The 288,358-nt window shown below is 41.7% G+C and overlaps 6 protein-coding genes across 11 annotated transcripts in view; 4 read left to right on the top strand and 2 right to left on the bottom strand.

Moving 5' to 3' along the window:
• Gphn (gephyrin) overlaps positions 1-30,670 on the top strand; it is a 355,924-nt gene extending 325,254 nt beyond the window's left edge. Inside the window, 6 exon segments of the mRNA XM_038336955.1 lie at positions 3,162-3,249; positions 16,993-17,066; positions 21,669-21,733; positions 26,357-26,460; positions 28,553-28,649; positions 29,671-30,670. Of these exon segments, the coding sequence (XP_038192883.1) occupies positions 3,162-3,249; positions 16,993-17,066; positions 21,669-21,733; positions 26,357-26,460; positions 28,553-28,649; positions 29,671-29,804 (562 nt within the window). The 3' untranslated portion in view covers positions 29,805-30,670.
• A 20,831-nt stretch (positions 30,671-51,501) lies between these two features.
• On the top strand, positions 51,502-67,819 carry Fam71d (family with sequence similarity 71 member D). Its single transcript, XM_038338123.1, is given in 7 exon segments — positions 51,502-51,651; positions 53,280-53,479; positions 54,976-55,519; positions 59,507-59,745; positions 67,476-67,574; positions 67,658-67,716; positions 67,719-67,819. Coding segments are annotated over 7 exon segments (1,392 nt in total).
• Positions 67,820-86,124: 18,305 nt separating this feature from the next.
• Positions 86,125-168,643, top strand: Pals1 (protein associated with LIN7 1, MAGUK family member). Of its 6 annotated transcripts, none has more exons than XM_038336857.2 (16): positions 86,125-86,274; positions 123,865-123,945; positions 125,067-125,252; positions 126,537-126,824; positions 142,840-143,048; positions 148,328-148,405; positions 148,679-148,825; positions 150,446-150,607; positions 151,813-151,890; positions 153,721-153,904; positions 154,555-154,626; positions 154,914-154,985; positions 157,137-157,304; positions 158,290-158,492; positions 160,333-160,443; positions 165,471-168,643. In XM_038336857.2, the coding sequence occupies exons 4-16, from the start codon at positions 126,560-126,562 to the stop codon at positions 165,645-165,647; spliced, it is 1,926 nt and encodes a 641-aa protein (XP_038192785.1). In that variant the 5' UTR covers positions 86,125-86,274; positions 123,865-123,945; positions 125,067-125,252; positions 126,537-126,559; the 3' UTR covers positions 165,648-168,643. The 6 variants fall into 6 exon arrangements, with proteins under 6 accessions (XP_038192785.1, XP_038192782.1, XP_038192786.1 ...); XM_038336854.2 differs by having other exon boundaries at positions 126,306-126,824; XM_038336858.2 differs by lacking the exon at positions 125,067-125,252 and adding an exon at positions 108,195-108,325.
• A 2,893-nt stretch (positions 168,644-171,536) lies between these two features.
• On the bottom strand, positions 171,537-186,910 carry Atp6v1d (ATPase H+ transporting V1 subunit D). Its single transcript, XM_038336213.1, has 9 exons — positions 186,697-186,910; positions 181,804-181,921; positions 178,148-178,227; positions 176,912-176,979; positions 176,666-176,710; positions 175,330-175,433; positions 174,820-174,886; positions 173,603-173,681; positions 171,537-172,157 (listed from the first exon to the last, which is right to left on the bottom strand). Exons 1-9 carry the CDS (start codon positions 186,735-186,737, stop codon positions 172,016-172,018), a joined length of 744 nt encoding a protein of 247 aa, XP_038192141.1. The 5' UTR covers positions 186,738-186,910; the 3' UTR covers positions 171,537-172,015.
• Positions 186,911-187,313: 403 nt separating this feature from the next.
• Eif2s1 (eukaryotic translation initiation factor 2 subunit alpha) lies at positions 187,314-206,180 on the top strand. Its single transcript, XM_038336214.1, has 8 exons — positions 187,314-187,472; positions 192,065-192,306; positions 196,990-197,069; positions 198,971-199,122; positions 200,710-200,816; positions 202,571-202,668; positions 204,446-204,589; positions 205,661-206,180. The coding sequence occupies exons 2-8, from the start codon at positions 192,066-192,068 to the stop codon at positions 205,784-205,786; spliced, it is 948 nt and encodes a 315-aa protein (XP_038192142.1). The 5' UTR covers positions 187,314-187,472; position 192,065; the 3' UTR covers positions 205,787-206,180.
• Positions 206,181-210,005: 3,825 nt separating this feature from the next.
• On the bottom strand, positions 210,006-222,832 carry Plek2 (pleckstrin 2). The gene is made up of 9 exons (XM_038338160.1): positions 222,791-222,832; positions 216,910-217,074; positions 215,961-216,142; positions 214,665-214,756; positions 214,176-214,363; positions 213,866-213,967; positions 212,622-212,705; positions 210,943-211,021; positions 210,006-210,133 (listed from the first exon to the last, which is right to left on the bottom strand). Exons 1-9 carry the CDS (start codon positions 222,830-222,832, stop codon positions 210,006-210,008), a joined length of 1,062 nt encoding a protein of 353 aa, XP_038194088.1.
• Positions 222,833-288,358: the final 65,526 nt, after the last annotated feature.

Below are 288,358 nucleotides of genomic sequence, written 5' to 3'. Positions count from 1 at the left end.
CATGTTTATTGTTTTAAAACACCTTTTTATTGTTGTAATTGAATAACAATTAGTGTTTTATAAATTGTCACCATTATTGTTGTTAGCACTGTCTAGTCTCCCAGCAATTTTATTTTCCTGGGAACTCTTCTCAATGTTGCATTTACCCATCTGCTACCTATTTTGTGACTTATTGTATTTGGTATTACTATTCTGTGTTTTCTTTTGTTCTTCTAAGGGTCCTCTTTGTACTCAGGACTCAGGAAATTTCTAGAGCAATTTGGAACGGATAGACATGAAGTGATGGTAGGAAAGAGGATCACAGGGGACACAGCAGTGAAACCTGAACACTTGAGTTGGCAGAGCACCAACAGCAATCTGTACCAGTTTTCTGCACTGAACAACTTCTGTGTTTCCTCACTGTCTAGCTGTAAAGAATGGTGGTCCCCAGTATTTTGAGATAGGGAAGTCTTGATATTTGAAATAGATGCCTGGATAAATTTAAAAGTGCTACATTTTACACCTGAACTGAATCCCAGCAAGCCTCAAGTGCTTAGAACCAGTGTAAATGAATGTGAATGATGGCAGGACTGAGGTCATTGTCCTCATGTTATAGAGAATGAGGAGCACCCCCACCCACACACATACACAAAGTGTTATTTTTGTAGGTTCATCTAAGTAATGAGTTTTTATCGAAAACTATATTCTAGACTTCAAGGTAAAAGGCCTTCAGTTAATGGCTCTACTTTCTGTCCCCTGGTACATACAATCTTATGAATGTAAAGTAACTCTTTTGGAATGTTTTTTGTTTAGTTGGTTTTTGTTTTTGTTTTTGTGTTTGTTTTCAAGGAATGTTGTCATGTAACAATGGTACTCTAAAAGAACAGTGGATAGGTTCTCAGTAATTTAAGAGAAAATGGTAGAAAGTGAGCAAATATAAATGAATATTTAGTACCTGCCACCAAGCCTGACAAACTGAATTCTGTCTTTACAACTTCCAACTTTACAACTTTACAACATGGTGGTAGGAGTCAACTGATTGATAGTTGTCCTTTAACCTTCTTATGCGAGCCATGTCACATGCATAGAAAACACACACAAATGCACACAAAAGTCATCTGGGTATGGTAGTTAATGTCTGTAATTTCAGTACTGGTGGTAGGGAGTTAAAGGCCAGTGCAAGCAACACAGTGAGTGTGAGATCAGAGGTATATAAGCAGACATAAAAGTTTTTTAAAAGTCTGGTAAAAGAACTATGAAGGACATAAAACATAGGAAAGTACTGATATTTGTTAAATCTAAGAAGAAAATGTTTTAAAATTTAAAATGAGTCCTAAAAAGAAAGTAAATCCGTGGCTTGGAAACAAGTCTGTCAGTTGTGTCTAATCAAAGTATTAGTGTCCATCAGATTTTAGGATTCCGAGTCTTATGGTTCACTTTCCATGCAATCCCACAAAGCACTTTGCAAGTTTTTTTTTCATCTCTTCTGCTTAGGAGGTTGCTTCTGAGATCCAGAACAACCCCCAAGTTGTTCTGTGATTCAAGGAAAATGACCTGCCTTGCCATTGTCACCTTTCCTGTAAACTACATGAATGTATTTAAATCTCAATTTAAAAATTGTCTCCAAAATTTATAAAAAGAAATCCCTGGCATCCTAAAATTGTTCTTTGCCAGAATTTTAGATAAATGACATCTGACCTTTCTTAGTGTTTTATACATTGTAGCATTCAATATCTGAACAGCTCCCTTATCGCCACTTCAGAAAACTGAAGCCAAAGAGGTTTAGCAACTAACTCTTCTAAGGTTTAACATTAAGCAAGTAGCAGCACCGGAATTTAAGCTCAGGCAGTCTCAATTCATCTGGCATCACTAACATTCTTTTCCCCTCCCTTATCAAGTAGTTCATTAAGGTAACAGGATATCTAGTTTTACAGACATTAGAGGTTTGGGAAATACATTCGGTAAAAGATAACTTTATAGTCAACAAATGTTTACTCCAGTGACCTTAAGCAAAGGAAGAATTTATGGGAGGTTATAGAGTTAGCTCATGGAACTCAAGAGAAAGAATAGTTGAGGCTCTAGAAGGATAGGGCCAGAGCTAGAAAATCAGAAGCCAGGTTACCCTCTATATTAGATCTCCATGACAGACAGATAGAAGGTAAACACTGCTGTCTTCCACAAGTAAGAAGTTCTCAGAAAACGAGAGTGTGAGCAGGATATAAAGTACTCCTTCCCCCTAGACCTTGGATACAGACATATTTACCACAAGGGTCCTGGCCTTCTCTGCTAAACAGGAATGTGCCTAACCTCAGTCCCCAGTTTTCATCCTGTTCTCTTACACATATAAACTTCCATCTTTTTTCCTAGCCTTTCTTTTCTCAATAAAAACCTTTTGACTCTTCATATTCCTTGGAATTCCCCTTCTACTTCCTATTTGTTACACTATGTATTTTTAAGCTTGAGGGAACCTCTAAAATTATCTTACCCTACCTCATCATTTCTCTAGCCAAGCCATGGTCCATGCTGATCTCAAGATCCCACAGGCTTAATTATTCATCCAGGCTCTGGCCAGTACCTTTCTGTCCGTCAGAATCCAGCCCAGTTTTCAAGGCTCCAAGTCACTTGCTTTAAAAATTCTTTGTTCACTTGTTGCTTGGGTTTGTTTTTTGAGAAAGAATCTTCTGTGCTTCCCAAGCTGGCCTCAAACACAGTGATCTGCCTGCTTCTGCTTCCTGAATACTGGGATAACAGGCATGAACCACCACACCTGACTTTCTCTAAAGAGTGTTATGTGATCCTGACAACACCTAGGGTGACTAACTAAACTTGCATGCCCAGAAATTCCAGGGACGTATAAGTTTCAGTATACGGGACATTTGTAGGCAGACAAATTCTTAAGACTTTCTACAACCTAACCCATTGTCTCCTCACTATACTGCATTGTTTGGACAGAAAGCCCTGTGAAAGCGCCAGGAGCCAGTACTTCAGCATTTTACACAAAGTCCTTTTTCCACATTACTCCTTACACTCTTCATTGTAGAGACTCATTGGATTCCAGTTCACACAGAACACATTATTATACTCACAATAATGCAAACTCAGAGGATTTATAAAGTGTTTAGTTTTCAGTTAGCACTACACAGTCCCTTTTTATGTTAACATAGTTGTCTTTATTTTTCCAGCCCAGATGACTTACTCAATGCCTTGAATGAGGGTATCAGCCGTGCTGATGTCATCATCACGTCAGGAGGTGTATCGATGGGGGAAAAGGTAAGACTCGTGAGATTTAGTCACCTTAATGTTTTTACTATAGACCACTGCTGAGGTGTGCTGTTTTAATTTGGTTTCTGCTTCTCTGATAGAACATTCTGACCCAAAGCAACATAGAGAAAGAATTTAATAACTTAAACTTCCAGGTCCATCATTCAGGGAAGTGGGGACAGGAACTCAAGCAGAAGCTTAACGCAGAAACCATGAGCTTCCAGGCTCACTTACAGGCCACCTAACCAGAAAATAGTGCCACCTTGTGGGTGGGCCCCCCAAAATCAACTAATAATGAAGACAGTTCCTCACAGAAATGCCCACAAATCAACCTGATAAAGACAATTGAGCCTCTTTTTTTTTTTTTCAAGACAGTGTTCCTCTGTAGCTTTTGGTTCCTGTCCTGGAACTAGCTTTTATAGACCAGGCTGGCCTTGAACTCACAGAGATCTGCCTGCCTCTGCCTCCCAAGTGCTGGGATGAAAGGCGTGCCACCACCCCACCACCCGGCTAAACCTCATTTTTCAGATGATTCTAGGCTGTGTCAAGCTGACAGTTAATACTAACTAGAACAGATACGCATCTATTATTCATAAGAGCCCCACAAAGCTGAAATCATGAAGGTTTTAGAAAGTGCTAGTCTTTCTTAAAAAAAAAAAAAAAAAAAAAAAAAAAAAAAAAAAAAAAAAAAAAAAAAAAAAAAAACTAAGTCAGGGTGCTTTCATGAGGAGAAGCCTAGAGGAAAATCCCACAACTTGTAGAATGTGTTTTGCTCTTTCCTTGTAGACATTTCTCACTTACTTTTATAACATTAGGACTTCCTTTATGTTTTACATTTATGCCCAAGATAAAGATCCACCATTCTAAAGTTTGAACATGACCTCCCAGATGAAAACATCTCACCCACCATATTTTCTTATATTTTTATTTATTTATTTATTATTTATTTTATATCCCAACCACAGCCTCTCCTCCCACTCCCTACCCTCACCTCCCTCTGCCTACACCCCCCAAATCCACTCCTCCTCTGTATTTGCTCAGAAAGGAGCAGGCCTCCCACATGTATCAGCAAAGGATGACACACCAAGTTGCCATAAGATCAAGTATCTTCCCCTGTATTCAGGCTGGACAAGGTAATCCAGCATGAGGAATAGGTTCCTAAGAGCCATCTAATACACTAGAGACAACCCTGCTCCTATTGCCATGAGTCCCAGAAAAAGGCTGAAGCACGGTTAATAAAAACTCAGAGAGAGAAATTGAGGTTCAGCCTGAAGGTCAGAAAAGCAAAATATCCAGTCACTGGCTCTTATCTTGACCTCAGTCCGAAAATGGTGATCCTACCTCCAGGAATCTCAGAATGAGACTGTGTTTGAGAGCTGTGTCCTCCCATTTTATAATTTTCTCTAGGGCTGGGATTATAGCATGCATTGCCTGGTTTCTATAGCACCTACTGTGGATACTGGGATTAAAGGTGTGTGTTACCACTGCCTGGTCTGTAAGGCTGATCAGTGTTTTACTCTCTGATCTTCAGGCAAGCTTTATTTACTAAAATACAACTGAAATGCCATTACAATAGTCCAAGCTACACAACTGTCACATTTATACAGAGGGCCTAGATCAGTCCTATGCAGGCTCCCTGGTTGTTGGTTCAGACTCTGTTTTTGTTTCTGTTTATGTTTTTCAAGACAGGGTTTCTCTGTAGCTTTGGCACCTATCCTGGTGATTCAGACTCTGTAAGTTCCCATGAACCAGGCTAGCCTGGTTTTTCCTGTGGTGTCTCTGACCACCACCCCACTTCCCCCACCCCCACTCCTACCTCCTACAATCCCTCCTTCCTCTCCTCAGCAGGTCTCCTGGAGCTCAAGTGGGCTCTGGGTCTCTGGACCTACCTCCACCACCTTCATCAGGATGAAGGATCTCTGGTGTAAACCTGGGTAGTTAACTAATCCAATCACAAGGGATGGCCAGATCAAGCCATGCATCTATAGCTGCCAGGAGTCTTAGCTGGAGCCATTCTTGTAGACTGTTGGAAGTTTCCCTTGCCTTAGACTTCTACTCCTTAATGCCCCTCTTTCCAGTCACCTTTCTCAACACTCTCCCCATCTGCCCACCCCGCAACCTGATCCCTCAAATTCCCATGCCCACCCGCCCCCAGTCCAACTAAGAGATCATCTCTATTGAGCCTCCTTGTTACCTAGGGTAACAAGGGTCTGTGGATTGTAGCATGGTTGTTCTTTACAGTTAATATCTACGTATAAGTGAGTACATTCCATTTTCGTCATTCAGTGACTGAGTTACCTCAAGATAATTTTTTTAAATTCCATCCATTTTCTTTCAAATTTCCTGATATCATTGTTTTAAACAGCTGAGTAATATTCCATTCTGTAAATATACCACATTTTCTTTATTCATTTTTCAGTTGAGGAACATCTAGATTGTTTCCAGGTTCTGGCTATTATGAATAATGCTGCTGTGAACATAGCTGAGCAACTGTCCTTGTGGTATGATTGAGCATCTTTTGGGTATATGCCCAAGAGTGTTATTTCTGGGTCTTGAGATAGATCAATTCCCAATTTTCTGAGAAACCACCATATTTATTTCCAAGGTGGCTGTACAAGTTTACTCTTCCACCAGCAATGGATGCATGCTCCCCTTGTTCCACATCCTCTCCAACATGAGCGCTCTCTTGTGTTTCTGATCTTAGCCATTCTGGCAGGTGTAAGATAAATTCTCAGAGTCAGTTTGATTTGCATTTCCCTTATGGCTAAGGATAATGGAACATTTCTTTAAGTGTTTCTCAGCCATTTGAGATTCTTCTGTTGAGAATTCTCTATTTAGGTCAGCATCCCTGTTTTTTAATTGGATTACTTGTTTTCTTGATGTCTAATTTCTTGAGTTCTTTATATATTTTAGAGATCATCCCTCTGTCAGATGTGGGGTTGATGAAGATCTTTTCCCATTCTGCCATTTTGTACTATTGACTGTGCTTTTGCCTTACAGGAGCTTTTCAGTTTCATGAGGTCCCATTTATTAATTGTCAATCTCAGTGTCTGTGCTACTGGTGTTCTATTCAGGAAGTTGTCTCCTATGCCCATGCGAAGTCTTTGATATACTTGGACCTGAGTTTTCTGTAGGGAGATAGATATGGATCTATTTGCATTCTATGCCAGGACCATTTGTTGAAGATGCTTTCCTCATTTTATAGTTTTGGCTTCTTTGTTAAAAACCAAGTGTTCATAGGTGTGTGGGTTTATGTCTGAGTCTTCAGTTCAATTCCATTGATCAATGTGTCTGTTTTTATGCCAATTCCTTGATGTTCTTATTACTCTGTAGTAGATCTTGAGATCAATAATAGTGATGCTTCCAGCAGTTATTTTATTGTACAGGAGTATTTTAGTTATCCTGAATTTTTTTGTTCTTCTATATGAAGTTGATTATTGTTCTTTCAAGATCTATAAAGAATTATGTTGGAATTTTGGTGGGGATTATACTGAATCTGTAGATAGCTTTTGGTAAGATGGCCATTTTTACTATGTTAATCCTACTGATCCATGAGCATGGGAGATCTTTCCATCTTCTGATATCTTCTTCAATTTCTTTCTTCAGAGACTTAAGTTCTTGTCATACAGGTCTTTTACTTGCTTGATTAGAGTTACCTCAAGATATTTTATATTGTATTTATCATAAGAGAGTTGTCTCCCTGATTTCTTTCTCAACCCTTATATCATTTGTATATAAGACAGCTACTGATTTTTTTTTTAGTTAATCTTATATCGAGCCACTTTGCTAAAGGTGTTTATCAGCTGTAGGAGTTCCCTGGTAGAATTTAGAATTTTTAGGACCTTTGTGTATACTATCAAATCATCTGCAGATAGTGAAAGTTTGACTTTTTCCTTTCCAATTTCTGTACCCTTAATGTCCTTAATCTCTAGCTAGAACTTTGAATACTAAATTGAATAGATATAGAAAGAGTGAACAGTCTTGTCTTTTTCCTGATTTTAGTGGAATTGTTTGAGTTTCTCCGTTTAATTTTTTGTTGGCTGACAGCTTGCTGTATATTGCTTTTTATAATATAATTAATTATATTACATTTAGATATGTTCCTTGTATCCTTGATCTCTCCAAGACTTTTATCGTGAAGGGGTGTTGGATTTTGTCAAAGGCTTTTTCAGCATCTAATGAGATGATCGTGTGAATTTTTTCTTTTAGTTTTTTTACATTGTAGATTACATTGACAGGTTTTTGTATGTTGAACCATCATCACTGCATCTCTGGGTAAGCCCACTTGATCACTGTGGATGATCTTTTTTATGTGTTCTTAGATTTGGTTTGCCAGTATTTTATTGAGTATTTTTGCATCCATGCTCATGAGGAAAATTGGTCCGTAATTCTCTTCCTTTGTTGACTATTTGCATGGTTTGGTTGAGTATTTGTGTGGTTTGGTTATCAGGGTAACTGTAGCTTTGTAAAAAGAAATTGGCAGTATTCCTTCTATTTCTGTTTTGTGGACTAATTTGAGGAGTACTGGTATTAGCTCTTCTTTGAAAGTCTGGTGTAATTCTGCACTGAACCCATCTGATTCTGGGCTTTTCTTGGTTGGGAGAATTTTACTGACTGCTTCTATTTCCTTAGGAGTTATATGTCGGTTTAAATTGTTTATATGGTCTTGATTTAATTTTGGTATATGGTATTTATCAAGAAATTTGTCCATTTCTTTTAGATTTTTCGATTTTGTGAAATACAGGTTTTTGAAGTATGACCTGATGATTTTCTGGATTTCTTCAGTGTCTGTTGTTATGTTCCTCATTTTGTTTCAGATTTTGTCAATTTGAATATTCTATCTCTGCCTTTTAGTTATTTTGAATAAGGGTTTGTCTATCTTGTTGATTTTTCTCAAAGAATGAACTCTGTTTCGCTGATTCTTTATATTGTGCTTTTTGTTTCTATTTTGTTGATTTCAGCCCTCAGTTTCATTATTTCTTGTCATCTGCTTCTTCTGGGTGAGTTCGCTTTTATTCTATAGCTTTCAGGTGTGCTGTTAAGTTGCTAGTGTACAATTTCTCCTAATTCTTTATGAAGGCACTTAGTGCTTTGAACTTTCTCCTCTTAGCACCACTTTCAGTGTGTCCCATATGTTTGGGTATGTGGTGCATGCATTTTCATTGAATTCTAGGAAGTCATTAATTTCCTTATTTCTTCCTTGACTCAGTGGTGGTTCAGTTAAGAGTTGTTCAGTTTCCATGAGTTTGTAAGCTTTCTGTAGTTTGTGTTGTTGTTGAACTCCAACTTTGATCCATGGAAATCTGATAACATATAGAGGCTATTCCAGTTGTGGTTTTTTTTGTTTGCTTTTGTGTGTGTGTGTGTGTGTGTGTGTGTGTGTGTGTGTGTGTGTGTGTGTGATTTGCTTTGTGACCAAGTATGTTGTCAGTTTTGGAGAAGGTCCCATGAGGTGCTGAGAAGACGGTATATTCTTTGATGTTTGGGCGAAAAATTCTATAGATATCTGTTAGCTCCATTTAAGTCATAATATGTTAATTCCATTATTTCTCTGTTTAGTTGCTGTCTGGATGACCTGTCCATTGGTATGAATGGGGTGTTGAAGTCTCCCACTATTAATATGTAGGGTTCACTGTGTGATTTGACGTGGGTGCCCTTGTATTTGGGGCATAGATGTTCAGAATTGAGACATCATCTTGGTTTATTTTTCCTTTGATGTGTATGAAATGTAATTCTCCATCTCTTTTGATTAATTTTGGTTAAATTAAATTTAATTTTTGTTAGATATTAGAATAGCTACACCAGACTGCTTCTTTGGTTCATTTGATTGGAAAATCTTTTTCCAACCCTTTACTCTTGAGTTAATATCTGTCTTTGATATTGAGGTGTGTTTCTTGTATGCAGCAGAAGGGTGAATCCTGTTTTCTTATCCGTTCTGTTAGCCTGGGTCTTTTTATTGTTGAATTGAGTCCATTGATATTGAGAGATAGTAATTACCAGTGATTGTTAATTAATTCCTGCTGTTTTTTGGTGGTGGTGTTTTATGGTGTTGCCCACCATATTTTCTAAACTTTACCAAACTCTTTAGCTTCCCCTCCTGACAAGAAGAAACAAAGAATGGGGGTTCCTTTTACCCTTCTTTATGCAAATTATCATAAAAGAAAAATGTAGAGCCCAATAAAAAAAATTTAGAAAGATAATTGCAATGAAAAAATATAGACATATGTATGATTTTAGATGACTAAGTATTTTGCACATAGTATATCTTAGTCCTATATAAGTCTCAGATTAAGCATTGTAGTATCACTAAGCTTGTATGTCTGAATGAAATGTTGGCTTACAATTATTGAACCCATTAAATAATGTTATTAAAGTAAAATATTCGTTACTATAATAATCAAATCTATTTTGTCTCAGAAATATTTTAGAAATGTTTTGCCAGCCTGGCGGCGGTGGCACACGCCTTTAATCCCAGCACTCGGGAGGCAGAGGCAGGCGGATCTCTGTGAGTTCGAGACCAGCCTGGTCTACAAGAGCTAGTTCCAGGACAGGCTCCAAAGCTACAGAGAAACCCTGTCTCGAAAAACCAAAAAAAATAAAAAAGAAAGAAAGAAATGTTTTGCCAGTCTATCCCTTCCTAAATTTTCTTATATGTCATAGTAATAACTTAAATTTAAAAATTATAGTAATAGCATAGTTTTATCAAAATTCATATTTTCCTCATCTTTCTGGGGCAAGCTTTCATGTAGCTAGGCTAGCCTTGTAGTTGCTACATAACTAAGGATAGCCTTGGATTTCTGGTCCTTCTACTTCCAACTCCAGAGTGAGATAGACATGTGCTACCATGCCTGGTTATAAAATTCATATTTTCTAGGAGCTAGACTATAGATGATATATATAGTTACATATGTGATCTTGAACCCTGCCCCCTTCAGCTATGAGATGGCCTAAATCTGACTCTGGCCTATGAATTCTGTTGTCTCTGAGAACAAATTCAGTAACCTGAACAGAAAATACTGCATTTCCATTCACAAACTTTGGTTTTAAACTCTTTGGGAACAGAATTTCAGTTTCCAAAGACCAAAGAAGAAAAAGAATCTCAACCTAAGACTGTGATTTCAGATTATATCTAGAAGGAAGGTGTTAATAGTGCATATAGTTGTACTTGCTGCACATAAATAGCTTTGTAAGTCTTTCTTCAAAGTCTCGCAGAAACTTTTAGTACCAGATAAAGCGGACATATTGTGAAATCCAAAGGCTGGGTTTGGAGTCTGTACTGCAGGGGTGCTCTAAGAAATGATTTGCAGCATGTTTTCATTATCAAGTTGTTCTTAGTATCAAAAGAGCACAGCCTACAGTCAGGATTGTTTGATGCGTAATGTATTTCCAGGGATTTTTTTTCCACTAAGAATTTTTCTTTAAAAAAAAAAAAAAAAGAATTTTTCTTAGTTCCTAAGGAGCTAATTGTGGGATAATGCCACTAGGTGGACCTAAGGTTTGCCTTTTCTACTACCTCTAGAGAGGCAAAAACTTATAACACACACAGTCTTGGCATAAGATGAACACTTCTGAATCTAATCTATTAGTGCTAACAAAGATGTCAGCTTTCTTAGAATTTTATTTAGAAGAAAACAAAGCTAATAAAATTAAGCACACTGATTTTGTTTACTATCTCCCTGTCAAGATCCTTACACTAGACCTTTAATTCATCCTTTTAAGATAAGGGTATCCCAAAGTTTACCTGATCATTGTCCTTATCTCCTTGAGAGGAACTGTGACTGGAATTGCTAGGATCTGGGCCTGGGCCCTGGCAGCCCTAACAATCAAGGTTCAGTCACCTGTCTTCAGTAAGCTAGTTAAAGAGACAAGCACTGGTGAAAAGCAGAAAAAGGAAATTTTCACAATGTGACTAGACTGAGACTAACCAAGTCCAGTAACCTCCCAGCCCAAAGTCTGTCTTCAAGACCTTGACATGAAGTTCAAGTTAAATTTGATGTAAGCATAACTAAGCGTTCATCATGAAGGTGTGGCCCCCGCCCATCACTGACTCATTATTGATTTAATTCTAGTCTCTTCTGCAGGGTGGTCTGGAAAGTTGTCAGGACTGTGTGAAATCTCTTTGGAGGAAACAATTACAATTTCATAAAAGTTTGATCAACCAGGTGTGGCATACACTTCTAATCCTAACTTTTTGAGGCTAAAACAGGAAAACTGTGACTTTGAGACCAGCCTGAGAAGTGTTGGTGAATGTTTCCTCTGGTGGTAAAATTACAAAGATTTTATCTATCAAATCTCTAGAGAGCACCTGTAAAGCAAACTGTGTTTGTCACTTTTTACCTCTTTCATAAAAGCACGGTACAAACAGTGTAGGGAGGACTTTATTACAGCTGCTGTTTTAGAGGGTTCAGTTCTTCTGTCAAAAAGTCCTGATGGCCCAGCACTCGGGAGGCAGAGGCAGGCAGATCTCTGTGAGTTCGAGACCAGCCTGGTCTACAAGAGCTAGTTCCAGGATAGGCTTCAAAGCTACAGTGAAACCCTGTCTCGAAAAACCAAAAAAAAAAAAAAAGTCCTGATGGAACAGAGCAGCTGACAGCAGGGTGCCAGGAGGCAGAGAGAAGTGTCTGCACCACTGAGCCTGCTCCTTTTCCTTTTATTCTTTCGGATGATATTCAACTTCAAATCACAGTTCTTCTCACTTAGCCAATCCTTTGTGGAAACAACCTCACAGATACCACCCGAAGTATTTAACTAAGCTCCTAGGCATTTATCAGTCCAATCAAATTGGTGTAAGGCTTAACCATCACAGTTGCTGATATATTTGTGTTAATGCCAATTTTAGGAATCTAACCTAGGGCCATCTGGCATCTCTTCTCAAACATGGCAGCTCCTTCTATGAAACTCTTAAAAGAACAGCACATCAAACAAGCCCAACTGTTTTCACTACCTCTTCTTATACGATGCAAGAACCAACCTGTGGTTTTCTAGAGGCCCCCTAGGAACTTTGGAGATAATTTTAAATATAAAGGTATTCTAAAATTTTCTTTCTCTTAAATTTAAGACTGAATTTTAGAAGGCTAAAAAGTTACCAATAAGTTATTTTTCAAACCAACAACAAAAAATACTTGAAAAATGAGCACAGGGGCTGGAGAGGATTCTCTGTGTGTATTAGAGAAATGGCTACTCTTCAAACGATCCAGGTTTGGTTCACAGCACCTCATGGTGATGCACAAAAGTCTGTAATTATAATTCGAGAGACTTTCATGCCCTCTTCTGGCCTCCACAGGCACCAGGAACACAAATATACATGCAAGCAAGACATTCACACACTTAAAATATAAATAAATAGTTAAATCTTTTTAATATGCTTATAAATAACATGTTTGGGACATGTTTTGCTCACTCCTAAGTAAGAAGAATTTGCTCTTTGTCGTGTTTCTTTAACGAGAAACAAAATAAGCATAAATCCAAACAGGAAGATTACATGAAAATAATTTTCATGTTGTAGGAAAATATTACTTAACATCAAAGATGCAGTGGGTCGGGAGGAGCTCAATCAATAAGGTTCTTTTAACACAGGCATGAGGACCTGAACTCAGATCTCCAGAGCACAAGGAAAAGTGCAGCAGCATACACTGTAATTCCAGAGCGGTAGAGCAAAGGCAGGAGGATAGAATCCCACATCAGTGAGTTCCAGGGTCAGCGATAAATCCCACTTAAAAACTAAGGTGGAAGCCAGGCAGTGGTGGTGCACACCTTTAATCCCAGCACTCGGGAGGCAAAAGCAGGTAGATCTCTATGAGTTCAAGCCAGTCTGGTCTACAGATCGAGTTCCAGGACAGCCAGGGCAACACAGAGAAACCCTGTCTCAAAAAAACTTTTTAGATAATAATAATAATAATAATAATGATAACGTGGAAAGGGACCAGTAATGTAGCTCAACGTGTAAGAATGCTTGCTTCCAAGACTAATGACCCTAGTTTGAGTCCCAGAACATACATGGTGGAAGAATAGAACCAATTCCCTTGAGTTGCCCTCTGACCTACCCTTAGCATGATCACACACACACATGCACATGTGTGCACCCACCCCTCCCTCTCTCTTTTTCAAGAATTTTCTTAAAAGGTGGAGAGCAATTGAGGGAGATATCTAAGTCAACCTCTGGCATCCACACGCATGACTACTCCCCTGCCCCCACACACTAGTAAGTTCATTAAGATTGAGTTAACTAAAATGTAATTACTAAGGCTTTGTTTAGACATGGTTTATAAAACAAAACAAATGAAAGTCACTTCTAAAGTTATGACCTCTCTATAGCATATAAAAATGAGCAAATTACATTTTTAAAAATTTGTTAACTTAAAACTATACTTAGCAATCAATAATTTAGTATTACATCTTACATAGAAATTATCTAAGTATCTGACAATTATTTACTAGTTAACTATCAGATAAAGATTTTAGCTTATTTAGTAACCTTGAAAAATTACTTTCAAAATGACATAATTCACTCTCTTTCCTAAATATTTCGCATGCCTGCATCCCTCTTGTTCTGCAGGGCTTAGTCACCACCCCCTTCTATAACGGCCTTTCCTAATTCTCTAGCCCACCTTCCTAGTATTCTCTCACACAGTGCCCGATTGTTCCTTTGTAGCATGTACCACAAATGGCATTTATTTTGTTAATCTACTTTTGAAGGATTGTTTTCATCTAGTAAAAATACATAATATAGTTTCCTTGTTTCAAGGCCATGTCCAGCCATTATATCCTCAGCACACAGAACTTTTGATACTTAATAAGCATTTGGAAACATTTGCTGAAACCGAGTATAGTAGCAGCTGTCTGTAATTCCACCATTGGGAGGCTGAGGCAGGACCTTGAATTCAAAGCCAATCTGGGCTGCATAAATAGATAATAGGACCTTGTCTCAAAAGGAAAAAAAAAAAATACAAATCCCCAAGGATTGTTGGAGCAGGAGGTATTGGCACAAAAGACCAAGAAGCCAAGTATAAAAGAGTAACTGAGAAGGTAATGAAGCAAACAAATTTTTCATAATTCTTTAAAAGCCAAGGTTTATTTGGGCATGGTGGTACACACCTTTAACCCAGCACTTGGGAACCAGAGGCAGATGAATCTCTTAGTTCCAGGTGTACCTGGTCTGTATAGCAAGTTCCATAACAGCCAGGGCTACATGATGAGATCCTGTTTCCAAAAATAAAGGAAGGAAGGAAAGGAAGAAAAGCATTCAAAATTTTCCCTGGAGGAGAATATCTGGAAAATATCTGACTTTAGTTTAAAACCTTGAAGAAGGGCAGTGCTCTAAAGCCATGGACAAAACATCGGCCTTTAAAAGAACTGAAACCCAGTATAAAATTATTTCAGTCCCTGGATAAGGAGGATAATCTGAATTTACCTCAACTGGTTGCTAAAATCTTTAAAAGCTGTTACACAGTGAAGAAAAAGTAACAATACTGAGAACTTCAGAAATAGAAATCCATAAAAGAGTTTAGGAAAACAATTAAAAAATATGGAAGAGGGTGATATAAATATGGTAAAGAATCTTAACAATGATAAATAAAGTTCAGGAAGAGAAAGTGAGCATAAACTATACTTTAGAGATATTGGCAGAGGTAGGTGTGTGTGTGTGTGTGTGTGTGTGTGTGTGTGTGTGTGTGCATGCTTGCACTCCATCTCTTTTGTTTGTTTGTTTTTAGGTAAGGTTTTTCACTGAACCTGGAGCTTAGCAGTTTAACTAGGTTGACTGGCCAGCAAGCTCCATGGATCTACCTGCCTCCCCAGAGCTAGAATTAGAAGCATGTACCACTAAGCCTGGCTTTCTAGGTGGGTGCTGGGAATATACTAAGATAGTCCCTCAAGCTTGCATAGCAACCAATTCACTGTCTGAACCACCCCCCAGCCCTAACAAAGATTTTTCAAAACTTGTTTTTAAAAAATAAGGAAAGAAAAGAAAAAGGAAGGAAGGAAGGAAGGAAGGAAGGAAGGAAGGAAGGAAGGAAGAAAAAGAAAAGCCAGCCAGAGATTTCCAGGAGCTCTACTAATCAAAAGTAGGATAATCACAAAGAAACCACACTTGTGAGTAATCCTGGCAAAACTACTGAAAACCAGTAACAATGAGCAATGCCACCATAGTGATTTGCCTCACAATGAAAATTAAATTAACAGAGATTATTTAGACATACATGATAGAACCCAGAACACAATCAAATAGCATAGCATTTCCAAAATTCAAAAAAAAAATGTACTGCCAATAGAGAACTTAAATCCAGAAAAATATCCCTTTGAAGAAAAATATCCCTTTGAAACTAGGTACGGTTAAGAGATGTCTGATGGGTCAGTGTTTACCATGTAGGTATAAAGACTGAGGAGACAAAGGATTGTAAACGAGTGCTAGAAGATACAGGACTCTTTGATGTGACATTTGTCAGTAAAACTCAAGGCTTTGTCCTAAAAACCGAGAATATGCTGAAGTACTAGAAAATGAGTTGGAGCTGGGTGGAGGTGCACTCCTTTGATCCTAGCCCTCGGAAGGCAGAAGCAGGTGGATCTCTGCGAGCTTGGGACTAACCTGGTCTACAGAGCAAGTTTTAGTACAGCCAGTGCTACTCAGAGAAACCCTGTCTGGAGACGCCCCGTCCTGAAAAAGAATGGAAGGAAAACAGGAAGAGAGTGAGATGGTCTGACACATCTCAGAGGCTCGCACTCCTGCACGGATGAGTACAGGCCATAGATGGAGTGTGGTCGGCCTACCAGGAGCTGATACAGCTTCCCCAGAAAAACTACCTATAGTTTCTCAGTTAGCGGTGGACTCTTGAATCTACCCCCACTTGTGCACTGGTCCCTGAGCCTTAGGAAGGTCCACCTGTTGCTGAGCACCCCTCTGCACTTTGACCAGCTGTGAGATCCTACATTAACCACTATTACTGCACAAAGAAACCTCTCTAAAGAGGCCTGATGGTTGCACTAATCTATCAGTAATATGAAGTTAGAGAACACTTTAATACTAGGTTCATTTGGCATAATGATAATAGTAGGTTCATCCTGGGGCCTATAAGCTCCCCAACCATGGTTGTTAGCCAGATTTATCATACCGGGAATCTGTTTCCTCCACTTAGACATGGCTTAGATATAATCAGAAAACAGTTGGTTACCCCTAACATTTGTACCACTGTTGTGACTGTGAGCACATCTCGGCTCACCAAATACAACTTCCTAAGACTTCTTTATTAATGGTCTCTCTTGGTCATAAAATTTTATCTCAGAGACAAAAACCCATCAAGTAAAAACATTACTATGGTTATTCTAGTTATTATCTTGTTTCCTTTATTAGATTATAATTTTCTTTATGTTTTAAGACAGTGTTACTATCTAGCCCAGGCTGGCCTTGAACATGTGATTCTCCCACTTCTTCCTCTCAAGTACTGGGATTACAGGTATTATGCACCACCTCTGGCTCTACAATGTACCTTCTAGGGAGGCAGGGAAAATAGCTCTTTTATTTGAGTTATATTCCCTTGAGCCTCAACTGATACTCTAGATACACAAAGCACCCCAAAAATAATTATTAGATGAGTAAATGAGTGAATGAGGAATGATTAGTTAAGTTAAGCAAAACAACTTCATAAAAATAGCAAATATGTTCTTCTCAATCATAAATCAATTTTATTTCCATTACTATGTTAAAAGTCATATACTAAAATGTCTGAAAATAAAGTAACTGTTTTTTCTTGTTTGCAGGACTATCTCAAGCAGGTGCTGGACATTGATCTTCATGCGCAGATCCATTTTGGCAGGGTTTTTATGAAGCCAGGGTATGAAAATAATTTTATATAATATATTAGGTTATTTGGATTGCTTTAACTAAGTTTTAAAGGCTTTGTTTTTACAATATTTATTATGGGTTACTCACTTTAATAAAGAAAATATTTTAGTACTAGAATCCTTTTCATATGTTCAGTTCCAGTTTGAAATAAGATTTCATTTTATGAATCAGTGAGCTTGGTATAAGCAAAGCAAAACAATTTTCTAACTTTGTTTCCTTTTTAATTACCATGTCTAGTACCTTTCCCTCTTTTTTTCCCTACACCTTCATTCTTTTTAAAAATATTTTAGCATGAAATTTCTAAAATATACATGGAAATAGAAAAACAATGAACCCAAACACATGCCCATGACTGAAGTCAGTACTAACAGCATGCAGTTATATCTGCTTTATCAGTTCCCAACCTCTTTTTGGGGAGATGAAGCTAGATTGTTTTAAAGCTAATTCTAGACAGCATGTCATTTTTTTTAAATCAGAAGAACAAGAACTCTGACATATATAAATATAATAATATTGTCTTATCTAAAAAAGAAATAATTTTTCATATAACTTAATATTATAATCAGTATCAAAGTCTCTTAAATGTCAAGAGAAATAATGCTTTTTAATAATTGTTCTAATTCAGGATCCAATCAAATCCACACATTTTGCATTTAATGATTAATCTCTAACCTTTTGCTGTTAGATTTGGGATGGTGGGATGGTGGTGGTGGTGATGGTAGTTATCTTGGTGTGTTTTGGTTTTGGTTTTTTATTTCTGCCACTGACTTGTTGGAGAAACTGGATCACTTTTCCTGTCAAGCAGGCAGAATGATTCTTCCTTGACTTGTTAATGAACATGTTTCTCTAGTCTAGGTCCAGACTCAATTGCTTCATATAAATACTTCATAATGGTTTTTAACATTGCTTCCCATCCTTTCCAAGAAGAAAATAAAATAAAATACAGGAAGATTTTCACATTTCCTAAAAGCTAGTAACTCCTGAGAAAGACCCACTGGGAGAAGGTCCTGCAGGCTGTAAATCCTCAAAGAATGCACGATGGCAGTGTTAATAAAACACATTTGGTCTTCAAGCAAGAAAGCTGCCTTCTTAGAGTACCTGTTCATACCTCAGTGTGTGGAGGAGTGTTTGCACATGTTCAGGATGTCACAGAAAGCAATAATGATGCTTTAATTTAGGATTATACTCTGACAGGGACTCATGAACCATGAGAAAGAGTGACGTGGAGCTTACTATTGTTGTAAGTAAGCTGTGGGAAATAAAGGAGGTTTTGGACCCAGTTCCCCAAAGTCAAGTAACATCATGTTCTAACATCCTCAAGATTTTTTTTAATACTGGTTTCAGTTCTAGGACAAGGATTAGGCTTTAACTTCATAATTTAACTTCATTTAGTACAAAACTAAGATTAACGTAACCCTAAAGGGGCTAGAAGAATGGATCAGCCATTAAGGGCACACTGTTCTTGCAGAAGACCTTGGGTTCCCAGCACCTACATGGCAGCTCACAACAATCTGTAACTCTGGTTCCAGGAGAATCCAACACCTTCTTCTGGCCTCTGCAGACACAGGCATGTGCATGGTGCATGTCATATATGCAGACAAAACACTCATATACATAAAATAAATCTTTAAAGAAAATTAGCCGTGGGCTGGAGAGATGGCTCAGCAGTTAAGAGCACTGCTCCCTCTTCCCGAGGTCCTGAGTTCCATATGGTGGCTCACAACCATCTGTAATGAGATTTAGTGCCCTCTTCTGGCCCACAGGCAGACATATAGGCAGAACATTATATACATAATAAATAAATTAAATCATTAAAAAGAAAAAAGAAAGAAAATTAGCCCTATGGTGTTCTCCTCAATTTTATAGGATTCTTTGCAATATATCTCTGTACATGGCTATTGAATGTGCCCCCAATCTATCTATTACTAGAAAAGAAAAATAAAACCTTTTGGTTTTAAAACTATGAGATTTGGACCATTCTATTAAGAATAACATTTGGGGCCAGCAAGCTTGCTTAGTGGGTAAAAGTACTTGCCAACAAACCTGAGGCATAGAGTTTAATCACTAGAACCCATGTAACAGAAGGAAAGAGAAAGAACTGCATCCTGCAGCTGTCCTCTGACATGCACATACATGCTGGCGTGCACATACACAAGCACCAAATAAGTCAATAACAGCCTAGCATATGCTGTTGTGTGCTGAACTTTCCCTGTCCCTTAGGCCAGCAGTGATTTGATTAGAGACAGGAGACATCCCAAAAGCTTATCAGTGTGCTTTTCACTAATGTCAAACATAGATTTGATTTTTGCCTTTATAGGGAAGGAAATTGCTATAACTTGTTTTCAGCTGTGGAAAATTATTTGTGTGATATCTGTGATGTTAAATACAGCTTGTGATGGTGATTTTATACTCACTAGTTCATTGCTAACCACTCTCAGCTTCAGTTGTGCTTCAGTTCCTCCTGTTTTTCTTCTCCCATAAATCCTTTCACTTTGGGACCTCAATCAGTATATAAATTTGGTTAGTTCTAATTTCAGAATAATCAGTATGTGTTAGATTCCAAGAAAATGGCTTTACAGGGCTAACATACTTCCAGCAGCCCCTTTTGATAGTAATGCCTGAAATCAAAGTGTTCTGTTGTAAATACAATCTTTTTTAAGTGAGTACCTTTGAAGAAATTACGTCTTTAGGATGTAAAGAAAATTTAAAGTGCCCTTATACTTGATATTCCCTTTAAATACAGTTGTCCAAGAGCTACTTTGCTAGAAAAGAGTGGTTTGAAAATTTAAGTTATCTTTCTTTAACTGGCCAGAATCCTACACGTAGCTAAATGTAAGAAGAACTTAGAAGTAGTTTGTTCTACTTGCTGCTGGGACAAAAAGAAACAGAAAATCAAATAAGTTAGCTTTGCCCTTTCCCATACAGCACATTCCAAATACAATTATGACAATTATGTCTTTGGTTTTAAAGAAAAAGATACTCAGGCAACTGGGGAGATGGCTCAGTCAGTGAACTGCTTGCTACACAGCATGGCGACCTGAGCTGAGATCTCAGTACCACTTCAAACATTGGCAGGAAGCAGACAGGAGGATGCCAGTCACTGAGCTACAGGTTAGTGAGAGCCTGCCTCAAAAGGTGGGTGAAGAGCATTGAAGAAGACTCTTACTGCCAACCTCTGACCTGCCATGGGTCATCTATAGCAAGTGTAGTTGTTCTCAGAAATGCTTATGGGATCTTACTTTTGTCAAACAGTAATAATCATTGCTGAGTTGCCTACCTATAAGGAAAAAAAACAGAGGTCCCAAAATCCAAGTACTAACTCTATTATAGATTATGCCATGCTGAATTTTTCCAATATGAACCTTAAAGTTAAAATGACCTTGGTTCAAAATATTTATTTTTACAAAATGTTAGTAGCTAAATAAGATTGAGCCAAATTTTTAATATCTCCTGGATTCCGCTTTCACATCTACCAGATACTATGACAAATGTCATCTTTTGCTCTTGCTGTGAGACTTAAATGAGTGTGATGCATAAATATTACCCTTAAATAATAATAATTGATGCTGTTATTATTGATGGTACAACTCTACAAGTATGGAATAACCGAAGTGAGAAGCACAGAAACACAGCAACTTGAAAGTACACTATAAAATAGCCCAGTGTTCTTATGATCCAAATCTGACATCACTGTATTATAACAGATTAATGCAGCTATAACTCTTCCAGAATTGCTACTGCTACTATATGGTAATATAGAGTAATGAGCGAATGAGCTGGACTTTTTTTGTTATTTTTTGTTTGGTTGGTTGTTTGGTTGGTTGGTTGGTTAGTTGGGTTTATTTGGTTTAGTTTGCTTTGTGATTTTTTGGTTTTGGTCTTTTGAGACAGGGTTTCTCTGTGTAATGGTCTGGCTATCCTGGAACTCACTTTGTAGACCAGGCTGGCCTTGAACTCAGAGATTCACCTGCCTCTGCCTCCTAAGTGCAGGGCTTAAAGTTGTGAGCCACCACTGCCTGACTGATGATCTGTTTATAAAGATCAATCCAAGAAGCCAGTGAGGTAAAGGCAATTGCTGCCAACAAAATCTCCAACTAAAATACTATAAACATCTTTGAGTAGAGGGATGGGGGCATTTGAAAACATCAGAATTTGGAATATGTTCCTGTGGCACTGAGAAGGGGAAAAATGTGAGGTAAAGATAATTCGGAGTGGGGCTGGAGAGATGGCTCAGCAGTTAAGACCACTGACTGCTCTTCCAGAGGACCCAGGTTCAATTCCCAGCACCCACATGGCAGCTCACAACTGCCTGTAACTCCAATTCTAGGAAATCTGGCACCCTCACACAGACATGCAGGCAAAACATCAGTGCACATAAAAATAAAGTTTTTTTTAAAAAGAAAAAGAAAATTGGGAGTTTGGATACTTGAAAACAGATGATCCTAAAGGAAGTGACTTCAAAGTAGAAAGGGTTAAAGACAACAGAAGAGTTTCCTATGGTAAGTGAATCACTCAATAAGAAAATTAGAGCACTGACTTTACCTCTTCTGTTACTTAGCAATCACAAACAAGTACACTCTTTTTTTTCTAGCTTGCCAACAACATTTGCAACTTTGGATATTGATGGTGTAAGAAAAATTATTTTTGCACTACCAGGTAAGAATCATTAAAATTGTTTTCTCCATTTTCTAGAAAAATGACCAAAAAAAAGTTTCTCAGATGGCCAGTCTCTAGTCAACATCACTTGATTTATAATCTGAATAGCCTTACTAATTAGCAAACTACTTACCTTCTCTGGCTAGTTCTTCACCTATAAAACAGGACTAACACCTAGTCCAACCAGAATGTTCTTCTAGGACACAGTCCTCAGCCTAAGATGATATCCAAATATAAGTGAATATATACATATATACATTTTAATTAGATCTCACAACTAGAAGTACTACCAAACATGAAACTTCTAGATCACATATAGCAGGCATGGCAATACATACCTATAATTTCAGCACTCAAGTGGCTGAGACAAGAATGTCATGAAATGAGGCCAGCCTGAGCTACATAGCAAGATCTTATCTGTATGTAAACAAGGACAACTGTGCTTCTGGTCTTGGGATGATTAGGGGAAGGGAGGCAGAGTTGCTGATCCTGGTACGCCTCAGCCCGCATTCACATGTCACCTGTCTGACATCAGCATTGCCCCCTAACTCCCATTCAAGCAGAAACTTGAGTGTTCAGACTGTAGAAAACCAAGGTAGTCCAGTTTCTAAGAATTTGTCAATTCAGTTTTTATTACTTGCATCCATGCATCTTAAGTCTTTATGAATCTTGATCAGTATTAACTCCAGAATGAGGCAATGTGTTACTCTTACTCATTGTAGTGCTTAGAAGTCTTAGCTAGAACAGAGGCAAGCGAGAGGAAGAAAAGTGCAGGCTGGAAAGATAGAATCAAATTATCCTGCTTTATAGATGATATGATCCTATACTTAAAAGATCCTAAGGCTCCACCTGAAAACCCTTAGACCTGGTAAATTCAGCAAAGTAGGATACAAAGTTCTGTACTTTCTGTCTACTGTAATGAATGTGCTGGGAAAGAAATCAGAAGGAAAAAAGCATTCACAATTGCTTCCAAAGATAAAAATTAAAAAAAAATGGCTAAGAATAAACTTAGCTAGGAAAATGAAAGACTCCCACAATGGAAACTTTGGGACACTGAAGAAGGAAAGTGAGACACTGGCAGATAGGAAGACACCCCATGTTGCTGAAAATGACCTGCACATTTAATGCAGTTTCCATCAGAATTCCAATGACATTCTTCATAGAACATGGGAAGGGGATTCCTAAAATTCAAATGAAAATAGAAACCCCAATACCCGAAACAATCCTGAGCCAAAAGAGCAATGTTGGATGGAGATATCATGTTACACCTGGTTTCAAATTATAGAGTCATAGTAAATAAAACAGCCTCATCCTGGCTTCAAGAACAGATACACGAAACTAGGAAAATGGCTTAGTAGTTTAAGCCCTTGCCACATAATCAAGACCAGAATTCAGATTCCCCAAAACCAGTAATTGCCAGGTAGATGTGGCAACTTACCTGTAATTCCAGCCTCAAAAGGCAGAGAGACAAGATCACCAGAGCATGCTGGCTTTGAGACTGGCCACCCAGCAAGCTCTGGTTTGATTAAGAAACCCTGTGAAAGATGACCAAAGATGATTCCTAATATCAAACTCAGTCCACACACACACATACACATATAAATGTACATATGTACTCCCACAAACATATAAGCATACATACACATGTACTCGATATATAAATAAAAGAACTGAGATACATAAACCAAAAGAATAGCATAAAGGATGCATGCATAAACCTGTACAGCCAACCAGCTCTTTTAAAGATTTATTTATTATCTTTAATTATGTATATGCAAGTGTGTCTGTGTGGGTACAAGCACATGAGTATACATGCCCACAGAAACCAGAAGCATCTGATCCCCTGGAGCTGGAGTTACAGGCTATTGTGAGTGTCTGATGTGGGTGCTTGAAACCAAATATGGGTCCTTTGAAGAAGTCTATGTCCTTAACCACTGAGCTGTCTCTCCAGACTCTACAGTCAACTGAATTTTGAGAAAAGATGCCAAAAACAGATGCTAGAGGATATAAGAGCCTCTTCAACAAATGGTTCTGGGAAATTCGATATCTACAAATAGAATGGAAGCAGGTCCCTGTACACGTCAGTACAGAACAGACTGAAACCTTAATGGAAGACCTGAGACTTTGAGACTGCTCTGAAAACAGTTCAGGATAGAGGCACAGACAATGACTTTGTGCCTGGGATCCAACAACACAGGAAATAGTAACAAGAATTGACATGGGATTACATGAAATTAAAAGGAAAAGAGACACAGCAAAAGAAACAAGAGAGTAGCATTGCCGGGCGGTGGTGGCTCACGCCTTTAATCCCAGCACTTGGGAGGCAGAGGCAGGCGGATCTCTGTGAGTTCGAGACCAGCCTGGTCTACAAGAGCTAGTTCCAGGACAGGCTCTAAAAAAGCTGCAGAGAAACCCTGTCTCGAAAAAAAGAAAAAAGAAAAAAAAAGAGAGAGAGTAGCATTGACAGGGGATTGATATCCTGAATATGTAAATTAACCAAAAAATGCCGAAATAATCAAATCAATAAATGGGCAGATGAATTTTACAGACAATTCTCAAATGGAAAAATGTACTGCACCCCTAACCATCATGGAAATGCAAATTAAAATTAAATTGATACTCTATTTCACACCAGTCAGAACAGCTATCATCAGAAAATAAAAAAAGAAACAAATATAAGCAAGAATGTAAGTTACCCCAGCTACTATGAAAATCACTGTGGAGGTTCGGAGAGAGAGAAACTAGAGAATAGAAATACCATATAGCCCAGAATCTCAATCAGCATAAAAAGGAGGTCCCCTCATAACCATATTCACATAAGAACACTATTCATAGGAGCCAAGTTATGGATGCAGTCTGAAGTCCATCAGTAGGTGAGGGGATACAAAAACGTAGCTCGTATATAAAATGGAATGTTATTTGAACACAAAGAATGAAATTACTTTGTTTTTAGGAAAATAATAGTTAGATATCACTATGATAAGTAAAATAAGCCTGACTCTGAGAGACAAATATTATTTTCTCTATATGCAGAATCCAGATTTTAAAAATGAAAGAAGAGATGCTGTTTTTCAAAATGAAGGGAAACACCAGTAATGGGGAGGGAGAGAAGAGAACAGTGATGAGAGAAAAACCAAACATAAAATTCATGCATGAAAATGTCCTTATCCATCCCACTCTTGATTAGTGGAAATATGCTGATCAAGGGTAAAAATCCCTTCTTAGCTCCTGGTACAAGAGAACTGAAGGTGCGGGTTTATCTGGTAATTGGATAGCCTGGCCCTTGTCTGTTACTTTGAGTACAGAATTAGCAGCACTAAAGGAAAAGGAACAGCTGTTCCCCACTACCAATGCCAACCAATATCATCACATACAACCATATAATAGAAATGGGTTTTAGAACTAGAGTGGACATGAAGAGTCATGTCACCTTTACTAGAGAGAAAAATGAAGTTTTGTGGGTGAGTTTAATCAGATTCAAAAGAGTTGGTAGTGTAATCCCTGCAGCTGGGAGGCTGAGTTTGCCTTAAATGCAAGGGCAGCCTGAATGCTCATAGGACTGTATCAAAAGAAAGTAACATTTGGGGCTTGCAATGTTGTCTAGCTTGAGTACAAATTGAGCGTTAGTTAAGGAAACCACACAAACAATAGTAATCTCTTCTTTGTAGATTTTTCTTTCCTAGCCACCCTTCCTTTTGAAGTGCAAGGCACATCTAGATGTACTTCTCCTGGAGAGGAGTGATAGATCCCTGATATTGCCACAGTCCACTCCCTGTTTCTCAGTTCTAAGGCCACTGCTGATCTCTGATGTCTCTCTGCTCTGCAGTCAGCTGCCTTCTGAGCCCCATGGCCTTGCCTCTGACACACATACTTCTGCCACCCCTTCTGTTTTCTACAAGGACATAAATTCTACGTTGGGCCAATCTATGTCCTCTCTGAGGTTTTGTCACCATGGCCCTGTTCCTCTGATACACTGAGAACTGAGCTTCCTTGTGGGAGTTGAAGTTGCAGTTCACACCATAATCTTATTCATCTTAAATCTTTTACAGCTTGAATTGTTTGGTACCATATTTTAAATTTAAAGATAATGTCTGAATAAAAATAGTTATACATAAAGTTCCATGTCTATATTTTCTTTTACTTGTATCATATTGCTACAGTAGAAATACTTTAAAAATAACAGAAGCTATATTAAAAGATTTTTAATTTATTAAAATTGAGTAAGTATTCAGTAGGAGAGTGTGTGCGCTTTACATGAAAGCAGCTCAGGGTTCAATGTCTACCTCTTCACCCACAACCTTCTGTGCGCACACACACAAATGCTCATACACCAAGGTTAGCAATGGCTTTCAGTGCAAGGCTCTCAGGAAAGCAGAAATGGTGTCTAAAAGCTGAGTATCAGACCTCTTTGTATTTCATGGAAAACTAAAATATTCGGGTCTTACCCTCTGAAGCATGTGGCTAAGTGTCCCTCTATTCTGTCATTCTGCTGGATTCAGAGGAAGAGTAGACTAATGACTGGTCACTTCTGTCACGTTCTCTCATAGCTGACCATATACACAGATATAATTACCTAACAGATTTATGTGATGTAATATAAATAACTGTTTGATTGACTTTCAGGGAATCCTGTATCAGCTGTGGTCACCTGCAACCTCTTTGTTGTACCTGCACTGAGAAAGATGCAGGGTATCTTGGATCCTCGGCCAACCATCATCAAAGCCAGGGTAATGTTTCCTAATGACCAGAAACAAAAATGGAAGCTTAGTAAAAGCGATTACTAATGGCCTAAAACAGATACCTAGAATTTCATATTCATTTTCTCATAAATGTATTAATAGTCTCTCCTTTGTGATGGAATGTAGGAGAAAAAATTTACTTTTATTTCCATCCAACATAAAGAGAGATGGCTCAGAAGTAAGAAATAATGACTGCTCTATAACAGGACCTAGGTTCAATTCCCAGCACCCACATGGCAGTTCACAACTTTCTGTAACTCTAGTCCTAAAGATCTGACTCCTCTTCTGGCCTTCTTCTCAGGCAATGTACATGCAACGGCATACAGACATATACCAGCAAAAAACCCATACACCTAAAAATAAATACAGTGTCTTAAAGTTCAAAAGCACTTAAAAGAATCCACAGAGCAAGTCTACAAACATTTAGTGGGTCCTAAGAACCAATCAGCAAACAGAAAACAGCCTACACCACACGCTAGACCTATGTGGAGTAAGAGTAAGATTGTTTCCCTTGTGAAGTTCATAGAAAACAGAAGTTAACCTGCTCCCTTGTATGTGCTTGCTCTTCAAAAAATTCAAAAAGGGCAAAGGACTAAAAGACTATGGCACTTCAGGAGAAGGCGGAAAGTACTGCTCAACACAGCATTAGTCAGACAAGGGCTATAACTACAATAAGAGTCCCTTTCTCTAGCCACACTACTAATTTACTACTAAATTACTACTCAACCAAGTATACATTTTCTGTATTACTAATGACTTCTTGACATCATAGCCTACAGAACCAAGCTATTACTTTTCAGAAGTTTTAAAGTAACTTACATATGACACAATTCTTTGCTTAGTTGACCAGAAGAATGTGAAACACAGAACAGGGTCTGAAGAGATGAGTTAGTGGTTAAGAGCATTGGCTGTTCTTCCAGAGGACATGGATTCAATTGCCAGCAACTCATAACTGCCTGGACCTCCAGTTCAGGGGATCCAACACCTTCACACAGACAAAAAACAAATGTACATGAAATAAAAATGTTATTTTTAAAAATAAATAACTAAAACACAAAAGAAGAAATAGTAATAAAATATTATTCCAGATACACAATATAAAAACGTCTAAGACAACTGACAGGATGGCTCGGCAGGTAAAGGCACATGCTGCCAAATCAATTAGCCGGGCATAGTGTCCTGTCTACCAAATCATCCCAACCCCAATAGAGCTTCCTTTTAGTATCACAAGGAAATACTCTTAGAATTGTTAGCAAAGTCAGAAACAGAGATGGAGGGAGAGGAAGGAAGAAAGGAGCGCAGGAAGGAAGGCGAGTGTGAACAAAGAATTATGATCAGATCAAAAAGTCAAAGTTCTAATAGATTTACACAGTCAACCCAGTAATGGAGACTTTACTATCTTCACAGTTGCTGAGCTGAGGAAGCAGGGAAAATCCACATTGCTCTAAGAGACACATGGTTTATCCAATACTGCAAAGCTCTCAGGAATCCTCACATTTATTTCATTTTAATATCTGCCATCTCTTCCTTAAAACTGGCTGCAAAACAGCCATGTAAGCGGTTCCTGCAATTTAGCACTGGAGAACACAGAGACAGAGAAATTAAGAGAAAAGCACAAAATAATTTAGGAGCAATAGGCAGCTATGCTACCAGTAAGGGTTACATAAGCAACATAAAAAATCTTTTCCTTGTATATTGAAAATTGTCCTATAAATGGGTAGGTGAGGAATTCCTACCACATACTAAATCTGCAATGAGTATTGCTGAATGGATGGTGTTGAATTTGTTGGTTAGATCTACTGCTTTTCCTCTCAATATTAAGATATTGCTTCCATTTCTCATTTCCTAGGATCATTCCAACCCATACAATCTGTCCTTTCCCGCATTATGAACACCGTCTTCTTGCATTCTTTCTTTACAATAGCAATCAACCTCTGGGCTTCCTGCATTGAAAACAAGATGGAAATGACAGAAATGTAGAAAAACAAGGATATTATATATCCAGGCTCAGTATATTCTCTGTAGTTCTGAGAAATGATTAGGTGACCAAGTTAAATTTCTTTGCCTCTTTATGCTATAGTTGTCATGTGACGTAAAACTGGACCCTCGCCCAGAGTACCACCGGTGTATACTGACTTGGCATCACCAAGAACCACTGCCCTGGGCCCAGAGTACAGGTCAGTCATTCACACCTGCACACCCACAGGGATGCCTGTGCACTCATTCTGAAAAACAAACCACAAATAACAGCTATGCCAATCATGTCTTTTCCTTGGCGATAATGAAATGAATAATTGTTCTGCACTTCTTCTCTTTTTGAAAGGTTAGATGAAATAAGTTATTCTTATACAATGTTTCCCTATTTCACTGAGCCATGTTTTCTAGATAAACATTTGAAATATACAAGAATTACAGGTTTTGATCTATTTGGTCAAGCAGCCCTCTGAACATGACTGGTGGGCAGGAAAGGAGAACACAGTAGCTGTTATTCTGAAATGTGAGGGGAAAGTCAAATTTATATTATATTTGTGGACCCTGTTATACCCTAGGTACTGATATATTTTAAGGATAAAGCCATGTTGATGACTCAGAGTTCCAGCTCTGAAGCATAGCGCTCTCAACTTTCAACCTTTGTCCCCATCTTTTCTAGTCATATTTTGCCCAAGTTTTGATGCAGCCCCACAGAAACTGTTACCTTTAAACAAAGGCCCTGTATCAGCTGCAGACATCCCCTAAGAGTGATTTACAAGCCTTTGTCATCATAGAGTTCTGCATGCAAGTTGGCCACCAGCCTAAGCAGGACCCTAGGCAGTGTACCTGAGACCTTTTGCATCTTGTAAGAGTTAAATAAGAGAGTTCATAAAATGACCATAAAGCATCTAAATGGTAGCTGCTGTCATTGCTGTCCTTAAGTTTCTAAAAGGATTTATTTTTATACAAATACAAATTCACCCTGACGTGAGAATTTCTGGGGCATTTTGAGTGGCTATAAACAACTATTTTATTCAATAAAAACATCTAATATCTGTTTTTAAAGTTTTGATGAGAAGGTGAAGGATCTAGAACATACATTTCACCTGGAAAAGGTACTGGGAAGACTGATTATCTCTCTCCTCGGAGCCCTGCACTCCATTTGCTGGCCTCTCCACATGTACTTCCTGATGTCTGTGCTGCAGTAATTAGAGTATTTCATTCCAGGTAATCAGATGAGCAGCCGTCTGATGAGCATGCGCAGCGCCAATGGATTATTGATGCTACCTCCAAAGACAGAGCAGTACGTGGAACTCCACAAGGGCGAGGTGGTGGATGTCATGGTCATTGGACGGCTATGATGGTCACCAACAGGAGAAAGCTTTGATGCATGTCCACATATCATTGACTGTATCCTGTAATATGCAACGGCACAGCTAGTTTTTCTGATCTGGATAAAAGTTGATCTGTATAGTCAACATCTTGAACTATATTTCAGATGAACTTAAATACCTTTTAAAGAAAAAACACACCTAAGAATAAATCTTAACAGACAATTCTATTCTGATTATATCAAAGCAAAATTTTCCTTTCTTGCAAATTGCTTTGTGTGTTCAATGCTAGGTCTGATAGCGATAGCTTTTAGTAGACAGCGGTAGGTGCCTGCAGAATTTGTGTTTTTCTCATCTTTAAATACAACTACTTATGCTCTTAATCAAGGCTGTCTGCTTATTTATACTAGTGTAGGCAACACTGGGGTTTCCCTTCTTAGTATGCTTCATAACTGCTTTACAGAGAGCTTCTGCTTGTTCTTTATCATGTATCTCGTGTTTATGTGCACCGTGCCAAAAGAGGAGAGACTGCGCGGAGGCCCTGCCCTGCCGCGAGAACTGTCCCTGCGGAGCACCCGGGGACGCTCTCACCCTAGCAGCCTCTGGCACAGCACTCGCAGGCGGTAACTGGATACTTTTTATTTGAACAAACAAACCGGGGGGGGGAAATGCTTCCTTAAGTGCTGACAGCCTTTTTAACCAACACATTTAAAATTGTACAGAACACAAATAAAATAAAATCAAAGACTGATCTTGTACAGATATTAGTGTTACCAGCATTCATGTGGAAATCAAGAGCAAAAACAAATAATGTTAAACAACTCTGTACCATAACATTTTCTGTAATGATACTGAAACTTAATGAATAAAAAAAATCCTTGATCATTATTTAAAAATGTGTTGTGCTGGCCTTGTTATTTAGAAAGAGAAGATTGTTACTCCATCCTGACAGAACTCTACCTAAGTAAAATAATTCTTAAGATAGCCTGCCAAGACTCATCATATGGGAGATGTAAACTGGGGACTGATAGCGCTGGGGTCTGTTAGTAAGACATCTGCCCATTTTTTGCTTTTCTGGTGATGGCCGGATAAACAGCAAGCATCACTAAAGGAAATATACTTTATTACTTAGAAAAATATATTCTTTTAGCTCCCAACTTTGAATATGTACAGTTCTTTGAAGAGAAGGAAAAACTAAGTTATGAATCAAAACCTTAGATGAGTGCTTGGAATTTTGTTTTCTTTTGTTTCTTGAGGCAGGGTCCCACAATATAGCTCTGGTTGTCCGGGGACAAGACTCAACTGCCTCTGCCACCCAAGTGACAGGATTAAGGGTGTGTGTCACCACAGATGACATTAGAAATTGTTTAAATCATGTTTGAAAGAAGACAGAAATGTGGAGGTATGGTACACTTTGAAAGCATACTCTAGGATGACTCCCCCCCTCTACCTCCTAACTTTTTTTGTTTGGTTTGGTTTTTTGAGACAGGGTTTCTCTGTGTAGCTCTGGCCTAGAACTCGCTCTGTAGACCAGATTGGCCTCAGACTCAGAGATCACCTGTCTCTGCCTCCTGAGTGCTAGGATTAAAGATGTGTGCCACTGCTGCCTTGCTAGGATATTTCTTTTTCTTTCTTTTCTTTTTTTTCTTTTTTTTTTTACATTTTTCCAAATATTTTTTTGATGTATGAATTTTTTAATACATTCTTTTTTCGTTTTACATAGCTATCCCTGTTCCCACTCCCTCCTCTCCTCATTCCTTACCCTTCCCCCATCCACTCCTCAGAAAGGTTAAGGCTTTCCATGGGTAGTTAACAAAGTCTGACACATCTCTTCTAGTCAGGACCAAGGCCCTCTCCCCCCATATCTATGCTGAGCAAGGTGTCCCTCCAAAAAAAATGTGCACCTAGATGCCAGTTCAAGCACTAGGGGTATATCCTGGTCCCACTGCCAGTGGCCCACAGACTGCCCAAGCCTCACATCTGTCCCCCACATTCAGGGGGCCTACTTTGATCCTATGCAGGTTCCCCTGCTACCAGTCCAGAGTCAGTGAGTTCACACTAGCTTGGTCAGATGTCTCTGTGGGTATCCCCATCATGGTCTTGACCCCTTTGCTCATGTTATCACCCTTCCCTCTTTTGGCCCAGTGCTTCACTGTGGATCTCTATCTGCTTCCATCGGTTGCTGGATGAAGGTTCTATGATGACAATGAAGGCAATCATTAATCTAATTACAGGGGAAGGCCAGCTTGGAGTCTTAGCTGGGGTCATCCTTGTGGATTCCTGGGAATTTCCCTAGTGCCATGTTTCTTGCTAACCCCTTAACAGTTCCCTCTATCAAGATATCTCTTTCCTTTCTCTCCTTCCCTCTTCTTGAGCATCCCATTCCCTTATATTCTCCTCCTCCCTCCTCTTCTCCTATCTTCCTTCCCTTCTACTCTCCTTCCTCCCCTCCCCACCCCACAAACTCCCAATTTTCTCAGGAATTCTTGTCTGTTTCCCCTTCCCAGTGGGATCTATATATGTCTCTCTTAGGGTTCTCCTTGTTACCTAGCTTCCTTAGGATCGTGAACTATAGACTGGCTGTCCTTTGCTCAAGAGCTCCAGAGCTCACGCATGCTCCCCAGGCCTTATAACTTACAGCACATGGAGGCCCACGTGTGTAGGGCTCAGTAAATGGGTGCAGGGAAGCATTAAATAGCACTTACTGCATGCCAGGCATTGTTCCAAGCACTGTTTACTGTCTCAACACCCATGATTCATGTTTCGGATGGGGAAACCAGAACAAAAGTGTGTCCATAGTCACACAGCTAGCACACAAAACAAGGTTCAAAGCTGGAACCACAGTTCGAGTCCACTGAACTATAGAAACAGGTTGATATAAGATCAGGCTGGGCTGGGGAGAGGTCACATCTGGAAGACTCAGACTGTAAAGTTCTTGAATACTAAGTGAAGTCATCTGGATTTATTCCAGGGACAAAACTGTTGGAGAGTCTTGACCAAGGACATTTGATCAGAACTGCACGTTTTAAGACATGTTCTTGGAGCTGCAAGATCTGATTAAACTAGAGGGAAGTGGAAGACATAAGTTTGGAGGAGAGAAGGGGCTGGTAAGGAAAAGGGACAGGTGAACTCACTGCTGGAGAGAACATGGGAAGAACTGATAACTGAATTCATGTACAAGTTCTAGAGAGGAAGCCAAAGCAAGGAAGAATGAACCCAAGTCTCCAGCCAGAAAATGTCAGACAGCTAATGAGAAAATCAGGACAGTGTATTCTGTGGAGAAGCATTTAGAAGTTCTGGTTAGGAATTCAAAACGTACAAACTGGATACAACTCATGAGCTCATTCACATAAATGACCCACGAGGATAAGTTAACAATAAGCCAAGCAGGCAGGGCCTCAGCATATTGAATGAAGACTGGGATGAAAAGTATTTGTTGAAGACAGACAGGAGCACAGCACCTCTCAAACCAAGACAGAGAATCTCAAGGAAAGAGAACTGACTGCCAGATGCAAAAGAAATAACAAAAATGAGATCCCAAGAATATGAATGAAATTTGAAAAAAAAAAGAATACTAACTAGGCAGTCGTTTATGAGCTATAAGAACAGAATTTCAATAGTGACACTGAAAATAAGTCATTAAAAACATAAATTGAATATCAATGCTTTGGAAACTATGTGTGAGAAGACATGCGACTTCAAACTGATGACCCTGTGAGAGCAGGCTTTGAGTAAAAAACAGCAGCTGTGTGCGTTCAAAATTTTAACAGTTTTCTAAAAGGAGGAAGAAAATAAAAGAAGGGCTGGATTTTAAGGACCCTAGCAGCCAAATCAAACTGGAAAATAAAAGTCATTTTTCTCTGAGAATTAGAAAATGGGGAAGATATGACATTTGAACAGGCTACAGGGGACTTTGAAAATTAGAAAGCAGGTGGACCGGAGAAGGAGCGAAGATGGCGGAGTGAAGCGTTTCCCAGGCAGCTGGCCTCCGGGCCCGGGGCGGGCCTCCCGCTTGAGATGGTGTACTTGTGCTGGACCGCGTGAGAAACCTTAGCACATAGGATGAATATTTTCGTGACCATAGGTGCTTTTATATTCAGCTCAGAATTCTGAACTCAGGATATAGCAAGAGTTTCTATGTTGTCTTCTCAGTGAGCATCCTGGTTCTTTCATCCAGCCACTTCCCTAGTAGAGTGCGGATGCTTTCTACAGATACCTCCGTGGTTTGGAATGGAGACTGCACCGAGAAGCCCAAGGGTGCAGCTGTCCTGCTGACTTCAGGAGGACACCGACCGGCTTGGCTATTCTGCTGCACTTGGCTTCAGTAGAAGGATACCGTTTGCAAGTGGAAGGAAGATGGTTAATTTGAACAGGTGCTTAGGTTATGCATCGTGGATTCTTCCTTTTAAAGCTCCAAACAACAAATCAAATACCAAATGTGGGTGACTTCAGGTTTTGGGTTTTTTTAAAGTCTGCCAGTTTTAACACTATTATAAGCACAGTAGAGACTAATAGTAAATTCCAAATATCATTATAATTTGAGGTGAAAGAAACATCTAAATCCTGATTTACCCTTTGACAGATTTCCTGGACAAAAACAAGTCTCCAGTATGATAAAAGCAAAAGGCAAGAATGATATCAGGGTTGATTTCATATGGGAGTGAAACCATTGCAGTTTGTGTGCAGATTCACATTTTTATGTTTAAATCCACATTTTTTAAATAAGATTTTTCTCCTGGAGAAGAACGCTGTCATTTATGAAAAGGCTTTGGACAGTGTGATGGTCTTTAGTGTTTGGATTTTGTCTGTTTTGCTTTTTCATCCTTCTCAGGAAGGACCAGGGCCTGCAGCTGGTCCAGATGGGCAGAGAATGAGCTGGGGTGATGCCTGCCTCGGGCTGTCTGTGCTTGTGTGGCTGAGGCAGCAAGATCAGAAGTCCAGGTCCAGCTTGGGCCACATGGAGAGACTCCATCTCAAAAAAAAGCTGAAAAGAAAAAGAAAACACCACTCTTTTGTTTCTCAAGGTTTTGTTCTTTCTTGTGGGATCACATGTAGCAATGAGACTTTGGTTTTCCATGTGACTGTGACTGGAAAGAAAATGGCGTATGTGTTATGTGATAGACCTGATAGTGTGACTTGCCTTCAGCTTTGGGTATTCAGGAGTGGAGGAAAATAACTCGGCGTATAAATCCTTTCTTCTAAGAAAAAGAAGCAACGATGTCTTATGTAGCATCATCTGACATTTCAGCATTTTTAAATTATGTACTTGCATTTTTATAAAAGCATAAATAACTTTTCCTTCATCAAAAAAAAGAAAATTAGAAAGCAATAAAATGGTTCTGCTTTAGCCTGTTTATCTATTTGCCAATGTCATTTAATTTATTCACATTTATTTTACCAAAACTATCTAAAAATTAAGCATATGCACTATGTTCAAGTTTTCTTTGTCTTGGTAATCTAAACTTAAATAAAAGTCTAATCAATCAATACTTTCAGATTCTTATAGCTGTACTATAGTTAACCAGACTTGGGGGCTCTATGCTTTGGTTTTGTAAACCATATCACACAATGAAAAATGGAACATAAACAGATTGTTTTCCGAGTAAATGTTAAGTGACATTGCAAGTGGATTCTTTGAATGACTTTCATTTTTAAAATTCTTGGCTAACAAACAAACTTTGCAGTTCTAACCAACTCATGATCTTCCAGAAACATTATCAAGGTAAGCATTATCACCCTCAGTTATAGAAAGTAGAGGTGCATTCCACACAGAATCAAAGCAGACTGTTCTGTTATTACACTGATGATCATTCTAGAACTAAACAAAATATTGTATTCTAATATGCTTAAAAGTAAGTGCTGGGTTTAAACCTGGGACAAATGACTGAGATGCCTGTTTAACATATGAAAGCAGACTTAGCCACCAGGTCCTTCAGCCAATCCCTCAGTCCCTACCTGTTATGGGGTTCTCCTGGCTGGCGTACCCCACTCTCCACCCCTTACTCTCCAGTCCAAGGGACTGGGCTCCTCTTCCCCATATAATCCAGACATTTTGTACCTCTTTGTACCTTTGGGCCTCCTGGCTACAGCACCTGGTCCCTGCTACCCTCTCCCCACATGGCACAACTAAGCCTGCTCATGCCCACTCAGGACTCCCAGATGCCCCTCCCTCTACCAGTGTTCACCCTCTTACCTTCCTCCTACCTTCCTCCTCCTCCATACCTAGGAGCAGTCATGTCCTTCCTTTTCCTTTTTATTTCTCTTTTTCATTCAGTAAGTACCGTACTTGACTTTCTTGAGAGAATTACATTGCTACAGAATCCACTGATAAAGTAGCCTAAAGCTTAAGGAGTTAATAAATTGCTCAATTCTGGCTTTTTTCTTTGTTTTCCTTTGTCTTTGTTTTGTCCGTTTGTTTTTAAAACACAGCCTTGCTGTGTAGCCCTGACTTGCTAACTGGCTGGTCACTTAGTATTAAACCAGTCTAGCCTCAAGCTTGCAATAATCCTCCTGCTTCTGCCTATGAGCACCAGGACTACAACTGTGTGCCACCGTACCTGGCTCATGTATATAATCTTTTAAAATAATTCAGTTCATTGAAGAAACATCAACTGAGTTCATACAATATGTCAGGCTCCATTGTAGGCACCAAGGATATGAGAATTAATGAGTCATTCCTGATAATCCGTAACAAAGGCAAAGTATGAGACAGAAAAAAAGTATACATAATGTTAATAAAAAGTATACATAATGTCAGTGTAGTCCTAAATCGGGTTCTACAGTATAGTCAAGACACAGACATTTTATGAAAGGCAGAAATCACAGTTGGTAATCCCACAGGGAGACAGTAGTAGAGGAAAGCACAGAAGAGACAGGTATCAGAGCCAAGGGCAAGAGGAAAGAACTGCAAATCCTAGGGTTGGGGTAGCTTCTAGAGAGCCTTAGGGGGTCAGATCTAGAAACTCAACTCTTTACAGGGCTCAGTACTCCGGGGAGAGAATCCCCCATAGCTGCAAGAGGTTAGGATAAAATAAAATATCAAATAGTACAGACCGTTGCCGTTGTCATGGTGATACTGACAGAAACAAGGCAACAGGAAAGAACCCAGTTCCTTCTCCCTCCTACCGATTCCCAAGTTCCTTCTAGTCTAATGCCACCAATTATGAAGTCTAACAAAGCCAGCTGGAGAAAGCAGTGGAGTTTGCAGAGAGCTCCAGCCCACCACAGGGTGTAGCCAAGTTAGATTTGGAGCTGAGGGGCTTATTCACCTAATGCCAGACACAGCATTCTCCAAACAGGTGACATCTGAGCTGATTTTTGAAAAATGAAAATGACCCCCACATGAGAAGGTGGGGGAGGAGCATCTCAGACAGGGAAGGGCAAAGGAATGAAAGTTCAGGAAGGAAGCCCTCAATGCAAGAGGGATAGGGGAGAATTCTGAAATACAGACAAGCGCCACATGGCTGACTGCCACCTCAGTGTGAAGCTTGGGGGTTAGTACTCCATCATCTCCTGCCTGGAGCAGGTATCACCAGGGGCTCCTGAAGACCTTGCCGGTTTCAGAAAGAAAGACAGGTAGACACCAACTGAATGCAAGGCATCAGACTAAACAAAGGTTACTGCAAACGAACAGTGCATTCCCGCCCCCATACCTGTTCCTCTATTTCTATTTTGTTCCCTAGTGAGAGGCGCCAGCATGCACCCAGTATTGCAGAGCCGAAACCTGAGTCATCCAGCTTCTTTCTCAGCCCCCACACATCCATTGAGTCACCAAATTCTGACACTATTCACAGTTCCCAAACAACCCCTCCTTTTCTTCCCTCCTCCAGGGCCTTGGTCTCAGCTTACAGAACTGCTCTCCTCAAATCTTTCTTTGACATGGCTATTGGAGTGACCAAACCAGACTATAAGATCTCTCTATACAGACTTCCTTACAGGGAAACCTCTGCCGTCCATAGTCCCAGGGCTCAGTTAGAGCATTTAAAGCTCTCTGCAACACTTCCCCAACTTCAGGGTTCTTCCTCTGACACACCAGACTATTTTGCAAGCAGTTGCTCCCTCAAATCCAAGTCATTTGCTGCCTCCTGCCCTTGCTCAGGCTGACTACTCTTTGAATAATTCTCATGGGGATGAGAGGTGTGGCTCAGTGGCAGAGCACTTGTCTTCCATGCACAAGGCCCTGGGTTTGCTCTCCTGCACCACAAACGAAGGTAAGGGGTAAAGCAAAATGCAATAAGCTTTACCTTAGCCATTACCTCTTCCGAAAACATCCCTAAAGCATCACATTGAACAAAGTGCCCTTTGCCCGCGTTCCCAGAGTCCTTCGGACACCATTCAGAAGAGAAAATCTGCATCAGAGTGAATTCTCACATACCACTTTTGATAGTAAGTTCTTTCGGGGCAGATTCTAATCATCTTGCAGCCAAGCATGAGGTGGCACCTTCTGTAGCAGGTGCTCAACACTAAACTGACCAATAGAATTAACACTGTACAGCTTCACCAGGAGCCAGCGTCAGAACATAGAAAGAAATCTTCCTACCTCAAGCTTAGAACACAGTTGAGAGGACTTCATGCGGAGGCCCATCTTAGGAAGGGCAAAGACAGAACAAACAGGTCAAGCGTCTTTCTTTGACCAGGTGCTTCAAATCCAGACTTATACAAAGTCATAAATATGCTTTGTTCATGTTAAAACATTCATATCTAAAGGTAAATATTCAAATCATACTATTCATATTTTTCTCTTGATATACTTTAACCTCAAAAGATATGAAAGTAATACCAAAGGGTTTCATTCCGCTGCTTCAAAATTAATGTCATCAACAGTGAGGAAATCAGATCTATGCAAGACTTTCCTGAACAGGATCATTGGTAAGTGGTGATCATGAAGTACATATACCTTGTGAGGAATGGATGGCATACTAGAGCGATGAGGGGAACGTATCCATTGGAGCCAGGCAGGGTAGCACATCCCTGTAGTCACAGCACTATGGAGGCTGAGGCAATAAATTACTGCAAGTGTGAGGCCCATATGGACTCCATAGCAAGATCCTATTGGGAAAAATTACCCATCTAAGAATGGCACTCAACATTTAAAAAAAAAAGATGCAAAAATAACAGGGCACCCTCTTGGGCCTCCGTGGAGTCTGCTTTTTTTCTGAAATCTGCTAGTTAGATGGCATCCCAGCTCCCAGAGCCTGTGCCCTGACATGTTCTGAGCATGGCCCTCACCTCTGCTTCTAGAGAGGCTTCCTGATGCCAACACATCCAAACGGTCTCCGGAGTCCAGTTACTGTGGTCATCATAGCATCCCTCAGACACTTCATGTTTGTTCTGAGCATACACAATACTCTTTGGACCCTGCCAAAATTAAGCACTTGAATCTTGAACATAGAACATAGGGACCCAAATGACGTGAATTCACCAGGCAGTGACTCCTCTCTTAGCCCATATATTCAGCTAGCTTCCTTCTGTGTGCTTCATCCTCACTAGCAGCAAAGATGGTACCGAGACAGCTGTTATCTCCAGCACGTGACCAAAACATTAAAGTATGATGGGATGCAGAGACTCTCCCAAACAGAGTGCAAGGACAAATAATTTCATCGTGTCCTCACAATAGAGGGGGATGGCGTGTGTTTATTCATTCATCCAACAATCACTGAGTTCCCACTCGGTGTGTGTAGAGTACAGCAGATGGAGATACGAAGGAAAATAATGAGGCTGTGCAGCTGGTCCTCAGCTGGTTCTAAGCGCTGTTGCTCTGTAAGAATGTTATCTTTGTTTGAAGCTTTGGAGTTTTTTGTTTCTCGGTTTTGCTTTAATAGGGATGGGAATGATTTTTGTTTGTTTGGTGGTTTGGTCTTGTATTGCTTTCATTTTGTTTTGTTTTGTTTTTTACATAGGCTCTCACTCTATGGTACAGGCTGGCTTCAAACTTACTGTGTAGCCTAGGCTGGCTTCAAACTCCTTGCAGTCCTCCTTCCTCTGCCTCCTAGTGTGGGAATTACAGGTATGAGCCTCCAAGCACACTTGAAGCTTGAAGCTTTTTCTTCACAGATGCTCAAAATGCCTTTGAGGTTCTGAAAACCAGAATAGAGGGCAACTGAATGATACATTATCAACTGAAGGATAAATAATGTCTTTTCAATTTTTATTATATCTTTTCCAGTCATACTATCATCTGGATGATTTTCACCTCCAAAAAGCCCCAGAACTTCCACTGCCCAGGCTGGGCTTCTCAGGAATGCCAGCACCAGTCATCGTCTCTGGGGTTGGTTGATCTCTGGGCTGCTCCTTCCCAGTGCCCCTCTTCCTTCAGAGCTATGTCAGCACATTGTGATGCAGAGGTAGTAGAACAATGCCAGCAGCCTTCACCCGGTGCTCAGCTGGCTGTCCAGTACACAGAAACACCTTCTGCTAAGGAAATGTGAGGAGAGAAGCAGACGCGTGCTACTTGGAAACCATTCATTCTCCTGTTCAACACCCAGGAGATTCCGGTGACCCTTTTCAGCCTTGCTTCTACGTAAGTTTGTGTTAGTCACAGCAACCTTGATGTGAGCCTGAAGAAGAAGGGAATGGATAGTTCGATTAATACGGCTATCTGAGGCGTGAGGGCCTTTCTTCCTGTCTTCCTCTTTTCTCTGATTTCAATTTTTTGTACCTTAACTAGAACATATTTTTAAAAAAATCAATTTAGAGACCTAATAGTTGGCGACTGAACTTCTTTTACTTAAAATTAATCTCCCTGGGCCTGTGGAGATAGCTGAGTTGATACAGCAGGAGCTGAATCCAGGAAGTCCCTAGAACACACATCTAAGTAAGATGGAGGTGGCAGCACCTGTTTATAATCTTAGCACTGGGAAGATGGAGATGTGCGGAACCCTGGGAACCCAGTAACCTACCTGTCAGGCAAGTTCTGAGCCACTGAGAGACTTTGTCTCCCCAAAAGAGTGAATGGCATCTGAAGAACACCCAAGATTGTCCTCTGGTGTGTGCACACGTGTATACACACACACACACACACACACACACTCACACACACATACACATGCTCGTGCACTTGTATACACAGCAAACACATACAACCCTCACTGACAGTTTAAATCTGAAATGAAAGCATGCTTTCTGGGTTGCCTTTAAACCTGAGTTTTAAATCACCATTCCAGTGACTGGGGAAAGAACAGATAGATTCATTAGAAGACTCACTTGTCAGTATTCAAGTGAAAGAGGGGAGCCACAGGTTCTGGTGTTCAGAGCTGAAAGGGGAGCACCAGAGAGAAAAGAGGAGCCCACTGCAGTCAGAACTTCTCAACCAAAATTGCAGACTAGAACTGTGATGGGCCTGGCCTCAAAAGTTGCCTAGTAGTGCACTGAAAATAACAGGCTGAATTGGCTAATGCACACATAGAGTCCCAGCTCCTCGAGAGGCCACGGTTGGACAGTCGAGAGTTCAAGGCCGCCGAGTAGCGTCAAGAGAAGTTTTAATGAGTGGAAGGCAACGCCCACCAGGCAGAAGCTGTTGTGTAATTATAGACGTAAATAGCACAATAGGAGAAAAAGATCACAGGAGAGTATGCATGTCAGGTCTGTAGAATTCTTTCAACTTTGCTATGCATGAAGATTTATTTTTAAATACTGGAGAGAAAAGATCACATTGGAAATGGTGAATAGAAAGTGTTTAAAGACATTAAGTATCTGTGGGCATCTTCCTGTATTAGGCAGTCAGAAAACCCAAGCAAAACGCACTTCCCTTCCACACTGGTGCCTGAGCCTCTCGCACTCCCTCTGCACTGTTCCATTAACGCCCACGCTGCCACATTTCCAAATGTTCTGGCTGATTGCATTGACTCCTAGGAACACGGCATCAGCACAGCGCGAACACACGCCCCTCTGAGCTGGGTCATCCTCAGCGGTGGGCCCTGTATGACAAAGCTGAGGCAGCTCCACCCTGGCTGGAGACACTGTTGTCCTGGTTACGTGACTGGCAATGGTTTCTGGCCTGTAATTGGATTTCACATGGAACCTCTTTTATTAAATATATCCAACAATGCTTTTCTGCTGAAAATTACACTGCAGTTCTGTAGAAAACTACAGCCTTATGAGCAGAGCTGCTGAAGGAATCTCCATTCAGCTGAAACTGGAGAACAGAAACGTGAGGGGGGAGTACTGGGTCAGAGAAAGAGCAAAGACTGTGGCGCAGTGGTTCTCAACCTGGGAGTTGAGACCCTTTTATCAAACCTCTAGCTCCAAAAATATATGCATTACAATTCATAACAGCAGCAAAAATACAGTTATGAAGTAGCAACAAAAATAATTTTATGGTTGGGGGTTCCCAAAACGTGAAGAGCTGTATTAAAGAGTCTCAGCATTAGGAAAGTTGAGAACTCATTAGAGGATTTGCTAGTGACAGAGGAGTTAGGGACTGGATTTCTTCACGATGCTGCAGTGCTGCAGAAGCCCTAGACTTCAATACTTATTCTGTTTCTTACCTGTTTAGTGTGATGCACAGGGCATTAGGTAGGCCTAGGAAAAGTCATAAACTGTTGGAAAAACATAAACTATAGCTGAAAAAATGCACAAATTAGGGTTTCGGTTTTGGTTGGAGTTAGAATTTTTTGAGACAGTTTTGTGCAGCCCAGGCTGACCTTTGTTATGTGATTGAGGATGACAGTATATTCCAGATTCTCCTGCCTTGCTTGCCAAGTGCTGGCATTAAGGGCATGCACACCACACGTAGCAGACACAACTCTAGAAGAACGTATTGTAACCAATGTGTAGGCACACCCATGAAGCTCGCTTCTGTTCTAGTCACACATTACTCAACACAAATCCATTAGAGCTACATTTTATCTACATAATCAGTTCAGGAGATTAGCAATGCAGGGAGACCAGCCCTCAAAAACAGCAACAAAATAAAGGTAAAATTATTAGGAAAACAAACTCTCTTTAACATTGAAGCCCACACAAACTGGAACTGTTCGGGAGGAGTTTTTGGTTGTTGTAACAAAGTCTCACTGTAGTCCAGGCTGCCCAGATACTCTCGCTCCTCTGCGACCATCTCAGCAGAGCTAGGGTTACACCACCACATCCACTACGAAACAAAATCTACAGAGCCTGCTACCGGGCTTCTCTTCAAGGAAGCAGAACAGACCACAGGAAAGGTATGGGAGAGGTACCCTGAACCCATCTGCTTCTCTTTAAGAAAAAAACACTCTTAGTCGTCAGTTTAACCACTAGGCACCATTATGTTGGGAACATCTTAAAAGAGATTATGATGCTCCAAACACTCTGTGATTGGTAACTGCTACTTTTTAATACTTAATGTCATGGGGAAATTTTAATATGTATATGTAATTAAGTAAAGACCTATTTGCAAAACTGGAGGCCAAAATCTTGCTACATCTCCAGGTATTAAGAGTGAACATAGTTAATCAATTAAGTGGTTTAATGAACCATTGGTAGTGTTCACTGGTATTGGGGAGAGGTCCAAAATTGCCTTCACAGACCATCCTCCGCCATCTTATTAGAATCACTGGAGAGAGTGGCAGATGCAGGTTGCAGATAATATCAAATCAATTAGCAATAACACTAGTCAAAATATTAGCTGGAGAAATGACCTGGTAGTTAAGAGCTCTTATTGCTCTTGCAGAGGACCTGGGTTCAGTTGCCAGGACTCACACTGTGCCTCACAACCCCAGCTCCAGGGGATCCAATGCCTTTTTATAGGCAAAATACATACACATGGTGCATATGCATACATGTAGACAAAACTCATATACATAAAATCTAAATTTTTAATTGTATTAAAAATAATACTAGGGATGCTTGAAAAAATAGACAACCACATTTACCTAAAAATATATACAATACATATGTATGTGTCATATATGTGTGTGTGTGGTAAATGAAGCCATGTCATGCAGGATGATAATGCATCCCAAAAGAACTATGGACTAACAAAACCAACAATACTGGGTCTGAAAACTTCCTTACCAGTTGTTGGTCTGGGGAGCCCAAGATTCTCTTAAAATAATATAGACTATTGCTGTTGCCCCTGGTTGCCTCCCAGAAGTTGAAGGTGAGTCCCTATTGCTAAAGGCACTTTTGGATACAGGACACAGAGGATTTGAGCTGGACCTGACCCAAAAGCTCCACTGAGGACGAGCTTTCATAATGTCAGAAGGTGCTATACATGGAAAGGAAAGCAAGAAATAGTGCTACACAGTTGTGATGTCTCTGAGCCACAACAATGACCAGTAGGGCAAGAAAGCCCTAGAGGCTCAACAGTGACACTAATGTCTAGGTGGAAATCAACAGCTGCCCAGTTGGACTTTAAGGCCTGATCAACAGAAAGGAAATCATGACTGATATTGGAACAGTGAATTCCCCAGGGCTAGTGAAGCTGTGGATCTTCAAGGAGAACCCTACTGCTGCTGCTTTCCTGAATGAGCGTGAGTTGATGCTTGTCTCATATCCTCGGATCAGTGTATCGCACGCCTCATCCAGCAAGTTGTGTTTTATTGGTAGATAGAGACCATTACAGAAAACCACAACTGGTCAAGATGGAGAGAAGGACTGGCCATGGGGTGCTGATCCCCACCTCCATTGATACATCTGCAACAAAACCTTTACTCCTCATGTTCAGGGAACATCATGCAAGAAAGAGTAAAAACAACACAAGAACCAGAAGACCAGGAAATCTGCTGCTATAGGACCCATGAGATTGTGTCTTCCCAATGACAGGGAAGCTACACTCATGAAACCTCAATAACATAGCTTTTTCTAACAAGACACAATGACAATAGTGGTGGACATGCCAATCTGGTTGTGAGAAATCTCATGAGGCCCCAACCCTAGATGAAGAGCTACAGGCAATTAACTACTTCTCAGAGAGGGAGACTTAATCTTCCCCAGGGATGAGTACCCTATTTTGTTATCCAATACCATGTGGTCAGTCCTAAAAACATATGTATACAAGCAACACTTAAACTCGGTTGCATTTATATATTTATTCATATATTTGTAGTTCATATTCATGTAACAATAATAAATAAAAAGATACTAGTTTGAGAGAGAGTGAGGGGACATGGGACGGGTTGGAGGGAGGAGGATGAAATCATATAATTACATTGTTATTAAGAATAAGCCAGGCAGTGATGGCACATGTCTTTAATCCCACCACTTGGGAGGCAGAGGCAGGCAGATCTCTGTGAGTTTGAGGCCAGCCTGGTTTACAGAGAAAGTTTCAGAACAGTCAGGGCTGTTACGCAGAGAAACCCTGTCTCGAAAAAAAAAAACAAAATAAAGAATAAAATGAAAATTTAAAAATCCACTCAAAAGCTGGGCGGTGGTGGCGCACGCCTTTAATCCCAGCACTCGGGAGGCAGAGGCAGGCGGATCTCTGTGAGTTCGAGACCAGCCTGGTCTACAAGAGCTAGTTCCAGGACAGGCTCCAAAGCCACAGAGAAACCCTGTCTCGAAAAACAAAAAAAAAAAAATCCACTCAAAATTCAATATACTAATCCAAAAGTAAGTATCAAAGTAATTTCAACACTAAGTTTCATTAAAAAAAAAAAAACACTTCATGTCAAAGCTGATAAAAGAGACTGGCACATTTCTGCTCTTCAGCTGAATTCACTTTTGTTTGAAGACCCAAGAAAGATGAAGAAGGGCAAGACTCATTCAAGGTTGCCTCCTAGTCCTTCTCTTCTCTCTTCTCTCTCTATGGCCTGAGTTCCTAGATACACCCATCTCTCAAGTGGGATTGTTTTCTAAAATTATTTTTCATTTTTACTTTAGAGGTGTGTGTGTGTGCACACATGCGTGTGTGTTAGATGCACATGGGTGTATGGATGCCTATGCCTATATTTGCTTGCATAGTTTAGAGAGGATGCCAGGTGTCTTCCTCTGTTTTCTTTGCCTTATCCTTTAAGATAGGGTTACACTGAAGGAGAAGCTTGCCATTGTGGCTAGACCGACTAGCCAGCAAGCTCTGAAGATCTTCCTGTCTCTACTCCAACTCTGAGGTTATAATTATGCACCACCATGGCCAGCTTTTTACATAGGTGCTAGGGAGTGTATAGCAAGGACACTTACCCATCAATCCATCTACATAGCCTCTGATCTTAAATTAAGGGTATCATAGAGGCCACAGTGACTGCACTGGAAAGAGACATTCCTGTTCCTAGTGGCCATGTGACATCTACTGATTAGCAAGTATCTACAAAAATAAGATGTACTTCTAACAAGTGATGTTTTCACTTTCTTGAAGTGATTTTGTTTCAAAGATGTGTACTCTATCATCCAGCTCTGAATGATTAAGAATTGAGTGCTTATTTCTTCAAGTCTAAGATATTATAAAATACTATGAGCCACTACAAAGAAAAAGAAAAAAGAAAAATGGACTTACCCAACCCAATGCTTACTTTGAATTTTTTCTAACACGTTATCTATCTGTTGCTCTACCATGCTATCATCTGTGCATTTAAAATGTTTTATTTAAAATGGTGCGTGCATGTGTGTATGTGTGTGCATGCATGTGTATATATGTGAATACACACCTGCTATGGTGTACATGTGTTGTAAGAGGCCACTTGTTTGTTCCCAGCTGCTCAGCCCCGAATAGTCACATAGAACCATTATTATTTGCAATACTGTTTGGTCAATAGCTAACTCATATTTTAAATTACCCATCTCCATTAATCTGTGTATTGCCACATGGCTGTAGCTTACCAGCAAAGTTTTGGCATCTCTGTCTCCAACGGCGGCTCCATGGCTTCTCCCTGACTCTGCCTTCTTTCTCCAACATTCAGTTTAGTTTTCCCTGCCTAGCTAAGTTCTGCCTTGCTATAGGCCAAAGCAATTTCTTTATTCATTAACTAATAAAAGCAACACATAAACAGAAGGACCTCCTACAACATTTCCCCTTTTCTATTTAAATAAAAAGGAAGGTTTTTAACCTTAACATAGTAAAATTACATATAACAAAATAGGTATCAAGAAAGGATTACAGTTACAATATTTATATATACTTATCTTTTATTATAGCTAAGGAAAACTATAACTACAACTATCTATTCTTCAACTCCATCAGAGACTCCAGAAGGATATAATATTACCTAAGTTAGCAGGAAGTGCATTGTAAGCAACTTTAAAAACTCTAGAATTGACAAAGACATCTTACTGCCTGGTCAGTCATTCAAAGTTCTTCTGTAACATTAGGGCATCCATCTTCAGCCTACAGGCCCATAGTGTCTGGCAGACTTTTCCATGAAGCAGGAAATTTCAAAGACAGTTCTGCCTATATTGGCAGTTTGTCAGTAACTTTCTTCTGTATCCTGCAGAATGTTTGGCAGACTCTTTCATGAAGCAGGAACCCTAAAGGATTGTCTCACCTTTGAGCAAATTCTGCTGTCATTTTGCTGTGGGTCCTGTATGTCCAGTTCATACAGCACAACATCAAGCAGTCCTAAGTTCTTAAAACATTTTAAATGCCATATTCTGAAGGTCTCTGAAAGATTTGAAGAATACCTATCTAACTGAAATATATCTCTATATATCTACAAAACCTAGCTAACATGACTATGAGCTTGAACTATTATAGATGACTCTCTATTAACTTATATTTCTTAATTATACATTACAATTTTAAATGAGCTGCACAAACACAATACCTTAATCAAGAGCAAAAATATAGATATAACAAAATTGACCTTAAATTTGTATCAATAGGGCTAGAGAGATGGCTCAGTGGTTAAGAGCACTGGCTGCTCTTCCAGAGGTCCTGAGTTCAATTCCCAGCAACCACATGGTGGCTCACAACCATCTGTAATGAGTTCTGGCGCCCTCTTCTGGCATGCGGACATATATGGAGGCAGAATGTTGTGTACATAATAAATAAATAAATAAAATCTTTTAATAAAAAAAATTTGTATCAATAAAGCAAGATCATAACAATGCATATCTTTATATTATATCCCCCTTTAAATGTAAACAAACATTTATAGACAATATTTGGGAATATGGGTGTAGTACTCTCTAAACTGCTTCCTGCTTTTTGTTGGGCAAAGTATTTTTGGGAGTGTTCACGATGACTTTTCAGGGGGTCTTGGTAAGCAGCTTGATCACAGCAGCCCTATTATATGTAATTTTTCTGTGTTGAAGTTAAAACCTTCCTTTTATTTAAACAGAAAAGGGAAGGTGATGTGGGATGCCCCCCTGTATGCTATGAATACCATTGGTTAATAAAGAAGCTGTTTTGGGCCTGTGATAGGGTAGAGCCAAACTAGGCAGGGAAAGCTAGGCTGAATGCTGGGAGAAAAAAGGGCAGAGTATGGGAGAAGCCATGGAACCACTGCCAGACACAGACATGCTGAAACTTTGCTAGTAAGCCATGGCCATGTGGCGATACACTGATTAATGGAGATGGGTTAGTTTAGGATATAAGAGTTAGCTGGAAATACGCTTAAGCTATTGGCCAAACAGTATTGCAAATAATATAATTTCTGCGTGGTTATTTCAGGAGTCTGGGCAGCCAGGAAACAAACAAGCAGCCTCCTATTACTCACATACATGTGGGGTTAGAGGATAACTTGCAGGTGTCAATTCTCTCCTTCCACCATGTGGGTTGTAGGAATCAACTCGGTCATCATTGTCTATAACAACTGATCCACCTCACTTACTCTGAGACCTTCCAACTGTCTGATATCAGTTCTGCTACTTTTGTGCTGGGCTTTCTTAATCTTAACAGAAGGTGACATTAATAGCTTCAAGTAACCACAGGACCACAGTTTCAATAGCAGTGAAGTACAACCTAACAGCATGATCTGTATTACTTATAGCTTCCTTGGGCACAGAACTTGTTACCTTATACCTTCCTTGGGCACAGAAGCAGTTTCAGACCAATTGCTAGTTTGGGTCCAATCATATATGATGACCATGATGAGGTGGCCAGGAAGTACTTGCTACACAAGCATGAAGATGTGATCCCAGAACACATGCAAAAAGACAGGTGCAGTGGCATGTACCCATAATCCCAGGGCCAGGGGTCCAAATAGGAAGATCCTCATACTTGCTGGCCAGATGGTGTAGCTAAATCAATGAATTCCACTGCCAGTGAGAAACGCTGCTGCACATGCAAACCTTCTCACACATACATGAACACACACATAAGCACATATGCACACACATGCAGTGACCACAGTGAATGAGAAACCATTGTGGCTTCTGGATTCAAATAGTCCATTCTGATGGTGCTCAGACAGGGTAGTAGTCATGGAGCAAAGACGCTCACCTTTCATGGTGGATGGAGAAGGAAAAAGAGAAGAAGAAAGAGAAAGGACCGCTAGGACAAGCTATAGCTCTCTAACGCATTCCCTGTGATCTCCTCCATCTACTTGGCCCAACTTCTGAAAGTGCCACCACTTCACAGGGATGCTATCAAGTTATAAATCCACGTTGATTGCATTGAATCTCTCATGGTCCAATGTTTAAGCCTATGAGCCTATCGAGGGCACTTAACATCCAAATCATAAAACCCATCTGGCACAGTTACAAGACTTTAAAGCTTAGACCCCAACATATGAAATAGAAGGTAGAGAAATGAAGTTAGCTTCCACTGTATAATATCTTATTTTCTGTATTTGTTTCTCTAACAAAAGCTTCATCATGAAAAGGAGGAAACTCAAACTGAAGTGAGTTGCAAACTTCATTTCCAACACGGGACTGTGACTCGACCCTGAGGTAAAATTTGACCATCTACAAGACGGTCCTTGTAGATGAGACCATGGACAGTTGCATGTTCACAATTGTTCTTCCTCCTCCTGTCCTCTCCCCCTCCCTCTTCAACCTACGACTCTCTACGAGTCTTCTTCCTTTCTCCTGGAGACTCCATGTGCCAAGATACATCTATGATGATGAAGTTTACAATCTTTATTCTATCTATGTATGCGCATGGGAGGCAGCAACAACTAGCAGGAGTTGATTCTCCCACCGTGTGGGTTCTGAGGATGAACTCAGGCTGCCAGCCTTTGCCCACTGAGCTGTCTCACCAGCCTTGACCATCTCTCCTAGATTGGAGGCATGGGAAGAGACATGAGAGCCTGAGCCAACAGGTGGTGACAGCTAAGCAAAGGGAACTGGTCTGCCTTCTTTAGGCCTTATTTGCATCCTCCCCTCTTCTCCAACCTCTCTCTGACCCACCAATGCATCAGGACCAAACTGTTTAGGAAGAGGAGGAAACAGGAGGAAAAGAGATGTTTTCTCTTTTCTTTGCTCCTGTTCTTTGCTCCTGTTCTCCTTTCTTCCCATCATCCCAAGCTCTCTCGCTCTTGCCAGCTCCCACACCTAGCTTTCCAAGCACAAAAAGACAGGGTTGACTTTGGGCAACAGCCATGAGCTCCTTGAGTCAGGATAAGGGGGTCTGAATCATAGTTTATTAGGTAGAAACTGTGTGATGGTGGCAAAGTTACTTTCCCATTCTCAGCCTTAGATGTGGTGTCTATGAGCATAGACCAAATTAAATGACTAAATGAGATAGGGCATGCAAAATCTTTATTGCTTACCCCCATGGAAGCACTAATGTATAAATTATTATTTCTCATCATCTCTATTTTAAGTGATGATGATGGTTGTCTTTGCTCTTTGTTTCTCATTGCTTTTCACATTTTAGCTTCTAAGGACGGATGTGCTGGGGCCATTTCTCAGTAGTTAACTCCGACAGGCTATTTCAGTCTTCCCATCTCTTCACTCTCTTGCTCATCTTGACTGATTTTATCCTCTCTGTGAACATATTTTAAGAAACTACAAAGGGAGCCACAAAGTTGCTAACAGTAGAAAGCCTGACAGGGAAAAACGTGCTAAGAAAGGGAATTGCACAGCTTGCCCAAGGCCATGCACTTGTGAGAAGCGCAGCCCTGACAGGAGGTGCGGAGACATGCTTAGGATTTATCGTTCTTCTTGGACTCTGTAGGGACACAAGGACTGACTGTGGCTGTGACTTACACTTCCTTAATGATCAGTAAAGGTTAGTATCTTTTCGTTTTTGACCTTTTGCATATATTCTTACAGAAAACATATTTAAAGTAGAAAGAATAATCTCTTGAATGTATGTACATAAATTTGGGGGTTCTGTTTCTTCCCTTGCTACAATCATTTCTGATAGACAAAAAGTGAAATCAGTGGCGTGGACACATTGTTTGCTGCTGAAGCTGTCTTCAGAGAAGGAGAGCATGAGTTGTGTAGCAGAGAGGAGACTGTCCTTGATTAGATAGATATCCCATTTATCTCCCTAACAAAGGCTAAGGCTCAGTCTTGTGTGAGGTGTTTAATGTACTTTTCACATCCTTACACAAAAGGACATGATATCCCACCATGATTAATTTATTGGGAAGATAGAAAATAATGGTTTCAGGGAGAAGGCATATGTTAAAAAATCTCCTTACCTTCCTTCCCACACTAGTAAGGATTGCCAGTCACACACCCATTCCTCTTTATGACTGGTGTCTGTACTATCAGACAACTTTTGTGTTTGATTGCTAACTGTCTGTCACCCCCCAAAGTATAAGTTCCTGGTGTATGTGTGCCTACATTGCCTGGCATGGAGTCAAGCATATCACAGATTTGATAAAAACTTACTCAGTAATAACTAAAGGATACAGTGTAGCTGTGTCCTTCTTTGTGGATTCATGAGTTTGTTCTCTGTTCTCTCACTTTTCTGATGTTCCATGTCAGCATGATGGAGAAGAACAAGCAGTCAGAGGATGACGAAGATCCTGTCTGGATCCCAAAGGCTTTCCGTCTAGGGCGTCTTAAGAACGTGTTGGACGGAGGAGAGTACGCCCCTTTTATAACCCCTCCCATACTGGAGAGCAATTTTATTCAGGTAAATAACACTTCCACTCTCAGTCAAGTCCCATCACCTCCGGATTTCATGTTCTCAAAGACAGTGAAATGTTGAAAAGAGGAACCCTTTAGCGGCTTGAGGGCACAGTGTGATATCAAGGGGGACAGTTGTGTGACTTATAAAAAGCCTGAAAATTTAGTGTTACAGGAAAATGTTCCAAACAAACTCTAAGGCCAGAATTCTGTCCAAATTCTACCATGCTAACCAAATTGTCATGCTAACATAACCTTGTTACACAAAATGATGTTTAGAACATGCTATCACAGGAAGGTATCCAGATAATTTCTTTCTTAGAGTTTTATTTTAATTTTTAAAACTGTATATTTTATGTATGTGAGTGCCTTGCCTGCGTGTGTTTGTACACCATGTACATGCCTATAGATGGTTGTGAGCTAGCATATAGATGCTGGTGATTGAACCCAGATTCTCTGTAAGAGGAGCAAGGCCGTACAGCTGAGCTGCTCTCTAGCCCCTAGACCTATATTTTAAAGACAAACGTCTGAGGCTGAAGAGGAGCTCAATGGTAGAGCCCTGGTCTAGCATGCACAAGTCCCTCATGACCAAGTAAGTAGACAACAATCTGGGGAGTGCTAAGAATTAAAATAAGTCTTATAAGTTGGTTCTGAAAGGGCAATATAACTGTCAGATAGCGTCAGAGACAAAAGTTCTTTCTTGTAAAAATGTGCCAGCATCCTGAATGAAGCTGCAGAGCACCTGGGAGTTGGCTGGGCTTTCATCTCAACACTCAACATTAGGCTCTCAAGCAAAGATATGGGCTCAGCAATGTGAACCATGCCTGTCCCTCACAGAAACGTCATGATTGTTTGATGTTGAACACAGAGCCAACACCCTCAGCTGATCCCACAGAGTATGATAAGGTGACAGACACTTCAAAGATAAGGAGCGCTCATGCTTCATAAGTGTGGAGGACTAGCGTTACGTCTCTGTGTCCAACGTACCATGGGGAAGAGCGGAGTCTCCAGAACATGTTTCAGTGCTGCCCTAGAACACATGATCCCCAGGAACACGTGATGTCATAATTTAATGTTTTTGGCATTTGGTTACTTCCTCCTGCTAATCTCTTTCCCCTTTACTCCTGCACCTTTTTCACTCTATCTGTTGTGCACTCTAACTGCACTCGAGCAAGGGGGAGTTTACGATCTACATATCAGCCACAGTCCCACAGAACTGCAGTCACGCTCTCCAAGATGCCCAGTTTTTCCTAGTTAGTCATTGGCAGCAAGCTACCAAAATTCCTGACTCTGGAGGTTCAAGTAAGGGGGGAAAGGCAAGCATCTTAGAAAGCACCCAGAGTGCTCGCTCACTTGAACTAACTGCTACATATGTGCTAACACATCACCAACTTCATTCCTAAGTCAATACCCCAGTCACATGCTCCATAGTACCCTGAAGTACTAATAGTTACCCCACAGACCAGAGACTGTGGCTATTCATTCTGCTATCTCCAAATCATGAACAAGTCAAGGAATGGAGGCACCATGGCTCATTTCCCCTGTTCTCTGGCCTCCCTTACACTGCTCTAGCAAGCAAAGGTGCTAAATCCATGCCTTTTATCAAGAAACTCCTTTCCTGTTCTCTGCTTTCAGGTCAACAGGAGAGGTGAATCTATTTATCTGCATAACCGAGCAAACTGGGTGACCATTGGCATCTGTTCTTCCAATCCTGTCCTCAAGACCCCCAATGTAATGCTGTTGGCACATCTGACACCAGAGGCTAGAAAAGAATCAGAACCGCTCTTTAAACGCCTCCTGTCATCTTCCTCCACAGATAAGCTGGTGCTCACCAGGTGAGTCACGGGACAGGAGGACAGCAATCTCTCAGAGAACACCATATCCCCTCCGAGCTTAAAGTGGAGATGCTGACGGCTAGGGTTCCAAAAGAGCCTTCAGGCACATTACTTTCTCAGCCTCGTTTTTAGACAATTTTATCATTGTATACTTACTGTACAAATAATGGGTTTCATTATGATGTTTCCAAACGTGGGCATTAAGTACCTTGACCATACCCATCCTTCTTTGCCCTCCCTTGGCTCCCAACCCCATCCCATCGGGCCTCTTCTTCATCTCATATAGTCTCCTTTTACGTTCATGTCTTTTATGTCTGTGTAACTGTATGTGTGTGGGGGTGCGCATGCATGCGTGTGTGTGCGTGTGCACATGGTACATGTGTGTCATGTGTTATGATCTATGAGGAGGTCAGAAGACACCCTCAGGTGTCAGTCATCAGCCTTCTCCCCTGCTAGAGACAGCGTCTCTCTTGTTCACTGCTGTGTACTCCGGACTAGTTAGTGCAGAAGCTTCCAACAATCTTCCCGTCTCCACCTCCCATTCCCCAGTAAGGCCAGCTAGGGTTACAGACGCTTGTACTGAGTTTCGAAGTCCAAAACCAGGATATCAGGCTCACACAGCAAGTGTTTTATCACCCCACCTCCCTTTTAAACATCCAGACTCCTCATGAGAGAGGGCATGATACTTCTGACTTCCTAAATCTGGCTTATTTCACTTAATGCCGTCTCTAGTTTTAGACATTTTCCTGCACATTCTTTATGGATGAATAAAGCTCGAGTGTGTGTGTGTGTGTGTGTGTGTGTGTGTGTGTGTGTGTGTGTGTGTGTATTTATTTATTTATCTATCTATCTGTTCATACTCCCTGGTCTAATTCCATAACTTGCCTATTGTGACCAGTGCCCTGGAAACCAGGAGTAAGCAGGTTTACCTGTTGCATGGAGCCTTAGATTCCATTGGACAAGCACAACCAGGAATGACGTTGCTGAATCATGTGAGAGTTCAAGTTTTAGCTCTTTGAGGAGCCTCCATGCTGACTGGTTACCATCACTCCTACCAGCAGTACATAATGCTTTCCGTATTCTCCTGTATCGCTGCCAGCACCTGATGTTTGTCTTAGTGATAGAAACCATTCTGACTGGAATAAAATCTCAATGTAGCTTTTCTTTGAATTCACAGATGTGCAAACCTCAACTTCTAATGTATTTGTGTGTGTGTGTGTGTGTGTGTGTGTGTGTGTGTGTGTGTGTGTGTGTGCAGTGCATCCACAAGTCAGCCTCAACTCTTCAGGATTAATGAGGATGGGCAGCTCCTCATGATAAACAATGTTCTTGTCACTTAGTAAAATCAGAGTCATAGACGCATGGTTAAGACGAGATGGCTGTTAGGAGCTCCCACCACACCTGTCTGGGACACAAGGCCATTGACGGTCTCATTCTCCAAGCTGGTAAATCCTTTCTAGGTCTCCAGATGACATTCCACTTGTGTTTGTTTTTAGGTTTCTCCCTCTGCAGTTTGTGACTCTTTCTGTGCACAGTGTTAAGAACATGCGACTCAAAGTTAAGCTGATAAGTGGCCGAGCCTACTATTTACAGCTCTGTGCTCCTGTATATAAACAGGATATCGTATTCTCTCAGTGGGTGGACCTCATTGCCCTCTTGAACAAGGAGAAAGCCAGAACTTCCAAAGTATCCGAGGTCTCCAGCCTCTCGGCGATCACGAACAGCACAGACGCCACAGGCTCGATGGACATCATGGACATTGCGGCTTTTGCCGAGTTGCAGGCTGTGCACTCGCACACGCGCATCTACTCCGCGGCCGTCACTGGAAGTGCAGACTTCTCAGAGTTTACAGATGTTACCGATATCACTGATGTCACTGATGTCACCGATATCCCAGAAACTGGGGCCACAGATGTTCCAGATATAAAAATCGTCACAGAGGTCACAGAAGTCATAGAAGACAAAGAGGCCCCAAATGTCTCAGGGGTCACAGTAGTATTTGAAAACGACGACATAATAAAGGCCAAGCAAGAGGAAAAGGTATGTGTTGTAGGGACTTCCATTCTTTAGTGACCAAGCGCAGGAGCTGTGGCCAAGTTCTCAGTCAACACTGAAAATGAAAACGCTGTGGAGTCAACTCTGAATATCATGGTTTCAACAAAGGATTCAACCCCTGAGCCCGGTATAAGTCATAAAATATTCCCTGAACTAGTGACCATCCCTGTATCAAACTTACTCCAGTTCTGGGAAGCAGTAGTGTGACACAGAGAACTTCAGGGCCAGGATCAGAAGACCGGGGTTAGAATCTTAACTTTTGGGTATCCCATTTATGACTGACTAAATTTCTGAACCTATACAACCTAAAATGAGAATATTAATATAATCTAATGGCTATTTATGATTTGAGTATGAGGATGGACTGAAGCTCCAATAAGAAAACGTGGGGGCAGAAATCAGAAAATAAAATAGTTAAAGATCAGGGAGTACAGAAAGAAAAAAGACACAGAACTATAAAAGTCACTCGCAAACTGAGTGCCACATTAGGAAATGGGGACTTCAACTTTGAATTAAGGAACTGAGCATCTTACATATCAATATAGTGGGCTGGCGAGATGGCTCAGCAACAGAGAGCACTTCCTGCTCTTCCAGGAGACCTCAGATCCTAGCACACACATCCTCAGCTCACAATTGCCTACAATTCCACCTCCAGATGTGATACCCCTTTTAACCTCCACAGGCACCTGCACACATGTGGCATGCACTCATGCTTGCACACACACACATGTGCGCGCACACACACATGTGCGCACACACACACATGTGCGCACACACACACACACACACACAAATAAAAGTAAAATTTTTAAAAACATATTAGTCTGGTAGTGTGATAGATTGTAGAGATCAGTTTGAAGACAACTAGTGAAAAAATCTCAACTAGATCCATGGTATAAAAAAGATTATGATTGAGGACAGATATCTCACAAAAGAAATATAGGAGAAAAAGTTAAAAATTTCTCTTCTCATCTTTCTGTGTCTGTAGTCACTGTGCTGTGAAACAGGTAAGGTGTGTTGCTCCCTACCGTCTGTACAGCCGTAAGATGATCAGTATCTCTTTCCCCTTCTAAAGTCTCCTCCCTGATTTAACCCACGTAACTGACCATGAACAGAGTGAAGACAGTGAACGGTAGAAAAGGAATGGTAAGGTGAGGACTGGGAGACATCTGCAGGATGGGTGAGGACTGGCCACACATGCTTGAGATGATTGTGAACCAAGAACCGCAAAGATATTAGACCCAGGGCTGGAGAGGTGGCTCAGTAGTTAAGAACACTGGCTGCTTTTCCAGATGACCCAGGTTCAAGTCCCAGCACCCACATGGCCGCTCACAATTGTAAGTTCAGTTCCAGGATATCCAATACTCTCAGACATACATAATGCATACCCTCTAACAGGAATGAAAAGTTTAGCTACAAAGATGTGAATCATGGATTGGGGCTATGGTTCAGTGATACTGCATGTGCTTGGTGCACACAAGGCCCTGGGTCAGGCACTACACACACAAGGAAGATGTTAATCATCACATGTCCACACCATGCCTATAACACCAAAGTAATGAGAGCATGAGAACAGGCTAACCCAGTGGTTCTCAACCCTCCTAGTGCTGCTGCCCTTTAATATGAGTCCTCACGTTGTGGTGACCCCTAGCCACAAATTATTTTTGTTGTTACTTCATAACTGTAATTTTGCTAGTTATGAATTGTAATGTCAATATCTGATATGTAAGATACTTGATATATGACCCTGGTGAAAATGTTGGTTTGTCCCTGAGGGGTCACACCACACAGGTTGAGAATCACTGGAAACTCCTGCCAAGAAGAGCCAAGCAAACTTGGAACTACAAAGGGCAAGTCTACAGTCCTCTGTTTGAGGCTCCCAAAGTGCATCAAGATTGTAGGAAAACTCTATTAAACAAATCAGTGTTGTATACTTGTTAAAATTATTCAAAAGTATTTCTTGGCCTGAAAAGATGTTCATAATTGACTTTAAAAATGGAAGACTATAATCTCTAAGATATAAAAGTGCATGGATACATACGCACTAAAAGAAAAAATAGGGCTGGGGAGATGGATGGCTCAGTTAGTAAACTGCCCGCTGCACAAGCATGAGGACCTGGGTTTGATGCCCAGCTCCTACATGAAAGACTGGGCATGGGGGCACATACTTGAAATCCCAGCACTGAAGAGCCAGTCTGGCCTAGTCAGTGAGCCTCAAGTCCCACTGAGAAACGTTGTCTCAAAACATAAGATGGAGGGGTAGACGGAAGAAGCCCATGTGACTTATGACCTCCACAAGCACATACACACACATACACCACACATACATAAGAAACCACATAACTGTGAAAAACAGTTTGTCTCTATGTTGAGGAAATATGAGCAGATTGTACCTTATTTGCTCTTCTGAATTTTGTTTCCTATTCTATAGGTAAGTATTTTTAAAATAAAAAATATTCAAATAGTTTTCCACAGTTTCTAATGACAGGTAGAAAATTCTGATGATAATTACCCAGAGCTGGTGGCAAAAGCCTGTAACAGAAGCTTGAGAGTCCAAGGCCTGCATGGACCACAGGATGAGTTCCAGGACAGCCTGAGAACTTGGTGAGACCTCATCCCAAAATTAAAAGTAGGAAAAAGGATAGGGATATAATTCAGTGGTACAAAGCACTGGTACAGTGTGCATATGGCCTGAGATTCAAACCTCCATGTAATAATAATAATAATAATAATAATATAAAAGGTTAGATTAGAAATATAGACGATAACTTCAAAATGACCTCAAAGCAGACCTATACAATATCTATAAAGAAAGTAGGATGGAGATTGTGTGCCAGAGAACCATTGTTTCTCTGGAAACATTTTCTAACTTTCACTTCATTCCTCGGAGAATTCTTTTTTAATGTGTATGGATGTTTTGCTTACATGTATGTTTATGCACCACATGTGTGCAGTGACTGCAGAGGCCAGAAGAGAGCGCTGGATCTCCAGGGACTGGAGTTACAGACAGTTGTGAGTCACATGTGGGTAGTGGGAATCGAACCTGGGTCCTCTGGAAGAGCAGCTGGCTTTTCTTAAGCAGACTCTCCTTACAGAACCTTAAATAGTTTATAATAAATAGACATGGCTGCCACTGTAAGGAAGAAATGAAGTTCTCTCTTCAGGAAATAAGATCACTGCATTATTCCTAGGACATACTTTGGCTTGGGCTGTTGTTTTTTGATACAAGGTCTTGCGATTGTAGCCCAGACTATCCTTGAATTTGCAATTCTCCAGCCTCATCTTCCCCTGTGCTGGAACTGCAGACATGTGCCACTGTGCCCAACAGGACTAGAATGGACAGGTGGTGGTCATGAAGGAAGAAGAGCAGACGTGAAGACTGTTAGAGACACAGGGATAGAGTTTGCTGATTGATGCACTGAGGCCCACATGAGACATTCTATTATGGTCACTGAGAGACCTGGACTGGTGGTATGTGGTGGGAAGATCATTAAAAACAGAGGAGTAGTTTCAGGGAATTGCGTTTTAGATTAGGCTGTATATCTTGAAAATCAGAATTATTATTATTATTATGAGCCCCAAACCCCCATGACCTATGAGATGCTCCTAAGAGCAACCTGACCGAGGTAGATTGCAAGGTATTCCTAGAAAACCTTCTTTACCTCCTAATTCAAAGATGGGTGTCATGGCTACACACTAATCATCTTATGGGATGGAGGCACTGGTGCATGGCACTCGGAACTGAATGTACCGCATTAGGCTGCAGTGGAGCCTGCCATGGTTCCCATGACACCAGCCTCCATACCAACCCAGGCTTTCTTCCATAGCCGGGAAACACCATGACTTACTCCCTGTCCCTGGACCTGTGAACACTCAAGAATGAATAAAATAACTAGAAACTGCTCCCTAAACAGTCTGTCTCTGCTTGATGTCCTCCCTTAACTGATTTGCTATTGCTTGTCATTTCCCAAGGAAAATGTCCTGAGGCATGGGTGTCTACGAGACATGAAATGTAAGAACGAGTTTAGAGATGCCCCCAAACATGTCACCATCTCAGACCTAACACTCACTTTCCAAGGCGAAAAATGTTTCCAGACTACTCTGACTCCTATAAAAAGCGAGGAAAACACACCCATAGAAACGGGTGATAAAGCCTTGGAAGAAAAGATGACTGATCTTCCAAAAGCGCGTCTCAAGGCTACAGAATCCAGGTCAGTGTCATGGGGAAATCCTGTGGGCGATCCAGGGTGTGCCCTATGTACACACACCTATTCTTGCTCCCTGTAACTCAGGCATTGTCTCTGAAGGTTCTCGGATACAGTGTCAGAGCGGTGGCACAGGCACTCCTTAGCCATCCACACTTGGGTCAGCCTTGGCTGATTTTTATTTCCACATCAGCTTTTTATGTTGCTCGGTTGGTATTCCGACCATTGGTCGAATGCCGAAAGCATGCATTTTAGGAAATAAAGAGAAGCACAGGGCCCACGTTTTAGAGCTGTAGTGTTAACTTCTAGAAAGATTGTGGATATTTTTTATCTCTGTGCGTATCTACATTTTCTTCTTCAGAGTCTCTATACATCCCTTACCCATCTCTGTACTTCCAATAATATGAAAAACTATTTTCACTATTTTAATACTTCTACTGAAAAACTGATTGCAAGCTGAATGTGAATGAATGTGATAGTGGTATAAAGGTACAAGTTAATACAGTCATTCTAGGGTAACCCTTAACAAGAACTCAGATCTAACCCTAATATTAGGCTGGGTGGCCATACCTGTAGTCCCAGCCAGTCCGGCGGCTAAGGCTGGAGAGTCTCTTCAGCCCATGAGTTCTAGACCAGCCTGGAGAGCATAGTTAGACCCTACCTTAAGTAGACAACTTTAGTAAAAGTAAGAATGAGGAATGCAACTCGGTCTACCTTTTAAATAAATATATTTAAAGGAGGATCGGGAGGGAAGTTCAGTGGTGGACTACTTGCTTAGCGCACACAAGGCCCTGGGCTTGATCCTCAGCACAGGGTGGGGGAAGAAATTATATGTACTGTACACACACACATACACAGGAAAAGAAAAATTAACTTAGGAATGAACGCAACTAGAATTTATTAAGTAATTTAAAGCGCTAAAGAGATTCATTGCTTTATCAAAAAGAACAAAGTAATAAACTATTGAAATAGCTAATTTTTGAAAACTTAAGTGTCACATTGCCAGGCAGTGGTGATGCATGCTTTTAGTTCCAGCACTCGGGAGGCAGGCAGATATCTGGGAGTTCGAGGGCAGCCTGGTCTACAGAGCAAGTTCCAGGACAGCCAGGGCTACATAGAGAAACACTGTCTTGAAAACCAAAATTATTAAATATATACATTTTTTTAAAAACTTGGATATGTCTTGAAAATCTGTCTAAAAAACAAAACTTGGAGAGAATAAATTAATAACTTTTAATAAAAATGCAAAGTAGAAAACTTAAGCAATCAGAAATTAAGAATTTGAAGAAACAGGAGTTATCAAAGTTCTTGTTAAAGATAAAAGGCACTTTCTAAATTTTAATGGAGTTTATTTTAACTATGAATTTTCTTTGGTTTATGCCATTTTGCTTACAAAATTATAAAAATATATTTTATTTCTTAAAACTTTAAGTTTGCTTTTTCTAAGCCAGACAAAACAACAGAATAAAGATTATTCTGAGTTATCCTCCTTGTGACATTAGATTTCTAATGTCTTAGAATCTTGGAAGGCAAATGAAGCAAGCTTAGCATAAAATTGAGGAAACTTAATATTAGTCACACAAACACAGAACAGAATAGTCATGATAGTTTGTCCTCACTGGAAAATTTATATTCTTGGTAACAGAAAACATCTATTTAATAGTGAGCTTCCCAGTATCATGATAAAGCTATTTACTTCAAACCACAGCCAATTTGTTTTTGTTTTGACCAGCTCCGGCTGGTCTCAAATTCACTATGTAGCTCATGCTGGTCTTGAACTTATGATCCTTCTATGTCAACCCTATGTGTTAGGACCACAAGCAACACCCACTAGAGTCAGCAAGATGGCTCAGCAAATAAAAGTGCTAGCTGGCCAAGCCTGATAGCTTGAGTGAGATTACCAGAAACAATGGCAAAGCCTGATAATGATCTCTAACCTACACACACATACACAGTGGCACAAGTGTGCCCACACTCACACATACATCATACACTCTCATGCACGCATCATACACACACACAATAACAGTAAAACTTAATTTAGAAAGTTACTTCTAGATGTGTTCTACTTAAAATTTAAAACAAATTAAGAATGTTTCCATTAATATATCTGTATACTCTATTAAAAGTTCTACCAATTGTAATAAAACAAAGGAATACCAAAAAAATGTAATAACATTTTGAATTGCCAGGCATGGTAGTACACACCTTTCATCCCTGTATGTGGGAAACAGACACAGGCAGATCCTGTGAGTTTGTAGTAAGCCTGGTCTATACAGGCTAACCAGGGCTACATAGGCAGACTTGTCCAGTGGCCTCTCTTAGACTCTGAGGTTACCTGTGCTCATGTGTACACAGGCCCTCTCCCCTCCCTCACATACACACAATTAAAAATAAATAGATCTTTTAAAAAATAAATATCTATCAATAGCTACAACAACTATCAATTCCTTTAATCATCAGTTCTGTTCCAGCCATGGCCTCTTCCCACCCTGCTGTAATTAAACCTCATTGTATATTTGTCTTGGGAACTTTCCTCTCCTAGCTCGTGAGTCTTCCTCAGTTCTGTGTCTGCCTTTCCTGGTGAGCATCTTTTGTGTCCTAGAGCAGACTGCTTCCTGACTGGCCCTTCTTCCGTGGCCATGTGGAGGTTTTAACTATAAAACACTACGCTCCAATAAATTACTTCCCCCTTTAGGTTATTTCCTTGATGTGTATTTCTACAGGTATGGGATAACAATGTGTTGTGTGGATGGACAGTTGGCTGATTATCTGGTTGCTATAACACTTCCCACCACATATGGGAATAGCATGAGTGAGACAGGCATCCGACAATCAGAAGTAACTGTATGCACATGTACAGATGTAGAGGACACTTGTAGGGTCAGTTCCCTCCTTCCATCTTGTATGCCCCAAAGGCCAAACTGAAGCCATCATGGTTGGTAGCAAGTGCTATAATAGGACCGAGCCATCTTGCAGGCCGAAAGCACACTTTTAAGGCGTATGTCTGTCTTGGAGTCAATTTACTATTTCTGTCTTGATAATTCAATTGAAAATTTTATGAATTTCCATCAGTTACTTAGAAAAATAATCCATTTTTCTTTTTCCATTGTGTTCATATGTATATAAGCATTGTGTGTGTGCGTGTGTGTGTGTGTGTGCGTGTAACATGGAATCTCTGGCAGATATTTGTAATTATTAGGCAGCTTGGAACTGTCCTCTCAGAGCTTCACAGTTGATTCTGTTGTCTGCTCAAATGCTGCCCTCCCTGCTTTGCCTCTTCCGCCTTCCTCAAATCACTCCCATCAGCTCAGATTTAATCACAGCACATCCTAGCTGGCATAATAAATTTTCTTTGTTTATGATCTGCCTCCTCCACTGGAATAAAGCACTTGATTATTTTTACTTAATGCATACAAGGTGCCTGGGAAGTATTCCTGAGAAAATGAATCACACTTTGCCACTGAAAATTACTTTTGTTACTTCAAGAACAACAACAACAACAAAATGAACTCTCCTGTGTAACTAGGGGAATGATATAATTTTCTTTTCTTCTAACTTATTTTAGTGTTAAAAATAATTTATTACTTTTCCATCTGATTTTTGCTTGTATAGAATAGATCTCTGACTAACATTTCTTTTTGCTCTTCCATGTTTCTTCTGAATTCAGATCAATTTGAATCTATTTTATAAATGTTAAACTCTGTATTGATAATTTGGGGGGAAGGACTGCTAGCGATTGAACCAAGAGGCTCACATATAAACTAACAGGACACTTTACCACTGAGGGATACTTTCCATCTTGAAGACTGCACTTATAGGCCTCTTAGCACCTTTAATAAATACTTGAATTTTCTAATTTTTTAATTGCATTTGTTTGTTTAGTGTGTGGATAGGGGTGTGGGTGTATATTTTGTACCCAAAGGAAAAACCATCAACTCAAACTCAGGAGTCTCCTTATAGGAATTCTCCAACTAGGAGCTGGCTATACATACTTATGGATCACTTTGGTTATTGTTATTTGTAGGCAGAGACTGTACATTCATTTCTTGCTGCCCAGACCAGAATAATCACACAGAAACTTATTAATTACAACACTGTTTGTCCCACGACTTAGGTGTCTTTCTAGCTAACTAACTCTTATACCCTAAATTAACCCATTTCTATTGATCTATGTATCACCACGAGGCTGTGTACTACTGGTAAGATACCAGTGTCCCTGACTCCGCCTTCTTTCTCCCTGCATACAGTTTAGTTTTCCTGCCTAGCTCTATTCTGCCCTGCCATAGGCCAAATCAGCTTCTTTATTAACCAATGGTAATAAAAGATATTCACATCAGCTATTATCATCCACAGGAATTTTCCTACTTCCTATTAGAGGTAAGAAACAACTAAAACAAATAAATGTCCTCCAGACCACTGATGCATTGTGTCCTACCACCCTACATAATGGGGACTGCATATAGGGTCTCCTTGCTGGGAAGCCCTCTGCCACTAAACTATAACCCTAACCTCTTATATTTTTTTTTAATTTTTAGCACAAAGTCTCAATATGTAGCTCAGGTTGGTCTGGGACTTACTACAGAAAAGGCTACTGGTAAGCCTAATATGCTAGAGGAAAAAGGAAACAAAATAAACAATAAATAGGAGAAAGACATAATAAAGAAAGGAAAGAGAGAAAACGAAACCATTGGACAGACACAGAGAAGGAAGACAAGAATACATGCTGCAGGGCAGAATGAGGGCCAGACGGTGTGGACAGAGCATCCACTCTATCCATCGTGTGGGCTTAAAAGAAAACCCTAGGATGTCTGCCTTCAATGATAAAAATGGATCCATCCAATTGAGCAGATTTGTCCTAAATAATTGTTGGTCAGGCCCAGGCATTCTGAGTCACCCTTCTGATTTTATTCCATTCTCACAACACAATTATTCCCGGCCACTAATATTCTACAAACCCTGTAAATTAAGTACTAACCTCATGAGTCTGTTGGGTCGGCAACTCCTTTCTTTACCTTTTTCCATGAAAACGGTTGCATGCCTAGAGCAATTGATTGACAGGCTTTACTTTGTAGTGCAGCTCTCAATTTATAGAATAAAAGAGCAGCGAGAAACACAGCCACTTCCCCAGTCTCCTCACTTACTTGACATGTTATAATCAATGTGCCAATGCTGATACGTTGTTATTAAATGGTTGTAGTTACAGTTTATAACATAAAGGTTCATACTTCATAGTATAAAGTTCTATGGGTTTTGATGAATGTATATAGCATTTGGCTTTTGATATATTCACAAGAAGAACCATTTCATTGCTCTAAATATTCCCTAGGCAGTAGATTAGCTCTTTTTAAAAAATAGTTTTAATTCTGGGCATGTATGTGTGTGTGGGGGGGGGTTATGAACATGTAAGTGCAGTTGCCATGGAGGCCAGCAAAAGGTACTGGATCCCTTGAAGCTGGAGTACTGTGAACTGAACTCGGGACCTCAGGAAGAGTAATATACACTGCTGAGTCATCTCTCTGGTTCCCCATATTAGTTCTTAATTGCTTTTTTTTTTTTTCTTCAGTTCAAGAGATTGAACCTAAGGCCTTGTACGTGTTACGCAAGTACACTTAGTTGTTTTGTTCTGGTAGTTTTGTTTGTTGTTTGGTTTGGTTTGGTTTGGTTTGGTTTGGTTTGGTTTGGTTTGAGACAGAGTCTCATTATGTAACCCTGGTGTGGTGGTTTGAATATAATTGACCCCCATAACCTCATAGGGAGGGAACTGGCACTATTAAGAGGTGTGGATTTATTGGGAGTGGGTATGGTTCTGTTAGAGGAAGTGTGTCACTGTGGGGGTGAACTTTGAGGTTTCCTATGCTCAGGATACCACCCAGTGTCTCAGTCAACTTCCTATTGTCCGCAAGAAAGATGTCTGCCTGCTTGCCACCATGCTCCCTGCTATAATGATAATGAACTGAATCTCTGAAATTGTAAGTGAGCCACCCCAACTAAATGCTTTAAAAAAAAAAAGAGTTGCTATAACCATGGTGTCTTTACACAACAACTAAACCCTAAGAAACCTGGCTGGCTTGGAACTTGCTACACAGATCATGAAGGCTCTAAACAAAAGAGCGATCCAACTATCTCTGTCTCTCAAGTGTTGGACCAAGGCCAATATCACCACACTCAGCATTACTTTTGTTTTATTTTTATGATTTTTACATTTTATTTATTCATTTAGTGGGGTGGGGTGGGGAATGAATGTGTCAGGGTGCATGTGTGGAGGCCAGAGTACAATTGGGAGAGTTGGTCGTATCCCTCTGCCATGTGGGGTCTGGGGATCAAACTCAGGTTTTCGATTTAGCAGCAGGTGCCTTTGCCTGCTGAGACATCTCACCAGTCCCCCCTTTTTTAACAATAAAATTTACAAAAATAACAGGATGAAAAGTTCTCAGTAGGTGATAGGTTATGTTAGTTCACTATATGATTGTTAGAAATTATATGAATTCCTATATAAGCAGCAAAATAATGGAATTTTAAAATACAAGAATATTGTAAATTTAGCAAATTAAATTCCTTAAGGCTTTGTCAGTTAGCTTCCTGTACCATTAACCTAACTACTAGGAAGAAATAAGTAAGAAAATAAAAACAAAACTATGTAATTCTCTTGAGGTCTGTCCCATGGGGACATATTCATATGGGGAATATTTTTGGTACACCAACAGGCACCTTTTTGCTGCCTGTTTGCATCAGGAACATAATTAGTAGCTAGCCTCTAATTTAAGAATGTTAATTACAAAAGAACAATGTAATATTTTAAGAACAGAATGGAACTCACCTTTCTGAAAATGGAAGGGACATTTTCAGGATTTAATCAGAAAGGTGAGGTTGATGAATACATTCTATATGTTATGTTTCTTTCCTAAGACCATTCATTTCAGGAAGACTTTATAATCTATACCAGTTTGCTTTGGAATGCAAAAATGTTAAGAAGACAAACATGGCTTTGCTGGGTATTATGTCTCTCTGGTCACCACTGTTTAAAATACAAAGGATGGAATTTATGAGATATGGGCAAGGATGAGGGAGCCAGGCTTTTCTCCGCTGTCACAGGAGGCCTTGAAGAATTTACACTCCTCACACAGAGAGAACAGTACCACTGTGACCCTTGGCTTTAACCAGGATATCTGGCCTTATATCAATTTGCACCTGTTTTGTAATCCATTCTGTTGTATTGCCCAGTCTCTTGTCAGTTTTTATCAACCTCAGCCTTTAGTCTAAATCCTCAGACCTATTGGCACAAGCTTTGTGGCTCCTTTTTGGCAAACTCCAGAGAATTACTACTTTAAGTTTAGTTCCTGAGATCCACTGTAGAACCTGAAGTGAATGCATTTGCTGGGCCCCTTGCATGAGTCATAACTGCCTCTACAATTATGTGGGCAGGGAAATCCAAAGGTAACTCAACAGACTCTCATGCACCCCAAGATGGGGAAGCTGAGCAGTTGCAGGTGGAGATGACAGCAGACTTTATGCTATTACATGCCATTTGATTTTGTGGCCTTTACGAGTTGACTAACCTGTAAACACACAATCTTACCTCAGTATAATCACTAACAGTCTAGGCTTGCTAGGCACGGTTCATTACCACTTCCAAAGCATTTGAAAAATGACGAGTGATCTCAGACCCAGTCATTCTTTTCTAAATATTTGTGGTCGCGATGGCAACTCCTTAAATTTGTTGTTTATTTTTACAGGAGAACAAGAACTGACTCAGACACTACAGGTAAGGAACAAATTCCAAGACACGTTTTGTTGTGCTCTGCAGTGGAGCAGTCACCTGGGCTCTTAGAAAAGTAGAACAAAGGGTTCCAGCTGCACATTCTCACGCCTTCCCGTTCTAAACACTCCATCCTGGAGAGACCTCCCAAGCCCATCTTCAGACTCTCCCAGGCGCACCAGCGCCAGTCATTTTGACTTTCCAGTTCCCTGAGTCTAATCAGGCACGAAACACTCCAAGGAGAGCTCTACAGCTGGAGTCCAACCCACAGCAGAAACAGGGCTGCCTATCCTTGCAGATCTGGATGGGGAGCATTTTTGATGAATTAAAAATCACTCCTCTGCTGTCCTTTATGTCTATAGACTAACATTCACTGTGGAGGGACATTATTTAATGTTTGGGTACAGGGATTTCTTCTTAACACATTCCCATGTCTTAAGGAATCCTTAATTTTTAACAACAAACATTTGACGAGGAGGTTGTCATATAGGTTATGATATGGAAACCTTGCCCTTTGCCGATTGCAGACTCGCTTCTAAGCCACTCTCTATCCTATGAGCCAGAAGAAGCCTCAGCTACCTCACACTCATAAAAAATATTATGGAAAGAACACAGATGAATATTTAACTTGATTTAAGTGAAAAGAAAAAAGAATACAAAAAACAATATTTGAAGACATTTGTGGTCATTCTTAAGAGTTAGTTCTATAAAAAATGAAAGAAAGGAAAAGAAGATAGGGTAGATATAACTTTCTTTAAAGATTTGTTTACTTTATGTTATGTGTATGGGTGTTTTTTCTGCATGTATATATGTGCACCATGTATGTGCCTGATACTGGGCAAGGTCAGAAGAGGGCACCAGATGCTCTGGAACTGGAGTTACAGTTGTGATCCATCAAGCGAGTGCTGAGAACTGAACCCAGGTCTTCTGAAAGAGCAGCCAGTGTTCTCAACCAATATAGTAGAGTTTTACACAAATGGGACTTGCCTTTATAGCTTCTCATTGGGCGTCAGGATCCAAAACACCAGCTGAGCTTCATCTCAACCAGAACGTGGGTCTGCATTCCACTCTACAGTGTTGAGCCTGAGAACACTAGAGAGAAATGTGCTTCTATAAAGAAAATGCAAGATGAGGGCTGGAGAGATGGCTCAGTTTAAGAATGTGTAGTACTCTTTTGGAGAATCCCAGTTTGATTCCAGCTCACAACCACCTGTGACTCAAGCTATAGGAGATCTGACAGCTCTGGCCTCCATAGGCACCCACACATACATGATCTATACTTTTACAGAAATGCACACATATATACACATGATTAAAAATAATTTTTTTATTTAAAAAATGCAAGATCCCCCTTTTAGTTTGTAGAATTTTTACCCATCAACTTCTACCGTAAACTGTATCTTATAAAGAAGCCAATCTAAAACTCCAGAGTTACCCAGTGAAAGTAAATGCTGCCCTCTTTGTTTACTAAAGGCAAAGATCTGTATCATGGCAGCCCAACTGCTAAAAACATGACTAATTTGTCACTAAACACAGAGATAAACCTAGTGACGTGTGTGAAGGATTCGTTGGCCAGCTACAGATGGGTATAGTTCATGCAGAGAACTAATATGGCTGTCTTTATCTCAGATGTGACTAACATTCCCACTAATATGTCTGATGGTACAAACTCAACTGGTTTTGCAACTGCACATGCATGTGATGCTTATTATTCTATATGAAGGACATTGGCAGACTCGGGAGAGAGTAGACAAAAATAGCAGGCAAGTTACCTGCCATAACTCTATGTGTTAGCCAAAGAGAAGCCACTGAATGGCAGAGGAGTGGTGAAATTGTTGCTGTGTTTTAAAATGTTTTTCCACTGACTAAATCTCTGAGAAACTAGAGGATGCCGGGCAGGCACAAAGAGGCCAGGTAGGAAGATCTTCTGTCAGTCAAGGTGGAGGGTGGCAAATGGTCTTGGACAGACAAGAAGCAGTCAGAATTGAAACAAGGACAGAAGAATTACTGACATGTTTCATACATGTATAGTGAATATGTACTAACTGTGATGGTGGGGTGACGATGATGATGACAATGATGATGATGATTGACAGGGAATGCAGAGAGGCCAGGCACTACAGTGCTGAAGCCTGAGGATATGTTTCAATCTCCAGCACCCACATAAAAAGCTGGCCATAGCAGTGCATGCTAATCATCTTGGCACTATGCAGACTGGAGGATCTTGGGGGCCACTGATCAGCTTAGCTGAATCTGCGAGCCCCTGGTCTTGAAAAACCATGTCTTGAAATTCAAGATGGAAAGGTCCTGAGGAGAACCTGAGGTGGTCCTCTGGCCTCCACATGTACGCAGGTGCACACACACGTACAGTACATGTACACCTACCACACATGTGTGTGCTCACACAGACAATTATTCTCAGTCTACAAGTAGGAACAAGAGAGACAAAGAACAAGAACGACAATTTGGGAGACAGCATGATTAGGACATATAAATCCATGAAACAGTCTGGGAAAGGAACCCAGACAGAACATGGAGAGAAAGACTGAAGAAAGGCAGCCAAACACTGATTTTGAGTGGAAGCCCTAGGCTTTAGTTCTGACGGTTCTTTCTCTGATACATGAATGTGGCATTTATCTTGTCTCTGTGTGCATGGCTGGGCCATTGGGCTGAGGGCATTTTGACAATTATTCTGAAAGCTGATAAGGTTTGCTGCTGCCAGAATTTCTGTAAGTCTAGCAGGCAGCTTGGAATGGGTGTCTTGGACACCAGGAACATATACCACAAAGGAGTAGCAAAAGTCCACTTGGAGCTTTGCTGAATCACAAGCATGGCACAGTCTACAATGGGCATTAACTATTTTCCCTGTTTGTTTTCTCTCACGTGCTTTCCCGTTTCTTCCTTCCATCCTCTCCCGTGTCTCCCCATTTTTCTGTAGGCCTGAACAGTTTTTCAGTGTTCCCCCTGATTAGCATTTCCTTTCCCCTTTTCGCCCTCCTCTAACCCTAGGCTCCCCTTCCACATTCTTACCATTCACTGATGCTCTTTACTCAAGAAAGCAAAGCCTACCCCCTAAACCATCCTAATTCTATTAAATTCAGGCTGGACAAAGACGAAAAATGTGTCTGTAATTCTAGTTTCTAGGTAATGCCAGAATAAAGCTTTCCAAAGAAGGAAAATAAACTCCGGTGCAAAGCTTGTCTGACTCTCGGGTTCCCAGCCCTAGGCAGTGCTGGTGGAGAACAGAGACACCCAAATCATCCCCACCACACCTCTGCAGTGAGGGGGGTCACTCTTCTTTCTGAACTCTTTTTTATGTAAAGTGGCACTTCAAACTGACAGTTTCTATCAGCAAGGCCAGGGAATGGCAGGGCAGATCCCAAGCTAGACCTGTCGCTCTGGACCCTAGTAGATCTCTCTCCTTTCTTGACTTTTCCTTTCTTACCTTTCAAGGCTCCACTCTTCTCAACTTTTTCTGATTTCTTTGTAGTGAGCCCAGATGGGAGGCTTCTCTATGATGCCACAGACATCATAGAGAAACGAGACCAAAGACAAAGAAAGGTTCGAGAAATGAAAGGGAAACCATATATGAAGTAGTCACGTTTCCTTTCCACCCTACCTGCTTCTTTTTTATCTTCCTGTTCAATATTACAAACCAAGTTCTAAGTGGCCATGCTCATTCCCTGCTTATGAAACCTGAGCTGAAAGGAAAAGGGAGGGAATGCCCCCGAAGGGACCAGGCTTGTGAACCAACAGTTAGCTCCCCTGGATAGAACAAGGACACTTGGTGAGGTAGTGAGGACTTCGTTGGAATTGGAGACCCAAATTAAGTTTTCTCCTTGTGTGCCCTTTTCTCTCTCGTCTTTGGCCTTCCATCTTTCCCACTTTTCCTCTAATGATATCTCTTGCATTTTCCCTCACTCTTGCTCCTCTTCCTTCCCGGCTCTTTCTCCTCATATCAAATCCTCTTCTAATTTCCTCAACCTTGTACCTCATCTGTCTCCCCCTTTCTCAGGGGAAATGCGCGTAAGCCAAGCAACACAGAAAAAGTTACAATCAATGAAAAAGCCTGTTGAATGACCAACCTAAAGGTGAGTTTTCAGTATGACAAGACTCTGTAGATGTAAATGATAGACATTTTAATAAGTTGACTCTTGACATGAATCTCATTACATCTATTGTAGTAACAAAAGAGGTGAAGTTGACAATAAAGAGGTAGAATAGAATGTTAGGGAGGTTTGCTGTGGCTGCTTCTCTAGACTCTAGGCTAGGTGGCAACACCAGCAGGAGGCAGAACAGAGAGAGCTATATACCGCTGCTACTCCATGGGAATTATTTCTCTCCTTATGCTATACCGGTCCCAGGGACTGAACTCAGGTCATCAGGCTTGCCAGCAGGCACCTTTACCTGAGCCACCTTGTCTGCGCACAGATCTTAAACTTTTTGGTGTGTTACGAAGAAAAACTTTATTATACATAGTTTTATTATTTTACTTTTAGAATTATTTCTATTTTTAGTGGCATATGTTTTATGTGTATGAATGCTTCACCTGCATATATGTGCACTACATACATGCCTTTGGAGGTTGGATGAAGGCATCAAACTTCCTGGAACTGGAGTATTGTACAGTAGATAGTACTATATAAAGTATAGTATAATTATAAGCCACCATATGGGTTCCAGGAACTGAACCCAGGTCCTGTGTGAGAGCAGCAAGTGCGCTCAACAACTAAGCTATCTTCCCAGTTCTAATTTTTCTTTTAATCGCTTCTTTGTATTAATTTTTAGCCTTTAACTTAAGAGTAAAACCATTTAGGATTATATGTTAAGTATATATTTTGCATTTCAGACCTTTGAAATAAACTGACTTTTGTGGTTTTTTTGTCAGATCAGTACAAACTACTAAACTAAAAACAAAACCCAACTCAGAAAAAAAATCCAGTCCCTTCAAGAGGAAAACAGCAATATCTCTTGTGTGGCAGGAATAAAGGCTACTACTAATCACTCAGATGCAAATCCATGCCAATCTAATTCTAAAATCCTATTTTAGATGTGGATTTTTTCTTTTGTAGATATGTATCTTTAAAAAAACTAAAGAGCTATGAACATTATAAGGATTTCCATTTATAAGCTCGGTATATACAGCATCTTTGACTTGGGCTTGTGGGGAAGCTGCTCTTCTCTGCTTTGACTTTCATCACTGCTACAACCCCACTCAGTTTCCTGCATTGGGTGTTTTGGGGTCACTGATAAAGCCTGTGCTCTTTACATATCTGTGATCTAACTGAATACTTTGTGCTAAATAGTATTTATTGAGTCCATAATTTGTCAATACATGATATTAAGTGACAATTTACTGAGTGTCATTTCCAACCAGATTTTTAAGAAACTCCATTTAAAGGAAACCATAAGACCCCATGGGCATGAAGGTCAGTTGCAGAGCACTTGCCCATGCTGGCGAGTGCAAGGCCCTGACTTTAGTGTCCCAAAAGCCAAAGAGGAAAAGCCAGAAACTACAGACAATCCCTCTCTGAAGATTGGTTGTATTCTTTAAAGTTTCCACTTAAGGGATGGGCAGATGGCTCTGCAGTTCGGAGCACTTACTGGTCTTGCAGAGGACTTGAGTTCAAATCCCTGCACCCACAACACACAGCCATCTGTAACTTCAGTTCCAGGGGTTCTGACACCCTTCTGGCCTCCATGGACACCAGACATGCATACATGTATGTACACATATATACATACATGCAGGCAAAACACTCATATACATTAAAAAATACAGTTGTCACTTAATTATGTCCTAAAGCCTGCTGGTTGCTCCACAGTAGACTTCTCATGTACTGTCTCAGCCAGTCTGCACAGGAATCCAGAGAGGTCTGCTGTTTCCTGTGGTTACAGATGGTGAAGCGAAGCCTGGAAGATATTTGTTCAAGGTATACATAGAAAATGGTGGAAACAGCATTTGAACATCAGGACCCTATATCCAAGCTAAAAGAAACCTGCAATTCACAAACTTGTGTAGATTTCCATTAACAGCACTCCTTTAGGGAAAACTCCTTTACCCGCTCTCTTGGCTCACCACCCAGGGATTTGTCTTCCTTTACCTACTGATCCACAGATGGAAAGAATTTCTTTTCCATCTCCACAGGAGGAAGAGGATTTCCATGAAATCAAGAAGAGACAACTCCTGGGGATGTGTTAAAATCTGAAGTACACATAAACACTTTGCAATTTGAAAGTGACTTCCCCTTATAAATTATTTCTTTGACATAGCTTGTCTGTGACAAGTTCGAGAAGACAGTCTTGACTGTGACTGCTTATTACTAACAAGAGTTCTTCAACAGACTGGTGTACAGGCACCTTAGCAAAGAGTTCAGAAGATTCTTACAAAGTTAAGACATTCCTACCAGATGACCAAAGAGAAATGAAAGGCATGCTCATAGCAAGACATAAGTTCAAGACAAGGCTTAGACACAAGTGAGCACACTGGTTTATTCATAATAGAAAAAACTTGGAAACAATCCAATTGCCTATCAACAGATGAGTAGCTAAAAAAACTGTGGTATATCCATACAGCAATACCACTTGGCAACCAAAAGAAACAAACCAGCAATAAATACTTCAACACAGCAATCATAGAAACATGTTGAATAAAAGAAGCCAGGTAGTAAAAGAACACACAGTGTGATTTAAAAGAAGATTTGGAAAACAACTCATTTATGAGATAGGTCAGTGGCTCTCTGGGCATGGTTGGCTAGCCAGGAGGGCAATGACTGGAAAGTGATACAGGGAACTTTTGGAAGACACGGAAATATCCTATCTTTTGACTGGGGTTTTATATATATATATATATATATATATATATATATATATATATATATATATAAAATCAGTGTATATATTTTCCAATAAATATTTTAAAGGGAGCAAGTTTGATTTCATGTAAGTTATATCTTGACAGTTGGTTTTTAAAGTCAATATATAATTATACACTAAAACAATGAAGTTCTATAGTTTGGATCTTGAATGGCCCCCAAAGGCCCATGTACTGAAGACTAGGCTTTTGGCACTATTAGGAGGTAGCTGACTTTTAGTGGACGAAAATTAATTCGATCATTGGAAGTTGTGGAGGTTTGAATGAGAATGGGCCTCACAGGCTCATATATTTGAATCCTTGGTCTCCAATGGAGAAACTGTTGGGGAAGGATTAGGTGTGGCCCATTGGAGGAGGTGTGTCACTAGAGGCCGACTTGAAGGTGTCAAAAGACCAAGTCATTCCCAGTCTGTTCTCTCTCTGTCTCTGCCTCCTGCTTGTATTGGATCAAATAGGCTCTCAGCTACGGCTTCAGTATCACGCCTGACTGCCTGCTGCCGTGCTCCCTGCCATGATGATCATGAACTTTAACCCATGGAACCATAAGCCCAATTAAATACTTTCTTTGCTAAGTAGCCTTGACCATGGTGTTTGTCACAGCAATAGAAAAGTAACTAAGATAGGGTGTGCCCTTTGAGAGACTATTGTGACTCTATTCCCTTCCTCCTTTGTTCTCTGTTTCCTAGTCAGCAGGAAATGAGCATTTGCTTCACGTTTCCTCATCACAATTCCTGCCACAGACTGAAACCATGAGCCAAAGTTTATGTTTGCATTTATTCTGTTATAGTGAAGGAAACTGCACACGCATGCACGTGGGCACATATAATCAGTGGTAGAGCCTAGCATGCCTGAGGCCCTAAGACCACTCCCCAGCACCACTAAATAGAAAGCGAGCATAGTTTTATTAGGCTTAAAAGGTAAAAGTACACCTACACCCAAACCTCCTTGCTCCTAATAATGTCTCTCGCTGTACTGTCAGGGTCTGTGACACAGAGAAAGTACTTGCTTATCTGCTCACTCCTGGAATGCTGCCAGCAGGGCGGGGAGGAAGGGGTCAATTCCCAGCCTGAGGTTTCAACTTGGAACACATTTCCCAACAGCCTGCTAGTGAAGAGCTACAGAAGCTACGCACTATAGCACTATATGATAACCAAATGAGTCTTTACCGCTTTTCCTTTAGTTTTGAATTAGCATAAGAATTTTTAACAGAGGAGATAGGGAGATGGCTCAACAGATAAGAGCAGTTACTGAAAATGCTAGATCAGTTCTCAGCATCTGCATGGTGGTTCAAAACTATCCATAATCGAGAGCCAGAGGGATCCAGTATCTGCTTATGTTTTCTGCAGGCATCAGGCACACATAGGGTACACAGAACTACACGTAGGAAAAACTTTCATATATATAGTATCAATATATACTTATATTTTGGCAGAGCTTATGTGGGAGTTTTATTGAGATAAAGGGAGTGGAGGAGGGAAGAGAGAGAGAGAGATACAGAAAGAATGAGGAAGAAGAGGAAGAAGAGGCAAGGACCAGCCTGCCTCTTCAGAAGAGCAGTGGGAAAGAGCACAAAATCTTTTTTGAAACCCCATCACAGGTGTGCATGGTGGTGAAGCCCTAGCATATGGATCACTTGAGTCTAGGAATATATTAGTACGGTGTAGAAAGATTCTGTCTCAAAAAAGAGATTTATTTGGGGGACACGTATTCCTTTAACATATCAACACATCAGAAATGTAGAACTTAGTAAACAGTCTCTACTGCTAAAAAACAAAAGCAAACAATTTCTGAAGGGAAAAATGGGGCCAAAGGAACATACTGAAGCTATCTAGAGACTAAATCTGAAGACAGAGACAACTGAATTTTGAATTTGAAGGTTTAAATGCTTAATTGGACTTAGGATACTTTTTTGAGAAAGTGCCATATCAAAAATGCTTAGCAATGGGGTAATCCTGTCATGGAGTGGCCATTTCCTACATTACTCATGAGAAAGGAATGGTAAAGATTTTCTGCAAGACTCATAGTTGACAGCTGGGTGGAGCTGGCAGATGATGTAAGTTATTTACATGAATGTGGACAAAAGAAAAGATTGTGATAATGATCTATATTGTTTTATTTTATCTATATAATCCCAGAGGCTACTTGCTCATAAGGGAGTAAAATATAAAATAATATTCCTCAGGACTGGGTGTACAACTTAGTGGTAAATTTTGTCTAGCAAATACAAATACAAAATACAAAAATAAATCAAACCAAAGGACCAACCAATCACAACCTCCAAATATGGTTGCAAATACTTGATATTTTCTTAAGGGAAGAGACTACTCCTTTCTCTTGACTATAGGAGAGATTTAGTGACCAGCTCCAGAGACTAAATCACAAAAGGGTCCATGGTTTCTGTTCTGATTACTCTTCTGAATCCTTGGTTCTGTGGTAAGAAAGCTGTTGCCACCCAAAGAGAAAGCCAAATGACCAGAAAATGGTGCCTGAAGTAAACAGCTATCAGAATGAGCCTTCTTGAAAGACACCCTTAGGTCTCAGTCATGCTTCCAGATGACCACAGTCTCAGCTGCCACCCTGATTTATAACTTCAGGAGAAGCCACAAACCTGAGCCACCCAGTGAACTTGGTCCAGTTTCCTGACTCACACAAACGGAGAGATTACAATAGTGAGTCACAAAATCTATGCCTAATTTTACTGCCAGAACTTGTCCTGTCTATATTTTATATGGATGCTTCAGATGCTTTATGAAATAATGTTATCTGTCCATGTCTTCATTAAAGCAGTTCATGCATTTTATCAAGATTTTGTGTGTATTCATTCATACACACACACACACACACACACACACACACACACACACACATATAAAGGAGGAGGAGTTATGCATCTATTCTCGGCTGTAGACAAGTTGTTCTCCATCTCCGATGCCCTGACCCGAGATGAAAGGCTGACTGTTCTGCTTTCCTGTGTTTGCTTAAAATGTCCGAGAGGCCTAAAAGCTTTCTCTAAGTACTTGTTCAGTTAAGCCACAGCAGGAGCTACACATTGTTTACACCTACTTGATTTAGATAGATTAAAGCCCCAAGCATGCTTTGAAACATACCTCCAAAAATTACTCTGGAAAGAGGAAAAAGTGTCCTTTTTCCCGGGGGGTGGGGAGGGGGACTCTAGGGATAAACAGTTCTACAGGGAACCACTTGGTTTTTCTTGGTCTCCCACTCCACCAACAGGCTTACCAGAACCTGGTGAGGGCCAATCCCTGCTGCCTTCCTTCTGGGGTCTCTCACATGGGAAGGTTAGGACTTCCTGTGAGAAGTCTGCAAAGTCTATCACGTCCACTGGCAGAGTTTTAACAAGTTCTAGGTAGATTTGCTTCTTAGGTATACCTGAGTTGTAATTTCCACCAAAAATTTACGCTGTTAGCCTGACTTCCCCCAGTCTGTTTCATGACAGCAGAGCTGGCACAGCTACTGAAACTCCACGCTGGACGCCCTTAGAGCTGGTAGATGTTAGAAACAAGATAGCTCAGCTTGTCAGACACCTGCAGAAACTCTGGAGCTAAAGCTAAGTGCAAGTCATTAGTCATCTATTCTGTCTTTGGAAGGGACTTTTTGGTTGCTAATTCTTTACTATACCAATTAAATAAGGAATTATAGTAGTTATAGTAACCCATGAAGCATAGTAATGAGGTAGGAAAGTACAAATAGTTTTCTTTATTTGCCGTGGTACCCTATCCACCTCCTGCCACTTAGATGAAAGAATCAGGAGACAGAAGCACTCGCCCCCATGCAGAATGCAGAATTTTCTTAAGAAATGAGATAATCATAAGCTAAACACATAACAAACTAGTTTGTCTCTGACTCATCATCTCTATTTGACCTACTCACGTCTATGTCGTTCATTATTCAGTAAATATTCGTTAAGTCCTATCTATGTAACAGATACCATAACAGACATGTAGCAATCCAAAAATAGATAATACTGAATAAAATAAACTCTTTGTCTTTATATGACTCATCATCTCTATTTGACCTACTCACGTCTATGTCGTTCATTATTCAGTAAATATTCGTTAAGTCCTATCTATGTAACAGATACCATAACAGACATGTAGCAATCCAAAAATAGATAATACTGAATAAAATAAACTCTTTGTCTTTATAAAGCCTACTAGTGTAGTTTGGGGAGACAAGATAATATGCAGTACATCAGGTGGTAAATAAGTATAATGAAAATAGAGTAGCGGGGATACAAACAGGGAGTAGTACCAGGAGACAGCGGAAATGGTGCTGTTTATCTAGTGTGGAGCAGGCTTCACTGAGAACAGCTGAAAGGAGACCTAAATGAAGTAAAAGAGCCTTGTGGAGACTACTTCAAGCACAAGAAACATCAAATGCAAAGGCTTTGAAACAGAAGCTGCTGGAACAGGAGGAGCAACAGGGACAGCACTGTGTTTGATGTAAAATGAGAAGGGGAAACGGTAGGAAGAGCCGAGGTCAGGAAAATAAAGATCATACTGACCCAGAGAGTACTGAGCAGCAGGATGACTTGACTTCATCTTTGTTTAGCTCTCTGGCAGCTATACTAAGAAGAAAAATACTGATGGGAAGGAGGCTACTGTAATCCAAGCATAGGATTGGTTTGGAGAACCATGGGATAATGGTTTGGTTACACTGGAAACAGTAGGATTGGAACCTAGATAGCTTTTTCAAATAAATATATTTACTGATGTATTTGTGTATGTGCATGCTGCCCTTGCATATATGTGACAGCGAACATGTGGAAGTCAGGGGACAATTTTGTGGTACCTGGTTCTCTCCCTCTACCATATGCATTCCAGAGATCTAACTCAGGGTGTCAAGCTTGCTGGTAAATATCTTTACCCCTGAGTCATTTTCCTATGGGCTGAGTGTAATGGATTAATTAAAATGCTGCAGGTCCCCCAGCGGTGACAGTGGGCAGCAGGTCGCAAGAGCAGCCAGTCCCAGGCAGGGACAGAAACGAGACCAAGCCACAGATCTCCAAAGGCGGCTGGTCCTGGGCAGGGAGCCACGCAGCAGGCGAGAGAGATGGATAGGTACACCATGCAGAGTGAGTTTGGATATTTATTTAGTGGGTTATGGAAGGAGAAGGGAAAAGGGGGAAAGAGCAGAAAGGCAGAGAGAAACAGAGAGAGAGAGAGAGAGAGAGAGAGAGAGAGAGAGAGAGAGAGAGAGAGAGAGAGAGAGAGAGAGAGATGGAAGCTGCTTCTTTGAGAGGGAGATGGAAAAGGAAGGAACTCAGGCTGGAAGCTGAAGATCAGCTTGCCTCAGCAGACGGGAGGGAGTGGGTGTGGCTTGTCTCTTGAAGAGACAGGATAGACCATTGCTTTGAGTATCTTCTGAAGGTAGATATAAGAAAATCTCATGATGGATTTTATGTACATGTGAAAGAACACCTGAACAAATAGGAACTAGACAAAATCATAATTTTCACATTAAATTTTTAATGCTTGTTAGAATTTCTACTGAAGATGCTGGGCTGTCAATTGAGTATATGATTTGCAGGTTGGGTAGAACTCCAGACTACAGGTATATTTGAAGTTTATAAGTTGAGTGTGTTTAGATAGTATCTGAAGCCATAAGATCAGATGAAATCATCAAGAGAGTAAATAATAAAGAACATGATGATAGGACCAGGTACATTGCTCAATGGTTTACAAAACAACAAAAAGCTCGGAGAAGAAAATAAAACATTTACCCCAGATGAAGTTCCAAACACACCACTGCCTAACATTAGCAAAGTAGCTAAGATTGGAAACACAAAGCATGGAAAAATACTGGATATTGCTTTTGTTGTTATTACCAGGGGAAATTGGGTTCTCTTTGGGATTCTTAGTCTCATTAATAAAAGAACTTAGAAATTGGCTCAAAGGGAACTCAAGGAGAATTTTAGTGGAGTTAAAGGGAAAAGCAAAACGTTGGTTAGCTGGAAATCCTTGTAGCCGCCAGGAGCAGATGGAGAAAAATCCCGCCTTCCAAGTTAGGTGTCGACCAGAGGTGGGTTTCCAAAGCAGGAAGTGGGCTAGTGAGCAGAGGAAAAGGCCAACTGTCTTTTGCTGCCTGCTCCCTCTTGTTTGTATTTTGGGGCTTTGTTTCACATAAATTCTATTCACAGGTGATGTCAGGCTAAGGAAGGGGTTCCAGTCTTCACCCCAGAAAACTTTCTTTCACGTGCTAATCTCCACGTAGCTTCTTTTGTTTCAACTCTCTTATCACATTCCTGCTGCAGGAGAGGGACCTAGAATCTCACACCACCGAAGAAAGCTCCTAGCTGGGCATTGTTTTGGGTTTTTCTTATCTCTGCCTTTCCCAAGCTAGTATTAACTTCTGGGTTCAAATAATCTCCTTTCCTTGGCTTCCCAAACAGCTGTGACCATAGGCCACACCACCATGCCAACACAAAAGCTGTTTGAAGCAGTCATGGAATTAAATTTCAACGGGAAATAAGTTCGCAGATAGAAGGTTCAGGTCATACATTACTCAGACCTATTCAGACATTCACTTATTAGCGTGAGCTAAAGTAATAGCTGATATTTTTCATGCAAATGTAATAAATTTGATCGGGAAATTGATGAGGAATAAATGTAATTTTGCAAATTTCTTTTAAGGACAGTTTGCTTGCTTTTTTGAAATTCAGTCTTGAACATGGCATAGCTTCATCAAAAAATTTCAAAGTTCCAATTTTAACTACTTCCTCTTTCCAGAATAAAATTTCTCCTGGAACATGCTTTATTTAGCTAAATGTCTTCAGCTTGACATAGGGTCACTAAGAAATGTCTAAATGAAAATGTGATGAATGACTTACATCCTAAATATTGAACATCTTATACTGGGGTTATTTCTCATTTTTGTTCTAATAAATCCAGACTTCTATTCTCTGTGTACTTGTCATTCAAGTTCAGACAACGGTTTATGTCTGTTGTGTTTAAAATATGAAGTGTTCCCCCAAAGGGTCATGTGGTAAAGATTTGGTCCCCAGATGGTTAAGAGATGATTGGAGTTGTTAGGTTTGGAGCTAAGGGCTAATCAGGCCACACCTACCTGCCTAACCTCTTTTCTTACTCATTTTTTAAAGGGAATGGGAAACTTCCTATCTAAAGCCTGTCTGTGAATCCCTAACTCCCTAACAGACTCCCCAGGTGCCCTGAGTACAGGACAAAAGCAATATCCTAATTCGATTCCCACTTCCTGGAGGAAGTTTAAAGGCTCAGACTTTCAGACATCAGAGGGCTACTGGTATAGGGTATACCTTAACTAAATGTGCCTTCATGGACATGACTTCCCCTACATGGACACAGTCACTCATTCCCTCCCTGGAATGCAGGATCCGTCCCCTCCCAGCCACCAGAGAATCAAAGGCAGTCTAACTGCCAGCAGTACTGTTGACACTTCCCTCTTCCTCAGAGACCTATGAGAAAAGACCCCCACTCTGCCTCAGGAGCCCCAACAGCTCCTGCCATGCTGTCTGCCTCTCTGTGGCTGGGAGCCTGACATCTCAGAGACCCTACCATGGTGTTGTCTGTCTGTCCATAGCATTAGTAGCTCTTTGATAAATCTCTTACCCAAAAGAACAATCTGCCTCAATGTCCCTCTCAAATCCCAACCCCGAGACAAGGTCAGCTTCATCAGTGGATTAATGCATAGAACGGACATTACAGCTGAATAGGTTATTAGGAGGTAGGGCCTGTTTGGAAGAAGCCACTGGGCATGCACCTTTGAAGGAAATCCCTTCTCTCCAGGCTAGTCACCCTCTCTCTTGCTCCGCCTTCTGTCCTGCATGATGGGAGCTGCTTTCTTCTAATACATGTTCCCACATCCATGAGTATGGACCCAAAAGCCAGGGCAATAAATAGTCATGGACATAAACTTTGAGCCCAGACAAGCCTTTTCCTGTGTTTCTCAGACACTGTAAGAAAGGGATGAAAAGTGAGTAATGCAAATGTCTATTTTTTATTTTAAATTTAATTGATGAAAACGGCATATATTTGTATATATATTATATGTTTTCAAAAATGCATATATTTATAGACTGGGTAAACTGAGCTAATTAACATTTCCTCGTATGCTTCTTTTTTGTGGTGAGAACCTTAACATTTACTGTTTTCAAGTATACCACAGATGATGAACTATAGACACTATTTTGTACAATAGATCTCTCACACTTAACTCCTCCAGTCTAACAGATTTTGTAGCCTTTGATTCCTCCTTACTTCCCCACTATTGTAGATATTCTGACTGCAGTTTATTCTCTGTCCCCAGCCCTACCCCCAGTTAGTTAGTAAAGCTCCTCTTGACAAGAATCTTATCTTTTTTTTGTTTGCTTTCTGTTTTTTTTTTTTTTCTTCCATTAGCCATCCTTTCTTACTGTCAGTCTTCCCCCTACTGTGAACTGCTCCAGGACAGAGGCTAGCAGCTGCTTCAGTTCCTACAGCACAATGCTTGCTGCATTGGAGTGTTCAATGTACTTCTTACTGAAGAGTGAACATTAGTTAAGGACAATTCATTGAGCGATACTGACCTGAACTGAATGAACTGATGCTGATTATAGACAGTGAAACTGTTTAAAATTCTTAGTTTAGAAACAAATTTGTTTTTACAACTTCTTTTTTGTTTTACGACAATGAATTTGTGTCTTACTCAGTGAGCATTCTGCTTTTAAATTATATTATATATAGTTCATACAATTAAAAATGAGTAAGGAAGCCAGGCAGTGGTGGTGTGCACCTTTAATCCCAGCACTTGGGAGGCAGAGGCAGACAGATCTCTGTGAGTTCGAGGCCAGACTGATCTTCGAGACCTAGTTCCAGGACAGTTAGAGCTGTTACACAGAGAAATCCTGTCTATGGATGCACATGGTTTTTTTGCTTCCTACCATTAGGAAAGCTAAGGATTTCAGGTTCAAGGCCCTATATATTGAGAGTCTGTTTCAGGAAAAGAAAAAAAAACCGTGTTTAGGCAACTAATTCAGTTATTAAACCTCTTTTTCTAGTACAAAAGTAACATATAATGTCCATGGTTAAATTTCAAAGATAATGATAAAACTGAAGAATCTTGAAATCTAAGGTGTGAGATTTTAGACTTTCACAATTGGCTAAAATACAATGTTACGATGTTCCCGCAAATTTAAAATAGCATGGCATTTTACTAATCTAACATATTGGCAGATGATACAAGCATATATTAAGACAAAGGAGGAGGAAGGGTATTTGCTATGCATGTTCTCCTTCTTACACTAGATTTTATAGTTTGACTTTCTCCCTTCATCCATAATGTTCAGTTACAGATTTGCCAGGGTGACCCAGCAGATGAACAATTCTTCAGAGAAGGATGAACAGTTCTTCAAACAGGAGGTTTAAATACATGATCAATTGCCTAGTTTATTCCATTGTGGGATGAATGCTATATTGCTTTAACTCCCATGCTATCCATTAGACACCACTTGCAGAAGCTACCAGTCATGAAGTTGGAAACAAAAACTACCTTACATTATGAATGAGAAATTTTCAGCCCAGGAAGGCTCGTCCCACATCACATCCTAGAACTCCAGTCACTTTGCCTACAACTTTTATACTTTCCATTCTTCCGGCTACTCTTTTAATGCACACGAGACCAGTAATTAGTGTGATGTGGGGGTTCTGGAAAAAGTTTTATTCACCAAAGAATAGACTTCCTATTTTCCATAGTCTCCTTTTTTCAAAAAATGAAACTACCTCTAGGAGGTAAAGGAATACAATTTGTTCGTCCTTTGCAAAGGTTGTGAGCAGCCAGGTGGCCACGATGAACAAGCGGCTCCTTGCAACACTCTGAGAGCAGCAGCAGTCTATTATTTCACACTGGTCGTGCTCACATTTATCAGAGTAGAGCCTGCAACAGGGGAACCTAAGCAACCAGGGAAGCAGGACAAGGTACCTAGCAGGGGGTTCATTTAGGAGGAAATGTTTCGGAAAACTGCCTGGACCAGGCTATTGGAAGGCATGAAAAAGGATACACTCTAGGGGGCTGGAAAGATAAGTGGATAAGAGCACTGGGCACTCTTGTAGAGAACCTGGGCTCAGTTCCTAGCACCAGCTGTCTATAACCTGAATGTCAGGGAATCCAAAGATCTCTTCCGGCCTCACCAAGCACCAGACAAGAAGGTGGTACATTACATAAATGCAGGCAAACACTCAAATAAACAATTATAAATACATCTTCGAAAAAAAAAAGAACACTATGTAGAGTGACCTTTTGCATGAAAAGCTACGTCAGTGGTCCAACCCTCCGGCAATGTCTGTGAGCGTCTCTATCAAGGGTGGAAAGGGAGGTGTGCCTGGGCATCTCTAGTGGACAGAAACCACAGAGTGGCTCCACAACAAGTAAGCTAGCCGAAATGTCAATATTTCCAAGAGAGAGAAAAAACGTTTTTGGAACTAGAGGCTTTGTTACTCTGTGTTTTATGTACTTAAACATGTAGGAAAAAAATGTCAGCACACACTAACCTTTTGTGCACGGCTATCCTTTCAGGAATTTGGAGACAACGGTTTACTTGCAGTTCACAAATTCTCACTTCTTTTTGAAGACTATGAACTAAGAGAGTTCAGTTACATAAATTTGGAAATTGTCCATCTGTACTCAGCGTCCACAGAGGAATGTTCGAAAGAACCAATGCGGGTCTTTAGTGGCAACAGAGTTCTGTCCTTGGTTCTGTCTTACTAAACACTAATGAACAACTCTAAATACTTACATAGAATGCCAGTAAGATTTGAGGTTGACGATTCCGGAAGGGCTCCGAAAAAGATGTCGAGCACCTGAACTGATGGTGTGCTTGATTCCGAGAAGGACATGGTGTTGTTCCCTGAGGACACTAACAGCCTATAAGGTGAAAAGGGCAAGATGTGAACCGACTGGAGGGGCCTGGGGATTATTGGGAAGGTGCTTAAAACAACGGTGGGAGGAAATCAACTCGCATACAAGAAGGCTTAATGCCTTGTGCCCCTGAAGAAAACTCAACAGGCTGAAGCATGGATTTGGTCCAACAGAAGAGGTTTCTGCTCCAATCCAGTTCCTCACGAACTCGCTTCCTAGCTCTTTTGGTGCCCACCCTTTCCAGACCGTGGCAAAGGCACGTCCTGACAGCATGGTCTCGCAGAGGGTACAGATGGCCTATGCAAACTCCAGGTCTCTCCCGAGGATTCTGTGACACAGCGGTGGCCCTGGGCATCATTTCCTGGTTTTCAGAAAGAGTCGTCTGCAGGATCAGGCAATTCTGTGGGACCCGATTCAAACACAACAGGTGTTTGCGTCATTTTTTTTTTAGGGGTAGTGTCAGCATTTCTGACGTGCCTGACAGGACAAAGGAATCTCTTCAGAGGGAATCTGGTTTTCCTCAGCGAGGAGGTGGGCTCAGGCGGCCCGGGAAACTCCGCAGTACGGGAGAGCGCTCGGAGTTCGAGGCGCGGGAGTGCGCGCGACCGAGCGCCCGGAGCCCAGAGCGACCAATGAGCGAGCGCTCCTCTCCGGCACCGGCTCCGGATTGGGGATCCGGTCCAGCCTCTCTCCGGGCCGTGGCGGGCTGCGCGGGAACGGCCTGGGATAGGCGCGCCCGCTGCGCAGGGTCCGGGTGCGCGTGCGCGGTCTCGCGTCAGCCGCGGGGGCCGGTCTCGCGCGGTCTCGAGGAGGAGTTGCTGGCGACGGCGGCGACGGAGGAGGCTGGCGGTGGGGAGGGGGCGGGGACTCCGGGATTCCGAGGTCGCGGGGGGATCGGGAGTTTCTGGATTCTTTATCCCGCGTCTTGAGGGCGGCCCGCCCGAGGGTTGTCGCCCGGGCCGCGCCGAGGAGCGACTAGGGCGAGCGCATCGGCCGCCGCTGGGGCGCGGAGGTAAGGGGCGGACCCGCGGCCGCGGGGCTGCGGCGATCTTGATCAACAGGTCCCCGGGAGCGCGGCGGGGGGAGGGGCAGGCGGGGCTCGTATACCCACTCCCCGACCCGCCGCACCGCGATGGGGACCCAGGCTGAGCCCGGCTCGGTGGTGCCAGCCCCAGCTTTTTGTCCCCCGGAGGATCGCTGCCCGCGCGGTGTCGGTCCCCCTGTGTCGGGGAACGCAGCTCGGGCGCTGTGGCGGGCCACCCGGACGGAGTTACGGGGGGGGCGCGGCAGGGAGTCGCCTCGCCGCGGCCAGGCCCGGAGTCCCCAGTCCCGGGGACTTGCCCCCCCTTCCCCGGGCGGGTGGCGGAACCAGCCGGGGAACCACTTTCCCGGGGAAGACGGAATGCAGCCAGCGTTCCTGTGCCTGAGTCAGCTCCTGGTGTTCTGCTGCTCATTGCGTTCTTCAGATAAACAGTTCCTGCTTCCTTGTGTCCGCTGCTGAAGAAAGCCCGGTGTCCATGGTGCTTTCTTAGAGCTTCCAGGGAGGTTGTTCAGTTGAACTTTGGAGCCTGTAAAATGGTCGCAAGTCACTTTCAATGAAAGCCGCCTGGAAAGATCTTCATTGCAAATTATGTAACTTACTAAGGATAGCTCACCTTCTGTCCAGCTGATTGACACACAGTAATGTGTGTGGAATTTAGGTTTCGGTCGAAAAATTTTCCAAGACCCTTTCAAATGAATGTAGTAGCTAGGAGGGTTTTTTAGGAGTTTTAAGAATTTAGATTCGGAAAGCCAGTGTGCCAAGAATTCTAAAGTTTTGATTTAGCGGACAAGGTGAAAGGTATTTTAATAGGGCACTATCATGCTTTAATGGTAGTATTCTAATTGTCCTTTTAAATTATGTCAGAAAATTAATAACCTGTTAAATTTTGCAACAGGAACAAATTATGTGATGTGTTGGTATCTTTGAAGTATAAGTATTTGTGGTAATGAAAATTAGTAAATACTCTTGAATATGAACTTTTATGGGATTCCTGTGGACATGATTTCTTGTTTTAGGTCATTCTAAACGGTTGTATCAAGCTAACGTTAAGAGTTTAAGAGCTTTATAGGTAAAACAGATTGACTTTTTTTTAATTGAGTAGATTTTTTTTCATGAATAACTAAAAGTCATCACCTTGAATTTGGCAAGTAAGGTATACTCACAGTGCTTTTAGAATGTTAAAATAGATGAGAGAGTTAATATAATCCACCTCAGGGTGATCCAAATTGGTATAGTAGCTTAGCTATCCATATCATCTTCTGATTGTGATTTTTAAAAAAAATTATTTCAAATTATGTGTTTGGGGGTGGTATTTATACATGTGTGACAATGGAAGCCGAAGGTATTGAATCCTCCCAGAATTGGAGTTACAGGCTCTTAGGAGCCACCCATTGTTGGTGCTGGGAACGCAACTTGGGTCCTCAGCAAGAGCACTCCTAACTGCTGAGCCCTTCAGCCCCCTGTACTGTAGTCTGATTAAAAATCTCTGAAATTGGATTGGTGGCCCAGCAAGTTAAGAGGCACTCACTGCTCCTGGGAAGAACCCATATGGCAGCTCACAACTGTAACTCCAGTCCTAGAGGATCTGACGCCTTCACACGGACATACATGCAGGCAAAACACTATTGTACATATAATAAAAATAATTAAGTCATTCAGCGCGCACAGAGAGAGAGACAGAGACAGACAGAGAGAGACAGAGAGAGAGACAGAGAGAGACAGAGAGACTCCTACTCCCACCATTCAGATTCATTCTCCATAATTCCCTACCTGTGAAAACCAAAAGCCAGAGCCTGCTCTCTGTCTTGGCATCTCTAAAATCCTGCTGTTCTTTGCTTAAGACTACTTTGGAAGCCAGAGTTCTCTTCTGTTGAGGTTTCTCCTGTAACATGTTCACAGCCTGTGTTAATAAACTCACATAGGGTCTGGAGAGGTAGTTAAGGGCACTGACTGCTCTTCCGGAGGACCTAGGTTCAGAGGACCTAGGATCAATTCTCAGCACGCACAGGGCAGCTCACAGCTGTCTGTAACGCCAGTTCTAGGGACCTGAAACCCATGTGAAAACACTAATGCACACAAAATAAAAACAAATGAAAAAAAATAAGCTCACATAATTGAAGATAATCTCCTTAAAGTCAGTTGATCATATATGTTATCACGACTACAGAATACCTTCACATGAATGTCTGCACTCAGATTTGACCCAAGTGAACACCGTAAGCTTAACAAGTTAACACGTATTTAACTGTCACAACAATCAAGACAAAAAAATTCAAGCTGGTAGTATTTGCCCATTCTTTAATACTGACTTTACGATGTTACACACTTACTGAGTTACAAGGTCATTAGGTTTGGGAGTGTGTATGGTCCAACCTTTCCATCTCCCAGGGGATGGGAAAGTGGGACTCGTAGAAAGCGCTTTAGGAGTGGTGGTGAGTTGGAACCGAATGCTGTGCACTTGTCTCGGATCCCACCTGTAGGCAGTCCTCTACATTCCTGCCCCCTTCTCCCCCAGGATCTTGCTTTGTATGTAAACCCAAGCTGGTGTAGGGCTGGTAGTATAACCCAGACTGGCCTCCAACTGACTCTCTTGCCTTAGACTTCCAAGTGCTGGCATTACAGGGTGGTGCCACCAACCCTGCTCCTCACTCTATCTAATTGCTAAATAAATCAGTCAGTTACTTTCTCCATATCATATAAATAGCTAGCAGGGCTGTCATTCCTCCACTGCCTGGGAGAATGCCTTTTTTCTTTTCTTTTTTTTTTAACCACATCCTTATTCTGAAGAGTATTTTTTCAATATTTCAAGCAATGCTTAATGAATATCCTTCTGTATGTCTCTGAAAAAAAAAATGTGTGGTTTCCCAAAATGTATACCACCTGTAAAGGGAACTGTTGATAACAGATTGATTTTCCACTTGACTGGTTACAGTTAGATTATCCTTGAAGAGCAAATGACTTTTGTTCTGCATTTGGTATATGAGTGGAAATGATTTCCTCATCTTTACCCACTATACCATCGTCATATTTTAAATTTTTTGCCCTTTAGATGAGAAATTATCTATTTGTTTTTCGTCTTTTAAAAAGATGAAGCTGGGAGGTGATGGTGGTCCCTTTAATCCCAGCACTCAGGAGGCAGAGACAGGTGGATCTCCATGAAGTTTGAAGGCCAGCCTGGTTTATAAAAGTGAGTTCCCGGACAGGCCTCCAAAGCTATAGTGAAACTCTGTCTCGAAAAAACCAATCAAACAAACAAAGCTAAATAAATAAAGATTAAAATTTTATGTGGTGTCACGATCAACAAACAGAAAAATTTTGTGTGCTGTCCATTTTTTAAAGTCAGCCTTCTTCCAAACCTTTAACTCCTAATCTACTAATGATTTCCCTCCCTAGAATTTCTTTTTTCTTTCTTTCTTTTTGGTTTTTTTGAGACAGGGTTTCTCTGTAGCTTTGGAGCCTGTCTTGGAACTAGCTCTTGTAGACCAGACTGGCCTCGAACTCACAGAGAACCACCCTGTCTCTGCCTCCCGAGTGATGGGATTAAAGCACCCTACTCCTATAATTTCTTTTTAAGATATCATTTCATTGAAATCATAACAGTAGTGAGGGTTTTTTGTCATTTATTTGAAGTTTTTACATTTTATTCAGTTGTCTTGTGAAAGATCCATATACCTACTGCATCCATGTGTAGCACAAAGACGTGGAATCTTTGTTATTTTGTGGGGGGATTCGTTGGAGATGTTGAGTGTTGTTAGAACCGGAGGTTCTCCTTCAGATGTCCCTTTGTCAGCACCAGCCTTGGTTTTTCAGCCCACTCCCTTTCTTCACTCTGTTCCTGCTTCCTTTAGCTGTTTTGTCATTGGCGTTGTCTTCTTCTTTTCTCTTTTTGTTTTTTTGAGACAGGGTTTCTTTTCTCTGGGTACCCCTGGCTGTCCTGGAACTCTCTTTGTAGACCACACTGGCCTCCAACTCTTAGAGATCAATAGATCTGCTTGCCTCTGCTTCCCAAGTGCTTGGATCAAAGGCGTGTGTCACCACTGCCCAGTGGTCTTTTTCTTCTTATACAGGCCATGTCTTTCAAGTCTGTGTAAAGGTGTGGAATACTCCATGTATTTGCATACCATTCTTGTTAAGTGCCAGGCTAATTTTTATCTTGCAGGTATTGGTATCTTTGTGCTGAAGCAAGCATCGCCTCTGCTTTCCTTTCATTTAGCATGATATATCTGAGACTCATTCATGCTGAGCATGTCCACAGATCCTTCCGGTCAGTTGCTGAACACGGTGTTCTCTTGTATGAATGTACTACCACTTGTCTGTCCATTCACCAGCTGAAGGACATTTAAGGTTTTCTTCAGGCTTTTTGTGATTATAAAGTTGTCATAAGGGGCTGGAGAGATGGTTCAGTGGTTGAGAGCACTGGTTGTTCTTCCGTAGGACCCAGTTTCAATTACCAGCACCCACATGGCAGCTCACAGTTGTCTGTAACTCCAATTCCAGAGGATCTGATGCCCTTTCCTAGATTCTGCATGTACCGCATGCAATGCTATACATGCAGGCAAAACACATAAATAAAATTTTTAAGAGTTGACATAAATCTGTGTGAATAGGTTTTTGTGAGTGTGTGTGAGCATGTTTTCCTTTCTCCAAGGTGGGTATTTACAAGGTGGGATCCTGGGTCACGTGAGCAAATTGAGCTTAACTGTGTTTAAAACAAAACAAAACAATAGCAAAGTCAAAACAGAAATCAGTCTCAGTAGGCAACACAATGGCCCTTGAAGACATTCCAGTGACTAGAGTCTCTGAATATATTTGGTTACATGTCAATTTAACTTAGGTTGTTAATCAGTTGTCTTTAGCACATGGAGAGTATTCAGGTGGGCCTAATTATCACTGATCTTCAAAAGGAGAAAGAGGAAGGATGGAGTCAGAAAAAAAGATGAAACAGCTTCTACATGAGGAAAACGGCTGTGTTTGAAGACGGAAGTACGGGAGCCCTAGGTAGAGGAGTGCGCTTGCTTTCCAGAATGTAGAAAGCGGATTAGTCTTTGGCACCTGCAAAAAAAAAAAAAAAGAGCAGCTCTGATAACATCTTAATTTTAGCCCAGCTGAACTGTGTCAGGCTTCTTTCTAACTTACAGACTTAAAATTCTGAAGTATGTGTTACTTTAAAGGCTGTTGTGTTTGTGGTACTTTGTTGCATCAGCCTGGGAACCTAGTGCACTTGTGAAAGTTTCTTCAAAGTAGCTGGACCACCATGCGTTCCTGGTAGGAATTTGTGAGAGTTCCTGCAGTTTTCCATTCTTACCAGCACTTGGTATGATCAGTCTTTTTCACTCTAACCATTCTAATAGGCATGCAATAGTATGTCATTGTATTTCTAAAATCTCAGTTCCCTGATGGTGTCGAACAGTATTTCATGTGCTTATTTGCAGTCTTTGGGAAGTGACTAGATTCTTTACCCATTTTTATTTACTTATTTATTTTTAAATTTATTTATTTTTTAAGGCATTGTCTTACTCTGTTGTTCAAATGGTCCTTGAAGTTTTGATCTTTCTGTCTCAGCCTCTCTAGTAGCTGGGGCCATTGCATGCACAACCTTGCCATACTTATATTTACTTATTGTTGAGTTTTTTAAAGAAAATTATTTATTTTTATTTCATGTGCATTCGTGTTTTGCCTGCATATATAGTTTGTGTGAAGGTATTGAATCCCATGAAACTGGAGTCAACAGGCAGCAATATACTGCCATGTGGGTGCTAAGAATTGAACCTAGGCCCTCTTAACTGCTGAGTTATCTCTCCAGCCCCTATGGTTGAGGTTTGAGAGGCTCAGATAGAAGGCCTTGCTTATGCTAGGCATGTGCCTTACTGCTGAGCTACACCCCAGCCCAAGTTTTCATCATTCTTTATAGTCCTTTTCTTTTGTCAGATAGTAATTTGCCAATATTTTTCTCCTAACCTATTAACCTTTTCATCTTTTTTTTAAAAAAATTATTTATGTATATGAGTACTCTATCTGCATACATGCCTTTATCCCAGAAGACGGCTTCAGATCCACTATAGATGGTTGTTGGCACCATGTGGTTGCTGGGAGTTGAACTCAGGACCTCTGGAAGAGACAGCCAGTGCTCTTAACCACTGAGCCATTTCTCCAGCCCAATCTTTTCATCTTAATAACTGTTTTTTTTTCTTAAAAAATTTATTTATTTATTATGTATACAATATTCTGTCTGTGTATATGCCTGCAGGCCAGAAGAGGGCACCAGACCCCATTACAGATGGTTGTGAGCCACCATGTGGTTGCTGGGAATTGAACTCAGGACCTTTGGAAGAGCAGGCAATGCTCTTAACCTCTGAGCCATCTCTCCAGCCCAATAACTGTTTTTTGAAGTGTTGACATGGTAAGCTTTGATAAAGTCCAAATGCGCAATTGTTTATTTTGTGGATCTGAGCTTTGCTGTTGTAGCTGAAAAAGTCTGCATTACCCAAACTCACTGAGAGTCTTCTTTACTTTTCCCACAAGTTAAATGCTTTTTTTATTTCTCACTTAGATTGTGTTCCATTGCATTAATTTTTTTTTGTTTTTTGTTTTTTGTTTTTTTTTTTTGTTTTGTTTTGTTTTTTTCCGAGACAGGGTTTCTCTGCAGCTTTTTTAGAGCCTGTCCTGGAACTAGCTCTTGTAGACCAGGCTGGCCTCGAACTCACAGAGATCCGCCTGCCTCTGCCTCCCGAGTGCTGGGATTAAAGGCGTGCGCCACCACCGCCCGGCCATTGCATTAATTTTTAATATAAAGTGAAAGATGCAAGTAATTCCATTTCTTTGTCTTGTTTATGACATTTGAAAGGGCTTCTTATTGAAATGCCCCATATTTTTGTCAAAAACGATACAATATTGATACATTCTATTGATCTATTTGTCTTTTTTACTGATAATACATTGTCTTGATTGCATATAACGAACATGTCTTAGCAAAAGGTACTGTGACTACTACACATTTTCTTTTTCAAGTTTGCTGTGGTTTAGTTCCCTTACCTTATGTAACTCATAGGATCATGTTGTTGAGTCCACAAAAATATCATGTTGTTATTTTGATTGGGATTGATTTATTTGTAGATCAACTTGGAATCTTAATGATACTGCCTTGTTATTTTCTTATTTACTTTTAATTTTATGATACTAATGATTGAAACTGGGGTCTTGAGCATTTGGCAAGTACTCTACCACTAAACTGTACGCCCAGCCTATGTCTAGTAATTTATAATACAGGATTTCTCCTTTATTTTGGTCTTTGATTTTGTTCATGAGAGTTTACAGTTTTCAACATATAAAGCCTACAGATTATTAGGTCTTTACCTAAGTATTTCAGTCTTTTTGTACTATTGTAGATGGCAAGATGATAATTAGAATAGTTTCCAATTTATGATTAATATATAGAAATTCAATGAATTTGTAGAAGTTGTCTTTATAGTTTGTTATTGTGCATCTTTTGAGATGTGGTTTCATTATATAACCCAGGCTGGTCTTGAATTCAAAAATTCTGCCTCAGCTTCTTAAGTACTGAGAATTATAGGCATGTATCATTGTATCAATACCCTAACTCCCCCATTTTTACATAATGTTTTGCTTTTGATATCTAGACTGACCTTGAAATGCTGAGCTCAAATGATCATCCTGCCTCAGTCTCCCAAGTAGCTGGGATTATAAGTATTGGGTGTCATGCTTTGCATACCAACTTTTTAATTTTTTTAAGATTTATTTATCTTATTTTATATGTATGTGTGTTTGGCTTGGGTGTATGTCTGTGCACCAAGTGCATACCTGGTAAGGTCAGAAAAGACCATTAGATCCCCTGAAATTACCGTGTAGGTGCTGGTTTACATGTTAAGATTTCTTCCTGTGTACATGTGTGTTTACGCTTGTATGCATGTGTGTGTGAGATCAGCCTTTGGTGTTCTGCAGTACCTGTCCACCTCGTTTGTTGAGACTTCATCTCTCAGTGGCCTGGGGCACATTATTCTAGGCTGACTGGCCACTGAGCCCGAGTACTGGGATTACAAGAACGAGAGCCACAGCAGCTAGTTTCTTCATATGGAATGAATGTACGTCCTCGTGCTTGCACAGCTGGTACTTCATCAGCTAAGCCATCTCCTCACTCCCGACTTACTGTCTTGATACAAAATGAAGTTTGCAGACTGAAGGACTCTTCTTTAAAATTACTAAATGAACAAAGAAAATTTTATGTGTATCAGTATGTAATCAAACATTCTTCATACTGGATTTATGTAGACATGTTAAAATGGCTTTAGAAAGCGAGTTGTGGGGTTTTGTTGTTTGTTTCCCTGGTTTTTGTTTGTTTGCTGTGTTTACACAGATGTTGATAGAGATTTAGTTCCTAATAAAATCCCTATCTCTTAATGAAAAAATTAATTGGTATACTCATTCCATGAAATAATATTTAACAGTGAAAAGAAACAGATCAGTATGTAGTATAACCTAGATGAATTTCCAGATACTGCTAACTGGGGAAATCTCAAGAAGTTTCCATGTGGTTCCACTTACTTAATGTACCTGAAATGACAGAATTCAGAATGGGTTTAGGGGCTACAGGAGAGATAGGGAATAGGTGTGAGCCTCAAAGGACTACGCCAAGTGTCTTTATGAAGACAGGGATCTTAGTATGAGTATGCAGATATGATCGCACTATGAGTGTGCAGATATGATACTGCACTGTAGTTGAAAAAGTTAGTAAAGAGCATATGAAATAGTAAACTGCATATGAATTTTAAAGTAAAAGTTCTAATTTAGGAAAAAATCGCAAAGTAAACAGAAAAAGGTCTGACAACTTACATACTTACATCTAGGAGATCTGGAATCTAAGAAATGCCTTGGAAGAAATTGTGTTCCCTATAAAGGATGAGGCTTTCCAAGTAAGAATTTAAGGTAGATAAATAAATTTAGTGTGCACCCCTGAGAATTTCTGCAGGTGCCGAGGAACCTCTGTTGTAGTTCTCATGTTAGAGTGCAGAGGTTGCCCAAGTGAACATGGCTGTTAAAGTAAAACTTCATGGTTCATGCATCACTTACTGACAGGGATATGATCTGAGAAATGGGGTAGAAATGAGCCACTCTCTCCCAGACTGCATCACAGTCAGAACCAGTACATACCTAGTCCCATGTGTGAGTTGTCTCTCGGTTCCTTCATTAGCACTACTTAGATCTTAGACTGAGAAATGGCAGAGTTTACCTACATAAAAAGGTGTTGATGAAAATAGCCAGTGTTTGCCTTGACTTCCCTGTCATTACCACAGGTCAGTAAACTATTCAAAAGAGTAGACGGGACAGAACAAAATTATAATTATGCCCTATGTGAGTATAGAGTAAATGAACTTGACCTATATAGTTTGAGGAAAAGCTTCTGTTGAAATTTCAGATGTTGTGGCTCATGCCTGTAATCCCAACACTTGGGAGGTTGAGGCAGGAGAATTGCCTTTGAGGCCAGCCTGTGCCACATAGTGATTTCTGGGACAGCCTGAGCTACAGAGTGAACCTTGTTTCAAAAAACAAACACCCTCACACTCAGGAAGCAGTTTACTAGTGGGAACGTTAGAAGCATAGGGGTCAAATGCTCCTTTGAAGAGCTAAAAGAAGACTAGTGTAGTTGCAATGCAGAGAAATAAAACCTGAGAAGTATTAGTCTGGAAATCTTAATTCAGTCTATTGATAAGAAGTATAGAACTGTCCATTTAAGACTGAATTTTACAGGTATAGTGAATATATGTCTTGAGTAGGAGTAGACTCTAGAATAATGATTAGAAGTACAGTACAAATAGTAAAAACATTCCAGTCATATAATTTGTTACAATATTCATGGTATATATTATATATAATATGTTATATATAATTTATATATAAATGGGTGACAGGATCTCACAGTATTGCCTAGGCTAGCCTCTAACTCTGTTGTACTTCAGCCTCATGACCACTGGGACTCAAGGTATGTGTGTGCAGCTGGTGAATTTTACTTTGAACAAAGACGAAATTTAATTTGGAGTTTTTATTTATCATGAAAACTTAGGGACTTTAAAGAAACAAACAAAAGTCATTTACTTTTGTATATTAAAATGCCTGAGAAGTCATGTTCATTTGTGGGTTGGCTAGAGTAGATTGATTGCTTGATAGTGAATACATTAAAAAAGTAAAGTGAAATAAAGTTCCAGGTTGTTTGATTTTAATCTTAATACCATCATGAGACATGGACAAATGAAAAACTTACATCCTCATTAAATATATTCTGAATTGCAAGCTTTTCATCTGTAAACTATAGAAGGTAGTTAATTATAGAGTTTAAGATTTCTGTACCATAATAATTGAGCTGTTTCAAATGTTTGACATATGAATTCAGGCATTTGCCTTTTGTGCTTTTTAAGTTTATCATTCTTTTCAGTTAATAATTCTTTCAAAAACTCTAACGTAAAGACTTTTGAGGCCTCTTAGGCTGTTCTTTGAACTCTAAACGGGTAGATTGCTTCTGTAAATATTTTAAGCTTCATGGGCCATTTTATCTGTGTTGTAGGTATGCAGGTCTGCTATTAGAGTACAAAGGTAGTTACCCAAACAGCCATGACTATGTTCCAATAAAACTTATGGTTTGTGCATCACTTACTGACAGGTATATGCTCTGAGAAATGTGGTGTGTCGTTAGATAACTTTATGCTGTGAACATGACAAACTGTGCTTACATAAAATTAGGCGTAGGTCGGTCCTCGATGAGACTCTTGATAGAGTTTGTGCTGCCATTAGAACAGCGTCTGCTTCACAGTAAGCCTTTTTTATTAAGTAGGAATAGACTCTAAGTTAATGGTTTAAAGTCTAGTATAGATAGTAGTAAAACTGTCCGGTGCTATAATTTGTTGTCATTATCGAGTATACATGTTTCACATAATTGTACCCTACTGTACTTTTATATGCATTAGGTTTGTTTTACACCAGCGTCAGCATGAATGTGGATCCATTATAATCTTTTGGGATCAGTGTCTTAATGTAGTCTGTCTTGCCCTGGAAAGTCTTTATACAGTGCTGTTACCGTACCTGTAAAAACAAGGGTGTTCTTGATTTGTCCTCTGAGCTTTGCCAGCATACCTCTCTTAAGTCAGAAAAACCCACCCCCACCCCGCAAAATCAGTGGGGAAAATACAGACATCTTCCAGGGTTGATTTTCTTTGTCTGCCATGTTGCCGCAAGAGTGATCTCCATGTATTAGGCCTGGTCATTTTTACCGGTTTGGTCTTGGGCATTTAAATTTTTTTGTCGTTATTTTAAAATATGTATTCACATTTGTGGTAGATGTGTGTGCCCATGTGAATGCAGTGCCAGTAAATGAATGGGGCAGAGGAGAGGGTTGGGATCCTTTAGAGCTGGACTCCACAGGCACCGTGAGCTGGCATGGGTGCTGAGACCGAAATTGGGTCTTCTGCAAGAGCAGGAAGAGTTCTAACCTCTGAAACACTTCTCCAGCCCACCCTGCCATTTGGAGGAATTTTTAATATACTGTTTATGATTTTCCTAGCCCAAGGTCATAAAAAACATTCTCATATCTCCTTTACATAAGAGTTGTGATTTTATATTTAGGCTCATGATTCATTTTTGGGTGAAATATTGCTGTAAAGTATGAGATTCTATATCTATTTGTTGAAAAGATTTTTTTTCTTCTCCAATTTATTCGCCTTGTCTCTTTTCTAGAAACCATTGTATAATCTGAGCATCTATTTTTGAGCTCTTGCTTTCCATTGTCCTGAGTAATGGAGCTACTTAGAATAGGTATTCTGAGTTTTCTAGCTTATTCTGTCTAAACTTGTTATGACTGATTTAGTCTATTTATTTTGAAATAAGTGTGTTGACTTCTATAGTTATTTTTGTGTACATCTTGATAGGAATTATGCAGACCTGACTATGTAAAGATTCAGTCCTCAGAGGTCTGGGAAAAGAAGATGGCTGTGGATGTGGCTCAGTGGTGTGTGATGCTTGCCTTGCATTCCTGTCTGGGTCATTACCCACTATCACTGAACGTGAATAAAATAAAATTCCCTTGTTTTACTGTTGATTCCTCAGGAACTGTCTCTATACCCCTGCCATTAGCAGATTTTTTTTAAAGATTTATTATTTTTATTTTGTGTGCATTGGTGTTTTGCCTGCATATATGTCTGTGTGAGGATCCAGATCCCTTGGAAACTGGAGTTACAGTGTGGAGCTGCCATGTGGTTGCTGGGAGTTGAACCCAGGTTCTCATGGAAGAGCAGCTAGTGCTCTTAACTGCTGAACTATCTATCTCTCTAGCTCCCTAGCAGATTTTCTTAATATGTTATGCTAGAACAGTATTTCATAACTGTTTATATAGTCTTTCTTATAACCAATTGTGGGCTTTTATTTTCTTTGTTGTTAATTGTTACTCAAGACAGGTTTCTCTATATAACATCCCGGCTGTCCTGGAACTCCTTTGTAGACCAGACTGACCTCAACTCACACAGATCACTGCCTTCTGCCTCCTAAGTGCTGGGATTAAAGGGTGTACACCACCATTGCCTAACAAAATATTTTTGAAAATGATTCACTTAATAGGAATTAATAGATGCTTAACAGTTAGCCAAAGGAAAGTTAGTAGGATTTTGGAGACTTAATAAAATAATCACTTTTTTGAAACAATTATTTTAATTCTTTATGTGTATGGGTGTTTTGCTTGTATGTATATCTGTGTACTGTGTCATGGAGGCTAGAGGAGGTTATTGAATCCCCTGGAACTATTGTTACAGATGGTTGTAAGCCACCCTATGGGGGCAGGAAATTAAACCTAGGTTTAATTCTTTCTCTGAAAGATCAGTCAGCACTTTTATAACTACTTGAACATTCTCTCTAGGTCCCCCCAAAACAATGATCTGGTTTTTTTTTACTTTATTTATATTGTCATGAAGCAATATAAATATATACAGTGATTAATCACATTGCCTTTTGCTTTTTCCTAACTCTTATTAGGTGATACTCTTTGTTTCTATTCCTTAAATATTACCAACTACATTTCCAAGTTTTTATCAGTATTCTTTCTTTGCAAATGAGGAAATTATTTTATCCAAAGTCATTGTAAATGATAGCAAAGATGGGAATTCCTTTAACCTTAAGTCTTAGTTTTTCTTTGTCTGTAGTGTAACCCTGCTTACTTTTGGTAAGATTAAAATAGTTTTGAAGAAAGCCATCTTCAACTTTATTTAGGGTTTAAAATATACTTGAATTAAATGAATCTTGAGCAGATTACTAATTAAGCTCAACATGGGTAGAAACAATGTCCCTTTATCTAACTGTCTAGTGCTTAATGTGTCTGTGATGTAATGGGAGTTGTGTTTGGTCTTTGTCCTCTGTCCTGAAGCAAAGCTTTCCAACCCCTTGGAATTTCCTTGGTGATAAGAGTGTCTTTTGTTGCAAAGAGGCCCTTCTTGCCTGGGCCCCTAAATAGCCTCTGGTTGGGACTGATTGCCAGATCAAGGCATGATTAGAAGTTCGTCTGTACCTCTGAGGAGTTAAGATGACATGGAGTCACCAGTGGACGATGATTAAATCAGTCATATTCTGGTTTGGTATGTGTGTCAGCAATGCGTGGTGCACCTGAAGAAGACACAGCACCCGTACCTTCACCTCCATGCTTTGCCCCATATGTCTCCCCCACTTGGATACGCTGGAGTTGTGTTCTTTTATGTAAACCAGAATTGTATGCAAAGTGCCTTCTTGAGTTCCTGATTCATTCTAACAAATTCTTGAAAACGGAGAGGGGATCATTAGAACCCATGGTTAATAAATAGCTTCATGGTCAGTACAGTAGGCCCAGGACTTAAGGCTGGCATCTGAAGTGGGGGCAGGCTTGAGATCTGCAGCATACTTTGGGTAGATGGAGGTAGATAGGAATGATAAAATTCTCAGTTGCTATCTGAAGAATTGGAGAATCTTCAGGAATCTTCTCCAGGGCTGAGAAAAAGACCTACTTTGATGTGGGGCCTGGAGAGAGACAGCTCAGTAGTGAAGAGCACTTGCTCTTGCAAAGGACCTGGGTTCAGTTTGCAGGACCCATGTGGTGGCTCACACTTCCAGGGAGCCTAAGCCTCCTGACTAACCTCCATGGGCACCAAGCATACGTGTGATCCACATACATGCATGCAGGAAAAACATTCATACACAAAATCTTAAAGAAGTATATTGTGAAAAACAGTTCAGAATGAAACACACTATGTGCTTAATCCCGCTTTTACCATAGGCTTAAATGTTAATTTTGATTGTGAAGTTAATATTAAAGTCTTTTCAATCCTAGTTACCCTGGTAAACTAAGAATTTGAAATTTAAAGCAATTGGTTCATTTTTCTTAACTTCGTGGGTATATCTGTATAGAGAAACAGAGAGAGACTTCAGGTATTATTCCTTAGGAGTTGTCTATCTTGACTGTTTGAGACAATGTCTTTCCCTGGCCTGGGGCTCACCAAACCCATGGACCTGCCTGTCTCCACCCCTCCAGCATAGAAATTGCAAGTGCTCATTGCCAGTTCCTGCTTTTTACATGGGTTCTGTTGATCAATAGACTATCAATAGACTGTGTTATATCCCTAGCAGCAATTACATTTATTTTAGGTTGGCCAGAAATTTGAAGTAGAAAAGAATCTTTCACTTTTAGAATTAATTTTGTCTACAGCAGTATAAACTTATACTGGTGATTAGCTCTACAGGTCCTTTCTGAGAGGAGTCACGGTGCATGATGCACTTACCCTGCTTGTACTGATTTAAAGTTCTGTAGATGAGTCTATCTGTGACTCTGAGCAAGGTATCTGTTAATGTTGCCATGCCTCCGTATTTGTATAGTGGGACTATTACTGCCTAATTCAGTGGGTTTAAGTTAACTGAGATGGTGGTTGATCCATAATAGGTGGGGCTGTAGAGATGGCTCAGTGGTTAAGAGCACTGCCTGCTCTTCCAAAGGACCTGGGTTCAGTTCCCAGGACTCGCATGGCAGTACACAACTGTCCAACTTCAGTAGCAGAGGATTTGATGCCCTCATACAGACATACATGTAGGCAGAACACCAATGCAAATGAAATATTTAAAAACAGAAAAAGACAATACGTATAGTATTTGATATATATATTAGGCACTCCATAAATGTTAGAGAAAATAAGAGGAAGATAGAATGCAAACTAAATTTGTAATACTGAAGGGTGGTTGAGATAAGCTATATTTAGATACATTTTTAAAATATTGAATGATTTTTATTTGTTTGATTTATTTTGTTTGAAAACAATCTTCTTCTGTAGCCTCAACTGTTTACCTGTGCGTGCTAACCTCACACCTGTGCTTCCCCTGACTTAGCTTCCTGTCTGCCATTATATTTAGACATATTGTAAATAGATTAGATAGTTAGTATAACTTGCTTTAGTAACTTACGGGAGTTATTTGAATTGGTTGTCATAGTCCAAATCAATGATGAGATCACTGTAATTGTACAAGGCCAGGCCTGTTATCTCTGCAGTGATAGTGAAAATGGTAGGGAAAACAGTTTGGTTGCTCCACGTTAAACAGCGCACTCATGCCATGAATTCAAATTCTATACAGCTTTTCTGTTTGACTCACAGACATCATTCTGAGTTTTCCTTTTGATTATATTAATTCCATACTTGTTCCCCCGTGCTAGGGGATTGCACATGCTAGGCAAAACTCTTTAGCAATAAGCTGTACTTATGGCTCTCTTCCCCCATTCCCGCCCCTTCTGTTATTTATTTCTTCTTTATTAATTTTGTGGGATAAACTTTTAAACTATATCGCCTTGGTTGGCTTATAGAAGTCACTATGTAGACCAGGCTATCTTGAAACTCACAGAGATCAGCCTGCTTCTGCGCCTAAATGCTGAGAGTCAGGGTTGCTCATTCCATACATTTTTAAATGAATTGGTGTTTGGAAAAAGCTTTTGTTTAATTTTAACCAGTATTAATATGTTTGTATTAATACTTTTTTAACCTTTGTGCAGTGAATCGTTGAGCTTTGTATTCTTTTCCTTTTATCCAAATTCTCTTAGGACGTTTTTGTTTTTTTTTTTTTTTTTTTTTTTCTGTAGTTCGGGTCCAGCATTAACGGTCAACTTTGGTGTTGAGTTTTTGTGCTTGTTTGATTTCTGTGGTAGATTTTAGGTTTTTAGAAGACTGCCACGAGTTAATGAGTAAGCTGCACGCTGAGTCCCAGGCTCTCTGGCTGGCCACCTAAGACTGACTCAGAACAGCTATACCCAGAGGACAAGGATTCTCCCTCAGCCATCTTTCTTGTCAGTGACTACGCATTTTTTGTACCAACTGAGCACTTAGCATTCTTGAATAAAAGTGTAGCTAACCCCTTTAACTATAGGATCAACAGTGTAATCTTCTGTATTACCTGTAAAAAATGTTACTTAGACCAGACCCATGCTCTCTCCTTTAAGACTGCGTAGATTCAGAGCATTATTTGTACCCTTGGCAGTACTGTGGCACCAAAATTCATTGTATTCTAGCTTGGTGACATGTATTCTCCATCTTCCTTGTTAAGATTTTTTTTTTTTTTTTTTTTTTTTTGGTTTGGTTTTTCAAGACAAAGTTTCTCTGTAGCTTTGGAGCCTGTCCTGAAACTTCCTCTGTTGACCAGGCTGGCCTCAAACTCACAGAGATCCTCCTGCCTCTGTCTCCCTAGTACTGGGATTAAAGGCGTGTGCCACCACCACCCGGCCACTTGTCAAGATTCTTTTTCTGTTCTGGTGATGTCCTCACTTACAGTCTTGAAATGCTATTACTACTTCTTTAGTCTAACCTTACAGATTAGTCTGGCTGTGCCTTTATTACCTTTCATTTTGGTTTATATTCCTGTCTTGGGAACTCTAAAATGGTTATTTGGTATTTCTTCATTTGACAGAGCAATATCCTCTTCCCCATTATTTTTAATTTGTGTAGCAGCCAGCCATCTAGATAGAGGTAATCATCTACTAATTTGTTGACCTTTGGAATGTTTTGCCCCTAGGAAGCTGTGAATCACTGTGTTAGAAGTTGAAATACCATGTAATGCAGTTTTAGAGACCTAAAACTTTATGTAAGAATATGTTAAAGAGGGCTGGAGAGATGGCTCAGCGGTTAAGAGCACTGCCTGCTCTTCCAAAGGTCCTGAGTTCAATTCCCGGCAACCACATGGTGGCTCACAACCATCTGTAATGAGGTCTTGTGCCTTCTTCTGGCCTGCAGACATACACACAGACAGAATATTGTATACATAATAAATAAATAAAAAGAATATGTTAAAGAAAATGATTGATTGGAGGGAGTGGAGAGATTCTATAATGATACATTGAGAGCAAAGCAGTAGCCAGGTGAGTTTAGTAACTAGAATTATCTGAATATTTGTCATTGTATTATATTAAAAATTCATTATTATTGTATATGTATATATGGTGTGTGTGTGTGTGTGTGTGTGTGTGTGTGTGTGTGTGTGTGTGTACTGTGACATATGTGGAGGTCAAAGGACAACTTAGTGTTATTTTTCTCTCCTTGCACCACCCTTCAGGGATCAAATTCAGGATCAGATTCAGGTGATCAGGCTTGTATGGCAAGTGCTTGTACCTGTTGAGCTATCTCTGCCCCTTGTTATTAATGTGACAGCAAAAAGCAGTCAGAAGTTACCAACCTGACTTTTTTTCCAGTTCGGGGACTCAAACCCAAAGCCGTGATCACACGTAGGAAGAAATTGCTCTATCAGTATTCCACATCCCGAGTCTGATACGTTTTAAAGTGTTGTGGCCCTCGAAAGGTAAATCCTCTATGCTTGTTTTTTAATAATACTAGTTTTGAAATTATAAAGGCAACAGAGATTCAGTTCATAGGACCCAATGACTTAAAAACTGGCTGTAACTCATTCCAAGGGATTCAATGTCCTTTGGGGCACCAGGCACACACACACACACACACACACACACACACACACACACACACACACATATATTCAGGTAAAACATTCATTCACATAAAAATAAATCTTTTTAAAAAGTTGTGTGTGTTCTCCCAGTTTTGTTAATAACTTCATAAACTGTTTCTGTGTATTCACAAAAGTGCATGGCACACGAATGCTGTTTTGAAACTCGCTTTTTTCACACAGCTTCCCCTTGTCACCTCATACAGAGCTTCAAGCTCAAATACCCAAATTAAACAGGAGGTGTAGCCTAGGAGTAGTCCAGCCAGGGAGGGAGGCAGAAAGAAAGTTAACAGTGTCTTACATAGTATATCAAAATTATAACCCTCCATATGTATTAAATGTAAAAATGATAGTTTAAAGCTTTTAACAATAACAGTTTTTTGAAATCCAGTTTGTATTTTATACTTAGATACAACTCTCAATTAGATTAATAATTTTTCATTAATAGCACTCATGAACTATATAACAATATTTGGTTAGTAGAGGAACCAGTTTATATAGTGGTCCTGTAAGCTTATAATGGAGCTGGAAAAATTAATGTCGTCTCTGGTGATAGGCTAACAACACTGCAAACGATTTCCTACGTGTTTGTGGTGATGCGGGCATAAACAAACCCTGCTACAAGTGCCAGCCATATAAAGCATGCAGCATGTGGGCCCCACATGTGAGTGAATGGCCGCTGCTGTGTAGCACGGAGCAGAAAACCCAGAGACAGATATTGGGGGTTCACCTGAAGATCAGAAAAACAACGCAGCCAAGCCACTAAGAAGAGCTCTTACCTCTGCGAAATCTTCAGACTGAAAGAGAGAGTTCCTGTCTCATCCCACCTTTTATTCTTCTCTAATGCTGGGATTAAAGGCTTGTACCCCCAACGCCTGGCCTCTATGGCAAGTAGTGTGGCTGCTGGGATTAGAGGTGTGTGCCACCACTGCCTGACTTGTATGGCTGACTAATGTGGCTGTTTCACGTTCTGGTCTTCAGGCAAACTTTATTTACTAAAACACAAATAAAATACCACTGTACTACTGGTTTATGTATTTGCTAAACTATACTGTACTTTAATATTTTAGTCTAAAGTTCCTTTATTTGCAAAAACACATTTACAGTAAAACAGTGTGAGTCTTTTAATAGCAGCATCAGCCTTAGGCATTGTATCCTTACCCTGTACTTTGATTGAATCAGATGTCCACATTGAATTTGGCTTGAACTGAGGTCTTATTGGTCTTTCTCTGGATGTTTACATTGCAATAATTTGCCTAATGATTTACTTCCTATTGTTGGACTAGAAGTCCAAACATCAGGGAGGAGTCGCTCCAGACACCACTCACACAGGCACAATTGATGCAAAAGCAAGAGGATTTTTATTCTGTCATGACAGGGCCCTTCAGGTTCGGGATATGGGGGGGGGGGGACCTGAAGGTTGTTTTCCAACTTATTGGATTGGCTTATTCAAAGGGTTATTAGCAGTGATTAGTTTATTCCAGAGCAGGAGAATAGCTGCGTGATCGGGTGAGATAAGGGAGCATCTCTGTGGTCTTCCTGACCTTGTTCTAGTGACTAAATCAATACATCAGGAACTGAGTCAACATCTGTGGGTTGTATTTGCCTCAATTCCCAGAATGGAGTTATGTTTGAAGATTATTCACAAGGACACAGGAGGATGAGTAGTCCTGCATGTGGTTATTCACAAGGACATAGGAGGATGAGCAGTCCTGCATGTGTGTGTGTGGGCAACTGTCTTTTTCCAAGAGAGAGTGAGTGTAAGGTTTTAGAAACATGTCGTAGGGTTGAGGGGGCTTACAAATGCATTTAGAGTCTTTCACTAGACCCTATCTCCCTCGTTAAGTGAGACATGATTGTGGTTCACTGAATTATTTAAATTTATGCAAACCTCCAAGGTTAGAATAACATCTGAAATGTTCTTGAATATTTAAACATTTTATTATATCAGTTATTAAGTTTAAGTTAATTAAAATTTGTTCTTCAGTTATTCTGTCACATTTCAAGAGTTTAGTATTTACCTGTGGCAAATATAACAACTTAACTTATAAACAATATAACTTAAAGTTTAGTGATAACCCATTGTACAGATATTTTCTGTAATTTAGTCATTTCAAAATTTCTATTAGCAGATTATTTTTTATTATTTTAGTCCTTCAAATTTCTATTGGTGAATTATTATCTCTTACAGTTGGAATGTTCACACTGACTATCCTTATAGAGGATACAATATCTAGATGATTTCTAAATGAATTAATAAATCAGTTATTTTACATTTTAGTAGAATTTATTCCCTTCAAAAAATATTAAGGTAGCATCAGCAATACATAAAGTCTATTTTGATATCTAATTCCAACACTGAACATTATTGGCAGTTATACCAACATACAGAAACTATAGGAAAGTAAAAACGTTTTTTATTTATATCACTTTTTTAAAAAATTAATTTTTAAAAGATCTTTTCTTTATGTGTATATTGTTTGTATGATATATGCCATGTGTATGCTGGTGCCCATGGAGGCCAGAAGAGGGCACTGTATTCCTTAGAACTGTTGTTACAGGTTATTTCCTGATGTGGGCACTGCTAACCAAAACTTGGATCCCACGCAAGACCAGAGCACTCTTTCCTTTTTTCTTTTTTTGTTGTTTGCTTTTGTTTTTTTTTTTTTTTTTGGTTTTTCGAGACAGGGTTTCTCTGCAGCTTTTTTTAGAGCCTGTCCTGGAACTAGCTCTTGTAGACCAGGCTGGCCTCGAACTCACAGAGATCCGCCTGCCTCTGCCTCCCGAGTGCTGGGATTAAAGGCGTGCGCCACCACCGCCCGGCTTTGCTTTTGTTTTTTGGTTTTTTTTTTTTTTTTGGTTTTTTTTTTTTTTTTTTTTTTTTGGTTTTTTTTCGAGACAGGGTTTCTCTGTGTAGTTTTGGAGTTTGTCCTAGAACTCACTGTGTATACCAGGCTGGCCTTGAACTTACAAAGATCTGCCTACTTCTGCCTCCCGAGTGATGGGAGTAAAGGCGTGCGCCACCACCGCCCAGCCACAAAAAGTAATTGTAACTGCAAAACCACCCTTCTAGTCCCTCCTAATGTTATTTTTTAAGTTTGCAGACAAAGTAGTGGGTTCTACTGACATTTTCAGGCACGCACTCGATACTTCCTGCTGTCGTCTTGTTGTCCCCTCTCCACTGCCTTCTCCCGTCGCCAGTGCTTCCTCTCTACTCACAGCGCCTTCTCACTTACGTAGTTGGGCAGGAAGGCTTGTTCTCACTGTGAGTGTTTCCATGGAGTGAGCAACAAGAAGTCAGAAGTCACTCAGCTAAAAATGTAGTTCACTGGTTTATCTTTTGACTATTCAAGCCAACTCGAGCTGCCATGGGCAGATACTCCCTTCTAAACTTGTAAATCCCTGGAGGCACGTGAGTGGCCAGGCTCCACTCACAGAACACTGTCCCCGCCCTCGCCGCTGGACCCTGCCCAAGCTCTGAACCTGAATCCCACCTTCCCCACCCTGGAAAGACTTCACCCCTGAAAGGTTCCTCCGCCATCCCCAAGAAACTTTTGTATAAATCCTGCCTTCTGTTCAGTTCCTTTCTGTTTCTCACCTGAGCAGAGGCAGCCACCCTCCTGGTTTTTTTCTCTCCCAATAAATTTAGGTTTGTTTTGAGGTGTGACTTGGTATCTCTTTTTCTGTGACTGCCAGGATACCTTTCCATCCAAGCTATGATACTTAGAGAGAGTTCTTGTTTAGAATATGTCAGGGAGAGTTCTTGGAAGGGGTTTGTAAAGTCATATTGGAGGCAAAGAAACAGAAGAATATCTCTGGGATGTGATCTACTTTAGTACCAAGTCAATCAAGGTCTCAAAAATATATCCCCTTTTATCCTTTCTCAGGAAGCTTTTGGTGAACACTCAGAAAGAGGAGCATAAAGAGGGAAAGATGTAAGGAAAATTCCCCAGGGTGAGGATGAAGAGTGGGTGATGGCTCTGAGCGCTGTACACGCACAGAAGACATTTCTGTTAAGGTACAAGCAGTGGGCTGTAAAATGAAGCCAGGAATAGGAGAACACTTCATGAAAGTTCACAAAGAAGCACAGCAACAGCTGAAAGCCTGTTGACCGCAGCTCTGAAGGAACAGAGGAGCTCGTTACCAGGACTTTCCTACAGTGTAGCAGTAGTGCAGCCTTGAGAACTGTGGCCTGAACGGAGTGCAGCCCGTGTATGGCCACAGGAGGAAGCGGGGAAATCAAGAGCCCAACCGTGCCTTGCTTGTTTCTAGTGGGGAATTCTTATTGGCAATGCTGTGGAGGATTGGAAGGCACAAAAACATAAGCTAATGAAGCCAGCCTTCTAGAACCTGGAGCAAATGGAAGAGACTGAGTGATAAGTTGGATCTGAGTAGGAAAAAAATCCCCAGAAATAGCCATGAGAGTAACCTTTAAAAATGCTACTTCTGGGACAGGAGAGTTGGCTCAATGGGTTAGGAGTACTGTCCGCTCTTCCAGAAGACCGGGATTTGGATGCCAGCACCTATGTAGTGGTTCACAAACTCTCTATCCTCGAGCCAGTGGGGATTTGATAAACTTTGTTGGCCTCTATAGGCCATGTATGCACATGGTATACATACACACATGCAAGGAAAAACACCCATATACACACAAAGAATAGAATGAATTTAAAATATTAAAAAAGCTATTGTCAGAAAAAGTAGGGGTATATTAATGATTTCACTGAAAAGGGAAATTGACTTATGGAAAGAATGACTAATAGTAGAGAGCTGATTCTCATCTATAGGTGGTGGTCAGGTAATATAAAAATGGCATGTATGTATACATGTGATATGTGTATAAGCCTATTTCTGTGCATGTTGCTAGAAATATAAAAGATTAATTTACAGTGAAACAGTTTTGAAGGAGTAAAAGGAGGCAGATCTCAAGTAGAGGTAGGTAAGATGAGACACTGAATTGTTTTTTGCTTTTTAAAGTTTTCTGGAGTGTAGTGATATGTATATATATACACATATGTAATTATGGTCATGATTGTACATATAACACAAAGTTGCAGATCAAAACTCTTGTATGTAATATAATTGTATTAAATGCTGGCTGTCACCACACACTAGTATCATTTCTTATGATGGTCATTAAAGAATTTTGGAAGATATTTCTCTTTGGGCTATTAAATGTTTTGTGGTAGAATATGGTTTCCTCTTCTCTCCTATCTTACTTTCTAGTTTTCTGTGATGGAATACTTAGAGCAACTTAAACGAAAGTCTTATTTTTTGGCTCACAGTTGAGCTTCTAGTTCTTATTGTAGGAAAGTTAACAGCAGTAGGACCTTGAGGCAGCTGGTTACATTATATCAACAGTCGAGAAGCAGAAAGCAACTGAATGGTGCTCAGCTAAGCTTCCTCCATTTATGTAATCAAGGAACCCAAGCCCAGGGAATGATGCCTCCTGCAGTGGCTGAAGGCTCCCCTCGGTTAAACCTGATCAAGATATTCCCCAGGGTGCAAGCCCAGAGACCAATCTTTCAGGTGATTCTGAATCCTACCTAGTTGACAGTTGACATCAACCATCACTCTCCCGTATCTAACATTTAAATAGCCTAACATTTAAATAGTCATTCAAATTTAATGCAAGCAAGTATTGAGTTTCTAATATGGAGCATACATGGATCTAGAAGAGTCAACACCGGCAGGCAGGAATTGCTGTAGATTATTTGCATTCCAGTTGGGAAAATAAAGTACTTGCACATGTGAATAGGTGAGCAAGTAGGACAGATTAAAATTTTTTTAGCTTATATTAGTATAATTCTTGTATGTATTTATCTGCATACATGCTACTGAATGCATGTCAGAGGAAAAACTTGTAGACTTCTCTTCCTTCCACCATGTGTGTTCTGGGTATGAAACTCCAGTTAGGTCAGGCTTGACAGTAAGTGCTTTACCCTCCAGCCGTCTGGGTGGCCTGCAGGTAGGACATACTAATGACAAGGTAAGTAGTATTTTTAAAAAGTACTTTAAAACTTGATCATAGGGGCTGAAGAGGACCCAGGTTCAAGCCTTAGCAACCACACAGTGGCTCATAAACATATGTAACTCCAGTTCCAGGGTATCTGATGCTCTCTTCAGACCCCATGAGCACTAGGTACACACTCAGTACATATGCATAATACAGGCAAAAGATTCATAAGTGTAAACCTTTTTTTAAAGACTTGATTATAATGGAGGTGGTAGAAGTACATTGTGTACATTTATGAAAATGCCATAATGAAACTATTATTTTATATAGCTCATAATTACTAATATAAAAAGGAGGATATACTTGATCATTAAATCGTCCATTGAGCAGTACTGATAAGAATTTGACAAGGATAAGTATAAGAGTAGGCATGGATGCATAAATTTGTGTGGTTTCAGACAGCTGCCTTGATATCAACTCCTTGATAACAAATAGTTCATGGCCAGGTGTGGTAATGCACACCTTTAATCTCAGCACCCAGGAAGCAGAGGCAGGTGGACCTCAGGTCTATATTGCAAGTTCTAGGACAACCAGAGTTACAGAGAGCCTGTCTGGAACAACAACAAGAACAAAGTTCATATTGTTTTGTTTTTCCCTTTATTAAAAAATTGGTTTGATTGCTTTTAACTTTTATCATTATCATAAATGGCATCCTATTTGTGTTCTATGTTTATATAAAGTATATACACTCTTTGCTGGGAACTGAGGCCTGTGTATGGTAGTCATGCATGCTACTATTGGCTATACCCTTAGCTATACTTTAATTCTATGCATAAACTGTTTCTGTTTGCTATAGTTTTTACTTTAGTTCAGTGTGAATGCAAGTAAAAATAATGGCCTGCCTTTTAAAAAGGGGTGTGGGGAATAGAGTTACTCTTAAGAATACTTAACAGTCTGTTAGATGTTATTCTAATTCCTATCACTTTGGAAATATTTGTATTTTGTTAATATTGTTAGACCTTAAGGCTCTATTGCTTAAGGCTCTATGACCTGGCATTTCTATCTTCATTCTACCAGAATATATAGTTCTAGTCTTAGAAACAGTGTCCTTGGGAGACATACTAAAAAAATAACCATTTTTCCTTATTAGTTTAACTCCTATACTGAGCATCACTCCTCATTACTCCAAAGGAAACTATGTATTCAGTGGAAGAAGAATGGTCATAACTTAACCCCATAGGCATGACTTTGATAAACGGTAGTCCTGCCTTAAATGCCCATTTGCTGGCAGGCCATGTTGATTTACTTCTGTTTGTCAAATTATGAATGAGGACCTTCATAGTAAGGTCCTCCCTCTCAAATAAAAGTAGTTCTGTCAAGCCAAAGATAACTCATTCAGAAGATTAATTATTGATACGTAGCACAGTGTATATATTCTTATTCTTATGGAACATGTACTAGTGATGCCTGAAGAAGTTGAATGTAGTACCAAGCTCTGTAAATACTAAGGTGTTTTTCTTATATGTAAACATGCTTATAGTAAAGTTAAGTTCATAATTTAGGGACAGTAAAAAATTAACAATAATAGTAAGATAAAACAGTTATAACACAGCATGAAAGTCTCAAAGTTTTCCTTAATCTGGTTTTCACTACGGTTTACTCTTGTTCAGAGACTGGAAAACAGCCCGGAGCTCTATAATGTGCCTGAGAGGACTATTGTATCACACACCGTATGAGCTTATCAGATACAAATTAGACATTAACTCCATGACAGAGCTTGAAATCTGCTTGGTTTAATGTGACAATAAGTGTTCTGATTTCAAGGTAGAAAATGCATGGTGCTTCAGAGGGGAAGAGTTGGAAGAGAACCAGGTTAGTCTAGGGAAGATTTCGTAAGACGCTCAATGGAGAGGAAAACAACAGATTGAAAAATTAAACAGCAATTGTTTGTGTGGGTGTAAGAAACAATATGTTGGTGATGTGGAAGTGGGAAGTTATAAGGTTTACATGGTATGAAATATTAGTTTATTTCGGATCTAGGGAGGGAGAAATAAAGTGGGGAAAGAATAGTCAAAAGAGGTAATAAAAGTGTCAGGCTGAGGAATTTCAAAGGTGTCCTGCAGGATAATTGGTAAAGTGCCCTGGAATCAACAGACTTTAGGCACAGACAAATTTTGTACCTTGCTAAAGTAAGGCACATCATTCAATAAGGAGCCTGCTGCTTAAATTAGATCATGCATGCCACGTACTAAGCCCAGTGAGTGACTGTTGCATAGTTAACCCTCAGTAAACAGTAGCTTTAAAAGGGAAAGAGGCAACAAAACTTCTAAAGGGGCACTGTCATGGTAATAGGGATTCTTTCAGGAAAGTTAATCTGGCATCACCGTGAGAAATGATCCACAAAAAGCAATACTGAGGTTGAATTAGGGAGCTCAGAAAAGCCATGCTGGGATGTGTGGCAAATGTCATGGACTTAAAATGATATAACTAGTTGTATTTAGGAATATTACAGCTACTTAAATTTTACCACAGGAGGATAGCTAGTTTATCAAACAAGCTGGTGTGCTACATTTTTATGCATTTTTAGAGCTCTGATTTAATATTTTATTATTGAAAAGTTTGGTTAAGACAAGTGGTTCACCTTGGCAAAGCATGCTGAAATTGGAGAATGATCGGAAAGAGTAATTTTTTTTTTAATGTAAGATCACGTGGAACCTGGAATGTTGGTAGCATGGTTTGGTTTTTCGTGGATAGTAGGGGATCACATTCATAACATTTCTCCAAAGGACTGCCTCTGCACCTTCATTAACTCAGCTTTAGGGACCTTGAGCAGTAAATGTTAGTGCAATTAGGTGGTGAAATAAAATTGTGATACATTAACAAATAAAACATGAAGTAGTCTGTTGAGGGAGCATGCTAATTTTCTCTGACCATATTTTAAGGGCTGCAGAGTAGGTGTTGATTATGAGACTTTTTGAAGAAGTATGTAGTGTGTATGACAGGTACCAACAGCACTGTGAATCCACAGAATGTTACCTACTTGGATTTAACTATTCTGTGACTGTACATTTGGGAAGGAGGGGGTCTGATTTGCCTACATTTCAGGCCTAAGACGAAGACCTGCACTTGCAGTGCGCAAACGAAAGCACTATGGACTAGCAAGGTCGCTCAGAAGTCGTCACTTGCTGCACAAACTGACAATCTTAATACTTTTCTGCAACCCCTGTAAGGTGAAAGGAAAGAGCCAACTCCACAGAGTTGTTTTCTGACCTCTGCTGGGTATGATATGTACCCCCCCACGCACAAATAATAATAAAAGTTTTAGCAATTTAAATGTAAGATGTGAATGTTTAAGTTACAAGTATGTTACAGTGTCTTAGCCAACAATTAACAGTGTGCTAAAACTACTTTTTAGTTTTTCGTTCCCTTGTTTGTTTTTATTTTAGTAAACACACAGAAGTGGGGTGGGTAGAGGAAGCTATCTAACCAGCCCTGGCCTTCAGTCCATTTGGTTTGGGCAGCAATAAGATACGGAATAAAGTCCCTCCAAATAAAAATGGGGGGAGGGGCAGGAGGCACTACTCAAAAATTGAGGGTATTGGACAAATGAGGTCAGTACTGGGAAGTTTGCAGGTGAGAGGCCATTTAATGACATTCTTTTAACGTCTTGGCAGTCATGGTGACAATGATGTTGTAGGAAGGGACTCCTCAAGTGCTCTTGAAGATCTGTAGTAAATTCCTTGTCTTAGAGCAGAGAACCCTTCATCACAGAACATTTCTGGTCCCTAAGCACCAGCCTATTCATGAAAAATCTTGACTGCCAACCAGGATACCAGGCTCAGCTAGCCTGATGCTAAGAAGTACTTTGTGGGAATAGCACCAATCGGGGGAGGTTCTCGTAGCCTGTAATGGCTGTATCATATAGCAAGTCTTGTTTGCTATGAAGTTTTTGATAAAGACACTAGAAATTAACTCTTTAAATTTATTTTTTTAGTTTATTATCAGGCTGGTACTGGCAGAAAAAGAATGTGAGTGATACTTTAAAAGTAGAATTTGTTGGGGCTGGAGAGATGGCTCAGCGGTTAAGAGCATTGCCTGCTCTTCCAAAGGTCCTGAGTTCAATCCCCAGCAACCACATGGTGGCTCACAACCATCTGTAGTAAGGTCTAGCGCCCTCTTCTGGCCCGCAGACATACACACAGACAGAATATTGTATACATAATAAATAAATAAATATAAAAAAGTAGAATTTGTCAGTAACATCCATTTGTTATAAATGATTAGGAAGCAGGCCTTGGGGATTTACTCCCTGGTGAGATACAGGTAAATACTGTGAGCATATATCACATTGCTTAACAGTCTGATGAACAATCCTGTTACTCCAAATAGTTTTCTTCAACTTTTACTATTTTGTTGATGTAAAGTGTGTGATTGCTGAGCAAGTTCAACCTGAGATAAAGGGACCAGTTGAGTAAGTTTATCAGCTATAGCATTCCCTTAAGCTGATGGACCAGGAAGATCTGAATGTGCTCTAATATGACACACAAAGGATGGCAGTTTTTTTTTTTTTGATGAATGGTATCTTGAATTTGCTGTAACAGTTTTGTAATTTGATTATTACTGGTCCCAGTGTAGGCACTGTTTCTATTACCTGAAGAGCTTTAAATATGTAGAGACTGTCAGTATATAAACCAGTCTCCTATGCTGAAAAAGCACCTATAGAAGTCCTTTCTTGAGCATTTTAGAAAACAATGGATTAAATATGTGAGGATTTTTTTCAGTCAATCTCAGCATTTATAGGTATTTGAAAACCTATAATTCTTTAAAAATGCTTTGGAACAACTTAAGTAAAAGTATTCCACTTAGTGTTTAGCTAGGAAATGTGGCTATTTTTAACATACTTTTTAATGTATGAGAAATTTATTGAATTTTATTTGCTGTGTGAATTCCTCAATTTTGATTTTGTATTAGGAAATATTAGGTAATATTCCAGCATTTAACTCTGAGTTCTTCAACTTTAGCATTTTGAATTAGACAATTTTTTGTTGTGAGGCACTGACCTGAGCATATTAAACATTCTTGTCTGAATAGAGCAGATACACTGTTTGTTTGTTTGTTTGTTTGTTTGTTTGTTTTGAGACAGTAGCCCAGGCTGGTCTGGAACTCACAGAGCCCCTATCTGCTTCTGTCTCTGAGCACTGAAAATAAAGGCATGCACAGCCATGCCCGAGTAATAGCTTTCTTACAGTCAAACTTGTGACTGTATATCTTTAGATTTCCCCACAGTAGTGGGTGTTGGGAGTCAGAATAATCACTGATTAGGACTGAAGAGATGGTTGGCGCTTGGGAGTTCTAGCTGCTCTTTCAGAAGGTCTGTGTTTGATACCCAGCACCCATGTGGCAGCTAACAACTGCCTGTAACTCCAGTTCCAGGGAATCTAATGCCCTCTTCTGGTTTCCATGAATACTGTGTGCAGGTGATGCACAGATATACATGGAGACAACCCCTATACAAAAGTTTAAAGATTTTAAGAACTGGCATCCAAAATTGCTTTGGAAGAACTGATATGATACCTGGTGATAATTTTTAAACTTATTCACCTATATTAATTCATAAAATGATTTTTATTGTAACATTTTAAATTATACTCTTGGTTAGTTATTGTGGGAGCAGGTGACTATTTAAAGAGCATTAACTGCCAGTCCATGAACATGAGATGTCTTTTCATCTTCTAGTGTCTTTAGTTTCTTCTTTTTTATATATATTTCATTGTATAGCTCTTTTAAATCTTTGAGTTTATTCCTAGGTATGTTACTGCTAATACTAGTGTGACTGGGTTTCTTTTCCTCATTTCTTTCTTGACAATGTCCTTATATATATGTAAGAAATCTGTTGGATTTTGTATATTGATTTTTATGTCCTGCTTCTTGTATAGGTTTTAAAGTCTTTTGGCAGAATCTTTAGTGTACAATGTGGTAGAAGTATATTTAGAGCCATTTTACAAACTGGAAATTATATCCTAATCTCAGACCAAAATTAATTAAGTGATGTCATTATTTATTGGTATATAATGTGTGCTAGTGCCTGTGAGTGCTGGAGAGGACGTCAGGTCCATTGGATCTGTAGTTACAGGCGGTTCTGAGCTGCCTGATGTGGGTGCTAGGAACTGAGCTTAGTCCCCTGCAAGAGCAGCTTGTGTTCTTAAAAACTAAGTTAGCACTCGATTTCTTTTGAAGCTTAAGTTAGCAATTCAAACAGCAAGTTGTATTTTGTTTGTATTTTAACCTTTATTTTTGTTTTATTTCTGTGGGTGTGTTTCACTTGCATGTGTTTCTGGACACTCCATGCATGCAGTGCCTGTAGAAGTCAGAAGAGGGCATCTGTTCCCCTGTGACTAGAGTTGAGCTGGATAAGGGTGCTGGAAATAGACCCTGTGTCCCCTGCAGGAGCTGTCGGTACTTGTAACCACACAGCCATCTATCAGCAGTTTTTAAAATATACTAACAATAATATCCAGCGATATTCTAATTTGATACTTAAGCTGAGGAATAATGGCAGGAAATTACTGCAAGTCTTGTTTTCCACAATGAAATTATCTTGTTTGTGCAAACAAAGTAGAAAATTATGTATGTTATCTTTAGGCAGCCCCAGTTATGCCTGTTTGAGCCTAGTCACTACCATGCATTTGTTTTGTGTGTGTGTGGGTGTCCACTGCAGATGTGTGGAGACCAGAGAAGAACATCAGATGTGCTGTGCTTTATAACTCTCCCTTATTCCTTTGGGATGGGTTTTTCACTGAACTGTCACAGGGAACCCCCTCCTTGCTCCCCGTCACTAGAGTCACAGGCACATGCAGCCATCTGTAGCTTTGATGTAGGTATCTGAGATCTGAAGTCAGGTCTGTATGCTTGTGTGACAGGTACTCTTTCTTATCTACTAAGTCATCGCCCCAGCCCTAGATGGAGGTTTATCTCTCCTTTTTTCCTAAGTATTCACTGACTTCTGAGCAAACATGGGTAGTGTACAGAACAGCTTGTTGCTGTTTCTTAGCTGAGCAATGAGTATAGTTCAGTAACAGCGTTTATATAGTATATGCAAGTGTTGTGCTTGAGCCCAGCTCCAATGAATAGCAATGAACACGGGGCAGAAATAAAGTAAAATTCAAGAGCCAGCCATAGCACCTACAGCTCTAACAACACCAGGAATTGAGTGGGCATAATAAAAACTAAAAACTTTAAACATGTAAAAAGGAAAGCAACAATTAACAGAAGAAAATGAAAAATGAAAAGAAAGTTGAATATTCAAATGTGGAAAGGGAGAAAGCAGGAGAAAGAAGGTTGGAATTTTAGAAAGGAGAATGAAAGATGGAATGGACAAAAGAATTAAGAGAAGAGAAAAAGTGACAACAACACCCAGAATAATAAATTATTATTATAAATACAAATATGTATTGTAAATATGTGTAGGAAAAAAAACAGATAAAAGATTTTACTATTAGAAAAGTAACAACAAAACCCAGTACAATGAGCATGTATATATAACAGTGTGTGTATATGCGTACATATGTAGTGAAATTGTGAACTTATGTACTTATCAGTAAATACTAAAAGGGAATGAGAGACAGGTTTTAACAAAAAAATGTGTCTCTGCTTAAATGATTATGCAGGCAGAAGTGCTGTTGTGCCTCTGTCAGTCTATACTTCTTTCTGTGTTTTGACTATGAGCTCCCTGGAAAAGGCAAAAGCTAAGACATATTTCATTTCTCTGTGTGTGTGGCCCACCATTGGGTCAGTAGGAGTGGTCAGCATCAGAGTGGGCTGGAATGACTTTCAGGTTTCCCTGTGGCTGATCAAGTAGCATCAAACTCAGGTTTACTCAGAGCAGATAAGCTTGATTTATTTCCAGGGCTGAGTTAACAGCAGAGCTCTGCTGAAGCCCTGGACCTCAGGAGCCCCTTTGAAGTCCATGCAGGGCATTCCTACTGGCCTCCGCTTCACTGCATAGCTGGCTTCTGACTGTTTCCGTTCCCAGTCTCTGAGAAGCTGGGCTGTGCCGCTGCTTCTTATCTGCCATATGTTCTTTCAGTTCTCTGATAACACAGTTCCATGAGAATGAATTTTTTAAACACTACTGTTTACTTTAAATTATTAAATTTATAGTTTATAATTGCATTTACTTTGGGGGCACAAAGTAACCATTCTGATTAATGAGCACAGAATGGACTGATCAAGCTAAATACACACATCACCTCAAATATTTAAACCTTCCCTCTGTCCCGTTTGTTGGCATGGGATCATCCACTATCACAACGTTGAAGGGTCTGTAGTGAAAGCATATACAATGTATCATCTTAGCAATTTTGAAATGCACAATTCTTTACTGTTCACTGTATTCACTGTGCTGTTTGGTATATATCCTCCTGGTCTCCTGTAATTCCCCTCCTCCTGTCTTCTTCCCTCTCTAACTACCACCTCTTCTTTGCTTCTTCCTAAACGTCTGTCTTTATTAATTTGCATCTAGGTGAGGACTTGGAGTGTTTGTCTTTAGTGCACAGCTCATGTCATTTGGCATACTATTCTTTGATACTATATTTATAAAAATGGCTAAAGTTTGTTTTTAAAAGATGAATGGTTTTGACAGTAGTTTCTATCCTGCCTGGTCCTACAGCCGTTCAGTCCCAAAGAAACACACAGAGGTCTACATTATATAAACTGGTTGGCCTGTTAACTTAGGCTTCTTAACTCTTAAAACTTACATTAACCCATAATTCTTGTCTGTGTTAGCCACGTGGCTTGGTAACTTTTGTCAGTGAGGCATTCTGGTCTTGCTTTCTCTGTGTCTGGCTGATGACTGCAGGCTCAGCCTTTCCTCTTCCCAGAATTCTCCTGTTCTCATCACCCCACCACTTCCTGCCTGGCTACTGGCCAGTCAGCATTTTATTAAAACAATACAAGTGACAGAGTACAAGACCATTGTCCCACAGCAGAGTGGTATTGTGTATGTGTTCCAGTTTCTCTTTTCTGTTCATCTCTTTTTAATTCAAAGTGTGTGTATAATGCATGTGTGTGTGTACATGTTTGCATGTGTGTGGGCTGATGTGAGGTGTCTGTTGATGTGATGTGAGGTGTTACCCCCTCCCCAATTTTGTTTGAAGTAGGACTCTCACTGATTGGCCATTGAACCCCTGTCTCTGTGCCCTACCCCACCCACCCGAACTGGAATACAGACATGCGAAGCAGTGCCTGGCCTTTGTGTGGGTGCTGAGGATTTGAACCAGTCCTCGTGCTCCCCTGCTAAGCACTTTACCCGTTGCATCTTAGGTGTGTTTTCTTGCATTTTTCTTGGTGTAGAATTAGGCTCCTTACCCATTTTGGATATGTGTGGTGTGCAGATGTTGTCTCCATCCAGAGGGGCCCGCTGACAGTTGTTTCCTTTGCTGTACCCACCGTTTGTAGCTTGATAGTGTTTGTTTTTGTTGCCTGTGCTTTTAGATGAGTCCCTCAAAAAAAAAAAAAAAAAAAAAAACTGCGACTAAGTGTATAATCCCCCGCCTTCCAACCTGTGTTTAATTCTAATAACTTTGAGTTTCTGATCTTAATGTTTAGGTCTTTAACCCATTTTTTGTTTGATTTTTGTAAATTATAAATATAGTGGTATTTTTCCTATCTACTAGGGCTGTATTTTATTTCTATGTCAAGGCAGTCATATGACCCAGAATCATAGGAGGAAAGAAGAAACTTGTAAGCTTATGTCTTTGAGTTCAGATGCATTTTATATATAATTTCGTCCAGGAATGTAAAAACTGCTAAATCCCTGAAAGTTTATATCAGAAGATAACTAGATCTTCTAAACTGATTACTTCATCTTATTCCTATCCAACTGAGTGTCAAGAATCTTACTATTTTCTGTCCTCAAAGGCTGAAGATTTTTATGGCTTTAAGATGTATGTTACCCTTGGGCCTCTTTGAGATCTTTATTGGATTTTTACTTTGAACTTTTTTTTTTGTTTTTTGAGACTGAGTCTCAATTTGTTGCTGAGGCTCACTGGTAATTCTCGTGTAGTCCAGGCTGGTCTGACTCAGGGATCCTCTTGCCTTAACTCTCGGAGTTTACAGACATGAGCCTCCGTGCCCAGCATTTTTTTTTTTTTTTTTTTTTTTTGGACTCTTGATCCTCTTGTGTCATATTCCAAGCACTAGAGTTATAACGTGCACCATGGTGCCCGGCTAAATATTTTTTTATGGAATTTTGCTTCCACTCCTTATAAGCTCATCTGGCATTGTGTGTCTAATATAGTTTTAACGATGTGCAAATAGCAATAACTCCTTTGAAATGCAATTATGTGGATGACAGTAAATGTATTCTTATCTGAAACCTAAACTGTAGGATTTTAAAAATGACCTTGCAAGACTTGCCAGTGTATTGTACTAAAAAGGAAACACATTTTATTTGTACTTAGCCTTTTATAATAATAGTGTGCCATTGAGATAATTGAATTCAGCTTACTTCAGATGTTTAAAAGTATTTCTTTCCAAAAGCTTCCTGTGTTGGAAAGGGCCCAGTGGTTAAGAGCTTGTATTCCTCTTCCCAATGCCATATCAGGTGGCTCACGGCTGCCTCTAACTCCAGCTCCAGGGATCTGATGCCTCTGGCCTCCACAGAAACTAGCACAAGTGTGCACATACCCAAAAAAGATACAAATCACATAATTAAACATAATAAAAATATAGATCTCTAAAACAACAACACGAACAGTTCCTTTAACTCTGAAATGTATAAACTAGTTTTCCAGGCAGGAACAGTAATGCAGGAATAGTGCAGTCCTGCACTTAGGGTAAGGGAGTAGGAGGGTCAGGAGTGGCAAGTCTGCCTCAGTCATGTGTCGGAGTCTAGGCCAGCTCTGCTACATTTAACCCTTCTCAAAGCAAACAAAAAAGGACTTTTTTCCACGTGAATATTGGATTGATTTTTGTTTAAAGTTGTGCCTTTTTTTTAACTGAGTAATAATTTCTGAGTTGATAACTTGTATGACTAACCCGATTGTATTTTAATTTTGGCTTGTATTTACTTTGTTTTGGGTGCAGCTGGTTCCTTCTGTGGTTTAGGGGGTCATTTATTTATTGTTCAGTAGAAATTTGTGAAACTGAAAGTTAGGCATCAAGTTAAATATTTGTTGAGTAAGTTGAGTCATATGTTTAGGAGTGAATCCAGGGCTTGTGCTTTATAAATACTTGATCTGCTATATTGAGCTACGTCCTCAGAAAGTTAATAGGGTCTTTATATGATGTGTTTTTGGAATTTGAAGTGATCTTTTAAAAAGCTGTTTCTGCCCAGTGTTTGGCACACACCTATAAACCCAGCACTTGAGAGGTTAGAGATGTGATCAGGGGTTCAAGGTCATCATCAGCTACTGGTGAGTTGAGCCAGCCTGAGCTAGAGGAATCTCAATCTCTCTCTCTCTCTCTCTCTCTCTCTCTCTCTCTCTCTCTCTCTCTCTCTCTCTAGAGGAATCTCAATCTCTCTCTCTCTCTCTCACACACACACACACACACACACAGTCACACACGCAAACACACTCATTCCTTTGAGGCATAATTTACACATAACAATATCTCCTTTATTTATTTATTTTTATTTTATTTTTTGCGTGTGTATGTGGGAGTAGGCTGCCATTTGAACACAGGGTCTCATGCATACTTAGTAAGAATTCCATGCTGGGCTGTATCCCACAGCTGTAGAAGATGTCATTTTAAATGTACAATCAGGTTTTGTTTTCCTTTAAAATTGATGAATATGCAAAACTTACATTAAAATTTGATTTTAAGTGTTCAGTTTAGAATTTTAAAAATAGTTTATACAGGGCTGGAGAGAAGGCTCTGCAGGTAAAGGTGCTTTCTGCCGAGCCCTATAAACCTGAGTTCCATCCTTGGCACCCCATGGTAGAAGGAGAGAACTGAATCCCATGAACTATCAAGTAAAGAGTCTCAGTTTCTCCACACCTTCCTTCAGTGTTTATTATAGCTAGTCTTTCTAATTTTAATGTTTATATTGTTTTAGTTTGGTTTCTGTTGCTGTGATTAAACACAGTGACCAAAAACAAAAGTCAGCTTTACGGGAAGCAAAGGTTCATTTTTATCTTGTACTTTACAGTCCATCAGTGAGGCAAGAACCCAGAGGCAGGAACTGAATTTAGGAGGAACACTGCTTGCTAGTTTGCTTTTTCAGTTTTACACAGATTTACTACCTTCCTTATAAAGCCCAAGCCCAACTGCCCTGGGCCCTCCTACATCATTAGCAATTGAACAAATGTCCCTACTGGCATGCCCTGAGGCTGGTCCTATTGAATCAGTTCCTCAACTGAGGCTCCCCCTTTCCAGGTGTGTCAGGTAGGCAACCAAGATACTCAGAGTGTTTTTTAATGTTATTTCCTTGTGCTTTACTATTTTATGTCATTCACATGCCAACAGTTCACCCATTTCACACGTACAATTCGTTAACATATGACAGTTTGGTTAGAAGCATCACCCTAACACCCCTTTATACAGAGAGTCTGAAATGTTTAGTTGGGGGCTTCATCCCACCCCCCTGGCATCCGTCTTAAAATGTTGGGCCGAAAACTCCATTCTAAGCTCCTTCCCCTGGGAGTGGCTGCAGTCCAGACTCCACCTCCAAGAAAGCCCGCCAAACGGTGACCCCCTCCCCAGGGAAGGTCAAGACCACTCCCACAGGCTATTTAAACTGCCCCCCCCAGAGAATGAACACTGGGTCTCCCTGTTTTCCCTGGTCTTTCAGTTCTCTGTTCCACTCTACATGTTTTCAGGGGAGGGGGACTACTCTTTTCTAATTCGGTCTGGTTTGGTTTGGATTATTCAGAGTGGTGGCAAAGGAAAAATACTTACCAATGACCACCACCACCAATGGTTTTTATCATTCCTTGAAGAAACCTATACACCTCGGTTACAGTTCTCTTACCCACCTTCCCAACTAAATCCTAAGCAATTTGTTTACTTTCTGCCTTATAGTCTTACCAGTTCTAGACAATAAATGGAATTGTTCAGTATGTAGGCTTTTATAACCAGCTTTTTGGGGTGTGTGCGTGTGTGTGTGTGCATGTGTGTGTGCATGTGTGTGTGTGCGTGTGTGTGTGTGTGTGTGTGTGTTATATATGTGTACTTGTGTGGGTATTGTGTTCCTTAATCTCTCTTCACCCCTCTTTTTGTAAACAGTGTCTTTTCACTGAACCTGGAGCTCATTAATTGGCTCATTAATTGGCCAATGAGCTCCAAGGGCCCACTGTCCTAGTACTCCCCACACACTGGCCTTACAGACCTTTACACCAGGATCAGCATTTTACATTTATGCTAATATATAACAACATTGGTTTTAATTGATATCTGTTAGTGACTGGGATGATAGTGGTGATATATATGTGTATGTGTATGTATAAAACTATGACTTTGAAAAAATATCCTAAGTATCTGCAAATTCAGCTGTTACCATGCTTAACTACTTCTTGGTTCACTCCCCACAAAACGCTGTAACACTTGGTTAGTTTCCTACTTCTGCGCTTAGTTACTTATTTTCTTTTTCTGTTCTGCAGAATAAGAACGCTAACCTGAATTTGGGGGAAGAACAGAGTGAGAAATAAGGATAGAAGACAAGGTGTACCGGTTTGCATAATGTGAGTTCTTTTCACTATTTTTGGCCTAAGTCCTGTATTAGCTGACAAAGCTGTTTCTATGGAAACAGAGTCCAGCCTCTTAAAATGTCAGAGGAATGCTTAAAACGAGACTTTCCAGCTGCTGGTCAAAGGGCATTACATGCTAGAAAAGAGAAGGAAAGATGGAGCGGGGAGGGGTTAGACTCTAGGTTGGTAGTGAACGTACGTGAAGTCTTTCTTTCCCATCTCTCTCTCGACTGAAATTTTAAGATTATATAAGAAAATTTATATATAAATTTTCCTGATAAGCTACTTTGTTTCCCAGCTTTGATACAAATGGCTGTTTCTTGATATTGAGCTTAGGTTTCCTCCATCTCTATCATTTGGTCGTATGAGTTCCATTTATCTACAGCAGATCCTACTTTTGTATGGATGGTTGTGCTTCAAAATGCAGCACAAAGAACTGTGTCCTTCTCCTTTCCTTGTTTCTTGTCCCTCTGTTTCAGATGTCTGCATCCTCTTTACACTTAACGATACTCTAAGTTTAGCTGAACAGATATTTCTTGGACATTTCCTTTGTCACATATGTGATGTTAGGTCCTAGAGATGTAAAAATGAGACATAGCCTGTTCTCTAATACATTTGCAATCTGCTGAGGAGAACCAGAGAAAAATGAGCATTTAATTTTTTTCTCGCTCTAAGCTGAACAGTTAGGAGAGATAACCAAAATAAAGCGTTAAGTGGATTAATGCTAGTTGTAGAAATCTGAGAATAAAGACTAGATCCATAATTACAAATTTAAAAATTAAGAGTTTATTTTTGGAAATATGTATTTTTAAAATTAACCATAACACTATAGTAACTCCTACACAAATTTCTGCTTACTTATAATGAAAACATTAAATAAGCCTCCAGTTTAATTTATATCTTTTTATAATGAGCACAGAAAGCTTAAGGCTCACCTAATATAAACTCAGTAGCTCTAATTTTCTTGGAACTAATGGCAAATATGGTGCTTCTATATAGATCATGTGCTTATAAATAAGAGACTTAAAGTTTGGAGAATAACCTGTCATTCTTATAAAAATACAGTTTTAGCGGCTCGTGTAATTTGTATCTGTTTTTCTGGTGGTTGGCCTTAGTGGTTTTCCTAGAGCCTGTACCAGTGTTCATCTGTGTTAAGCAGTTTGTCTCATCTCCTGTCTTATTGTAACGGCATCTGGAAGAAGACTGACTGGTACTAGGAATACTGTCTAAACCTGGATTTCACTCAGTCAGCATTGTACTCTAAGCATATTTACTGAAGTGATGCTCAACTCAAGGAGGAGGTAGGCTCAGCATTGTAAATATTTTTAAAGCCTGTGCAGAAGAAGCTAATTAAATTTAATGTGTGGGTCTGCACACATAAACAGCCTGTATATTTATGCCTAAATGACTTGATGAAAAGCTAGTGACATTTAATAAAATGTTTTCTATTTAATTTATTTTGGAGGACTCTTAAGTTAGAATCAAATTAATACTAATAATACATATATTTATTTTGTAATTTGTATACGTTATCTTTTTTAAATCTAAAAATGTTCTGTGCGTAAATTTCCTAAGTGACGGTGAGGTTCAGCGGGAGCCAAGCTGGGAAATACAGTAGAGCCCAAGTGAGAACCTGGTGCTCTTGTCTGTGTGTGCTCCTTCTGCTGGAAGTCATTGTTTTTAATGCTACAGAAACTACCGTTTTCTTAAATGAGTCCTTACAAAGTTAATCTTAATTTTCCTTATAAAATTTCATCAGTTATAAAGACTAACGTTCTACATAGTCTTTTCTAACTATGTAGTTTTGTCCTTAGATAATTTCACTGATGAACCTTGTTTTTGGGCATCATCTTCATTACAAAACCCCCTATAAAATTTGACCTAAAAATACTTTCTGTATTTCAAGTTAGCCATTAACGTGGCTGTGCCATGCACCAAGTTGTAGTCAGTTGTTCACACAGCTAACTAATCCTGTGTGCCTTAATTAATCATAAAATTGAGATGTTTAAAGTGATTGTTGAAGTATCTCTTTAGCCCCAAAGCACCTATTCTCTACAAAGTTAATAGCCAAACCATTTTACTTTCTCACTCTGCTAAATGTTACAGTGAATCACTTTTCTTAGCCTGTAAATTGAATAGTATGCTTCATATTCTTGAGAGACAACTTTTTAAAGAAATACCTTGATGTTCTCAACATTATCTGTAAAATGAAGGGAATGACCTTAATCTGCACTGTAAACTATATTAAGAACTTAGTAGATATTTTCTGTATTGTATAGAAATGGGAAATGGGCTATGTAAATTTTGCTTTTATATTGTAATTCTTATACTTTTCCCTCCATCTTTCCCCTTAGATTTCCCTCATGGATACATTTTCATAGCATTATTATGTGATATAAGAAGTTTTTTTTCTTTGAAGTAACATGGATTTTATACTACAGAATTAAGAGAATTGGCTTTATAGGAAAATTGATATATAAAAAGTGGTGCATGTTTATAGATAACCATGACAACATCGTATATGAATGGGCATGTAACAGAGGAATCAGCCACCGGAATAAAAAATCTTGATCTTACATCACCAGAGGAACATCAGAAGCACCGAGAGATGGCTGTTGACTGCCCTGGAGATCTGGGCACCAGGATGATGCCAGTGCGAAGAAGTGCACAGTTGGAGCGTATTCGACAGCAACAGGAGGATATGAGACGTAGGCGTGAGGAAGAAGGGAAAAAGCAAGAACTTGATCTAAATTCTTCAATGAGACTTAAGAAACTAGCTCAAATTCCTCCAAAGACTGGAATAGATAACCCTATATTTGACACAGAAGAAGGAATTGTTTTAGAAAGTCCTCACTATGCTGTGAAAATATTAGGTAAGTAAAAATAGCACAGTATGTTTTGCTTTGGTTTATGTATACTCTAACAAAAATATGTATGGGATGGACCAGATTTAAGAGAATATAAGTAATGCCAAGACTAAGATCAGTTCTTTATTCTTAGAACAAAAGCACTGGTTTAAATATTGTCCTAGTTTGCTTTCCGTTGCCGTGATAAACAGCACAACTGAAAGCAACTTAGGGAGAAAATGATGTGTTTTGCAGGCCCCAGTCTCAGTCCAACATTGAGGGAGTCAGGGCTGCCTCCTGGCTTGACCATGACTTGCTTGCTTGCTCAGATTGCTTTTTCTAACTGCCCAGGGGTGGCTGTTCTTTCACAGACTTTTCCTGGGGAGACGCAATACATGTCTCTTCATCCCAGAGAAGGAGGCAGGACAGACCAAATGGTTCCACCAATGTCCAGTTTGCTAAGCCAATGCATTTTGGGGGAGGATACTGATAAGACTATGGGTTACTTACAAGGAGAAAGGATAATGTAAAAGCAGCTCAGCACCAGGAAGGCTACCTCAGTGTGTGTAGCCACTTCCCAAAACTGCAGTCTTCATTCTCTGTGCAGCTGGTAGACAGCTTGACGGTCTGAATTTCTTTTTCAACCATTTTAGCTGGCCAAAGTCTCCCCTCAGCCCCCAATTATTTACTTTTTTTTCCACTGCTGGGTAGGACCCCTGAAGAATCAGATTCTAAGTTCCTGTTCTCCATGACATGTGTCCTTTTGTTTACTTCCTGAGGCTCATGATTCTTCCCCTCCTTCCTAGAACAAACGTTTAAATTTGAAGGGAGTATTACAATTCTTACAAACATGTCATATGGTGGTACTGCCCACCGTGGCCTGGGCCCCCTCACATCAGCCATGCCTATAGGCCAGTGTGATAGAGACAGTTCCTCAACTTAGATTCTTCACAGGTAAGTCTAGGTTTATGTCAAATTAATGAAAATCAGCACAACTGACCCTTTGCCAACATTATATACAAATACATTACTATTAAACCTTAACCATTCTTTTCTTACTTGTCCCTAATGTGTCATGTTAATATTAATATCACAGTATGAGACAATATAACTTTTAAAAGTTTCACGGTCTTTTATAAATTCCTGCAATTTAAAAGGCCAAATTCTTTTTCTTTTTTCTTTTTTTCTTCGAGACAGTGTTTCTCTGTAGCTTTGGAGCCTGTCCTGGAACTAGCTCTTGTAGACCAGGTTGGCCTTGAACTCACAGAGATCTGTTCTGGGATTAAAGGTGTGCACCATCACCACCCGAAAAGCCTAAATTCTTAAAAATCAAAAAAAAAAAAAAATCTCTTTAACCGTGTGCTCCTCTAAAACAAAACAAGAGGCTAGAGAGATGGCTCAGTTGCTAGGAGTACATATTACTCTTCCTGAGTTCAATTCCCAGCACCCACATCAGGTGGCTTACAACTGCATATCACCCTCAGCTCCATGGGATCTCAATACCACTGACCTCTTTGAGTACTTATATTCATGTACACATCCATACACATGACTCAAATAATAAAAATAAACCTTAAAAAATAAAAAACAAGTTATATACTTTCTTATTTCAAAAGGGGAAGATCGTTGAACAGTTAAATCTAATCAAAACAAAATCACAAATCCAGTAGTGTAAATGGCTCAGAGTCCAGTGTCTGGGACTCAGCTATGATCTCCTAAGTACCAAAGGGCTTGGGCAGCTCAGCTTCTTAGCTCTGCCACCGGGAAAATGCACAGCTTGTGTCATAGGCTCAGGTTGGTTGCACTCCACCCATGCTATTGTCCTTGGTGGTTATCCAACGGTGTTGTCATCTCCCAATATTCAGTGGAAGTTCCATCTTCACCAATGGTCTCTCCAGTCCCCTCAGGGATTCCCATCCTGCCCGGGGTGCCAGGCCTCAGCCTGTCTTCCTGACCTCTTCAGTCCTGAAATTTTGTTGCCATCAAAAATCCCTTACCATATGGGAGACTTTCACATTGCCAGTTTCATCTGCAGTCTTGAGATGCAGTCTTAGCTGGGACCACAGCTTCAGTGTATTCGCACAGAGGAAATAGTTGCCAAGAAATTTCACCTCAATGTTGCTGGTCTCTTGTTAATCACAGTTGATTTTCAGAGTCTGCTAACTGGTATCAGTTGTCCTATGGAAGCAAACATTTCACTTCAGTTATGCTGGTCTGTTAGAAATCACTGCTGATTCTTCAGTCTCAGCAACTAGAAACCACAGATTGTTAATTTGAAAATATAATAGAAACAGCTCTAATAAAATCTTTGAGAGCCTCTCAGACTTCCCTTTCCTTGATAGGCCTCCAGTGTTTTGGTCAGGTCTGTCATGGCAGTACCGCACTACTGCTACTGCTCGCTGTCCTAACTTGTTCTCTGTTGCTATGATAAACACAACCACTGAGCATGACTGGGGTAGATGTGGATTTTTGGCTTACATGTGCCAATCATAGTTCATCATTGAGGGAAGGAACCATGGTGGAAAGCTACTCATTGGCATGATCCATGTAGCTTGCTCAACTTACTTTTTTATACAGCCCAGGACCACCTGTCTAGGAGTGGCACTGCCCGCAATGGTCTGCGCTCTCCCCCATCAGTCAGTATTCAAGACAATGATATGCCCACAGGCCAGTCTGATTAGTTCCTCAACTGAGAAGTCTGTCTTCCAAATGTGTCTAGTTCTATGTCAAGTTAACAAATTCAACCAGTGCAAATGATCAGGTCTACAGGCTTTATATATAGAAAGCATTTCACAGGTGACCTGAAACTTTCATCTTTTATATTAATCAAATTTTTTTTATCAAACTACTTAAAAGCAAAGTTAAATAATAATGGAAAAAATAGCTGCATCTTAAAATCTATTTTATATGACTGTCAGTAAGGCAGATAGGAACTGTTCATGTGGGATCATCTTATCTCTAAATTCTGTTGTCAGACAAAAGCTGAAAACCTGGACCTAGGATTTGATTTATATGCAAAAGAGTTCTGTGTCCAAAAAACATGAGAATATTAGGTTAAAAACCTTCTCATTAAAGAATTTCCTTAAACCTTTATAATATTAGCTGGCAGTGTAGATCTAATGAGATTGATGAGTGATGATAGATGCATATTCCCACACTTAGAATATTTAATCTGTGAATTTTATTCCTGCACACACCAACACTTAACAGAGCTGTGTTAGAAGCCAGTAGAAGTCATTCTGAGAAATGCTGCCAGGTGCTGTTTCTTGTGGCTGCTGTATTTAGAGATGCTTGCTTTCTTTTGTCATTGTCATCGTTCTGCCATTTCCTGTTGAGCCCTGTAGCCTGTGTACCTTAGCAGACATCATTCCTCTAATAATCATGTTATGAAGGTTCTGTCATCTCTGTTTCAGAGATGAAGGAAGTAGCCAGTATTAGTGCACACGTAATCCTAGCCACTCGGAAACTAATGTGGGAAGGTTCTGAGTTCCAGACCAGCCATGGTAAGACATGGTCTTAAACAGAACGACAAAAGATACATTGACTCTCAGTCACATAACACTTGCTTAAGACATCAAACTAATACTTAGGAGGGTCAAATTTGAATTTGCCAGGTCTGGAGTTGATACTGCAGCAAGTAATGGTTTAAATAGAGAGTGATATCTAACCTGCACTTTGTGCCCCTGGCCAAGGCTCATGCTAACCCTAATTTGCCCATAAACATCATATTTATCCTATATTTGTTCCTCCATGAGTCTTTTTATTTCCAATATGGAGCAGCTTCTATTCTATCTCATTTACTTTTCTTTGGTAATTTTTCCCCCCGAGACGGTATCTCTGTAGCTTTGGAGCCTGTCCTGGAACTAGCTCTCGTAGACCAGGTTGGCCTCGAACTCACAGAGATCTGCCTGTCTCTGCCTCCCAAGTGCTGGGATTAAAGGCGTGCGCCACCACCGCCCAGCTCTTCTTTGGTAATTTTTTTTAGAATGCCTATTTCAGATGTTCATGCTTCTGTTTTAATAAATCATAGATAATGTATGTTAGACTTCTGGGGCAGCTTAAAGAGACAGAAGACAGAAAGAAACCAGTCTGACCTCAGCAGAAAGGACTGTTTGAAGCAGGGAAGGACAGACCTGGATGTGTGTAGGTGGTGTTCTGCAAGAGGGAAGGGAACTTGGAGTTTATGTAGGGTTTTGGGAATGGGATGTTAGGTGCAGCTTCAGGGACCTACGTACAGTCTCTATACCTGCTGGAATTGTTTGTCTAGACAAGGCCATTTATCTTGCCCTGAATTCTGCCTTGTTCCTCCTACCAGGGGCTACCATGATTCTCAGCTTTTAGATGCAGATGATAATGGTGGCAGAGTTAGGCAATTGTGGTGAGGGGACAGGGGCTGGAGTTTCATCATGGGGTGGGGGATTTTAACAAGTCTTAGTGCAAAGGGAATCACCTTGGTCAGGGTCTGGCAGAGTTTGTTCAGGGTTTATTCCGACAGTGTGGTTAGAGATAAAGAAGTCTGCTGCAAATGTCATTACAGTGAGAAAAGTATGTATTTAGTATATTTATATGAAAGAATTTTAATGTCTCCCTACCTGAGGATTTTGTTAGAATAGAAATACTTTTCCTATTTCTTCTTGCTTACCCTTCCTTTCTCATCCTCTCTCCCTTCCTTTATGTTTCTCCCTCCCTCGTATAGTCTAGACTGATCTGTTATTTGTTTAAAGTCTTAATGTGTTTTAAGATTACATTACTAGAATCAGGCTGTTTACACAATGTTTATAGATTAAGCTAGATCAGTTTAGGGAAAATGTAATGTTTTATTTTCATACAGAAGGTAAAATAAATTCTAGTTTTATATTTGTTTTTGATTTCTCATATCCTTTTTTCTCACAATATTGCTCAAATTGGTCTCACATTTTTTGGGTTCAAGTTATCCTTCTGTCTTAACCTTGCTAGTAAGTTTCCAGTCCTCATCTTTCTCTTCCTCATCCTCTTCCTCTACTTCTGCCTCTTCTTCCTTCCCCCACCACTAAGCAACATTCCCTGCTTATTCCTGTACCTGCTCGTGGATTCCATAACTCACTTTTCTACAGGTTGAAAAGACAACTGTTCTTTTTTCAATTTATAATCTGCTGTGGTTTTCATTAATACATTCATTGTGGCCTTTGAACTTAAAGCTGCTTAGAGTAAATTGAAATATATTGCCAGGTATTAGTCATTTATTTCTTGGAAGATTTAATAAATCATAATAAAACTCATAATTCTGTGTAGAAACTAAAAAATATTTCTAAAAAAATGTAATAGTGTTTGCCAAATATTTTTCTCTGTCAATAATCTCCTAACACATCAGACTACAACAGAAATACTCCCTGAAAATTAAGTGTCTGCTTGTCAGTATTTTAATTAAACACACATGACAGGAGTTGACTTCAGCCTTCTTCACAGCCAGAAACAACAGTGTTGTTTCAAGTGAGGGAAGATGGGGCAACTGGTTTATTTCTGTGAGAAGACACCATCAGTTCCCACATGATACCTCATTTATCTGTGAGTAAACAAAATGTTCCATAGGAATTTAAAATGTGACGAGAAAATATTTGTAAATTTGGTAATGTATAGTAATAAATGTTTAAAAATAGGATTAATACAGAAAATACTTAGAAGGGATAAATTGAAATTTTTTTAAAGCAGTCAGAATTCTATCAAAAATTAGAAAACAATGATTTGGAAGCTTAATTTTGAGTAAATAATACTGTTATAAACTAAGAATTTTGATTTATTAAGATTTCCTTAATATTGACATAGTTCAAAACCTTGCTTTATTACAAATAAAGTGATTTGTTTGTTCTCATTTATCTTCAGAGCAAACTGTCTTGTAGGATAAATTCTGAAAAAAGTGTAGATTAGAGTAGAAAGGGGTGTAATCAAGTCCTTCTCAGCTGCTTCTAGGTTATGAGTTCAGCTTCTGTTTTATATTAACAGTTATGGAATTTGGGCCAGAATTGTGAACAAATAGGTAGAATGAAGGAAATAAGCTAGAGAAAACTGCTTTCTGCTACATATGTGACTGAGTAATTGATACATCCCTGAAGTGGCGGCAGGAAAGGACACACGGACACACAGAGTGAGTTGTTTGATAGTTTGATAGAGGAAACTCTTGAATTTTGTGGTTAAAACCTCCTGATTTATAGCAGATATTATAAAGTGAAGAAAGAAAGAAGTGAACAAAGTAAAGGTGGATATAGGATGAAATAAAAGGAACGCATCTCTCGCACATTGCTGATATGAACTAACTTTTGATCAATGTTTGGACCAATCATGAAGTTAGTAAAATTTCAAGTGAATCTTTTTTTACATTGTCTTCCTTGTGATGTTACTTTCGCTGTCAAACGTTTGCCTGGCCTGCTATAGGTGCCTCTGAACACACCTCATTTGTTTCTTCCTGCAAATGAAGTGATAAACCTATGGAAAATAGGTTTAAGTGTCGAGACCATTTGAAAGCTTCTGAGGCAATTGCTAAAATTAGAGCTTCCATAAAGATTTACAAATTCTTTGGAATATGTACACACTCCTATAAATTTTGGTTTTTCAACATAATTTTACTAAAAATAATTCAGTACTACATCATTCAAACTTTTTTATACATACCTAAATTTGATTCTACATTATTAAGTAATAGTAATCTTTAACTTTTTCCTGTCTTGCAAAGAATTGCTTCTTTTTTTTTTTTTTTACGACATATTAAATGTTTAACAAGAGCAGGAGAGATGGCTCAATGGTTAAGAACACTTACTGCTCTTGCAGAGGGCCCACAATGGCGGGTGGGGTGTCAGAGCCACCTGTAAGTCCCTTTCCAGAGGATCTGATGCCTTCTGACCATCAGTGTCTCCTGCGTGCATGTGGTACACAAAACTCATACTCACACTTGATCTTAAGTATTTTTTATTGTCACTTAATTACTATTGACTTTGGATAAGTTATTTATCTTTCTGAACCTTGGTATTAAGTTTTCTTGAGGCCCAAATGAAAGATTGTATGTAAGCAAATGGTACACTTGTATTTGCAGATTGTTGTTGTTATTGTTTCTATTTGTTGCACTGTTAATGGCTTAACCAAACCCTGCCACATACTAGGCAAGCAAGCAGTGTTAGTATGTAAAACTCTGTCTCTAGAGTTTTTTTTAAGTTTAGCTTAATGAATAATTACTGTTCAGAATATGTAAAGTTTCTGATTATTTTAAACAAATTCACACTGATCTAGTTCACTAACAACAGAAGTTCAAAGATCTGAATTTTGTGTTCTTGAGTTTAAACAGAGAAAAGAGGGCTAGGAATATAACTGCTTAGAGTGAACCAGACTTTGGGGTTGATCCCTGGGAATCTCAGTGCTGGAATAAATCTTTAGATTGTCTACTTATGACTAAATGGAAGCACCAAGTAAAAATGAGATTAATTCACAGAACACAGCTCTCTTGTGCTGTGAAACAACTCTAGAGATGGAGTGCTTCAGCTCCTACCCTAGTCTGTTCCCAGTTCTAGTCAAAGACTGGGGACTGGAGAGGCGATCCAGCAGCTGAGAGAGCATAGGGCTCTTGCAAAGGACTCAAGCTCAGTTCCTCGCACCCTCATGCCTATAACTCCAGCTTCAGGGGACTCTGATTCTTCTGACCTCCACAAGCACAATCACAGATGTGTGCACAGCCACACAGAGAAGACATACATATAAATAAAAATAAATTTTAAAAAATGTTCCCAGATGCTTGCCCAGATTCTTAAGTATTTGAAAATAGACTCTTGCTTCCTATTACCTATTTTTGGTTTGTTAGTCTTTCAGAAAATCTCCTTATAAAGCCCAAACTGGCCTGGAACTCCCTATGTAGACCACGCTGTGTTCTAACTTGGATGCTTCTGCCTCCCACTCTGAACACTGGAACTATAAGGTTGTGCCCTCATACCTGATCCTATTGCCTGTCTTATAGTCTTCAATCTGTTTTCTATTTTTAGGAACGAGCCAAGACTAGAAAAAAGCTAGGAGGTAAATTTAAGGAGCTGTGTTTTTTTATTATATGCCAAAGCCAATATACTTGATTTCTGTTAGCATATGTAATCAACATTTAAATCACATGAAATATTTGATATAATAGTGGGAACTTAAAATGATTTCTACTGAGAATCAAGTAAAGAAGAACTAATTACACTGTAGCAGTGAGGAATTTAATCTAGATATGAAGAAATGCTTTCTAGGAAAGTTGTGACCCCCTATAATTTATTACCAAAGCCAGACTTGCCATGCTACCTCTGCTGCCCAGTAGAATATCACCCTCCTTGGCCTATGTGCCTCTCTGCCTCTGCACTCCCTTTGTATGCGTCCTGCTTGGCCCTCACAGTCTCTCACTAGCCCTGTGGCTCTTCCATCTGTCTTCCTCTGTACAAGATTCTTCTTTGTCCATTGCCCATGTACCGTGAGGATGAAGGAAGTCTTGTTCTGTCCTTTGTCTTATTTCTCTTTCGTCTCTGTCTTGGGTTTGTTTTGCTTTGCTGTGTTTTAAGGTGCTAGAGATTGAGCTAGTCTAGTGGATCGTAAGTATGTTCTACGTGGGTGCTGCCCACTGAGCACAACCTAACCCCGTCTTCACCTTAATTTCAGAAGATCATGTCACATTTGACAGGACAGATTTTGTTCTGTCTAATAGGATGTTTCGAAACTCCTGACATTGTTTACTGTTAAAGAACTTATATAGATTTACGCTATAGGTGCAACCATCAGAGAAGGGAGTATTTCTTTTTTTCTCTCCTTTTTTTGATTTTTGTTTGTTTTGTTTTTGTTTTTGTTTTTCGAGATAGGGTTTCTCTGTGTAGCTTTGATGCCTGCCCTGAAACTTGCTCTTGTAGACCAGGCTGGTTTCGAACTCACAGAGATCCGCCTGCCTCTGCCTCCCAAGTGCTGGGATTAAAGGTGTGCGCCACCGCTGCCTGGCTAGGAGCATTTTTTTTAAGTAGGGCAGAAATGAACTGTCCTGAAATAGCATATTAGCATATAGCGTATTAGTGTAAGGCCTTTAAAAATTTACTGTTTAGGACAAAGCTTTTTTTAAAAAAAAAAAACAAAAAACTTACAACTAAATATTCTAATCTTTGAAAGTAAGTATTTTGGGTGAGGAGGCCAGCTGGGTGAAGACGCTTGCTACTGAGCCTGATTACCTTAAGTTTATATCTCTACAGCCCATGCAGCAGAAGGAGAGCACCAAGTCTTTCAAGTTGTGCTTGTAGCCACACACACACACACACACAGAGTAAATTAAAAAAATGAATGTGTATGCGTGTTTTGCCTACATGTATGTTTGTATACACATGCATGCTAGGAGGGGACCATCAATTACAGGTGATTATGAACTTTCATATATGTGCTTGGACTAGAACCTGGGTCTGGAAGGGCAGCCAGTGCTCTTAATTAGCGAGCCAATTTCAAGTTCCAGTGTGATCAGATTAAAATTTTTCATTGGAGATTGAAATAAGTTTGAAAATCATATCAAGATGATTGAGAACCATCAAAACTAGTCATAGAATTAATATTGCAGAGAGTATTAGTCATTATGAATCATTTTTAATTTCACCTTGCTGCATGGTGGTGGCACATGCCTTTTATCCCAGCCCTCAGGAGGCAGAGGCAGTTCAAGGCCAGCCTGGTCCACAGAGTGAAGTCCAGGACAGCCAGGGCTACACAGAGAAACCCTGTCTTCAAAACAAAACAAACAAAGCAAAAACCACTTTCTCTTGTTCATTAGTAAAAAAATGAGAAAGCAGTGTAATTTTATTATATTTTAAGGCTAATGCTATATATGTTTACTTCTTCCTATGTGACAATATTATGAGCAAATGCAGCATAACTTTGATCCTTTAAAGTGATCATTTATTTATACCAGTTTAATAATTGATCTTTATTAAACAAAGAGGGCTTGTTCTTTGATATTTCACATTTTCTTTTTTTAAAAAGATTTATTTATTTATTATGTATACAACATTCCTTCCATATATGCCTGCAGGCCAGAAGAGGGCACCAGATCTCATTATAGATGGCTGTGAGCCACCATGTGGTTGCTGGGAATTGAACTCAAGAACTCTGGAAGAGCAGCCAGTCCTCTTAATCGCTGAGCCATCTCTCCAGCCCCGATATTTCACATTTTCTGTAAAGTACTGCAGCTCCATATGGTTTAGTTTATATCTTGTCGTGCTATGTATATTTGATGAAGTTTTGAAACTCTTCTGAGTGACTGGTAACTTAGTCTGTTCTACATCTTCATTAAAAGTACTTTGGGCAGCGTTCATTCCTAAGAATGCCATCGGCAAGCTTTCCCTGTACATTCAGTCATGAAAGCAGCTATGGGATTTATCTTTAAATCATAACTGTCAACTATGCTATATGTTCCTCATAGCAGTACACTAATACCAGAAATCCTTACAGTTCTCAACAATGCACTTAGCCTTGTTATTTGAAAAAGTGCAGCTCTGGCTTACTTTGCTTAAACTTCCCCCGTAGTCTACCTACTATTATGATGTCTGTTGGGGCAGCTGGCCCAATCCCTGCGTTCAGGTGCGTGGCTGCCCCAGGGGAGAAAGGTACCTTTAAAAAGAACCGGGTTGGCAACCGCCGCTACAGATGTCAAATAGAGTACTATGAGAAAATATTTAAAAGTAAGATTCTTATCTAAAGTATCAAAAAATAAAATGCAGCAATATTTTAAAAGTAGCATTTGGAGGGTGAATTGGAAGGTGAACATACACAAAAATACAAGTTTCTATGGCAAACTAGTGTGGCTACTGGGATTAAAGGTGTGTGTCTGTAAGGCTGACTAGTGGGGCTCTTTTTCTCTCTGAGGACAAGCTGTGTTTCTTAAAATACAAATGAAATATCACTACACTTCTGGAATGTACTTTGTAGACCAGCCTGACCTCAAACTCAACAGAGACCTTGCCTTCAGCCTCTGGAGTGCTGACTAAAGGCATGTGCCACCATGCCTAGCCTCTGAATGTATCTTAACTCTGTTAATCTTCCAAAGTAATGGTGCTGGTCTCAAGCCTTCTCTCTCAGTCAGCATTCCTAGTCTAGGTACTTCCTCCTACTTCCCAACTTGCCTTTCCCAGCATATGACTACACTATCTGATTTACTTGAAAAAATATTTGCATATTTTATTTCAAATCTGAAAGTAAAAATAAAGGTGGCAGATAATTGCTGAGGAGGGGGTAGAATAGCAAAGCAAACATAAGAAACGTATATAGTAGGGGCTGGAGAGATGGCTCAGCAGCTAGGAGCTCTTACTGTCAGTTCAGGGGACCCAGATTCAGTTCCCACCACCAAATAGTGTCTCACAGCAAAACTCATAGTGGCTAAGAAAATAGATAGAAATAATAGTTCCAAATACATCGTTTCTTACGGTATTCCTATGTGAATACCTTAAGTCAGTGGTTCTAATTCAGAAGATGGCCTGTTACAGCCAACATAATACTTTTACTCTAGACCCTGAAATTGGGATTGTATTTGTGGTAGAATTCTTGGACATACAACTCTTCTAAATTTCTTTAGTTTTTTTTTTCAGGGGAGAGCAGATGTATATATATGTGTTCTTATGTGTGCACATACATATGTGTGCTCATGGTGTCTGGAAGTCAGAGGATGACATCCAGGGTCTTCTTCAATTGCTCTTTACCTCATTTTACTGAAGCAGGTCTCTGACTGAACCTAGAGCTTGCCAAGTCAACTAGTCTAGGTAGCCAGTTTGCCCCAGGAGCCTTGTCTCTCCTTCACAGGGCCAACATAAGCAGTGGGTGCTGGGGACCAGAACTCTGGTCCTCATATTTGTGCAGCAAATACTTTATACTATGAGCCATCTTTAGTTATTGTTATAGATACCTTCAATTAAAATCTATTATTCTAAAATAACAATGAAATTATATTCAGTATGTTACACTTAAGACTGCAGGAATATCAATATAATCAGTGAAATCCCAGTTATTATGGATAAATTAAATGAAAAAAGAAATGCAAATGATCATGTCTTATAAAAATATGTTCACCAAAGAATAAAAGATCAGTAACCCTTAATTTAGTATGTTTCAAAGGAGGCACTTGACAGAGGTTTCTGTCCCGCCTGGTCCCGCAGCTGTGCAGTCCCAAAGAAACACGCATAGGTCTACATTAATTATAAACTGGATGACCTATTAGCTCAGGCATCTTATTAACTAACTTTTACATGTTAAATTAACCCATAATTTTTGTCTGTGTTAGCCCCATGGCTTGGTACTTTATATCAGTGAAGCATTCTCATCTTGATTCCTCTGTGTGTGGGTGCCGACTGCAGACTGAGCCTTTTCTCTTCCCCAGAATTCTCCTATTCTGGTCACCCTGCCTATACTTCCTGCCTGGCTACTGGCCAATCAGTGTTTTATTAAACCAATACCAGTGACAAATCTTGACAGGTACAAGACCATTGTCCCACTGGCACTCACAGTCATTGCTTACAGCAGTATAAGTTGGTGCAGATCTGGGAGGCAGTTTAAATTGCAATGTGTGTCTAAGTCTTAAGTGTTTCTACTATCAGTAAGCTTACCCTGGGGTTTATTCTAATAATTAGTGTTTCAGTTACAAAACTTAACAGTGTCCCTATGTGATTGGATTTGCCCCCCAAAAAATGGCAAAGCTACATAGTATGTAGGAGGAATACCAGTAATTATAGCAAATAGGTGAAAATATAGTTATTTTTTAAAAAATATATTATTAGTATGTCATTGTAAAGTAGCTTTAGTGTACAGGAGAGATTGCCCAACAACTTTTTAGTCTAAAAAATAATTTCATTGTCCCTGGAATTGCAGAGACCCCACAGTTCGCTTCTTGACTAAGGTTGCTTATTAGTTTCAGTCTGCAGTGAAGCCTGAGGCTCCTCACTTGTCTCATTTCTCAGACAAACACCCTGAGCCTCTTTTAACAGTTATTAACAGTTTTAATAAGACTCCCTGCACTTGGGAAGTATCTGTAGTCCCAAAATATTGTGGACAGTTACCTTAACTGCTCTGTAGATTTCATACTTTTTTTCTTAAGTAACTTAAATGTTTTCCTGTATTGCTCTAAAGATAAAGTTCTTTTTTAATATGGCCACCTCTTAGAATTTGGTAGATTCATAAAATCCGTATTCTGATCTACTCACTCTTGTAAATATAACAATTGTTTGTGCCTAAACTCTGGCTCTCAAGTCTTATATAGCTCTGGAACAAGTTCCTAGGTCAATATAGTTTTTTCCAGTTTGATTCATTTTAAAATGTTGATAGCCATGTAACTTTTCATTGTACTATGTAGTTAATGAGGGGTTTGTGTGTGTGCTCACTCACACACAAGACAAAAACAAGGGCCACTGGAGCTGTTTTGATTTGGGAGGGAAAGATAAGAACTTCAAGAATCAGCTGAAGTACTTTTAAAACCTGTTTCTTATTTAACTGGGTGAGTACAGGTGCTTCCCACCAAGCCTGACAGCCTGAGTTCGGCCCACCTCATGCAAGGCAAGAATTGATGCCTGCAAGTTGTCCTCTGACCTCCACACATATGCATCACACACACAAATACAAAATTAAATGTAAATTTTAAAAATTTAACTGCTATTAAATGGTGGCATACAAGATGAATGAGAGTTGGTAGCTTTTCTTTAGAACTAACAAGAGTTCAGGCATTTCCCCATATGACTGTACATAACAGTGCCCACTATATTGTGTCTTTGCCATACTCATTTACAAGTTTAGTTTTCATCAAAATCACAAAAGGACTCTTTATTTTAGAGAAATAAGAATGGAACATATGCCAAAAATTGTGAATAATTTTGAGAGTCAAGATTTTTTTTTAAATGTTTATTTATTTATTGTGTATACAGTTAGCCAGAAGAGGGCACCAGACCTCATTACAGATGGCTGTGAGCCACCATGTGGTTTCTGGAAATTGAACTCAGGACCTTTGGAAGAGCAGGCGATGCTCTTAACCTCTGAGCCATCTCTCTAGCCCCGAGTCAAGATTTTTTAAAGGCTTTTAAAACATTGTCATTTTAATACTCTCTCTCACGCGCGCGCGCGCGCGCGCGCGCGCACACACACAAACATGTTGGGGAACGGGGGACAACTACTAATAGTTCTTAGGCTTTGGGTCTTATCCTCAGCTGGAACATGAGTGTGCTGTGTATGCGTACCAAAAGGTATAAAATGTGTGCTGTGTATGCGTATTAGTAGGCATGAAAAACACACAGAGACCAGAAACACATTTTAAAAGACACACATTTATTAGTTTTGTAGACAACAAAAGGAGTTGCTTGTGATGGCTAGCTTGTTTGTTTTGTCAACTTGGTACAAGCTAGTTATCTGAGAAGAGGGAACCACAGTTGAGAAAATGCCCCCCATAAGACTGGCCTGTAAGCAGGTCTGTGGGGCATCTTCTTAAGTGGTGATCTACGTGGGAGTGGCCCAGCCACTCCTGTGTTGTAGGCCCTGGAGTGTGTAGGAAAGCAGGCTGAGCAAGGCAATAGGGAGCAATCCGGTAATCCGGTAATTCGTGTTCCTCCATGGCCTCTGCCTCAGTTCCTCCCTTCAGGTTCCTGCCCTTCTTACATTCCTGCCCTGCCCTCCCTCAGGTACAGACTGTTTCCTGGAAGTGTAAGATGAAATAAACCCTTTCCTCTGCAGGTGGCTTTGGGTTCTGATGTGTTATCAAAGCAGTGTAGCCCTAAGGTGTTTGTAATATGAATACACTTCATTCTCCCTACTAAATCAGTTTTGCAAATAATAGTGAATATTGGTAATGACATTACTAATATAATATAAATTAGAAAAAATATCTCTAAAATGAGTTTGGCGCTTTTTTTCCTTTCTTTTTCTAAAGACAGGGTTTCTCTTTGTAACAGTCCTAGCTGTTCTAGAACTCACTTTGTAGACCAGGCTGGTCTCAAACTCACTGAGGTCCTCCAGTCTCAGCCTCCCAAGTACTGGGATAAACTGCCTGGCTGGGTTTGAATTTGTTTTGTTTGTTTGTTTTCTTGAGACGGGGGTTTTTCTGTGCTGCAGCTCTGGCTGACCTGGAACTCACTTTGTAAACAAAACTGGCCTCGAACTTGCAGAGATCCGCCTATCTCTGCCTTGTGAGTGCTGAGATTAAAGGTGTGCACCGCCACTGCCTGGCGAGTTTGTCTTTTAAATAGAATCTTAAGTAAAAGTTCTATTTCTAGGAAATTAAATTCATTTGTTTATTTTATATGTATGGATATTTTGCCAGTGTGTTTGTCTGTGCACTATCTATAAACCTGGTGTACGCAGAAGCCAGAATAGATTGTTGGATACTCTAGAACTTGAGTTACAAACAATTGCGAGCTGCAGTGTGGGTGCATGGGAATCAAACCTGGGTCCCCAGGAAGAGCAGCCAGTGAGTGCTCTTAACTACTAAGTCAACTTTCTAGTACCTGTTTCTAAAAATCATCTTGACAGACCCTCAGGCAAATTTATATGTAGCAATGAGTTTTTTGTACTGAAATATTTATTATTCCTTATAATAGTTAAAATGGAAGCATCTTAGATGTTGAACTTTAATAATTATTCTAAGTTGTGCTTTAGCTATGTAAAATATCATGGACCTACCTATTACTTGTAATGTTATTTTAAAAACAATGATTTGGGAAAGCAATTACACTTACTGTTAAATGAAAAAAGATGCTAAGAGGTGAAATTTTTCTAGATGGTTGAATTGTTGATATTTTTAATATTAATTCTGTATTCCCTCATTTATTTTTATAGTAAGAATGCGTTTTTCTGATTAAAATGCTTTCTTAATTAAATACAAGTTATTATGTTTTATAGCTTTAACAGTTAAGTAGTATTAGTAAAACAACAATGATTGACACTTAAAACTGTGCAAACTAGTTTTACCCTAAAGACAAAGTTTTACTGGTTTAAGAAATTTATCTTAAAATGTGTTGGATTTAAGCCAAAACAACTAATTTGGGGACAACTTTCCTTTTCCTACCAGAAATTGAAGACTTGTTTTCCTCGCTTAAACACATCCAGCACACTTTGGTTGATTCCCAGAGCCAGGAGGATATCTCACTGCTTTTACAGCTTGTGCAGAACAGAGATTTTCAGAATGCGTTCAAGATACACAATGCTGTCACAGTGCACATGAGCAAGGCCAGTCCCCCATTTCCTCTTATCTCCAATGTACAAGACCTTGTACAAGAGGTACGTGTCTGAACGTCTTGTTGACATCCACCGGCTATTTATTAGTCAAAGCAGACTGTGACAAGGCTGAAGTCATTATTGTCTGAGGTAGTGGATAATGGTCACCTGCTAAGAGTTGTAATGGGAAATGAGAAAAAACTGGTGCATGGATTATGTTCTGAGAGTATGTATAACCTAGTTAATACTGATCATGAAGAGCTAATTTATATATAAAATAAGTATAGAAAGTAACATGCTTCAGTTTTAATACACTTAGTATGGTTTTCTTTAACCATTATATATTATAAACTCAGATCAATTAATAATCCTTAATAATCAGGAATTATAAATATAACTATTGACAATTTGGAGGTTTTTCTTATGAAAATAGTAGGTTGCAGGTCATCAATTTTTATTATTTTATGTGTGCATGTTTCACCTGCATGTATGTCTGTGTACCCTATGATTGCAGTGCCCATAGAGGCCAGAAGAGTGTGTCTTATCCCCTGGGACTAGAGTTACAGATAGGAGTTACAGGAAGTTGATAGCTGTCATGTGGATGCTGGCAGTTGAACCCAGGTCCCCTGGAAGAGGAGCCCATGCCCTAATTGCTGACCATCTCTCCAGCCCATATTATCCAGTTCTACTGCTCTATAAAAGTTTCTTTTTTTAATATGTTGCTTTTAAATTCTATGCATGTGAGTACTCTATCAGCATGTATTCCTTTATGCCAGAAGAGAGCATCAGGTCCCAGTATAGATGGTTGTGAGCCACCATGTGGTTGCTGAGAATTGAACTCAGGAACTAAGGAAGAGCAGTCAGTGCTCTTAACCACTGAGCTGTTTTTCCAACCCCAATTTATACTTTTTCAAAAGAAAAGATTGATAACTTGAATTTCATGGAATAAACTTTTGCTTATCTAAAAACATCTATGAGTAAAATGTAAGCCAACAGGAAATAGAATTTAATTTTTCTTTTTTTTATTTTGAAATACTGGGGGGGTGTATGTATGTCTCTGTGTGTGTGTGTGAGAGAGAGAGAGAGAGAGAGAGAGAGAGAGAGACAGAGACAGAGAGACAGAGAGACAGAGACAGAGAGAGACAGAAACTTCTGTTGTGGTAGCATGAGCACAGGATTGTGGGGAGACAGTATGGCATACATGTGAACCAGTGGCTTAATGGTGGACCCTAAAGGCATGAGTAAGATCAGAGCTGGAAAAGAGGCAAGAATCAGGTGATGCTTAATGCTAAAGATCTTATACTCCATCCTGTAAGTGACTAGGAAAGAGGCAGTGAGGATGACAGTGGTCATTTGTAATTGAATATCAAATCAAAATAGTTATTCAATTCTCCTACAAAACAGTTTGAACAGTATGATTTCATGTTGGTAAAAGTAGGTATAGAGATAGCTACCCGGTCTGATTATAGAGCTCAGTGCTAGAGTGCTTGCCTAGCATGTGTGAGGCCCAGGATTCAATCCCAAGGACTGTACAGAAACAAACAAAAGGTTGCCCCTCTGTGCCACTGGACTGCACATCCTCAGATTCAACCTAGTTTTCTGAAAGAATTTAAATCTGTACTGAACACAAACAACACTACACAACTATTATGTTAGGTATCATTAGTAGGGGAAAATTTAAAGCATATGGATGAGAAGGCCTGCTAGTTACATGCAGATACTCTGCCTTTTTGTAGAAGAAACTCAAGTGACTTTGGACTTGGGTATGGAACAAGAGTTCCTGTAACTAATTCTGTGCCATACTAAGGAATAACTATATACATAGAGATTTCCTTGGTGCATGTGTATGTCCAGTTTTATTGAGGTATAGTTTGCAATTGTTAAAAATTGGTGTTTCGTGGTTGACTCAGTATAAATATCTGTGTGTGCACCTGTGAAATCTTCCACCTATCCACAAGTTACTAAAACATCCACCATCCACAAAGCTTGCTCAAGGCCGTGGACAGTAACTACCTCTTCTACTCTTTTGCCCCTTTTGTTATAAGCTAATCAGCTTCCTGCTTTACTAATTTGCCTTATGAACATGTCAGATAAATAGACAATATTTACTCTTTTGTTACTTTTCTCGTCAGTGTGGCTGAGTACCTGGTATGAAACAACTTAAACGGGGAGGATTTGTTTGGGCTCACAGGATTCGGGAGGTCATGGCTTATCCTGGCTGAAAAGGTGAAGCATTGGGGGAGCTCATTGTGACAGTGGAATGTAGGACAGCTGGCTACGTTGTCTTGGTGGTCAGAAACAGACTTAGATGCTGGAGACAGAGTCAGAACCCATAACGCATGCACACATAAACTCAGCTGTCCTTAACTTCTGTAACCTCACAAAGCAGCACCAGCACTTGAGGATCAGATGTGCAAAAACATGAGCCGGGGGGCGGGGGTCATTTCACATCAAACCATGACAGTGTCTGATTTCCTCTGCTCAGTGTAATCTTGAGGTTCATCTCTTCTGTGCATATATCAAATTGAACCCAAGAGTTCACACATGATAAGTACATTGCCACTCACTTGAGTTCCAGCCCCAATAGTTAGTAATGTTTTGAGTAGTATTCTATTGTGGGACTATCCCACGATGTGTTTGGTCACTTAAACCTGTTGAGAGAGATTGTGTCCTATTACTGGTTCAATTTAAATTTTTTTACATTTCTATATTGTGGAGTGTGTGTGCGTGTACATGCTGTGGTGTGACTGTAGAGATCAGAGCAAAATTTTGAGGAGTCAGTTCTCGCCTTCCACCACGTGCATTCTAAGAATTGAACTTGGGTTGTCAGGTTGATGGCAAGTGCCTTTACCCACTGAACCAACTTGCCAGCTTTCCGGTTACTGATCCTCAAATATGAGGTGTAGTGGTGTCTTTTTAATATATTCTGATTATATGCTTGTGGGAAGGGGCCAGTAACAAGTAAGAACAGTCCTTCAGTTCCTTCAGCCTTGTACATTTAGCTAATGATGTGTGTTGAGGCTAGGTTTGGGGGCTTGCTGGTAGAGAAGGGAGTGTTTATCAGAGTTCTAGTTTTCTTGTTTTGTTTTGTTTTGTTTTAATTTTTCAAGACAAGGTTTCTCTATGTAGCCCTAGCTCTCCTGGAACTCTATCTGTAGACCAGGCTGGCCTCAAACTCACAGAGATCTGCCTGCCTCTGCCTCCTGAGTGCTGCAATTGAAGGTGTATGGTACCACTGCCTGACTTTTAGTTTTTTTGTTGTTTTAAAGAAAGATTTCAGAGATGTTTAAGAACTGACTTAAAAGTAGAAACAGGCCTGGCTGGTGGTGGTGCACTCAGGAGTCAGAGACAGGTGATTCTCTGTGAGTTCGAGACCAGCCTGGTCTACAACACGAGTTTCAGGACAGGCTCTGAAACTACAGAGAAACCCTGTCTCGAAAAACAAACAAACAAACAAACAAACAACAAACAAATAAAGAGTAGAAGCAGGAAAAAAGTGTTGTCTGTAGAATATTATTATTATTGGATTGATTTGTAGCTTTTATAAAGTCTTGATATTTTTTTTTAATTCAAAACTGTTTTTCCCTCTCAGAGTTGCTTTCTCCAGCAGTTGAAAGGTGTTTTGTTCAGGGATTATAAATTTTAAATTAATGCTGTCGTTTTCATGAAGTTTCAAAAGAAAAGCATTGTCTTGTAGTTTCTGGGTACCAAAACTAGGGGGCAGAGTAGTTTCAGTACTTTGTTAAGCAGCATTGCACTGGTTACCTGGAACTCACAGGAATCCTCCTGCCTGAGGAGTAAGGGGATTAAAGCATACACCACTACACCCATCACTATCACAGTATTTTAGGTTTGTGTGTGTGTGTGTGTGTGTGTGTGTGTGTGTGTGCGCATGTATGTATGTATGGGTGCTTGTGGGGACCGGAGGAAGACATCAGATCCCCTTGGTCTGGAGTTACAGGTGGTTGTGAGCTGCCTGCTATGGGTGCTGGGCATCAAACTCCAATCCTTTACAAGAACACAGGCACTCTTAACTGTGGAGCCTCCTTTCCAGTTCTCCTCACTGCCTTGGTATGCTTGTTATGGTAAAAATCGGTCCTCATCTTGTCATCTGATAAGTTTAATTGGAGAATTGCTAATAAAATAACCATAAGTGATATAGGATTCCTGTTTTAATCCTTACTTACTCTTTAAATTTCACTAATAGTGACAGTTTTGGTTTTGTAGTTCACATTGTTGCAGTGTGCCATTTTGGAGAGGTTCTGGGGTTCGGAGGTACACAGGCAGAAATGAGGCCTGAACAGTAAGAGCACACAGTATAATCTTTGGGAGAAAGTAGTGTTCAGAGAAACATACCTGCCTCAATGAATATTGAGGTAAAAGATTGAAAATTGTAAAATATTGGTAAAAGATTGAAAATTGTAAATAAGTGGACTTCATTTTTAGTTCAAGTAACTAGAAGCCAAGGAAATAGGAAAGAGTAATTAAATTTCCTAGTAGGAAGAATAGATAATCATTACATTATAGCTGATTCTTTGAAAAGCATGGGAAAGTAGACACTACCTATAGTCACTTAAGCCATCCAGCCGTATTAGGAAAGAAAGAACACAATGCAGACACAGATGGGGGTCATTTAGTCAGCCATTGAAGAGGTTTCCATGATGGAGGTCAGCCTGACTATAAAGACAGACACAGTGGCCCGAAAATCTTACCATAACTGTGGGAGTTTTCTCAAGAACACACTGTCCATTGTCTTGTAAGTGTGTAACTTTAAATTGACATCTCAGATTTTTGTTTGTTTGTTTTGTTTTGTTGTGTTGTGTTATGTTTGTTTCTCTGGGTAGCTGTCCTGGAACTAGCTCTTGTAGACCAGGTGGCCAGGCTGCCCTTGAACTCACAGAGATCCGCCTGCCTCTGCCTACCTAGTGCTGGGATTAAAGGCGTGCGCCACCACTGCTCGGCAACATCTCTGATTTTTAATTTAGTTTTTTAAAACCTCTAAAATAGCATAGTAACTAACTGGTAGAGCAGATCTTCTGACTTACAATCAATGTATTTTATGCTGTGTTGGGAGAAACTTTTGAAATGGAAATGGTTCATTTGCAGATGTAAATATCATATTTAGCGTATGCTTTCAAAAAAGTGTAATTTTTACCCATAACAAAATTGAAAAGTCTGTGGGAAAATGTTTTTTATTTATATATTCCTTTAGTGTTTTTCTTCACTATAAGTGCTTTTTTTTCATTTTGATTCTCACTTAGAAATAAAAGTACTACATTACATAGATGCTATGTTAATATGTTAATTCCTATGAACCAGAAAATTTTTTTTTTAATTTTTAGGTACAAACTGTCTTAAAGCCTGTCCATCAGAAGGAAGGACAAGAATTAACTGCTTTGTTAAATGCTCCACATATTCAGGTAGTGAAAGCACAAAACATTGTATTTATTTCTAGCATTTGCGTTTGTAGTCCTCTCGGCAGAGTAATTGTTGGGTTATACGTTTTCATATGTAAAACTATCCTAATCATGTTTTTAAATAGATTATTTTAAAACTGGACAAAAAAAATCCTTGTATAATTATCTGGCATTTTAAGCCTTTAAGGACTTGGTCATAATACTATGTGCATGAGGAAACTAAGTCTTACTATGGTCGTGTTCTTACTTAAAGTACTGTGGGTTTCTTTGGAACAGGCACTTTTACTGGCCCACGATAAGGTTGCTGAGCAGGAAATGCAGCTAGAACCCATTACAGATGAGAGAGTGTACGAAAGTATCGGCCAGTATGGAGGAGAAACTGTAAAAATAGTTCGAATAGAAAAGGCTCGTGATATTCCATTGGTAAGTGTTCCCATGTCTGATCTGAGATTTTCTTCTATACAAAGATCACATGTGATACACAGTTGAAAATCCTGTTATGTTCCTGGAGAGTTTTCTCTTTGTGGGTTAATTTGTTGGAGTTCAAATATACTCTTGCTCAAAACCTTTATTTGGTTGAAAAAATTAATTTCATTGCCTGTCCACTCATAATTTAGTGAAAATAAAAGCTCATGAAATACTTATTGAGGGTCAAGGAGTGATAACTTACTCTTTACAATGACAGCTGGAAAATATAATCTTTGGGAGCTTCATTGGAGCATGCTTGATCCACAAGCATAAACATCTGAAAGTTGCACCCCAGCACCTCTGTGAAGAGCCAGCATGATGGCATATGTCTGTAATCCCAGCTCTCTCAGTGACAAGCAGACTCCTCTGGAGCCTGGCAAGCCACCAGCCTAGCCAAATCAGTCAGCTCCAAGTTTAGTGACCTTGTTTCCAAATATGAAAGTGATTGAGGACTTTCACACACAAATAAAGTAGTAAAAATATTTTTTAAAAAAGAATGTATAAGCAGTTTATATAACTAGTTTCTTCCAGGAGATTAAAATGGAAAGTTATGATAATAATAATGTAAATTCTTCAGAAAATTAGGTGTTTTGTAAAAGATTTGTTTACTCACTGTGTGTATATGCTTGAGTGCGTGTATGTGTTCCACATACATGCAGGTACATGAATGTGCCAGGAAAAGAAGTTGTAGCCCTTGGAACTGCAGTTAAAGGGGTTTGTGAGCTGCCCTTTGTGGTTGCTGGGAACAAAGCCCGGGTCCTTTGAAGGAACAGCAAGTGCTGTTAACCACTGAGCCACAGAAAATAAGTTTTATCTTGTTTCTTACATTTCTAGCTTTTGAGAATATTTTTTCACTGTCCTTCTGATTTGTATAATAAATATTAGTATTTACTACATTTTAATGTGAACTGACTGCAGCTGTAATTAACTTTTTGTTTTGTTTTTGTTTTTGAAGACAGGATTTCTCTGTAGCTTTGGATCCTGTCCGCTTTTTTTTTTTTGGTTTCTCGAGACGGGGTTTCCCTGTGTAACAGTCCTAGCTGTCCTGGAATTAGCTTTTGTAGACCAGACTGGCCTCGAACTCAGAGATCTGCCTGCCTCTGCCTCCCAAGTGCTGGGATTAAAGGCGTGTGCCACCACTTCCTAGCTTGATTTTCATAATTAACCATATTGCTGTTTGCCCCTTAATTGTATTTTGTATTTTAAGAAATTATTTATAGTTAGTCCCTGTGTTTATTAATTATCCCTAGATGTTTTCTAGCTCTTGGAATAGGATCTAGAAGAAAACAATTATGATTTGATTTTTATGTATTTAAACACTGAGTATATTTTTCTGTTATTGTGTGCATCAGAAATCTGTGTGATTTCAGAATTTTAATGAGTAAAGTATTTCTGAAACAGTGTTTTGGGGGAATGCTTTGCTTTCATGCATAATTAGTTATTAACTGTAGCAATGTGAGTGAATTTATTCTCAGATAAAGACTAGTCTTATTAGATTGAAAAATAGGATTTAAAAATGAAATGCTTAACAGAAATTACACTTTTATGTTTAAATGAGATGTTGGGTGTTTTCAGGGTGCCACGGTCCGTAATGAAATGGACTCTGTCATCATTAGCCGGATAGTGAAAGGGGGGGCCGCAGAGAAGAGCGGGCTCTTACACGAAGGAGATGAGGTTCTGGAGATCAACGGCATTGAAATCCGGGGGAAGGATGTCAATGAGGTTTTTGATTTATTGGTACGTTCAGACTGTAGGATAATAATTGATTCATTTAAAACCTACTTTGTTATTAAACTAGAAGGGATTATTTCAGAGCATTTTTCAATAACTGGTGAGTATAAGATAGTCTGACCTAACTTTACAGTACTTGTCAATTTTTGTTATTTTGTTTGGTTTTTGTTTTGTTTGTTTTTATTTACTTTGAGCCTTATTATATAATAGCTTTATTTTTTTCTTTTATTTTTTAAATACTTGTTTTATTTTATGTGTCTATATACTCAGTGAATGCTTGGTGAATTAAATTAAAATTCAGTTTCTTATTCTCACTACCTACAATTGAACAAGATTTATTGTTGGTTAATGGCGGTCATCTCGAGAGACAGCCACAGCACATTTCTGTTGGGCAATGCTAGCATAATTAGGTACTCACTTCTAATTACCTTTATAAAAAGAGTTTTTTAAGATTTGCTTATGTATAAGTGTTTTGTTTGCATGTATGTATGTGTTCCATGTGTTACATGCCTGGTATCTGAGAAAATCTGAAAAAGCCATGAAATCCCCTAGAGCTGGAGTTAAGTTATGGTTGTGAGCCTCCCTATGGATGCTGGGGATCAAACCCAAATTCTCTGCAAGATCAGTGAGTGCTCTTAATTGATGAGCCATCCTCTCTTTCCTTGGTTTCATATGAAATTCTGGCTGTCCTGGAACTTACTATGTAGACTAGCAGGCCTCAAACTCAGAGAGTGCACCTACCCGTACATCCTGAGTACTGGATTAAAGGCATTTGCCACCACGCTCAGGATAATTGTCTTTTGAGGATGGCTTTTGATTATATTATATAGATGTACAGATTATGATTTTTCTTTTTCCTTTTTGAAAATAAGGCCTCACTCTTAATCTAGGCTGAAGTAAAACTCATTATATAGCCTAGACTGACCTTTTTGGTGATTCTGTTCCATGTCCTCCTAAGTACTGGAATTACAAACATCAACCAGTACTCCCAGAGACAAACAACATATATAATTATATTCTTAATTATTTATCATCAGTTATTACAGTAGTATGTCTACTACCTATTGATATCTATTGTAAAAACTAGAAAATATCTATATCCATATTTTCACATAATTGGACTAGGATCATCCTGTTTAGGGAATTTAATCATAAGATCGTGGGATGATTTTCATAAAAATTTCTGAAGCAATTCAACCTTTCTGTTACAGTCTGACATGCATGGTACTTTGACATTTGTTCTGATCCCTAGTCAACAAATCAAGCCTCCTCCTGCTAAAGAAACTGTAGTAAGTAAAGTTTAAATATTTATTGTTTATTGTTCCTTGACTTCTATCTACTTTTTGGTATTAGAAACTTCACTGAATATAGTCTGTTCAAATAAAAACAGAGAAATTGAGTGATTTTATCTAAAGTATAAAATATCAACATTTAAAATTTAGTGAACTCGGAACTTTTTAAATGTATAGCTCAGTAACATATAGAAAGGTACTTTTACAAACATATATAGCTTATTACTGTTGTGTATTGCTGCATGTTAAATATTTAACTTACCTCTATTAAATGATAGACTTGATTACTGTACTACACAGCAATTTCTATTATATATATATATATAAGATATATATATATATATATATATACACAAGAGAATTGGAAACATTCACAGAACAACTTGGACATGAATATTCATGCAAGTATGTAATAATAATAATAAATAAAGAGCCAAAAAGTTTTTTTAATTGCTTTCAGTAATCATCATAAAATATTTAACTACTTTATATATTTTATTTTAAATCATCATAAAGTATACTTTATCTGTACTCTGAGATATTATTTGATGATGATAATAATAATAATAATTTTTTTAAAAAGGCTAAAGTGTGAGTTTATGCTACAACAAAAAGGAGCTTGAAAAACTTACGCCAATCAAAAGGTTTATTTATATACAATATCCAAAAATAGGTAAATCCATAAAAACAGAAATTTATCAGTGGTACCTTAGATGTGCTATTGGGGAATAGGGAGAGAACAGGAGTAATCCCTTGTCAGTATTGAGTGCAGGAAAATTAAAATAGCCTACCAATATTTATGGTTGGCCAGTCTCTGCATATACTGAAACCCTAAACTGTGTAGCATATGAATTACATCAAATGTCTGTTTTCATATCAAGAATAGAAGGTTCTCTAGGGAGCCCTCTTAGATAAACATTGCAAATTGGACCAAGTACCTTTTCTGTATTTACAAACAATACCCAATTAGAGAACCATAATTTCATCAGCATCTAAAATCCCCACCTTATATCCCCTTTAGCCACTATTCACTTTGTCGTCCACCCCGTGCCCAGTATCAACATTGTCCTCATTTCTGGAGATATTAGTTCCTTTGTATTTTATTTTTTATAAATGGATTTCATAGATTTGAATAAAATATGGTAAGGATGATCCCAGTTGATCATCATTATTTGGATAGTTTAGTGTGTGGAACATGCTAGTTACATGCACTTTTTTTTTTTTTTTTTTTTTTTTTTTTTTTTTTTGGTTTTTCGAGACAGGGTTTCCCTGTAGTTTCTAGAGCCTGTCCTGGATCTAGCTCTTGTAGACCAGGCTGGTCTCGAACTCAGAGATCCGCCTGCCTCTGCCTCCCGAGTGCTGGGATTAAAGGCGTGCGCCACCACCGCCCGGCCTTACATGCACTTTTAAAAGAACACTGAGCAAGTAAGGCCCAGTTGCACTGATCATGAAGTCCACTGGCCATGACAGTCCCAGGGAAACTGACACTTACAGAAGGACCTACCTTTTCTCAAGTGCATGCCTTCTTGAGGGTCACTGTTTTCACAGGTCAAGCTGTTTCCATTCTGCTTTCCTTGCCCTTGATGCACCTTTGTTAGCTGTTAACAGTAACCCAGTTTGAACATCCTTCTACCTTGTAGTTTACAGAAATGTCAACAGATGAGCTTAAGCAAATCTACCCTAAAGTATTGTTACTTACCTAAATTACTTACCTAAATTTTAGTTCATTTCTCTGCACCACTAAAACACATAAGCTACATTGTGCTGGATATTTTGTTTTACCATTTTATGTATTTTTGATCTTATTTCTACCCTTTTTAATTTCAGATCCATGTAAAAGCTCATTTTGATTATGATCCCTCGGATGACCCTTATGTTCCATGTCGAGAGTTAGGTCTGTCTTTTCAAAAAGGAGATATACTCCATGTGATCAGTCAAGAAGATCCAAATTGGTGGCAGGCCTATAGAGAGGGGGACGAAGACAATCAGCCTCTAGCTGGACTTGTTCCAGGTAAGAGACAAGATTGAAAGCATTTGAAGGACTGAGGGCACAGCCCAGTGGTAGGACATGTCCTTAACTGTGCAGAGGCCTGCAACCACAATCCGTAGCATCTCCTCCCCTAATTTATTTGAAGGCAGAGATCTGAGATGAAGGTTAGTCACCTTGAAAACCTCTTGCATTAATCCATTGAGAAAAAAGTGTTTTCTACTTATTTGTAACATTTGTAACAAAGGTAGAAACTAAATTATTATCACATACACAGACATGAAAACAAAAGGAGAAATATAAATGCCAATGGATATGTATGTTGACTGGTGTCTTGGAACTAGAAAATGAAAAATAATACATATGATTAGATTGATAATCTGGGTCAAAATTTCAACATTTGCAGACTAGAGGTGATTTAGCAATTGAGTGCATACTGCTCTTTCAAAGGACCCAAATTTGATTCCCAGTATCTACATTGCACACACCACACATACACATAATTAAAAATAAACCCTTTTGTTAAAAAGGGCATTTGTAGGCTATATAGCTTAGCTGGAATTATTCTTGTGTTGGCAGAAGGATTAGGAAGGCAGTGTGAAAAATTACTTCTAGTTATATTTTTTATCCTTTTATCTCAACTGTTTTTCTGGTTTTTTCTCTTTGTTACTCAGGGAAAAGCTTCCAGCAGCAACGAGAAGCCATGAAGCAAACCATAGAAGAGGATAAGGAGCCAGAAAAGTCAGGTTAGATACCAGAGTCCTGGGTTTTCATCTGCAGTCATGCTGAATATACACACTAGAATTTTCAGTAGAGAGAGGTGTATGCATTGAGGGAGTAAGAGAAGAGGCAAAACTCATTATTTTTAGTTGGAAGAAAAAATAAAAATATTAGACATCTGCCTACAATGTGTAGTTAATAGAAAATGACAAAATAGTTCTGTCAAAAATATATGTGTTGTATCTTAGATCAGTTTGAAATAGCATTGTTTAAGGACATAAATACTGTATAACTATTTTTGGTTAATCAACAGGAAAACTGTGGTGTGCAAAGAAGAATAAAAAGAAGAGGAAAAAAGTTTTATATAACGCCAATAAAAATGATGGTAAGTTCTAATCTCAAGTATAGCAGGTGTTGTATCTATAACATCTGTAATAGTCACTTGTTTCCTGTAAGGAGTATAGCAGGAGTTGCATTTATAACGTCTATAATAGTCCATTTTTCCTGCAAGGTTTGGGGCGTTTTTTTTTTTTTCAATTTAAGGTGTTTGCAAAATTATTACTTGTTTCTAAGAATTTTTTTCAAAAGAAGTGAAATATGAAGTTTGTGTACAATATTTTAAGTCACAAAGTCAACTCATTCTACAGAGCACACTCCTTACTGGATAAGGCCAGCACACAAGAATGCTTCTCTTATCTTGACAGATTGCTAGGATTAGAAGTTTTAAAGTCATAACATTTCTCAAAATCCAGAACTCTGGCCACACTGGGCCTCTGTTTCCAGGACAGCATCTGCCACCTGACTGGCGCTGTGGCCCTGATGGGGGCACCTACAATCTGGATTAGCCAACATCGCCACTTGTCATTTTCTTATTTTCTAGTGTTCTGGACCTGATGTCTTTTGAATGGTCTTCATTGCATTTAAATTCCTTAGCTCTGCATTGGTCCACATTAGAAAAGCCAGATAATAAGTCAGAAGCACTACTTTAAAAATATGCAAGGCTTACTTCTCAAGAATGTGAAACATAAATTAAACTACTAAAATAAAATTTAGGATTATTAGATATTCTTGTTTGTTTGTTTGTTTGTTTGAGATAGTTTCTCTGTGTAATAGCCCTGGCTGTCCTGGAACTCTCTGTAGACCAGGCTGATCTCACGGAGATCCACCCGCCTCTGCCTCCTGAGTGCTGGGAATAAAGGCATGGGCCATCACCCAGCTGGATTATTAGATATTCTATATAATGCTGAGTCTAAAATTCAATCAGCTTTAATAATTGCTTTCTAAAGCAAGAATCCTTTATGCTTGGTACTTTATGTAACTAAGAAGATTCAATAAGTTTTTAATTTCACAGGCTAAAACTGATAAATATCTTTGCTAGTACATTGCAGATCTAAGTGGGATGAACCCTGCTTGCTTTATTTCTTTTCCTTTCTGCCTCCACTCCCGATCTTTCTCTCTGCAGAGAATTGAATCTGGGACCTTATGCATTCAAGGCAAGTGTTCCACTACTGAGCCACAACCCAGCACCTTTTATTTTATTTTTTAAAACTGACTCAAAATGACCAAGTACAACGCTGAGCGTTTCTATACTGTAGGATACTTGCAAATCTGAAGCCCCCTGATGTTGATATGAGTAAGTCTGGAAATCAGAATGCCATGTTAGAAGAAGCTCAGGAAAAAAAAAATGACTGAGAAAAGAAGCAATTGTCATTACTACTGAAAGTAGTTGCTGTGCTCCATGGTCATAAATGATGTACTTTTGTCTCCACAGTAAATTCCTTGAAGTTGCAGACTTAGACATTCTAGTTCAAATACTAAAATTTCTGCTTAAATTGTTGCAACTAACTAAACAGTTGAGTTCAAAATTAAACAAATGTAGTCTGAGCTCCATCCAACTCTATGCTGGACACTAGTAAGTCTAAAAAAGTTCCCTCCCTCATGGAACTTCCGGTGCCCCTTCCTGACACTGGCTGTTAATTGCTCGCCTTTGTTCTGATTTGATAGCTTTAGGAAAGTTACTTGACTCCTTATAGTTTGTATTTTGAGTCATGGTTCTGAGTTAAAGAATAAATAGTAACAAGTATGATTTATTTTTAACTTGTACCTACAGGAAAGCCTTCTAGCATTCTCAGACATACTGGTTGTGGTCACTGTATGCAGACATTTATCCATGAGTTCTGTCATTATATCTGATCCTAAAAATTACCCCATGAAGGGAAGTCTTTATGAAAACAACACATTCTACCATGAGTTTATCCGCTAGCAGTCTCCTCTGTTACAGCAGGCCCTGCAAACTAGTTACTTCAAATTAGACACCTAATTAGTTAGTTAGACACCTCAACACCTGTCTTCTCAGCACCTGGGAAGCTGAGACAGCAGGAGCACAAGTTTGAAGCTAGCCTGGGCTACAGAGCTAGCTCCTACCTCAAAAACAAACACATAACACCACCGACAAAACTTAGTGATTTTATGTAAGAAAGTATATCTTTATGACATGGCATTAATTCTGAAATTCTTAACTCTTTCTTTCCCAAAGATTATGACAATGAAGAGATCTTAACATATGAGGAAATGTCACTTTACCATCAGCCAGCAAATAGAAAAAGACCTATCATATTGATTGGTCCACAGAACTGTGGCCAGAATGAACTGCGTCAGAGACTCATGAACAAAGAAAAAGACCGCTTTGCATCTGCAGTCCCTCGTAAGTTTGGACACATTCCATTTTCCTGTGCTTTTCTCAGAATCTTAACTACACAGGGAAAAATGTTCATTTTATTGAAATAGTATTGTCAATGAAAGAGGAAATTGCTTAACCAAACCTGTTGGCAAATTTTTATTGAAGGTAGTTCTTGAGGAATTAAAATGTTCCTAAGTGTGTGGTATGTGGTACTAGGGGATTTTCTAAATCAAGTTTAGTTTAGACCCCTTTCCCTATTGCTAGGAAACCCAGTTCCTGACTCTTTAGACTCTTGTTAAAGATAGAAATTTAGACCAAATTTCTGAAAACAAATTTAAAATTGCATAGTACCTTCTCTTTTTATTTTTTTAAGATTTATTTATTTAGTATATACACAATGTTCTGTCTACATATTTGCCTACATCCAGAAGAGGGCATCAGATCTCATCACCATACGGTTGCTGGGAGTTGAACTCAGGACCTCTGAGTTCAGTGCTCTGAACCACTGAGCCATCTCCTCAGCCCTTGGTACCTACTCTTAATGGAAATAAACTTTAAGGAAAGGTGACTTGGCATTGCTTTACAGTGTAAGCAAAATGGACCACGGCAGCTAAGGTTAACTACGAAGACATTGCAAATAGTTTTTCTTCCCGTCTCCATAGGAACAGTGCTAAGCACACAGGTCCTTAACATCTCCTTATTTCATAATCTGTGCTATAAAGGAAAAATTCTTCCTGGCTTCATCCTTCTCCACACTGATCCATATTTGTTAATAATTTATTATTAAAGATTTATTTATTTGTATGTTGGAGGAAGTATGTACAGTTACTGTGCACTTGCCTACTGAGAGCAGAAGAGGCTTGCATGTGTCCTAGGGCTGTAGGCCACCTGATATGAGTGTTAGGACCGGAACTCAGGTCCTCTGGAAAGGCCAGACTATACCCTTAACCTCCAACCCATCCCTCCAGCCCCTTGTGTTTATTATTTTTATCTGGTTTTGCTTGCTTAGATACAACTCGGAATAGGCGAGACCACGAAGTGGCTGGTAGAGACTACCACTTTGTTTCACGGCAAGCGTTTGAAGCAGATATAGCAGCTGGCAAGTTCATTGAACACGGTGAATTTGAGAAAAATTTGTATGGAACCAGCATAGATTCTGTACGACAAGTAATTAACTCTGGCAAAATATGTCTCTTAAGTCTTCGAACACAGGTAAAACTAGAATATTCTTTTAGAATGTTGAACTTGGAGGGCATTTTATAAAGTAATCTAGTAAACACTGTATTTGGGCTGGGCGGTGGTAGCTCACACCTTTAATCCCAGTACTTGGGAGGCAGAGATAGGTGAATCTCTGAGTTCCAGGCCAGCCTGGTCTATAAAGTGAGTTCCAGGACAGGAACCAAAGCTACAGGAAAACTCTTCTAGATAACCCCCCGCCCCAAAAAAAGCCATATATTTGGGTTCAAGAATGACAGATTATTTCAGTTCTCATACAATTTTTCATTCATTTTCTAAATCAAATATGTATCTAACTCCTTCACTTTCAACACACACATATATGAGAAGCTTAAAATAGGAACTGACTATACATTAAGTCTCTAGAACTACCTTTTCTTGTCTGACAAAAATTAGAAAATTCAAGAGTTATTCTTAGTTTTAAAGTTCATTATTTCAACAGCCCACAAGTATCACAGCCAAGACCCAGGGTTTTCTGAGTAATAAAACCTTAGATTCACCTATTTGACAGAGTATTCCAAACTTAAAATTACTAGCTAATGGGTCTTAGATTTCTATTTTGAACATTACCTTTAGAAATTTGGCGTTTTAAAGATTGTGTTTGCTATGGAAATGATTTGCTCTTTATAAATTACTCAGCTTTAACATAGAACTTTAATTAATGTGGCTGAGTCTGTTGCTAACGTCAACTCAAGCCATAAAATCAGTGGGCAAGCCGGGCGTGGTGGCACATTCCTTTAATTCCAGCAGTCAGGAGACGGGAGGGAGAGGCATGCGGATTTCTCTGAGTTCAAGGCCAGCCTGGCCTATAAAGCAAGTTTCAGGACAGCTATGGCTATTACACAGAGAAATACTGTCTTGAAAAACAAAGAAAAAAATCAGCAAGTATTAGGTGCATGTGCAGAGACAGACATTGACTCTTGAATGACTTCCTAAAAATAGTAATTGGTTTTTGCTTGTTTGTTTTGGGTTTGGGTTTTAGAGGGCAGAGACATTGCGTTTGTGCTGTTTCAATCATAAACATTTATTTAAGGAAACTTTTTAATTTCTTTGGAATTCTTTATTTGCATTAACAAACTTTAACAAATAAGATTTCAAATAGTTTAGCATATTAGTGTCTCTTCACATAAGAAAGGGCATGTCTGCAATCCTGCCTGTTAGCGTACTTCAGCTTAAGTGTGCACGATGATGCAGCGCTAGAAAGGGTGAGTCCCGAGTCTCCCTGTATACAATCCTGCTTCAGGTTGGGTGTGCTTGGCCTGGAGACCAGAAGTTTTTCTCTGGTTTTGCCTTTTAGTATCTTTACCTAGAAAGGCAACTTCCTGGATTCTAATTCCTCAAAAATGAATTTTAATGTGGTTATTATAATCCACGTGATTTATTATCATACAGTTGTAATCCCTTCAATATCTTTTACCTGTTTCAGTAAATAAAACAGTAGAATAACATAATATATATTATATTATTATATTAACATAAATATATATGAATTTATATTTATATACTTTTATAGTGAATGAAGATACTATCTCAAGGTATTATGAATTATTTATGATGAAATGCTTGGAAAACTATAGACATCTTAATATATATATATATTGGTTTGTCGAGACAGGGTTTCTCTGTAGCTTTGGAGCCTGTCCTGGAACTAGCTCTTGTAGACCAGGCTGGTCTCGAACTTACAGAGATCCGCCTGCCTCTGCCTCCCGAGTGCTGGGATTAAAGGCGTGCGCCACCACTGCCTGGCTAACAATATATATTATTGAGAAATAATTCGATGATAGGAGTTATTTTAAAAAACCAAATATCTTTACAGTCTTTGAAGACCCTCCGGAATTCAGATTTGAAACCATATATCATCTTCATTGCACCACCTTCACAAGAAAGACTTCGGGCATTGTTAGCCAAAGAGGGCAAGAATCCAAAGGTAAGCTTGTCACAGTGCTGTATCATTCTGCCATCAAGCAGGAACCCTCCCTCCCTCACCTAATCTCCTGGAGCTGAGAAACTGTATCAGCATCAGCTCTGAAGCTATTCTTTCTGTATCACTTGCCCCAAAACTGCCACAGCTGCAGCGGCTGAACCATGGCAGCTCTCCAAATCAGCCGCTGCTCCCCGCCAACCCTGCTGCCAACCCCAGATCTATGAGGACCTCTGGAATTCCTTAAGTCTCCTTTAATCTCCATCAAGGTCTGACAGGTCCAAGGTGTTCATACTGCTGCCTCCTCCCCACTCCAAAGGTCTCAGCAAATCCTTGGCAATCGTCCACATTTTCAGGGTTCCAGAATTTTTTTACCTGAACTTTGCTTTGTTTTTTTTTTCCTTTCATTTTTGAACATGATCTGGAACAGAAAGGGGAAAAAAGTTTTGAATTATTTTCTGTCGCTGCTGAATGTGTTGATGGAGTCCATGTATATGACTGTACATTTTCCTGATGAATGAGAATATTCCCATGTGGGCATGTGAGCATATGCTTCTGTGATGGCCTGAAGCCTTGTCCTTCTTTAAAAGTTGGGCTGGTTTTGTATCCCTTTAGCATTATTTTTACTGTGTGTGTATGCCATGATGGCTATCAAGGTCAGAGGTCAGCTGTGGCATTTGTCCTCTCCTTCCCCTCCACATGGGTCCCAGGACTTGAATTTAGATTACAGGCTTGCATAGCAAGCATTTTGCCTACTGAGCTACATCGGTAACCCCTTAGCACATGTTTATATTTCAGTTATTTTATCCAGATCTCTGTATTCTTTTTTGTTTGTTTTGGTCCTTTGTTTCTTTGTTTTCAAGAAGGGTCTTTCAGTAGGCTGAAATTTAAGTAGTGGCCTTGAGATTATAGAGACCTACCTATTTGTGCTTCCTGACTGTTGGAATTAAAGGCATACACTATCACATCAATCACATCCAGCTGTATCCTTTGGTGATGAGAAATAGTTTTTGTTTGGTTTGGATTGAAAACAGGATCTTCTTATATACCTCATGATGATAAGAAACTCTCAGTCCTCCTGCCTTTCTCTGCCTCCCACGTTCTGGGAGGTTAGCCATTGCCTAACACCCTGCCAGAGAAATGTTTCATTTTAATGAAGTTCACTTTTTATTTTCTTACAGTTAATGAATTTTAGGCATGTCTAAAAAATTGTAAAGATATTATCCTGTGTTTTCTTCTTAAATATTTCTATAGTTTTAGCTTGTGTTTTTGGTTAAATTAATCATAGTCTTAGTGTGATGTGAAGCTTTATTTCGCTTTTGAAATCATGTGGATATCAAATTGTTCCAGCCACCCTTGTTGAGAAGTCTGTCTTTCCTATGTTATTTGGTACTGTACACATATTTCTGTGTGTGTGCACGTGCATATCGGTGGGGTGTGCATGTGCCACAGGACACACGTGGAGGTCAGGAACAGCCTTGTGGAGCTGATTCCTTCCTGCCTTTAGCTGGGTTCTGGGTGGGAAGCTCACTCACCTGCTGAGTCACTGTGCTGCACTTTGATTTCTGGATTCTCTTCTGCATTGGACTGATTCCATCCTGTTTTGATTCCTGTAACTTTACTGTTATGTCTTGAAAAGCAGACAGTAAGAAGAATGAAGTACTGGTGCATAATGCAACAAGGGGGATCCTTAAAAATACTGTGCTAACTGAAAAAAACCGCAAACTCAATAAACCACAAGTAATGATTCTATACATATGGGATGTCCAGAACAGACAACTCTGTAGATACATGACATAAATTAGTAGTAACTAAGGGATAGGAGAAAAGGGTTAATGGCTCCAAGCTTATGAATTTGTTTTGTTTTGTTTTTCAAAACAGGGTTTCTCAGTGTTACAGTCCTTCCTGGCTGTCCTGCAACTCGCTTTGTAGAACAGGCTGGCCTCTAACTCAGTGAGATCTGCCTGCCTCCCAAAAGTGCTGGGATTAAAGGTGTGTACCACCACCACCCAGCTGCTTATAAATGTTTTTAGGTGGTGTCTCAGTTACTGTTCTATTGTTATATAGAGACACCACGACCAAGGCAACTTAAAGCATTTAATTGGGGGCTTGCTCACATTTTCAGAGGATGAATCTGTAACCATAATGGTGCAGAGCCTGGCAGACAGGCACGGTGCTGGAGCAGCAGCTGAGAGTTTATATCGGAGTCTGACAGAGACTAGGCCTGGCTGGTGTGGGCCTTTGAAACCTCAAAGCCCAGCCCCAGTAACACACCTTCTCCAACAAGACCACACCTCCTAATCTTTCCTAATTACTTCTACCACCCAGGGACCAAGCATTCAAAGAAAAGTATGAGCCTTTCTCATTCAGACCACCGTAAGTGGGGTGAAAATTTTTTCCTGAAATTGATTATGGTATAAATTGCAGAACTCTATAACCATACTTAAAAAAAAACTATGGAATCATATTTTAAATTGATAAATTGTATGGTATATGAATTAGATCTCAAGAAAACTGTTAACTTTCCCTGAGGTAGGGAAAAACAATCTTATCAGGCTTTTCTGTAGAAATTGAGTGATTAGGAACTGAGAGCAAGATTGACAGAATGACCAAAACTCTTTAGAAAACCTAAGAGAGCTTCACTTTCTTGTCTTTTCTATTTAACTTCTCCTTCATTTTAACTTTAATTCACACATGCTCTAACTTCTGAAGATGAAATCTTACATAAGCTTTTCCTCTTCAAATGCAGGCATTTGTAAGCAACTCGTTAGCGGCACCCCATAATTTTTTATGTTTTTTATCATTTTGATAGAATATTTTCTACTTTCTGCTGTTGTTTTTATCATTTTCATTTTAAAAATATATTAATTTTCACCTATTTGGTGATTTTAAAGACTATATTACTGAATTACAGTTCTGTCATCACCAGAGAATGGATCCGAAGAGATGTCACTCCTTTGAAATGTGTTGAGTTTTGTTTTGTGGCCCATCACACACTCCTACTGTCCATGCGCGCTTGTAAACATCCTCTGTACTTGCTGGCTGGAGGGTGCTCTGTGTGGTTGCCTTTTTATTCCACTTGCATTGGTATGTTTGCATGCTGTCTTGAAGACAGGGACCCCTGTAGCCCTTGGTGGCTTGGAACAATGCAGACCAACCTTATAGTACATGATACTAAGATTTGGGTAAACACAAATCTTAGTAAGGGTGTTACTTCCTTGGTACCAAATGTAATCATCAGTGAACGTCATGTGATCTCAGTTATGGATTTGTCCTGAATTGAAGGGGACTTGAGAGTAGATGGTATGAAGTGATGGATGAGGTTTTGATGAGAGGTTAATTTTTTTCCAGTTCATAAAATTTTTAGGTAAAACATTTTATCTGAGTCATGGATTATAATTTGAACAGGAAATTCAGTTATAAGGTAGTAAGTGGTATAAAAGATGAAGTAATGCTTTAGTTTGTTAACAACTTATCCAAGTTTTGAATAGACAGATTTTATAAAAATGTCATACTTTTCGGATAAATGATAAATACTGTTTGTTGAACAAAGCATCTTGGGTACCCAGTCACAGCATTTCAAAATGGAAATCAGCTATGCGAGAGTCGCCATGCTTTTACTGTGTTTTCCTGTTACTCTTGAGTGGAAGTCATTTTTTGGGCCTAATACAGTGATGTGTGACTTCACCGTTTGCTCTGAAGTTTAATTAGCCATCTTGATTGACACGTGCGGTTTTGGGTAGTTTCCATTTTTTGACCGTGAGCCTGATTTATTGTAATGTTCTGGATAATTTTTACTTATAGCTTTGCCTCTGGCTTGTCTCCATTAAATATCATTTCTTTTACTCGGGATTTTAAAGTAGCTTGTCTTATATTGTTTCCCAAACTCTAGTGGGATATTCCTTTGCATCTTAAACTGTCCTTTGTAGGGCCAAGCGGGGCCAGTCTTGGCAGCACATACCTTTAATCCCAGCACTTAGGAGGCAAAGGTAGGTGGATCTCTATGAGCTCCATACCTGCCTGGTTTACATAGGGATTTCTAGGACTACCAGAGCCATATAGAGAAAAACTGCATGCAGGGGGTGGGGGGGGGGGGGTTAAATAAAAAAACTGTTCTTAGGAGAGCCCAGTGTGGTGGTATATACTTGCTATCCCTCACTAGAAATAGGAAGGCCAAGAGTTCAAGGCCAGCCTGAGGATACATAACCAGATTCTGTTTTAAACAGAAAGGGAAAAAAACAGGAAGGAAAGAATCTTTTGTACAGAGTTTTAAAGTATATTAAGTAGAATATCTTCCCCCGGCGTGTTATTAAATCTTGGGCTGATACAAGATTGACTTAGTAAAAGATTGCCACACACATAAAGGCACTTTTGTTAGTGTAATCAAGACAGGGTCTCAATGTGTAGTCCTGAGTGGTTTGGAACTACATGGACCAGGCTACCCTCAAACTTACCTGCCTCTGCTTCCTGAGTGTTGAGTTCAAAGGTGTGTGCCACCAGGCCCAGCAGAAGCAAATGTTCCTGTGAAGAGTGTGTTAGAGGCACTTACTCTAATCAGAAAGTGGGACTCCATATTATACAAGACGTTACTATGACTTTGTAAATATTTATGTTTGTGTGTATGGGTGTTTTGCCTGCACTTATGTCTGCATCACAGGCCTACAGTCCCCTAGGAGGTCAGAAGAGGGCGAGAGTTACCAATGAACTGTCATGTGAGTGTTAAGAACTGAAACTGGGTCCTCTGCAAGAAGAAGTAGCGCTTTTAACTGCTGAGCCATCTCTCCAGCCCCCAGTGTTTGAAAATGAAAGTTTTTAGGGAATTCAGAGTAATCATCCATGTTCTTCAAACATAAAGATAACATGGAAATCCATGAAGTGTTGTAAGCCAGGATTCAAACAGCAATTCTGAAGATACTGATGCAAAGGTGGTCCAAGAGAAGGGTTGGAAAGGAACTCTTGGGTCTACAGAAGAAAACCATGTAGTGACACTCCTCAGTCATGCTGTGACCTCAGTTTTTATTCTCCCTTTGCAGCCTGAAGAGCTAAGGGAGATCATTGAGAAGACTAGAGAGATGGAGCAAAACAGTGGCCACTACTTTGACACTGCAGTCGTGAACTCGGATCTTGATAAAGCCTACCAGGAGTTACTTAGGCTCATCAACAAACTGGACACTGAACCTCAGTGGGTGCCATCCACTTGGCTAAGGTGAAGGAGACAGCTCTTTCATTCTGCGTCATCATGTTGAACTTCATTTGGCAAACCACCAACAGGAAGATGGCCTCAGTGCTGAGAATAAGGTAGAAGGAGGCAGAGTAAGCAGCTGGCCTATCTGTAGATCTCTTACACTAGTGAAAAAGGTCCCTTAGGCAGTTTGTACACAACACTCTCATTTCCTGTGCATGGCTTTAGGGTTCCCTGGCTTGTTTGGAGACTTAAAATGGAAACTTTCTTCAGAGCATTTCTGATTTATCCCGGTGAAACCTTTTGTTTTCACCTTCCTGACTCTTTGCCTCTCAGTCAGATGTCCATGAAGAAATTGGTATGTATATACATAATAATACTCCATGTCTCACAGAGTTATAAATATTAACATTATTTAACACTTAACTTAAATGACTTTGTGGAATTACTGGGAGAAGGAGCTGTGCTTCTGTGCATGGGAATAACAGTATTTTCTTAAACGACTGATTTAGTCATCAGAAATATTTCTCTTAAAAAGGAAAAAAATGGTGCCGCTTTAGTTTGGAGCGACTTTTTAAGTTTAAATTTATTTGTATGTCTTTTCATTTTGATAAAACATTCCATCAGAAATATCAACTTTGCTGGGCATGGCAGGGCATGCCTTTTAATCCCAGCACTCGGGAGGCCAAGGAGGGTCTCTAAATTCGAGACTAGTCTACAGAGTGAGTTCCAGGACAACCGTGGCTACACAAAGAAGCCCTGCCTCAAAAAAACAAAATAAAGAAAAACCGACTTTTTAGTTTGGACTTCATAGATGAGAGTGCACACCCAGCAACCTCTAATGTAGTTAAAAGTATAGAAAAGATGCTGACATTTTTAAAGATAGAATTTTCTAAATTCTTTTAGTAAATTGTGGTGATTTGATAGCCTTGATTCCTTTTTCTGATACGAGAGTTCATGTAAACTGTGTTGACCATTGAGGTTTCTTCTCGTGATGGAAATAGTTTTTTATTTCCATGGAAAGATAATAAAACATTTGACAGTTTCTGCATTTTTATATCAGAGTACGGAATTTTATCTGACTGTGCTATGTATGTATGTATGTATCAAACTGGAAATCTACTGTACTGTATGCTAATATTTAATAGATTAATAAATAGCTGTCTTCGGCATTAGAATATAATTTTATGCACATATACACTGAGGGAACACCATGACAACTAACTTAGAGATCAGAAGGAAGACTTAAAAGTCACTGAGAATTTTAGAAAAGGACATTGAAGAAAGTCTATTTAAGCAAATACAGTCAAGGTTTGTCCTAACAAGGTCTACCTTGTGACCGAAATACAGAAGCTTGCTACATCTCAACTGTTGATTAAAAAAAATCTTAAACAGGATTCTTGTACTGTTTCTACAGCTACAGCTTTAAAATGCAGCGTCTGCAAATCCAAATGGAAAGTTAACTTGTAGTCTTCTCAAGCCTTTAAGGAAAGTGTAATGTGTGACAATGTGAATGTCTTCATTTGTGTAGCTACAGCATTTCATGTTCCCAAGGCTAAACACTGGAATGATACTGAACTGTCACTTTGCACAAGCAGTTGTTAATGTCTTGTCAGTGCCCTTCATGTGTCTGATCTCTCTTCTAGATAATCTTATGAAACAAATTAGAGTTTGTGATGTCTTATTATGTTCAATTTTTGCATGGCTTTTGTAGTTGGTTGGCAAGTGTGTAATTTTCCTTCGGAATAAAGGAACGTTCTCGGGTTGAGGGAAGGAATGCTATTATACAGCCTTGAGTCTAAACACTCCCAGTTTACAGCAGGAAAAGGCCAAGTCCACACCCTTATCAGCACTGAAGGTCAGTTTACTTAGCACTTAAAAGAAATCTTTTCAGTTTTCCTCTCTCCTCAGGAATGAGAGGCACTCTATGGTCAGTAGAGCTTTGTGATCTGCATACTGAGAATTCTGACTGACAGAGACTTGGTACACACCTGTAACCCCGGCAGGAAGAGCTAGGTAGAGAAGGCTGGCCTGAGCTACATGAAACAAGTGGGAGGGGGAGGAAAGAAAAAAAAGATTGTTGGATTTGAGTAAAGCTGTAAGAAGTGTCAGTTGTGCCATTGGTGACAGTGGGGTTGTATGCTCTCAGCTCAAACACATGACCTTCACAGGCAGAGCCTGAACTTAGGCGCGTGCGAGGCCACCGTGCATGCTTTTAAACTGTGGTTTTTTTCAAGATCAGTGAGATGCTATAGTTCTCTTTACTCATATCCTGAACTTTTCTAAATCCTAGTGACTATGAATATACTAATGCTCAACAAAGTCCATAAACATAGCAAAAAGTTAAGCTATGCTAACTTTTAAAAAAAAAGTCTTATTATATATGTAATTGTACAGCATTAGGGCTAATTCGATTCCCTATCCCTCTGTGGTTCTGATTGGAAACTTCAGTGCTAGCTAGGGAAGCCGTAGGCACTTACAGAAGTGATAATGTGGCTGGCAGGAGCATGGCTCAGTTCGTATTGTCCAGCATGCACAAAGCCCTGGCTAGATCCCCAGCACCAAAGGTTCATGGCTGTAGTCCCAGAGTTTAAAAAGTGAAGCTGAAGGATCAGCAGCTATATCAGCCACACGAGACCCTGTCTCAGAAAGTAGATAGTATGAGCTGATGACATATCCTCGGGAAATCCAAACAAGGAAGGACTGGCATTTCTTTCTTTAGTTTTCTTATGTCAGAACAAATTAGTATTTAGACTTGTCCAGGTTAGCTTTCTGTGAAGATCTAGGGTATGGATTGTTTTCCTTCCCTCATGGCCTAAGGAGTAATTATTGACAAGGAATTATTTGAATGTAATTTTTGTGAGTGTGTGGAAAGTATTAACCAGGGATTTATCCTGAATGAAGGTAATCACTCTGACATTAATTGATCTCCCTTTGTTCTGTCTTGTTTCTCCACTGTTCTCTTGAGATGCCATACTGCACACTGTATTGTAAAAATAAAAAGTAAAACTATATTTCAAATCATTAAAGCCATTAAATACTTTATTTTTTTTCCTATCCAAGGTTTGTATACATATCCATTCCTCTTCCAAGGGTTTTTTCGGAAGCAACACTGCTGGAATCTCTAAGTGGAATACAAATTATAGTATAATTTGTCATGCGTTGTCCTTTAATGGCATAGATGGCCAGTCCTATTTCTTTAGTGGTTGGAACAAACAAGAAACTTTTGTTTTTTGAGACAAGGTCTCTCTACAGAGTCCTGGCTATGCTGGAACTCACTTTGTAAACCAAGCTGGCCTCAAACTCACAGAGATCTGTCTACCTCTGCCTCCAAAGTGCTGGGATTAAAGGCGTGTGCTACCAGACCTAGCCTTTAAACCAAAACTATTGAAAATAGCCAACTGAGAGTTGAGAAAACAAAACTCTCAGAAAGAGGTATATGATAGGCAAATTGACTTGGGGGAGGCCAGAGATTTGAGAGTATCTGAGTTGATGGTACATACATACTTCATTTCTCCTGCTGTTTATCTCCTGAAGATCACATATCGTAAACAAAAGTTTTACTGCATAGATGCGACCTGGCATGCTCCAGCTTCCTTCTCTATTCCTGGCCTGTCCCTTTTGGGTCAGCTCACTCCTAGCCAAACTCAGCAACATTACCCACTATTTAATCTTGATTTTTAATGTGAAGCCATAAATTCATCTGAAGTTTTAGCTGAACATGATGGTGAATGTGTACAATCCCAGCGCTCGGGATTTCCAGACCACCCTAGAATATAATAAGACCCTATTCCCAGAGGAACTCACTTGTCGATCTGTGGACAGTTAAAGCAAGCCCAGTGAGTACCAGAGCTTTACTGATGCTACATGAGAAATCTAAATTCCTTTGGTTCAGTGCTTTCAAGCGCTCTTCAAACTAAAAGCAGATCCGAGTGCTCAAGGAGTATGCCTCGGAAATCAAGACTCACTCTGACTCACGTTCATTTTACCTAAGCTATTTGGCCTGTATAAGCTGCTCAATTTCTCCACATGCACAACTGAAACGGTACAGTGTACACCTCACCAAGATACTGGGAAGATGTTACTCAGCTACTTGGCTACTGAACTGACTCCGAACCTGACATTTTCTCCTTAGGAGCCACATCTTGTTTCCTACAAATCAGCTCCTCCAAGACAAACTATCTCGGTCTTAAATATGGAATTTTAAATATGGAAGAGATAAGAAGGATAAAAAGGATGTGGGCTGGGAGATTACTAAAAGGTCTGACAAGAGGGTCTGAGCCCAATACCCTGCCAGGAACCCAAGTTAAAAAAAAAAAAAGACAGCATGGTAGTGGATGCTTGTAAAACCAGCATGGAGAAACAGAGACAAGTCCCTGGGGCTTGCTAGCCTGCTAGTCTAGTCACTTGGCAAGTCAGTAGGACTCTTCCACAAAAAAAAAAAAAAAAAAAAAAAAAAACAAAAAACCACACAGATGGTCCTAAGGAATAGCTCCCAAGTTTGTCCTCTGGCCTCCACATGCACACACCAAAGACAACAAAAAGTTAAGTGTGAACATCTGAAGATAGGGTGAGTGAGAGGGCTCAGTGGATGGAAGTTCCTGACCCCAAATCTCACAGCTTGAGTTCCATCCTGGGACCCGCATGCTGAAAGGGAAAAACTGAACTGTGGCATACACACTCCTCCACCTCTACACACCTCTACACACAATAAACACACTCCTCCACCTCTACACACCTCTACACACAATAAGCACACTCCTCCACCTCTACACACAATAAACACGCTCCTCCACCTCTACACACCTCTAAACACAATAAACACACTCCTCCACCTCTACACACCTCTACACACAATAAACACTCCTCCACTTCTACACACAACAAACACGCTCCTCCACCTCTACACACCTCTACACACAATAAACACGCTCCTCCACCTCTACACACCTCTACACACAATAAACACGCTCCTCCACCTCTACACACAATAAACACACTCCTCCACCTCTACACACAATAAACACGCTCCTCCACCTCTACACACCTCTACACACAATAAACACGCTCCTCCACCTCTACACACCTCTACACACAATAAACACGCTCCTCCACCTCTACACACAATAAACACACTCCTCCACCTCTACACACAATAAACACGCTCCTCCATCTCTACACACCTATATACAGTAAATACAGTTTTGATATAATTGAAGTTAGACTACTTGGGCTTAAATTCTGGACTCGTCGTCGTCATGTTCCAGCTTTTTCATTTAAAAGCAATTAAGCTCCCATGGGTCTCAATCTTTAGGCCATGGAATGAGCTAAAATACATATTTTTGAACTGAGGATGTGATTTATTGTAACTGGCAAATAGTCATAAATCTTAAAAAATCATTTAATATCTTTAAAAGTCTAACCTGTGATAGCTATCAGATTATATTAACACTAGTGTCACCCCTATAACTAAGAACTATGTTGTGCCCAATAAGCCCAGAATGCCTGAAACTGGTTGCATTAAAGTCTGAGTAATGACAGATAATCATGCCAAATCAAACAGTACTGAAAACTCAAGACACCCCCTGGTCTGCCCACTTTGTCATCTCATCTTCATAAATAACAACAAACTGTTATTGCTTTAAAACAGCAAAAAGTTACCTAGTTAGTTCAAAGTAAGAATTAGTATTGTTCTTAGAATGGGAGGGAAATATAAAACCTGCTTAGCACTGGCAGTCACTTATTAGTACCCCAAAATGCAGTACCTGTAGTAAATAAACCTAGCAACATACTCAGATAGGGAATAAGAAATGGCTCCTAGCTACAGGTCTTTGGTAAAAGCTATGAGTAGCAATAAGGTCACTGATCTGAACCAAGGATATAATCATTATTCTCAGTAAAAAGAAAAGAAACAACATGTTTTTAAATCATTTTACTCTGTTCATAAGTCACATTTAAATGGGCAGAACTGCTTCCATTACAGACAGACTTATCGTGCAAAGAAAAGCAGGAGTAGAGCTGAGACCACAGTAACACAACAGTGGCTGCGCAGCCTCAGCCAGCAGTGTCAAGGTTTGCAAGTGGGTAGGCGTGAGGGCTGCTCACAGCCGTTGGCTGAGACCATGAATGTTGGTATGAACCAGTGAAGCTACTGTACAGAGGATCGTATGACACTTTCACAGAGGAAAGTATGTAAGTTGCTGGGCAAGTTTTACAAATCTCATTCAACTGTGATAAGTGGTTGCTGAATTAGGATGCAGGAGAAATAGTCTCACGGGACATCCTTAATCTTACAGCCAGGGGGATTCTTATGCCAAAATAAATACCCACATATACCAAACCTACACACTGAGTTAAAATGGAGCGGGTGCTGGGTCTGAGGGAGCGAAGGGGCCGTTACTCGAACAGTAGGTCCTCGTCCTTCTCCTCGGCCAGCAGGTTGGCAGGCTCCATCACTTCTCCAGCTGCCCTCCGCTGCTCCAACTCCTTCTCGAATTTTTCCTTGATAATCTTTTTCTTCTCCTGTATTTTCTTTAACCTGCAAAAGGGGGACTCTCTGAATGCTCTTTCAGTGAAAAGAAACATGAATGTCTTCATTCAATAAACAATAAAAATGGCAATAACCATGGGACCACTGGAAACGTTCATCTTCTGTCATTTTTGGCATTTTAAAATGTTTGAGGGAAAATATCTTTTAAAATCTGATTGCAGACACCCTAGACTACATTAAATAAAACCTGAAATCCATCCTGTAAAGGGCCAGATTCTGAGCATTCTGTTTTCAAAATTTTGGGGTCACTATAACCCTGAACATGAATGATAACTACAATTCCATGTCACACTGAGCTGCTTCAAGATCTAAGACCAGCATGCTCCTCTAAACACTCTTCTCACCCACCCTCCTCTTCTGCAAACTTAGAGCACGCACCCTTTGTTTAATATTTACTCCATCTGCTCTAGATTTCATAAACTGTGGGCGAACCTTTTTTCTCACCACATATGGTGCTAGTTCTGGCGGTGTGATTCACTAGTTGAGAATGCCCAAGTACTATCTATTACCTGCACATACTCAATGTGCAATGAATTGGGTGGCTTGCTCAATTCATTTCTCCTCTAAGGTTTTAGTAGAAGAGACCCAACACAATCACTCTTTTTTTAAAAGAATAACCTTACTAGTTTTTCTGAAAGGCATAAAGTTTTGGAGATGTCATGTTTGATCTATGGGCAATGCATGACACCGATCTTGGAAACATACTCATCCAACTCTGCAGTGGATATGCTAAGACCTGCAGATCTAAAACCATGTTTGTGGAGTATGCCTCTTCGTGCATAGTCAGCCCTTAGTGGCTAAGCTTTATCTGTCTACTAAGGCAAGTGTGATTAAAAATTGATAAAAATTTAATGTAAAAACTAAATACAGTATGGGAATAACAAGTCAAAAACTTTCATCTCTTTCCTTGAAGGAAACACAAGAACCTCTGCAAACATGACAACTGACAGCTACTCTGACGACAGCTACCAAGTGACTGGTGGCAGGTAGTGTAAGGGTGGGTGTGTTAGATGAAGTGAAGCCTCATCTGATAGCAGAGCACCTCAATGGCTCATGCTACTTGGAAGAGCATACAGTTGAAAACCTACATCTTAGGTCTTTAATCTCCCATTTAATATTTCTAGACTACTGTTAACCACAGGAAACTGATACGGAAAACCAAGATGCAGGCAGAGGAACCAGCTGTTACTATTTCTTCTTTCGGGTTTATTTTCTCAGAGTGTATATTGTGAGGTAGCCCAGGCTAGCCTTAAGCTTACAGTCTTGCCTTCTGAGTTCGGGGATTATAAACAAGCACCACATTTATTTCTTGTTTCCATTAACAGAATAAAATAAACTGTGCTTATTCAAAAGAACGTAAGTACATTAGTCACGGAGCAAACTGAGACTGTACTGTATGGAGAAAAAAACAGTTAAGTGCCAGTTCAACAAACCTATAGAACTCTTCTCGCTCTCTCTCATCCAGCTCTGTGATGATATAGGCAAGGGTGCGTTCAATCCGGGGGATGATAACTAGAGTTTAAAATATACATATATGAGAACTTCAGTGCCCTCTCAGAAAATTACCAATATTCAGCTGTACAGTATTTATTATTTTCTAATTGTAGAAATAATGCGCATTTAATGCAGAGAACTTGGAAAACAAAAACACAAAAAATTAAAATGAGATGTAATCCAGACAAATTAAACTATCTTGTAATTATTTTAGTATATACCCTTCCAGCTATGTACAGATACCAATACTGACCAAAACAAATCTAACGCTGATACTGAGTACACCTGAACAGGTGACAATCAATAAGCCACAGGCGTTACCTTAAATACGCTAGAACACCATGGTTAAAAACCGAGAGGAGAGAATGCTGGGACCATTATACATGTCACTCAGCTCTGCTTTATATACCATGTTCCTGTTCTCCTGTACTGTGAGCTATCTGAGGTTGAGAACTATAACATTACTCGTTTTGTTTTGATGGGAGTTCAATGACACAAAGACTAACACTAAAATACAAGAAGAACTGTGTTTCTGGGGTAATGGTGCAGCCTAGTGGTACAATACTTGCCTGGCCTGTACTTAGGCACCACCACGTAATGTGGGCAGACTTATTTTAGATGAGATAATACTATCAGGGCACTGCTGCAGGAACTTCTGTGTTTTCTCCTCTCTTACCAAGACTGATTAAACACTTCTTTCATGGGAACTGAGTTGGTTCTTCAGCCAAGGAAGTTGTTAAATAGTTGTATTTTTAAAATAATAGATAAAAAAATAGAAAATACATGTAGCAAAATGAGAAAATAGCCTAAAGGAGAGACTCGAAGATTTAATCTTCAAATTTAAATTTTTAAATCTTCAAATCAAAAAAAAAAAAAAAAGCTATCATCAAATCAACGGATAGAACTTAAGAAAGCACTATGGCTCGTAAGGAATAGAATTTCTACCTCACTAACTGCATGAGTGACCAGAGGTAGATGGCATTGTGAACCCTGCAACTCCCTCAGGATGCACCAGTGTGTGTTCACACCGGTGGACACATTTCTCTCTCCCCTGGCAGGGGCACATCTCACCTCTCAGTCTGGATTGGGCCTGAGTCCTGGTAGCTGCCTAACAAGGGGCTGATGAACAAAGCACCTCCCAGTGGCTTTGACTCACCATGTTCGATGGCATTTACACGCCTGTTGGTTATCTTAATGGCTTCATCCAGAGTAACAAAGGAAGTCTAAAATCAAAGGACAAATTGATAGCAGTCATGCCCGTTAACTCGACCCCGCTCGGACTGCATGTACAGAAAACGTGTGTGGACTCAAAACAACTCACTTCTTTTAGCCTTAGAAACAGAAAATGCCCACGAGATTTCTATAGAACGAGTGCTGCTTCCATGGAGAAGCATTCGCTCAGAACCCAGATGTGCAGAAACGGATCACATACACGGCCGTGTCATGTGCACTGACTCTAGTACTGCCCCTGCTGCTCTCGTCTAGCAGAGTGAACTGTGCCACTACACATGCGCAAAGGCAGGCGAGCAGAAGCCACACCGCTCCCGGGGTCAGTCATTAGGCTTGTGTCCCACGGCCATCTGAGCTGAGTGTGCTCCAGCACAAGCCCTGATGGTGCCCACGTGACTGTCAGAAGCCAGGCTGGAGAGGTCTCTGCACAACGCACCTGCAACGAAGCTAGTTCCACCAGTAGTTCCACTGCTTTGGCATAATTCCTCTTTAGTTTAGCCAGCTGTTCCCCACCTCGGGCTAAACCAGTCAGTTCATAGCCTGAAAGAACCAGTCAGACAACATTTTTCGTTAGGGAGTAAATAATCCTCCATGAATTCCCAAAAGGAAAATAATTGCGAAGCATGACAAAGATGGAAAGACAGTTCACTCACTCCTATTAAATGCCAATGCCAGACACAAACACCCACTCCAGGCTCACACAGCAGGTGTCTACTCGACAAACACGGCACCAAAGACAGACCAAGTCAGCTCGGTGAACAAATGAGTTTATTGGGCTTATATTATAGGGCATGAGTTAAGTATAAAAATGAGGTGACCCCAAATGATGCCTCACAGAAAAGTCTCCTAGCATGGTTAAGTTCCCCATAGCTGCACAGCTGAGTCTCCTCTGCTTTATACACTCCAGCACCCCCAGAGACCATGTGCAGCTGGAACAGAATTCCCTGCTGGAACCACCAGAATCTCAGCTGAGGATCCGAGGACCCTACCTTCTCTCCTGAGGAAGGTCAACAAGCCCATCTTAAGGGTCTCTTGGAGGTTACCACAGCTTCTCTGTTTGAGACGGTAATGGCTGTATGCTTAGACAACAATGTTCTATAATATACTAAAGAGAACTTGGGTTTTTATAAGGCTACTAGAGTAACCATAAGGAGAGAAGTGTGTGTGTGTGTGTGTGTGTGTGTGTGTGTGTGTGTGTGTGTGTGTGTGCTGGGTATACAATCAAAAACTAAACACACTAGACAGCCTTTACCACCAAGCTACATAACCAGCCCTAGAGGGGAAACAGCCACTTCACAGGCTTGATAAATTAGCTAACAGTGGTCAATGCCATTAGTGCAAGGAGCTTTCTCTACAGATTATTCCTTTACGTGCACAATTCAATGAACCAGTGAGAAAGAGTGGCAGAAGAAAGAATATTTTTATATGGGAAAAGGTTAACTACGTCACTCTGAGAAGACTAAACAGTGTTACTTATCCTCACAAACACAGCCAGATTAGTAAAGGAACAATTCCATAAAATTTGGCATGAGCTATCTAGGAAGATTCAGCCTTCAGAATGCATCACAGAATGTAAGATCTTATCAGACTTTTAAAAGACACAAACCAGAAATTATAAACAATTCAAGATGCGTGCAGTTTAAGCAGAGATAACACAGAAGTCTAGTTAGTAAATTGTTAATAAAAGACAAAGCCTCATCTTTTTAAATGGAAAGTGACTGCCAACTATATTTTTCAGTTAAAATTATACATCTGAAGATATCCACACTTACTGTCAGTTCCTTCATGGTAATGCTCAAACACTGGTAAGGTAACGCCTGTTAAATGAAAACAGTGAAGATACATGTATGGATTCACAAACTGGGCTTGTTTCTCTTTTGCTCCCACCCCTATGGTCTCAACATGCCATCAAAATGTTCTTATTTAGGAGAAGTTAGGACACTGCGATGTTGTCGTGCAGCTGACTAGCTCTAAATGTCACCATTACCCCTCAGGGACTCGCAGGGCTGGTCCGTTACCTGCCACATTATCCTTCTTGGCACGGATCTTCACTTGTGCTTTATTTACATTTTGGATAACTGTGGTGCTGGAAAATAAAGAAATAAATCAATAGGGGCCCACTAGATAGTTTCAGCAATGAAATCTGGAGTAAGAAGTCACATTATGTATTGGCAATCATCTTAATTCCAGCAAAGAAAACTCAATAGTGCCAGCGGAAGCCCTCAGAGAGTAAAGAACAAATAAGAGCTAAATCACCAGCCACAGTCAGCACTGGACATGTGACTTAGAGGGTGTGTTCCCAGCAGAAAACGGAAAAGAACGCTTTCCTTCTAGGTTTGCTGTGCAGTTGGCTAAGCTGCTGTCCACGGTCTTTATCCTAACATTTTTCTGATGTCATCCAACTCACCATCTGCTACCAAAAAAAAAAGAGTATTTCCCTATAACCACATCAAATACACTCTACTAATGTTCCCCTTCTGCTGGGAAAGTAAAAACCCGACTATGTTATCCTACCAGCACTGGTAGATCATAAGGCCTGCCACTCAGCTGGCCTCATGGCTCTCAGGTGTAAGACCTTGCTGGCAGGAAAAGCTCCTACAGTAAGAAGGGCCCATGTCATGAAACAGGAAACTAAAAAGTGCAGAAAACAACTTCCACGTCTGTCCCTAACTGGCCATGTACCCTCAGAAACACATTCAGTCAAAATGGGAGTAACGCCACTTATCTCCAGACTTACTTAGAGAATCGGGAGGGAATAAATGGGCATAATCCATTTGCAAATCAGTATGTGTGCTTTGTCAAGCTATAACGACATGATAAAAGCCAAAAAGCTCTTGATTTTGAGTTAACAGATTCCATCTTCAAAAAATGTACCCTAGAAACAAAAATATATGTGCGCATGAAAATGCTCAGTTCATTCCCTCATACTTCAACAATCTAGGATTCAACTCAAAGATCTGGCACTAGAAGAAAAGGTTAATAAATTATATGACTTCTTAAGGGTGCAAACCTGTGAAACGGGAAAATGTTTAGGACACAATGGTAAATGAAAATGAGTTCCAAAATATCAAGTATTCTATACTTGCCACTTATAGAAAAGGAACATTTTGGAAGTAATAGGTTAAGGTTATAGTGTTAAAAATATTGCTATTACTGTATCCTTTGTCTTTAGTGTCTATGTATTTTTTAATTAAAATGTTATGAAACTATGAACTTGAAAGCACTGTGGGTTTTTTCAAACACCCCGTTCTTACCTGAAATCTCCTGCTGTGAACTTGGCCTCAGCCAATGAAAAGGCAGCTTCTCTCATCACTTCACCCATCAGCATCTTAGTCTGATAAACCAACAACAACAAAATCATACCATAATTAGTTCCTGAAATCATATTTTATAGAAAGTATCAGAATCAAAAACTGACTTAGTACTGAGAAAACATAAAGCTCAAGTTTTCAACAATTCTGATCATGGTCCTGACAATATTAGAAAACCATGAGTTTTAAAATTAAAATAAACTCAGAAGGGTGGTAGTGGCACATGTTTTTAATATGGAGGCAGAAGCAGACAGATCTCTGTGAGTTCAAGGCCAGCCTGGTCTACAAGATTAGGACAGCTAGGGCTACACAGAAACCATCTAAAAAAAAAATTAAAATAAGCTCATTGCCAAACAGAAAACTGAATCTAGTAAGGCTTGATTATTCTTGAATAAGTGCATGCTGATTTGCTCAAATTAATCTTCTAAATTCCCCTAGAGTCTAAAACCCTTTGGTACGCAGACTCCAGAGTACAGCTGAAAATGTAATGCTTGGGAATAGCCAAGGCTTTTTTTAAGAGAAGAGAAACTGGGTCATATGGGTAGGAAATTAGCTGAATTAATTAAAAACCTGCTAAAACAAGGAAACATGTCTGGTGTGGGACAAAAACAGAACAGAATATTCAGAAACAAGCCCAGGTCTACATGAGAATTTATTGTAATAAAAGCCCAATCAACTGTCCATCCATTCACAAAATGACAAACTTCTAACTTAAAATATTCCTCCACCAAGAAAGACCCATCCCTAAAAAGAAGATAATACATATTTAATATATATGTGTGTCAGGTGTATGCATAGAGGGTACTGGTTGTCCTGCTCTGACTGCCTACCTTATTTGATTGACACAGGGGCTCTTCTAATTGAATCTGGAGCCAGGCTAGCAGCCAACAAGCCCCAGCACCCCTACCCTAATTTATCCTCCCTGGAGTTCCAGGCTCATAAGATCACACCCAACTTTTTGCGTGGTTCTAGGCATTTGAACTCAGGTCCTCTGGCCTCCGCGGGCACCTGCACTCATACACACACACCTACACAGATATAATTCAAGACAATAAAAATAAATCTTAAAACACACAGCGCTATGAGCAAGGTGTGGTGACACACACCTGTAATCCTAGCACCTAAGAGGTAGAGAGAGAGATAGTTTAAGATCATCCTTCATTACATGGCAGCTTGAGATCTGCTCAGGTTACATGAAACTGTTGCAAGAAAACCAAAACAAAATTATATTTTTCTATCCCTTTTAACCCCTTCTAAGCCTTATATAATTTAGACCTATAAGGAGTCCCAGGCACAGTGGCTCACACCAAATCCCAACTCTGGACGAAGGAAGCAGGAGGGCTGAAGTAAGGGTCAGCCTCCAGCTGGCCGGTAAGTGAGACCCTGTCTGAAAACAGGCGTGATGAGGGGAGACAGAGGGCTAAACTTTGTATTTAATAACATGAAAAATAAGGATTTTTAGTTGTCTTATTTCATTTTTAATTCAGGAGCAGAGTGTACTTCAGTGGAAGAGGACTGGCCTAGCAACTCTAAGTTCATTGCTCTGAATCTAAGAGAGTCAAAAGATCTCAACTGTCCTTTAGTTTACAGATAGAAGAAAATATTTTTAGTGTTTTATACATTTACCAGGATGTATGACTATTTTCAAATGAAAAGGGAAGAAATTCACCAAGAGAATCAAATTATCAGCGTACATGAAAAGCTGTACAAGTTCACACTTAACTGAAGACAACTTCAGCGCCACAGACGGGCAACACAGCCACCCTTAGTGCCCTCCTGGACAGCATTTCGTAAGAACAGAAACTGGTATTAAGATCTTGGCAGTTACTTATAAAGAATTTCAATGACCACAGAAGACTGTGAAATTATTTTCTGAAACAATGTTAGCACTAACACACAGAGGAGTTACACATGTCCTCCTCCCTAGGCACTGTTAAAGACTAAACATTGGACAACATACCATTATTCCGTTATCCACAAGGGAATACCATACAGGTATTATAAAGAATAAGACAGATTTATGTAATGATATAAAGTTGTTTGTGTTATGTCATGGAATAGGGGAGTGGGGGAGCAAGTAAAAAATACTACCACATTTAATACTATTGTTATCTTAAAAATCCACGTGTATGCACATAGTACTCTGGGTACATGCTTTCCAAGAGACAGCTTAGTGGGTAAAAAAGGACCTGATGACTTGATGTTGACCCCATGTAAAAGCCAGAAGGGCTGGGCATGGTGGTGCACATCTTTAATTACAGTGCTCGGGAAGTAGAAGCAGGCAGATCTCTCTGAATTCAAGATCAGTCTGGTATACAACAAGAGTTCTAGGCCAGTCAGAATTATATAGTGAGACCCTGCCTCAGAAGAAAAAAAAAGGTGGCTCACATCTGTGATCCCAGCACTCCTATGAGACAATAGCGGAGCTAGAAGAATCATCTGGTCATCCAGTCTGGCATACATAGGTCAGCAGCAGAGACCAAGAGACACTGCCTCAACAAGGTGGAAGGCAAGAACCAACTCCTGATGCTGTCTTCTGACCTCCACACGCGTGCTGTGACATGTGTGTGCGTATGCACATGTAAACTACAATAAACAAATTCATATTTAAGAAGAGTCTAAAACTAACTCTGAGAAATGAGAGATGGGATTGCTGGAGGTAAGAAAAGACCTAGCAAAAGAATCTTTAGTTTTGAGAATGATTATTGATGTTTCCACACTATTCTGTATAATTCACCCACCATTTGCCCAAAATAACCACTCAACAAAACCTACTATGCACTGGCACTATCTCAGACACTGGAAATAGAATACTGAAAAGACCAAGTCCTTACTCTCTGGAAATTCAATTATCTAGTAGGAGCAAACCCATCAACCAAGAAAACATCATGGCGTAGAATGTGCTAGGAAAAGAATAAAATGAGGAGAAGCCCAAGCAGCCACTTCAGGTTGGATGACTGGCAATGGCCTCTAGGAAGAGATCAGAATGGCCAGAGTACCCAGTCAAAAGAAGTTCTAGGAAATAGGAAGCCAGATACAATGTCTTATGCCTGTAATCCCAGCACTGAGAGACAGGGGCAGAAGAGCGGCCACGAGTTATCCTGGCCTACAGAATAAGACCCTTTCTCAATTTTAAAAGGATAAAGATAAAAGCATCTTAGTCACAGAACAGAATGAAAAGGCCCTTGAAGGGGACATCAGGAAGAAGACATGAGGTGAAGGAGGCAAGCGTAGCTCCGAGCACACATGACGGAGTTTAGGTGTTACCATGACTTCTTTGCAACTTAAATCCTCCTGTGTACATGTACCCGCAGTTCTCTATGACTGCACCTACTATAAAGGATTATTCTTTTTGAAAGGACAAGAATTGATTTAAATAATGTAAAGGAAAATTAGGAAGGAAAAATTTCCCTCAGTGGTAAGGTGTGTATTAGCATACATGAGGTCCTATGCTCAACCCCCACCACCAGAAAGAGGCAGTAGAGGGGGAGGGGAGAAGGGGCATGGAGGAAAGGAAATTTTAAGTGCCAAAGGCCATACTTGGTTTTCCTTAGACAGACATTGAATAGATGCCCTGCTCTAAGCAAAGCTTACTCTACCTCTATTATCTTCTTCAGTATCTGTCGAAATCGAAGAGTTAAGGCATCAGATTTTTTCTTCAAGAGGTTTCGGCCTGTCTGTGCTCCTTTTAATCGAGCCTTCATGATGGTCTGAGCCCTACGAAAACAAAGCAAACACATTTATTGTCACCCCTTAAAAGGCACAAGAAATACCTCCGTAGCAGATTTTTTTTCTCGTTTTTTTATTCCTTGTTTTTTTTTCCTCCGTAGCAGATTTATGTGCTGTCTTCTGAGAACAAAGAAATGAATGTGCTCATTCCGATGCAAACAGCTCTTCAGAAGACTCCCAGAAATTAGAAATGGATTTCTTTAGGAAATGAGGCTTGGGGAAAACCTAAGCTTGCTTTGTTACCGCTACATTTTATGGTACATTCTACACTTATCTACAATGATGCACTATGTTTCTATTGCTCGCAAGGGTTAAAGTGCTTCCCTGTCATAAACCAAGACCCTATTATCAGTTTGTATTCAATTTTAAGTGCGTCCAGTAACAAAATGCATCTATAAGACCCGGAAGTGGCCACTAACATCAGAGTGAAGCCTCCTAAGCTTACTGCATTTTTTCCTCACCAGAAGTCCTAACACCAAAGTAAACTCAGTAAAAGTGGAAAATGATATTGGTGTTTTAGTGGTCACATGACAGATAAAATTTCATAGTGAGAAAAGGAGGTGGGGTAATATAATCTCTCAGAGGCTGCTCGGCCCAGGCACACAGCAAAATAGCATGTATTAGTGAATCTGTGGGCAAATCCTTTGATTACTAAAAACTTCCACTAGGAGGTTATGGTAATTCTACAAATGGAGAAAACCTTAGACATTAACTTTAGGAAAGTGGGGCTCAGAAAAGTAGAGCAACGTCCCCACAGTTTCTCATGGAAGAGCAAGCAGGCAGGAGTTTGAGCCAGATTTGATTCCAATGACTGGCCAGCCCAGGTTCACCAGGCCCCAGCTCCACACTGTCTCCCGTGGAAGATGTAAAGCCGCAGGACCTGAACAGCTCTCCATCGGAAAGGCAGTTAGCAGTGGGCGAGCAGAGACCAGCCTTGCCAGAGGTCTAATCCAGTGAAGCCGCTTCAGCTTCCAGTATAAACAAGAGCCATCCACACAATGTGTACACAGAACATTCTGCACTGTTGACACTAAATATCAGGGTTAAGATGCAAAAGATTGGATGAGGGACTGGGAAGATGTGTCAGTGTGTAAGAGCACTTGCTTTTCTAGCCCAAGGACCCAGTACCCAGGTTATAGCCGGGCATGTCTGCATGTGCCTGTAATCCCAGCACTGAGAGACAGACAGACAAATCCTGAGAGCTCCCTCATCCGGAGTCTAGCCCAAACCACAAGCTTCCAGTGAGACTGTCTCAAGGTGAAGTAGGGAAAGTAATAGAGGAAGACACCAGACCATAGTGAGATTTCATTTGTATTTTAATTAATAAGGCTTGCCTGAAGTTGAGTAAAACAGTCTCACTGATCAGCCTTACAGACCAGGCAGTGTTGACACACACCTTTAATCCCAGTAGCTACACTAGTTTGCCACAGAAATGGGGCGGTAGTGGTTCACGCCTTTAATCCCAGCCCTAGAGAAGAGTATAGAATGGGAGGAGACGGCTCTCAGAAACAGTCTCATTCTGAGATTCCTGGAGGCTGCCATTTTGGACTGAGATAGAGGTAAGAGCCAGCGGCTGGCTGTTTTGCTTTTCTGACCTTCAGGTTGAACCCCAATTTCTGTCTCTGGATTTTTATTAATTGTGGCACACCAGACATTCTGTTCTGACCTCCACAGGCACATGCACCCACAGACAGGCATGCAACATGTATGCACACAGGCACACGTGCACGCACACACACTCACACACACACGGAGTGGGGAGACAAAGTTGGATAAAATTTAGGTTGCTCCTAGCAGCACTGCAGATTCCTGCAAATTTGGAGCTCATGGATGAACTGATGGATAAACTAAAACTTAAGTTCACTCTGGACGACTGAACTTCTGTGACTAAAAGTCTTCTGTTGTTGAGACTCAAGAGCAACTAGAACTGGATACAGAGTGGTGAGTGTCTGTAACCCCAGCACTTGGGAGGCAGAGGCAAGAAGATTGGAAGGTGAAGGTCAGCCTGGGCTATATAATGAGTTAGAGGCCAGCCTGGGACACAAGACCAGGCCTGCAAATTTTTTTAAAGAGAGAGAAAGAAAGAAAAGGGAAAAAGGGTGACCTGTCTGAACACTTACAAGAACCAAGAATTCACCTGATTTCTATTAACTCTAAGGTTCTGTATCCTTTCCCCCTACCTAAGCTTGAGACAGGGTCTTGTGTAGCCCAGGCTGGTTCTGAACCCCTCATCCTGGCTCTCCTTGAGTACTGTACTTCAGGCGTAAGCCACCACACCCAGTTTTATGCAGTACTAGTGACTGAAAGCCCCCCCCCCCATTGTGCACATTGGTCAAGTGCTCCACCCTATGGCTGAGCCACAACCCTAGGCCCTCAGGGGGCCTCCTTTGCTTCCAACTAAATTTATTTCCTTTTCTCGGGTGATACCTGAATGAAAGCAACATTCCACAGGACAACAGCACCAAGTGTACGCAGGTGGAGCCAAAATCAGTACTGTGTGATCTCAACCAAGGCTGTTAAACCTGTTCCTCTGTTTCTGACCTGTTCAGCCTTTAAAAAAAGAAACATGAAGTTTGACCTTCAGCTAAAACAGTGACTTTGTCTCCTGCTGAATCAAAGACAGCTGACTGTATGACAAAGAACCTGCTGTCAAACTGTGGGAAAATCCACACCTCACTTCCCCTGGATGGGCAAGCTGAGTGCTCTCAAGTAACAGCTGCCACCCTCACTCCCCTCCCATTCTTCTTGCCCACAGAAGTCCATTTTCACCTCCTAGTCCTAAATTAGAGGCTCCAAAGTAAAGCTAAAAGCACACCAGCATTGTGATTAGTGATTAAACATGGCCAGACATTACTTGAAACTGAGACCACGGAGGGCGAGGCCAAGCTCAGCTCCGCTCTGGTTCCTGCGGACGTGCCTGGGCATCTGAAAGAGGATGAGTAAGACCGAGCAGAGTCTGAAGAGTGAAAATCACTAAGGGATGAGTCCAGCCTGTGGCTGGGTCAGCTGCGTCTGCTCACTGACCATCATACAAGGGACGATTCTAGCCTCAGAGACACTGTCCGTCCAGATACTTAAGTTTCATAAATGGCTCTCTCAGGTCCCTGACACATTTGTAAGTTATACAAAAATATATATCCAATTGGGAAAAAAAAACCTTTTTAAATAAATGTTCTGTGGAAGAGAGGTCTAGGATCAGGTATTAATTAAAACAAGTATTGAATTCTTCTGCCAGCTTTGAGTTTTGTTTGTTCCAGGTACGCTTGTTATTTTTACTTTTGAGGCGCTGGGGGATTCAACCAGGGCCTTGTGTATGCTAGGCAAGAGCTCTGCTGCTGGGCTACTATACTCAGGGGCATTATCATTGGTATGAGGGGAAGAGTGGGGTCGTCCTAGCCTTATGTTTCTGGCAGCCATGTTGGAATCTGGTGTCTCTCTCAGTAAGGTTTGTCTGGGGTTTTGAGTTTTGAGATCTCCCTAGGGACGTCTCGATCTTTGTCTGTGTGGCAGGCCCGTCTGTGCAGTTAGTACAACTTGCCACTTCAAAGTCAGCAAGGTGAAGATGGAAACGGGTTTTAAAAGAATAATTAAAGCTCTCTCATTCATTTAGAACTAGATACACCATGGCAGAGATGGACATTCAGTCGGTGGGGGCAGGGCTGGAGAGACTCAGCAGTTAAGAGCACTGACTGCTCTTCTAGAGGCCCTGGGTTCAGTTCTCAGCACCCACGTGGCAGCTCACAACTGTCTGTACCTCCAGTTTCAGGGGATCTGACACTTTTACACAAATGCACATAAAAAATAAATTTAAGAGTCCTCGGGTTCTGTGAGGAGGAAACAAAAAGATAGGATATAGAAAACAATCCAGTAGCATACACATACCCACCCGTCCAAACAGGACCTGGAGGAGTAATCAGAGTAAAAATTGATTTCCTTCTTCAAAGACAAGAGCACAAATAAGAACTATCTTCACTCTTTACAAGTCAGGATGCGTATTTGAGAAAACGTAAACTATCCTTTACAAATGTCATTTCCCCTGACAAAGATGTAGACCAAAACAGAAAGGCAGCCTGCAACTCAGCCGATTCCCCCCATCCCAAAGCGAGGGTTCAAGGAACATTTTGGGGGACCTCCTATGCATTAAACGATGCCCCCTCGTCCAGGAGATGGCCCACAGGTTAGCGGGAAAGATCCCACCGCACAAATATCCGCGTGACAACATCATGAGTGGCACTACGAGGGAGGAGTGCTTCAGAAGACCAGGTACGTCGTCCCACAGCAGGTGACATTGGACGGGACCCAAGATTAAACCCGACAGCTGCGTGCAGTAGGGCGACTCATTCAACGCCACTCTGCCTTGGGAGCCGTCTATGTGCTCTCATAACTTCTGTCTGAGAGCTTCGGTCAAAACCATCTCCAACCCACTCTGTGAAGCAGAGCTAGCGACGGCTCAGTTATGTAAACTGTATGTGTGTGGCTCAGAGGGTGTGTGTGGAGGGGGCGGGGGTGAGAACTCCAAAAAAGCCAGCAGGCGGACCCCTTTTCATTTGCACAGGAACCATTTTGCCCCGTCTGTTCTCTTAGGAGGAACAGGTAAGGGAGCCATCGGGAAGCCTCGCTCTCAACTCATGGACAGACCCCGGGGAAAGCTCGGGAGCGGCCCCAAAAAACAGGGAAGCAGGCTGGCGGCCAAGGGTACGCAGGCATTCGCTCCGGGAAGGTGTTCCTGAACCTGGTGCCACTTGTCCTACTCTTTGACTTACATTCGCGAAGGGAAGATTTCAATCCGGTCTTTGCCCGACATTCTGACGGTGACAGTTCGGCTCGGGCCCCCAGCCGTGCAATCGTGACTGCAACACCTCCAGAACTGGTAACCACAGCGCCTTCCTCCACCGGAGTCAGCTGATGGAGTCACTTGACCCTCTCGCGTTGCTAAGCGGCTACAAGGATACCGGTCCCTACTTCCGGTTCCTATTGCGAGAGGACAGGGAGGGACGCGTGGGCTGGCCTTGAGGAGTGCCCGGATGTGGAGGCGCGCACAGCCCGGAATTCCGGGTCGCTCCACCGCCCCTCCCTCCGGCAGGACGCCGGTAAAGATTGCAGCATGTTCTGAGTAATGGATCCGAAGATCACGCGACCCTCCTCTTCCTCGGCTTCCCATCTTTCGCCACAGCGCCATCTCTTGGTTGACTAAAACTTAACGTAATCATTCTGGAGCAAGAAACAGAATCCGACCTCTTCTTCAAACCTCGCCACGTTCCCTCCGCAAAATCTACCAAGTGCCGAGGAAACGGACTTTTCAGATAGTCCTGTGGTTCACACCGCTCACACTAGGAGGACCAAGACTCTATGGTTAGCTGTAACGAAGGGCCTTTTCCGTCGGCGCTTGCGCAGTGAGAGGTGGGCCCGCATGCGCGCTGGGTTGAGCGAGACGCACGCTGAGGAGTTTCGGCGTCCGGTCCTGCTGTACCGAGTCTACTCGTTGCCATTAAGGAGCTCGGCGTGGAACCTCAGTTCGGGAGTCACACATACGCTTCAGGTGACTGGCCCCGCAGCCCGCTTTCCCCAGGAACCCACTTTAGTTCTGTGCAGTGACAGAGGGGTCGAGCCAGGCTAGGCCCCGGGCCCCTCTTCCCGTCCTTGCGCGGGAAGTGTCTGGACGCCGTCGCCCCCGCCCGCGGCTTGTTCGCTGGATCTTCTCGCCAGTCGGGTGTCGGGTCCTGTGAGCCAGAAACGTGGTTGTGCGGGCGGAAGAACCACCGTCAAGGAACGTGGCCATCTAGATCTTACAGCCTCCTGCAAGAAAAGACACCTTGTGGTGGGGAGGCCTCCGGAGAACGCCCCGACACCCCACCCTGGCTCGGGCGATCGGGCGCTTTGCTTTTACCGGGCTCTTTTCTTTCCCTCTCCCCCCAGTATACAACCAGAACTTTCCTCTGACTCGGTGGAGACTGAAGTGTTCGCGAAGAACCAGTAGGGTAGACCATCGTGTTTAAGGAAAAAAGCAGGTCCAAGATAGTCCGTAATGTGACCCCTGAAGTTGAAGGGCTTAAGTTTTCGCTTTTGTTGTGTATTTCAGTAGAGTGAAGTCAACCCTGGGATTGAAAATCATGCTGTTTTTTAGGGGGTTCATTTGTCCTGCTTTGGCTACTGCGAGAATAGAACTGGGGTCTGTTTAATTATGGGAGCTGAAAGCCTAATATTAAGGAAAATTTACGAGTTAAATGAGTGTTCACACTCTTGGGGCTCTTTAATAAACTCCCAAATTAAGTATGCTTCAGTTTTCATTAGGAATAAAGTAGTATTTCTTGAAGAAAGGGCGCATCCGAGAAGCCTTGATTTTTCTCATTAAGTTTGGGGGGAGGGGAACTCGACAGTCCCTCAGAAACGTCAGTTACATGGAATTTTAATGTCTTTTTTCAGTGCTTATGACGCCAGATGGCAGGCACCGATTCTCAGAAGGTGTAGGTGTGCTGGTAAACTTGAGAGCTGAACTGGTCTTTTCCCAACACAGTACACTTTTTATTTTGGAATGTTTGTTTCCTGTATCCACTCTGGTGACATGATAATGTAACAATATACTGGTTCTAGAGTCGTGCCTACTGTTAACAGGGGCGCGATACTGATAATATAAGGTGTTTGAAATTAGCTTCGAATTTGGATAATATCTTTTGAAAGTTGAGGGGTTTGTTTTGTTGTTGTTTTGCCTCAGAACAACATAACAGCCTGTGCGGTGGTGTGTGCCTATAATCCCAGCTACTCTAGAGGCAGAAGTGGTGTTTTGAGTTTGAGGGATGTCATGGTGCACACATCTTTTAAAACCAGCACTCCTAATGCAGACACCATTGCTCTGAGCTTGAGGCCAGCCAGAGCTACACAGTGAAACGCTGTCCAAAAGTAGTAGGGGAAAACACTTAACAATATTGTCACATTGTGATATATTGAGACTTTGTGGATAAAAAACACATCAGACTTAGTGTTAAAAGACTTGGGGTTTTGAGTGTGGTGGCACACTCTTTTAATGCCAGCGACAGGTGGATCTTTGTGAGTTCAAGACCAGCCTGGTCTATAATTCGAGTTCCAGGAGAGCCAGGACTCAACACAAGGAACCCTGTCTCAAAAAACCAAAGAGAAAAAAGTCTTGGGGTTTGATTCCTGTTTTTTTAATACTTGTGTATTATTTAGCTTGAGGTCATTTGCTATTTCTGTTCTCTGCTTTTTCATAGCACCTTGTAGTCCTCCTACTTTGTTGTCCCACAGTACTTAATTCCCTGGGGAAGAAGTTTTGTGTCCTTGTTATTTAGTACTTAGTGACTACCCAGAAAATTGTTTCATCAAGTTAAATTGCAAAATGAAAAGGAATACATTGAAAATCATGGAAAGGACTGAATAAATTTGATTTCTGTTTCATTGACAGAATAAGTATGGGCTTTTTAAAAATTGTTTTTAAAAAAGTTACTAGCATTTTATAAAGATTTAGTAAGTCGGTCAATGTGAAAAGAATTCCTTTGTAAATTCAAGCTACTTCTTTCTGCTGTAAGTAGCATACCATTAGCAGTGTTATATGGGGGGGATTTGTGCCTTCTAAAAGAAGTAGCTGTATCTCCCTCCTGTGTCCTTTTTACCCTGTTGCTTTAACCAGCAGATTAAGCCAAAGCATCACCTTTCCCCTTTGGAGAAATTTGCCAAATAAATATGATTAACAGCTGTTAAATCTCCTAGCATTGTTCCACATTTATTTATTGAAAGTCTATTTAATTTTCAAGTTTTCTATATACAAGTATTTGAAAATATTTTCGCCCCTACTCTTAAGAGAAACACTGTTTAAAAACTGTTTCCAAATGAGTAATTCTAGCTGAGTGTTGCATTTCTTTTGTTTATTAAATCCCTGCTTTGTTCAGCTGCCCCAGAAATGAGTCTGCCACATGTTACTGTTGTTTAAACAGTACTATTGGTTCTGTCCTAATAGTTTGGCCTAATTCATGATATATGTTTTCAAAGTTCATGTTAGATGTTTCTAGTGGTGATACTTCTTTATGTGTCCAGATATTCAGAGCACAGACTGGTTCAAAATTTAATAGGCTCAAATCTTGACTTTTATTACATATCAGTATATAAAGGAGCTAGTTGCTCAGCCTGCACCTCCATCTTATCTACAAATGGGGAGAACTAGAGAGAAAGTGGTACTCAAAGAGATAGGCAGTAGGTGGATCGTGTAATAATAGTCCTGCCTGATAGAAACAGATGTGTGAGTCCCACACACATTTTCTAAGTAGGTAGTAGAAATATATGCATGTCGGGGAGTAGTTTTCAAACCATACTAGGACAGAACTTTGTTGTTCCATATGCTGGATGTAGAGTATCTAATACCATATGCTGGGTGTAGAGTTGGTTGGGTGGTTGACTGGCTGGGTTTTTTGAAACAGGTTTTTTCTGGGTAGCCCTGGCTGTCCTGGAACTCACTCTGTAGACCAAGCTGGTTTCAAGCTCAGAAATCTGCCTGCCTCTGCCTTCCAGGTGCTGGATTTAAAGTCATGTGACATTACACATGACTGAGTATCTAATTCTTAAGTCAAATTATTCCCAATCAACAAGAAAGTAAGTTACTAAGATTTCACAATTATTTCCTTGGGCCTTTAGGTGCTGTTTACTATCAGTCTTCTGGGCCCTAACACAGTAAGTAGGTTATGGTTAATAGGAAAGCGTAAAGGTCCTCAGCTGCAATTAAAGCTTGAGGACTTCCTTTTTAAAGTGTAGTGCTAACTAGGATGGTTTTCAGCATATGGGTCACTAAAGAGATGGTGCTGGAAACTGGGTGGATCAAAGAGAATAATTATAAGTATCTTTAATAGATGGATGTTAAAGGACACTTGAATTGTGGAGATTTATAAAGCACTTCTCAAGATTAGGAATATTTGTTAACAAAATAAAAATAGGACTGGGGTAGACCTTGGTGGTGAAGTACTTCCCTAGCATAGGCAAGACCCTAGTGTCTCAGACTGTTGGAGAATAATACAAGTTAGAAATTACAATGGCTAAATTAAATTACTTGTGAATTAAATTTCTTTTAAAGGGAAATAAATGATTTTTTCCCCTCAGAGACAGGGGTTCTCCTGGAACTCAGTGTTCCACCTATCTCTGCCACTCGAGTGCTGGGATTAAAGGTGTGTGCCAACACTGCCAGGCGAGAAAATGAAGTCATTTTTTATTTTATGGGTGTTGTGCCTGCTTGTTTATCTGTGCACTGTGTGCTTGCAGTGCCCACAGAGGCCAGAAGAAGGCATCCGATCCCTTTGAACTGTGGATGGTTATGAGCTGTCCTGTGGGTGCCAGAAACCGAATCTGCATTTGCTGGAAGAGCAATGTTTTCAACCACTGAGCCATCTCTCTAGCCCCTAAATTTTTAGGTTATAATACTGTAATTTTGGCTACAGTGATAATATAATAGACTAGCTCATGAGTGGCAAGTAAGAAAGGATTTGCTTCGTGTGTAAATAGAAACTTAACTCATCCGCAGCATCACAAAAAGGATTGGCTGTAACGTTTGCCATATTGGTTAAGGAGTAGTCTTCCCTTTGTATGCTGTGGTAGCATCTGCCATCTGAGCCAGCTTGGAGAAAGAGTAATTAGTAATGTTAAAGTTGTGTTATAGTGATCCTTCCTGTTCCTTGATAGTTCTTAAAATATTGGGTGATGATTTACCGTATTTTGGAGTTTTTGTTTTGAGATAACATCTAGCTATATAGCCCAGGCTGTCTTCAAACTTGTCATCCTCTGGAGCTTTGGGGTTACAGGTGTGCACCACCATGCCCTACTTAAGAGGTAATGTTAAAATAGTGTTTTACTCTTGACATGTTCCTTTAATCCTTAGGTCTCGCGGCACTTTATAGATAGTCATTATTTTTTATGGTTTTTCTAAAAGTGATTGCCTAAGTGCTACAAAACTATGGAGCAAATGAGAGCTAAAGCTTGGTTCTGGGTATCTGTCCATCTTCTGGCGTTTAGGGGGATGAGGAGACGAGTGCCTATGTTCTGTTGTTGTGTTCTTTTGTTGTTGGGATCTACGAAATTGATTATTTTTACCCTAGTGCAACCCTTTTTTATATATTTGTTTATTTGTTTTAATTGCAGAATGCCGGGTCTAAGTTGTAGATTTTATCAACACAGATTCCCTGAGGTGGAAGATGTAGTGATGGTGAATGTAAGATCCATTGCTGAAATGGGAGCTTATGTCAGCTTGTTGGAATACAATAACATTGAAGGCATGATTCTTCTTAGCGAATTATCCAGGAGACGTATCCGTTCTATAAACAAACTGATCCGCATTGGCAGAAATGAATGTGTAGTTGTCATTAGAGTGGATAAAGAAAAAGGTAAGTGAGAAAAAAATATCTGAGAAATATAAATTCTAAAACCACATAAGTTGCCTGTATAAAAACTTACTTAAAATTTTATATTTTTACACATACAGTCATTAAACTACTAAAGTTATTTTACATACAAAGTTGTTGAAGAAGCATTTAGGGGTTGGGAAGATAGCCAGTCAATTAAGTGCTTGCTTGATACGCAAGCTGGAGAATTCCAGAACTCAAACAGAAAAGCCAGGTTTGGAGGCACGGGCTAGTAATCCCAAACCTGGGGAGATAGAAAATCTGGGGATTTGTGACCAGCTAGCTGACCTTACTGAGACCTATCTCAAGAATCAAACTGAAAACTCCTGAATAAACATGCCCAAGATATAGCCTTGACTAACGTGTCGTACATGGTATACACGCATGCATACATATAAACATACCCATATCTGCATATCCACAATACTCATTTGTCTAAAGCTTTAAGTAAAAAAAAAATTTAAAGGATACCAATTAACTAGCTAAGCAAAAACCTTTTACTGTAATAGTAGTAGTAGTCTAATAAGTACATTCCAGAGATAGTTTTGTGGCCAAATAACTTGAAGCTTTTCAATATTTATGAGGATTTTGGTAATTAACTCATTATAACCAAAAAGAAACCTAGCTAACTCATCAGTATTTGTAAGGGGAGGCCCCTCAGAGAAGTCAGCTCAGAACAAACACACCCAGACAAGATCTCAGCATGAAGGACATTTATTGAGGGGTTGAGGGGACTGCCACCTCTGGATAGGACAAAGACATACAGCAGGTGTTTCAGTAGGAGTAAGTTTTTATGGAGAAAAGGGGGGCAAGTCTATGATAGGATGAATTGATAAAGCTAACCAAATAATGAATTTTGACTGCTAGACCTTGGTGATTTGTCTCAGGAATGAATCGGTGGCCAACTTGGGGCAATCTTTAGGAATCTAATGGTTTAACAAGGGATGGGCCGAGTGGTAATGGCACATGACTTTAATGCCAGCGCTTGGCAGAGCCGGCAGATCTCTGAGTTGAGTTTGAGACCAGTCTGGTCTACGGAGCACATTCCAGGACAGCCAAGGCTACGAAAGAAATAAAAAATGAGGGGTAGGGAAGCATCCTGAAGCTAGATTCATTGGTATATCCCTATGGTTCCAGCTAATCAGAAGACAGTAACACTCCAGAGTACTTGACAGTGTAATAAAGACCCTGTCTCAACTGAGAGTAGCTAACATGAAATAGAAATCCTGGGTTTGAACTCTGGTACCCTAAGAAAAGATATGGGAGGAAAAAATACAGTAAATATAGTATTATTGGAATTTTGATTTGTACTATTTTGGTTACCCACAATTCCAAAACACTAGTAATTATCTTAAAAAAGAATAAATTTACATACTTCTGTTATATCATATTACTAAAATTGTTCTGTTTTACAAATTTTTTTACTATGCTTAGTAGGTATAAATATGTTAATAAAATATATAGTCTTATATCACTTCAGACAGAAATATGGGGGTTGGGATTGTAGTTCAGTGGTAGAACACTTGCCAAGCATATAGGCCCTAAGTTCTAAGCAAAATAACATAGTACCATAATTTTTTTAATAGGATCTCACTAAGTTGCTCTGTGTTACCCTGGTTGGCCTGGAACTTTCTTTCTTTTTTTTTTTTTTTTTTTTATTTATTTATTATGTATACAACATTCCTTCCATGTATGCTTGCATGCCAGAAGAGGGCACCAGATCTCATTAAAGATGGCTGTGAGCCACCATGTGGTTGCTGGGAATTGAACTCAGGACCTCTGGAAGAACAGTCAGTGCTCTTAACCTCTGAGCCATCTCTCCAGCCCCCTGGAACTTTCTTATGTAGACCAACTTATAGGTGGTCTCCCAACTATAAGATCCAGCCAACTTTTAAATATCATTGTATTATGCTTGCCCCCACCCCTAAACATTATTGACACAACCCTGTTTTTCCAGTAGCCAGGAAGCTGAGGCAAAAGTATCCTGAATTTAATGGCAGCCTGAACTATTACCAAGGCCGTTCTCAAAATAACAGATGCCCCAAGGAGGAATATGTTCGGAGACAAGTTTTAATTGATGTCATTGATACAAACATCATAGTGTTCTTACAACTTAAATCTTGTAAGATTACCTTCATGTAGGTAGTCTTTCAGTGACCAACGTGTCATTGTGTGGCGCATGACTCTGCCAATAGGAACTGGTACTGTCCACAGGTTTTTTGTTGTTTAGCCTGTCCTGGAACTAGCTCTTGTAGACCAGGCTAGCCTTGAACTCACAGAGATCCGCCTGCCTCTGCCTCCTGAGTGCTAGGATTAAGGGATGTACCCCCACTGCCTGGCCTCATAGTTTTAAACATAACGGTAAGTCTTAAAATATATCCCTCAAAGATAGTGGGGAACTAGTGCACATTTAGCTATAGGGTGCAATAGAGAGGCGAAGAAAATGCAAGACAGTGTAAACGTATTTCTCTTAAATGTAATGTATTTGATAACTAAAACACAAAGGCCAAGACGTGAGATACTAAATATGTATGGTGTTTACATTGTACGTGCATTGGGATGATGCTGACAATAAACAGGACATATATTGTAATTCTTGAAACAACCATTGAAAATAAAAATAAGACTCATCCAAAGGCTATTGATAGATGAGAGCTGTGTATTTGGGAGCTGAGTGTCAGGGAGAGGGAGGGAGAGGGAGGGGGGGAGAGAGAGAGACTACAAATAGCCATCAGTGTATATGTGCTCAATAGAGATTAGTGATGTGAAATAAAAATTTAAAGTCGGTGAAGTAGTTAGAGGTTTAGATAACCTTTGACTAGTTAATTTAAGAGCCATATCAGAAAGGAATTCATTACAAACATTGATCAACTACACCTACAAAAAAATAGAATGTTTCAGATGTGCATGTCATATTCACTAAAATAATAAGTTGGACCATACATAATAGAGCTTTGAGTAAATTTTTTTGCTTTGATTACATTTTAAGAAAGTTGAAATCATATGTTCTGATTGTAGTGAAACTTTGAATGTTTGAATCATTATCATTTTATCTTGAGAGGATAAAATGTATAAAATAACATTTTATAAATATTGTTGTTTATGTTAGAAAAATTAAAGGCCTAAAATGATTAGGTTTTTAAATCAAAGAGAAAATGAGAGCGTCTGGGAGTATACGTCAATGGAAGAGCCTTGCCTAGAATGTAATGCTTTGGGTTTGAACCCCAGCACCAGAGAAGAGTGAGGCAGGGGTGTCCGTGTATAGGGGGTGGTAAAGCATGGTCAGATGGAGGCAGGCAGATGGCTCTGAGATCAAGACTGCCTGGACTATATTGTGAGACCTCTTTTTATTATTAAAAACAAAAGCAGGCAATTTATTTTAATGCTCAAAATTATGTGTACTGTTATTTCTACCCAATTATCAACAATGTTAAAGCAACTGAATGGTAGGAACATTGTCTTTTTAAAAATAATGCTGGAGCTGGAGAGATAGCTCAGCACTGGCTATTCTTTTGGAGAACCTGGGTTTGATTGCCAGCACCCACGTGGCAGCTTACAACTTTCTGTGGCTTTACCTCCAGGGCATCCAACACCCTTACACAGACGTATATGCAGGCAAAACACCGATGCACATAAAAATAAATATGTCATTTTAAAAATAATGCTGAGAAAATCGATTGTTCATATGCTAAAAGATATGAAGCATGATTCATAAATGCTCCTTTAAAAAATAACCTTCAGTAAAAAGAAAAAAGAACCTAAAATCATAGATATACATCAAAATTGAAACTAGCATTTTTAGAAGAAAGCATAAAAGTAAATTTTGATAACTTTTTTGCTGCGGTTGCTCAGATTAAAACATTAAAAAATAATCTGTGAGAAGAAAAATTGGTAATTTGGACTTCTTCGGTGTAAATAAAGATTTAAGTTCTTTGGGAAATACGATCAGAGAATTAAAAGGTAAAAGAAATTTTGTGTGTGGATTTTGTATTGTGGTCTCATGACCTTGTTCTAACCAGGCATAGGATTGTGGGTGTCCGTGGTCTGGATATTTGTGACAAAAATCTGTCATCTTTCTTGAGTTCTAGTTCCATCAGGTTAAAAGGCCAGGATCTCTGGGAAAGAGAATCTACTATGCAGATTGTTTTATGGATTTTAAGGGTGCTTTTGGTCCTGCCATCTGAATATAAAGATCACACAGAAGATGGCAATGCTATTTTTATTGAAGATCACCTCTCTGGTTTCTTTAGTGTGGTTTTGAGGAAGGGTTTCTTGTGCTGACTTGGCTTTAAACCTTCTCTCTTCTACCTGCACCACTTCAGTTTTAGAATTAACAGGCATATGTCACTGCACCTGATTTGACAGTAGCCTCTTAATCAAATCATAGCAATTCTCAACTGTCTGTATGCTTAAGAAGAGGCATTTAAGTTAACTTTCAATTAAATTGCAAATTATTAATTCTTTCCAAAATAATAAAGAATATAGAACTATCTTGTTAAAAATATTTCTGAAATTTTATCTAAATTTCTTATCTTACATCAGTACTGTGTCAATATGATTTTAGTAGGGATAATTATAAGCTTCTCATTCAGATACTTTGCTTATAAACTTGTTTCTAATCATATGCTTATACTTCAAATAAGACTTTTAAATATTTTCATACAGGATATATTGATTTGTCAAAAAGAAGAGTGTCTCCAGAGGAAGCAATCAAATGTGAAGACAAATTCACAAAATCCAAAACCGTGAGTTGATTCTCTTTGTTAAGGTTTATTTAATGTATGAGTGTTTTGCCTGCATGTGTATGTGGGCACTGTGTCTGTATGTGGTTCTCCAGGTCAGAAGTGGGCATCAGATCCTCTGGAACTGCATTCATAGATGATTTTGAGTCACTGTGTGGCTGCTGGAATTGAACCTATGTCTTCTGCAAGACCAGTAGTACTCCTGCTACCCAGTCTTTAATGATGTTACTGGTTGCTTGGCCTTTTATTAGTGTTTTGTTCTTTTCTGCTGTGTGCATTCCTATCCTCAAAATAAAATAAAATGGTACCATTTCCTGACCACGGGATTCTGGCTGTATGAAGTAGAGGGATCTAGCTAAGCACTAGCATGTATGCACTGATTCATGCTCTCTACTGTTGACTGCTGATGTGACCAATTTTCTCAGACCTCTGGCTTCCCTGCCTGAAGTGTAACCTGCTATTTTAAGCCAAATAAACCCTTTTTCCCTTATATTGCCTTTGTTAGGATATTTTATCCCACCAACAGAAAAGAATCTAAGAAACCCAGTAAAGCAAATAATAATGATTCCAAGTCCATCAGACCATGATCCAAATCTCTCCTTTCATTTTAAGTGTTTATACATCTAAAGCATGTGAAATAAGTGTATTTTAAAAAAAAAAAGTAAAACCTCTTTTCATTAAGACTTGTCATTCAGAACTAACACCTTTGGCACTAGTTGGCTACATATTAGAAATGCAGAATTTCAAGTCAGGCATGGTGGTACATACTTTTATTCCCAACACTTGAAATCAGCATAGGAGTTTATGGTCAGTTTGACTATGCAGGACCACCCTGTCTCAAAAAGAGAGGCTAGGATTGTAGTTGAGAGGTAAGAGCATTTACCTAGGATGGAGAAGGCCCTGGGTTTGATTCTTTACACTGTCAAAGAAATAAAGGTGTCACTGTGGTCCTGTTGTGTTGTTAAAGCATTGCTTTGGGAAATTTGCATATTTCTGGTCTCTCTAGGACACTGTCATTACTTGCCTTGTACAGTGATGTGTACCTATAGCCCTTCCTGCATGGGAAGATAAGACAGGAGTTTTGCTTCAGCTTACTCTGTGCAATATAAATATAGCAACCCTAAATCTCATAAAACAGCCTAAACAAGAGTATGTTCCCAAGCTGATAAAATGAAACAACCAGTTTAGAACCCTTTCTTAGTCACTTTTTGTGTGAAATATGAAACGACTTTTTTGTTACATTTGTTTGTTTTGGTGTGTGTGTGTGTGTGTGTGTGTGTGTGTGTGTGTGTGTGTGTGTGTGTTAGAGGTAAGAGGACACTTGCGGGGACCGAGTCTCTCCTCCTACCATGTGGGTTCTAAGGATTGTACTTGGGTCATCCCTCCTAACAGTAAGCACCTTTATCCATTCACTGAGCCATCTTACTAGCTCATGAAATAACTTCTTAGATATTTTTCTCTGAATTTGTATTTTTCAGGGAGTTTGTTGGGTAAGTAAATGGAAGGATAATTATTAAATGATAATAGTAAACTAAATGTTAAAATCTCAATTCTATGCACTCATAACAGTTTTCTCCTTAAAATAGTATAGTTTTGAATATACTTGATCTGTGCAGGAGTTCTCTTAGCAACGAAAGATACTAAGTTCCTTGTTGCAAGTGAAACAAATCCAAATATGTTAATTTGTTTGAATACCCCAAGTTGTATCATACTTCTACTTATTATACCCACTTCAGTTAATTATTATGAAAGTGGTGAATATTTCTTCATGGAGAAAGAACTTGCAATTAGAGGTGTTTCTGTTCAGGAATTATTGAAGTGATTACATCTACTAAAGTATGACAATGCCTCTTCTTTGTAGCTCTCTAATTTTCAAATTCCTGAGTTCTTCATTGTATGTCTAGGTTTACAGCATTCTTCGCCATGTTGCTGAGGTACTAGAATATACCAAGGACGAGCAGCTGGAAAGCCTGTTCCAGAGGACTGCCTGGGTCTTTGATGACAAGTACAAGAAGCCTGGATATGGTGCTTATGATGCCTTTAAGCATGCAGTCTCGTAAGAAAACCTTGATTCTGCCTCTATGTCTTTCCTGCTAAGTATTAACACACAGTCTGATTACCTAGCACCCATAGGTCCTTGTCAAATTATCTATAAAAATATTTCAATGTAAAAGACCTGTGATGTGGTCAAGTATATATAGTTTTTATATGCCATATTTACTTGGCTTCATCTCACACTTCCTTGTAAATTTCCTAGACATTGGATGATTTCAGGACCAATGTGGGCATCTTACCCAAAATAGTACGGCCTCTTGCTTACTGCAGTTGCTTGAACCCTTTGTTCCATCACATTAACTTACCTCCTATGTGGCCTCACAATGGACCTTTCTCACTAGATTTGTTTTGCCTTTAAAAACCTATCGTTCATATATTCTGTTCTTTCACCATGGTCCTACTGTATTTCTTCTTAAACTCTAATGTATTTGGCTCTGTTTCCAAACCTGTTTTTCTCTCTGTCTATAACTTTTTCTTTCCTGACTTTGTTATCTGACATAGAAACTCTGTGAGATACCATTTTCGATAACTTTCTTGCCAGTAGTAGAGCTTTGCCAAATTACACTCCTCATTGGTTCTATAATTTATATTCCCCTAGCAACTGTAGGTAGATACTGCTGTTTTCCTTCCTCTTCACCATCATTTGGTATACATCAGATTTTCTTTCTTTTTGCCATAATTGATTTGCATGCTCCTGCTTATTGATGAAGTCAACAGCTTTGTGTGCTTATTGATTGTAAAAGTCTGTGTTTGTCTTTGTCATCGTATGACAGTGTAGATATCTCTGTGAATATGTCTTGTTATTTTGTGCAAGCTAAAGAAAAGGTCCTTCATGCAGCTTCTATCTCTTTTCATTGAAACCCCATGTCATTAGCTTGGATCCTTGCTCATGTTAGTCCTTTTTGCATATTATAACTTTTTGTAACATTATGCCTCTGTTTGTGTCTATTGTTCTTTTGGCTACCTTTGGAGGGGGGATTAAAGGCATGCACCACCACTGCCTGGATCTCTTTTAAAAAGTTATTCTTTCTCTTTCCCATTTGTTCAGTTGACATGCCAGTGTTAGTTTAGCTAAACCCTTTCCTGATCCAAGTCTTGGACACTTGGGAGGATCAGATGACATGCTGGTTTCTAACCCCACTAACTGGCAGTAATTCCTTCCTGTCCCGCTGCCCAAATGTTTGTTCTTTCTAAGCTGGATTCTAAGTCCTTGAAATAGAGTGATAATTACTTGAAAATGCTTAAGTTGATTATAATAGAATTGTCAGATTCGTACTAACAGGTATTAAATTGTTTATATTAGCCAAGGTTTTGTTTTGAAAATCAGTTGAGTGTTTTCTGTGCCATATAGTAAGTACTTACATTGCTTCATTTAATATAGCAGTTCTGTGAGACACTTCCATCCTTAATTTACACATTTTGAAAGAGAAACTAACACATAGTTAAAACTGTGCAAAATCAAGAATTCAACTTCCATGCTGAAATTCTTGCTTTATTATTATTTGTGTTATTCTGTGGTCATGTGTTCAGTTACACAGTTATCAGTAATATTACCTTGACATTTCTTGTTTGTCTTTCTGTTTTTCAGAGACCCATCTATCTTGGATAGTTTAGATTTGGATGAAAACGAACGAGAAGTACTCATTAACAATATCAATAGGCGTTTGACCCCACAAGCTGTCAAAATTCGAGCAGGTACGTGGCTTCTAAATGACTTTGTTGTATGTGCCTAAACAAGCTGTTAAGTAATGAGACTTAACAAAAATATTTGTTGCTGCATCAACAAGTATAAATTTTTCTAAGTGTTTTTCTTTTGTAACAATAGTTTTAATGTTTTGTTTGGTTTGAGTTTACTGGGGTTTTGTTTGTTTGTTTTTCCGGGGTGGGGGTGTTTGTTTTTTGACAGCTTTGGGCTTTTGTTTTGGCTCTTAGAATCAAACCAGGACTTCATACATGCTTGGTAAGTACCCCACCACAGTCTCATACATAGCCCAAGAAATTACTTCTACAATAGCATAAAATATATTTGCACAAATGAAAATAGTCATGGAAGTTCAGATAACCTTAATTTAGCCCTTTAACATAAAGAATTACATTTTGCCTTAGTATACAATTCAAAATATTTCAACAGGATAGTGGTATCTTTCTATCCCTCTGTATTGACCCTATGTCAGTCATCTGGATATTTTCAGACATTCTTCCTGTTTGGCTACTTTACAAGATCATGCAGTGATTCTCAACCTGTGGGTCTTGGCCCATTTGGGGGGTTGAATATCCTGCATATCAGATGTTTATGGTTCATAACAACAGCAAAATTGCAGTTATGAAGTAGTAACAAAATTTTATGGTTGGGGGCCACAACATGTGGAACATTATTAAAGGATTGCAGGGTGAGGAAGGTTAAGAACCACTGGTATATAAGAATGGACCACATTCTTAGCATCCATGAAGGCCTGGGTTCAGCCCCCAGTAAAAATGCACAAATGTTAACATTTCCTCTTAAACATACAGAGAGTTAGGAATTTAGCTTGGCCCTGGTTTCAGTCATGAGCTCCAAAAAAGAGAGAGAGAGAAACATACAGATTTTACTAATCTCACACAGTTGCAAAAATATGTACTTATCCATCTATTTAGATGTTGTAAAAGATTTGCTGGCTCAGGTTAACAAGAAGATGCAACAAGTAAACTACTTGCCAACAAGCCTGACAACCTGTGTTCAAACCTATGGAGTGGAAAGAGAGCTCCTCCCACATCTTGTCCTCTTTGACACCCACATGCTTGTCTGTGCCTCTGTACACACAAGATAATTAAGTGTAATAAAGTAAAAAGGATTGCTGGGCCAAGTGGGGTACGGTTTCTTTTTTTTGGGGAGGGGGGGACGACAGGGTTTCCCTGTAGTTTCTAGAGCCTGTCCTGGAACTAGCTCTTGTAGACTGGGCTGGCCTCAAACACAGATCCGCCTGCCTCTGCCTCCCGAGTGCTGGAATTAAAGGCGTGCGCCACCACCGCCCGGCTGGGGTACGGTTTCTAAATAGCTCTAGATATTTTGTTGTCTCAGTGTTTGATAAATACCTTTGTCTTGCCGGGCGGTAGTGACGCCTTTAATTCCAGCACTCAAAGTCAGAGGCTGGCAGATCTCTGATTTCAAGGCCAGCCTGGTCTACAGAGTGAGTTCCAGGATAACCAGGACTGTTTCTCAGAGAAATCCTGTCTCAAAAAACAAAAAAAAAAATATTGTCCTTTGTAAAAATCCTCCTGCCTCAGTTTCCCTATGCTGAGATCACAGGGATATGACAATACCTAACCACAGTCAGATATTTTCAGCAGTGAAAATACATTTCTAATTGAGGTTAATGTTGTATTTATACGATATAACTTCAACTCTCTGATTCTTTTATCTTTCCTTATTGTCACTTCTGGTGCCAGCTTTTGAATTTTTGTAATTTTAGATATTGAAGTAGCTTGCTATGGTTATGAAGGAATTGATGCTGTAAAAGAAGCCCTGAGAGCAGGCTTGAATTGTTCTACAGAAACCATGCCCATCAAGGTAAGTTATGCATTTTCTCTCACCCTGCTTGTTAGAGAGAACCTTGTAGTGGACCTGTGTGCTGGCAGTTGAACCCAGGGCCACTGAGTTATATCCAATCTTTTTCTTTTTTCTGACTTTTTATTTTTTTTAAAGCTGGTCATGTTGGATAGGAAATTATAGCTCAGTGGTAAGTCCTTGCCTGGCTTATTCAGTGCCCAGAGTTTAATTCCCAGTACCTTAAAGAAAAGTATCGTGGGGATTGAGAGCTACTTCAGGTTAAGGGCTGCTGCTCTTGCAGAAGATCTGATTTGTGTTCTGGCCCTAGTGGATATTACACCTCTGGTACCATATGTCGTACACGTGGTAAACAGAGACACATAATTTAAAAGTAAATAAATAAATGACAGAAACATGTCATGTCTCATTTAAAACTTTTTTTCTCCCTCTCAGAGTGATATAGTCTTTTCATGATATTTCTGGGCAGTTGTTTACAGCTGTGGCTTTTTGTTGGTACTACAAAATGGGGAAGGGCTCCTATAATGAGTGAGCCAGCAATATTAAATCTTTACAGTAAGGAGTTACAGTGCTCATAATGTTTATGCACAGCACCTTCAGGAGGGTAACATTTTCTCAACAGCAGTCATTCAACTTTGATGACGTTTGCCTAACTGGATAATCATTAACTTGGGATTTCTTAGAAGGATTCCATCAGTGTAGAGATAGCTGTTTGCTTCTTTTTTTTTTTTTTTTATTGCCTGGCATGGTGGCACTGGGAGGCAAAGGCAGACAGATCTCTAAATTCAAGGCCAGCGTAGTCTACACGGTGTGAGACCTTGTCTTGAAAGGGAGAGAGCCAGACAGTGGTGGCACATGCCTTTAATCCCAGCACTTGAGAGGCAGGCAGATCTCTGAGTTTGAAGCCAGCCTGGTCTACAGAGCTAATTCAAGACAGCTAGGGCTGTTGGATGAGAAGTCCTGTCAAAAGAGAAAGGAAGAAGGGGGAGAAAATATTTTTACTTTATGCCTGCAGGTGTGTACCATGTCCATGCCTGATGCCCACAAAGACCAGAAGAGGGCCTCAGATCTTCTAGGAAATCTGAAGTTACAGATGGTTGCCAGTCAGTGTGTAAATGCTAAGAACCAAACTGGGATCTTCTGCAAGTGTAACATATGTTCTTAACTACTGAGCCATCCTTCCAACTCCCATTAGTTAGATGACAAACACCCAATAGTTTTAATTCTTCATATTCCATATTGCAATGGACTATTTATATGAACTGGATTAGATCATTGTGTCAATGATCTGTTGCTGTTGTTGGTATTAATTTACAGCTTGACAGATTTAGAATTTGTTTGGTCATGTCTGCAGGATTGTCTTAATTATGTTACCGTACACTGACCCACCCACAGTGGGTGACACCTTTCTCTGAATGGAATCATCAGCTGTGTAAATGGAGAGGGATCTAAATAACTGGATGCATGCATTCATTTCTGTCCTCTGAATTCAGACGTAGCATGACTAACTGCTTCAGATTCCCACTGCCTTGACTTTCCACCATGATGGACTATGCCTTGAATTGTGAGCTAAAATAAGCCCTTTCTCCCATAAATCGCATTTGTTAGAGTGTTTTTTATCAACTTGTTGAGAAACGAAACTAAGAGACTGTATTAATAAACTAATCTTTAAAACTAGGGGCAAGTTGAGATGATGTCTTCATGCAGCAAATTAATAAAACAATTTTTGAATATTCTGGGTAAGTATATTCATAGCTTAATTTCTGTTTTTCTCCTATAGATTAACCTGATAGCTCCGCCCAGGTATGTGATGACGACGACGACACTAGAGAGAACAGAAGGCCTCTCTGTGCTCAATCAGGCTATGGCAGTCATCAAAGAGAAGATTGAGGAGAAGAGAGGCGTGTTTAATGTTCAAATGAAGGTGAGATCTGCATCTTTTTTCCTTTGTTCTTAATACTTTTGTGGTTTGTTTTTTGTTGTTGTTTTTTGGGTTTTTGTTGTTTTTTGGGTTTTTTTGCTTTTGATACAGGATCCCATGTAGTTCAGGCTTGCCTTCAGCTCCCTGTAGTTGAGTCTAGCCTTGACCTATTTAATTTTCTTTTTAGTGTGTGTGCCCAGGTATGCTGACCCATGGGTGCACATGTAAAGGCCAGAGGTCAGTGTCAGATATCATACATATATACATACATACACACACACACACACACACACACACACAAAACTTTCTTCATGTGCATTGGTGTGAAGGTGTCGGATCCCCTGGGACTGGAGTTAAAGACAGTTGGGAGCTGCCATGTGGATGCTGGAATTTGAACCCAGATCCTCTGGAAGAGGAGCCAGTGCTCTTCACCTCTGAGCATCTCAGCCCCTCCTCCTCTTATCTTTTTTTGTAAGACTCACTGAACCTGAAGCTCAAGAGCCACCTGTCTTCACTTCCACTACACAAAAAGCTGGACACAATGCTAAAGATCAGTAACCTGAAGCCCCTCCTTTTTTTTTTAAAGCAGGACATTGGTGGTCTTTGTGATCACTGAATTCATGTTTTCAGTTAATCTTATTAAAATGGCAGAAAGTAGGGCTGGAGAGATGGCTCAGAGGTTAAGAACATTGCCTGCTCTTCTAAAGGTCCTGAGTTCAATTCCCAGCAACCACATGGTGGCTCACAACCATCTGTAATGAGGTCTGGTGCCCTCTTCTGGCCTGCAGGCATACACACAGACAGAATATTGTATACATAATAAATAAATATTTTTAAAAATGGCAGAAAGTATTGTTCCACTGTAGTGTGCACTATTTGCCTGTACTGTCTTGTCTTGTATTTTGTTTTAATTTTCAGCTAATAGAACTTATTCAGAGATAAGTCAGCATGGGTATGACTGCATTATTAGAAATGAAAGTACTTAAGTTATATTTTAAACACTGGCCAGTAATACTATTGAAATCCAATCTGCTCTGCTGTTCAGTTCATTTTGAATTTATGCTTCTTCCACAGCCCAAAGTGGTCACAGACACAGATGAGACTGAGCTTGCAAGGCAGCTGGAGCGGCTTGAGAGAGAAAATGCAGAGGTGGATGGAGACGATGACGCAGAAGAAATGGAAGCCAAAGCTGAAGATTAGCCTTGTGGGAAACAGTCTGATTTAAGGAATATGAAGCTGCCCTTCCTGGCTGTAAACCCTAGACTTGAAAGTTTTCCAGTATTGAAAACTTCGAAGCTGAATATTTTTATTTCCAAGTATTCAAGTGTTCAACAAACCAGAATCTAACCACCCTCCTTGTGTCAGCCACAAAGAAGCTCTAACACCTCAAGCATTTTTTTAAGGGAGTGGCTTGATTTGACCAGAAGCAAATCTTAAAGAGCAGCCCTAAAATTGGGCTTTCGGTTTCCATTTCTGATGTGTCTGGATTCATTGCCTCCATGAGATTTACCAGGGGCACCCAACACAAACAGTCCCAACCTTTCTATATAAAATGTATTCAAGCCAACATCAAATAAATTTCTGGGATATTTAACTTTAGGCTTCTTCCTTCTTGTCACCAGTTAAAACTAGTCTGAATGTTCAGATACTAATTCTCTTTCTATGTTAGAAGTAAACGGTAAGTAATCAAGTGACCTTTGCAGTAACAGACTTTCAGAAGGAAGGTGCAGGGAAGCAATTGTAAATTTAACCATAGTGACTTTGGTCCCAAGTGGAGAAAAAACCTTGACATTTAATTAAATTAAAGAATTATGTGCCTGTTAACCTGTTTGAGACCAATGACAACTTGGATAAGAGAAGTCATCACACTCAGTCTCTTTGGTGTATACTAAACTATGTCCCTTAAAGTTATAAATCTAAGGGTCTTTATAAAGCACTGCTGCTTTGATATAGTTACTTTGAGCAGCATCACCCAACTGAAGGGGACATTTTCCTCTTTATCTGATAGGTGCTACTTCAATCTTTAGTTGTGTTTTTAATGTTCCTTTTTTACCTTCACAGACTAGTAACACATAAGAAGCTATAGCTACTGTCATCAAAATGTAGAAAATTATTTAGTTTGGCATGCTTGTGTTAGGATACTTGTACTATTTATTATCTGTAGGCAAACTTAAAAGCCTATTCAGTCTGGTACTAGATTAAGTAGTAAGGGTTCTAGAGTTGGGCATGGTAGCATATCCTGTACTACTTGGAAGGCTGAGGTGGAAAGATTCCTTGAGCCCAGAATTGTTGATCAGCCTTGACAACCATTGCTAGCCCTGTGTCTCAGGAGGATTGGAAATTAGTGTTGGGGAGATACTTTGCCACTTAGGAGAGTTTTTTCTTTGTTTAGCATAGTAGTCTATTAGCTTTTTAATCTAATGGTCTAACCTCAGATGACCCATTTCCAAGGAATAATGCTCGCCAGTTGGCGACCATGTTGCTGGTTGTTGTTATTTTCATTGCTACTTCATAACTAATTTTGCTACTGTTATGAATCTTATTGAAAATATCTCTGGTTTTCGATGGTCTTAGGCAACCCCTGTGAAAAGGTCATTCAACCCCCAAAAAGGATCGCAACCCACAGGTTGAGAACCACTGGTCTAAAAGCATCAAGAAACAAGTTTAGGACTAGGTATGGTAGTGTACGCCTTTAATCCTAGCAGGCAGATCTGAGTTGAAGGCCTACCTGGCCTGTATATCAAGTTACAGGCCATCTAAGACTACATAGTGACTGACACTGTATTTCAAAAAAAAAAAAATTTAAGCTTACAAAGCAAAGCATGGAGGTATATTATCAAAGCTGCAGTGCAACTATACCAGCTGTTCCAGAAACACAGGAACGCTACAAATTAGAGACCAGCTTGGGCAACTGCTCTAAGGATTTAAGAATATAGTTGTTAGCCTAGTCTGTGCCTAGCATGGGATCAGTCCCCATTATCACAGAAGAAAAAAAAATACATTAGCAAATATAACAAGTGCCCTTTTCTGGTAATTGTTTACTGAAAAATCTTTATATTAAAAAAAAAAACAGTTGAAGCCAGGCATGGTAGCATTTAGATCAGCCTGGTCTACAGAGCAGTTCTAGAACAGACGGGCTACACAGAGAAACCCTGTCTCAAAACCAAAAATTAAAAATAGCTGGGGTTCCATGATGATTTTTATCCTATCTAGACTTGATGAACACAGTTGTGTAAATGGTGACCCTAGCCAGAGTAAAGATCAGTCCTTCACTAACATTGTGGTGAGAACTGAGATCCTTGAGATCCAGAATACTCACTCAACCATGGAAGACTGAACAGAATGGACAACGAATAGAACAACTTACCATATCTTGGTTTTCCCACCAAAGCCTTCTCATTAACAGTTCTGTTCTCCCTCTTCTGCCTTGGATTACAGCCATAAATCCATACAACAAAATGAGCAATGTTTTGTTTCCTACATTAGTTGAAATGGACTAAAAAAAATTAAACGTTGAAACTGCTTTTATATCAGTCTTATAGTCAAACATACCAATTCTCATAAATATGTTGAAGTTTGGGGTGGTTTTGTTTTGTTTTGTTGGTACTTTGAGACAGGGTTTCTCTGTAGCTTTGGTGCCTGTCCTGTACTAGCTCTTGTAGACCAAGCTGGCCTCGAACTCACAAAGATCCACCTGCCTCTGCCTCCTGAGTGCTGGGATTAAAGGTGTGCGCCATAACCGCCCAGCTGTGTTTTTGGTTTTGAAGATGTTCAAGTTCTCAATGAGTTGCAAAGCTGTGTCAGTCTCTGTGCCGCTGAATTGCAGCTGCCATTCTGCTGTGTGCACCAGCCATTTGTGTCTTAGTTTTTTTCCTTTTCCATCAAGAACTATTAACGTGAGTAGGGATAAACGTTCTGGTACCTTGCCAGCTTTACTGCTTTGTCTGAAGCCGTCTTTACCTGTTTTAGAACCCTTGAGAATCCTTGTCCCACCCTTAGTCCTGGGAGGTATGGCTGTGTCATTTTGGAGGCAGGAAGATAACAAACCAAATGCAACTTAATTTAGATAAGCACTTGTCAATATCCTAAAAGTAACTGTGGGTACGTTAAACCTGTAAAGATGCCAAACGAAAAAATGGTACCTGAAAAGGCAGTCTCTTACAAAGTAAGGATAAAGAGAAAAAACATACTCTTGGAATTCCTGACTATTCAGGGTCAGGTATTCCAGACATTAAGAGGAAATCTATTTTGAGAGAAGTTTTTACTTAGGCACTTTAGGAATATCCATTCCCCTTAAATAAATGTAAGTTATGTATTTTATCAAAGTCCACACCTTTGTCCTTGGCAAGAATGCTGGCCATGACTTGTGCCAGATTACTGTATAAAGTTAATAAAAATGTTTATAAAAACACTATGATAAAGACTTTTCACTTTAGGTTAACCTTCCAAATAGGGAAGTTCTTCACTTATTTCAGTTAATGTTCATTTTTAGACCAGTCTTAGCCCTTGATTTAACTTTGCCCTTTGTATCTTTGTTGTTCAGAGGGCTCTTGATCCACATCTTTCTAAATGTCACTTTGTACAGAAAAACCTGTATTTCTCTTTTTTTGACAAATATTTTCATGAGTCTGTGACTTGTGTATTTGCTGTCTTATTCTGCAAAGCAAACAGTTTCCTGTGAACATTAAACAATCTGCCAGCATCCCCACTGTGAGATATGTTGTCATAGTGACAGGTTGCTTGACGTTTTTCCCATAACCAGTTTCTGTAATACATAGGGCCTTACGGGAAGTAAACCTGTGGGGATCATAGAACTGTATAAGAACTATAGAAACAAATGTCAATCTTTATTAATTCCAGAAATGTGAATTGTTGAAATCACTTAAGAAAAGTATCTTGGGACTAGAGTTTTTAATATAGCAAAGTCCAAGTTAGTGTTCCAACAAAGATATACATACTACTATGGTCCCCAAAGACACAAATTTTTTGTTTGTGGTTTCTTGAGATGACTTCTCTGTGTAGACCAAGCTGGGCTCGAACACACAGAGTTCACCTGTCTCTGCCTCCCAAGTGCTGGAATTAAAGGTGTGCCCCACCACTGCCTTGCAAGACACAGATTTCTGTCCTTCAGCTGCCTCCTAACAGCTGTTCCAGCTTTTCAGGTTGTTGACGGGAAGACGGAGGGAAGTCACTCCACCAGTATCTAAGGAACCATCTTGAGTAGTCTCGCTCCAAAGCAGTACAAAAGGGACAATGTTAAAGACTTCCAAGAATTGAACCCGGGGGCTCAGGATTGCCTAGGCAGGTCCTCTACTACTGAGCCATATCCCAAGCCCAGTCTTGTACTTCAGTTCTCCATGAAATCCCATCTGTGTCAGCTGATAAGAACGAACAGGAACCCTAGTCCTGTTCCCTTAGGTCATGTTAGCTTCTTGATAGCTTCAATCCACTCTGCTCGCTCGGCCTTGCTGCTGGCCTGGATATAATAGTGTGTGTCGTCCTTTGTAATCACTTTGAAGAGATTTCCTTGGACATTCCCTTTAACTCCTACACAGGAGAAAAGTGTTAAACATCCATGTCAACTTCTAGCTTGAAGAAGCTGAGCATCAACTAAGACAAAAACACTAAAGTATTTCCACTCCCTACAACCATAAAGTCTACCAGTGCTTATTCTGGACATTTGCAGCTTGCTTGCTTGCCCATGCTACCCAGAGACCTACAGTTTCATTCACATCAAAAAATACCCTATTTATGTTAAAAGAGGCACAGGATTTCATGTTTGCTTAGAATTGACTTTGTGTCTATTTCCACATCCACAAGATAGAAATGATACTACCTTCCTGTCATAGCTGGAGATTGTAAAATTATTGTGGATAGAAAATGAAAGCATGGGGCTGGAGAGATGGCTCAGGGGTTAAGAGCAATGGCTGTTCTTCCTGAGGACCTGAGTTCAGTTCCCAGCAACCACATGGTGGCTCACAACCATCTAATGAGATCTGGCGCCCTCTTCTGGCCTGCAGGCAGAGTACTGTCTACATAATAAATAAAACTTTAAAAAAAGAAACATGAAAACACCGTGATCCTTAGTTGCAACTTAGATGGAAGCTTATGGGCCATCAGCACAGAAACTAAGAATATAAAGAATAAGGATTATTCATTGTATTAAAACACAACATCCCATATAGCATTTTCCTTTGTTTTTAAAATGGACTTCAAAGATCACATCATTGTCTCACTGAGGAAAGACCCACTTGATTCTCAGAGCCCAGACTCTCACCACCGTCCCCCAGAGGCATTAATGACTTGCTGATGGAGGCCCCAGAGATCTTCAGGCCAGAGCTGAAGTTGTTCCTTACCAGTAGGAACACCATTATCCTCCAGAGCAGACACAAGAGATCCACGGAGAGAAAACCCACCTACTGGCCTGTTCTCTTCCTGTGGAGGAGACATTGATGAGTAATTTCATGAACACAAAGAAAAAGAAGACACATCTTCCCCTACGCCTGACCTGCCAGGCACAGCTAAAGGCACTTCACATTGTGATAGATGTGGCTGAACTTGGGCATCATTGCCCAAGGAACTTGTACCAGTGAGGCATTTGGGGCCTGGTCATAGCAGCAGTGCACTAAGGTCTGGCAGAGCTGAGCAACAGTCTCATCCGACATTCCATCAGAAGCATGCCCTGGCTTCTTTAACCTTTGTCAACAATATATGGTTATGACGGGTATTCCTGCACATTGGACATTGCTATGTAAGTCTCTAATTATGTGCTCAGCATGAAGCAAGACGGGTTTATGGTATCTGGATGGGTAAAGAGCAGCTTTGCACACCAGAAGCCTCGGCTCTTGGTCCCTTCTGTTAATAATCAATACTGAATGGGTGACTCCAGAAAACAAAAGCTAAAGCAGTTAAATAACAATGAAGAAATGTTGACTTAGATACCAGAGGAGGAAAGCGTCGAGAAGGGGCCCAGCACTGCAGGCATCTACAGCAGGCAGTTTCAAGGGGAGACTGGTTGGCCTTGAGAAGTGGGTCCTGGGTACTGGGACAAATTTAACCCAGCAATAGGAAGGGTAATGGCAAAGTCTTAGAGCAGATTAATAGCAAAAGGTCCTGGACTCACCAAGGGCACAAAGTACTTGGCTCTAGATTAAGAGTTAAAAGCTTATACATTTGTTGATATTTTCCAAGTTTCAAAAAGGATTTGTGTGGCTGGAGATGTTAGCATCAGTTGTTAGCATCCTTGTTTAGCCTACACAGAGTTTTCGGTTCAATCTGGAATGATTACAGGCACATGCCTGTAATCCCAGCATTCAAGTTCATCTTGACTACACAATGAGTTTGAGACCAGCCAAGGCTACATGCTATGCTATCTTTAAAAATAAAAAAGGATTTGAGACAGCCATGGTAACAATACTACTAGGACTTACAGATCAATGGGTGCCTTTTGGAGGCCCAAGAGTTTGGTCCCTCAGTCAGCTCTCCTTCTATCCCTCTTCCTAAGCCTTAGCACACATTGTGCTCGGCAGGGAATTGAGAAGGTTCCTCTATTGGGCTAAGGGGTCCTGATTGAAACTCATATCAAAGTCAAGGCTGAACTCCCCGACTAGAGAGCCATTTTTCTTTTGATTAGAATTAACTCAGCACGAGTTAATGAGGTGATATTTATGAGAAACATGGACTCAAAAAGTAATGTATAAATTAAATACAATAAAAAATTTTCAAAGGTGAAAACAAGAAGTTGAGGGAGGCAGGATTTGTAGGCCAGCTGGATGAAGAGGATGAAGAGGATGGGAGCACCACTTAGGAGTCTCCCTCACTCCCTCTCCCCACAAAGCAGGCTCTGGGGAAAGTAAAAGGAAAGTCCTCTCCTGGCAAGTGGGCACAGAAGACTACGCATGGAGCAGACAACTCTGTGACAGAGAAGTACGGATGGCAAGGAACCATGGTGCGATGTGGGAGAGGACACACAGCCGTTGCCCGGTCTGCACAGACTCCGGAAGCAGCACAGTCCCAAGGGACAGGGGTCACTCACTTTGGAAGGGTCATAGTAATGCAGGAAAGCTGGATCCTTCCTCAGAACAAATCGGCGCACCTTCCAGTTTTTCCTCTTGTGCCCCTGTGGGAAAGAAAGGGCTCAAGCTCTACATTTCCTTCCCTCTTCCATGTGTCCATCTGACAAAGCCCCAACAAGCCAGCCTGCTCCAAAGGGACTACATTCCAAGGACAGTCTGCAAGAGACTCAAGGATCACAGTGACGCCATCCCTGCTTAGTGGCACCGTGGCAATAATAACACACTAGTTGACAGAGTGCTAAGAGTTAGCACTGACGGGAAGCGGACACGTCACCCCAACACTCAGGAATGGAAGTAACTAAAGGGCTGAGACTGGAGCTCAGTGGTACAGTTGTTAGCCAAGCAAGCACAAGACCCTGAGTTCAATTCCCAGCACTGAAAAAAAAAAAGGCAAGGGGCCTGGGGAGATGGCTGTTCAGTGAAGAGCATTTGCTGCTCTTGAAGGGGACCCTGGTTCAGTTCCCAGCACCCACGTGGTGGCTAACAACCATCTGTAACACCAGTTCCAGAAGATCCAAATCCCTCTTCTGATCTCTGTAAGTACTGTACACACAAACATGCAGACAAAACACCCATATGCACAAAAATATTTTTAATAATATTAAATATATTTAGCTAAGTTTAAAGGAAGAGAACAGAGCAAACAGCAACTGGATCAGCAGTTCACAGCCCACATTGTTCCTAGGCCTCACTCTACCCAACTGAAGGTCACCAGCGTTTTAAGTGTTACCTTGGTCCAAAAGCAACCCTATAGCTACATGTATATTTGTGCTTTTTATTTTATTTTATTCTATTTTTGATTTTCTGGGTTTCTCACTGGGACAGGATAGCACTGGCTGTCCTGGAACTCCCTCTATAGACCAAGCTGGCCTAGAACTCACAGAGATCCTATCTCTACCTCCTGAGTGTTGGGATTCAAGGCGTGCACCACCACCGCCCGGCAGAAGTTGCTTTTTAATGTGACAATTACTTGTGTATACATTTTTTCCAAACAGTTCTTGGGTCTGGTACGTGTATGTGAGAATGAGCATGTGCGGATCCTTCACTTGCCTCTTGCGGCCGGGTGGGGGGAAGCCCCGTTTTGTGGAGCCCACTAATAAAGAATGTACTCCAGCATCCTCGGTTCCTGCCTCCCTCTGGGCTCATTCCTGCCTCTTTCAAGTGTGACAGCTCAACATTTCCTCTGGCTCGAGGGCAGCCATACCTGCTTGGATAGGTAGCCTTGCTTGACCACTATGCCACTTAACTCCATGGTGCTGAGACTGATCTCCTCCTTGGAGCTGACCTTCTTCTTGTAGCTTTCAGCCTGGTGGGAAGGGGAAGACAGGGGCTTGTGACAAATGAACCCCAAACCCAGGCCATGGGGGCTGCAACTGCAAAGAGGATTCCTCAACACAGAAGCCCCTTGTTCCCCATACCCTGAGCCTTCCCCCTGGCTCCAGACTCCCAACTCCTACCCTTGCCACTTCCTCCCCTCTCCCCTCATGGTAAGGAAAGCCTAACCTTTAACTTACAAAAGTGTACAGGGCTGTGGAGTCATCCAGAAACTGCTCGGCCAGATCCCCGGAGCGAATAGCTCCCGTGCTCCGGACCCCAACTGGCCTGAGAAAGTTCTCTTCCATAAGCATGGAGGCCAGGGTCACCCCCTCCAGACGGCTGGCTGCAAAGTTGCTGGAGATGAGCCAGTCCACCAAAGAGGAGCCTGTGTCAGGACAAGGACAAACCTGTCAGATCGTGGGTTAGCTCTACCCTAGCCTACTCAGGGGGCTCGGTGAGCTACCTCACCGACCTTAACCTCCTGAGAAATCTCAGCTTCCACCATAGAGCAGCCTGAGGGTCACAGCCAATGCTCAGAGCTGTAGCCATACCCACAGGTGACCCTCACAGCCTATGCCATTTTTTCACAGGTAGCTTGGTCCCCATTATAAACTGGTCAAGCAGTCAGATAAGCACCAGTCACTATGTCCCAGATCTCCAACCTGCCATAGGACAGACAAGCTCACCCAGGAAGGTCTTTTTGTAGGTGCTCCCCTGCTCCATGTTGGGACACGGCCGGATTCCACTGCTGCTGTCGTGCAGCTTGTCCACAATTCGACTACACAGAAAGAAGACAAAAGGAAGGACCCTGGTCACACTCACACTGTCTGTGATGGGGGGGATAGAGAGGGTGGGGGCAGGGGACAGGAATCATGATATAAATCATGATATCAGTTCCTGAGACAAAGCAAGGGACAGATGGTATGACACACAGAGACAGGTTTTGGTTATCAATCAAAATCTAATAGACATGAATTTCAGATGCTCCTCTTCTTGGGCATTTAAATGTTCAGATATTTCTACACTGGGCAACTGTTACTGTTGAGATAAAGCTAAACAGCTGTGACTGTTTAAACCCAGGGGCCCTCACGGCTCCCTGTGATCTGCACCTGAACTCCTGCAGCTTTTCCTTCGCAGCTTTCCTTTCTGACTCTACCCTCTCGGCTGCACCTCCCTGTACTCACCCTGGCTTAGCAGCTATGTGGACCCACTGGTGTGCACGCACTGCGCTTCAGAGGCTGGTGTGGAGTTCCGTGAGTTCAGGAACAGACTTGCATCCCATCTAAGATGGCCGTAGCAGTGAGGCTGCCTGGGAGGCTATGAGGCATCACCCTGATGGAAACGCCTGTCATACATCTCTGTGGCACGGCATCACCACCACCACTGACTGGCCTTCCCTTTGCATATGTGACAACTGCCGCCACCAGTGAAAGATCTTCTCTATGTATGTCCCTGGGGTGGAAGGCCTATGAGGCCTTGTTTATTACCACTTACCTCTGCTGTGCACCTGGCCCAATGCATGACATTCAACAGGCACTCAATAACCCCCTCTTTTTTTCTTTATAAAATTGACACATAAGAATTGTACATATTTGTGATGTACTCCATGATTTCTTAGATGATTGAATGAGGAATCCCTCTAAACAATAAGGCAGCCATTACCTACCACTGAAGTGCAAGTGAGACCTGTCACATAATCCTAAGCACTCTGCCTACAATGGAATGGTGGTCCCCACTTCATTCACTAAGGTATTATGACTTGGTAGAGACCCTAAAAGGTTACATAGGAGAGCAGAGCTAAATAAGGCACGTTCCAAGGAGTCAATCCAGCATAACCAGGACAAAGAAAACTGCTGGCTCTGAAGCACAATGGTGGACTAGCCAGGTCCGTGTTGTACCATAGGGTCCCCCTCTCCGCTAAAGAGACAGGAGAGGCTTCAGGGACACCAGACAGAGTCGAGGCAGGCAGGTGGAACACTCACTGCAGGCTGATGTGTGGGGGCAACTTGAAGGAGTTTTTCTGTATGTGGAGTTGCTGGACCTTCCCCGGCTGCCCTGCGTGGATAGCTCCCGTTATCTCAAAGGCCCAGGAGTCCCTCTCCTCTCGAGAACAGGCCTCCAGGAAGTACTCAGTGGAAGTTCGGGTCTTCAGCTTAATGAGGAGCTGTGAGAAGAGACAACCAGACAGATCGATACTCAGAGGAGAACCGGGCAAGGGAATGCTGGCAGCAGGAATTACAGGGCCAGAGAGGATCCCGGAGGCCATGTATCCAGGGATGCCTGGTGCCCAACCCTGCCCACACTCGGCAGGTGGGGCTGTACAGATTGATTGGAATACATCCGAGATCCGAGACAAGGAACTCATGGCCCCCTAAAGCAGCCTTTCCCTTCTGCACAGATTAATGCAGAGTGCATCCCAACACAGTGACTCTGACTCATCCCTCCAGACCCACAGCCTCACTGCCTATCACAAGCCCTCTCCAAAGAAGGGAACTCCCGTGCTCTGCAGTCAGATGGAGCCGGACACAAAACACAGCTCTGCCCCTTGGCTAGGAGTGCCAGGTTATCTCAGGAACCTCACTGAGCTGCAGCCTCGACACTGCCAGCTACCCTGGAGGACTGCCAGCAAAGCCCCTTCCGTCCCTGTCTCCAGTTCAAGCATCGCCAAGCCGCCCACTTATTCTTCACACGACACAGTTTCGATTCCTTCCCCAAAGCTTTGTCCTCTGCTGCACGCTCAACCCTTGGTCGGCATTCTCAGAGAACCCCACCCAGGATGGAACATTCTGCCCCAGGACGAATGAGAGCTAAAAAGAGGTTTAACTATTTGTCCTGGTTCATGCGATAGCCAGGATTTGAACCCAAATCATTTCATGACAACCAAGGGGCAAGGTGGCTAGAATGGGACCGGGCATCAGGATGCTCACATACCGGCCGGTTTTCATACTCCAAGCAGGGGCAGGTGATGGTGCAGCCATCGAGGAGGATCCTTCCCTTGGGTGGGGTCACTCGCCGGCCACCCTCTAGCTTGTAATACAGGAGTGTGTTCTGCCGAAGGATAAACCATCGTGCCTTCCAATTGGGGACAATGTGGCCCTATGGACAGACAGAAGGACAGACAGATAGGAAAGCCCGGTGGTGAGGTGATGCAAGGGAGGATACTGCGCTGGGGAGAGGAAGCCCATGGCTCCGGCAAGCAGTGTGGGCTGAGAGACAATGTACAGTGAAGGAGGGAGCAGGAATCACACTGGGCTCTCCTTTGCTCATCTCTCCTGAGTTGGAGGCAAAAGCCTTTGACCTTGGCCTTTTATTTCCTATTGACCTTTGCTTGTCTATAAATCTCCCCAACCAGGGGTGGAGATCAAACCCAGGCCCTCTGGCATGTGAGACAAGTGTTTGGCCTCTGAGTTATACATCCCAGAACCAGTTCATAAAGTTTGAGAGAAACTGAAAAATATAAAGAAAAATCGCTCACCTTTAATTCGTTCAGTACAAGACAGCCATTGTTAATATCTGGTGTTTCCTTCCAGCCTTCCCTTTACCATGACTGTCTGTATGCAAATAATCACGTGTGTATGCATGCATTTAGACAGGGTATTATGTGTGCATATAGAAAGGTCTAACTATGTAACCCAGGCTGGCCTGGAACTCGTGATTCTCCTGCCTCAGACAAGGTAGTGCACAGCTTTAATTCCAGCACTCCTGAAGCAGACAGATCTCTGTGAGTTCAAAACCAACCTGGTCTACATAGAGAGTCCCAGGCCAGCCAGGTCCCTGCTGTCAGAAATAAATAAAAATTTAAAAAGAAAATTTAAAAAATAGATAAATAAAAAGAAAGTTTAGTGTGTGTGCATGTGTATGTAGCTAGGGACTGAACCCAAGGCATCGTGTGTGCAAGGTGAGTATTCTGTAAACTTATTATATCTCCATCCCCTAGTAATATAATTCTAAAATTATTACAAATGATTCTCTGTGGGTTTGTGATGGTGGAAATCAAACCAGAGTCTCAAAAATGCTAGGCAAGGGGGCTGGAAAGATGGCTCAGTGGTTAAGAGCATTGCCTGCTCTTCCAAAGGTCCTGAGTTCAATTCCCGGCAACCACATGGTGGCTCACAACCATCTGTAATGAGGTCTGGTGCCCTCTTCTGGCCGGCAGACATACACACAGACAGAATATTGTATGTATAATAAATAAATAAATATAAAAAAAGAAAAAAATGCTAGGCAAGCACTTCACTATTAAATCGCAGATCCTAAAATATTTTGTTTTTGTTTTTAAGGACAGCAGGGTCTTTCCCAGATTGGATTTGGACCTATGATCCTCTGACCTCACGATCTGAGTTCTGAGATTGTATGTATATATTATAATAACCAGAAAATGATATATTATTTTTATTACAGTAAAATAATTTTAAGTTCAAATAAGCAAAAAGTCTCGATGAGCTATGTAAATTGGTCAGATAAGAAAGGCAGGCAAGAGTGAGCACAAAGCACAAACCACCCTTGGGCTTGGGATGTAGCCAGGCCGTGGAGCCCTTGCCAAGTCTCTGAGGTCTCAGGCTTGAGTCTCAGCACCAAAACCATTGTAGCACTTCCTCTTTAAGAGCATCTGTGTGGCTCTACATGACTTGGGCACCGAGTCTTGTGGGGAAGGGATGGGTTCCTGGTAGGCAGAGGTTTCCCGTCTGTGTCACAGTTTGATATTCAGACCATGGGGAACTTCAAGCAGAAGCAGAACAAGTTTGGGGTCTTATGTTAAAAAGATCCCTCTGGAGTTGGGGATGTAACCCAGCTGGGATAGTGCTTGACTGTTGGGGACTGCAGACCCTTAGACCCTGAATTTTCTATGACCCTTTGCCTGCCGGAGTAAACAGCTTGTTTTCCTGTGTTTGCAGCTGCTCTGGGCATGAGACCCTCATGAGTTCCTGATGGCAGGGGAGTGGTTTCTGGTGGGCTGGCAGCTGAAAAATCCTGAGAGCTGGGGCATGGCCATTAGTCAAGGAGAGCCCTATATAAGCTGTACCCCGGGAACACAATAAATTTTGCATTCTTGTTTCAAAGATGACCTCTCTCTCTCTCTCTCTCTCTCTCTCTCTCTCTCTCTCTCTCTCTCTCTCTCCCCCTCTCTCTCTCCCCTCCCCCCCGTGTGTGTGTGTGTGTGTGTGTGTGTGTGTGTGTGTCTCAATCTCCAGCCCCTTGCCCGACTCGCGAACCTTCCCATGGTGCAGGCGCCACACTTGCCTAACACAAATGAAGCCCTCACCACATAAGCTAGGCCTGGTGACTTAAGCCTGTACTCTGGGGGTGGAGGAAAAAGGATCAGAAGTTCAAAGCCATCCTCATCTACATAGTGAGTTCAAAGCCAGCCTGGACTAATCAATCAATCATCAATCAATCAATCAATCAATCACTCCAGTCAGGCTTAGTGGCACACTAATCTGTAATTAAACCTGAGGCAGGAGGATCCCAAGTTTGAGGCTACTCAGTGAGACCCTGCCTCAACAAAACAATCATTCTGACCACCGTGTGCTGGAACAAGTGAACGAAACAATGAGACAGCAGTGGGGACCTCACCAGGAAGCCTCTGGAATAACCTCACACCTCGAAGGAAACCACGGGTGTTCCTGCTCTACAGAGCAACCATAGGTAAGTCTCGGTGCACACCGGCAAAGTGAGTCTAAGTCCAAATAAACCCAGCCCCCACCCCTCCACCTAGGCACTGGTTCCCATGCATGGAGAAGTCTCTCTCTTCAGGCCTCTTGTCTGTAAGCCACTGATTGGAACAGAGGCCAGTTCCTTTAGGGGAAAGGAGGAGCCCCATGAGATGAGCAGCCCCTCAAGGCTGTACTAAAGAAGCACAGAATGTAACAGCTGGAGATACTGTCCTCCCTAACTTTAATGATGAGGGAACAGCCAGGCCTGGTAGCTGTTAATCCCAGCACTCCAGAGACAGAGGCAGGCAGATCTCTGGGAGTTAGTTCAAGGCCAGCCTAGTCTATAGAGCTAATTTCAGGACAGCCAGGGTTACATAGAGAAACCCTGTCTTGAAAAAAGGAGAAGTAGATTTAATACCATAAGCATTTTTATACACCTGTTTAACAATGGTTTAATTAATCATTTATCTCAGGAGATATGTGAGTGGCTTCCAGGGGTATTTGTTTGATTGGTTGTGTTATGTGTTTATTTGAGAAAGGGTTTCCCTATGTAGCCTAGGCTAATCTCCCACCAAGGATCCTCCTCCCTCCACCTCCCAAGTGCCGAAATATATGTGTGAGCCACTACACCAGGCTTCTAGAATATTTCATACAATCATAATATTATGTTGGGCTGAGATGTAGTTTAGTGGGTAGAGGGCTCGCCAAGCTGGATTGAATCCTCAGCACCAAATAAACTGGACAGGATGCACACGGTACTTGGGAGGTGGAGGCTGACAGATTAAGGAGTTCAAGGTCATCCTCAATATATATATATATATATATATATATATATATATATATATATATATATATATAGAGAGAGAGAGAGAGAGAGAGAGAGAGAGAGAGAGAGAGAGAGTTTGGGCTATATAAGACCCTGCCTCAAAAAAATAAAATTGATAAAGTTCTTACTGTATTTCCCTGAGCGAGAGTCCTGGAGCCCTACAGTTGATGTCTCAGGCCAGCACGTGGCTCAAGATCCAAGCCTGGTAGCGGCGCCTATGTTTCAACTCTCCTTCCTCATCACCGAGCCATATTCCTCCACCCCCACCCCCACCCCCACCCGCACCCCCACCCCGCTGCTCCTCCCCTGGAGAGCCAGGCCTGGCAACTGCCCTGTGTTTTGCCTAGAGTTTGGTTCTTTCTTGTCTGGGCAGGATTAGGAGCCAAATCCATCATGCCCTTGCTTGCCTCCAGCTAAGCCTCCCACGGCTGCTCTACTCTCTCGTTCCCCATGCGAGAGCTGCGAAACCCTCACAAACTACCCAGTGCCACCCCGACCCTGTAGCTTCCCCAGTGGGCACAACACAAGGATAGCTGCTGTCACTTGAGAGACAGTGGGAGCAGGTGGTGATCGTAGTGGGGATCTCGGGCTTCTGCTTGCCTCAGGATCAGGCTGGAAGGAGACATTGGTGCGACAGCTTCGCCCTCCGCTGACTCTCTGTATCCTAGACCAGGCCTCCTCTGTGTTCCGCTGAGCCTCAGCCCTCCCGTTTTTACACAGGAGAGGTAGTGGGGAGTCATGTAGGCAAACCCAGAAATAGGCAGAGGCCCACAAACCCCTATCTGAAGGGTTTGGCCTGGAGATGATCCCACGCCTTCACAGGCTCACCAGCCCCATATCACACGAGCCAGGTCATCTCACAGGCTGCAGCACCCTGGGAGACAGAGGTTCCCTGCAGCCTGCCACTCTGACCTGGATGAACCATCTCATTTAAATGACAAAGACACAAAGTGAGCATGGAATTCTGGACAGACAGACACCAGCCTGACCACCGACCTGGCCTCAGCTTCCTTACTTATAGCTTTGAACAGAGCACACCTTGTCTTCCTGGATCACACACTGTGCAAAGCAAGGCAGATATCATGTAAACAGAATAGGAAAGGGACTTGGGCTTTCAGGGCTCTGGAGCTGGTGTGGCCGGGTGAGCCAATGAGGACAACCGCTTCACCCTCATCACCCCACTTCCTAAGGCTGTAAGCCCAGAATGGCTCAGTCCAGAATTTATTTATCTGTATGCTATGCTGTTATACTAATATAAATGTTCAGTGTTGACATCAATGCTAATTTTTTTAGGTGTTACTGATTAAACCCAAGATTTCCTGCAGGCTAGGTAAATGTCATACTGCTGAACCCTAAACTTTTTTTTTCTTTCAGTTTCTTTCATTCATTTTCTGCCTTGATTTTAGGGCATCCTGGGAGTCCCAGAGTCCCCTGTTTGGACTCTAGCTTCTTCACCACGGGGTAACGGGGATGAACTAAGGATGGAATTCGTGTCCTATCTAACACTCACTCTAGGCAAGCTATCCCATCTTACTGACACTCATTCTTCTCATCTATAAATGATAGCAACAGCTGTTCACCAATCACCAGTCCTGCAGGACTGATGAAGGATGAAAACAAGACAGTTAAGTGGTAACACACACACACACACACACACACACACACACACACACACGGGAGGGGGTGCCTCTCTCCCTCCCAAGTTGTAAATTACACGGCATATCCATGGCGCATTATATTTCAATATCGTACTGTTATATATTTTAATTGACACATGACTGTGTATATCCATAGGGTACATACATCATGACGTCAATCATTGGCATGGTATGTAACAATCGCATCAGGGTAACCAGCATATTCATCACCTCAAACGTTTATTATTGTTTCATGGTGTTGGAAACATTCAAAATCCTCTTAGTTATTTCAGAATACACTTTTAATTGCAGTCCACCATACTTAACCTTCTGCCACAGAATGTTCGAAGTCATTCCTTCTTTCCAACTGTATCCTTTATAACCATCCTCTCTCTCCACCATGCACCCCACACTTCTTAAGATATTTTAATAAGATGTGTGACGTTTGCGTAGCTGTGGACTTGGACCTTGAGCATACTAACCATGCGTCCTGACCCTGGCCTCGTCCTCAGCCCCAATTAAGTTGTTTTAAGAGATCCACGCCAGAGTCAGCCCCGAACCACAGTAACCAAACCGGATCCGCCTTTGCTGGCCGGGCGGGTTGGCCAGCAGGCGCGCTCCCCAGCCTCGCCCGCGCGTCCAGCCACCGCCCGCTTTGCTGTCCCCACGCGGGCGCGAGGCCGAAGAGCACTCACCCTCTTCACGAGGAAGCCCTCCTTGAGCACGCCGTCCTCCATGTCGCTGGTCCAGGTGAGCTGTCCCCGCGATTCGCCGCCTGTGCCGCCCGCGCCCAGGAAGCCGCTCCCGCCCAGCGACGCCCCCTGGCGCGTATCCAGTGCCGGAGCCTTGGGCCCCGCGGGCAGGAAGTCTGGCCAGGTCGGGACTTAACACCGACCTTCCCACGCGAGGTGCCCAGCCTGCAAGCCCCACCCCGCGCGATCCGCTGTGGTCGCCCAAGTAAATGACCCTGGACGGGTGTATAGACTTGTGAGCCATCCATGAGCGCGGAAGAAACAGAAAGAGGGGTGTGTAGACAGGGTGGAACTGAGCTAGGAGGGCAATAGAATCACAAATTTAAGGCGGCTGGCAGTCTACAGGGCCCTGTGCCCATAACACACTCCACATCACACCATCCTCATCTGGAAAAAAATATTCAACTACCAAAGATTTTAGCAGTCATCCGTATAAATCATACTTTAATGAAATATTTTTTTTTAATTTATGGTTTATTTAACTTTATGTGCATTGGTGTGAATGTGTCAGATCCTCTGCAACTGGATCTTCAGACAGTTGTGAGCTGCCATGTGGGTGCTGGGAATTGAACCCGGGTCCTCTGAAAGAGCAGTCAGTGCTCTTAACCACTGAACCATATCTCCAGCCCCATTTAATGAAATATTTTAAAGTCAAAATTAATAGGCATTATTGATGATGAACAAGCTATCCTGAGAGAATCAGCACAGTGTTCTACTACACCATGCCGGCACCTGAAACAAAAGTAATCTACCGGAATTGCTGATGGGCTTAGAACACCTGATATTTCTTCTTTACTCTGCAGGGGGAAGGGCCGCTGGGCAGGAGAAAGACCCTGGGGTGCATAGGAGGAATGAGACTGCTGGACAAGAGGAGGGAGCTGCTGGCAATGCAGAGACTGCGATACCCTTCAAGCTGGCCTCCTCAAACCGTCCCTAGGGTCTCTATGCTGGGCTGTGCGCCACTTGGTGCCTCTGTGGGTCGGTAAGAGACATATGCCTTCATCTCACCATTAAAGCCAGGAGACCTGGCAGGGCCCACGGTATTGTGTTACCAGGCAAAAACTTAACTAGGTTTTGAATCCAAAGGCAACAAGGTTTTCATTCTCGGTTCAATAGTAGTGTTAGGCTTCATTTGCAGTATCCCAACTCCAGGAGGCAAAGACTATGTTTTCCAGGAAACTGAACTTTCAAGCCATTAACACTTAACAGAAGGCCTCACAGCCCAGGGCATTTTGAGCACACTTGTTTCTGAACCCCAGCAGGGCTCAAGCCAGGCTAGGAAAGGCTGATCCTGAGCCTCTGCCAGCTCCTTCTTCTTGGAGGCTTTGACAGGGCCTTTTCTTTGGAAAATGGGATCCTCAGTGAGTTCTCTGAAGGGGACAAGGTTGGTCCCAGGGCGGCTGCTGCGCTTCCTAGGAGGGAAGCCCCTGTCCTGGCCCACCCTGTCTGACTCACTGGACCTTCAGCATGAGTCACTTCTTCTGCCTTCCCCAATCTGTGGTGACTGCTCCATCAGCGACCAGGGAACCCCAGTGACATAAGTCCTGCTCAGCCACAGGAAGGAGGTGGGGGAAGATGGAAGTAAGCAGACTGCACAGATAGTTAGGGCATGGGGAGGAGGCAGAGTGAGGAAGGAACTTCCAGACTCAGGAGCTCGCCTTCCTTCCTCTCATGTGTCAGTGTGTAGAGAAAGCTGTTAGGTGGGTGTTCACGCGTGTGATGACGCTGCCTGAGGTGAATTCTGCCATTAGCGAGTCATTCTTTTGGCTTTGGATAAGAATCTACTTACAGTAGAGCCTTATTCACAATGAACACATTGGCTTCATGAGTGTGTCAGAATGACCACCTACCCCTAGAAATTATCTAATCCAGACACTGGGGTTTCATAAACTACACACACACACACACACACACACACACACACACACACCGAGAAACAATGATTTGTCTAAGGTCTTCATCCTTGTAGTGTCAAAGCAGGGCCAGGATCCAAACTAACAGAGCAGTATGTTGCAAGGCTAGCTCTTAGCAAACACAGGGGCACCTCCCTCAGGAGTGGCCAGCCCCAGAAATAATGGACTGGGGGGATAGATAGCTCAGCTGCTATGGGCCCTCGTTGTTCTCGTGCATGACCCAGGTTCATCCACCCAGTTATAGCTGACTCCATTAACTCCAGTTCCAGAGGATTCAATTCTCTCTTCTGACTTCCATAGGCAATAGGATGCACATGGTACATATATGTTCATGCAGGCAAAACACTGACAACCATAAATATAAAAACAAACTAAATAAATAAATAAATAAATCATATAAATCTAAAATAATACTATTCCATAGGCAGTTTGGTGATGTATGCTTGTAATTCTAGTACTCTGGAGGTGGAAGCAGGAATTTGCTAAGTCGAAGGCCAACCTGATCTACATAGTGAGCTGCAGGCCAGCCTGGGCTCACAATGTAAGATTAGTACTTTTCACTTGTTGTGATAAAATACTAAGACCAGGGGGACTTATAGAAGAAAGAGCTATATTATCTTACATTCCAAAGCAATAAGAAGCTGAGAGATGAGGCCTTTAACTGCAAGCACAAAGCAGGAAGGGAGAGCTCAAAGCCAGTGACGTTCCTCCAGCAAGGACGAACCACTTACAAACTTGAACCCTGACTTTTACTTCCAATAGCCAACATGCATCTTAACAAGTCACTAAACATGATGAAATGAATGACTCATAGTTACATAAAATTTCATATGACAGTGTCATAACATATTTGATCGTTTCCTATTGGTTGGTTTATCTGTCTTCTATTTGTCTTGTTTTTAATGTGTTTATTACTTTGGGGGGGGGACAGGGTCTCATTATCTAACCCAGGCTCATCTTACTTTGAGGATTCTCTGCTTCAGCCTCTTGGGTGCTGGGGTTACGGACATGGTGCTAAGTCCTCCGTACTCATTACCAAGCTGCTTTCCGGCATGTACCCTGTGACCTCCACACCAGCATCACAGGATCCACACCAGCATCACGGGGTCCCCACCAGCATCACGGGGGGTCCCCACAGCATCCTGGTGTCCACACCAGTGTCACGGGGTCCCCCACCAGCATCATGGGTCCACACTAGCACCTGGTGTCCACACCCCAGCATCACGATGTTCCACACCAGCATCACGATGTCCAACTAGCATCCTGGTGCACCCTAGCATCCTGGTGTCCACACCTAAGCATTAAACAGTATTTTTGAGAAAACTGCTCATTTTCTCCTGAACCAGAGTCATAGGCTGTGCCATCTGTCAGAAATGAACCCCAGCTTCCTTGGAACAACTCCCCCGGCAGTGACTAGTGAGTGGGAAATGAAAGAAGCCTGTGCCAGGGAAGTCCCAGACAGATGTACTGACCACAGAGAAAGGGGGGCATATGGCATCCTAGAGCCTGTGGTGTAGCCGAAAGTACTTAAAAGGTTGAGGTGAGACCCTGGGTTTGGTCCCCCAGCACTACAAATGTAAGAACACCAACACCAACAACACCATCCCACTGTAAATCAGGGAGTAATCATATTCTTTAACCCACACTCGTGTATTCATCATTAACAGCAGGAGACACTCAGAATATGTCAGCACAAAGCACCAGTGCTATGAGCTGTTCACAGGCCTTCCCCTTGTCAGTCATCAGCGTAAACAGGAGGAATGTCACTTAGTGACATAAAAAGAAAGGAAAGGTAATCTGGGAGTGGTGGTGAGTGCCTCTAGTCCCAACACTCAGAAGACAGCAGCAGGCAGATCTCTGGGTTCGAGACCAGCCTAGCCTGGTCTACAGAGTGAGTTCCAGGACAGTCAGGGCTACACAGAGAAACCCTGTCTTGAAAAACAAAACAAAACAAACAAAGGCAGTCAAAGACAAAAGAAATTTTGCCTAATTCATGACTCTGCTCTAGTTCATCCATTAAAATAGCTTGCTACAGACAGGAATACTTCCCAGTCCTCAACTTACGGGATTATATGGTTCAAAAGCAATTCCATATAGGATTTAGATTTTTTTTTATCTTTTGTCTTTTCTCAGACTAATGATGTAATCCTTTTTTGTTGTTTTTATTTTGTTTTGTTTTTGAGACAAGATCCCAGTATGTAGTTCAAACTGATCTCAGACATGCTGTGTAGCCCAGGTTCAAGACTTTCCTGCCTCAGTCCCTCGGGTGCTACCGGTACAGTGCATCATCACCTCTAGAGCGCTCTTTCAGTTTGGACAGTGCAGTGAGCCCCAACATTCAGTCACCCAGCCATCGTGAAGGGAAGGAACGGTACAACCTGCAGCACTGCTGAGCTGCAATGTCCCAGTGTTAAACAAATCTTCAACTCATAGCGGGTTTTCGGAGCTAGAGAACACTGTTAAATCAGAGAGCAGCCATATTCTTCCATTCACCGTCTCGTTCATGCATCAGGAGACTCACACTGTGTCAGAAGCGCCAAGCATTAAAGACTGTTAGCGATTCACAGACTTTGCCCCTGTCATCGGTCTGGACACGAGGAATGCCACTTGGTGAAAGCTATTGCCACAGTCCTCTCTCCAGCCCACCTGACCCCTTCCACCCTGGTTCTTCGGGAAATGGCGTCTCTCCAGAATCTAAGTCTAGAGAGGCTCACTCAGCAAGCCTTTTGCAAGGGCCAGAGCCCTTGTTTCCTGCTAGTGGGATCAAACGCTGCCTACCAGCTGGAGACTTCAGAGAGCTGGTCCGGGGGGGGGGGGGGGGGGGGGGGGAACGACACTGTAAGGTTTTGGGTGGAGCAGGATAATGACTCAGCCCTGTAAGCAGGCAGGAACGGACCTGCTGGAGAGAGATAAAAGGCCCCTCCTTGCCTCTCCTGCCCATTTCCCTCCGTTTTCTCCCTTCACTCCCTTCCCTAATTGTTATTCCTGGAAATTAGATTTTCCTTTTGTTTATTTTGTTTGGGGTAAAAGAACTCAGGGAGGCATAACATTGGTCTGGGGATGTCTGAGAAACTGCAGGCTAGGGCAGAGTAGCTATGGTGTTCAGTGTAAGCCTCTGGTCATATCTGCTCCACAGGCCTCCGTAGCCACCCTCTGATTGGTCATCAGAGTACCTGAAGGGCCCTTACCAGGACCACCGGCTCCCATGGCTTAGAACAAGAAGACTGTGGGCTGCACAAGAGAGACCCTGCTGGGCCACCAAGTGCCTCAACCCCACAGGGCTCCTCCTTGCAGGAGTGGGGACGTCACTTAAAGGCGCTGCCTGGTCACCACATCCCTGCAGGGCTGCAGCTGGCAGTTTCGAGCTTTTTTTTTTTTTCTACTTTAAGGAAAAATAGCATGGAGATTCTGAGTCCTATGTTATGTAAGCCTCATTCTAAGAAATCTCATTTACAACCTAGTTGGAAGCTATTCAGAAAGAGAAAAAAAGTAAAATCCAGGCGATCCTGAAGGAAGCTGGCCCCAGGGAACCTGGAAATTCTCCTAACTAGCACAGCCCTCCCCAGGCAGAGGTTTTTAGTCTCAGCTGAAGATCCCTGAGGAGGAGGGTTGAGAAGCCATAGAGAATGCGCTGAACCAGGGTCTCTGCCCTTCCACGGTTGCTCTGACTGGCTTGAGGAAGGTCAGAAAGTCCAGCTAGGGCCTTCCACCTGCACCCCAGAGACAGGCAGGTAAGTGTCCTGAGGGCGCTCCCTGCACAGCCCGCCCCACCCTTGGGAGAGGCTGCCTGTTGCTAGGTGGAGCAGTTTGCCAGGTGAAGGCTGCCCCAAACAGCCTCAACAGCAAAGCTAAGAAGTTGAACTCTGATTCGCAGCCATTATGCCCACTCCGTGGTTCCTTCAACCGGGCTGCTCCGACAGAAATTCCCCAGGGCGAGTCTAATTCTTCCTTGACTGTTGCTGCTGAGCAAGTCGGCAGACAAGCGGTGTCCTGCGAGCAAAGGGCCTGATAATTGAGACAACCCACACTCCCCTGCTGGGCTTGCCACAGCAGGAAAGCAAACTAGCGTTGCTGACGCAAATTTAAGAAAAGCACACGCCTCTGAATCGTGCCGGGGCAGGATCTGAGAGGGTGCCTCCTTTCAGGTGCACAGGCTGGCCAGCCTCTTCATTGCTAGCCTTGACTAGCAGTGGGGCGCCAAAAGCCCAAATCAGAAGCTTTTGATTCCCTGCAGGATGCCTGCCCATTCTGTTCTTAAACTTGAGGATCTCCTAGTCTTATGAAGGTAATAATTTTCTCTTCACATTTGAGACCAGGAAATTAAGGTTAAGGTCTATCGAAGGTAAGTAGGGTATGTTTCTAGTAAATGCAAAAATGAAATAAGCAAATAACAGACTGCAGGCTCAGGATTTGATCTTGGTAAAGTGTATAGCCAACTCCACCAAGCCTCTGGCTTTGCTTTATTTATTTATTTTTTAAGGTTTATTTATTTATTTTATATATAGTGTTCTTCCTGCATGTATGCCTGCAGGCCAGAAGAGGGCACCAGATCTTGTTACAGGTGGTTGTAAGTCACCACGTGGTTGCTGGGAATTGAACTCAGGACCTTTGGAAGAGCAGCTAGTGCTCTTAACTGCTGAGCCATCTCTCCAGCCCGAGTTTTGCTTTATTTTCTTTTATCTTTAAAGAATAGTTTTGTTTGTTTGGTTTGTTTGATTTGGTTTTTCAACACAGGGTTTTTCTGTGTGGCTTTGGAGCCTATCCTGTAGATTTTTTAAACATTGATTATTTTTAAATTGTAGCTATGTATTTTGCATGTGTGTATGTATACCATGTGCATGCCTGGTGCCCAGGAAGGCCAGAGGGCTTCAGATTACCTAGAACTGAAATGATAGATGATGTGACCTCTGATGTGGGTGCTGGCAGTCAAACGGGTTCTCTGAAAAAGTAGCCAAGTGCTCTCTTTCCCCCCCTCCAACATAATATTTTTATTGATTATTTGGGAATTTCATATAATGTACCCCAATCACACTTGCTTTTTATTTCTCCCAAGTCCACCCTCTCACCCTTGTGCCCATCCCTAAAAAAGAAAAAGAAATACATCAAAGTGTTATTTCCACTGGGCAAGAATAAGACTACTACCACAGCAATAGAAACCCTAACTAAGACACCAGCTTTAATTAAATACTGTTCAAGATGAAGAGCTCTGGCCAGGTCCATTCCTGGGTTCCCAGAAAATGGCAGCCAGTCACATTTTGCAGAGGCTTTTAAAGGAAAACCCATTAGTCTTCTATATTTCCTAGCAGGTGCAAGCATACATCCTGATGTATTTCCTGACTACATTCCTTCAAGCCTACATGTGATCAAGGACATCCAGTGCAGCTGGCTCAAACAGACTTGTTTAAGAACGTGAAAACAAACAATAACATCCATCAATTCAGAAAGTATACGTCCTTGAGCAAGGGGCTTACAGGTTAGAGGCACTTTTGTTTTATGGATCTCTTAGGCACAGTAATTAAAATTTAAAAAGTAACTTTGGCTCTCACCTTCCCTCCTTGAGTTGTATCCTGAGTTAAATCCTTGACTCTGTGTTTGGTACCTGTTTATATTGGGAATCTAATAACTATCAGCTTAATGGTACCCAGAAGGGAATTATCATCTAGGTAAGGCATCAGTTATGCAAGAATCAACAATAATTAGCAGAAACAGAAGGGTCAAAGGTCCTGTGATAGCTGGCATCATAGTTACTATGTAGGAGGAGCCTGGAAATCAGAATAGAGACCTGTCATTTATCTCATCTCAGGTCCCCTTATATCACTTTTTTTTGTATCGTCAGATTATTTCTAATGATTCCCAAATGGTTTGTATAGAAACAATTTTCTCTTAAAGCTATATGATAACCTCTTTGTTGTACATAGAGCAGTTGAGTGCCCTATCACATTATAGAACGATTTCAGCTACTGAATCTGTTAATAGATCTGGGCCTATTTGATTTTAGCAGGGCACCTTTCCTGGTATGTTAACAGGCACTATAGATAGTCATTTTGTCCCCTATGCCAGGGAGTTTCAAAAGAAAACGCGTCAACATTCCAGCCCGTTGGGGACAAGGGGCAACATATTCTCTTCTGTAACCACTTCCTGCTGAAACTGCAACATTGTTGTCAGGGCTCAGGAGGGCTGGAAGAGACAGGGAGCAGTCACATTGGCCGGACTTGTCCACATCAGCTTTCAGCAAGTTCAGGACTCGCAGTCAGTTTGTAATCAGCAGCTGTCTCCTGGAAGGTGTCTGTCAGCCAAGCAGAAATCTGCTGAGACAGATATTGGAGTCCCTTTGACCTGTGAGAAGCGTAATCAGGTATTATAGCTCCTCTGACTCCCTAAAGCTTACATGAATTCTTACAAAAGAGATAAAAGTTTGAGATAAAAGTTTTAGATAAATTAACATTAATCTGTACTGAAATCCACATTGTAGAAAAAAGCGGACTAATAGGTGTCTATAAAACAGCTGGAGTAGATTCACACCTTTGAGTCACAGCGAAATCTATAGCTTTGGGCTAAAAACCATGAACATTCTTTTCTCCTCTGTCCAGATTTGACATAGGCAGTTTACCAGTGAGACACACCTTTAGACATTTAAATCTTGAGCTGGTGACTAATCATAGATGTCAGTGCACTACCAGCTTATCAGAACTCTATTGATCAGTGTTAAAATGCTGGACTTTTGAAATCTTGGTGTAACAATAGCATAGAAGGGGAAAGAAATCTGAACCATTTCCCATTTTTCATATGTCTTAATCATCTTCTTCGACCTTAACAACTTGCATTTACACACCGTAAAGCATTTTCTCTGACCCTTAGAACTAAGCTTTCACACCCTCAGATTTTATACACCTTATAACTTAGACCCTCAGCATAGACTTTGACCCTTTCTCTTCCCATTTAATCATTCGCCAGAGACACAAGTAGTCATTGCTGAGAGCAGTCTTGCCAAGCTAGTTCTTTTAAATAAAGGAATACTAAGAGTTTACACTGAAACCCGTTTATATTCTTCGATAGGAAGTCTGTTAATAAGGCAAACCTGCTGGCCTTTTTCAGCGGGAGCACCTAGTATGATCTAGAAAAAGCAAGGCCTGACTGGTTTTTCATATGAAGTGAACTGGCTGCAGCCTTGAAGGGAGACAGCAGCTAAGATGCTGGCAAGCCACATGTTGTTTATATCCCAAGATGGAGTTGCACCACATGCATGGTTTCTTTAAGGTTACCTATGCCAAAAATTTAACTATCAACCCAGTGTTACAAGTTTTAACTTAATGTTTTTCACAGACTTTATAGATTCTTAACCATAACCAATAAACTTATAAATCTTGAGGTACAGAATGTTCACATAAGCCAAATCTCTTTTTTTTTTTTTTTTTTTTTTTTTTTGACTACTCTGCTTTGCTCTCTCCTCCCATCACAGTATCAGGTAGGTCCTCTAATACTGGACATAGAGGAAACTTTTAAATATGCTTAGATCTAGAGAAGGAGAGCCATAACCCAACTCTAGAGGCAGCTTCTCAATAAAGTAAAAACAAGCATAAAACTTAACTTTAACATTATCCATACCCAAAAGATATTTGAATCCCTGCTACTTCTGAATTCCAGTGGTCAAAAAGCTCAGAGAAAAATTCTGACCCCTTGCCATAAAAGCATTCATGGTAGTGGTAGCAGCTGGTAGCTGATGATGTAGGGCCCAGCCATGATATTTCAATAGAGACAAGCCAAAGGGTAGGCCTGAGTTTCAGTTTACCTTAAGGCAATACTGGTTCCAGAAAAAGACTACCCAGGGACCACGCAGGAACAGACCATCAAAGGGGAAAATACCTAACATTCCAACCATTGTAGATAGGATCACCAGAAGTCCCTTAGCCCTGTACATGCCCATCCCCTTCACCAAGACAACCCCTAGACAAGGGGTCCTGAACCTTAGAAATCCCCTCACCCCAACCACTGCTATGATAAAATCACTCACCCCAAACTGCCTCATGGCTCTACGACTGCACTGTTATGATTTCAGTCACAATAAGGCTGACACTTCCTGGTTTCTGGGCCATGCATGTGCAGACAAGCCTGCAGGCAGAAGTGCCTAATGTCCCTGGGGCCCCGGGAGCCACACACATGTGTGGTTGCATCATCTATGTATGATTCAGCTAAGCCCTTGCATGCATGCGTGAGCCTCGTCATCTGCGTATGATGTAGCCATGTCAACCCCCTGTGTGCATACGCTAGGCAGCTTTTAAAAGCTGGATGTACCATCTTCTTCCCTCTCTTTGCACACTGACTTCCCAGGTCTGTACACACCCCCTCTAATAAACTCCTAAGTGGGGGGGACTCCTAAGCGGGTTTGTTGCCTGTTCTGTGTTTCCTTCTCACTTGTGCCAGTAATTTCCTCATTGCTATGTCAGATGGATGGAGGGTCCAAGCTTGAGCTTGAATAAAGGTTCTTTGCTTTTGCATACAAGTGCAGACTCTGTGTGCAGAGTTTTGGGGGGACCCTGTGATCTGAACATAATAGTAACTGTAATGATCTGTCTGTCCCTTTAAGAGACAAGCTTACCCCCTACTTGACTGAGGTAGCTGGTCTTCAACTTCTAGCCAGAGTCCCTTCCTTTTCTGTCTCCTTCTGGAGAGGCAGCTTCTATCTCTCCCTTCTCCTTCTCCCCATCCCCCACTTCTCCCCTTCTCCTCCCCTTCTGTTTCTCTCTCTCTTTCTCTCTCTCTCTCTCTCTCATCTCTCCCTCTCTCATCTCCTCTCTCTCCTCTCCTCTCTTCTCTCTCTCTCTCTCTCTCTCTCCCCCCCCTTGCTCTTCTCTCCTTCTCCCCTTTCCCCTCCATAACCCACTAAATAAATATCCAACCTCACTCTGCATGGCATACCTATCCATGCCTCTCTCTCGCCTGCCACATGACTCCCTGCCCCGGACCAGCCGCCTTCAGAGACCTGCAGTGTGGTCTCATGGCATGCCCATCTCTGTCTCTCCTCGTGAGACTGGCTGCCCCATCGAGATCTCTCACCCACCACATGGCTCCCTACTGGGACTCATAGCCCACTGCAGCCACTTGGGGAACTGCATCGTCCCTGCCTGGGACTGGCTGCTCTCGGGACCCGTTGTCCACTGCTGCCACTTGGGGACCTGCAGAGTTTCTGCTGTTGCACCCCTGGGTGAACCTGCAGCATTTTTACTTAATCCATTACAGTGACAGCAGAGACAACAAAAATATAAGAAACACAGAACACAGAAATCTCACACACTCCAAGAAGACCAGTCAGAAACAAAATAAGTGGTGGCTACCATACGTTCAACTAAGTCTGACCTATATCAGTCTGGGTTCCCATGTTTGCAGCAAAACTTACACACACACCAGAAAACACAGACCCATCCACACCAACCAACTAGAACCAGGCAGGCAGATGACATCTCACTATTTGCCCCAGACAGGAGAATATTGGGGCCTCGTCAATGCTTGCTGCTCTTCTCTGCACTGCAATTCACTCTGATAAACCAAAGGCAGCCTCAGAGCCTTGGTACACTTCAAGGCACATAGTTCCTGAGGTATCCCCTCTGCCCTGGAGTTTCAGAAAGAAAGTTCAGTGTTAAGACTTTTGGTGCGTTGTCTGAATCTTGCTGGGGCTTCCAGAAAAATCTCAATTCCACCAGGTGAGTACAAGCCTGCTACCACAAATTTGAGACAAACTTGAAACAAGCTAGGTTCCCAGAAAATGGCACCGAGTCACATTTTGCAGAGGCATTTATCTATCTATCTGTCTATCTATCTATCTATCTATCTATCTATCTATCTATTTAGGTTTTTTGAGACTGGGTTTCTCTGTGTTGCTTTGGAGCCTGTCCTGGAACTAGCTCTTGTAGACCAGGATGGCCTCAAACTCACAGAGATCCTCCTGCCTCTGCCTCCCCAGTGCTGGGATTAAAGGCATGCGCTGTTACCACCCAGCTTGCAGAGGCTTTTAAAGGCAAACCTGTTAGTTTTTATTTCTCATCAGGTCCAAAAAGGGGCAAGCATATATCCCGATGTATTTCCTGACTACATACCTCCCACCTATACAGGATCAAGCACGTCTGGCATAATTAGCTCAAACAAACTTGTTCAGAGGAGTGGAAACATAAACAAAAGCCTCTAATAGTTCAGGAAGTATCTGTCCTTGAGCAAAGGGGCTTACAGGTCAGAGGCGTTTTTTGTCGTATGGATCTCTTAAACACAGTAATTAAGACTTAAAACAGCCGATTCTCACATGAGTCCAATTTCTGTTGCTCATGTACTCCTGGAGAATGGTCAAGCTCTCAGTGGCCAGTCCCTTAGAGATAACTGAGTCTTCCTCCTCTGTCCAAAGCCATCACCTGTGAAGAGCTACACTTCAGCCTTTTTATCACGATTTTAAAGGACTCTCTTCAACGACTTCTGTCTAAACTGTTATTATTTGTGTGTGTGTGTGTGTGTGTGTGTGTGTGTGAGAGAGAGAGAGAGAGAGAGAGAGAGAGAGAGAGAGAGAGAGAGAGAGAGAGAGGTTGCCACAGAAACCTCCAATGTCTCTCATTCTCAATTATGAGTCTACGGTTATCAATACCACTTCAAAAGAAACTTCCCTTTCCGTAACAGCCAGGTGCAGCATGGATCACGGACTTCCACATGGATTCTGGCAGCAGCATGGACCATAGACGCCATCAGTCAAGTGCTCTTAACACTGAGCGATCACTACTGCTCTGCCTTTGCATTTTAAAAAAATAATTTATGAAAGACCATTGGAACAGAGGTTGAGTCATCTCTCTAGCCCCAGGACTCTGCTTTTTTTTTTGTGGGGCAGGGGTCTAACTAAATAGTCCTGACTTGATGTAGGTGGGTATTCTATTTATCTGTTGCTTTCATTGGTTAATTAATAAAGAAAACTGCTTGGCCTGATAGGTCAGAACATAGGTAGGTGGGGAAGACAGAACAGAATGGTGGGAGGAAGAAGGCAGTGAGACAGTCGCCATGAAGCCAGCCACCAGGTCAGACATGCTGAATCTTTCCCCGTAAGCCACCACCTTGTGGTGCTACACAGATTATTAGAAATGGATTAAGCAAGATGTGAGAGTTAGCCAATAAGAGGCTAGAGATAATGGGCCAAGCAGTGTTTAAATGAATACAATTTGTGTGTTGTTATTTCAGGTGTAAAGCTAGCTGTGTGGGAGCCGGGTGGGATGAAAAGCAGACCTGCTTGACTCATCACTACACTGACTGAACAGGAGTTCACTACGTAGATGTAGACCAGTCTGGCCTGTAACTCACAGAGATTCTTCTGTCTCTGCCTCCCAAGTGCTGGAATTAAAGGAATAGTCAGTCATGCCCAGCTACTTTGCATTTTAACAAGCTCTCAATCACTTATGGTTTGTTACCTAAGTCAGGGACCATACCTTCAAATGACAAGTTATTCCCCTCTTCCAAAAGAGGAGAGACACCTGGGGCTCAGCAGGTGATACAGGCACTTGCCACCAAGTCTGACAGCCTGTGTTGGATCCCTAGGACCTGCAAATTGTCTTGTGACCCCTCCACCTTCACACACAAATAAATAAATTCAATTAAAGATAAAATAAAAGAGGACTCCTTGAATTCTGAACCAATCACATAATTTGTAGGATCTGAGATAAACTGAAAATGCCTGCCCCTGGTTCAAATTTACTTCAACTTCAAGACACCAGAAACCATGTTCTAAAGACCCTGTGTAGGGACTCTTGCCTGTCACCTGTAACCCCACTTAGCGGGTCAGCTCTTCAGGGTCCTCTGAAGGGGCGCTACCTGAAAGACATGGGCTGGAGAGAGAAAGAAGACCAAGCAAGATTCTATTTGTCAAGGTCTCGTTTATTAGGGTGAAGGTTACAGCTTATATAGCCCTTGAAAGAGGAACTTGACATGGGGTAGGGGTAGAGGAAGGTCATCAGTCAGTACACCTGGTGTAAGCTGAAACATGTGATTCCATTAACATTTTTCAAGATAGTTGGAATAAGGGGCAGGTCCTGTTAACAGATAGTTCTCAAGATAGCTGGGATATGGGGCAGATTCTCTGCAAACATCCTTAGGGCAATGACCTCAGCTATCTTTTTTTTAAGACAATGGTCCCTGACAGTCACCCTAGCACTTGAGAGGCTGAGGCAGAAGGAAGCTGGGCTTTATTCTGAGACCCCCTCCCAACAACAATAACAATAAAACAACAACGAAACCACAAAACCCAAAAAACTAACAAAGGCATGGTAATTTTCAAAGCATGTGGGGTTCTAAGAACCTGGTATGAGCTTCATAGGTTGCTGAGAAGACAGGACTGCCTCAGTCACACCATAAATTTTTACCTGAAATTAAAATGGCATTTTGAAGGTATATTAGTAAAGGAGTCGGTTTTTAAGGGTGCCTGCCTCCCCAAGCTAACAGGGCTACTTATTTATGTAACGCTGTCTCCCAACAGGGCTAGGAAGCTCTTCTTCTGTGCTATCTCCAGAAGACAGGGACTGGGGGTGGGAGGGAGAGGTGATGTCATCAAGCGGGTAGCTTTGCATCTCTGGGAAATGCCAATGAGAAGTTGGGTGTGCTATGTAGGTCTGTGATCCCTCCATTTGGGAGACGGAAGCAGGATCTGGAGTTCAAGGTCACCCTCAGCTGTGTATTGGGCTTGAAGCCAGCCTGGACTACACGAGACCCTGTTCTTGTCAAAAAGGGATTAGGGGGGTTCTTCCTGGGCAGTCTAGGGAAATAGCTTAGTGGATAAGCATCCTTGCTACATGCAGGGTTAGTTTGTTTTGCCAACTTGACACAAGATAGCATCACCTGGGAAAAAGGAACCTCAACTGAGAAAACGTCTTCTTTATCTGGCCTGTAGGTAAGTCTGTGGGGGCATATATATTTTATTACCATTAATGATTGATGTTTAAGGATCTAGCTCACTATGGGCAGTGCCTCCTCTGGATACTATATACAAAAGCAAACTGAGCAAGTCATGGAGAGCAAGCTGGTAAGCGGATGTCATCCACGGAGTGCTTCAGTTTCTGCTGTGAGTTCCTGCCCAGCTTCCCTCGGTGTTGGACTGTGACCTGGAAGTACAAGAGCAAATAAAACTTTTCCTCCCCAGAATTGCCGTTGGCCGGTGTTTTATCGCAGCAACAAGAATCAAACTCTAGAACTCTGCTCAACCCTGGGGACCTCAGTTAAAATTCCCAGCAGCTGTGTAAAAAGTGGGGCATGACACCTGTAACCCCAGTGCTGGGGAAGGTAGGAAGAGGTCATGGGAGCCTCTTGGCCCCCAAGCCCCAGGTTCAGTAAGACCTTGTCCCAAGGGAATAAGGTGGAGGTGGGTACCTCCCAAGTCCTCTGCATACACAGATACGTGCATTCACGTGTGCAGATACACCACACACACACACACACACACACACACACACACAAAAGATAAAACAGTTCTAGGCTTGATAATGGCCTCCCAGAAGGCCCCACAGAGATAACAGTGTAAGCACTGAGTGATTCACCTGGCTGGCTTCTGAAGAAATGGTCTGAGACTTTGGGACCAGTTTGGAATGAGAGTTGTTCCATACTTGGCCTCTGAAATAGACACATTCTATCGTGCTGTGTGGTGTTCTAGTATGTGCTGTTTCTGTATCTCCTCCCTGAGGCCATGGTTCATTGCTTTCGGGGTGCCCACCTCCAGCAGCTGCTCTGTAGACTGTTAAGCGTCTGATGGATTCTAACAAATAACCCAGGTGTTTAGAACGGGGCGTAACCTAAGGGCAAATGGCGTCTTCTGAAGATGTAGGAGGCATTCTAGTCACGCGTATAGTTTTCCATAGAGTATTTTTTAAATCCTGAAGAACCAAACCCGGGTTGAAGGGAGAGCCATCAGGAAAGTGACTGACTACAAACACAAGGACCCAGCTGTGGAATACATTTGTGATTCCAACCCTGAGGAGGCAGAGAGAGACACAGGAATCCTTGGAAATCCCTGGCCAGCCCCCTACTTATGAGGCTCAGGCCAGTGAGAGACCCTGTCTTAATTAAACCCCCTGAGACTGGCCTTTGACCTCCCATGCATACGCATGCACCCCCACACACCTGCCCCCCTAAACCTAGTTGGAGGATCAGACTTATAGCACAGTGGTAGATGATTGCCCAGCATGAGAGGACCAGGTGTGGAAGAGACTGACTCATTTGGAGATAGCGAGTTCTTAGAAACAGCAAGGAGCCTACCTTTGATATGCATGCACTCTTAACCAATTCAGAGGCCTCCCTCTCCTATCTGGCCTGTATACTCAGGAGTCAATACTCTTCTTTCTTAGTTATCCCAGGGCAAGGTGCCAGACAACTAGCGACCACTCCTAAATCTTAGAGCTACTCATGGACAATCCCAGACTGTCCCCCCCTTTTCCGTATAAACCTTGCTGAAGACCATGACCTAAATCTTCTCCTTCCTCATGTCCAAGACTTCCTGACCACCTGGGTCCTCTCCCATGAGGCCCTGTGTGGTGTGGCATGCTGCACTTCCTTGTTGTAGGAGAGGCCGCTTGTTTGTTTCCCAGCCACCCAGAACCTACTGAAAAAGTCTGCCGGATACTATGGGCCTGTAGGCTGCAGATGGGTGCCCACAACGTTACAGAAGAACTTTGGGTGACTGTCTAGGCGGTGAGATGTCTCCGTCAATTCTAGAGTTTTGGAAGTTGCTTACAATGTACTTCCTGTTTACTTAGGTAATATTATATCCTTCTGGAGTCTTTGATGGAGTTGAAGAATATATAGTTATAGTTTTCCTTAGTTATGATAAAAGATAGATATAAATATTGTAACTGTAATTCTTGCTTGATACCGTTTTGTTATATGTAATTTTTATGTGTTAAGGTTAAAATTTTCTTTTTTTATTTAAACAGAAAAGGGGAAGTGACATGGGATTCCCCTCAGTATGCTGTGAATATGATTGGTGAATGAATAAAGAAACTGGCTTGGCATGATAGGGTAGAGTAGAGCTAGGTGGGGAAAACTAAACTGAATGCTGGGAGAAAGAAGGCCGAGTCAGTGAGAAGCCATGGAGCCACCGCCAGAGATAGACATGCTGAAACTTTGCTGGTAAGCCACAGCCACATGGTGATACACAGATTAATAGAGATGGGTTAAATTAAGATGTAAGAGTTAGCCAATAAGAAGATAGAGCTGGGGGCTGGAGAGATGGCTCAGTGGTTAAGAGCATTGCCTGCTCTTCCAGAGGTCCTGAGTTCAATTCCCAGGAACCACATGGTGGCTCACAACCATATGTAATGAGATCTGGCGCCCTCTTCTGGCGTGCAGGCATACATGGAGGCAGAATGTTGTATACATAATAAATAAATCTAAAAAAAACGATAGAGCTAATGGGCCAAGCAGTGATTTAATTAATACAATTTCTGTGTGGTTATTTTGGGAGTCTGGATGGCTGGGAAACGAACAAGCAGGCTCCTACAACACTTCCTGTCTCCGGACATGGGAGTATAATGAACTTTGTTGAAATCTTTCCTGCTGCTTCTCTCCTCGATGCATCTGGCCCATCACATAAAAGAGTCCCAAACACAGCTTCTCTGGGCTTCCTTTGCCCATCTGATTGCTGTGCCTGTGCTTGGTGAACAAAGTTGCCAGACACTGAATTCTGAACAAATGGGATATCTGTGAAACTTATAAGGAAATGGACACCTGGAAAACACTTTTTTTTGTTGTTTTTTTTTTTTTTTTGTTTTGTTTTTTTTGTTTTTCGAGACAGGGTTTCCCTGTAGTTTCTAGAGCCTGTCCTGGAACTAGCTCTTGTAGAACAGGCTGGCCTCGAACACAAGTTTTAAAATAATGCCATTATTATTATTTTAGTTGTTGAGTTCCCAAGGGACGGAGAGGTGACTCAGTGGTTAAGAACATATACTACTCTTGCAGAAAACCTGAATTCTGTTTCCAGCACCCACATCAACCACAACCACCTGTAACTCCAGATCCAGGGACCTGACACGCTCTTCTGGCCTCTATGAGCACTGCACTCACCTGCACACACACACACACACACACACACACACACACACACACACACACACAGAGAGAGAGATAGACATGTATGCACATAAAGAATTTTTTTAAAAAGGAACCTTTGAGACAGTCTCACTCTGCAGGCCTGGCTGGTGTGGAACTTGATGTGTAGACCAGGCTGGCCTTGAACTCATAGAGATCTGTTTGCCTTATTTTATGTAGAAGAACATTTGCCTGCTTGCATGTCTGTGCCCCACATGCATGCCTGTTGACTTTGGAGGCCAGAGTGTCTGATCCCCTTGAACTAGAGTTACTAATGGCTGTGAACTTCCACATGGGTGCTGGGAACAGAAGTCTTATTTTCTGTAAACGCAGCAAGTGATCTTAACTGCTGAGCCATCTCTTCAGACCCGTGTCACCAATCTTGGTAGTCCTGACGACTGGAGAGATGGCTCCGTGGTCCAGAGCTCCTACTCTCTTACAGAGACACCAAGCTTAATTCACAGCATCCATATCTGGTGGCTCATAGGCACCTGCAACTTCCCCTTCAGGAGCTCTGACAATGTCTTCTGACCTCCACGGGCACCTGAACTCACGTACACATACCTTCAAAGGTACACGTACACATCACACCATGCACACAGTTAGAAATCAATCTAACAGCAGTAATAATTGTAGCAGTAATAATAAATAACATGCAATGTGTTGGTTTCTTTTCTATCACTGTGACCAAAATCCCTGACAGTGGAGGTTTCCCAGAGCATTCAGAGTCATCCCCATATATACAGAGTTCAAGGCCAACCTGGGCTACTTGAGCCCTTGTCAAGGAGGAGGAGGAGGAGGAGGAGGAGAAGAAGAAGGCGGCAGCTGGGCACATGCCTTTAATCCCAGCACTTGGAAGGCAGAAGCAGGTGGATCTCTGTGAGTTCAGTCTGGTCTATGTAATAAGTTCCCGGATAACCAGAGCTACATAGTGAGAACGTATTTTGCACACACACAAAAAAGGCAAAACAGATAAAAAAAATGTGGTCAAACTTGAGCTAGTGATTTTTTTCTTTACTGATGTTAAAATAGCCTTCCGTCAACATTGTCCTCGGTATTCTCTCTTCTGTTTCATTTAATCTATTAGTGACATTTTCTATTGTTTTGTTGTATTGTTTGTTTTCTTGAGACAGGGTCTCACAATAGAGACCAGGCTGGCCTAGAACTTTTGGCCATGTCCCCTCTGCAGTGTGAGCCACCACACAGCATTCTCCATTCTAGTTTTTGTTTGTTTATGGTTGGCCTGGAACTTGCTATGTAGACCGGACTGGCCTGCATAGCCAGTAATACACTTAAAACATCATATTACTATGACAGCATCAGTGACCATCGGGTGAAAATGGTAAAAATGTAAAGTATGAAGCTAAAACTTGATTATGGTAAAAGTGACAATGATAAATAAATTTAATAGAGGAAGTTGTCAGAGAAAGGAGAAAGAAGAAAATGGAAAGAAAAGATTAAGGGAAAGGAGAGTAGAGGAGGCGAAGGGAGAAGAGGAGAGGAGACGAGAAGGGAGGAGGGAAGGGAAGGAGAGGGGAGAAGAGAGGAGGGAAGGGGAAGGGAGGGGAGAGGAACAAAGGGCAAAGGGCAAGTACCAACAATCTCACAGAGCTGCTGCCAAATTTAAAAGACTTTTCTCAGAATGGCCACTAGAGGGAAGTCAAGCCCCGTGTAGTTGAAATGGTCACTGGCAGACAAGGTCCTTGGCTGCCAAGAGCTGAGGTTGTGACCTCCTGCAGCAGGTTCAGGGGATCCAAGCTGCTGAAACCTCTGTTCTGAGCCCCTCCTTTCTCTCCAGGTTCCCACATGAAATCAGGACACAATCGGGGCTTCTATCAGCTGCACTGAACCCTACAAGAACTTCATTTTAGGAATTACTTTTGCCGTCGAATTTTTAGCTCTTCGTCACCAGGTTCTATTAAAATGCTGCCTCCTCTCAAAATAAGCATTGCTCTGAGGAACTAGAGGCTGACTTCTCCCTTCCAGGTGTGCTCGGACTGGAGGGGATCTGACCTCTAAGAAGAGAGGTCTAGACCTAGTTTCTAGAGAACGCTGTTTGGATTGTACAGTAGAGGATCATATTTTCTGTCCATTGTGAGACCATTGCTGTACGTTTCCCTGGCCCCGCAGGGGGTGTTCACAGGAGCTTAGGGATGTCCTATTGGCCTCCAATCAAGATGGACCTCTGACCGCTTCTAGAACATTTGAGAAGCTATCTACCCACATACATAAGGTGTCCTCAATGCATCAAGCCCCAAACTGCATCTTGCTCCTTAAGATCATAGTAGAATACACAGGGGTGACTGGGGGATGGCTCAGTGATTAAACTCTGGTCATTCAAGGGTGAAGACCAGAATTTGGATCCTCACACCTAATGCTGGTTGAGCGAGGTGGCCCATCTGTAATCCAGCTTCGAACACAAAGGACCCCCCCCCCATCCCCCAGAGCATGGCAAGAGAGACGACTCATATCAGCCTACTCTGGGTTTGTCTGAGAGACCCTGCCTCATTGAATAAGGTAGGAGAGAAATCAAGAATGATTTCTGAAATCAACTTTGGACATCCAAATGCATACTGTACACATTCGCCCATGCATGTGCAAACACACACACATAAACACGTGTGTGAATGCAAGGATGCAAATGAAAAAAATATACATAACCTAAAATTTATAGTCTGACGTGGGATTTTCAAACAGAGAAAGAGGACAAAAAGCTTTCTGTCAGGAAGCAGCATTTATTTATGCTGGCATTGGCTCAGCGGATTTATATCCAAAGGCTGAGCTCCGAGTGCAGCAGGCTGTAGCTTTCTATACCTTTCGTTGGTTAGTTCCCTTATACATTTCAGTCCCTTTATCTCCCTCATATGGTAACATACACTCTAATAATTGAGTGGTCTGTTACACGGTCATGACGGAGTCGTGCTTGCATGCACAGACACTGGTTATGCCATGTTCCCTTCCCTCTGTTTTGGGAGGACCCTTACCATAAGCCAAAACATGCTCTTTATCAGGTGCCTGGTTCTAAGTATTTATACGCATTTAATATTCACAACAGTCCTCTAGGGGGTGCTATTGCTGCGGCTGCGGCATGAACGAGCTTGGTCTCTAAGCAGTATGCGCACTGCCTCTTCAGAGAACAGCATTTTCATCTCTCTACAACCTCCTTGCTCCACGGGACTAAGCCAGGGACAGTTCATTCCGCTCAGTACCGTCTTTTCAAGCTCAGGCTTGAGACCTGTCCCCTTCACCCTCAAGTGTTGGGTATCTGTCATTCGGTCTGTGGGTGAGTCCCTGCTACTCCTCCCACCGCTTCCTGACACATAGACTGGAAATCTTATGTCCTCTGGACAATCAGCCACCTCATACAATGATCTTAAGACAAAACAGCGCTTCTTTAAAGCTAGGTGTCTCTTATTATTTTATAAATACAAGTTTTGCCTGCATGTATGTATGTATGCATATGCACATGTGCCTAGTGCTTAGAGTTACAGTTGGTTGTGAGCTGCAATGTGGGTGCTGGGAATTGAACCCAGGTCCTCAGCAAGAACAACAATTGCTTTTAACCATTGAGCTGACTCTCCAGCCCTCATCTAAAGGCCTTTTTTTTTTTTTTTTTTTTTTTTTTTTTTTTTTTTTTTTTGGTTTTGAGACTGGGTTTCTCTGTGTAGTCCTGGCCTTGAACGCACAGAGGTTCTCCTGCCTCTGCCATCTGCGTGTTAGGATTAAAGGCGAGCGCCACTACCACCGGCATCATCTAAAGACCTTAATGTTGGTCTCCATGGTAAGTAGAATTACATTATAGGACTCAAAGGGATGATGGGATCACAGCACTGGAAGAAATGTTAAGACTTAAGACCCCTCATTTCAAAATTTTTTTTAATAAATTAGACCCTTGAAATAACTTGTTACACAGGGCTCCATCAGGCTGAAGCTAAACCGAAAGCAGAACCATCCACTAGCAACAGTATCAGCGATGATTTTATCTAACGGCTATGTGAGAGTTGCTACACGCCAGCCACCAACAGTAAGCCCTTTGTGTTGCCTTTCAGCTACTGGTAACTTGGAACATAGGCAGAGTTTTATTTACTTTGGGTTCTTCATTGAATGTTTTTAATTTTTTTTTTAAAGAAAGGGTTTCATGTATCCCAAACTGCCTCACGCTTGAGATGCCCTTGAACTTCTGATCCTCCTGCCTTCACCTCCTCAGTGCTAGCTAGGGTTACAGGCGTGTGCCACCATGCCCACTTTGTACTGTGTGCATTCCAGGCAAGCACTGGAGCAACTGAATTAAATCCTGGGCCCTTAACACATTTTCAGGGGCTGGAGAAATGACGCGGTGTTTAAGAGCACTTGCTGTTCTTCCCAAGGACACACACCAGGCAGCTCACAGTTGCCTGACATTCTAGTTGGAGGGTAGCTGACAACCTCTTTTGGCTTTTGTTTCTCTCTCTCTCTCTCTCTCTCTCTCTCTCTCTCTCTCTCTCTCTCTCTCTCTCTCTCTCCTTCCCTCCCTCCCTCTCATACACACACACAATTTTTAAAAAAAAACTTTAAAATATATTTTTAACATTTTACTTCATGGAGCCACGGAGCTGGGCTAGGGATGTGATTGTGATTCAGTAGCAGGTATGCGCCTGTCACACGGGAAGCCCTGAATTTGATCCCCAGAACCCAAAATAAGAAAAGAGGGACAGGAGAGGTGGCTCACGAGTTTACAGCTGTTACTGCTCTTTCAAAGAACTCGAATTCAATTCCCTGCACCCATGCAGGGTAGCTCACAGCTCCCTGTAACTCCAGCTCCAGGGGATCCCATGCCTCCAGGGGCACCTGAAGCCATGCCTACATACCACCCCATATACATAATTAAAATGATAAAATACATCTTAAACTATCAAAAGACCCAGAGCCAATACACCAAATGAGAAGGATACAGAGTGAGACACATAAGCCCACTGGCCCCCCCTTCACAATGTCCCTCCTGCTGCATGGGCAGCTGCTAGAGACTGGTACTATCTACCCAGAGGTTCACAGGATGAACCAATCTTTCCCATGAATCAGCTCACTGGATCCTAGGATACACTGGGTGTGAATGACTACTGTCTCTATTTACAGACAGGGCTTCAACATGTTTAGTGACTTGTTCAGAATTTGACCTCTGGAAAACGCTGGAGCCAAGATTGAAAGCCTGGTGGTCTGAAACTTTTGAATTATGTCCCACCATATCCCTTGATGACAGAGCCCTGGGTGCTTAAGACCAGAATGTGCTGTAAACAGTCCTGCTACAAAGATAGATTTGCAGATGGTCAGGAAACAGGAGAAATTTCATCCTTTCTTAATGTTTGCATTCCAGAGGGGGGCTACTCATGCTCTGCTGTGGGCAGCGTACAGTGACACCCCCCCCGTCTCAGCTGGGCAGCTTACAGTGACACCCCTCCTCTGTCTCACTGGGCAGCTTATAGTGACACCCCATCTCTGTCTCAGCTGGGCAGGGTTACAGTGACACCCCTCCTCTGTCTCAGCTGGGCAGCTTACAGTGACACCCCCTCTCTGTCTCAGCTGGGCAGGGTTACAGTGACACCCCCTCTCTGTCTCAGCTGGGCAGGGTTACAGTGACACCCCCTCTCTGTCTCAGCTGGGCAGGGTTACAGTGACACCCCCTCTCTGTCTCAGCTGGGCAGGGTTACAGTGACACCCCTCCTCTGTCTCAGCTGATCCAAGGATGAAAGGCCAGCAGTGGAGAGGCTGAGGAAGACAGGAGTCTGGGGTGGACTGGAGGAGCCCTCCAGTTGCCCTCCGAGTGAGAGAAATGAGTATTCTCACACCTACGGACTCAGGCTGTCCCCAGGGCTGGTCCTTTGGAGGGTGGACGTAAGCCTGCCCCCAGTCTCTCTCCCAGCTTCTGGAGGATGTTGGCAATGTTGTCCAAGTGTCTTGGTTTGCAGACACATCCCTTCTCCTCTCTGTCTCATTCACCACACGGCTTCCCCGTGTGTTTCTCTTTCATAAAGGCACCAGTCAGTGGATGTAGGGTCCATCCTAATCCAAGTATGACCTCATTTTAATTGATTCTGCTTGCAAAGGCCCCATTTTGAAATCAGTCTCATTCTGATATTCTGGTGGGCATGAATGTTGAGGAGACACCATTCAGCTTAGTACACTGTGTTTTCCTGTTGCAGATATTAAATAGGGATGGCCCTTCTGGAAGATTCAGAGTCTTTTTTTTTTTTGAATGAGTAATGCCCTAACCCAGGAAGGCAGTGCAAAGATAATCCTGCCCATTTACAGGGAGGGAAACGAAAGAGAGAAAGGCAGTTGTAAGTGTCCTCAGAACAGTTCAAAGACGGCTGCTGACTGGTGCCAAGAGATGACATCTGCTGGTCAGGAGGGCGGAAGTGTTTCATTTTGGGTCAAAATGCTTTTATTTTAGTAAGCATCAGAATGAGAGCAGCATAAGGGAAAGAGAAAAGGAAGGGAGAGAGCAGGCTCATTCAAATCAGCAACACAGAAAATAAGTATGTGCCTGAGAAGGAATTTATTTTGGAGTAAAATATATTTATTCAAAGAAAAAGCTAAATGGGCAGAATAAAGGAAAACCCGATTGACCAACGGCTATGTCTTAATTTTGATTTTTTTTTAAAAAAAATCTTTTATTTTTAGTTGTGTGTATGTGTGTGTGAGCCTGTGCACAGGAGTACAAGTGCCCTTGAAGGCCAGAACCATGTGGTCCTCTGTTTCTACTAAGAGTTACATGCAGTTGTAAGCTTCTTGGCATGGATATTGAGAAGCAAACTCCACTCCTCTGTAAGAGTGGTACCTGAAACCACTGAGCCATCTCTCCAGCCTCTTTGATTCTAATTATAAAGCCAAAATAATAATGCACGATACAACATCTATAAATGTTAAAATTCATTTGCAGTCTGAGTGGGAAAAGTTTTTTTTTCTTTAAGTTTTGTTGTTGTTTGTTTGAGACAGGGCCTCACAGTGTAGCCCATCCTGACAGGAACTTGTAACCCTCCACTCCTCCACCCCTCAGCCTTGTCAGTGCGGGATCACAGGCTACCACGTCCAGTTCAAAAAATACCTTTTGAGGAAAAAGAAATGTGCTAATGAACTTAACATAATCAATCGCTATATTTTACCAGGACAAAAATAAGAGGAGATAGGCAAGTGGAGCGGTGGCGGAGCTCGCCTTTAATCCCAGCACTTGGGGGCAGAGTCAGGCTGATCATCGTGAGTTCGAGACCAGCCACTGATACACGGTGAGACCTTGTTTCAAAAACAAAGAGAGAAAATGTAGCGGACTAGCATAGACTCTGTTAAAACAGATTTGTTGTTTAAGGACTTGGCGTAACGTAAACAAGCGTCAACAGGACAGCGCGGGAAAGAGCCGCTATTTCGCCGACAGTGGGCCATCAGCACGGCTCAGAAGCAGCTTCGGTCCGTAGTTTTCGCATCGTGCATCACAGTACGCTCCAAATGGGCCGTGAGCAGCCGGAGAAAGAAATGGAAATGCAGATGACTTTCAGCTGTGATGGGAGAAAGCATTTCAACTATCCCTGCCACAGACATCGGAGACAGGAGGGACGGATCTAAATCTGTTCCTAAAAGCCTTTTGTGCCACCAAATGCAATAAAGCAAACAGGAAAATGAAAGCCACAGATGGGGAAGAAACACGTGTAGCAAATAAAGCATTCTGCCCAAAATAACTGAAGAAATGCCCCAAGTTAAAAAAAAAAAAAAGCCAGAATCCTGATCCATTTTGATAAGAATCAAAGGAATAGTTCGTACACATAAATAAACCCGACAATGAGCAACCGCACTGCAGATCTTGAACTTTCAGTCTAGATATCCTTTCTGTGATTTTTGTGTGTGTGTCCGTGTGTATGTGCACTGCATGTGTGTGGACAGGTATGCTGCATGTGGAGGCCCAATGTTGGTATGGGGAATCATCTTCAATTACTCCTCCATTTTATTCTCTGCCAATAGGACTAATCTTGCTCGCGTGTGTGTTCTGGTGGGGGGGGGAAGTGGGGGCTAGCCTACCACTGTTCATTCTCTTGCTTCAACTCTTATGTTGTTATAAAGACCAGTTTAAGGCCAGTCTGGCATGGCACATTTTTAATCCCAGCACTTGGGAAGCAAGATCTCTGTGAGTTTGAAACCAGCCTGGTCTATGTAGTAAGACGTTGTCTCAACACTGCCCCTCCCCAAAACACACACCTCACAACCTCCCACCTGAGATGATCAGGCATTAAAGGTGAGCCTTGACTACATAGTGAGTTCAAAGGCAGGCTGTATAACACGTGAGACTCTGTCTCAAACAAAACAGAAACTAGTATTAGCCAAGCATAGGGGTGTATGGCTATAACCCCAACAACCAAGGGGTGGAGGTAGGAGGATCAGGAGTTCAAGGCCAGTCTGTGCCATGCAAGATCCTGTCCCAAAACAAAGTAAAATCCATTTCAGTGATAAGATTATGTTTGGTAGTGCAGATTTCCTGGAGGCTAACATGACAAAAACCAAAAACACTGCTTCTATCCTTTGGTTCCACAGTCCTGTTTCCAGAGTTACCAGGAAGGAAAGTAATGCAAGAGGTGGGTGTGGAGTCATTGTTACAATGTTCTTACTACAGTACTGCTTCAGTTAGAAAACACATTCAGAAGCTAGCTGTCTATGCCATGATTCTCATGGTGGAGTCTAAGGAGTTGAGGCAGGAGGATGGAATGTTGTAGGCCAGCTTTGGAACTCTGATTTACAAATAAAGGAGGTGAGACTGTGTAGATAACTCAGAAACACTGGGATGTTCTTATAATAAAGACTCAAGCCTCTGAGACTCATCGATCAGAATCTTTAAAGAGAGCCTGGGAAGGTTCATTTTATCATCAGACCTGATGGTCCATTATTGCGTTCAACTTGCAGGGCCGCTCGACTAGAAGCAAACCACAGACGTGAAAGCCTTCTCAGGACTGAAGAGGGCTCCAGCCAACAGACCACAGACATCCACAGAAATAAAATGATAGATAAGGAGGATGCAGAGAACTTTCCAGATCCAGGACAGCGGCAACCCCTCTATGAGATGGCCCTAACAGGATACAGTGGCCACGGTCGGTGCATAGTCGTAATATTGTATTTAGTTCTACAAGTCCCCTCAAATTTCAGAATGGTCATATTTATTATTATTATAATTACATCTATCCTTTCCCCTTTCTCCCTCCAAACCTCCCATTTACTCTTCCTTGTTCTCTTTGAAATTCATGGCCTCTTTTTTCAGTAATTGTTGTCACATGCATATATGTATAACACACATATATGTATATATATGTATATATATGTGTGTATGTATATGAATTTGTATATATACAGACATTATATATATACACATACATACATACATACATACATACATACAGTCCTAAATATAAACTCAGTCTATGTAATGTTATGCTTGTTTTCAGGACTGACCATCTGGTACTGGATAGCTAATCAGTGTGCTCTTCCCTGGGGAAGACTATTTCTCCCATTCGCAGCATTCCGTAGCTGTCTGTGGTCCACTGTCTAGGGCCAAGGCCTCATGGTCTTTCTCCGTCCACTTTGGCATGTCTGTCGGTGCCGTCCTCGCTCGGCTCAGGCTTAGGCAGTCATGTGACTTTACGGATGTAGCTTCTGACATTCCTAAGAGATACAGTCTCACAGCTAACTCCCTGATCTTACAGTCTTTCCGCCCACTCTCCCACAATGTTCCCTGAGCCTTAAGTAAGGAATTCAATCAAGGTTGTTTGTTTTTTGACAAAAGCCCAGGAGGGTCACTTGAAGAATTAACAGAACACCTACAAAGAGTCTATGGGATTCTTGCCCATAGCCATCTCTGCTTAGATGTCACCCTTCCCTTTTGTCTCCTCAAGACCCCAGGTTTCAAGTGACTAATAGTCACACTGCTGTTCAAGGTCTAGATGGCACTGCATGAGCATCACCTGTGACCTCAGCCTTGTCGACCGACCGAGGCACCGCTAAGTGAGGGCCATCTCTTCATTAACTTTGTTGCTCACACATTTTTGCATTGTACACAGGGTAACAAACAAACCATTAGAGAAGGCTTAGCAGGCCACTTAATAAGGCTGCCAGTCTTCTTTTGCAGGGGAGAGAGACAGAACTAATTGCCAGTTACTAATGCTCTTCTGAGCCTCTCTGACTCCCAGGGGGCTTCCTTTCCTGCACACTGATCCCTGAGGCCCAGATGTGCCACGGCAGCTCTGCCTCCCACAGAAGACTTCTTCCTGGAACCTATAGATTCATTCTTGCCCAGAGTCTTGGGGCTTTCTGCCAGGACCTGGGGGTGTCACACGATACTACTTTCGAGCCAAGGGTGGTCATCATCCCCCAAGAAGGCTGGGTCAATGCCCAGAAGCCAGGCCGCTAGGCGCCTGTGTGGGAGCAGGCAGTCTGCCCTCTACCAGGGATTCAGTAAGGGACTATGTGGTAGCCAGGCCTAAACTGAACAATACACCTGAAGATCTGTTGTTGATGACCTATGGTCCTGATGTAGAAATACAGGCTTCCTTTGAAACAATGTGTTTCCTGCCTGAGAGATGTAATATGCTCCCACCTTCTTTCCCTGGTGGTCCTCATAGCTGCTCCCTCTGGGTACACAGTCTTAGCAACCTTGCATGGCTCATCAAAGGGAGCCCCTTTTCCAGCCTCCTCTCAGATGCTGGCACCACCCCCTTGCCACCTTTAGTCCCCTTGCAAGCCCTTCTTACAGGGTTAAAAAAAGACAGCCAATTTGACGCCTTCTCAGCTCCGTTTCAGGGACCTGCCTTCTGGAGACAGAGAGCAGAGGGAACAAGTTATAGACGACTCTTAGCCCGGAGGCCTAGGGTGACTTGCATCTTTCATTCCCAAGTATTTCCTGAGTGCCACATGTGTGCCAGACACTGTGCTGGGGAGCTACAGCCATGAACAGACCAACTCCCGGAAATTACAGATCACAGAGAAGGCAAAAAAATCAACACGCAACCAAAATCATGAAGTTACGTAATTAGATTGTAATGGGTGCTCAGAAAGAAGGAAGTAGGTACTTGATGGGAAGCAGGTGGGATTTGACTTTAGGAGTTGGCCAGGGAAGGCCTCTGGGGCAGAATCTGGGTGACCTGGAGGAGCATTAGGCTGAAGAACCAACAAGGGAAAAGACCTGAGATCTATTTATTAATTGCAACCTTTGGGGTTGCAATTCAGGGAGTAAGGGACAAGGCCCTTGGAGGACTGGCCAGGGTACAGATCGGTGACCAAGTTAAGTTTATTTATTTATTTTTTTTTGAGACAGAGTCACTAAGGCTGGCCCAATTAGTCTGCCACCTCCTCCAAGGGCTGGAATTGCAGGCGTGTGCCACCACGCATAGTACTTTTTTTTTTTTATTTATTTTGTCTGAGTCAAATGGGAAGTTATTGAAGGGTTTAAGCAAACGATAGGATCAGTTTTAAATTGTCCCTATGGCTTCAGGTCTGAGAAGAAGCTATGAGGAGCAGATTTGGGACAAAAGGGTTTGAAGGAAAGGGCACCGCTTTGTACTTGCTGGTGGAGGAGGAAGAGAGAGATAAAGGACCACTTCCCAGGAGGCAGGGAATGAGGAAGAGGGAGGAGTGGGGGCAGTGCTGTATTCAGTGAGAAGAGTTGGCTGGGGGGGTGTTACAAGGAAACGGGGATGGGGACAGAGCTTGTCTTCTGGCTCTTTCTGGTTCCAATGTCAAGGAATTGGATATCTTACTCTCCTTTCCAGCCAGCCCCTAAAATCTGATTTTAGAGGCTGAGGAAACAGACTGTGTTGAGCCCAGGAGTCCAGAGTCAGGTCTGAGAGATAATACCAAGAAGCCAATTTGCCTTTTAGGGCCTTCTGCTTTCAGAGTCCAGGCTCCTCCCACCCAGCCCAGCTCTCAACTCTCTCCCAAGCGTCTTGCCAAAGCCTCTTTGGGCCATCTTGGCACTGGGACCTAGGACAGGATGCTCTGGTTCAGGAGACACATGTTTAGTCTCATTTATTCCTAATCTTCCCCCAGCCTCCCTCCCTTCCCCAGATGCTCTGTCCGGTGCTTGCTTGTGGGTCAGCTTCTAGAACGAGCTAGGACTGGGTGATGGTGACCTGGGGCTGAATGCAGGTTTAGGTTCCTGGATGGTTTGAGAGCAGGATGGCTTCAAACTCACAATCCTCCTGCCTCAGTAGGACAGAAGAATGGGACATAATCCCTTCTTTCTTTACAGGATGAGGATGAGGGCTAGAGAGACAGGGTGACCTAACTCGGAAAGTCAGCTGTGTGATGTTGGGCGGGTCAATTACATCCCTGGGAAATAGTTGCTTCTCTGAGACCCTTGGGAGGGTCACAGAGACATCAAGCTTGAGAGCTGCAGTGCCCCCCACACATCATCAGGGTACACAGGAGCTGCACCGAACTCTTGTTGTTTGAGACATAGTTTTTTTGCGTAGCCCTGGCTGTACCGGAACTTCCTCTGTAAACCAGGCTGGCCTTGTAGACCTTGGATTCACAGAGATCCACCTGCCTGTTTCTTGAATGCTGGGATTAAAGGTGTGTGCCACCACTGCCCGGCTGTGGTTCCTGGAGTCTCAGGACCACAAGAGACAGGTGCTAAGCATCCGTCCCTAGAGCCGACCAGAAGGCACAGCATCTGGGGTAAGAAGAATCTGGGGACTATCTGCCCCAACCTAAGCCCAGATTTACACTTTTCTCTGGCATCTTCAGGGTGTGAAAGTCTAGGACAAACTGAATGGGTCCAGGCAGGACTAATGACAATTCACAGGTTGGCAATTTCAGATAAGGAGGCGAAGCAGAGCTATTAACTGGACCATAGGAGAGTATGAACACAGACCTAGGTATTCTTGAGATTTATGTTTCTTAGCACCAGGCATCAGAGTAGGACCAGTGTGTGCTGACAATCCTCCAGCCTGGGCAAAGAGGAGAGATTATAATGTAGTTGAGTTTTCTTCTTTTAGAATATATTTGTTTGGTTTGGTGCTTCTTTTTTTGTTTTTAGTGGTTTTCTTGTTTTGGTGTGTGCGTGTGGGGGTATGGTGTGAACCTGAGTGCCAGCGTAGATGTGGAGGTCAGAGAAGTGACCCCTCACTTCATTCCCTTGAGATGGGGTCCCTCACGGAACCTGGAGCTAGACTGACAGCGAACTGGTCCAGCAGTTAGTTCTTCTGTCTCTAGGCCCCCTCGGTGTTGGGGTTATAGGCACAGTGATTACACTTGCTTTTTATGTGGGTTCTGTAGATTTGAATCAGGCCCTCGTTTTGTGCAACCTATGCTCTTCCTCGTTGAGCTTGTTTGCTTTGCCGCGGTATCTTACTGCACAGCGCTGATGGGCCTGGCCCTCACTCTGTAGCCCACATTCGCTTCTGTTTGTGCTTCAGCTCCCCAGGTGCTGTGATCATGGCTCAGACACCATGTCTGTCTTTTATTGTCATTGTTATTTTGAAACAGGATCTCACTACGTGGTGCAAGCCGGCCTCAAACTCAAATCCTCCTGCCTCAGGCTTTTGAGTGCAGGAATTACAAGCGTGTGCAACCATTTCTTAAATATGACTCTACTCAATTTTGAAATTTTGCCCTTTGTATTTTTGGTGTTAAAATATCCTCTCTTTGCCTGCTGCAATGGCATGTACCTATAATTTCAGCTACGCAGGAGGCTGAGGCAAGATGACAGCTTGAGCTTCAAGGGTTCAAGACCAGCCCAGACAATGTAGTGAGACTTGTGTCAAAACAAGCAAAAGAATAGATATCCTTTCTTTTATAAATTGTGAGTGAGAACTGTTGGTGCTGTGGTTTATTCATAATGAATTATGACAATTCATTCTGACCCATGAAATTTAAAACTCTGTCTACAAATGGGGACTTGAGCCCAGAGAGAAGCCACGACTCCTCCAAAGTCAGAAGCCTAGGTTATTGTAGAATGAGGACTCCCACCTAGAGCCATTGGTCTAGCATAGATCCTTTCACGAGAACCTTCCACAGCTTTTTTGGGCCTATTTGATTTGTAAGTGATCGAAGTCCAGCTCAAGCAGCCTTAATCAAAGGAAAAAATCAAGACTTTCAACTAAAAAGAGAAATCGATTCTTGGCAGAAATATACAAAACAAAAGTCTGGATTCCCAGTCTTCTAGAAACAGATGCTTTCAGGACTAAAGTCTTCCCTAAGTGGTTCAAAGCCTCCAACTAACTTGGAAGGCATAGGCAGGTAGATCTCTGTGAGTCTGAGGCCAGCTTGATCTACAGAGTGAGTTCCAGGCCAGCCAGGGTGGCATAGTGAGACCCTGTCTCAAACCAACCAACCAACCAACCAATCAACCAACCACCACCACCAAAAAATGATCCAATGTTACAGTTAAAAGCCAGACATATTGACATGCATTGGTAATTCTAGGGCTTAGGGTAATGAGGCAGGAGGATTGTGAGTCTGAGGTCAGCCTCGGTTACGTAGGAAGCTCAACTCTCAAAACAAAACAAAAAGGAAACTCCATTACTAAGCTCCTCATCTCTTTATTCACACCAATAACACACAACACACACAGACACACACACAGACACACACACAGACACACACACAGACACACACACACACACACACACACACACTCCTTTCCTGGATCGACTTTAGGAGTCAATCTTTGCCTTGTTCTATCCTGACTCACAGTTTCTCTCAGGACACACCTGCAGAGTGTCTAAGCGAGCCAGGCCCCACGGATGTCTCTTGCTGCCTGGGAGGCGGGGCATCTTCCCTAGCAACCATCATGGGAACACGCTGTCCTGGCAGCCTCTCAGCTGTAACTCATTAGCTGAGCAATTGTGGGAAGCATCTTTATTTTCTTTATTCTGTTGCTGCTGATCAGCACATGCCCCAAGAACTAAAAATACGTGGCAGGAGGTGAGCCCTGCTGGAAACTGAGTAACGGGGTGTTTTCTCGAAGATTAAACCTCCTGGATATGGAAGAGAAGATGCCTGAGGCTCAGTGTGTGATTTCAATACCCAGGTGGGTAAAACCCTAAAACTCAGCTTTGAAATTCTGCCCCAAGATGGATGGTGTTAGGTCAGGGGAAGCACCGTGGTTTTCCCTGGTGCTGCCCTGATTCTATTTCCCTTTAGACTGGCACACTGAGAAAATGGGTTCCTTTCCTACCCATCCGCCTGGCTGACAGGCAGGAGGCAGCAAAACCAGGGAAGATAGCAGACATCATTCCTAACAGTCGCGGAGCCATTAGCCCCTCACAAAGAACCTCAGAGCTTGCCTTGTTCCTAATCCATTTTCCCAGCTAGAGACCATTATTCCAAGAATATTAAAGCCACAGGACAAAAATAAAATATCAACCTCCACTTGAGGAAAATAAGTCTGGATATAATATAGAGTAGAATGCAAAATTTAGATAAACATTTTAATTAATAATTACTTTTAAAAATGTTTTTAAGAGACAAAGTTTCCACTGTTTTGCCCAGCCTGGCACCAAATTCTTGGACACAAGTGATTCTCTCGTGTCTGTCAGTCTCCAAGTCGTTAGGACTACAGATGCGTCCCACCTCGAGGTGGGCAATTTTGTATCATTTATTTTAGTATGTGTGTGTGTGTGTGTGTGTGTGTGAGTTCTTGTACACAGGCACCATCTGTTTGCGTGGAGGCCAGAGACCAGCTTTCAGGAGCCTGGTCTCACCCGTCACCTTGTTGAGGCAGGGGCTTTCTTGTGTACGCTGCTGAGATATGTACTACAGGTGGCCCTCAAGTTTCTTGTCAATTCTCCTGCCTCCACCTCCCACCTCACCACAGGAGTGCCCAGATTACAGATGCAGGTTACAACATCTGGCCCTTTAAATTTTTTTTTATAGGCATGGTGTTTTGCCTGCATGTGTGTATGTGTACCATGTGTGTGCAGTGCCCACAGAAGCCTGCTGGAGGCAGCAGATCGCTTAGGACTGGAGTTTCATATGGTTGTCAGCTGCCGTGTAGGCGCTGGGAATCTAACCCAGGTCTTCTGGAAGAGCAGCCAGTGCTCTTAACCATTGAAGTGTCTCTCCAGCCCACATCCAGCTTTCGTATTGGTTACAATGATCAGATTCAGGCCATCGGGCTTGCGCAGTGTTTTCCATGCTGAACCATCTCTTTGGCCAGGATGAGCAATTCTAAATTTAAAAAACTCCACTGAAAAGTAATGTTCTGTCATAATTATGGCTATGGGTCAATTCAAAATACCTGGAAACCCAGGTTTGTGTTGCTCTGTCTTAGGGGAAGTGATAGTCTGCCAAATCCCTCCCAGGTGAACTTCATCCCCAGATACATTTAGTAAGATCCTCAGCAAGGGACAAAGAATTTGTGATATGGGGCAGACAAAGTTGGTCCCCTGAGGCTCCACCACTCCCTCTCCCATTTCTCCCCACTGAAGAGTAAAATGAACTTCTAAACTCAGGTTCCTGCTCCGTGAACCTTAAGGTGTTACCTTAGCATTCCATTAGTATAGTGCATATGACAGATAATCAACTTATTAGCAAGAAAAGGTTCATCTGGCTGTGGTAGCACACGCCAGTAATCCTTGCACTAGGGAGGATGAGAAAGGAGGTTCGTCATGAATTTGGGCTGCGTGAGTTTGAGCTCAGCAAGAGCTACAGACTAAGAATTTGTCCCCCCAAAACAAACAGATGAGATGGCTCAGTAGGTAAGGACACTTACATCAAGTCTGAAGACATGAACATGATTCCTGGAATCCACATGGAAGAAGAGAACTGATTCTCAAATGTTGATCTCTGACGAGAGAGAGAGAGAGAGAGAGAGAGAGAGAGAGAGAGAGAGAGAGAGAGAGAGAGAGAGAATGAGAATATTTTTGTCTTTAGTTCATTTTGGAAATGCTGCCCATTAGCTCCCACGACTTTGAGCCAGGTGGAGTCAATACAGCAGGGCAAGAATGCAGAACTGTTCATTCATGCTAAGAAGCAAAAAAGAAGAAAAGGGTCTAGGTTTCCCAGTAGATTGCCATTCCGAAGGAAAGATGAAAGGGAAGAGGAGAAGAGGGGTCCCTTCTCTTGCGCCCTAAAGACTTCTCTAAGCACCACTGCATCTCTCCAAGGGTCCCGGGGACCCAGCCTTTACCACATATGCTGTTGGAGAACATTCAGCCTCCAAACTGCAGAACCAGATGACCATAGTATCTCAGTCACATCTTCTGTGGGTCCCATGTGTACACAGAGGTAACTCCACAGGAAGGACCGTGTGTCCACTTTACTCCCACACACCCAGGGACAACTTCTCCAATAGGCTCAGGACAGGCAGTCCAGAGCTCTGTGATGATTCAGTGAATTACCCAGAAATTTCATTAAACAAGATTCTAAGTACCCATGAGTGTTTCTGGATGAGATTCATATCTGAACCAGGACACCAACAAAGTGAATTGTGGGTAGGTCTTATCAAATCTGTTAGCAGCCTGACAAGAAAAAGAAGCCAGGTACAACAGAGCATGTCTGTAGTCCCAGCCCTGGGGAGGCAGAGACAGGGCAATCAATCCCTGGGGCTTAGTGAACATCCATTCTAGTGAACTCAGAGAATTCCTTTCTTCAAAAAAAATTCGATGAAGCGTGATTGAGGAAGTTACCCGATGTCGGCCTCTGGCCTCCACATGTGAGCACAGACATGCACTTGAACACATAACTATTAGAAGGGAAGATAGGCGTGGTAGGTTCACATCTGCAGTCCTACTACTCAGAAGCCAAGACAGGGGTTTGAGAACAGTCTGGGTTCCATAGGAAATTTAAGGCTGGAAAATAAAAAGGCTTGAGGTGTAGCTCAGTTGCTAGAGTGCTTGTCTACCATACATGAAGGCCTGGATTCCGTCATTAGTCCCAATTAACCAGTGTGGTGGCCCAAGCCTGTAATCTTAACAATCAGAATGGTGGAGGCCAGAGTTCTAGTTCAAGGCTAGCCTGAGCAATTTGAGTCTCTTTCTCAAACAAAAGAAAACCTAAAACCAGGGTCTGAGAGACACCTCATAAGTAAAGTGCTTGCTGGGCAAACATGAGGACCTGTACCCCATCTCCAGCAGCCACACGAATAGACTTACGTGTGTGCTGTGAGGGACGGCCTGGTCATAGAGAAGCCAGCAAGCAGGCCGAACAAAGGGTGAGAGATAGGCTCTCCAGGGGCTGCCTGCCTCCCCTCCTCTGTGTCTGGTCCTCTTCCTGTCTAATCAGGTTGACTGCTGCCTCCTGTGGACCAGGACGCAAATATTTCCTTCTCGTGATAGGCCAGCTACCCTATCAGGAGATAAACAACTGAATGCCAGTGTCGTTGTCAGGGAAACAGCCCTGTAAACAAGGAACTACTCAGCTCTGTGTGCTTCTCCCAGAGCCCTGGATGAAAGAGGAATCCTCCCATTGAGGAATGAATTTTGGAGCAGGGCTTGGAGGCATGAATGTGCTGTTGGCCGTCAACGTGGCCTCACTGGAGAGGGGAGGATGGCAGAACCTTCCCCGGGGAAGAATCTGTGAATGTCAGAAAAACGATGGAACCGAACAAAGGCTGCAGCAAAGGGTTGATGAGCTTGTTTGTCCTCTGAAGCGTAAGGCCACCCAAGGGCTGGGCTTGAAAGCGTGTGCCACCACTGCCCAAGATCAGATTTCAGTTTCTAGAACCTGAGTTGAGAAGTTCACAACAACCAGAGGATCCAATGTTCTCTTTCAGCCTTTATGGGCACCTGCATGCATGTGCACACACACACACACACACACACACACACACACGTACACATAAACAAAAATAAAAAATTTAAAAATAGAAGTAAATGTAGAGTGTATCATGTCATAGAAGATTTACCGCAAGCACCAGGGATTCTGTCCTTCTTGTTTCTTTTCTTTAAATATTTATTTATTTTATGTATATAAATGCCAGAGCACATATGAGCACTCTGTCTTTACAGATCCCATTACAGATGGCTGTGAGGCACCATGTGTGACTGCTGGGAATTGAACTCAGGACCTCCAGAAGAGCAGCCAGTGCCCTTAACTGCTGAGCCATCTCTCCAGCCCTGATTGGGTCCCTTGTTTTTAATCGACTTTGACAGGGGGAGGAAAGGGGTGCAGCGGGCTTCCCTTACTCCCCTATCATCTTTGTCATTCCACTTCCTCCTGATGTTTAGCTGACAAGAAGACCCACCTACACGGCTAGAGGAACTGACAAATATTTCTTAGGACCACAGAACCCCGACCATCCAACACTCTTCTTTAGTAACTAGCAATAGTGGGTTCAAGTCCATCATATGCTATAGCTAGAGAAAAAGGAGAGAGTCAGCCCCTGGAGGAGACCCACTCAGCATGCAGCTGCCTGCTCGCTTTTCCCTTCCCTCCCCCAGAAAAGCCATCTCACCCCCTGGGCCCCGCCCCCACCTTTTCATAGAGGCGGAGCTTTGAGGAGCTGGTCCCTTGTCTTCAGGGACAGCTTTGAATAAACTGATTCCTTCCTTCCAACTCTCATCTTCCTAATTTGATCTCTTGGGGATGTAGGCCGCAGGACATTTGGTTGCAATAATAGGAAGTGGTACAAGCAGATGGTACATGCGTCCCTGGCAGTGGGGGGAAGTCCAGTTGGAAAGAGGAATGTGGGAGAGTCTGGCCCAGTTAAGGCTGTGTTTTAGTTAGGGTTTCTATGGCTGCAACAAAACACCACAACCAGAATGCAAGTTGGGGAGGAAAAGGTTTATTCGGCTTACACTTCCACATTGTAGTCCATCATTGGAGGAAGTCAGGACAGGATCTCAAGCAAGGCAGGAACCTGGAAACAGGAGCTGATGCAGAGGCCATAGAGGGATGCTGCTTACTGGCTTGCTTCCTATGGCTTGCTCAGCCTGCTTTCCTATAGAACCCAGGACCACCAGCCCAGGAATGGCACCGCCCACCACTCCTTCCCACTACTGGTTACTAATTAAGAAAACTTTTACACCTGGATCTCATCAAGGCCTTTCCTCAACTGAAGCTCCTTCCTTTGATGACTAATATGTGTCAAGCTGCCTTACAAAACCAACCAGTATAGGCTGTTATCTGGAATGAAGGAAACAGGTGCTCAGAGGACAGAAGGGTAGCAGTTGCTGGTGAGTTGACTGTGCCAGGTCCTTAAAAGCTGTCTGCTGGAAGCACAGACTCTTCCCTTGGGCCTAATGATGTTACTGTCAAAGAGACAATGTTAGCCTGGTATAGCCGTCTTTATTTTACAACTGTTTCCTTTGATACTTTAAGCTTTGGGTCCAATACCTGCACAGTTCTGATGTAGGATTCCCCCTGTATGCTGTGATTACCATTAATGAATAAAGAAAACTGGCTTGGCCTGATAGGGTAGAACAGAGCTAGGCAAGGAAAACTAAACTGAATGCTGGGAGAAAGGAGGTAGACGCAGAGAGAAGCCATGTAGCCCCACTGGAGACAGACGTCGGAACTTTAGCTGGTCAGCCACAGCCACATGGCGATACATAGATTAATAAAAATGGGTTAAATTAATGTGTAAGAGTTAGACAATAAGAAGCTAGAGCTAATGGGCCGAGCAGTGATTTAATTAATATAGTTTTTATGTGATTATTTTGGGGCTGAGCAGCCAGGAATGAAACAAGCGGCCTCCTCCAACACAACTCTGCACTGAGAGAGACCTGTCAATCATTTAAGGAATATTTATTTGAAACTGGTCGTGCCAGCCGGCCATGGTGTTACAGGCTTTTAATCTCAACATTTAATCCCAGCACTCAAGAGACAGAGGTAGGCAGATCTCTGTGAGTTCAAGGCCAGCCTGGTTTCCATAGTGAGACTTTGTCTCAGAAAAGTTAAATCAAACAAAGTGGAAGTCCTCTACATCAAGGCTGACATCATAATTACCAGACTTTATAACAGCCTGCTGCAGATCTAACAGCCTGCTGCAGATCACCAGCATGCTAACTCTGCCTTGACTTCCTTTCCCTTCCTTTCTTCTCTTCTACTTCTTTATTTTTTCTCTCTTTTCCTCTATCCCTTCTGTTGTTTAGTCTTAATTTTTAATTATGTGTATGTGGTTGTGTGGTGTGTGCATGCGCCTGAGGAGGTCAAAGCTGGCAGATCCTGTGGAACTCTAGGTACAGGGGAGTGCTGGGAACCAAACTCCCGTCCTCGGCAAAAGCAGCAAGTGCTCTTAACTGCTGAGCCATCTCTCCAGCCACCTGCTTGGTTTTTTTTTAATCTTTTATTTATTTTTGTTTTTGAGTCATACCGTGTGAGACTTCAATTTGAAGAATTGCAAGAATTGCAAAACTTGCAATTCTTCCTCTGCTCCGTCTCGTCTCTCTGACAACCTTTCTCAGAGGCATTCTCTCAAGCAGGCATCTTGGATTCCAGCAACAAATCTGACCCACAAACATCTGTGGCAAGAGTTGAAACTACCCCACCTCTAAGCAGCAGGAATTTCCTTATCTGTTGCAAGTCTCCTAGGATGGGTCTTGACATACTGGATCAATCCGGTTTTGATTTACCACCATTTCTTCCATTTGGTATTTTGGGGCAAATGCCCCTGCCTGGTCTGTTGAGACCCACCCCTGATCTGGGTTTCCCGTCTAGGACTCGAGTAACCTTAGGAGATGCGGCTTTAGGCTTCTAACCTGTAATGTCCCAGCTGCTTGGAAAACCACAGTTTAGCCTAGCACAACACAAATAGCTGATTGCCCTTTGACTCTGTGTTCTTGCTCCCAAACTCACGCCTGAGTGATAACAAAGCCCTCTAAACATGCCTGAGTTCACAGTAATGAGGAGAAACTCTTAGACATCTTCAAGATGGGAGTTGGTCGCCAGAAAAACCAACACATAATTACAGGGTGGGAACGTTCAGCCTCACTGTCTGACCTCCTGGGAGGGAGAGGCAGGAGAGGTTGAGCCATAAACTCTTGAACCATAAAACCCAAGGTTGTTCCTTGTTGGTGAAGAAACCCGTGCTTTAGACATCTTTGTTTGACTGCTCTTTTGCCTTTTATCTTAAAGCTGTCACCATGTGCTTTCCTGCATTCTGTTCTCATGGATGATCATTCTGAGAAGAATGTCACCAGGATCCCTTATTTTTTGGTCAACCAGATAGAACTTCAGAATGGCTGGGGACCCTGCCTTTGGCTGACATTCTAATTAGAAGTAGAGATAGTTGTATAGGATGCATCTTCTAATTTCTGAATTCTAATGCAATGCCAGGAATATAGCGTCAGAATTGGGTAGCCAGTCCACATGGGAGAAATGGTATGGAAAAAATAACACATATTTGCTACCACACATACCCCTCCTCACACACAAACAGAATTCAGAAGTGACATCAGGAGAAAACACACAATGGTTATTGACAAACATTAACCTGGCTGAAGGGAAGGGAGTCACAGGGCAGCCATGCATTTCAATTTGCTTATGGCTGATGGAAAATCCTTTTGGCCTTGGAACCAACTCTCTGAAAAACAACATACACACACACACACACACACCAGATAACACACTACACACCACACACACATACACACATATTGTGTCACACACAATACACAACACACCCATATACACACATTACACCACATATACCACATCACACACTACACAACACATGCCACATACACACAACACACACACATTATACCATACACACCACACACACCACATCCCATCCCATACCACATCACATATACACACACAACACACAAACGCCTCACACATACATACCATACACACCACACCACACACACATACCACATCTCACACATACACAACACACCACATCATACACTACACACCACATGCTACATACACACAACACACACATATTATACCACACACCATACATACCACACACATCCCATCCCATACCACATTATATATATACACACACATACACACACAACACACAAACATCACACACACACTACCATACACACCATACCACACACATCTCACATCCCACACATACACAACACACCACATCACACTACACACCACATGCCACACACACACATTACGCTACACACCATACACACTACATCACATACACACACATACTCATGTCACACATTGTGACTCTAGTTCCAGATGACCGATGTCCTCTTCTGACCCCTCTGTGCATGAGGCAGGCATGTGGAGCATAGACTCACATGTAGGCGAAATACTAATACATGTAAAATAAAAATAAATCTAAAACAAAAAAGACTACTTGAGATGGCAAGTCTGTAAAGCCACAGAGTTGGTTTATTCCTCACAGTTTTGGAAGCTGGGAAGGCCATGATCAAGGCACCAGCAGGTCCGGTGTGCAAGGAGGGCCTGTTTCTAACACGGCTCCGTGTTCATCGCATCTCCTGGAGAAGGATCTTCCTCATGCGGAAGAAGAGTGAGAACAAAAAGGAATTTGCTCCTAGACATCTTTTTTAAAAAGCCTTTAAATCCACCCACATGGGAGGAGCCCTCATGGTCTAGCCACCCCTTAGAGGCCTCGTCTCTCAAACTGGTACAATGGTAATGAAATTGCAGCAAGAATTTCTGAGAGTGGGGGCTGGAGAGATGGCTCAGAGGTTAAGAGCACTGACTGTTCTTCCAGAGGTCCTGAGTTCAATTCCCAGCAACCACATGGTGGCTCACAACCATCTGTAATGAAATCTGGTGCCCTCTTCTGGCCTGCAGGCATACATGCAGACAGAACACTGTAAACTAAAGAAAAACAAATAATTAATACATAAATAAAATTAAAAGAAAGAATTTCTGAGAGCCAAATATTTAATAAAGCCCTAAGAAATGCTTTATCTTTGATTCATTTTAATGACGAGCTGGGTGGTTCTGATAGAGCCCTCAGTGCATGCTTGTAATCCAAGCAGAAGGATTGTGAACTGGGGAGTTAGCCTGGGCTACATAGCCCTTGAGGCCACAAGTTTCCCCTATCAATCTGTCCTCTTAATCACCAGGCTGGTGAAAGGCTCCCTCGGGCTTCAGGACATAGAAGCCTGGGTGAGGCCAGTCCTCTGGGAGGATGCAGAGGAGAAAAGGCAGGACTAGGGAGTTTCAGGCTAACTAGAAGGGTGTCTTGCCAAGCACCTCATCCATTGTTGTCCAGGCTGCTCCCTAGTGTGACCTCCTCAGAAGGGGTAGAATGGGTTACCTCTTGCCACATCTTCAAGAGCCTATGTATCTGATGACCCTTTAAGATACCAACGCTTCTGGATAGGGTGACGCATGCCTAGAATCCCAGAAGGAGGATCATGCTGGCAGGGCTAGCCTGGGCTACATAGCAAGACCCTGTCTTAAAAAATAAAAAATAAAATGCATGAAAACTCAATCAAAATGCACACGGCCCAACTGCTATTCTGAATGATCAAATCAGGATTCAAAAACATATCATGGAGCTGGGCATGGTGGCAAATGTCTTTAATCCCAGTACTTGGGAGGCAGAGGCAGACAGAAAGAACTCTGAGTTTGAGGCTGGTCTAGTCTGTAATATATATTGAGTTCTGGGCCAGCCAGAGCTACAAACAAACAAACAACAACAACGACAACAAAAAATCACAACTGTTGCTGACTTGGAAGATGGGCTGAAGCAGGTAGGAGTCTAATTACTGAGAAATGAGGGCCCATACTCAGATTCAAGCAGAGCGACTTGTGTACCAGATCTAGCTCTGCCTGATTTTGTTTTACTTTGTTTTGCTTTGGTTCTGGGGTTTAAAAGCCCAGACTTTGTGTACACCGAGCATGCCCAGACCCTTCCTGTTACTGTAGCCTAAACTTTGACGGGAACACCATGCTCATTCACCGCTACACTCTTTTGTGCCGCGGCAAGCAGAGCTGAACAGTCACATGGGGGACAAAGGCGACACAGCCTAAAAAATGCTTGCTGTCTGGCTAACTGATCTGGACAAGAAAGACCCGAGAGATGCGTTTATCATTGTCCTTTCGGGCTGCTATACAAAACACCTCAGACTGGATGACTTACACATAAAACCGAGTTTTAATTCTCACTTTTCTGGAAGCTGGGCCGTTCACGGTTCTAGTGGATTCCATATCTGATGGGGCAACTTCCTGGTTCAAAGATTGCCTTTGGCCTGTGTCTTTACTTGGTAGGACCAGGAAGGAGGCCTCTCTCGGGTCTCCTTTATGGTCACTAATTCCAGCACCAGAGTTCCATGATAATCATGACCTTATCTCAGAAAAGCATCGACTCCTAATACCACCACTTTAAGAACTAAAAATTTCCACATTTGAAGTGGTATATACTTAGCAGGGTGGTTTGAGTTTATAGCAATTAATGTGACAGTGGAGGATATAGCTATTTACTCTGTATTAATTAGTAGCATTATGACATGTAGGCATGGTATTAGGCAGACCAAATATAATACAAAATTGGTTCAACACAAGGGTGCACTGGGAAGATGCCCTGGGGGAGGCAGGTGTTCCTCGTGAACAGTCTAAACAACACCTTTCTCCGCACCTCTGGCTTCTGTCTATGGCTACCCTTCTCTGTATAGATTGGTTACCTATGCATTAAAGCAAGCAAATAACCAAACAACAAACAAAACCCCTGGGCGCATACAACGCCCCCCCCCCCACACCTACAGTGAGCTTCTAATCACTAAATTTTTGTTCCTTCTCATCTGCCCCCAGATGTAGACAGATGGCATCCCGCAGCCTCCCACAGTTCAGGGAAACTGAGTTGACACCTGACTGATGAACACCGGAGAGAGCAGGCTGCGGCCCTCTCAGGAGGAGGCGGTTGGAGCTGGCAGACCTCCTCCGCGTCTACCCACTTCACCCTCTTTCTTGTAGCTGGAAATGGAATAGTTAAGATGACGTAACCTCAGAATAGTGAGACCTTGGTCCCGGAATCACTCGTCAGAGGAGAGCTTCCCAGGAGAATCGCCAACTGCACTATATGGTGACTTAAGCCACTAATGTTTTCAGATTGGCTAATTTTAAGCATTTGTTCTTTTATCTTGATCCATATAGTCGAACATGGAGAGATGTTTATTCTTTTATCTGTTTTTTTTAAAGATTTATTTTTTAATTTTTATTTTTTTAATATTTATTTATTTATTTATTTATTATTTATGCAATATTCTGTCTGTGTGTATGTCTGCAGGCCAGAAGAGGGCGCCAGACCTCATTACAGATGGTTGTGAGCCACCATGTGGTTGCAGGGAGTTGAACTCAGAACCTTTGGAAGGGCAGGCAATGCTCTTAACCACTGAGCCATCTCTCCAGCCCCAGATTTATTTTATTTTACACCAACTTTTAAAACTTTATGCGTGCATGTGTGTGCCACATGTGTGTGGGTGCCCAGACATGGTAGCTGTTAGCCTCCCGGCCTGGGTACTGAGAACTGAACTGAACTCGGGTTCTCTGAAAGAACAGGAAGGATTTTATTTTATTTTATTTTATTTTATTTTATTTTATTGAGCTCTACATTTTTCTCTGCTCCCCTCCCTGCCTTTCCTCTTCCCTTCAACCTTCTGCCACAGTCCCCATGCCAATTTACTCAGGAGATCTTGTCTTTTTCTACTTCCCATGTAGATTAGATCTATGTATGTCTCTCTTATGGGCCTCATTGTTATCTAAATTCTCTGGGATTGTGATTTGTAGGCTGGTTTTCTTTGCTTTATGTCTAAAAACCACTTATGAGCGAGTACATGTGATATTTGTCTTTCTGGGTCTGGGTTACCTCACTCAAAATGATGTTTTCTTGGTTCATCCATTTGCCTGCAAAATTCAGGATGTCATTGTTTTTGTTCTGCTGTGTAGTACTCCATTGTGTAAATGTACCACATTTTCCTTATCCATTCTTTGGTCGAGGGGTATTTAGGTTGTTTCCAGGTTCTGGCTATGAGAAACAAAGCTGCTATGAACATAGTTGAGCACATGTCCTTGTGGCACGGTTGAACATCCTTTGGATATATACCCAAAAGCGGTATTGCTGGGTCTTAAGGAAGGTTGTTTCCTAATTTTCTGAGAAATCGCCACACTGATATCTAAAGGGGCTGTACCAGTTTGCACTCCCACCAGCAATGCAGGAGTGTGCAGGAAGTATTCTTAACCACCAAGTTATCTCCCAGTACTGACTTACATTATCTTTAATTTGTGCGCGCGCACGTGTGTATGCACACATGCAAATGGGCGCAGGTGCCTGCAGAGGTGAGAAGAGGTGTCAGATCCCTTGGAGCCAGAGTCACAGCTGTTTTTTAGCCACTGGATGTGAATGCTGGGAACTGAACTCTGGTCTTTACAAGAGCAGCAAACATTCTTAACTGTTGAGCTGTTTCTCCAACCCCCTGTCTGTTTGGTTTCAGAAACTGGTCTCACTATGTAGCCCAAGTTGGCCTCAAACTCAAGGCTCCTCTTGCCTTAATCCTTCAAGTTCTGGGTTTGCCTGCATATGCCTGCCCATGCCCTGCTGATGCTGTGTTTTTACTTTTTATTTCCCATCACTAGAGAGGACCAGGGTTCAAAAATTCCATGAGTTCAATTGGGTAGAGCAGGTTAAACTGAGTGCCAACCTCTTAGCTAATTACCTGGGCTTGGGAGCGGAATCACAGTGAATCTGGAAACCTCTACTGTCAGGGATGCACTTCGGTGGGGAAGGTTCTGTTTCTGGAAATAGCCTGGCGAGTTGGGGAACAGCAGGAAGAGGGGTGGTAAAGGGAGACTCCAGACAAGAATGCTGGCCCGCTGTGGGACTTTGGAGTGTTGGGTTCCAGCGGTGGGCAAAAGACCCTGAGTCAGGGCTCCCGACAGATCCATTAGAATATGCTGGGAACAGAGGGAGCGGTGTGGTGACCTAAGGCAATGCAAGGCAATTGGGGTTATTTAATCTACAAATAGAAGAATTGGCAGGGCAATTGCGATTCTCTTCAAGGATGGGAAAGGCTGTTCCAAGAGGCCAGCAGGATGGTCAAATCAGGGCAGTGAGATAGCAGCCCAGCTTCAAGAAGAACGTCCAGCCAGGAGGGCTCAGATGGGACAGGATGCTGCATTCTGGCCTTCCCCCTGGTCCCACCCTCCCCTCCCGTATATTCCCCTCCAATACTGAGTCTCAGAATTACCTTAAAGTGATCACCCCATCTGCTCAAGAGAATCCAGGAGGAGAAGCCCATTTCAGCCCAGACCAAATAAACTTTACAACCGTGAAACAGAATCCAACCTGCAGTGTGGATGCGATCCATTTTTTTTTTAATGGCTCTCTGAGCCCTGGAGCTGCAGAAGAGAGGCACAGAAAACTCAGGAAAGATTCTCTTCCCTCTCCTTTCCTTTCCTCCCTCCCCTCCTCTTCCACCCTTTCTCCTCTCCTTCCTCCCCTCTCTCCCATCTCAGGTAGCCGAGGCTGGCCTTGAACTCACGCAGCTGAGAAAAGCCTTGAACATCTGACCTTCCTGCTTCCATTTCCCAAGCATGCACCACTATGCCTAGTTTATATGACACTCAAAGGAAAACCCAGAGTGCCGTCCATGCTAAACCAGCACCCCACCGACTTAGCGGCATTCCCACTTAGTTTTTATTTAAAATGCTTTTCCTACTTCACTTCTTGATTATAAATCGTGACTACAGATGTCGCTTACCTCAAAGGGCTATTTTGAAGATTGGGTCACTTAGTTTTCACAAGGTTTTGAGATGGTCATTTGTCCAACATCACGAAGCAGATCTAGAATTTGAACTTGGATCCAAACTGAAGATTTCCCTGGCCCCACCCCTATCCTCATCCCCTGCCCCAGCCCCTACCCCCTGCCCCTCACCAAGCTGCTTCTTAGCCCACAGATGAGCTTTTTCTATTATTATCTCAGTAAGGCTTCCTTAGTCCAACTTTTGTGTGCTAGACGTGCAAGAAACTTCAGTCTCACACATGGGGAAACTGAGGCACAGTGCAGCAGGCATAGTGACATATTACTTCCAGAAGAGAGCGCCAGCGGCTGAAGCCTCTGGCAGATGCCCTTTAAGTGGGGAGCTGGTGGTGACTGAACAGTAAGCTTGAGAGCCCTCTGCTTTGCTCCCTCCATCCACCCCCAGGGGATTTGCTTGGCGCTGCAGCCTTGGGTCAGGGAGAGTGGGTTGACTGGTCATTTGTCCCAGTGTGTGGGAGGAGGCAAGCCTGCCTATAGTCCCAGCACCCAAGAGGCCAAGATGGGAGATCACTTGAGCCTAGCTTGAGCAACTTGTCTCAAAGCAAGCAGGCAAACAACAACAGCAACAACAGCAACAAAAAGAAAAAAAACAAGTAAAGACAAAAGTAAAATTTTAAAATTTCCCCACTGTTTGGTTTCAGACACTTTCTGGGCCTGTCAGCCCTTCGTAAATGAAGCCCAGAGAGATGCAACAAGAGAGAAGGACGGGCAGAACCAGCAAGAGCATCCCGCCCATCTGGACGTCTTGCACCAGCCCACTCAGGTACTTGCGATGCTGACTGGCCAAGTCCTTGAATGGCCTTCGCTTAGACCATCTGTCTCCATCCTCCCCACAAGGACATAGAAATAGATTTTTCACTGCACCTATTTCTCCCAAAGTTGCTGAAGCTCTGAGTAGCTCCGTTCCTGGGCCAGGTCAGGGAGGTGTCCCAGTCTTTATCATGGAAGAGCCCAGATTCAGAGCTGTGGCCCGAGAGCCAGCTGCTGACTCAGAAGCGTGCATGGAACAAGACCATCTGCTGGGCTGTTCTGGGCTTCCCAAGCTGCAAACAGAGCGACAGTCAGAGGTGACCTGAATCTCCAACTCAACTGTGAGCATCCGGAAGACACAGGAAGCAGCAGAGTGGCCATAACTACGGATCTTGGTTCGGTAGTTTACCAGTTGTGACTATCTCATCAGTGAAATGCCGGGGCGCGCGCGCGTGGTGGGGGGTGGTGGCGCCCCCTTGGGAGGGCCGTTTAAAAAGTGCCCAAATGGGGAGCGGTGGCACAGGATTGTCGTCCCAGTTACTTGGGAGGCTGAAGAAGGAGGGTTGAAAGCTCAGTGTCTGCCTATGCTTCAGAAGACCAGGTCAAGGCTGGGCCAAGGAACTTCATGAGAACTCTGGCAACTCTTGCCTAGCATCCCGCTCCCATTTCCCTGTATATACAGTACTATCGGCAGGGCAAAGGCTGGCCGGAGGGCAGAGCCAGCTGGAGTAAGACTCTGGACGCTGCTAGGGTTCAAAGCTTTGTTCTTGCTATGTCACTCACAGCTGCGTTTCCCAAGGGACGTGGGAAAGGGGTGTAAGCATTATCCTCTGAGCTCCCCATCTTCAAAATAGACATGGTAATAGTCAAGTGCTCTTTGAGTTAGTGTGGAAAATTGGATGGCTTCATACTTGGCAAAGCACTTAGAGCAATGCTTGCATAGAGAGCAAGAGCAGTGGATGGAGATTCACCTGATATTCTCTGCACCCTTGTGGACCTGTTGAAATTCTTCCCCAGTGTTTGGTAAACATGCCCTCCTTTGAAAACATCATCCTCCCATCTTTCTAAGACTGGTACCTTCAATCCTTCCCTCTTTCACGTGGCCCTAAATGCATGGCATCCTTTGATCTCTCTTCATTCTCCAACTTTCTGACCCCCCCCTCTCCCACCAAAGCCTGCAGGACCCTTTGTGCACACCCCTGTGTGCTGCCCAGACTTTCCCAGTGTATAGAACTCCAAACGTCTGTTCAGGGCAATCTGTCTTTACCCAGACACTGCATCAGGCAATGGGGTGCAGGAGCACAGCCGTGGTCTCTGCCTTAGCCGAGCTCTTAAACGGGGTTGGTGATGGGGGTAGGTGTGAGCAAAGGGGTCATTAAAAAGGACTGATATGAAAGTGAGGAGCATAGATCAGGAGCAGTACAGTACTTTCCTGGTGTGTGCAAGACCCTAGTTTTGCACAATTGGGGGAAGCCTTCTGGGGGTGACAGAGAAGGAGCTAGGAACAGTGTCTCAGAGGAGATGATGTCTCTGAGACCAGGTCAGTGATACCAAGTATATTGGATTCTGCTGGTCCTTGTGTTGTTGCTATAGCCACGCCATGGGTCTGTTATAGACCCTATGGGGTCTAGCCTGTCTGCTCTACCTCACCTTTCCTACACCCCACTACCCCTCAGCTTCTACCTTTTCCTGTGCCTGCCATGTGCTTTTCTGTAACTCTGGCTCATGGTTCGCAGCCCACCTCAGTTTGAACTTGATACAGCTGTGGCTTCCTCCTGCCAGCCTTGATCACAGACCCCCATTGCCGATGTTCCCAGAACCATACAGTCTCATTTTGTAGTTCTGAGGTTATCTAATTCTTTTTCTTTCTTTCTTCTTCTTTTTTTTTTCCTGTTTTTTTTTTCTTGAGACAGGGCTTCTCTGTGTAATCCTAGCTGTCACAGAACTCACTCAGTAGCCCAGGCTGGCTTTGAACTCAGAGAGCTGCCTGCCTCTGTTTCCTGTGTCCAGCAAACTTATCTAATTCTTGTCTCTTCTATAGTTCAAAAGTAGGGTTGAAAGAATAACTAAATGAGAGAGTAAGAAATTGATGAGGCGGGACTCTGTTAATCCTGAAAAGCTATGGAAATTATTGTTTCTTTTAAATAGCATGAATAATAATCGCTTATTTGTAATAATTATTTATAATAACTATCATCAGCTATCATAATACTGCTGACGGGTTCATTTTTTTTACATCCAGCAAATGTTTGTTCAGCCCTGGCTTTGGGTGAGGCACAGTTCCCAGCACTGGAATGAGAAAGCAATGCAGACATGATTCTTGCCTGCTTATGTTTGGCTGGGCTCTGGGCACACTCACTGCCGAGGGGCTGACAAAATGGCTTAGTGGGTGCTGTACAAACCTGGGGACCAGGATTTGGACTCCCAGCATCCGTGTAAAACCTGGGTACGGTAGCACGTGTCTGTAATCCCGGTACTGAGGCAGGAGAATCCTCGGTTTTTCTGGCAGCCTGGACAATCAGTGAGCTTTAGGTCTAGGTAGAGTTAGTGTCTCAAAAATTAAGGTGGAGGAGCAGGAGAGGTCTCAGTCGTTAAGAACATCTGCTGCTCTTTCAGGGGCTCAGGTCCGACTCTCAGCATCATACTCTCAGTTGTGTATTACAACCTTCTGTAACTCCAGTTCCAGTGTATCCAACGCCCTCTTCTGACCTCTGAGGGAGAGGTCACACATGTGGCATACAGACATACATGTGGGCAAATACTCATATAGATAAAATTAAACAACAACAATGAAGTGAAAGGTAATAGTGGAAGACCCTGCCACTGACTTATAGCCTTCACACAAACACGCACAGGCCTGCGTACCTGAACACGCGTGTGTACACACACATACGCATACCACACACACACCTTAAAACGACAACTCCAATAAAAACCCAGCTGTCTCTGGAGCCCAGATGGAGGAGTCCATTGTGATTCCCAAACACCCAGAAGAACCAGAGCGGCTGGCTAAAGACCACAGGACATGGAAGATGCTGGCAGGCATGAGGTCTGAGAACTGCCACTGTCTGGTATTCAGTATCCCTGGGTGATCATAATGTTGTCAGCTGGGGCCTGCTGTCCCTGGCCTCGGCAGCCAGGAGCGGGAAATGAAGGGCGGGCTGGCTGATCCGCTGTGGCGGCGCCGCCTGCAGGTCTGTGAAACCTGAGGACATCTCTTGCCTCTCCTTCCCTGTCCTGGGGTGAACTTCTAGCTTCAGGTTTTTGCTCCCCTGAAGGTGACACTTGTCACAGCAGACACAGATGACAGCATCGGGGAGCAGACTGTCCGGACAGGAGGGGTCTGTAGGGTAGAGACAGCGGGTGGGAGATGAAGAGCCTTGACCTCAGGTCTAATTAAATGCTCTGGAGATACACTGTCCTTTATGGACTCATCATAACACCCTCCGATGAGCTTTGGTCCCAGCCTCCTGTAGATCATCTGGGCAATGTTTTGCTCTTTATTTTCTCAATCTGAAGGTGTATGTAAAGTGTAAGGTGTGCGTGTGTGTGTGTGTGTGTGTGTGTGTGTGTGTGAATGCAGGTGCACCTGTACCTCAGTTCGAGTGTGAAATCATAGGACAACCTCAGACATCAGTCTACATCCTCCACCTTGTTTGAGAGGCAGTGTCTTATTGTTTGCTGCCGTGTACACCAGGCTAGCTGACCTGGCGGCTTCCAGAGACTTGTCTGCCCCTCCCCATCTCACTGTAGGAATGCTGGGATTACTGACCCCTGCCTCTATGGCCAGCTTTTCCCCATGGTGAGATCCGAACTCAGCTCCCCAAGCTTTCTGTATATGTACTCTACCCCACTGAGCCATCTTCTCTCTTCTTTTGTAATTAGTGTGTTCATTTATTTTTTTTAATTACATGTGCATTTGGTGCTTTGCCTGCATGTATGTCTGTGTGAGGGTGTGGGATCCCCTGGAACTGGAGTTACAGACAGCTGTGCGCTACAGTGTGGGATACTGGGAATTGAACCCTGGTCCTCTGGAAGAGCAGTCCATGCTCTTAACCACTGAGCCATTTCTCCAGCTCCAGGTCATTTTGTTTCTTTGAGATAGGAGTCTCGCTGTTCCCCAGGCTGTCCTTAAACTTACACTTAAACTCCCAGAATACAGGTGCGCACCACCTCACCTGGGGTAAGATGTTGGTCTTTGAAGACATCTGTTAGGACCTCAAATCAATCTTACTCAGTGTTCAGCAGAATCTTCTGGAAGGTGGGACCTAGTGCAATGTAATATACAGGACACAGGAAATGGCAGGATGTGGATCTCGAGGGAGTAAATTCCTTCTTGGAAGAGTGACTTTACAAACCAAAAACGCTGACACGTGCCCGGTGTCATTTCCTCTTCTGTCATTTCTGAGTTTGTATGGACTCTCCAGCCAGCAGAACTCGGAGCCCAACAATCTTCTTTACATTGTATGTTTGCCAGTCTCCGGTATTTTGTTATATCAACACCAGATGGACAAATATACTGTTGCTTCCTTTTAATTAATAGGCAAGAGAGACAGGGGGATTTATATTCTTTTTAAAAGTTTTTTTTAAAAGCTATTTCCCTACTTGTGAGACTAGTTTGGTGTGTGACTAGCTGCCCAGCTGTTACTGTGGAAAGATCACCAGGAGATCTTAATTCCCCTTGTTAAATTCTGTTTGTTTAGTTTTTGGCTCACTCCTTCACTCCATACTAGGTTGGCCTTATACTTGTGATACCTCTCCCAAGTTGCCTGAGCGCCGGTTCACAGGTGTGCAAATCCTAATTTTTAGTGGGTTCACCTAACCATAGGAGTCTGGCGTCAAGCCTTGGTGACGAGAGGAGGCTCCAGAGCACTCCTGAGTGTGTTCTCCCCTCTCCGTTGTTTCATTTTTAGTCGTTCCTGGCCGAACGAAGGTCAAGACCTGGACAGGCAGGAGGACAGACCGGAAGCCTGTTTAGAGATCTTGTTTCATTACCCTCCTCACACCCAGATGCCCATCTGCATGAGCTCCGCTTAAGCAGCCTCATTGGCTGGATGCAGGCACAGCTGAAAGGTCTCCCTGGTTACACATGAGCTCCTTGGGGGGTCACGGACACAGCTTATGCCTCCGATCGTCAAGCAGCTAAGAGCGCACTGTTCCCCACTCAGGCGCTCCATAAAGTCTAATTGATCAGCTGATTGGAAACGACTACAGAGTCAAAGTGCCTGGAGAGACAACCTCCCAGGGCTGCAAGCCAGTGTGGGGGCGGGGGAGTTCAACCTCCCAGGGCTGCAAGCCAGTGTGGGGGCGGGGGAGTTCAACCTCCCAGGGCTGCAAGCCAGTGTGGGGGCGGGGGAGTTCAGAAAACCAGGGATTTCAAAGCACTGTGCTTGCTCATTCCCAAGGCAAAGTTTAAAGTGAATGACTGAAGCAATTATTTTAGAGCAGCGCAGAATGGCAAACCCAATAATAGGGGAATAGCTAAGCTAACTGGTGATATATTAAGATTCTGAAAGGGTCTATAATTATTTAAAGGCAAGAATGTTGTCTATTTCAATGCAGAGAAATGCATATCAGATACTAAAGGAGGAAAACCCAAATCTGTAAAGAATGCAGACGTACACACACATGCACACACTTAAAAAGACAAGAAGAAAGGTTGGCTGTGCAGTAGCTCATTTTCAAATTTTAGATTTTTGTTGTTTTATTATGTGTATGGATGTTTTGCCTGCATGTATGTCTGTACACTTCGTGCATGCCTGGTGTCCATGGAGGCCAGAAGAGGGTGTTGGATCCTCTGGAAATGAAGTTACAGACAGTTATGAGCCACCAGATGGGTGCTGGGAATAGAACCCGGATCTTCCAGAATAGAACTGAGAGCAGCTGGTGCTCTTAACTGTTGAGCTATCTCTTCAGGCTTTACATTTTTGAAACTGTGTTTTTATTTATTTACTGGGGAATAATGCTAGGGGCATGCCACAGTATGCATGTAGAGGGCAGAGGATGGGTCAAACTTAGGTTGTCAGGCTCGGTGGTTGGTGCCTTTACCTCCTGAGGCATCTTGCTGGCCAAGTAGCCCATGTTTTAAAATGTAAAATTCATAAAGCAAAGAGACTGGCTGTAATAGAGTCAAGTGTCATGGGAGAAATCCCTGGTCTAGATGACCCAAGGATCATAGCACCAACAATCTAGATTATGTGACCTTAACCACTTCCCTCTCCTTCTCAGCTTGTTACATGTATGGTGGGAATTATAGTGCTTGCCCTGCCTCTCTTACTAGGGAAGGATGATGTAAGATAATTCCAAATCTTTCTATACCCCATGACATATATTCATAGGCATAAAAATAACCGAACCTTTGATGATAGGGTCTAACTCACACATGGCTTGGAAATTACAAAATATTCAAGATATAAGAGGCTGTGCGTGGTGATGCTTGCTTTTCCATCCCAGCACTCAGGAGGCAGAGGCAGAAGGATTTGTATGATTTGAGGCCAGCCTGGTCTACATATATTGTCTCAAAGATAAATGATAGATAGATAGATAGATAGGTAGATAGATAGATAGATAGATAGATAACCAAGAGAGAGATAAATACATCACACACACACACACACACACACACACACACACACGCACAAGGGGGATATTTTTCTCTTGATCTGAGACATTGCGTGCCAGGCACTTGACAATCACTGTCTCAGCTAATCTTTCCACTTCTCTGAGAGGTCAGACTATTATTAGCTCTATTTTCAGATGGTGCTTAGACAGGTTATATAACATGCCCCGATGCATGAGTCAGGGGCCTGGCATTCACATTCAGGTCCAAAGTCTGGCATACCAAACCTTCCGTTGGGCATTCAAGATGTTCTAAGGGCATGAGGGGTGAAGATGGCAGTGTCTGAGAAAGAGGGATGATGGTAAATTTTCATGAATATGAAGCAATCTGAATATGAATATATGAATATATATGAAGCTTCTTCCTGGTCCTTCCTTTCTCCCACCCTTCTTCTCATCCTCCCTCCTTCCAGACAGCAAAATCAGCTACCATCTCTGGGGATGAAATGCAAGCCAGGACTGGGTCAAGGGCTTCCAGCAGAGTTAGTGGAAAGAAAATATACAAATAACTGGAAGGGATGGACAGACATGCCACTCGGAAGTTGCGGAGCTGTTTCTTAGGATGTGCAGCCGGCGCAGAAAGACGTTTCTGCACATGGTGCCATCTGGTCCTGCTGGTCAGCAAGCGTGAGATCCTGGGGGAACAGAATGAGAGAAAGTCAGCAAAATAACATCCAATGTCATTGTTTTTTTCACATCTAGAGGGATCTAAAGAAAAAGCTGGCCACTTTGGTGTTTAATGGGTCCAGACAGGCTCCTGCTTCCCACCTTGATGCTTGGCAGCTCACACCATTATAGCAGCTTCCCATGGGAAAGAAAGGCAGGAGGTGCTGGGGACTAGCTGACCTTGACTGCCTCTGTCTACAGAACTCCTGTGTATCCCACTGCAGAGAAAGACAGCAGCTAAAGTGGATTAATCGCAAATGTGTCAGTCTATATTGTGCGGCATATGTAAACTTTGAAAGGTGTTGGGAGCTGTGAACCCCCCAGATCCTGAATTCCTGGTAAACAACTTGTAATACTTGCAGCTGCTCTGAGCATGAGACCCTCAGGAGTTCCTGATGGCAGGGGAGTGGTTTCTGGTGGGTTTGGTTGGGGCGTGGCTATCAGTTAAGGATCTCTATATAAGCGGCTCTGGTACACAATAAAAGGGGCACTCGGGGGCATTTCTGTTTCAAGGGTGACCTGTGTCTTTGTGTCTATGAGTCTGTGTGTTTAAATCTCCAGCCCCTTGCCCGGTTCACGAACTGTATAGTGGCGCATAGAGCTCAGACGGGCGTGATGCACCGCAGAAAGGTCTGGGCGCTTTATAATTAGCGCTTCCTTCAGCTTCCGGCAGTTTGCCCAAAGCTCAGGAGCAAGGGAAACTATGTTGAGCAATCAAGTCCAGGCTGTGATGGGCAGTTCTGTTGGGAGAGTACGGGGCCACGAAGAGTGGAGAATAAATACATTTGCTAGATCCTGACCCACTGAGCTGCAAGGTGGGTCAGCCTGACCGTCAGGTATGGATAGGACTTTACAGGACCCATAACTCACCTGCCATTGTTCTGATCCTGTGTCAGGCTTTCTGCTCTCCTCCCTGACCAAACAGAAACGCTGTGGTGACACCACCACGCCCTATTCTTCTTACAAACTTCCATATCCTTTCATGGTTGCTAACAGCCATCACAGCTGCCCTCAACAGGAAGTACCAAACTTGTGGTTTTTATCTTTATAAACCCCCTGCTGGGGCTGGAGAAATGACTCTGGTTAAGACCCTGGTTCAATTCCTAGCATCTACATGGTCTCTCACAAAGGTCTGTAATTCCAGTTCCAGGAGACCTGACACCCATGGCAAACACCAATGCACATAAAATGAAAATAAATTTAAAAAGAAAACAACAACAGATGTCTTTGGACATCTGGTCATATGAGTGCGTGCCCCTGGCTGGTTCTGTGTGGCTCAAGAAAAACTTCAGAATCACAAAGAGCTCATCCCAGTCTCCTCCTCTTGGGTTACAAGAGAAGAACAGCTGGACTACAACAATAGCTCATGAGAGTTTGAGGGCTAAATGTATAAAAGCAGAAGATCAAATGCTTTAAAGGGGTTTGGAAACGCAGTTCAGTCTCTAGAGCACTTGACTGGCATGTGTGAAGCACTGGGTTCGGTCCTCAGCCCTGCATAAATGGGTAGAATGGTAGAAGCCTGGAACCCCAGCAGCTGGGAGAGAGAAGGCAGAAGCGAGTGCAAGGACATCCTTGGCTACACAGAGTCACCTCACGTCCATTCGGGGTGAGATGAAACTAGGCACAGATGTGTTGCTTTTGTTTATGCTACATTTGTTTAATGATGTAAGGATGTGTGTTGAAGTTTTTCTTTTTGTTTAGGGGCTGGAGAGATGGCTCAGTGGTTAAGAGTACTGGTTGTTCTTCCAGAGGTCCTGAGTTCAGTTCCCAGCAAAAACATGGTGGCTCCCAACCATCTATAATAGGATCTAATGCCCTCTTCTGGCCTGCAGGTGTTCATACAGAGCACTCATACATAAAATATAAATAAATGAAAATTTAAAAAATATGTGTGTTTAGTTAAGTAAAGAGGTGATGCATCTGTTTCACCTTGCCTGCCTAAGGCACCTGATTGGTCTAATAAAGAGATGAATGGCTAATAGTTAGGCAGAAAAAGGATAGGTGGGATTAGCAGGGAAAGAGAATAAATAGGAGGAGAAATTTAGGTATAAGGAGGAAGAGAGAGAGAGAAGAAGGAGAAGAGAAAGAGTGGCATACCAGTGGTAAGAAACCAGGTAGCCACCAGGCAGTCAAACATGGAGAAGCAGTGAGAGTAAGATATAAAAAAAGTCGGAAAGGTAACAAGCCTCAAGGCAAAGGTAGATAAAGAGAAACAGGTTAATTTAAGTTAAAAGAACTAGCCAGAAATGAGCCTAAGGTAGGCCAAGCATTCAAAACTAATAATAAGTTGCTTAAAAAAAATCAACAACAACAACAAAAATCTTCAAAGAAGTGAGGTGTGTGGCAGAGATTTGGACTGTCCACTGAGCAAGCTGTCGTTGCTGTTCGGAGTGGACAGAAGGGCCATGATGGCAAGAAAACAAGCTGATGTAAAACCAGAAGGGAGTTTGCTGGAACCCACAGGCGAACTCCCCAGAGTCCAAGCTGAGACAACCACAGAAGCCCACACAAATCCAAACGCTCAGATAGCAGGAACTAGTGGGCAGCCAGTAGGTTTGAGTTGAGGTTCAAATGAAAGAGAACGGTGCTGGTTCCTCTGGTTCAGACCTGAGGAGAGGTCCCACTAAGACCACATCCAGCAACAAAGAGGACATTCTGCCAAGTGATGTGCTGTGACTAAAAAGAAATGTTTCCACTACGGTGTTTTGTTTTGTCCTTTTGAGTGTTAAAAATCTCACATCTTGGGACCCGTTAGCCTCAAGTGCACTAGGAGAGCCGGCCATTCTGTAACCAACAAGGTGATGCACTAGAGTGAAAACTCCCCCAAAGACTTTACCCATGCATTGCTTCATAACATGGATGTGTAACATTGCAGTTCAAGATACTTGCTAGGCTGACTGGAACCCAGTGCCTCTCTCACTGCATGAACATTTGCTGTGGTTACTCTGACACTCAACCTGGAGGTGGGAGGGTCAGTATGTATTCTCAAGAAAATGAACCCAATCTATGAATGGCGTAGTCGGAGGAGCACTGTCTCAGGGTCTTGTCAAATGCTGTCTTAGTCACTGTTCTATGGCTGTGAAGACGTGCCATGACCAAGGCAACTCTAACAAAAGGAACATTTAATGAGGGGTTTGCTTACACTTTTACAAGTGTAGTCTGTTATTAACATGGCAGAGGGCATGGTTGAAGACATCACAGGCATGGTCCTGTTGAAGCTACATTCTGATTCGCATGTAGAATGAGCGAGCCTATGCCTGGCATGGGCTTTTGAACCTCAGAGGCCACTTCACTGACACACTTCCTCCAACAAGACGGCACCTATTCCAATAAAGCCATACCCACTCAACAAGGCCACACCCCTTAGTCCTTCTAATCCATTCAAATAGTGCCACTCCTTCATGACTAAGCATTCAAATATATGAGTCTCTGGAGCCATTCATTCATATCTATCTATCTATCTATCTATCTATCTATCTATCTATCTATCTATCTGTATATATATATATATATATATATATTGATTTTTATTGAGCTCTACATTTTTCTCTGCTCCCCTCCCTGCTTCTCACCTCCCTTTTAACCCTCTCCCAAGGTCCCCATACTCCCAGTTTACTTAGGGGATTTTGTCTTTTTCTACTTCCCATGTAGATTAGATCTATGTATGTCTCTCTTAGGGTCCTCATTGTTGTCTAGGTTCTCTGGGATTGTGGTTTGTAGGCTGGTTTTCTTTGCTTTATGTTTAAAAACCACTTATGAGTGAGTATATGTGATAATTGTCTTTCTGGGTCTGGGTTACCTCACTCAAAATGATGTTTTCTAGCTCCATCCATTTGCTTACAAAATTCAAGATGTTTTTATTTTTTTTCTGCTGTGTAGTACTCCATTGTGTAACTGTACCACATTTTCCTTATCCATTCTTTGGTCGAGGGGCGTTTAGGTTGTTTCCAGGTTCTGACTATGACAAACAATGCTGCTATGAACATAATTGAGCACATGTCTTTGTGGCATGGTTGAGCATCCTTTGGATATATACCTAAAAGTGGTATTGCTGGGTCTTGAAGAAGGTTGTTTCCTAATTTTCTGAGAAATTGCCACACTGACATCCAAAGGGGCTGTACCAGTTTGCACTCCCACCAGCAATGCAGAAGTGTTCCTTTTATCCCACAACCTCTCCAGCATAAGTTGTCATCAGTGTTTTTGATCTTGGCCATTCTTAAAAGTCTAAGATGGAAACTCAGAGTTATTTTGATTTACATTTCTCTGATGACTAAGGATGTTGAACATTTCCTTAAGTGTCTTTCAGCCATTTTAAATCCCTCTGTTGAGAGTTCTCTATTTAGGTCTGTATTCCAGTTTTTTATTGGATTATTTGTTCTTTTGATGACCAATTTCTTGAGTTCTTTGTGTATTTTTGAGATCAGTCTTCTGTGGGGTTGGTGAAGATCTTTTCTCTGGGGCCATTCTTATTTAAATCACCACAAATTCCATTCCCATGGTAAGTGGCAGTAACAGGTTAGAACTAAAGTCTGCCTGGCTTAACACATGTGCTATCTGCCACTCCTGTCCTTCTGTTGGGTGTTCTAAGGCTGCTAAGACCCCGATACTCTATAGGAGGGATGGGATCTGAGCACTTAAATGGATGACTTCAGGGTGGCCTCAGTGGCTGTTGTATAAAAGTTCAGGTGGGGGAGATATCTTTGAGGATTTACAGCCCCTCAGAACCCACAGGTGCTGTCTCTCCCAGAGCAGGGATGCTCTCGTAGCTGGGAGAGAAAGGGTTGCTGAAGCCTGGAAGGTCTACCTTTCAGGCCTGCTGACCTCAATCCATGACCCAGTCTTTGAGAAGGCAGGGAGGTACTAAGGGTCCAAAGACTTCTAGGATCTCCCTGTAGCCTGCTCTTACTTGGTCCTACTCCTTTGGAAGGATTCTCTGTAAGGACCTGGGCAAGGCCCTGTTTCTTTTTCCTGAACTCTGATGTTTTAGATTTGTCTCCCTCATTGGTCTGTGTAGTAAAGATCTGCAGTCAGTGGCAGTATTGGGAAGAGACGAATCTCTGATAGGTGGGACCTAGTTAGTTACTGGGGTGTACTTGTGAAGGGGATCTTGAGGCCCTGACCCTTTTTCTCCTTTGTACCTGGCCATGGGGACAACATGCCTTATCTGGTGAGCACCTTTGCATGATGGTCTATGCTGTCTTAGGTCTAAAGCAAGGGAATCAGTTGGTAATGGATTGAACTCTTCAAAACAGTGAGCTAAAATAAAACTTAATTTTCACCATATGGTGGATACTTATAAACCAGCAAACTTCCTGTTCAGAGGTGTGATTACAGCAGAGGCAAAGGCTATATCCTCAGTGTGTTTTCTTCTATATGCTATTGGACTCTAAAGTATCTTTTTTTTCCCCACCAATATCAAGATAACACACTGCCAGAATGAACCAACGGGTGAAATAATAGAGTGGGACTTTGGCTAGGCATGGAAGCTCCAAGAGGATGGTGGCAAGGCTCAGGGATCAGCGGGTCCGTCAGTTGCTCCATGATGGTGAGCACAGACTATGAGTGGGACAGTTGTCTGAACAGAATTCCTAGTCTTGGGTCCCTAGAAGAGCATATGATACTCTGGAACACAACTATCATTTATCAGTTGGTCAAGTTGGTGGCTCATTCTTGTAATACCAGTGTTAGGGATGCTGAGGCAGGAGGCTCACTGTAAGTTTTAGGCTATGCTGGAACTCACTATGTTTGAAGAAAATAAAATGAAAAAAGTCATTCATCAAAAGGTTCCTAAAGCACTCGCTGTGTTCTGGCCTCGCTCTCCATACTCTGCTGAGACTGGCCAGGCATAGAAAACATTGGTGTTTTCAGTACAGTGAGAAGCCAGCACATCTCTGAAAGCATCAAAGAATGGCCTTCAGGACAGCCTGTGTTCTTCCTGGGTACCCTCACCTGTCCCTGCAGACAGGCAGGGTCTCTGTTGGTGGTTTCCCCTACAGAGAAACAGTCCAGTGGTACAACAGCCCAACTGTATGGGGTCCCCATCAGCATCTTCCTCCCGGGTCAACCATCATTGTCACTTGCCTGGTCCCTACTCTTGGAGGTGTCCAATATAGAGTTGAAGAGCTAAAAGGGTGAGTCCTCTGGCCTGAGTTTGCAGAAGAGCCTGGCAGAGGGTTCTTGGCTCGCCATGAAGAGACATCTGGTAGTGTCAAGCCCTCTGAGAGTACAAACAGCCAGAGGCCCAGCCTTCCCCTTCAAGTTGAAAATAGGGTCATTGAGAAAAGCCTGGGACAAAAATAAAACTGTGTAGGAGGGACAAAGCGGGTGTCAGGGATAAATCCAGCACACCAGAGGCCAAAATTTCACCACCTCCTCCACTAGGAGGGGTCTTTGGCCAGTTGTCTTGTCTTGGCTAAGATGGCATTCCACACTGCCTACATTATGGCCCCCTGGAGGCCCCTATATCCTGCTACTCACAAATATTTCTGTTTTTCTTTGTAAACAGCATTCGCAGGAGATGAACTCAAGGCATCCGGAAAGTCCTCAGCACCAAAGGGCACCTGACTCCTCACAAATCCTCCTTGAAAGATCTGTCAGAGCAAGAGTCACAAAGCTGGGAGCCTTGCCATGTGCCTGTTGTCAGCCGAGACAGGAGTGCTTAGGCCTAGAGTTTAGACCAGTGTGGGCAACATAATGAAATGCTGTCTCAGAAAGAGGGGACGAGGGCGTTGGAAGGAAATGTGGTGGGTGAATCCAGGCCAGGTGTGGTAGTGCACAGCTTTAATCTCAGCACTTGGAAGAGAGAGCAAGGTGTTTATCTGTGAGTTCTAGGCTAGCCTGGTCTACATGGCAAGCTCCCAGAAAGCCAGGGCTACAAAGAGAGGACCCATCTCTAAAAACAAACAAACAAAACAAAACCAAACAAAAGAATTAAACAACAACAAAAATGTGGTAAACCCAAGGTTGCCCGGATGTCAACAGTCCTCCAGTGTAAAACAGGGACATGACAGGTGCCCATCTGAAAGGGGAGAAAATAAGAAGGGGCGTGGGCACGTGGTGCCTGGCTGCAGTGTCACAGGAACCACTAGGAGCCACAGCTGCAGTTAAATGAGACCCGGTTCCTCTAACCTTTGACCAGCGTCTCCATCTTCCTCTATCGCCTTCCCAAGGAAGGAACTCGTCTTGTCTTTTGGTTCTGCTAGCACAGAAGGCAGACATGCACACTGTGAGAAAGCTGCTTGGGGAAGGAAATTCCATTCTAGTACTTTCTTCATTCTTGTTAAACATCAGGCTTTTGCAAAGGCTGGGAAGAAAAGAGGCCCCCTGGCTGGGGAGCGAGCGGGTTGTTAGCAAAGCACTTGTTTAGCAGGCATGAAGCCCTGACTTTGGGATCCACATAAAAACGTCCTGATGTGGTGATGCACCTCTTGTAGTCCCAGGGCTGGGGAGGCAGAGATAGGAGGGTTCCTGGGATTTGCTGGCCAGCCCATCTAGTCTACTGCTCAGTGGTTAAGAGCACTGCCTGCTCTTCCAAAGGTCCTGAGTTAATTCCCAGCAACCACATGGTGGCTCACAACCATCTGTAATGAAATCTGGTGTCCTCTTGAGGAAGAGACCTGGTCTGTCATCCTCATCAACTTAGACCATGAAACCCAATATGGACAAGTTCAACAGAACTGCCATATATGGGCTGCCCATGCATGTTTCAGCATTGCCAGGGCATAAATTTCAATCCATTTATCCTATCCTATCCTATCCTAGCCAGTGAGTTCCAGGACAATGAACAACCCTGTCTCAAAGGAGCTAGACAGCATTCCCGAGGAGAGGCACCTGAGATTGCCCTCTGGCCTCCATATTCCTACACACACATGTGCACCTGCACCTGCTCATACATACATTGGGGGATAACAAAAAAAAAAAAAAAGCCATTCATTGAGCTGGCTACTTAAGAATAAGTCTTGGGTCCTCTCAGTACAGGTCTTGCCTTTTCCCTAAAGCTCCCTTAAGATTTTTATTGCTTAACTTTTTCTACAAGATCTTACTCTGAAAGACCAACCTAACAGGTTTGTTTATACTAACGTGCATATTTCTGCTACAGTGCTTTATACAAGCTCAATTTTATAAGGAGATGTATTTTCAAAGAAATAATAACCTTTCAAAAGGATGAGTATGTGTGTATGGTAAGAGCAAAGGGCCTTCCCAGTGGCTTCAAAGGCCACACTGCCATGCTCTGTGGCCTCACTAAGCCTCAGGGGCCAAGCCATTTGGGTTTAGCAGACCAGCCTGAATAAGCTTGTTTTTGAGACAGGGTTTCTCTACGTAGCCCTGGCTGTCCTAGAACTCATGCTGTAGACCAGGCCTGAGCAACTTTAAAGCCCTCCATTTTCTTCCTGGAATCAGGAAAGTAGTCAGGGGTATGGTGTGTGCCAAGGGTGGGGCAGAGGAGTTAAACAGAGACAAGGTACATGAAGTAGGGAAGGGATGCTTCCTCCAATGGCTCTTCTCAAGGCACATGGCATGGCTAGGGAGAAGTAAGGAGCTCTTTCTTCAGGTATGGCTTTCATGTTGTGCAAAAGGGCTCTGGCCCTTTAGCCTTTTTTGGAGTACCTTCAAGCCTTCTCAAATTATGGGACATACTGGGTTATTGCCAGGATGTCTAAGAACGTTTCATCTCATGGACAGTATAGGCAACCCGTATGCTACTGTGACTCCATATTTACCTTTGGCCTGGGGCTACAAGAGCTAGGCAGCACTGGGGTGGATTCTGGTTTCTAGAGAAGGTCAGAGCTGACAGCAGGGCCACACCCTCCTCACCACCAGCCATTCTAGTTCAGGAAGGTGTGGTGTAAATAATGTCAAACATGAAGGGCCCACCCTCTATTAGCACCTGGGAAAAGGGCCCCAGAGTGGAACAGATGAGTCACCGGCAGTCCAGGAACACAAACACCAGTATATTTTATGTGCACAATTATGAAAAGGAAGAGACAGACAAACAGACATAGCAGGCAATGGGCTCACAAAATCAGTTATATGACTTTCTCAAGAGCTGTCCAGTTGGAAGACAGTCCTATCCACTTCAAAGGCCCTGTTCCAAAGCCGGGGCCTGCAGCTCGTCCAGGTACGGATGGCCTCAGGGTGGAAGGCACTCCGTTTGCCTGATTCAGAGTTCACGGCTAGGCCTCCCCCCTGCCTCCTGCAGCAACGCTTCGCACAGCCCAGAGCTTCAGAAATAGATTCTCCCATGAGCTGACCCACTCAACAGCCTCCTGGGAGATCGGTCCATGAAGAGGGAGGGACCAGGACAAAAGGGACTCACAGACACTCCCTATGTATTATTGCTGTGAATAAGCACAGGCCATTGTGACTCTCTGGCATGAGAAGGGGACAGGGCACTGGGAGCTTAGCATTCATCCAAAGAAACTCAACCATGCAGGGCCGCATACTCATGATATCTGCACCTCTGAGATGGCTGCCTTGGGCTCAGAACATCAGAGGCTCCAGGAACAGCCAGCAGACTCCTTGCTGCTCAGAAGGGCTTGATTACCCCAACCTTTGTGCCCCCCCCCCAAGCACTAAGGGGTTGGAGCCCTGAAGACAGGCAATAAAGCAAGAACTGAAGTCTGGGCTACACTTGGTGAGATCTGAGCCTACAGGCCTGTGGTCAGGCCTTATGTGTAGCTTCCCCTGTCTGGGGGGACTGTGTGCCTACGAGGGACCATAGGAGAATGGGGGACCTGCATAAGCAGACCACGATGCTGAGTATTGCCAGGCAAGCAGCTTTGCTCTAGGAAACCCTCTTGACATAGGATTAAGGGGCCTTGAGAAAAACGGTGTCAGAGGATCGCCTGCCAGGCGACATCTGGAGTGCTGAGACCGGGGGCCACCCAATGGCTTTCTCTGGTTGAGAATTGGAGTCTTACTGCTGGGACACCTCAGCAAGCCACTGGATTCAGTTGTGAAGGTAGGTGTGAGGTGGCCTGGAGAGGCATTAGGATTCAGGGGTTTGAGATCACATGGAACTGGAGGAAGGGACCTACAAAATAAGGAATTCTCTCCACTTGGGGATGGAAAGCAACCACTCCCTTTGGAAGCCTGAACCCCTGTAACCCACAGACAGGGCCATGGAATCAGGGCTACAATAAAACCAAAAGCAGCCCATCCCCCGCCCCCGAATGGTGTTTGGTGATGAGATACCTACTGGGGGAAACACTTCATTCTGCCCTGGCCTGAGAAAGCTGTGGGGAAAGATGCCACGGAAGGCGGAGTCTTTCTCCAGCGGCAGGACGTCCTGCTGCTGGCTCTGGCCAGCTGCTGTCTGCATGCTTCAGAGACTCTTTCTCCATGTGGCACTGCCACCTTTTAAATGATTTGTAAGAAAAGGCAGACTTCTGTCTCAGAGTCCCCAGGGTGCTGTGTGGGATGGACCCCTGGATGGACCGACTCATCCTTTCAAAGAGTAGAGGATAAAATCAGAGGACCTGGAATGAGGATTTCACCTGTCCACTGCCTGCAATGGACCCAGCATGGGGGAAAGCTAAGATGATGGAGCTGACGATGCCCATGAGTGTGGCAGGGTTAACACTGTTTGAGGAACAAGCTCAAAGGGTCATCCCGGCCAGGGGTTTGTAGGAGGAGCAGCCCCGAGAGGTGGCTGCTGAGCTGAGGCTATGGTAGAACTCATCTTTTTCCAGGAAGAGGCTCCAAAGAGCCTTCCGTGGTCTTCTACATCTGCCTTGTTCCTCATGGGTCTCCAACTAGATCCCTGCTCCTCTGTCTCACAGGAAGCCATATTGACTGGCTTGTAGATAAACCAGAGT

This window comes from Arvicola amphibius, chromosome 7, assembly GCF_903992535.2.
Source record: "Arvicola amphibius chromosome 7, mArvAmp1.2, whole genome shotgun sequence".
Taxonomy (NCBI): Eukaryota; Metazoa; Chordata; class Mammalia; order Rodentia; family Cricetidae; genus Arvicola; species Arvicola amphibius.
This window is presented reverse-complemented; position numbering and strand designations above follow the sequence as displayed.

Excerpts from the sequence above, each read along its gene's own strand:
- Pals1 (XM_038336852.2), top strand. The coding sequence starts at position 126,458 with ATGACAACATCGTATATGAATGGGCATGTAACAGAGGAATCAGCCACC. Across the intron at positions 143,049-148,327 it reads TACAAGACCTTGTACAAGAG|GTACAAACTGTCTTAAAGCC; the intron begins GTACGTGTCTGA and ends TTTAATTTTTAG. Across the intron at positions 154,986-157,136 it reads TAACGCCAATAAAAATGATG|ATTATGACAATGAAGAGATC; the intron begins GTAAGTTCTAAT and ends TCTTTCCCAAAG.
- Atp6v1d (XM_038336213.1), bottom strand. The coding sequence starts at position 186,737 with ATGTCGGGCAAAGACCGGATTGAAATCTTCCCTTCGCGAAT. Across the intron at positions 176,980-178,147 it reads TTCACAGCAGGAGATTTCAG|CACCACAGTTATCCAAAATG; the intron begins GTAAGAACGGGG and ends TTTATTTTCCAG. Across the intron at positions 175,434-176,665 it reads TTACCATGAAGGAACTGACA|GCTATGAACTGACTGGTTTA; the intron begins GTAAGTGTGGAT and ends TGGTTCTTTCAG.
- Eif2s1 (XM_038336214.1), top strand. The coding sequence starts at position 192,066 with ATGCCGGGTCTAAGTTGTAGATTTTATCAACACAGATTCCCTGAGGTG. Across the intron at positions 199,123-200,709 it reads GCCTTTAAGCATGCAGTCTC|AGACCCATCTATCTTGGATA; the intron begins GTAAGAAAACCT and ends TCTGTTTTTCAG. Across the intron at positions 200,817-202,570 it reads AGCTGTCAAAATTCGAGCAG|ATATTGAAGTAGCTTGCTAT; the intron begins GTACGTGGCTTC and ends TTGTAATTTTAG.
- Plek2 (XM_038338160.1), bottom strand. The coding sequence starts at position 222,832 with ATGGAGGACGGCGTGCTCAAGGAGGGCTTCCTCGTGAAGAGG. Across the intron at positions 217,075-222,790 it reads AGGGCTTCCTCGTGAAGAGG|GGCCACATTGTCCCCAATTG; the intron begins GTGAGTGCTCTT and ends GTCTGTCCATAG. Across the intron at positions 213,968-214,175 it reads CCACAGCCCTGTACACTTTT|GCTGAAAGCTACAAGAAGAA; the intron begins GTAAGTTAAAGG and ends CCTTCCCACCAG.